This window comes from Pelophylax lessonae, assembly GCF_965119305.1.
Source record: "Pelophylax lessonae genome assembly, chromosome: 5".
In the NCBI taxonomy this organism is placed as follows: domain Eukaryota; kingdom Metazoa; phylum Chordata; class Amphibia; order Anura; family Ranidae; genus Pelophylax; species Pelophylax lessonae.
The window spans coordinates 44,529,493-44,759,823 of NC_138772.1; the positions used below are offsets into that span (position 1 = coordinate 44,529,493).

The window sequence follows — 230,331 nt, forward strand, 5'->3', positions numbered from 1 at the left end:
TGTAATAATAACACTGGCAGGGAAGGGGTTAACTTTATTGGTGATCAAGGGGTTAAATGTATGCCTGGTGCTTACTGACGTGTGTGGGGGGAGGGGACTGTGTGACACAAGGACAGCTATGCTGAATCCTGTAATCTGTCCCTGTCTGTCACTTAGGAGATCCGCCCGCTTTGTTTACACAAGCGGACGGATTTCCTCACTCGATCCCCGACGATCGGGGAAGAGCGGCCGTGATCACCGCCTCTCCTCCCCTGGCCTGACTCCCGCTGTGTCTGAATACAGCGGGAACGAGCCTCCAGGGGCGCGCGCGCCGCCCACACGGGACTGTGTGCCTGTGTCACACAGTCCCCTCCCCCCACACACGTCAGTAAGCACCATTCCTCCTTGGGCATGACATCCCTATCATGCAGAGCCCTGAAACACATCAGGAAGTTGCTTCGAGAGTTGCATCTTTGTTGATAGTTGGAGAATGTTGAACGCGAGGGTCAAGAAATTCAACTATTACTCCAAAACACATGGCATCTACTCCCAATTAGACCATATTTTTGTTTTCCAGTTCTATTTGAGTAATATTATTTCTTTGTCCATTGGGTCAATTACCATATCTGATCATTACCCAGTGACGCTTTCCTTCTCCCCTCCCAATGCACATCAGAGAGAAAGAACTTGGTGACTTAATGAGACCCTCTTGAATGCTATGATCAGAGGGTAACTGATTGCTCGAGCTAGGGTTAAAAAATAAAAACAACAGGAGATTTTAGATTTGCTTACTAAAATCCATACTTTGGAAATAAAACATAAACGTAATTTTGACCCCGCAGATGCTGTGGCCTTGGACACCCTTAGGCAGACTTTGGCCCAATGCTTGGAACACAGGGCAAAGGATAAGTTGTGTTTCTGGGCCCATCTTTTCTATGAGCATGGCAATAAATGTGGAAAGATATTAGCTCAAATGATGAAGAAACAACAGGCCATTTCCATTCTCTAACAGTGCAGGGTAAACGACTCATTACTCCATCCCTAGAGCTAGGGAATTTCAACGCTTTTACGAGTCCATCTATAACATTCAGTCAGTTCCCCATCTAGAAAGTTCCACAGCTCTTACTAATCGGGTCCAGGCCTACTTGCCGAAATCCATCATTCCTCGGTTGCCAGAGGACGTGCTGTCAGATTTAGAACGACCTATAACTTTTGATGAAGTAGGTAAAGGTATTGCAAAAGACCTGGCCCGGATGGCTACACAAACCAGTATTATAAAAAGTTGTTTTCCACCCTTGCAGACCCTATGTACACCTATTTTAAACATATTACACTGGATAACCCCTTGCTTCATGAATCTCCATTGGCCCACATCACAGTTTTGCCAAAACCGAGAAAAGACCCCCAATTCTGTGCAAATTACCAGCCTATATCTCTCTAAAATTCAGATACCAAGATCCTAGCCAGGCTCCTTGCGGTTTACCTTCAGGACCATATCACAGCTTTGGTTCATCGTGACCAGGCTGGCTTCATGGTAGGCTGTGAGGCCCATGACAATATTCACGTGCCATGCACTGAATATCATATTGTGTCATGCACTGGGCTCAGCAAGGCCCTGTGCCTAAGTCTTGTGTTGTACTATCGATGGATGCTGAAAAAGCCTTCGATAGGGTTAACTGAACTTATATGATAGAAGTGCTATGTGTCCTTGGGCTTGGCAGCAGGATGCTTGGGTTGATTTTGGCATTATATAGGGCGAGGGTGAGAGTCAATGGGATATTTTCAGAGCCTTTTCATATCCATAAGGGACCAGACAGGGGTGCCGACTATCCCAGCTACTCTTTGCCCTAGTGCTGGAGCCCTTTCTTAGGCAAGTTCGTAATAACCAGGATATAACCGGGCTCAAAGTTGGGTCGGTAGAACACAAACTATCTGCTTATGCAGACAATCTCCTTTTCTATCTCAGCAGGCCCCAAACTTTCCTACCTGTGTTCATGGAGGAATTACGTGGGTTTGATAGCATATCCAACTTTAAACTTAATTATAATAAGTTGAAATTACTCCCCATACATATTCCTACGGAGACGACTAATGCCCTTAGGCACTTTTTTCAGTTCCAATGGCAAACAGTTTCCCTATCTTATTTGGGCACCCATATCTCCCCTGACCCGAGGGTTCTGTATGACATTAACTAAGGTAAACTGCTAGAGCGGATTTTGGGAGATTTGAATGCGTGGCATGACTACCCCCTGACATGGTTTGGAGGTACAAATGTGATCAAAATGAATATTCTTCCCCGGATCATTTACTTCCTGCATACTATACCAATCCAACTGCCACAAGCCTTTTTTAAATGCTTAAAAAGATCCTTCTTGAAGTTTGTCTGGCATGGTAAACAACCTAGACTTGCATATGATGTGTTGCGGAGGCACAAAAGGGATTGTGGGACAGGATTGCCGGATGTATCTTTGTACTACAAAGCTATGACCTTAGTGCGTATCCTAAATTGGACTCATGACACCCCTACGAAAATCTGGTTTCCCCTAGAAAAGACTTTAACAGGCAGGAATTTGGCTGGGGCATCATGGATACCGGTGGGTAACAGAGGACTCTTGGACCTCTCCCTTGACTCGGGCAACTCTCACGGTGTGGGACAGAATAAATACTCATGGTGGGTATGCCGCTAGGACTTCCCCTCTAACACCTATCAGAGGCTTTCCATGGTTATCTCCAGGAGAGGATTTTCGCTTTTTTCATCCCTGGGGGTAGACGGAAAAACGTCATGCGCTAAATTCACCCCTGATGGGCGATTGTTGCCCCGGACACCCTGCGATCCCTCTACAGCAACTTACCGATGTCATCGTGGAGGTACAGACAACTGACAGACTTCCTCTCTAAATTACAGCCATCACTGTGCTCACTGGGTACATTATCCCCCTTTGAATCCTGGTGTGTATGGCCCTTGGACTCTAAGCATTTGCTATCTCAAAAGAACAAGTTAGTGCTTGGGGTGCATTCATAGACGACATACTATATTAAAGAAAGGGAGAGGGAATTGGGGACTGAACTTTCTCCTCCACAGATTTAGAAAATTGTGCATCTGACCCATGTTTCCTCCATCAGTTTCTGACTAGGTGGTATAGAACACCTTCTCGCCTCGGGCAAATGTTTCCAGGGTCTGACCCCAATTGCTGGCGCAGCTGTACCCAATGTGGCACATTTCTTCATATCTGGTGGGATTGTCCAAGGATTAGGACTTTTTGGGACTCATTAATTCCTTGGATTCAGAAAACATCCATACGGCCAGTTAAGGATGCGCCACTTCAGTTCCTCTTCCATGATGTTAGGACCTCGGTCAGACTGTACAAAAAAAGTGTGACTGTCTATTTATTGAATGCTGCCAAAAGCCTGATCCCAAGATATTGGACACAGGTCACTTGCCCCACCCTAGCTGAATGGAAGAGAGAAGTGAACCACATCATGGTGGGTGAACGTTGGGTGCTTACTGTTAAGGACCAGTTAAGGATCAGCTTCCGTGATATTTGGTCGGGGTAGATGTACTACTCCAAAGAGATCTCTGATGCCTAAATATATCTGCCCCAGATTGGTAGATACTCCCTTAGTCCCCCACTCTATTCCCAGTTGACACTAGAGGCCCGTAGGCAGTGTTAGATATAATGGTAGCATCCCTGACTCTACTTGACTATAACTGACTTTACTTTCAAATTTTTTTCACTTTGAGGTATTTGTCCCGACTTTCTTTCTTTTCTCTTTTTCTTTCCTATTGTTAATTTTTTTTTATTATTCAGAGGTACTGGTCCAATATTTTACACCTTTGTATAAGCTGAGGACTTCCTGGATAAGCACGATGTCCTATTTCTGGGCATACTGATCCAGTTCACAGGTCAGACTTTGATGAGTGATATACTTTGTTTGGCCCAGGGGCAAAATCTGTTGATATGTAATCTACCCTGTTGACTAGCTTAGTTGGATATTGATTGGGGATCTACCAAGTATATTTTTCTTATAATGCCATTGTTTTGTATAAACTTTGAATAAATTAAGATAAAAAAAATGTATATATATATATATATTACAAAAGTTGTACAAGCTGTACACTCACTATTTTACATTGAAGAAAAGTGTCATTTCTTCAGTGTTGTTACAGGAAAAGATATAATAAAATATTTACAACAATGTGAGGGGTGTACTCACTTTTGTGAGATACTGTATATGAGCTTGTTAGACATCCCATTCCAAAGCCATGGCCATTAAAATGGATTTGCCTCCCCCTCTTTCCCTTTGTAGCAATAAAAGCCTTCACTGACCCAGAAGGCCTTTCCACAAGATTTTGGAGTGTGTCTGTGAAAATTTGTGATCATTTGGCCAAAAGAGAATTTGTGAGGTCAGGTACTGATGTTGGATGAAAAGACCCGGTTCCCATTAGGCATTCCCATTCGCCCAAAGGTGTTCAGTAAGGTTGAGGTCAGAGCTCTGGGCAGCCCACTTGAGTTCCTGCAACAATTTTCTGAGAACAAAAAGCCCTGCTAATGTTGTACAAAGATACTTGGCTCAAAATCTGCTTTCCAATTCATCCCAAAGGTGTTCAGTAGAGTTGAGGTCAAGGCTCGATGAAGGCCACTTGAGGTCTTCCACATCAAACTCACCATGATGTCTTTTTTTTTTTGAAAATCTTTTTATTTGGTTTTAGCAGAAGTAAAGAAAACATATAGTAACAAAAACAATTGTGAGTATTAGGCTACATTCACACCTGAGCGTAGCGTTTTCCCGCGTTTTTACCACGATTTTACCGCGATTTTACAGCGATTTTTACCGCGATTTACAGGCGTTTTTACAGGCGTTTTTTGTGCAGGCATTTTTAGATTGAATAGAAACCAATGGAAAACGTCTGTAATCTGCCCAAAAAGAAGCTCATGTACTTTTTTGAGCGTTGGGCGTTTTGCTCACAGCGTCAAAACGCTCAGATGTGAACAGGGGCCATTGAAATGAATAGGATTTGTCTTGTTGGGCGTTTTGAGAGCTGATCCTAGAGCAGAAAAACTCCCCAAAAATGCCCCAAAATGCCTACATGTGAACGGAGCCTTACATAGGGAAAATATCAAAGAATATGAACGAGCATATACGGTATACAGCCAATAATGTAATTGACAGGGAGAAATGATCATTCAAATACCAAAATTTCTGTAGCAATCACTCTTTTACTACATTTATGTAAAGTGCTCAGCTGCATGGGGGAGGGGTGATGGATCTCGCTTATGCCCCCAGTGGGACCAGAAGCTAAGACACCACTGGGTGGAGGGCGCTCCGGAAGGGAACATACTGCGCCCCCCAAATAGACCCGGCCTCAACCCCACCACAACCGGACTCAGATAAGCATGCTACTAATGACAACAAAACATAGTAAAAATCATGCTTCATAACATATTCGTTCCAAATTGACCATCTGGCCTGATATTGTTGCATTTTAAAGTCGGTGAAAGCTAGATGTTTTTCATAAACATATGATTCCCCCACCAGTTGAATGACTTCCCCTTTGGAGGGGGTGTCGCCACTCTTCCACTTTCGGGCTATGGATAATCTTGCTGCAAAAATAATATTTTGGACCACCGTTCTAAATTGGGGAGGGTATTTATCAATGTCTATGCCCAATATGGCCTGTTCCACTGTCACCTTGTTAAAGAGGAAGTAAACCCCCCTCTGAAACTTGTACCCATAGATAAGCCTATGATAAGGCTTACCTATAGGTACTGTAAATATCTCCTAAACATGTACAGTTTAGGAGATATTTACCTTACATGCATCCAGTGACGTCACTGGCGCATGCGCTCTGAAGGAACGGCCGCTGGTGCCGTTCCTTCAGAGGCCCGTGCCGTGACCGTCGGCTCCCGCGCGTGTGCGCGGGAGTGACGTCACCGCGGCTCCGGCCAATCAGACGGCCGGATGACGCGATCCCGGAAGACAGGAGACTGATCATGTCGCCCATCATACAGGTAAGCGGGCGGCACGGAGGGGGCTAGTTCTAAGGTAAGTATTTCATAATGAGCTAGTATGCGATGCATACTAGCTCATTATGTGGAATATGAGGGGAATATCATAACAAAGCAATAAATAAATATAATACATCAGGCAGTGGGCTTGTACGGAGATAATAATAACATTGAAGCATAGTAATATAGCAGTAATTATTGTACATCAGTACATTGGAGCCCACTGCCTACAAAAAGGTACAAAAATGGGGGAACGGTAAAAGAAGGGGGGAAAATGGGACTTTAAATGAAGTGTGAGGACATGCAGTTGGTAATAATTGTTTAGAGAACATTGATAAAAAATAAAACAGGTTTATTATTACATATAAACTTGTGTAACATTGCATCAATTGCATAGTACATGCATATTGTATTGGCAGATCATGGTACAGTACAGAGCATAATATCGAAAACACATGATGTAATAGACTTGTACATAGGTTCCTTGGTAGCTATGGGTACATATTGTAGAATCCAAATCGTAGTAGAGTAGATGCATCGATAAAAAGCTCGACGCGTTTCGTGGACATGACCACTTTATCAAGAGCAGGTGCATCATAGAATATATATAAATATACAGCAGTAGAATCAGTATGCAAGACTAAGAGAACATCATGTAGCTTGGGTCAAGAGGGCAACATGTCCACACCGGGAGCTGAGGGAGTCCAACCAGCAGCCACATGGGGCACATCAAGAGGACATTCATAGAGAGGAAGTGTATCCAAGATATTAACAAGGGGGCGGTTTCAAATTAGCAGTCACCAAAGTAATCTGTAGGGGTGAGTACAAAAATATGAATAAATATTCAAAAAATGGTGACATTTATAGTAGTGTGACTTAAAGAATGATAGGTAAAGAAGGTTTCTTACAAAAAGGTAGGATACCAAAACAGTGATGTAAGTGGCCTATGCCAAAGAGGTATGGTGATAAGTATGGGGAAAAAGTGAACATAGAGAAGATAGGTATGGAGTACCATAGGAACCAATAGGCATTGACATAGAAAGAGTACCACTGCCAAGAGACCCAATAATGAGAGTGAGACCAGAAAAGCTAGTGAACAAAAAGGGGGGGAGTGTCCAAATCAAGTACCCATATGGCCAAAAGTATGTGGAGACTCCCTCCAAATAACGGGTTCCAGTGTTTCCAGTAAGGGGTACTGGTACTGCAACAGCATAGAAAGACATCGTAGGTGTGATGGTCAGGTGTCCACATATAGTGTATATTGTTGGCCTGGATAGAATTTATTTCTTTCAAAATCTAAATTTTCACTTTGAAGATGGCTGTGAAGATGTTCTCTGAACAGATGTTATTAATACTTCCTCAGAATCGACACACAATCAACTGCTACAAGGACAATTTCCTTTACTGTACTCTGAACACTTCTCACATCTGCAGGAATATAGATTCCTGTGACCCAATAACTGGTCTTTTTTATAGTGCTCTATGGAAACCACAAATACAGAAAATAGCAGAAGATGAAACCATTCCCTGGCTGAGCTGCACAGAGCTGGGGCACAGGTGTATGACAAGTCAATGAAGTGTATAACGGTAAATATCTCTATAGGGTTTTTATAGGCCATGTGGTAGGAGGACAGATGTTGCATAGTAAAGCGTAACGCTCAATGGGAAAAGCTATGCAAAATATATATCTAAATCAAAAACAATATACAGTATGTACTTGCTTTTTTTAAAAAGCCCAACTGCAGCCCAACTTTTTATCTAGTTTTGGATAGCACGGGGGAGAGTTAAAGTGGTTGTAAAGGTGAAAAACCTTCTGTGTGCTGCACCCCCCCCCCCCAGCCCCTGCTAATACTTACCTGAGCAGCTTTGCGATCCAGCGATGTGCACGAGAGCTTCGGCTCTCCGGGAACTCTCCCTCCTCATTGGTTGAGACAGCAGCGGGAGCCATCAGTTTGATGGTGCCTGGCCTGCATAGTTCCAAGGACAGTATCACTTGGCATGGCCAGCTGCATGACACCACTGATCTTTTTAGCAGCATTAAAGGTGGCTTTCTGACCACCACTGGAAGAGGACATTCTTCCCACTTTCTACCAGTATACAAGATGCATTTTTCCCACTAACCCATAGGCCCCTTTCACACGAACATTTTAATTAGGTCCACCTGTCTGTTTTTCAGGCGGACCCAATCGGAACCTCCATTCCCCTCTATGGAGCGGCGGATACAAACAGACATGTGTCTGTTCATACCTGATGGAAAAGGGAAAAATCCTGGAAGTCGTAAATCTCTGCAAAACCCTGTAAAAAGGTGTGACAGCCTCAGCCCGAGCTCTCCCCAGGCCACGCCCCAATTTGTTTCACCCCGTCTATGATCCCCATAAATAAGCTCTGTGGGCTGAGTAAACAAGTTGAGGGCGTGGCCTGGTTGGTGTCCGGGCTGAGCCTGTCATACACCTTCTTACTTGGTTTTGCAGAGATGTGTGACTTCCAGGACTTTTCCCTTTTCATTTGATGTCTAGAGCTGTGTAGAGCTCTGTCCTTGCTTGCACTCCAAGCAGTTGCTACATAAGAGGACCCGGTAGAGTCTTGAGCGGCACCTGTCAATTTGGTTTGGGTCTGTTTACATCTGCCTACATCTTTTTCTCTGTTCATTTATTATATGGGCATCACAGGGACAGGAAACCTGGCAGAAAAATTAAAGAGGAGCTTTAGTCAGTTCTGCAAAAATTAAAAGCCATTATCTACAAAAACTGTAGCTGCTGACTCTTAATAAACAGACCCTCACCTGTCCAGTGATCCAGCTCCATCCTCTCCCAGACCGGTTCTTTGCCGAGGCTCGGGTCCCTGGTGTTAGCATGTTAACCACTTAAGCCCCAGAAGATTTTACCTCCTTCCTGACCAGGGCCTTTTTTGCGATTCGGTACTGCGATTTTTTACTGCGTGACTTTAACGGACAATTGCGTGGTCGTGCGACGCTGTACCTAAACGAATTTCATGTCCTTTTTTCCCCACAAACAGAGCTTTCTTTTGGTAGTATTTGATCACCTGTGCGATTTTTTGATCATGCGCTATAAACAAAAAAAGCGTCAATTTTGAAAATTTTGCAAAAATAACAATATTTTTCACATTTTTTATATGAAATTCCCCCAAAAAAATGTAAAAATCAAAATTTTTTAACATTTTTGGCCAATTTGTTTTCTGCTACATATGTTTGGTAAAAGAAAAATCGCAAAAAGCATATTTTGATTGGTTTGCGCAAAAGTCATTGCGTTTACCAACTAAGGGAAAGATTTCTGTCATTTTTGTTGTTTTTTTAACGCGTAATGGCTGCGATCTGCGATTTTTTTTGTGGTACTGCGACATTGGGGCGGACAGATCGGACCCTTGACTGACATTTTTGACACTTTTGGGGTTACCAGTGACATTCCTGCACTAATCAGTGCTATACATATGCACTGTTACTGCAAAATGACACTGGCAGGGAAGGGGTTAACTTTATTGGGGAAGGAGGGGTTAAGTGTGTCCCTAGGGGCGTGCTTCTTACTGTGATTGGACATGGCTACTAGTGTAGGAACAGTGATCAACGGTCCTACATAGAACCGTATGATTACCATTCTTACACAGGGGAGAATGACCGGCGGCTTGTTTACATCAGCCGCCTGCCTTTCTCCCTTCACAGCCGACGATCGCGAGTGACCGGCGGACATTGGGTCCGCCGGTCACACGCACGGACTTCCCGGGGAACGAGCCGGGGCGGGTGCACGCCTTCGCAGGCGTGCGCTAGCCCGCTATTGGCTCACAAGCAAGTGACAGGCTAGTGACGTATATATACGTGACTTTGCCTGGCCGGGGCTGACCGCCGCAGTATATGTACTTGCGGCGGTCGTCAACCGGTTAACTGTGTGAACTGGCTGTTTCTCCTTGCGGCTTCACATTGCATATGTGCGATGAGCTCTGCGCCTTGTGAATGGTCCTGCACCTTCCTGTGCCCTGTGAATGGTCCTGCACCCTCCTGTGAATGGTCCCGCAGCCTCCTGCGCCATGTGACGTATCCCAATAGGTTTGCGAGGGAGTGGGGTCGAACTTCTGCTCCAAGTGGGAGTGGGTACCTGCCAAAACTAGGTACCCATTCCCCCCCCCCCCCCAAAAATAAATTCCAAAATGGAAGAGGAGGGGGCAGAAGGAGGAATTTCTGCTTTAACTCTTTCTTACACTATTAAAAAAAAAAAAAAAAAATGGCTGGAGTTATGCTTAAGGTGAACCTATCAGGGTAGAAACATGGTAGCACCAACTGTTGGGTAGCTATTAAAAGTTGTAAGCTGTGTCATCTCTATTTTCTAGAGAGTAATCAACCTGAGCAAAGTATATAGGAGACAAATTCATACTTAGCTGGCTGCATGCTTGTTCCAGAGCAGGGTTTCTCAACCAGGGTTCCTCCAGAGTTTGCTAGGGGTTCCTTGAGCAATTTCTATTTCTCAGACATCCCACTGACACCATTGATCTTTTTAGCTATCTGTAAGGGGGTATTTCTTCCCAATGCCCACATGTGTAAGGAGCATTCTTTCTACTGACCATCGCACTAATGTTTCATGAGTTGTAGATATAGTAATGTTAAGCGGGGGTTCCCTGCGATCGGAAAGTTATTTCAAGAGTTCCTCTGTGTTGAAAAGGTTGAGAAAGGCTGTTCTAGAGCCTGCTTGTAGATAATATTATCAATAATATGCGCTACTGTCCTAAATGCCTGGTCACTTTAACCACTTTACGACCGCTCACTGCGCCTCTACTGCGGCACAGTGGCTCTCGTTATCGTCCGCCACCGGAGGCTCGCTCCCGCTGTATTCATTCACGGCGGGAGTCGGGCCAGGGGAGGAGCGGCGGTGATCACCGCCACTCTTCCCCGATCGTCGGGGAATCGAGTTTGGAGATCCGCCCGCTTGTGTAAACAGAGCGGGCGGATCTCCTCACTGACAAACAGTGACAGATTGCAGGGTTCAGCATAGCTGAACATGCGATCTGTCCCTGTGTCACTCAGTCACCTCCCCCCACACATGTCAGTAAGCACCAGGCATACATTAACCCCTCCCTCTCCAATAAAATTAACCCCTTCCCTGCCAGTGTCATTTTTACAGTAACAGTGCATATTTATAGCACGGATTACTATAGAAATGTCACTGGTACCCCCAAAAGTGTCAAAAATGTCAGTCAAGGGTCCGATCTGTCCGCCGCAATGTCGCAGTCCCGCAAAAAAAAAAAATTGCAGATCGCTGCCATTACTCGTTAAAAAAAACACCAAAAATGACAGAAATCTTTCCCTTAGTTAGTAAACGCAATAACTTTTGCGCAAACCAATCAAAATACGCTTATTGTGATTTTTTTTACCAAACATATGTAGCAGAAAACAAAGTGGCCAAAAATTTTAAAAAATTTAGATTTTTACAATTTTTTGGGGGGGAATTTCATATAAAAAAATGTGAAAAATATTGTTATTTTTTCAAAAATTACACTTTTTTTGTTTATAGCGCAAAAAGTAAAAATCGCACAGGTGATCAAATACCACCAAAAGGAAGCTCTATTTGTGGGAAAAAAAGGACGTAAATTTTGTTTGGGTACGGCGTCGCACGACCGCGCAATTGTCAGCAAAATTCGCACAGAGCCGAATCGCAAAAAGTGGCCCAGACGTAAGACAGCAAAATCCTCCGGTGGTAAAGTGGTTAAAGGGTTTGTAATTGTACTCTATATGGCCAATAGCATGTGGACACCTGATCATCACACCTAAATTAGCTTGTTGGATTTCTCATTCTGAAACCATAGACATATCATAAAGTTGTGCCCCATTTGTGACCAGAACAGCCTCCACTTTTCTGGGAAGACTTTTTCATAAGATTTTGTATTGGTGTCTGTGGAATTTGTGTGCATACGGCCAAAACAGGATTTGTGAGGTCAGGAAGCAATGTTGAATGAGAAAACCTGGCTCCCATTAGGCGTTTCAATTCCTCCCGAAGGTGTTCAGTAGGGTTGAGGCCAGGGCTCTTTGCAGCCCTTGCAAGTTCCTCGACACCAAACTCATCCAACCATGTCTTTATGGAGCTGGCTTTGTACACAGTCATGTTGGAGCAGACAAGGGCCTTCCCCAAACTGTTACCACAAGGTTGGAAGGGCCTGAAAATGTCTTTCTTTGCTAATGTGTATCAGTGTAAATTGCATGACTATGTGCTTAAAGTGGAGTTCCACCCATTTTTAATAAATTGGATTACATAGATGTATGTAATCCCCTTTAAAACGACTTTTACCAATGGAAAGTTTTTTTTTTTTTTGCTAGTAAATACCTTATTTTCTGCTTTATTTATCCTCTTCTCACTTCCGGGTCCGGTCAGCGATTACGTCATTCGGCGATTCGCAGTCTGTGCTGGGATGGCAAATCTTGCTTTATTACACAGGAGATGAGCTGCACTGCGTGCTCTGCCCCGCCTCCTCTCAGTGAGCTGTATGTATGTAGTGTATTGAGGCTGTGCTCCGCCCCGCCTCCTCTCAGTGAGCTGTATGTATGTAGTGTATTCAGGCCGTGCTCCGCCCCGCCTCCTCTCAGTGAGCTCAGTGAGGAAATAATGCTTTCAGTCCTCGCTCACTGAGAGGAGGCGGGGCGGAGCACGGCCTGAATACACTACATACATACAGCTCACTGAGAGGAGGCGGGGTGGAGGCGGGGCGGAGCACGGCCTGAATACACTACATACATACAGCTCACTGAGAGGAGGCGGGGCGGAGGAGGGGCAGAACACACAGTACAGCTCATCTCCTGTGTAATAATGCGAGATTTCATGCCCTAAGATAAGTCCCAGCACACACTGCGAATCGCCGAATGACGTAATCGCAGACCGGACCCGGAAGTGAGAAGAGGATAAATAAAGCAGAAAATCAGGTATTTACTAGCAACAAAAAAAAAAAAAAACTTTCCATTGGTAAAAGTCGTTTTAAAGGGGATTACATACATCTAAAGTGACTAAAATGGGTGGAACTCCACTTTAAAGACGAGCTCCAGTCTCCCCCCGAAAAGTTAAGTCAGCAGCTACAAATTCTGTAGCTGCTGACTTTTAATATAAGGAAACTTACCTGTCCAAGGATCCAGCTCTGTCCTCACCCAAGCCGATTCTTCAGTAAAGGAAACCGGCAGTAAAGCCTTGCAGCTTCACAGCTGGTTCCCGCTGCACATGCGCGAGTCACGCTGCACTTTATTGAATGGTCATGCAGTCTTCTGGGACCTGTGATGTGTCCCAGAAAGTTGCAGGGGAAGGAGGGGGGCTGAACCGCGGTGATCTGAGTGCAAGTGGCAGTGGGTACCTGTCAAAACCAGGTACCCACTCCCCCAAAAAACTTCCAAAAATGAAAGAATAGGGGGAGAGGATGCAAAGAAGCGGAACTTCACATTTTGGGTGAAGTTCCGCTTTAATTTCAGGGTTTATGAATGTAATGTCCAGCAAGCTCCTGTAGGTGTAATGATCAGGTGTCTACAAACATTTGTCCATAAAAGACACTAATAAAAAAATGTCAGTAAGGATTTATATCTACTTTGTTTCTTTAAACCCAAAAACAAAAGACATGATACGTTGTACTTAACTAGTCCGTAGATCTGGTGATTGCAGTAGTTTTTCTTTTTATTTTCACCTGGTAACACTGCAAATCATACATTTTATGTTCTCGAGTGGCTATATTAATTTCTCCATTGTATTTATGGAGGCAGGCATGGCTGTCACACACAATGGACTTTAAACATGAATACTTTGTTTATCTCTATTACATGATCGAGTAATGGGATTAGTAGTTTACACAAGAATTAGAAGCACACTCGTGCTTCTGGTTAGCTCACAGGAAGTGGCAAGGACACTACATTTATTAGGACACTTCCTAATAATGTTCTTAAAGAATATGTTAACCCAACACTTCATATTCCTGATCTGTGCCATGTACTTGTATGAAAAAGTCTCCTGTTCTCTTTGATTTGCTTCCTTTATGTGAAATCCCTGGTGTTCCTGACAGTCCCTCTACTTTCCTATTAGAAACTGACCCCACTAGGCATGAGAGCACCCCATAGTCAGTTCTCTAGCTGTGCTGGGAACTCAGCCTGCTCTCCTTCAACGATCACACTTGACTTGTGCTGACACAACCCCCCTGTACAGCCATTACCTGGGAAGAGGAGTATGCAATGCAGTTTTTCCTCCCTGAGCTCCTTATGCAGCGGAGAGCGGAGGGAATGTGATCACTTATATAATAAGGGGGAAAAAAAAAGAAGAGGTATTTATAATGTTTTTTTATATCTTTACACAAATGTTTTGCCATTCATTTATATCTTAAACTGCTGGTATTTGATGACCTTTGCATTTTTTTGTTGCGCTTTAAACAAAAAAAAAAGACAAAACACATCCAATAAAAAAAAATAAAATGGAATTTCCTCAGTCAATATGTATTCTGCTACATATTTTTGGTTAAAAAATCCCAATAAGTGAATATTGATTGGTTTGCGCAACAATTATAGCCTCTACAAACTATGGGATATGTTAAGGCTCCGTTCACATGTAGGCGTTTTGGGGCGTTTTTGGGGCGTTTTTCTGCTCTAGGATCAGCTCTTAAAACGCCCAACAAGACAAATCCTATTCATTTCAATGGCCCCTGTTCACATCTGAGCGTTTTGAAGCTGTATACAAAACGCCCAACGCTCAAAAAAGTACATGAGCTTCTTTTTGGGCAGATTACAGGCGTTTTCCATTGATCTCTATTGAATCTAAAAACGCCTGCACAAAAATCGCGGTAAAAATCGCGGTAAAGTCGCGGTAAAAATCGCCGCAAAAATCGCGGTAAAAAAACGCGCGAAAAACGCTACGCTCAGGTGTGAATGTAGCCTAATAGAATTTTTATTTATTTATTTTAACTAGTAATAGCAGTGATCAGGGACTTATGGGAACATTTGTCATGCATCAGTTAAAAAATATCACCAACTGATACAATCCACCTGTTGATCCCATACATTGGCAATAATCTCTCTCACCCACAGGTGGTTAAGTCTCTTATGTATAAAATGGCTGCTGCATATTCAATGAGCTACAGTTAGGTCCATAATTGGGACATTGACACAATTCTAATTTTTTTGTCTCTATACACCACCACAATGGATTTGAAATTACACAAACAAGATGTGCTTTAACTGAAGACTTTCAGCTTTAATTTGAGGGTATTTACATCCAAATCAGGTGAAAGGTGTAGGAATTACAACATTTTGTATATGTGCCTCCCACTTTTTAAGGGACCAAAAGTAATGGGACAGATTAACAATCATAAATCAAACTTTCACTTTTTAATACTTGGTTGCAAATCCTTTGCAGTCAATTACAGCCTGAAGTCTGGAACACATAGACATCACCAGACGCTGGGTTTCATCCCTGGTGATGCTCTGCCAGGCCTCTACTGCAACTGTCTTCAGTTCCTGCTTGTTCTTGGGGCATTTTCCCTTCAGTTTTGTCTTCAGCAAGTGAAATGCATGCTCAGTATGATTCAGGTCAGGTGATTGACTTGGCCATTGCATAACATTCCACTTCTTTCCCTTAAAAAATTCTTTGGTTGCTTTCGCAGTATGCTTTGGGTCATTGTCCATCTGCACTGTGAAGCGCCGTCCAATGAGTTCTGAAGAATTTCGCTGAATATGAGCAGATAATATTGCCCGAAACACTTCAGAATTCATCCTGCTGCTTTTGTCAGCAGTCACATAATCAATAAATACAAGAGAACCAGTTCCATTGGCAGCCATACATGCCCACGCCATGACACTAGCACCACCATGCTTCACTGATGAGGTGGTATGCTTTGGATCATGAGCAGTTCCTTTCCTTCTCCATACTCTTCTCTTCCCATCACTCTGGTACAAGTTGATCTTGGTCTCATCTGTCCATAGGATGTTGTTCCAGAACTGTGAAGGCTTTTTTAGATGTTGTTTGGCAAACTCTAATCTGGCCTTCCTGTTTTTGAGGCTCACCAATGGTTTACATCTTGTGGTGAACCCTCTGTATTCACTCTGGTGAAGTCTTCTCTTGATTGTTGACTTTGACACACATACACCTACCTCCTGGAGAGTGTTCTTGATCTGGCCAACTGTTGTGAACAGTGTTTTCTTCACCAGGGAAAGAATTCTTCGGTCATCCACCACAGTTGTTTTCCATGGTCTTCTGGATCTTTTGGTGTTGCTGAGCTCACTGGTGTGTGCTTTCTTTTTAAGGATATTCCCAACAGTTGATTTGGCCACACCTAATGTTTTTGCTATCTCTCTGATGGGTTTGTTTTGTTTTTTCAGCCTAATGATGGCTTGCTTCACTGATAGTGACAGCTCTTTGGATCTCATATTGAGAGTTGAAAGCAACAGATTCCAAATGCAAATAGCACACTTGAAATTAACTCTGGACCTTTTATCTGCTCATTGTAAATGGGATAATGAGGGAATAACACACACCTGGCCATGGAACAGCTGAGCAGCCAATTGTCCCATTACATTTGGTCCCTTAAAAAGTGGGAGGCACATATACAAACTGTTGTAATTCCTACACCTTTCACCTGATTTGGATGTAAATACCCTCAAATTAAAGCTGAAAGTCTGCAGTTAAAGCACATCTTGTTTGTTTCATTTCAAATCCATTGTGGTGGTGTATAGAGCCAAAAAGATTAGAATTGTGTCAATGTCCCAATATTTATGGACCTGACTGTATGTGGTTGTGGGGGATGTGCAGCCATGTGTTGATGACCTCACTCACAAAATGAGTGAGGAGTGGTCAAGAGGAAAGACCAAATCCTGTGGGTGGTCTTTTGTATACAGGACCATAAAAAAGAGTAATTAGCATGAGAAAAGCCTCTTCTTGGATTTGAGCTGTGGGACAGCCATGATGCAGCCAGGTTTTCTCAATGCCTTGTTTTCTCCAGAGATCCATTGGAAGCTGTAGAATATCAACTACCAGAGCTAAGTATTTATTTGATATTCTTGGGACAAGGGTTGTATGTTTAAGACGTGGTAGATTTAAGCGTATTTCTGCTGCTTACAGACCATAGGCTGTTCATTTGTTAGGCATTTTTATATCTGCCAGTCTTGTATTATGTTCCTAATATTGTAATAGTTTGTATGTACAGGATGTTTGTATAGTAAAAGCACATTAATACACTGCAGAGGTCTGAGCTTCCTTGTTTGTACCGCAAAGTAACCTTGCTAGATAGACGCAAGCAAAACATTTGGGGGCTCGTCCGGGATAATTGGGGGCTCGTCCATAACAATTGCGTGCAGAAGCAAAACACCCTCTGACTTCTGCTGTCTGCCTGCTCTGTGTCAATGGCTCAGAAAGTATTAAAGCCACAGACTGCCAATTTCATAAGGTGTCGATGACCGCTCTTATTGGAAAGTTTCTCTCTGTATAATGCATGAAGTGAAGATGTTGCTTTATCATGAAAGGAGGAATTGTAATACATAAAAGTCTCCACTGTTTTTCTGATAAAGTCATTTATTATTTGCAGAGAACACTACAGTATATACAAGGTGGAACAATAAATACAGTAAGAATGTAGTTACATTTGAGGTATAGCAGAATGCTACATAATTACATAGACCCTCGACAGGCATGTACAGAGAACGGAGACCTGTCTTTGCATAATAATGAAAACAGTCTTTAAATATTGCTTACATCATGAAATCAAAAATGTTGCGGCATCTCCTGCACATGTATTAATATAAAACTAGAAATCTATTAGTACAAGAAATTAGACTAAGCCCCCATTCACACCAGTGCGACTTGTCACGCGATTTGACAGTTCCAAATGCCATGACAAGTCGCAGCCTATTTTCGGCAATGGAACCACTCATGTCACAGCAAACACAAACAAGCAAAAAATAAAAACACTCAGTTATGTATTATTTCTGAGAGGACCTTTCAGTAACGGTTTACATAAATAATTTCCTGACATGTCACAATATACAGCAAAGGTGTGATGTTCTTAAAAAAAAAAAAACACATTTTATCATAGAAAAAACCTCAAGCCTAGTGACCTTGTGTAGGCTGTGATGACATAATCAGTCTGCTGCAGGCAGGAGGAATTATTTCCTGCCCCCTCTCCCCCAGTGATCAAAATGTAAGATTGCAACTCTATAGCTGCAGCAGGGACTGATCTGTGTCAGATCACCCTGGACTTGGAATCAACCACATTTGAATTTGTTGAGAGGCTAGAAAGATTCTGAACTTGTCCTTTAACCACTTGCCGACTGCCTAACGACTATTTACGTCGGCAATCAGCCCCTCACAGGCAAATCGACGTAGATCTACGTCGCTAGCCTGCGAGACTCTGGGGAGCGAGCGCGCGCCGCCGGATGCGCGCTCCCGCTCGCTCACGGACCCCGCCGGGCACTCGCGATTGTCCGTTAGAGCGGGAGAAAGGCAGGCGGCTAATGTAAACAAAGCCGCCTGTCATTCTCCCCTGTGTAAGAATAGTGATCATACGGTTCTGCTATGTAGGACCATTGATCACTGTTCTTACACCTCAAGCCACAACCAATCACAGTTAGAATCACGCCCGTGTCCGCTGCAATGTCGCAGTCCCGCAAAAATATAAAAAAAAAAAAAAATCGCAGATCGCCGCCATTACTCGTAAAAAAAAAAAAAAAACAATAAAAATGACAAAAATCTTTCCCTTTGTTAGTAAACGCAATAACTTTTGTGCAAACCAATCAAAATACGCTTTTTGCAATTTTTTTTTTTACCAAACATATGGTAAAAAAAAAAAAATTGACCTAAAATGTTAAAAAATTTAGATTTTTAAATTTTTTTGGGGGGGAATTTCATAAAATATTATTTTTGCAAAATTGACGCTCTTTTTTGTTGATAGCGCATGATCAAAAAAAAAAAAAATCGCACAGGTGATCAGATACCAACAAAAGAAAGCTCTGCTTGTGGGAAAAAAAAAGACGTCAAATTTGTTTAGTTACAGCGTCGCACGACCGCGCAATTGTCCGTTAAAGTCACGCAGTGCCGAATCGCAAAATAGGCCCTGGTCAGGAAGGGGGTAAAATCTTCCGGGGCTTAAGTGGTTAAAGCAGAATTAAACCCCAAAACAAACTTTTTTTGTGCAGCTTACCAGTTAATAGATGTGGTGACTGCATTAGTTTTGCTGCTGCCCAGCAAAACCTGGTTGATACTGCCTGTTCTTGTGCCCCCCCTGGATGTGCTGACCACAGTAATCATGGCTGCTGATCCATGTTTACCGTGGTCTGGTTACGTGCCTCCATCATCCCGCTGTTCTCCTCTCTCCCGCTCCCTCCCTGCCTATCAGCTCTTGTGTGTGTGTGTGTGTGTGCCGTCTCTACCCCCCCCCTCCTGTTGCTATTAGTAACTGGCAGTAAAGGAAAAAAAAATATTACCGCCAGGCGCCAACCCCTCCGTTCTACCAATCCATCCTACACTATGTACGTTTGTATAATACAATGCCTTTAAATACCTTATCTCAGATTTTTTCTGGCCGGTCACGTGACCTCTGGCCGCTCTCCTCCCCTGATCTAAGGGCTACAGCAGCAGGGGCAGAGATCCTCCTCTGATGTCAGCCGGGGACATCCTGTGGTAATCCTGTTTTTCTCCATTTCTTTATTAATCCACCTTCTGCCCTTGGACTTTGCTATGACCCTGTCTGTCCCTGCTCTAGGACTATGCTAGGTGGTTAAACATTCTGACTCCAGCTTGGTTCTGTCCCCATTTTCTAACTTGGTGCTTTGCTATCCTGCCATCTACCCAGAGCCGATCACATTCTTTCTCATTAGCAAAATTTTTGTTTCAAAAATTGAAAACAGCTCACTTCCCCCATCAACGCAGTCAGTCATAGAACCCTCCCGCTGTCAGAATAAAATAGCGCAGTGGGAGGTTTCCCAGCCATCAGAAAACAATGCTCACTACTATAGCCACTGGCAGCAATTGCACACAAAAAAAAAAAACTTACAGGCTGGTTGTACTGAAGCAGATCAATGGGTTGACTTCAGTACAACCAGCCTGCCCATAGATGGATCGAATTTCCATCTGTCTATGCCCAGCCTTAGGCTGGCCATACATGTTCAATTTTCGTGTACAATTTTCCTTTAGATTTACCTTAAACTATGTAGTGCAAGAGCCTGCCTAATTGGATACAACTGAAAGTTGTTTAGTTTTTGACATCATGTTATTATATGGTTTTTGGTAAATCTAAAAGAAAATTGAACATGTATGACCAGCCTTACCCTGGCTTATGGGAATGCCTACATCTATCTGTCCTTGCTTCACAAAACATCTCCTAAAATCAGATAGTCTTGATCAAGTGTTTCCTTTACTGTGACCCTTTAGTGTGCCAGCTATGGATAGTTTCTTGCAATTTATATATATTTTTTTCATATGCAGCCCAAGCTGACCGGCGACAAAATGTCAGGGAGACAATGGTCAACTTTTATTCATACAATGAATGATGACTAGTGATGTCACTGGACACTAGTGAACGGATAGGTTGCATCTCAGTAATGTCATTCAAGTTCAGTAAATTGATATGCTGCATTTTTAGTGTCCTCATTAGTCTTTAATGAAAATATAGGCTGTATTCTCAGTAATGTGACTGGTCTCTAGTGAATGGATGGGCTGTATTCTCAGTAAGGTGACTGGTCTCTAGTGAATGGATGGGCTGTATTCTCAGTAAGGTCACTGGTCTCTAGTGAATGGATGGGCTGTATTCTCAGTAAGGTCACTGGTCTCTAGTGAATGGATAGGCTGTATTCCCAGTAAGGTCACTGGTCTCTAGTGAATGGATAGGCTGTATTCCCAGTAAGGTCACTGGTCTCTAGTGAATGGATAGGCTGTATTCCCAGTAAGGTCACTGGTCTCTAGTGAATGGATGGGCTGTATTCTCAGTAAGGTGACTGGTCTCTAGTGAATGGATGGGCTGTATTCTCAGTAAGGTGACTGGTCTCTAGTGAATGGATGGGCTGTATTCTCAGTAAGGTGACTGGTCTCTAGTGAATGGATGGGCTGTATTCTCAGTAAGATCACTGGTCTCTAGTGAATTGATGGGCTGTATTCTCAGTAAGGTGGCTGGTCTCTAGTGAATGGATGGGCTGTATTCCCAGAAAGGTGAATGGTCTCTAGTAAATGGATGGGCTGTATTCTCAGTAAGGTGGCTGGTCTCTAGTGAATGGATGGGCTGTATTCTCAGTAAGGTCACTGGTCTCTAGTGAATGGATAGGCTGTATTCCCAGTAAGGTCACTGGTCTCTAGTGAATGGATGGGCTGTATTCTCAGTAAGGTCACCGGTCTCTAGTGAATGGATAGGCTGTATTCCCAGTAAGGTCACCGGTCTCTAGTGAATGTAGAAGCTGCATTTCTATAGATGTCACCGGTTTCTAGTAAATAATATAAATATTGCTTTGGTGGCAGAAAATGTTTTTTTTATGTACATTGATGGGAAGTTTAAAGGCTGTATCTGTACATATTCACGAATAAAGTGTCTAGTGAGAAATGCAAGACAGGAAACTAAAATGCACTCATAGTCCGCACAGCACTGAGTTCTCCAAGGTGAAATCATAGTGGAATCGGGAAAAGCTTTCATCCAAGTTGTAGATGGGCACAGGCTTTGGAAGTTCCTGGCAGATATTATGCATTTCTAGAACATGAGGGGCGAGGATGAAAGGGATGTCGTTGAGCAGGTCTGCCATCGCTGTGTTCCCCTCTGAGAGCTGATTGGTCATCTTGGTGGCTGCAGAATCACCTCTGTTCAGCTGTGGGGGGATAGCCGGCGGCATCTGAAAATTCATACAAATATCAAATTACCACATAAGCCCCCTTGAGATAGCTTTGGGTAGTGACAGGCCCACTTAATAGAGAAAACTGGGGTCTATTAGAACCCTGATGTCTCCCCCTGCCCTTCAAAGCAGCTAATCAATCACAGATTGTGTTTGGTTAGCTACTTCCCAAGCTTTAACAGCCAGGGAATGACAGCTCTGAAATCGGAAGTGATAAAATCATTGTCATTTTTCAGTTCATTTTTCAAACAGGAGATCAGGGAATGGATGTTCCTCCATCCCCTCTGTGTGAAGCTGTTCTGGCCACTTACCGCAGCCCCGGACTCCCCAGAGGAACAGGATAGCCTGGCAATCACTGCTGGAGGCGGCAGGACATCCGATCACAGCACTAAAAAAAGTGATCGGGGGGTTGTAAAGCCACCAGGATCACTATTACACAACAGATATCAGCAAAAATGTGTTGCGCTGTCTGTTTCAATGATAAATTCAACAGATATAGATAAAATCACAGATATTGTGCAACATTCTATCAACCCATAAAAAGTCGCCCTGACGCCGCTGAGGGAGCCGTCATGCTCCCTCAGCGTCTCTTCTGGGTTCGGCGGCTCTGGCGCTGTGAGTGGCCGGAGCCGCGTTGACGTCACTCTCGCGCACGCGCGTGGGAGTTCACTTTTCAGCAAAGAGCCGGCAAGGAGCTCTGAAGGTCAGCCGGACCTTTAGAGCGCATGCGCCACTGGTGTCAGCGACTGCATGCAGGGTGAATATCTCCTAAACCATGCAGGTTTAGGAGATAATAATTGTACCTACAGGTAAGCCTTATTATAGGCTTACCTGTAGGTAAAAGTTAAAAAGCAAAGTATACTACCGCTTTAAATAAAATAAATAATAAAAACATTTTTTAATGGGCCTCGGACAAATGTGAACGCATACTTAATTCCCGCACGCACATGTAACCTGTGGTCGCACCACACATGTAGGTATCATCGTGACCATCAGAGTGCGACGGGAGCAAACATTCTAGCACCAGATGTCCTCTAAACTGGTAACCTGCCAAAGGATTTTCAAGCATGGCCTATGGAGATTTTTAGGTACCAAATTTTGGCGCTGTTTCATCGGCGTACGCAATTTTAAAGCTTGACATGTTTGGTATCTATTTAACGGGCGTAACACCATAAAATTGGGTATTGTTCCCAGGAATAGCCTAACGTATACGAGCTTTCCCGAGCGGCGGCGGTGCATGCACAATGACGTGTTGGCGCCGGGCGGTGCCATTTTTAGATCTAAGGGGCCTCAGGAACAGGTAAGTGAGACTCCTTCACAGCCGCACTACCTGCCGTTATGCAGGGCTGTGGGCATACTACAAGAGATGCAGTGCTGCGGGCATGGTACACCTGTACTATCTCCTGTAGTATGCCTGCAGCCCTGCATTCTCTTGTACTATGCCTGCAGCTCTGTATTCTCCTGTACAATGCCCACAGCCCTGCATTCTCCTGTACAATGCCCACAGCCCTGCATTCTCCTGTAAAATGCCCACAGCTCTGCATTCTCCTGTACCATGCCCACAGCCCTGCATTGTCCTGTACCATGCCCGCAGCCCTGCATTCTCCTGTACCATGCCTGCAGCACTGCATTCTCCTGTACCATGCCCACAGCCCTGCATTCTCCTGTACCATGTCCGCAGCCCTGCATTTTCCTGTACCATGCCTGCAGCTCTGTATTCTCCTGTACCATGCCTGCAGCACTGCATTCTCCTGTACCATGCCTGCAGCACTGCATTCTCCTGTACCATGCCCACAGCCCTGCATTCTCCTGTACAATGCCCGCAGCCCTGCATTCACCTGTACCATGCCCGCAGCCCTGCATTCTCCTGTACCTTGTCCGCAGCACTGCATTCTCCTGTACCATGCCCGCAGCACTGCATTCTCCTGTACCATGCCCACAGCCCTGCATTCTCCTGTACCATGTCCGCAGCCCTGCATTCTCCTGTACAATGCCCGCAGCCCTGCATTCTCCTGTACCATGCCCGCAGCCCTGCATTTTCCTGTACCATGTCCGCAGCACTGCATTATCCTGTACCATGCCCACAGCCCTGCATTCTCCTGTAACGTGCCCACAGCCCCTGTTTTGGGCCTCGTGGTGGTCCAGTTGGGTCCAGTAGCTGCTGCATTTCCCACCCTAGGCTTATACTCGAGTCAATCATTTTTCCCATTTTTTTGTGGTAAAATTAGGGGCCTCTGCTTATATTCGGGTCGGCTTATACTCGAGTATATACGGTACATTATAATGATAATGGATAGATGGAGGGGAGGTAAGCCTGGAGGGAGCCCACTCCTCAAAGGCACAGGGGCGCACTGCACACCCAGCATATAGCATAATGGCAGGAAAGGTGTCCAGTACGCCCCCTCACCAGTATTCGAAATGTACAAACAAATGTCCACTGCCCCCAACTATAACTGGCCTTTGCAGCAAGGAGCACTGGAAGGGTGACGCATGTCAAACAAAAACCAAAGAAAATGCCCAATTCTACTTACTGACCAGTCTGCAACCAACCAAATTATAACATTATAAACAGTATATGTTAAAAACAGGGGTTTAGTTTGCACACATTAGCAAATACATGCGTATGCTGCAGAGCCTCTTTATGGTTTTTACTGTAAACTGTTAAGAGAATTCAGTTTGTTGAAGGCTGGTTGGTAAGTCGAGCTGGGAACTTTCTTTGGTTTTTGTTTGACATATTTACTATTTTCCCTGTCAAAGGATCTGTAAATTTTGTTCCTCTGGTCTTGTTATTTATGCACCTCTACTGCAGTGTACAGCCAGAAAAAAACAGTTCTTGGTACAGCTTTCCTGCATCCTGGGATATCTTTATTTACCGATTTATCGTCCAATCAGAAGGCTAGCAGTGGAATGATGACAAAGGAATCTCTGAAGCGTAATCAGGAAATAAATGCATGGCCTGTCTGTCCAAGCAGGTGTGTAAATTGCAAGACTGGCTGTACACAATTTGACATTGTTTGGCAAATATTACATATGTGAATGCAGAAATACCCGTTTGCCTTTCTATCTTATGCCCTGTCTACCTCTCCATAGTGCAGGAGCAAAAGCAGACGTAAGAATTTCTTGAATCTGACATGCTTGGGAAGGCCTGGCGGCGACGAGGCACCTCTTGAAACACACACTTCCATTATTCATTGACCTTTCTTGGATTCCAAAGCTTTTAATTCTAAAAGGCTACAGGAAGTTGGCAGGAGACCAAAGGCAAAAAAAAAAAGCACTGGTTGAGCTCCCCGGCAGGCGGGTTCTACATTACCTGGTAGGGCAGACTGTAGGGGAGATCTGATGTGGGATATGGCGCTAGGCTGTTCTGCCTCTCCGCCGGAGTCTGTCCTGTAGGGAGTGCAGAGAATTAGTGTAAGGTTACTCTCATATCACTGAGATAGCTGTGCGACTATCAAAGCAGCTTTACCATCCTGCAACAGGAATGAATACAGCACTTATTTCCATATACATACAGACTCTCCCTATGTTATATAAGCTCTGATTTACATCTACTTTAGAACATTAAACATTGCCTACCCCTTCTAATATTAAACTGCAAAAATTGGAAACAAACATAGTTTGCCTCATGGGCCCCTCAAGGACTGATTGACAAAGACCGATGTAAAATAGTATAACTTTTATTGGGTAAATATATATATTTACCCAATAAAAGTTACTGTATATACTGGAGTATAAGCCGACCCGAATACAAGCCGTGGCACCTAATTTTACCACAAAAAAAGTGAGAAAATGTATTGACTCGAGTATAAGCCTAGGGTGGGAAATGCAGCAGCTGCTGGACCCAACTGGACCACCACAAGACACAAAACAGGGTTTTCGGGCATGGTGCAGGAGATGCAGGGCTGTGGGCATGGCACAGGAGATGGTACAGGCATGGCACAGGAGATGGTACAGGCATGGCACAGGAGATGGTACAGGAGATGGTACAGGCATGGCACAGGAGATGGTACAAGCATGGCACAGGAGATGGTACAGGCATGGCACAGGAGATGGTACAGGCATGGCGCAAGAGATGGTACAGGAGATGGTACAAGCATGGCACAGGAGATGGTACAGGCATGGCACAGAAGATGGTACAGACATAGCACACGAGATGGTACAGACATGGCACACGAGATGGTACAGGCGATGGTACAGGAGATGGAACAGGCATGGCACAGGTGATGGTACAGGAGATGGAACAGGCATGGCACAGGTGATGGTACAGCCATGGCACAGGTGATGGTACAGGCATGGCACAGGTGATGGTACAGGCATGGCACAGGAGATGCAGTGCTCCGGGCATGGTACAGGAGAATGTCCTGTACCATGCCCACAGCACTGCATGAGGAAATGCAGGGGCTGCGGAGGAGTCTCACTTACCTGTCAGTGAGGCGCCTTACATTTAAAAATGGCGCCGCCCGGCACCAACATGTCACCGCGCATGCGCCGCCGATGCTCAGGAAAGCCCGTACACGTTCGGCTATTCCCGGGCAGATGGCGTATGCGCGGTGACGTGTTGGCGCTGGGCGGCGCCATTTTTAAAAGGTAAGTGAGACCGTGACTTGAGTATAAACCGAGGGGGGCTTTTTCAGAATAAAAAAAACATGCTGAAACAGTCGGCATATACTCGAGTATATACAGTATACTATTTCACATTGGTATTTGTCAATCAGTCCTTGAGGGGCCCATGAGGCAAACAATGTTTTTTTCTAATTTTTGCAGCATACAATATGGACATGACAAATCCTTTTTTACAGCCTAGACTTCTGGGTCTGGTTTTCTTTTTATCTTCTAATATTAAACAAACTTACCTTTATAGTCCCAACGCTCTTTAGGCTCCCTGTAAAATCCCAGCTATAGCAAGAAAGGAAATTTAGGCCCATAGTCAAATTTTATTATTCTATAGAATGCTAATAGAATTCAGGGATAAAGTTCATGCACAATTCAGGAGCCACAGGCTACAACTTAATGGCATTGGGCATTAATAAAGTGGATCTAAAGCCTCAAGGTTTTTTACTTTAACCACTTCAGCTCCGGAAGGTTCTACCCCCCTTAATGACCTGGCCATGATTCAGCACTGCGTTACTTTAACAATTGCGTGGTGGTGCGACGCTGTACCCAAATGCAATTGATGTCCTTTTTTTCCTACAAATAGAGCTTTCTATTGGTGGTATTTGATCACCTCTGCGATTTTTTGGATTTTGATCTATAAACAAAAAAAGAGCATCAATTTTGAAAAAACACCAATATTTTTTACTTTCTGCTCTAAAATATTGCCAATAAAATTTTTTTTTAAAAATCTATTTTTTTTTATCAGTTTAAGCCAATTTGTATTCTGCTACATATTTTTGGTAAAAAAAAATCCCAAAAAGCATATAATAATTGGTTTGCGCAAAAGTTATAGTGTTTACAAACTACGGGATAGATTTATGGACTTTTTATTTTTTTTATTAACCACTTTACCACCGGAGGATTTTGCTGTCTTACGTCTGGGCCACTTTTTGTGATTCGGATTTAACTGACAACTGCGCGGTCGTGTGACGCTGTACCCAAACGAAATTTACGTCCTTTTTTTCCCACAAACAGAGCTTTCTTTTGGTGGTATTTGATCACCTGTGCGATTTTTACTTTTTGCGCTATAATCAAAAAAAGAGCGTTTATTTTGAAAAAATAATATTTTTCACATTTTTTTATATGAAATTCCCCCCCAAAAAAATGTAAAAATCAAATTTTTTTTAAATTTTTGGCCAATTTGTTTTATGCTACCTATGTTTGGTAAAAAAAATCACAATAAGCGTATTTTGATTGGTTTGCGCAAAAGTTTTTGCGTTTACTAACAAAGGGAAGGATTTCTGTCATTTTTGGTGGTTTTTTTAACGCGTAATGGCGGCGATCTGCGATTTTTTTTTGCGGGACTGCGACATTGCGGCGGACAGATCGGACCCTTGACTGACATTTTTGACACTTGGGGGTACCAGTGACATTACTGCAGTAATCAGTGCTATATATATGCACTGTTACTGTAAAAATGACACTGGCAGGGAAGGGGTTAATTTTATTGGAGAGGGAGGGGTTAATGTATGCCTGGTGCTTACTGACATGTGGGGGGGGGGAGGTGACTGTGTGAGACAGGGACAGATCGAGGGTTCAACTATGCCGAACCCTGCAATCTGACCCTGCCTGTCACTTCAGAGATCCACCCGCTTGTGTTTACACAGGCGGGCGGATCTCCACACTCGATTCCCCGACGATCGGGGAAGAGCAGCGGCGATTGCCGCTGCTCCTCCCCTGGCCCGACTCCCGCTGTGACTGAATACAGCGGGAGCGAGCCTCCGGCGGTGCGCGCGCGCCGCCGAGAAAGGGGAGTGTCTGACGACGTAGCACTACGTCGTCAGACGATAACGAACCACTTTGCCGCAGTAGGCTCAACGTGAGCAGACGGCAAGTGGTTAATAATGGCGGAGAGCAGCAATTTTTATCGGGACTGCGACATTGCGGCAGACAGATCCAACCCCTGACATTTTTGGGGACCAGTGACATCAATACAGTAATCATTGCTAAATAATATGCACCGTTACTGTAACGACACTGGCAGGGAAGGAGTGAATACTGGGGGGGGGGGGGTGGGGTGATCAAAGGGTTAAATGTATGCCTAATTGTGCTTACTGTGGGGGGGGGGCAAATCTGTGACAGGCACACAGAGATTGGTGTTTCAGCTTAGCTGAATAATGATGACCAGTCCTTTGTCCTCTGCTTGCTCTTTATGGGCACAGTCTCCCAAGTACAGGTCCTCTTTAAGAATGATAAAAAAAGATCCAATACTAGGTCATTTTAAAAAAAGGCGGAGGGAATGTGCTTCCACTAGCTGTAGTGCAAAATGTTAGCTGCAAGTTGTTAGGTGTACTGGGAACTGGCAGTGCATACCAGGTACCTGGTAGATATACTGGGTACTACCTAGGAGGTACCCAGTATACCTAGAAATTAGCTAATATGCCTAGCAGACACCCAGTACACCTAGAACTTATTCAGCACACCTTAGAAGTTAACCAGTACTCCTAGACCAGCCATTCTTAACCAGAGTTTCTCTAGAGCAGGGGTCTCCAAACTATGGCTCCGAGGCCAGATATGGCCCTTTGCCTACCTTTATCTGGCCTTTGGGGCACACTTCATCCCACTGATGTGAGACACTATTCTGCTCTCTCACACCAAAAATAGGGTGCCATTTCTCCCACTGACACTAACATTTGGGCACAATTCCTTCCCCTAATACCAAAAGATGAGGCACTGTTTACTCCCACTGATGCCAGCAAAATGTTCTATTTCCGCTGGCCTCAGTGTGGCCCCCCTGAAGGACAGTAATCCGGCCCTTGGTTCAGAAGGTTTGGAGACCCTTGTTCTAGAGGTTGCTAGGGGTTCCTAGAGCTGTGGCAAATTGACCCCTTCATCCAATCGGGCCTACATAGTTCCAAGTCCAACACCACTTGGCATAGCCAGGGGCATGACACCATTGATCTTTTTAGCTGGCTGTAAGGGTGGCGTTCTGGCCACCATTTTAAGGGGGGCATTCTTCCCACTGACTACTAATGTAGAGGGCGTTTTCCCAATGCCCGTTTTGCCAATCTTAGCAAGGGTTCCCTAAGACCTGAATATTATTTTAAGGGTTCATTGTGGTAATAAGGAGAAAGCCTGTGCTACACCATTCAATGATATCCATTCATATCCTAGTATATGATGGCGGCTCACTGAATACAGTAAGTGGTGGACATCGGTTCCTGTATCAGGGCTGCCAGCTCTAGTAGTCATTTCAGTTCACTTCCTTGATGAAATACACTATGAAATGCTACTTTAATATCTCTAATTATTTAAAGTATTTCACATGTTTCAGCTTAGTAAATCACGCCACTGTACATTTTACAATGTCTCCAAAAAACATTCATTATAACACATGGTATTCCAAGAATTTTGGAAGAAGAATACAATCTGAAGGGAAAGAAAAGCTGTTTTTCATCAGCCTTTTATTTATCACTATCAAAAGTAATTTTTTTATTATACATATTAATAGTCAGTTTGGAAATATTTTTAAGGTATGCTCCAGTCAGTGATGAAAATTTTGGGTTTAATCTGATTCAGAGGATATGAACTACCCGCAGGTTCGCTCTAAGTTCTACCCTCACATTCACCTTATAGACACGGCTACCCACTGACCAAAATCAGATATTTAGTATGTTTTTTTTTTTGCATTCTTATCTTTTCAATGGCAGGTGTTCCCAGGTTCTGAATGGAAGAGGTACCCAGGTTCCAGCACCACCCACAATTAATCCACTAAAGCCTATAGACTCAAGTTTGCAAGCACCAGGGTTAACCAACAACTGCACAAGTCACCCATACAAGGGTCCTGTTTACCCCCATGGGGATGCTCAGATGTTCCGTGCATCCCTGTGCAGGTGGTCCAACTGATGTCAATTAGGAGGCAGTATCTCCACAGACACTCCCGCTGCTCCCAATATGACATCCGGGTGGGTTGCATAGCCCTGAATGCAGACTGTGTGAGTTTGAAGACATGTAGTGACCACAGAAGGCTTGGGGTGCCCCTCCAGAGAACCATCTAGAGTTCCAGTGAATCCTACAAATAGGTGCAGGCAAATGAAGAGCCCATCCATGCTCTACAGCACAGGTGTCAAACACAAGGCCCGTGGGCCAAATGCGGCCCCCCAGGCCATTCCATGTGGCCCTCGCACCTCTCCTGCAGCTGCGGCACCCCCCTTGTCTCTGCCTCCACCTTGTCTCTGTAGTCGGCAGCAGATAGGACAGAACTCCTTTGCCAGATCCTGTATTCCTCTGTGCAGCTGCATAAAAGCTTGTCTTTGCTTACCCTCCCACCCCACCTTCTAAGCAGTCCTCATCAGAGAGGAGGGCAAAACTCCTCCTACAGATCCTGCAACTCTTTGTGCAGCCGCAACACTACCTTACCTCTGCCTCCCCTGCGTTCAGCATTCAGCAGACTCTGGAAGCTGACTCCAGCCATTCTCTGGTTCTCCTCCAGACCCTGCACTTCTTCCCAGATCCACCCGCATCTTTTTCCTGGCAGCAGCACAAGGTAAGGGGGTGCATTGCAATGTAAGGAAGGGTGGGAGACTCTTGATTTCTGATGGTGGGGCGGCCCTCAACATCTCATGTAATGGTGTAGGGGGGCGTGGGGTGCTCTGGACATCTAATCTTACAGATATAACCCGCCTTTGAGGGCAACCATAATGCCGATGCGGCCCGCGATGAAATTGAGTTTGACACCCCTGCTCTACAGAGACACTATGGGGAAAAGAAACAGAAGCTGCCACACAACAGCCCAGTCTGAAGTGTAAAGTCAACAAACCCGACTTTACTTTGTTATACCATATACCACACCTTTTTCTACTTGTACTTGTAAAACCTTGAGTTGATATCAAGCTATAATTGTACCTGTACCTTTTCAAATAAAGCTATTTTGGGGGGAAATAAAAAAAATTCCACGGCTTTAGCATGGCTCCATACCGGCCACTCCTGAACAACTCTGTGTAGGTAAATACGACACTGGAATGGGAGTACACTCAGTGTGAACGAGGCCTAAGCATGATGAGGTATATTTGCTAAAAACGAACATGCTAAAGTGAACCTGTCACAATAATTTGGCACTACCAACTTGTTTTTAAAAAGGGTATTAAAAATAAATAATTCCAATTTGAAAATAGTGTTTATACGTACCTGTCCTGCTGCCCATTCCTGGAAACTTCATATCTCTCAGAAAGCAAAGATGCTGAAGAATCTTCCCATCCAGATACCTGCATCCCTTGTTTGGTGTTGTGGTTCCATCTGCTGCCCTCTAGGTCACAACATGACATAGTAGTGAAGTGAATCTCTGGGGAGATTCACCCTCTCTATTCTAGAGAATGGGGCCTAATGTAACCAGGACAGAAAATGAACGATCCAAAGATATATGGCTCTCACGGAGGGGAAATGTTCCAATAGGGACACTTGTCTACAGGGGATTTCCCCTCACTTTTGGAAAGATTTCCTCCCACTCCGTTATGTCTTTGGGACAGGAAATGAAGGGAAATTTACCTTAGGCTAGGTTCACACTAGTGCGGTTCAGGAATATGTGCAAAACGTGCACATTTTCCCACCATGGGATACCCTTTTAACAGACATGCACTGGGTGCAATAACGCGCGCACTCCAGCGCACACAGTAGTGTAAACCAAGCCTAAGGGTATAAGGACAGGGTTTCTCAACCTTTTTCACCCCAGAGGAACCCTTGACATACTTTTCAGGTTTGAGGAGACCCCTGCCAAGATAAATCCATTAGAGGGAGTCATTAGGAAGCTGCCCCTTACACTGGTAGTCAGTGGGAAGAATGCCCCTCCCCCTTTACAGTGGTGGTCAGATTGCCACTCTTACGGACAGCTAAGAAGATAAATTTGTTTTATGCCACTGGCTCTGGTATGTTGAAACTATACAGGGACCACTGGATGCTAGTTCAATTTTCTACAGCTCAAAAAACCCCTAGCAACCTCTGGAGGAACCCTGGTTGAGAATGGATGGTATAGGGCATGGGTGTCCAACCTTTTGGGTTCTCTGGGCCACATTGAGTGTAGAGAAATTTTCTCGGGCCGCATATAAAATATATACTATAGTTAAGGTATATAATTAATAAAATGCTGCCGCGCCCTTCCCACGCGGCCGCACCCCCCCCCCCGCACTAATTTAACATAATTAGAGGATGATCAAATTAAATGGAATCAGTATATGGAGGTTTACTTCTTCTGAGAGATATTAAAGGAAAAGGACCCGACTTCCTTCCTCCCCAGCAAAAAAAAAAAAAAATTGTCAGGGGGCAGTGGGCCGCATTGCCCGGGGTTCCGGGCCGCAGGTTGGACATGCCTGGTATAGGGGTTCTCACTGTCCTGTACTCTGCCTACAAAAAAAAAAAAAGTCTTTAGATAAAAATTTCAGTGGATTCCTGCGAATTGGCTGAAAATCGAGCCAAGGCCCCAATAAATCAAATGAGCCAACTGAAAAAAAAAAAAAAGTGTCAACTGAACAGTGGCTAAAGCATTTCAGCCACACTCCTGACAGCTGTGGGTGCGGTCTTTTAGAATACAATAGCAGGCAGCAGTAGATTCCTCCATTCATGCTGTTTAGTGCGGTTGAAGGAATCCATGGATTTCTCTTATTTAGCATTTACGTGCATGGCTAGCGTTATAGTCCCTACCCAAGATCTTATAGCACTGTTGTATTATATACAACCTGCACTTAGAGGCGCCTCTCTTCTCCTTTATATTCAGTTGTGACGTGATGCTTGTATATCAAGGCATCAATATTTATCAATTCAAAATTTATAAAGAAAATGTTGCTCGTCTTGCAAAACGCTCTCAAACCAAGTTACTCTGAATCCAAGGTTTTACAGTATTCAGATGAAAGGCTAGAGAGCACAGTGGTGTCACTCGAATGAAGAAAAGAATTATGCATGAACACTCAATACTACTGGTAAAAGGATACACCTTGGATATATACTAAGGACTTTTTTGTGTATGTCATCATTATTTCTTAGACAATATATGGTTGTGCCTGTGATCATTTTGTATCATCAGCATTTACACTTTTGTGATTATTTTACTGCATGGTGCACTTTGGCGGATTCTATATGGGATTTATATGCACTTACAGTGCATTGCTAAAGTATTCGGCCCCCTTGAACTTTTCAACCTTTTGCCACATTTCAGGCTTTAAACATAAAAGATATAAAACTGTAATTTTTTTGTGAAGAATCAACAAGTGGGACACAATCATGAAGTGGAATGAAATTTATTAGATATTTCAAACTTTGTTAACAAATAAAAAACTTAAAAATTGGGCGTGCAAAATTATTCAGCCCCTTTACTTTCAGTGCAGCAAACTCTCTCCAGAAGTTCAGTGAGGATCTCTGAATGATCCAATGTTGACCTAAATGACTAATGATGATAAATAGAATCCACCTGTGTGTAATCAAGTCTCCGTATAAATGCACCTGCACTGTGATAGTCTCAGAGGTCCGTTTAAAGTGCAGAGAGCATCATGAAGAACAAGGAACACACCAGGCAGGTCCGAGATACTGTTGTGCAGAAGTTTAAAGCTGGATTTGGATACAAAAAGATTTCCCAAGCTTTAAACATCCCAAGGAGCACTGTGCAAGCGATAATATTGAAATGGAAGGAGTATCAGACCACTGCAAATCTACGAAGACCTGGCCGTCCCTCTAAACTTTCAGCTCATACAAGGAGAAGACTGATCAGAGATGCAGCCAAGAGGCCAATGATCACTCTGGATGAACTGCAGTGATCTACAGCTGAGGTGGGAGACTCTGTCCATAGGACAACAATCAGTCGTATACTGCACAAATCTGGCCTTTATGGAAGAGTGGCAAGAAGAAAGCCATTTCTTAAAGATATCCATAAAAAGTGTCGTTTAAAGTTTGCCACAAGCCACCTGGGAGACACAAAACATGTGGAAGAAGGTGCTCTGGTCAGATGAAACCAAAATCAAACTTTTTGGCAACAATGCAAAAGGTTATGTTTGGCGTAAAAGCAACACAGCTCATCACCCTGAACACACCATCCCCACTGTAAAACATGGTGGTGGCAGCATCATGGTTTGGGCCTGCTTTTCTTCAGCAGGGACAGGGAAGATGGTTAAAATTGATGGAAAGATGGATGGAGCCAAATACAGGACCATTCTGGAAGAAAACCTGATGAAGTCTGGAAAAGACCTGAGACTGGGACGGAGATTTGTCTTCCAACAAGACAATGATCCAAAACATAAAGCAAAATCTACAATGGAATGGTTCACAAATAAACATATCCAGGTGTTAGAATGGCCAAGTCAAAGTCCAGACCTGAATCCAATCGAGAATCTGTGGAAAGAACTGAAAACGGCTGTTCACAAACGCTCTCCATCCAACCTCACTGAGCTCGAGCTGTTTTGCAAGGAGGAATGGGCAAAAATCTCAGTCTCTCGATGTGCAAAACTGATAGAGACATACCCCAAGCGACTTACAGCTGTAATCGCAGCAAAAGGTGGCGCTACAAAGTATTAACTTAAGGGGGCTGAATAATTTTGCACGCCCAATTTTTCAGTTTTTTTATTTGTTTAAAAAGTTTGAAATATCCAATAAATTTAGTTCCACTTCATGATTGTGTCCCACTTGTTGTTGATTCTTCAAAAAAATTACAGTTTTATATCTTTATGTTTAAAGCCTGAAATGTGGCAAAAGGTCGCAAAGTTCAAGGGGGGTGAATACTTTCGCAATGCACTGTATATTGTATTGCTGCAAGATGTATTATTTTATATAGGAATGTGAGTGTCTTTTAAATTTTAAATAGTTGTTTTGAGTCACCGCACTTTGAATGATAATATACTACATCACTCAATAGGCAGCGCAGCACTATTCACCAACCATTGTACTCTTTTCTTAAAGAGGTTGTAAACTCGTTTAAAAATATTTTTTTTTTTTTACAACCTGCAAGAGAAAGACATAATGAGCTAGTATGCATCGCATACTAGCTCATTATGAAATACTTACCTTAGAACGAGCCCCCGCCGTGCCGCTCTCTTACCTGTATGACGGGCGACATGACATGTCGCCCGTCTTCCGGGATCGCGGCATCCGGTCATCTGATTGGCCGGAGCCGCGGTGACGTCACTCCCGCGCACGCGCGCGGGAGCCGACGGTCACGGCACGGGGCTCTGAAGGAACGGCACGATCAGCCGTTCCTTCAGAGCGCATGCGCCAGTGACGTCACTGGCTGCATTAAAGGTAAATATCTCCTAAACGGTGCAAGTTTAGGAGATATTTACAGTACCTATAGGTAAGTCTTATCATAGGCTTACCTATAGGTACAACTTCCTGAGGAGGGTTTACTTCCTCTTTAATAGCTGTGGATAAGCTTTAGAGTTCTAGCAGCAGCAAGACCACTTGTTTATTGGAATATACGTATATTGATAGCGCAAGAGTAACACACCATGCACACAATTTACAGAGTGTTGTTAAAGAGGGGATTCTTCTATATTGTGCTAAACATGGCCCAGCCCCAACTTTTTTGAGACGTGTTGCTGCCATCAGATTCATAATTACCTGATTTTTTTTTTAAATCTAAAAATGGCACATTTTCTCAGTTTGAACATTTGAAATGTTTTTTATTTTCTATTGTTAAAAAAATATGAGTTTATGAGATTTACAAATAGAACTGGGGTTGTGCAAACCTATATACATTTGTTATATAGTACCATATATCTTGGTTCTGTTTCTGATAGAAAAGAAAACACATTGCAACAATGAAGCTGCTTTTACTTCCTATAAACATCAGGACAGACAGGACTCCGCTCAGTTCTATGACATCTGTACAGATAAGCAGAAGACACCAGACTTCTCTATAAAATTGGCAGCCAAGTTCTGAGAAACTAATCAGCTCTATTATATTTACTGTGGAAGAAAAAAAAATCCTTATTTTTATTTAAATAATTAAAATTAGTTTTCAATAATATAAAGCATATGTACTGTATGTGAGAAGGGAACCAACAAATGAAAGCACCCTTAAGCTGACTCATTTATGTGTCATGAAATCTTTTTTTCAGTTTTGCTAATGACTAGAAATAGGATTTCGTACAGAGCTTCCATGTGCCACCTGAAGGCTGAAATCAGGCTTGCAGAACATACAGGCTGAGATAAAAGGCACAACTCTGTAATCAATAATGAATTACTAAATGCATTTTTTTTTTTAAATGCAAGCAGTGTAAATACTTAGATATGATTCAGTATCAGCCTGTTGTAGCCTACTGTACAGTGTGTACAGCAAAGCTCATAAAGGAGGAGGGAGAATCAGCAAAAGGAGTCATTAAGCACAGTTATGGTGCAAGGAGGTGAGGAGTGTGCTGATAAGAGGAGAGCCCTCATGCCCCTGATGACATAAATTATGACAAAACGTAAGGTGGAGCTATCACTAGTGACGTCACAACGTACCTCGTAACCAGGAAGTGGCTTGCCAAATTCCCAGGACCATCTTTTTCCTTCGTGAGGACGTCATGTGACGAAACTAGTAGGGTGGGGCCAGGACGTTAAAAATCACCGCACATCTCTACCATACACTCGCGGCTGGGAGATGCAGCCAGAGTGAAGGACAAACACTTTGTATCCTTAGTGTCGGGTGGACACTATAAAATGTGTATAAACCTATGTTTTAAATAAATAAGTGAAGATTATGTTACGGAATTACGCTATTTGGATTCTTCCTTTCTTTTAAATCCCACCCTTGCCTATCCCTGTAAGAAAACTTATATGGAAAGTTTGGGAAGATCATCTTTTGGATTTAGGACCAACCTGCTGGAAATTATATAAATAAGGCGCAGTTGCTGGTTTATAATCTGACCAGCTCCCCATCTGGTGAGTCAGTTTGGGGGATACGGTGGAAAGAGCATGTTGGGTGTCTTGCAAGTGTTTTCACAGAAGAAATTTCATCATTTGATAGATATATTTTTTTGCACTTTTTGTGCCATCTATTTTCACTTGGGACTTTATAAAGACTGTGTTTTTTTTAAGAATTACTTTTTAAGCAACTTTTTTGTACATGTTTTATAGGGGTTTATTGATGAATTAAGCTTGGCTTTTTTATATATCTTTTTATATTTTAAGTGGTTAGTACTTTCTTCTCAATAAATCGATATATACAGTTTTACACTATATGGCCTTCTTGGTTCTTTTCTTGGGGTACTGTTGAGCACCTTATGTCCACCAATAAGATGCCTTCGGGGATATAGTGGATCACCCAGGAGGAGGAGGCATTGCATTCCCAGTGGGGACCATATTACCATCTATGCACAGTTGACTCTTCTTACTTAACCACTTGCCTACTGGGCACCTTTATCCCCTTCCTGCCCAGGCTCATTTTCAGCACTGTCTTAATTTGAATGACAATTGCGCAGTCATGCAACGCTGTACACAAACAAAATTTTTTTCATTTATTTCACAGAAATAGAGATTTCTTTTGGTAGTATTTAATCACCACTTGGTTTTGAATTTTTTGCTAAATAAGCTAATAAAGACCGAAAATTTTGAAAAAAAAACGTATTAATAGTTTGTCATAAAATTCTACAAACAGGTAATTTTTCTCTTTTGCTGATGTGCGTTGATGAGGCTGCAATGATGGGCATTGATGAGGCTGCAATGATGGGCATTGATGAGGCTGCAATGATGGGCATTGATGAGGCTGCACTGATGTGCATTGATGAGGTGGCACTTATGAGGCTGCACTGATAGGAGGGACTGATGGGCACTGGTAGGTGGCACTGATCGGTGACACTGATGGGCACAAATTGGCGGTACTTTTGGGACTGCACTAATAATCAGGACACTGATAATCACTGCCCTCTCTTCTCCCTTCCTTACGCTATCAGTGTGAGGAAAGGAGTGCAGATAACCGGCATCTGTTCACCTCAGGGATCAGCTGCTGATTGTCTCTTTACCTCAATCTATGATCTGCAGTGTCCAGAGGACAGTGTGATCACAGAGCCCGCCGCCTGCGCGATCAGCGAAAGCCATCATATGATGGCGTCCCAGAACTGGATGACCGCGTTGTAGCGGTCATAGCTCGGTCGGCAAGTGATAAGAGTCTACAAGCTCTGGTAAGAGTTATATTGTACATACGGTGGCGGAGCACTCATGGTGTTTTGGTATAATCTGTGCAGTATAAAGGGTGTTCCCTTTCTGATTATTTTGGGACTATTTGATGTCACATTGTAGTTTGGGGACTATCACCTTTACGTTTTGGAGTCTTTGGACTATTTTTTATTATTTAATGTACCTACACAATATGTATTTTATCTATTTATTTGCATCTATGTCATTGTAATGTATTCTGCTTTTAAAAGGCATGGCACTTTTTGTATCACGATAAGGCCTCTTACACACGATACTGCTGTTTGAGCGTCTCCTTTTGGCCTCCTGCACACAATACTCCCGTTCGAGCATCTACTTTTTCCAGACGTTTTTATTTTGTATGTATTTGCGCGCATTTGTGCATATTTGCGTGCATTGAGGCTTAAACTACTGACCAAAAATGCAGATTTTTCTATTTTGTTCTTAATGAAGAATGCTCAGCTGTACTGAGCTTTTTCAAGCTGCGAGATGCTCAAACAGGAGTATCGTGTGCAAGAGGCCTAAGAGGAGAGAGCAGAGTGACAGAGATGAGCTCATTACCGAGCTGCTTCTTCTTTCACTGTCCATTCACAGGGAAGATTTGGGGAAGGTGACCTGTGTGTAGAAGTGAAACTGCAGCACAGAAAGATCAGGTCCCTTCTCGCCACTGTGCAGGGCGCGGTGCAATGTGGCTGAGCTGTGTAAATTTCAGAAATGGATACACAGAATTACGAATCCCTTGGCAGGTCAAACCGCTCCCATATACTACATGTATTTCATCTGTGTATTTACAAGGCAATAGATTCATTTTAATGTCACCCCTCCCCCCTTTAGCACATGCTTACCTTTTCTTTGCTCCCTTGCAGCTCTATTCAGCAGATAGAAGTGAGCAATAGAAGCACTTTGCAGACTCAGGGTCGCTTTAGTCAGAGATTAAAGCAGAACTCCATGATAAATGTTTTTTACCCATGCAGTAGGGCTGTGCCGTCACTGCATGGGTTAACTGCATTTTTAATTTTTTCCTAGGATAGAGGATTGCGGAAATATACTCACATAAGCTGCTGATCCTTCCATCCAGTGCTAGACCGGTCCCCGATGCTCTTGCCCAACTCCCCCCCCCCCCCCCCATCAGTGTACTGATCCTGACGTCACCACCCCCATAAACTGGATCTGGACGTCAGGCAGCTGGAAGTGGGCGAGGGCCGTTTTTCAGAGAATTGAAGTAGTGGTGAGTATAAGCTCTGTGTCCATCCTTAGACAAAACGAGAAGTTACCCTCTGCAGTGCGGGCACAGCTACACTGCATGGAGAAAAAAAAACATTTTCCTTGAGTTCTGCTTTAAACAAGTTTGAAGAGTCTATCCCTGTCCCAATAGGACAACAGCGGTCCAATCACCAAGCATCAGAGCGGTCACAGGAGAAAGAAGAGGAGTGAATCACTTACTCCCCCCATACCTGGAAGTAATGTATACTGTAGCCACACAGGTGTCAAACTGGAGGTCCTCCAGCTGATGCGGAACTACAAGTCACATGAGGCATTGCAAGGCTGACAGTTACACAGTGTTGGGGGTAACGAGTTACAATGTAACGCGTTACGTTAACTACATTAGTTTTTTTGGTAACTTAGTAACGTAACGCGTTACATTTGTAACTATGTTACTTTACTCGGCTTGAGTAACGCGCTTTCCTGCGTTACCCAAGCCGGGAGGCGGGAGGACCGAGGAGAGCGGGGGATCGTGTGGCGGCGGCCGAGGACTCGGAGGAGGCGGGAGGACTGAGGAGAGCGGGGGATCGTGTGGCCGAGGACTTGGAGGTGGCGGGAGGATTGAGGAGAGCGGGGGATCGTGTGGCCGAGGACTCGGAGGAGGCGGGAGGACTGAGGAGAGCGGGGGATCGTGTGGCCGAGGACTTGGAGGTGGCGGGAGGATTGAGGAGAGCAGGGGATCGTGTGGCCGAGGACTCGGAGGAGGCGGGAGGACTGAGGAGAAGACGCCCGCCACTGCAGGAAAGTGCACTGGTCACTCTGGCATTGAAAGGGGGCACGCTGTGGTCACTCTGGCATTGAAAGGGGGCACGCTGTGGTCACTCTGGCACTGAAAGGGGGCACGCTGTGGTCACTCTGGCACTGAAAGGGGGCACGCTGTGGTCACTTTGGCACTGAAAGGGGGCACGCTGTGGTCACTCTGGCATTGAAAGGGGGCACGCTGTGGCCAGTCTGGCATTGAAAGGGGGCACGCTGTGGCCAGTCTGGCATTGAAAGGGAGGCAAGCTGTGGTCACTCTGGCATTGAAAGGGAGGCAAGCTGTGGTCACTCTGGCATTGAAAGGGAGGCACGCTGTGGTCACTCTGGCATTGAAAGGGGGCACGCTGTGGCCAGTCTGGCATTGAAAGGGGGCACGCTGTGGTCACTCTGGCATTGAAAGGGAGGCAAGCTGTGGTCACTCTGGCATTGAAAGGGAGGCAAGCTGTGGTCACTCTGGCATTGAAAGGGAGGCACGCTGTGGTCACTCTGGCATTGAAAGGGAGGCACGCTGTGGTCACTCTGGCATTGAAAGGGAGGCACGCTGTGGTCACTCTGGCATTGAAAGGGAGGCACGCTGTGGTCACTCTGGCATTGAAAGGGAGGCACGCTGTGGTCACTCTGGCATTGAAAGGGAGGCACGCTGTGGTCACTCTGGCATTGAAAGGGAGGCACGCTGTGGTCACTCTGGCATTGAAAGGGAGGCACGCTGTGGTCACTCTGGCATTGAAAGGGAGGCACGCTGTGGTCACTCTGGCATTGAAAGGGAGGCACGCTGTGGTCACTCTGGCATTGAAAGGGAGGCACGCTGTGGTCACTCTGGCATTGAAAGGGAGGCACGCTGTGGTCACTCTGGCATTGAAAGGGAGGCACGCTGTGGTCACTCTGGCATTGAAAGGGAGGCACGCTGTGGTCACTCTGGCATTGAAAGGGAGGCACGCTGTGGTCACTCTGGCATTGAAAGGGAGGCACGCTGTGGTCACTCTGGTATTGAAAGGGGGCACGCTGTGGTCACTCTGGTATTGAAAGGGGGCACGCTGTGGTCACTCTGGCCTTGAAAGGGGGCACGCTGTGGTCACTCTGGCATTGAAAGGGGGCACGCTGTGGTCAGTCTGGCATTGAAAGGGGGCACGCTGTGGTCACTCTGGCATTGAAAGGGGGCACGCTGTGGTTATATATATATATATATATATATATATATATATATATATATATATATATATATATATATATATATATATATATATATATATATATATAAATAAAATAATAAATATTGTATTGTTTTTTTGTGCACTACAAATAAATATGCGCACTGGAATTTGTTCATATTTTTTTTCAAAAGTAAAGTAAAGTAATAAGTAGTGAAGTTACTTTTCAAATGCAGTAACTAGTAAAGTAATCTCATTACAATTTACAGACGTAACTAGTTACATTTTTTGAGTAACTACCCCAACACTGCAGTTACAAGCATGACTCCCAAAGGCAGAGGAATGATGGGACTTGCTGGACACAACAGCTGGAGGGCCGCCAGTTTGACACCCCTGCATAGTAACGTGTTCACTCCCAGCTGAATGGAATAATGGTAGAGGAGTTAATGGAGTACAGTATATGCTGCTGAACCTGTTTTTCCCTGCTTCTGTAAATCACAGGTTTGCTTTAGGGCGATCACATACACTGAGCAGCCAAAACATTATGATGACCCTCCTAACCATGTGTAGGTCAACCCTTTTGCCACCTCTTGATGCCAAAACAGCCCCGACCTGTCCAGGCAAGGATGCCACTAAACCTCGGAAATTATTTAGTATTATCTGGCACTAAAGCAGTAGCAAATCCTTCCAGCACATCCCACAGATGCTTGATGGATTGAGAGCTGAAGAATTTTGAGGCCAAGTCAACACCTCAAAACTCGTTGTTGTGTTTCTTCTTCATTCATTCTTGAACCATTTATGCAGTGTGGCAGGGAGCATTATCCTGATGAAAAAGGCCATTGCCATCAGGGAATATTGTTTCTATAAAGGGGGTACTTCATCAACAACAATGCTTAGGTGGGTGGTAAGTGTTAAGTAATATCCACATGAATAGCAGGACCCAAGGATTCCCAGCAGAACATTGCTCAAAATACCATGCAATGCTATGAGGAAGGCGTAAAGCCGAAACGCATCTGGTCATGTTGTCACCGCTATCCATGTTGGAATAAAGAATTTTACTTGGAAGAAGCCTTTCGTGTGCCGGCTTTATTCATATAGCAATATATATATAGCCCTGGCCGTACTGATGCCCCTTGGGAAGGCAATGTCACCATTGCCTTTAGGGAAATCCTGTACCTAAACTTCGAGATCTCACAGTGATGTCATACTGCACAAGTATGGGATGAAGTATATGAAGTCATGCGCTTCACCTTGCTCATGTGTCGACATTATTTGCTGGGGAGAATAAAAAACCTACCCCTAAGAGGAGGTTATATGCAGCTTTATGGACCAAAAACTACAACTACCCAGATATATGAATGGTCTTGCTGTGAAATACTTACCCTCCAGGAGAAAATGCTAATCTGGCCTTCCTCCTGTGCTTATCACATCAGCAAAAGTAATTTCATCACATGATTTTACATCTTTTCTGCACTCAGAATGTGTACACTACAGGTATAGTATCTGTCACCGGTCAAAGAAAGTAACTGCACTAAAGTACTGCTTTACTTGAGCCTATGGGGAATATTTATCCACTTGCCGTCTGTCCCCACGCAGATTTACTGCAGCAGGGCGGCTCGGCTGTGCATAATCACATAGATCTACGCGATTATGTGCATACGGCTTTGGCAGCGTGCGTGCCGCCGGAGATACACTCCCGCTGTGATTGGACACAGTGGGAGTCAGACCGTGGGAGGAGCGGGCTCAATCGCCACCGGCCTCCCGGGATCTTTGGCAAAACTGACAGGAGATCCGTCTGGAATGTAAACAATGTAAGACGGCTCTCCTGTCAGAGAGGCAGGGAAAGATTGTGTGATTCAACTAAGCAGAATCACAGATCTCTCTCTGCCTCTGTTCAATCCATCCCCCCTCACAGTTAGTAAGCACATCTAGGGAACACATTTAACCCCTTGATCACCCCCAGTGTTAAACCCTTCCCTGCCAGTGTCATTTATACAGTAACAGCGCATATTATTTAGCACTGATCACTGTATTAATGTCACTGGTCCCCAAAAAGTGTCACTTATTGCCTCATTACCACTGAGTGGTACGGTTCGGTTCGGTTCAGTACGGTACGGTTCAGTACAGTACACCTTGCGTTTCCACTGCCAATAGTACCCTTTCATGATAGGCGTGGTGTAGCAGGAAAACTGTGATAGACGATTCTCTGTCAACCAATCAAAGTTCTGCAGAGTGTAGCTCCACCCTGTTGGTACGGTTTGGTACGGTACTAATGTGCTTGGTACCCCAACGAAAGGGTACCAAAAAGTGGTACGGTACGGTTCGGAATTAGGGTACCATTCATAATGAAAACGGCATAAATAGCGTACCGTACCGAACCATACCAGAAAGCTCAGTGGAAACGAGCCATTAGTGTCAGATTTGTTCGCTGCAATGTCGCAGTCCCGATAAAACTTGCTGATCACCGCCATTACTAATAAAATAAAAAGTCCATAAATCTATCCCATAGTTTGTAAACGCTATAACTTTTGCGCAAACCAATTATTAAACGCTTTTTGGGGGGTTTTTTTTTTACCAAAAATATGTAGCAGAATAAAATTGGCCTAAACTGATAAAAAATTGATTTTTTAAATTTTTTTTATTGGGAATTTTTTATAGCAGAAAATAGAAAATATTGGTTTGTTTTTTCAGACTTGTCGCTCTTTTTTTGTTTCTAGCGCAAAAACGAAAAACCGCAGAGGTGATCAAATACTGTACCACCAAAAGAAAACTCTATTTGTGGGAAAACAAGGACATCAATTGTATTTGGGTACAGCGTCGCACGGCTGCGCAATTGTCAGTTAAAATAACGCAGTGCCGAATCGCAAAAATGGCCTGGTCATTAAGGGGGGGTAAAACCTTCCGGGGCTGAAGTGGTTAATGAAGTACCCTCCTTGGTTTGCACTTTGCAAATAGAAAATGCACAGCATACAGATCCAGGTTATTGTATATGTCAGTCATGCAAAGGAGTCTCCAGAGAAGCAACCAAACTCCACTCCGATTTCAGCTCCACTACAGATATAGTTACCCACTTCCAGCTTTGGACTGCTTCCTGAGCTCCAACCCAGCTCCAGGCCACAAAGCCATTTCCAAAGCTCCGGAATGTCTCTAACATGAAACCTATAACTTGTTGTGTTTGCATTTATTCTTTACTAGGAAAAGTGGCAAGGCTGCCCTCTACTGGCCAAAAACAATATGCAAAAAATCCAATCTATTCTTAATGCTCAAGGTAACAAATCTTTAATACCTACGGTTACGACTAAGCGGACGTTTATCCGTGAAACGCGTTAACTACTATGCGTTCATCTCTTGCCTCTGACTATATTATGGATACACTTTGAATTGATTTTATCTTTTGGATACAAATAAAACAGATTTTATATTTTTCACCTTTAAGTTGGAGTGCGGCTATTTCTCTCTATACATAACAAATCTTTAATACCTAACATGATACAAAATCTATCGAAATTTGGCTGGATCATCAGGAACCAGCTGAATTTCGATCCATCTATGGATCTGTATGCCTTGGTTCACACTACTGCGAAGCGTGAACCAGCAAGATTCTAGTGCTTGTTCCCCTCCGGCTGCAGGCAGTTCACGCTGAGGGTGTCAATACAAAGTTATTGACACCCCCAGATCTGTTTGCAGATCGCAAAGCGAACTGTGAATTTCGGACAGGAATCAGGTTGCATGGGTGTGAACACTCATGCAATCAGATTCCAGTGCAGGAAAAAAACAAAAAGGTTCCTGCAGCATTTTTGTGTGAACGCAACAAAATGTATGGCTGAATTCGCATCACACAGACATCGCACTGCACAGAAACGCGGTGCGAATCACATGCGATGTCTGTGTTCGCAATAGTGTGAACCCAGGCTAAATGAGGTCAGATGAACCACTTAAAGGGTGGCCATATTCATTTTTCTTGCACAATTTTCTTTTAGATTTCCAAAAACCATATAAAATGAGGTCAAGCCTAAACATTTTTAATATGTAGGCATTTAGGCAGGGCCTTGCACTACATAGTTCAAAGGTAAATCTAAAGGAAATTGTATAAGAAAATTGTATAATGTATAACCAGCCTAAGCCTTTTTCTGACACTTGTTACTTACAAGTTGAAGTCTGTAGTTTCTGCTAGAAAATTACTTAGAACCCCCAAATATATATATATTTTTTTTTAGCAGAGACCCTAGAGCAGTGGTGGCAAACCTTGGCACCCCAGATGTTTTGCAACTACAGTTCCCATAATCCTCATGCACGCTGCAGTGCAGCTGAGCATCATGGGAAATGTAGTTCCAAAATATATGGGGTGCCAAGGTTTGCCACCACTGCCCTAGAGAATAAAATGGCGGTTGTTGCAATATTTTATGTCACACTGTATTTGCGCAGCGGTCTTTCAAACGCAGTTTTTTGGGGAAAAAATGCCCTTTAATGAATTTAAAAAAAACAACGCAACAGTAAAGTTAGCCCAATTTTTTTGTATTATGTGAAAGATGATGTTATGCCGAAAATCGTGATCTTTATTCTAAGCAAAAAAAATGTGATTCTCATTTTATCCAGAATCCTGCAGAGCTCTATGCTGCACTCTTGTATTCTGACAGCTGGAGGTTTCCCTGCCGTCAGAATACGATTACTGCCACTGGCTAAGACCGCATTCACATTGATCCGACTTGTCTGGCGACTTGTCAGCCTGACAAGTTGCGGTCCTCACGCTCCCATTGTGTAGTACAGGAGCCGTTCTAATAGGAGCGACACAAGTCGCTCCGACTTAGAAAAAGGGTCCTCTACTACTTCAGGGGGACCTGGAGAGACTTGCATAGACATTCATTTTATGAAGTCCGTGCAAGTCGCGCCGAAGTCGCGCTGCACGCCACTTAACAGGTCGCCCCCTAAGTCGCAGCAACCTAATGTGAACCGAGACTTATCGTACGGAAAAAAAAAACAACAGGCTGGTTGTACTGAAGTCGATTGGTTGTACTGAAGTTGATCAAACAGCCTGCCATAGATGAATCCTGCTGAACCAGCCAAATTTCGATCCGTCTATGGCTGGCTATTCTGTCATGTTAGGAATCAAACAATTTTCTTTCCTTTAACCCAAGCTAAAAGAAAATACCTGATGTATGGCCAGCCAAAGTGTAATGAAATGTGCAGCACCCACAACAACCAGGGATCAGCTGACTTAACAGACCATCTGAGAGCGGACTACCTAATACATGAAGTGATCACCCGGCTCTTTGAAGAGAATTGGGAGGATTTTGAGGAAACCTACATGACATCTATAATTTCCTCTAAGGATAGACTAATACAACTTAAAGAATATGTAAACTCAAAAGTTCATATTCCTGATATGTGTACCTTGTATAAAAAAAGAAGTCTTCTGTTCGCTTTGTATTGCTTCCTTTATGTGAAATAGCTGGCATTCCTGCCAGTCCCTCTGCTTTCCTATTAAAAACTGACCACACTAAACAGGAGAGCACAGCCTCTCCTCCAATGATCAGAATTGTCCTGACACACCCCTTCTGCACAGCCTGTCACTGGGAAGATCAGTGTACTGTTGCTTCTCCTTCCCCAGCTCTTATGCAGCTGAGAACAGAGGGAATGTGATCGCTTATAAAAAAAAAAAGGGAAAAAAGGTATTTATAATTCTTTTTTTTTTTTTTTAAATCGATACACAAATGTTTTGCATTTCATTTATATTTTAAACTAAATAGGTTGTTGTACAAGGTGATCATTAACATTCACTTTAGGCTGTTTCATCAAATATACTTCATGCCCCAACACATGTATAGCCTAGGGACTAGACATACTGCTCTTTGTTTTCGTTTATCGCAGTCAAGTAGTGAACTTCTATCATGCCTTATAGTGAGCCCCCAAATGCAAGGATTCTGGTCATAAGTGTGCGAATTTCTCAAGTTGGCTTTGGGTCTCCCAAATATTCAGTGCCCTCTGGTCTGTCTGATGGGGCTGGTGGAGGACCTGCTGCTTAGCTCTCATACCAAAAAAACTACTGTGTATACTTTATTTTTACACCAAAAGGAGTATTTTAATCACCTGGAAGAGATCTTTCCCACCAACCTCAGAGTGGAAACAGCTAATCAATTCCTCTCTCGCACTGAAATTGCATACATTACTAGGAGGTCTCAAAAATGTTGAAAATGTGGGGGCCTTGGACCAACTCTCTTCCTACTATTTAACCCAGCTGGGTTCCTGTTAGACCATGTCTTGTTATTTATACTTCTTTCAGATACACTTTATTACCAATAGTATTGGGACGCCTGCCTTTACACGCACATAAACTTCAATGAAATCCCAGTCTTAGTCTGTAGGGTTCAATATTGAGTTGGCCCACCCTTTGCAGCTATAACAGCTTCAACTCTTCTGGGAAGGCTGTCCACAAGGTTTAGGAGTGTCTATGGGAGTGTTTGACTTCCCATAAGCGCACATGTAAGGTCAGACTGATATTGGATGAGAAGGCCTGGCTCGCAGTCTCCAATCTAATTCATCCAAAAGGTGTTCTATTGGATTGAAGTTAGGACTCTGTGCAAGCAAAGTCAAGTTCCTCCACCCCAAACTTGCTCATCCATGTCTTTATGGTCCTTGCTTTGTGCACTGGTGTGCAGTCATGTTGGAACAGGAAGGGGTCATCCCCAAACTTTTCCCACAAAGTTGGGAGCATGAAATTCTCAAAAATGTCTTGGTATGCTGATGCCTTAAGAGTTCCCTTCACTGGAACTAAGGGGCCAAGCCCAACCCCTGAAAAACAACCCCACACCATAATTACCCCTCCGCGATTTAGACCAGTGCACAAAGCAAGGTCCATAAAGACATGGATGAGTTTGGGGAGGAGGAACTTGACTTGTCTGCACAGAGTCCTGACCTCAACCCGATAGAACACCTTTGGGTTGAATTAGAGTGGAGACTGCAAGCCAGGTCTTCTTATCCAACATCCGTGCCTGACCTCACAAATGCGCTTCTGGAAGAATGGTCAAACATTCCCATAGACACACTCCTAAACCTTGTGGACAGCCTTCCCAGAAGAGTTGAAACGGTTATAGCTGCACATGGTGTGAATATTGAACCCTATGGACTAAGACTGGGATGCCTTTAAAGTTCATGTGTGTGTAAAGGCAGGCGTCCCAATACTTTTAGTGATATAGTGTATCTTTGACTTGATATTGTATAAACAGTTTGCACTTCGTAATGATATACTGTTTACATATCATTGGGTTGATCCTCTGCCGACACTGGCTACATGCTTTTTTCATCTTCATTCTAGTAAGGAGATTGAGAGATCACATGTTGGTGGTGTGTGCTATCAGACGCACTGGAGGTGGTGGATTTTCCCTTCTATCAAGCGCTGCTTATGAACTTTTATACTTTATTTATGCTCTTGTCTATGCATTTAGCTGGCTGCTTGAAACTTCTTTTTCTGTGAACCTTTATGGTTTTTTCAATTGTATAGCGCGGATATTTTTATATATTTTATGTTTTTTTATTGGATTGTACCTCTGCATGGAATCGTGTACACTGATGTGCAAAACGCCGCCCCTGTCCAATATGGCCATACAGGATCCACTTACCCAGGAAGACAAACTCATCGGACTCCTTGTCCTGTGTTGGGCTCTTCTTAGGTTCTTGACTTTTCCTGAAGAAGTTGAACATCTCTGGGATGTTATAATGGCCTCTTATCTACATTGGAAAGGAAAGGGAGGCTGTTATTTCTCAAAGCTCTGACAGACAGATGGAACACAAAGTCACAGCCACTAAGGTACCAGCAGCAGTGTTACTAAGGGCTGTTGCACATGTGTGTGGTGCGTTTTTGGTGTGTCGTGTTTTTAGGCACTACCATTTAACTATATTAGAATGGACATTTTAAAGAAATCTCATCACAGTTCCTTCGCTGCACTTTCATCAAAACAGCCATTCTAATTTGGTTCAACAGTAGAGCGCCTTGAAACGTGTAAAAAAACGCACTGCACACATGTGAACCGTCCCAAAGACACGCCTCTGTGCCTCCTCCAATATGGAAGTGATTGAAAGCAGCTCGTATGGGGCAAGGATGGTGCTATGAATTATGGGTCATGAGGCCCGGAGGAGGGAGATCAGGTTACTTATGGCACTTTTCCACTGCAAGTACCGGCTCGGCTCCACTCGGCACTGCTTGGCCCAATTTGTTTTTCCACTGCGTGGTACGAGTCACCACCTTTCACCACTGTATAGGCTTTACTCGGCTCGGTTTGCTTTTCCACTAAAGTAGTGAGTGGGTGGGATTTCAACGATTCTCTGACCAATCAGTGGCTAGTAGTGACACACAATCAAGGCTGCATGCAAAAAAAACCCCCCAAAAAAACAGAGCCTTTAGAACTACAATAAAGTTATCCCCATAATAGAAATAAAGGAGCAATCTTCTGATGTGCTAAATGTCAATGTGTCCGCGCCTAGGTCAATTAGAAGATAACTTTTTAGTGATAGTCTGCTGCCGATATAAAGGGGATGTATACCTTTAAATGATAAATATGTGAGTATTAATATATGAATATATATGAGTATTAACCACTTGCCGACCGCTCACTGGAGCTCTACTGCGTCAAAGTGGTTAGTTCCCGTCCAGCGACGTAGACCTACCTCACTGGACTCCTCCCCTTGTGGGCGGCGCACGCGCGCTGCCGGAGGCTCGCTCCCGCTGTATTCAGTCACAGCGGGAGTCGGGCCAGGGGAGGAGCGGCGGTGATCGCCGCCGCTCTTCCCCGATCGTCTGGGAATCGAGTCTGGAAATCCGCCTGCTTGTGTAAACAAAGCGGGCGGATCTCCTAAGTGACAGGCAGGGTCAGATTGCAGGGTTCAGCATAGCTGAACATCCGATCTGTCCCTGTGTCACTCAGTCACCTCCCCCCACACACATTAGTAAGCCCCAGGCATACATTAACCCCTCCCTCTCAAATAAAATTAACCCCTTCCCTGCCAGTGTAATTTTTACAGTAACAGTGCATATTTATAGCACTGATTACTGCAGTAATGTCACTGGTACCCCCAAAAGTGTCAAAAATGTCAGTCAAGGGTCCGATCTGTCCGCCGCAATGTCGCAGTCCCGTAAAAAAAAAAAAAAAAAAAAAAATCGCAGATTGCCGCCATTACTCGTTAAAAAAAAAAAAAACACCAAAAATGACAGAAATCTTTCCCTTAGTTAGTAAACGCAATAACTTTTGCGCAAACCAATCAAAATACGCTTATTGTGATTTTTTTTACCAAACATGGGTAGCAGAAAACAAATTGGCCAAAAATTTAAAAAAAATTGAGATTTTTACATTTTTTTGGGGGGAATTTCATATAAAAAATGTGAAAAATATTGTTATTTTTTCAAAATTGTTACTCTTTTTTTGTTTATAGCGCAAAAAGTAAAAAAAAAAAAAAAAAAAAAAAAAAAAAAAAAAAAAAAAAAAAAAAAAAAAATCGCACAGGTGATCATATACCACCAAAAGAAAGCTCTGTTTGTGGGGGAAAAAAAGGACGTAAATTTTGTTTGGGTACAGTATCGCACGACCGCGCAATTGTCAGTTAAATTCGCACATCGCCGAATTGCAAAAAGTGGCCTGGACGTAAGACAGCAAAATCCTCCGGTGGTAAAGTGGTTAATATATGAAAATATGTGAGTATTAATTTTCTGATGTGGACACCTGTTGCACTGACAACTGTCTGAGAAGGAATTTCCCTCAGTTTGGAGAAATATCTCACTTCCTGTTGTCCCTATAGGATGGGGGGGGGGGGGGGGGGGGGGAGTAAATGAAAATCTTCCAAACGGGACAGAGATGGCAAACAAATGTAGGGGCTTTAACAATTTGTTACAGATTTCTAATAAAAAATAAAAAAAAAAAAAAACTTTGGATGCAATTTATTGATCACATAACAAATTTGCTAACTAGAAGATGCCACTGAGTAATGAGAACATCTCATCACCAAACCGAAAACAGAGACTTTTAACCCTTGTGGCTGCGGCATACAGTTAGGTCCATTTATAGACACAGTCGCAATTTTAGATTTTTTCAGGTATTTACCGAAACATATTCAAGCTATAGTTATATAATGGATACGGGCTGAAAGTGCACACTGTCCGGTTTAATTTGAGGGTATGTAAATTCAAATTGGAGGAAGGGTTTAGGAATTACAGCTCTTAAGAATAGCCACCCCCCTTTTTCAATGGACCAAAAGTAATTGGACAATTGAATCAAAAGCTGTTTCGTAGCCAGGTGTGGGGTACTCCATTATATCTTCATCAATTAAGCAGGTAAAAGGCCTGGAGTCTACTCTAAATGTGGTATTTGCATTTGAAATCTGTTGCTGTAAACCAACATCATGCATTCAAAAGAGCTGTCCATCAAAAACTAAACAAATCCATCAGAGAGATAGCAGCAACATTAGGAGTGGTCAAATCAACAGTTTGGTACATTCTGAGGAAAGAAGAACGCACTGGTGAGCTCAGTAACATAAAAAGGCCAGGACTAGGGATGCACCGATTCGATATTCGGATCGGATATCGGAGCCGATATGGCCATTTTAGATGGATCGGGGGATCGGTAACATTGACCGATCCACTGGCCGATCCGGTTTTTGCTTGCCAACGGCTCAGCCATCCCTTACTAGGTGCAGTAGTAGTATGGGATGGAAGCCGCTACTTCCTGTATAGGTCCGGCTCACAGGCGGAGTGATATCAGATGCACTCCGCCTGTGAATGGAGGAGTCGTACACATGAAGCAGCGGCTTTGCTCTGTACTGCAGTCGCTTGCTTTGTGTGTAGCTCCGGATCGGTTTTCGGTATCGGTGATTTCACAACGCCAGATATCGGTATCGGGTCCAAAAAATTTGGATCGGTGCATCCCTAGCCTGGACATCCACGGAAGACAACAGTTGTGGATGATCGCAGGATCCTCTCTATGGTAAAGAAAAGCTCATTCACGACATCCAGACAGGTGAAGGACACTCTCCAGGAGATGGGCGTATCATTGTCAAGGTCTACATTCAAGAGAAGACTTCACGAGAGCAAATACAGAGAGTTCACCACAAGGTGCAAACCATTCATAAGCCTGAAGAATAGAAAAGCCAGATTAGACTTTGCCAAAAAACATCTAAAAAAGCCAGACCAGTTCTGAAAAAGCGCTCTTTGGACGGATGAAACAACGAGATTAATCTGTACCAGAATGACGGGAAGAAAAAAGTGTGGAGAAGGCTTGGAACAGCTCATGGTCCAAAGCACACAACGTCATCTGCAAAACATGGTGGAGGCAGTGGATGGCATGGGCATGCATGGCTTCCAGTGGCACTGGGTCATTGGTGTTTATTGAGAAGACAGAAGCTGCTGGATGAATTCTGCAGAGTTTAGAGGTATACTGTCAGCCCAGATTCAGCAAAGTTGATTGACCGGCGCTTCACAGTACAGATGGACAATGATCCAAAACACACTGCAAAAGCAACCCAGGGGCTTTTGAAGGAAATGAAGTGGAATATTCTGCAATGGTCGAGTCACTCACCTGATCTCAACCCAATTTTGAGCATGCATTTCACTTGCTGAAGGCAAAACTAAGGCCCCTTTTACACGGGCGATCCGATCCGCCTGTCAGTTTTTCAGGCGAGCCTGATTGGATGCTCCATGCATCCCTGTGGGTCAGCGGAGACATGTCCGCTGACACCCGCTGCTATCCAATCCTGTCCTTGAAATCCGGACAGGATGTGATATGGGGGGCTGTGATATAAGAAGGGGGCTGTGATATGAAGGGTTTGTGAGGTGAAGGGCTGTGATGTCAGGCGGGTGGATGAGCTGTGATGCGGGGGGTTGTGATTGCAAGGGGGTCTGTGATGTAAGTGGGTCACTAATGTTGGGGGCTCTAATGTGAAAGGGGTCTGTGATGTAAGTGGGTCACTAATGTTGGGGGCTCTAATGTGAAAGGGGGTCTGTGATGTATGTGGGTCACTAATGTTGGGGGCTCTAATGTGAAAGGGGGTCTGTGATGTAAGTGGGTCACTAATGTTGTGGGGCTCTAATGTGAAAGGGGGTCTGTGATGTAAGTGGGTCACTAATGTTGGGGGCTCTAATGTGAAAGGGGGTCTGTGATGTAAGTGGGTCACTAATGTTGGGGGCTCTAATGTGAAAGGGGGTCTGTGATGTAAGCGGGTCACTAATGTTGGGGGCTCTAATGTGAAAGGGGGTCTTTGATGTAAGTGGGTCACTAATGTTGTTTGGGCTCTAATGTGAAAGGGGGTCTGTGATGTAAGTGGGTCACTAATGTTGGGGGCTCTAATGTGAAAGGGGGGCTGTGATGTAAGCGGGTCACTAATGATGGGGGCTCTAATGTGAAAGGGGGTCTGTGATGTAAGTGGGTCACTAATGTTGGGGGCTCTAATGTGAAAGGGGGTCTGTGATGTAAGTGGGCCACTAATGTTGGGGGCTCTAATGTGAAAGGGGGTCTGTGATGTAAGTGGGCCACTAATGTTGGGGGCTCTAATGTGAAAGGGAGTCTGTGATGTAAGTGGGTCACTAATGTTGGGGGCTCTAATGTGAAAGGGGGGTCTGTGATGTAAGTGGGTCACTAATGTTGGGGGCTCTAATGTGAAAGGGGGGTCTGTGATGTAAGTGGGTCACTAATGTTGGGGGCTCTAATGTGAAAGGGGGGTCTGTGATGTAAGTGGGTCACTAATGTTGGGGGCTCTAATGTGAAAGGGGGGCTGTGATGTAAGTGGGTCACTTATGTTGGGGGCTCTAATGTGAAAGGGGGTCTGTGATGTAAGCGGGTCACTAATGTTGGGGGCTCTAATGTGAAAGGGGGTCTGTGATGTAAGTGGGTCACTAATGTTGGGGGCTCTAATGTGAAAGGGGGTCTGTGATGTAAGTGGGTCACTAATGTTGGGGGCTCTAATGTGAAAGGGGGGTCTGTGATGTAAGTGGGTCACTAATGTTGGGGGCTCTAATGTGAAAGGGGGGTCTGTGATGTATGTGGGTCACTAATGTTGGGGGCTCTAATGTGAAAGGGGGTCTGTGATGTAAGCGGGTCACTAATGTTGGGGGCTCTAATGTGAAAGGGGGTCTGTGATGTAAGCGGGTCACTAATGTTGGGGGCTCTAATGTGAAAGGGGGTCTGTGATGTATGTGGGTCACTAATGTTGGGGGCTCTAATGTGAAAGGGGGTCTGTGATGTAAGCGGGTCACTAATGTTGGGGGCTCTAATGTGAAAGGGGGTCTGTGATGTAAGTGGGTCACTAATGTTGGGGGCTCTAATGTGAAAGGGGGGTCTGTGATGTAAGTGGGTCACTAATGTTGGGGGCTCTAATGTGAAAGGGGGTCTGTGATGTAAGTGGGTCACTAATGTTGGGGGCTCTAATGTGAAAGGGGGGCTGTGATGTAAGTGGGTCACTAATGTTGGGGGCTCTAATGTGAAAGGGGGTTGTGATGTAAAGGGGGCTGTGATAGGAAAAGGGGGACTGAGGACAATAATTTAAAGGGGGCTGTGACGTGAAAGACCTGAGTCATAGCAGAAAAATTTGATTCGGACCTCCTGCAGAAAGAAAATGTTACCGGACCTCCATGAATTTTGAGTAGCCCTGGTTTAGGAGATATTCTCCCTGCATGCAGCCGCTGACACCAGCGGCACATGCGCTCTGAGGGTCCGGTGGACCTTGCCGGAAAGTGAACTCCGGCACGCATACGGGGGAGTGACGTCATCGCGGCTCTGGCCAATCACAGCCCTGGAGCCGGAAGAGACGCCGAAGATGTCGGCTGCCTCAGCGGTGTCCGGGCGACCGTGTCGGGGCTTCGTTCTAAGGTAAGTATTACATAATGAGCTGGTATGCGATGCATACTAGCACATTATGCCTTTGTCCTGCAGGGTTTGTTTGTTTTGTGGAGGATACAACCGCTTTAATGACCAGGCTCTTTACAATATTCAATTACAAGCAAATGGGTCCCGAAAAATAACAAATTCAGGAGTGGTCTCGGCCCATAAAAGTTTGGGAAGCCCCGATCTAGGGTGTCGGCTTTCAGATAATATATCTTGTTGGAGGGGAGGTTTAATGTAATCTTCAGGACCAGAATAATCTTTTTATAGATGTAAACAAACCCCCCCCAAAAAAAATGGTCCTGGCAGCGACAGGGTTACAGGGTACCCCCCATTTACAGACCTGTGTGTGGGGGAGGTGCTGTGTTGTCATGGCTGTAAACACTGAGTGAGCACAACACATGCAGGTAACTCCTCCCCTCATTAGCTCAGAGGGGTGGAGTTTATACCAACAATTCTGATCCCTAACAGAAAATTAAAAACTCCGAACTTTCTACTTACCTCGCAGCCAGGTAAGTCAGCTCCTCTCCACTATATATTGCCAGGACTACAACTCCGCCCCCTGCACTGTCACATGACCCTAACACCACAACGTCACCCTTTCCATTTGCCGCGACCCGCCCAGAATGTCCGCTATCGAAATGCTTCCCTTAACACCGTATCGCTCGTTCCGGATCCCCGTGGTTCCTATGTGAAACTTTATGTTTTTTTAATTTCCCAACTAGCCCTCTGTGTTTATACGCGTGCCCTATTAATAACGCTATTACTTTTGTGTTATTTTTTTTTCTTTTTATGAAAGGCCAAATTCTGTTTGCCATGTACAAAGATGTCATCTATGGCTTCCTGCCCGTACCTGCGTGCGCGCGCTGATTGGCGATTGGCCCGCGGCGACGTATGAAAGTCGGCTGTGAATACTTGGTCCCCGCTCTTACAGCACGTGTACGCCGATTGGCAGGTTGGCACGCGTCGATTTCGTAGTCGTCTGTGATTGGTCTAAGAATGTGAGGTAAAGCGTTAAGAGGGTTGCTGATTGGTTACACCGGAGGTCAAGGCGGGGTCAAGGTAGAGGCTTCGGGTTCCCGCCAGAGAGTGTCAGGCGGTGTGAGGAGAGATTCTGGAAAGCGATGGGGGACATCCATGAGGTGGGCAGAGCCCGGATCAACACCAGCATGCTGGCCCGGTATATGGGACAGCCCGTGTGCTTCGTGGGCCGTGTGGAGAAGGTGAGTTCTCCTCTCCTCCGTACACTGCCTGTATATTGTATGTTATAGAGAGGGCCTGTGACGTCTGTTCTATAAAGGCGGTGTGCTATCTTGTTAGTAGCCGGGGGTCCAAGCCCCCTCAGTCCTTTCACCGGAGGTCCAAGCCCCCCCCCAGTCCTTTCACTGGGGGTCCCATTCCCCCCCCCAGTCCCTTCACTGGGGGTCCCAGTCCCTTCACTGGGGGTCCCATTCCCCCCCAGTCCCTTCACTGGGGGTCCCATTCCCCCCCCAGTCCCTTCACTGGGGGTCCCATTCCCTCCCCCCCAGTCCTTTCACCGGGGGTCCCAGTCCTTTCACCGGGGGTCCCAGTCCTTTCACCGGGGGTCCCATTCCCCCCCCCAGTCCTTTCACCGGGGGTCCCATTCCCCCCCCAGTCCCTTCACTGGGGGTCCCATTCCCCCCCCCCAGTCCTTTCACCGGGGGTCCCATTCCCCCCCCCCAGTCCTTTCACCGGGGGTCCCATTCCCCCCCCAGTCCTTTCACCGGGGGTCCCATTCCCCCCCCAGTCCTTTCACCGGGGGTCCCATTCCCCCCCCCCCAGTCCTTTCACCGGGGGTCCCATTCCCCCCCCCCCAGTCCTTTCACCGGGGGTCCCATTCCCCCCCCCCCAGTCCTTTCACCGGGGGTCCCATTCCCCCCCCCCCCCCCCAGTCCTTTCACCGGGGGTCCCATTCCCCCCCCCCCCAGTCCTTTCACCGGGGGTCCCATTCCCCCCCCCCCAGTCCTTTCACCGGGGGTCCCATTCCCCCCCCAGTCCCTTCACTGGGGGTCCCATTCCCCCCCCCCCAGTCCTTTCACCGGGGGTCCCATTCCCCCCCCCCAGTCCTTTCACCGGGGGTCCCATTCCCCCCCCCCAGTCCTTTCACCGGGGGTCCCATTCCCCCCCCAGTCCTTTCACCGGGGGTCCCATTCCCCCCCCCCAGTCCTTTCACCGGGGGTCCCATTCCCCCCCCCCCAGTCCTTTCACCGGGGGTCCCATTCCCCCCCCCCCAGTCCTTTCACCGGGGGTCCCATTCCCCCCCCCCCCAGTCCTTTCACCGGGGGTCCCATTCCCCCCCCCCCCAGTCCTTTCACCGGGGGTCCCATTCCCCCCCCCCCCAGTCCTTTCACCGGGGGTCCCATTCCCCCCCCCCCAGTCCTTTCACCGGGGGTCCCATTCCCCCCCCCCCCCAGTCCTTTCACCGGGGGTCCCATTCCCCCCCCCCCCAGTCCTTTCACCGGGGGTCCCATTCCCCCCCCCCCCAGTCCTTTCACCGGGGGTCCCATTCCCCCCCCCCCCAGTCCTTTCACCGGGGGTCCCATTCCCCCCCCCCCCAGTCCTTTCACCGGGGGTCCCATTCCCCCCCCCCCCAGTCCTTTCACCGGGGGTCCCATTCCCCCCCCCCCCAGTCCTTTCACCGGGGGTCCCATTCCCCCCCCCCCCAGTCCTTTCACCGGGGGTCCCATTCCCCCCCCCCCCAGTCCTTTCACCGGGGGTCCCATTCCCCCCCCCAGTCCTTTCACCGGGGGTCCCATTCCCCCCCCCAGTCCTTTCACCGGGGGTCCCATTCCCCCCCCCAGTCCTTTCACCGGGGGTCCCATTCCCCCCCCCAGTCCTTTCACTGGGGGTCCCATTCCCCCCCCCCCCAGTCCTTTCACCGGGGGTCCCATTCCCCCCCCCCCAGTCCTTTCACCGGGGGTCCCATTCCCCCCCCCCCCAGTCCTTTCACCGGGGGTCCCATTCCCCCCCCCAGTCCTTTCACCGGGGGTCCCATTCCCCCCCCCAGTCCTTTCACTGGGGGTCCCATTCCCCCCCCCAGTCCTTTCACTGGGGGTCCCATTCCCCCCCCCCCCTAGTCCCTTCACCGGGGGGGGGGTCCCATTCCCCCCCCCCTAGTCCCTTCACCGGGGGGGGGGTCCCATTCCCCCCCCCCTAGTCCCTTCACCGGGGGGGGGGTCCCATTCCCCCCCCCCTAGTCCCTTCACCGGGGGGGGGGTCCCATTCCCCCCCCCCCCCTAGTCCCTTCACCGGGGGGGGGTCCCATTCCCCCCCCCCTAGTCCCTTCACCGGGGGGGGTCCCATTCCCCCCCCCCCTAGTCCCTTCACCGGGGGGGGTCCCATTCCCCCCCCCCCTAGTCCCTTCACCGGGGGGGTCCCATTCCCCCCCCCCCCTAGTCCCTTCACCGGGGGGGGTCCCATTCCCCCCCCCCAGTCCCTTCACCGGGGGGTCCCAGTCCCTTCACCGGGGGGTCCCTTTCCCCCCCAGTCCCTTCACTGGGGTCACTGCTTTACAGTAACATGAATGCAGTGTTTGTGCACTTCAAATAAAGTTGAGACAAAAAAAAGGAGCTGACTCCACCCCCTACCACCAAGCTCACTGCAGCTGGAACTTGCAGCAAGCTGGCTGCATGCTACACAGCTACGTTTTGTGTAACGCCAGTTTGAATGGACACTTGCTGTACTTTGTGCAGTCCCCTTACACCCAACTCTGGACCCACCTGACTGCTCACGGGGCCCTTTGTACATTGGCTGGGTGGAAGGCAGTTTCTGTGGCTGCTTGTCATGAAGCTTAGTCCCTACCCTGTGTTCCCAGACCCAACCTGACAAAGGCTGCAGGTAATTGATGCAGTTCATATATGTGTTTAATTTCTAAGGAGAGGTCCAGGTTCCTCTTATGGCTCCCTGACAACTGCTCCTACTAATGTAACATGTGTGACAGCAGAAAACAATTGGCAGATGATCCACTGCGGGAAAGTAAATAATTTTTTTGTTTCAACACAGGTTCACCCTACAGGGACGTCCTTTGTCCTCTGTGATGGGGCAGGCAAGAGCACAACCGTGGAGTTATCAGAACCAGTAAGTACCTTCAGTCCTCCCAATCAGAGTATGATCAGTTAGTGGTTGTAAATCTCAGACTTGGGGGGGGGGGGGGGGGGGGTGATTGGCATATCCCTCTGTAACTATACGTGTCCCTGTATACGTGTCTCAGTCCGGAGCACTGTCCTTTCTGTCATTTTTTTTCCCTATGTTTACGTGAATCACTTCTGACAGGTTTTCATTGGTTTTAATGGGAATAGGTTTTTGTGAGCTTTTTAGCGCCAAAGTGCTTGAACTGCCTCAGTGGGAAAGGGGGTCTTACTGAGCTCTGCAGAATGTAAGTTTAGCTTTCCGCCCCCTTTTTTTATAGCTTGGATAAGCTTTTTAACCACTTACCGCAAAGTGACGTAGGACTACGTCGGCAAACTTTGCGGGGTTATACTGGGATGATGCCTCTAGCTAGAGGCTAGCTCTAGCTAGCCTGTCCTTACCGTTGAGTGGACAGGGAGTGGGGCAGCTGGTTGGAACGGCCTTAGTTCCATTTACAACCTCACAAAGATGGAAGCAGTTTTCTTTAAGATTTATTTTTCATTCTCTCCGTTATGCCAGGTAGCAGAAGGCCCCTTTCACATGGGCTGTCTGATCAGGTCTGCTTGTCAGTTTTTCAGGCGCATCTGATTGGACCCTTCAGTCTCCTCTATGGGAGCGTCCACTGACAACCGCCGCTATCCCATCCTGTCCGTCAAAAACAGACGGATAGTGGTCCTGTTTTCCGTCCGGCAGATCGAATCGGATGGAAATGGGACAGGCAGTCCATTTCCATCCGATTGCCCCATAGAGGAGAGCGAACTGTCAGTGTTCTTTACATATAGTGGATCAGACAGGACCTGTCACCCAGCTGCTCACCTGGGATTAGCGGAGAAATCCCTGCTGAGCAAGTGGGATTCCGCTTAGAGGTGCCTAAGGTGGCATGTGTTTCTGGATCTCCTATCGCTGCCAACTTGCTGCACTGTCCCTCCTTAGCCACTGCTTATCATGCCAAGTACACATGGGCCGAATGCCGGGCAACATCAGCCGGTTCAATAAAAACTGGCCGCCATTCGGGCTGTGTATGGAAGCCGGTCCGACAGAACCCGGCCATTCGGCAAACTGGCTCCTAGATTCCAAGCAAATTTGTCAAGCCCTGGATTGCTGTATTGCTGTCACTTAGTGTCAGATTTGTTCCCCGCAATGTTGCAGTCCCGCTAACCATTGCTGATCGCCGCCATTACTAGTAAAAACAATAAAAAGTCTGTAAATCTATCCTGTAGTTTGTAGACGCTGTAACCTTTGCAGAAACCAATTAACCACTTAAGCCCCGGAAGATTTTACCCCCTTCCTGACCAGGGCCTATTTTGCAATTCGATTTTAACGGACAATTGCGCGGTCGTGCAACGCTGTACCTAAACGAATTTGACGTCTTTTTTTTTTTTTTTTTTTTCCTCACAAACAGAACTTTCTTTTGGTGGTATTTAATCACCTGTGCGATTTTTACTTTTTGCGCTATAAACACAGAGCGTCAATTTTGCAAAAATAACAATATTTTTCACATTTTTATATGAAATTCCCCCAAAAAAAATGTAAAAATCAAAGTTTTTTTTTTTTTAACATTTTAGGCCAGTTTGTTTTATGCTACCTATGTTTGGTAAAAAAAAAAATCGCAAAAAACTTATTTTGATTGGTTTGCGCAAAAGTTATTCCATTTACTAACAAAGGGAAAGATTTTTCTCAAAGTCGTCTTCCAGGACAGCCCATGAGACCTTAGGCTCCTCCCCCAGGGACAGGAAACACATTCCAAAATTCAAATAAAAGGCGGTGCCTTAGTCCTCACCTTCAGTATTTAGTGTTTCCTCCGGACAGGGGGTAACATGTTCCTGGAACTGAAGCTCCCGGTCTCCTGGACTGTCCTTGGAAAGACTTGGAAAGATGCATCTCCTCAGCCCATAGCGGTACCCCCTTAGTGCCGCAATAGGGGCTGACCGCTGTCTCCTGTTCTTCTAGCCTCTCGGCAGGACTACGGATGCTGTCTGGTGGAACGTTGGGGAGTCCACTCCGTTGGTCGGCCGGTTCCTTGGAGCAGAGTCCTGTGTACCCGGAACCGCTAACTTCGGAAGAAATTTTGAAGTTGGCGCCAAAAACGGAGGGGGCGGAACTCAGCGTATCCACTCTGGCCTCACGGGAAGCGACAGTGTCACTTCCGGCGCAGTGACGGCATCCGCGGGCGCCGGAAACCCTCGTTCCAGTTTCCGAAGGCGCGAACAGTGAGTACATATGGGCGACCGATGTTAGGTGGAAACAGCAGTGCTGGGATCACCATACAGAGCGATGGACACGACAGTAACCGCACAGGCGGTGGAAGTCGGCTCTGGCATCGGCACCTCTCAGGTAAGCAAGGGGAAATGTACACCCTATTTGCAGATACCTGTTAGGAACTCCGTTCCCCTTCCCCCCTCTCTTTTCTATCGTTAGGGGCAGGGGTTAAGCAGCACCGCTCCCTCTTTTCTAAATCACAAGTCAAGTTCCTTAGAACAGAAAGTAAAGGTTCCCACCAAGTTGAAAAGGACCCTTTGGGGGTGGATATCCTCTCTTCACCTATCAATAAGGCGAAGCTGGACCATCCAGGTATCACAGACATATCTGCACCACCACCAGATGAACCAGGACAATTGGTTCCTCAACCAAGAGGTGTTTTTCAAAGTCACAACCCCTTGGGGCCTACCGGTAGTGGATCTGTTTGCCTCCTAGGCAAACAGGAAAATAGAAAAATTATTTTCCATAATCCTAGTAGATATAGAGATGATCCTGATAACCCCATACTGGCCCAAGAGGCCATGGTTGGCACGCCTTCAGGCATTGGCTGCACTACCTCCAATGACCTTCCCTTGGAGACTAGATCTCTTAACTCAAGGTCCGGTGGTCCATCCATTTCTCAGGACCCTAAACCTGTCGGCCTGGTATCTGAGGAACAAATTCTAGGTTCTCAGGGGTTCTCAGACAGAGTCATCCAAACATTGACCAGCTGTCGAAAACCGGTCACTAGGAAAATATATGCAAAAAGTTGGAAGAAATTTCATTTTTGGATGGTGGAGAATCAGAGATTTTCCCCAGATATTCCAACTATCTTAGATTTTTTTCAAGAAGGCATAGACAAAGGTCTCTCCCTAGGGACCTTAAAGGTACAGGCTGCCGCCCTTAGTGTCTTCCTTCGGTTCTCCCTTAGAGAAGACCCTAATGTGAATGCCTTTTTCAGAGCAATTGCCAGGACAAAGCCAACCAGGATTAAAACGTGTCCAGCTTGGGATCTATCCCTGGTACTCCAGGCTTTGGTTACCAGTCCGTTTGAACCCTTGGTAGACCTGTCAGTAAAAATGCTCACCCTAAAAACTTTATTTTTAGTAGCTATTACTTCGGCTAGAAGAGTTAGCGAATTACAGGCTCTCTCAATCAGAGAACCTTTTCTTATGATTTTTGACGACAGGATTGTGCTAAAAACAGATCCAGGATTTTTGCCCAAGAGGGTCTCTTCTTTTCATAGGACTCAGGACATAGTCCTTCCTTCCTTTTGCAATTTCCCAAACAACAATAAAGAAAAAGAATTTAGTTGTTTGGATGTCAGAAGAGCCCTTCTGAGATACCTGGAGGTGACTAAAACCTTCAGGAAGAATACTTTGTTTTTACAATTTTCCGGCCCCCATAAAGGGGAAAAAGCTTCTAAGGCAACCTTAGCTAGATGGATCAAACAGGCTATCACAGAAGCCTATATGGTGAAAAAGGTGACTCCACCTTTCATTACTGCACACTCTACTAGAGCACTGTCCACGTCTTGGGCTGAAAGGGCCGGTGCCTCTCCAGAACAAATCTGTAAGGCAGCTACCTGGTCTAACTTTTCGACCTTTGTTAGACATTATCGCCTGGACCTCCTATCTTCTCAGGAACAGGCGTTCGGTCGAAAGGTGCTCCAGGCAGTGGTCCCTCCCTAGACTGGTAAGTTTCTTGCTTATCGTCTCATGGGCTGTCCTGGAAGACGACTTTGAGAAAAGATGGGTTATACTTACTGATAACTCCTTTTCTAATAGTCTTCCAGGACAGCCGGATTCCCACCCGATTTATCTGGTATTATGTATAAATGATATGTGTATATATATATCTATGTATATGTTTTACAGGGTGTCCTACGGTTCTCATGAAATACTGAAGGTGAGGACTAAGGCACCGCCTTTTATTTGAATTTTGGAATGTGTTTCCTGTCCCTGGGGGAGGAGCCTAAGGTCTCATGGGCTGTCCTGGAAGACTATTAGAAAAGGAGTTATCAGTAAGTATAACCCATCTTTTTTAACGCGTAATGGCGGCGATCTGCGAGTTTTTTTTTTTTTTCCCCCTCCCCGACATTGCGATGGACAGATCGGACCCTTGACTGACATTTTTGACACTTTTGGGGTTACCAGTGACATTACTGCAGTAATCAGTGCTATACATATGCACTGTTACTGTAAAATGACACTGGCAATGAAGGGGTTAACGTTGAGAAGGAGGGGTTATGTGTGTCCCTACGGGCGTGCTGCTTACTGTGATTGGCTGTGGCTTGAGGTGTAGGAACAGTGATCAACGGTCCTACATAGTAGAACCGTATGATCCCTATTCTTACACAGGGGAGAATGACAGGCGCCTTGTTTACATTAGCCGCCTGCCTTTCTCCTGCTCTAACGGATGATCGCGAGTGACCGGCGGACATCGGGTCCGCCAGGCACACGCGTGGGGGGGTCCGGGAGCGCGCCTCCGGGAGCGCGCACTCGCTCCCTAGACCCTCACAGGCTAGCGACGTAGCCCTACGTCGCTCTGCCTGTGAGGGGCTGCGGCGGTCGGCAAGCGGTTAATGTACACCTATTGGTTTTTTTGTTTTTAACACAGGAGCTCATTTTTAAGTCAATTTAGATGCCTTCAGATTGGCCCCTTTTTCAGATAAAGCTATGTTAAACATTAAAAATGAATGCCTATACGGTTTAAAATCAGTAGTACACTTTCACCTTTCTCTGCACATGTTAAGTTGCCCTCTATTTTTAGGCATGATTTGAAGGCGCTGACCTGACAGCCTAATGATTTACTGCTGTTCAGGGGCTCTGGCCTTCAGCAAAATGAGAGCCCCCAGCAAGAAGTAACAGGAGCAATGCTGGAGGCAATTTACAGCGCACACCAATTTTGGTAGCATAATTAATGTTAATGTGGCATGTATGTTCTTTTGCTAAAGAACCTTATTTTATCAAGTTATGCCTGAAGTTCTTTTTATTTTTTTTTTTAAATCAAAGTTGGATGAAGAATTATCTGGAATTGTAGAAGTTGTTGGAAAAGTTACCCAGAAGGCAACAATATTGGGCATTTCCTATGTCCCATTCCGGGAAGATGTTGGCGCTTTTGGTAAGTGGATGACTGAAATCATCTGCCAAAAGGTTTCCCTGTTTTAGAAGTGTGTGTGTGTGTTCTCAAAGCACTGTGTAAATTGACTGCTCTATAAAAGTACCTGGAACAAATAACTTCATACAGGTGTAATGGGTGATGTGTCCACAAACTGCATAGTTTGGTGTATGTATTTTTTTTTTTTTTTTTTTTTTTTTTGACAGTCTGGATCTGCTTGGCTGCTCTTTACAATTTAACCTTTGACAATCTTGTCTGCATTTCTCTTCCAGATCTGGGGCTTTATGATGAAGCATTGAAGATAATTCATGAATTTCCACAGTATTATCCATTTGGACTCAAAGGAGCAGAATAATTTTTCAATATTTTGAACAAGGCAATATATTTCCTGTCTCAGATGCTTAAACTCTGAAACCTCCTAACTGGCTGCACATTGGCCAAATCGGGTTGTCTGCTTTCCAGAACAATATTACAATAGTGCATTGATTGCTGGATTTGGTAAAGGATTATTACAATCTACTGAATAACATCTCCACCCTTGTTACTAGTCCAGCCTGCAATGTAGATGGATTGATGGCACCTCAAATATGAGATTTGTAATATTTACAAATTGTCCACAATCACTATGGGAAGCTTGCTGAGAATATCCACAAATGTTATCTCTTGGCAGGTACTTTTCTGCATGAAAAAGAAATGCGGATAATGTTACTGAATTAAGTTGGTGTGTACTTTTTTAATAAAAAAAAAAAAATTTTTTCCTTGTGCTGCTGTTGTATTTTGTTTATCTGAAATACCAGAGAATTGTCCTTTATGCATTAGTTAACCAGTTCAGCACTTTGCATGTACTACAGCAGCAGCCACCATCAGCTTGTAGTGTTTTTTTTTTTTTTTTTTTTGGTTCAGCTGGCTCCTCATTTGAAAATATGCAGCAGCTCCATAGCCAGTGATGACTTTAACAGAGTAATCTGTTAGTGTTAATACAGGAGATCTTGTGGTAGAATTATTGTTCTCACTCCAGTACGTGGGGTGATTTGTAACTTGCATCGCAATAGAAATTTTCACGCGGGGGTTGCTCGGACTGGGAAAGGCAGAGATCTGTGTTCTTGGCAGGAACACAAGATCTCTAGCTTCCCTGTCAGAAAGGCGATTTGCCTTATTTACATAGACAGATTGCTGTTCTGATAAAACTATAAACACTCGCGCCAATAGTTTGTGAAAACTAAATGTATGGGAGTCGCTGCTGCTTCACACCTGCAGGGAATTATTGAATTTTAGAAGAGCAGATATAACTGCGGTTCAAGGAGCGCAAGATTCCTTTAAACCATAAAGTGCATATGTGCTATTGACATAAATAAATTATTCCATATTCAATATAAATCAAAATAAAGTGCATTTAAATATATGTATATTGTGCAAATTGTGCTTTCAGTGCTGTGTGTAACCTGCAAAACAGTCCAAATACTAGTTCATAAACGTATGCCTAATGGAGTGAAACCACCATGTGGAAGCATCCACTTCATGCAGGTAGTAAGGGGATTAGTGGTGGTGGGAACCTCCCAGACACCTTAGGGGTATAGGAGAAATCAAAACTCGCCAGAGGTCGTGGCTGTATTTTACGATAACAAGGGATCATATAGCGTTTGAAATGTATCCAGGCTCTGGGTCCACTGTGTCAGATGTACTTATCATAGGGAACCTCCTAGGAATCTCAGACCGGCTAGGGCCTCCATAGTGCAGTATATCAGTATAAATCCAAGTTTATTAAAATAAATCCAGCTTTAAAAACAGCCCCAAGGGCATCATCTAGCTGAATAAATGCTGTACATACAAGTCTGTATAAACCAATCTGCCCACCCGTGTGCACTGTTTGCAGCCAACGGTCTCCTGTAGCATACACTGCAAGCTAACCTGCTTCAGGAAGTAAGTCGGCCGGTGTGCGTTCCACAGCGGGTCAGGATTGAGGCAGCGTGCCTGTCAGCTTGATGCGTTTCGTCGTCGTTGATGTCTTCGGAAGCTGTTCTGCCTCTTGAACGATCGCGGGTAGCTGGTGGGCTCCTGTTCAATCTGGTGCGATCGTGCCTCTTACCCCTAGTGGTTATTGCACGAAATGATGTACACGTGATTTAGCACAATACAGCTGACCTTCCACAGTAAATTTATGTTAATCAGGCAGCAAGTGCCTAATATTTTTTTTTAGAGACTCTTTAATGATGGGACTAGTACCATTGGATTGGTGTAGGGCCATGGTGATGCCTGTATTTAAAACCAGATCAAACTCTTTACCAAGTAACATTAGACCTGTTAGTTTAATTTCTGTAGTTGGGAAGATACTGGAGGGGTTTTCAAAGACCACATAGATATATTCTTGCTGTGAAAAAAATATTTTCTTTTGTTCATCGACGGACACAGCTCCAGAATCTTCTTGACCATTGAGTTTTGCTGCCCCTACAGGAGTAGGACACTAGGCAGCAAAAAACTTTACCATGCCTCTGGGGCAGGGTATATACTCCCACTACCTGTTACAGGCACTCTTCTCTCCCCCCCCCCCCCACCGTACTCTCAGGAACAGAAAATAAAAACCACTGACTGGATATTCTTGATTCTTATGGTCTCCCCTGTCCAGCCAGCAACCTAACCTTAGCTCTGTGCTTGATTGGCTATGACCTAGTCCTACTGGATGACCTGGTCACGGCCTGAGTCGTACCACGGCCTGCAGCACCCCTATTCTGATGGTGCGATGGTCTGCCTGGAGTGGTGCCTGTAATGGTATCGTGGGTTGGGACCCCAGTTTGTCAGGCAGCTATTTCGTTTAACGCTGTTGCAGGCAACCATTTTGTGTTTCAGAGCTCAGCTGACAGTTTTAAAAACCAAAAAGGTCATTCCTTTATCAGCCCCTCAGCCTAGCTCCTTTTTTGCAGTGTTAAGTAACCCCTGGTATGCAGGAAGTTTGAGCCTCAGAGCTTCAAACCGAGCTGTTAATCTCAAAACACATCCTGCGCAGGCCAGGTTGTAAACCTTATCTGAGAGCAGATGTCCACTACGGGCTGTGTGGAATTCTACAAGCCCAGTTGTTAATTAAAAGGTAACACCTACATCTCACAAATCCATACCCAAGTCATAACTTTTTACCCGAACATGACACATTGACAAAAAGTAGATATTTGGATGCCAAATAAAATACTGACCGAATTAAGGTCAAACATGATCACTTTCGTTCCTAGGGAAGACAAGCTAGCGATCAGATGCCTTACAGGTCAGAGGTTATTCCGAGAACCCGTGTTTAGTGTCTGTGGATCATACATTAACTACCGTACCATAAAATATCAGTTTCAAGAATGTAACCATTATATATTTCGAGATATGTCTTCTGTTAGAAATCTGTCTAACAAGGAGGTCCCTTAGCATAAACGCCCGGGGCTGCCCATGGCCCCAGTGTCTATTGGTCAAGTACGTCTGGTGACACCCCCTGTGGGTCAGAGAAAAAGACAGGAGCTGATGGAGCTCGCAGTCTCATGTAACATCAAGGAAAGGAACATCTATCCATTGGAGACAGCTCACACATGTTCAGCTTCTGGAACTCAGAAATGAAATACTTGCATTCAAAAGTCCTTGTATTAACAAATTCTTATCTATTCTTCTTGGAAGAGCGCTACTGTATAGAATAACCATCTGAACATTCCTGTCTGAGGTGACAGTGTGTGTTACAGATGATTATTCTAAAGTCATAATTGGTATTTCTGAAATGACGAGCGTCCTCTGGGCTCATTATAATGTAGAGGTGGTGGCAGAGAACGGGTTAATTGTTTAATTAGCCCGGTGACAATTGCTTTGTCTGCTGGCATCTAGATTGTGGTCCCGCAAGCTGGACAATCTATGTGCTGGGCGCAGCTGAGAGTGGCATTGTTACGCAAGTGATGGCAGGGTGTGAGATTGCCTGGTCTTTGGTCACGAGTTGGATGAGAAGGCCAGGGGTCTGATACCCGCCACCGTCACAGTGCTCACCCTGTTCCATGGTGTGGTTAGGGTCGTTTCCCCCCTCCCCTGGTGGTATTTTGGGGTGGATGTGGGCCCCTCCCTGGAATGGTCGGACCCCTGGGTTCTCCCCCAGCCCTCTAAACAGTCACTGTGGGTCTTTTTTTTTTTTTTTTACCCCCTACTTGGGTGCGGTAGGAGCTGGCTTTGCCACATGCTCTAGAAGGGGGGGGGGGGGGGTGGATGTGGTTGCTGCTGACTAGGTTGCACAACAGGGGGGGGGGTTTGAGTGGGTTTCCTGCCACCTGGGGGTTAGTGACTGGGGCAGGGATGTACTTTGGGCTTTCTTCAGTCGGTTGTTGGGCTGGGGAAGTGGATGTTTTACCGTATGCGGCCAGACCCGGCCGAAAATTTAGGCCACGGCTTTGCAGCCTACCCGCCTGTGCGAGCTGCTGACTGGAAATCCATGCAATTGCGGCTGGGCCTCCACAAAACACTGCTTGCAGAAGATCATCATCCAGATACTCCAGTACCGCAATCCCCTGGTGGCGCAACAACCCCAACATTTTGTGACAACCTGAGGAGCTGAGCTGAGACAAAAGGGTAATGCCATGAACGGATAATGCTCTTTACCCATGGTAAAGCGGAGGAAGCTCAGATGACCGGCCTATATCGGAATAGGAAGGTAAACATCCTTGATATTGATAGAGGTAGAAGATCCCCTTGATGTAGGGAATAGGGATGCCACTACCATACGAATGGACTCCATTTGGAACATCTGTACCCGCACAAAGTGGTTCAGAGCTTTGAGGTCCAAGATTGGACATATACTGTGCCTTCCTTCCTGGGAACTGTAAACAGGTTTGAAGAAAACCCATGAAGAAAAAAAAAAGTTCAGATTCTGAAACCGGAACAATCACCCCTTATAGTAGCAAGTCTTGCACCACCCCGAAAAGGCCTCGCAGGCAGTCTGGGAATAAAATGCAGGTTGGAAGTAAACAACCTCGCTGGAGGAGAAGACCAAAACTCGATCTTGTAGCCGGACCGAATTAACTCGTGGACCCACTTGCTTGAATTAGGAAGGTCCACGGGTCCGGAAAGAAGCGAAGATATCCCCCCCCACCCCAGATACGGGTGATTTAGTCCCTTTGGCGGCGCGCCTTTCTAGTGTGGCGGTCTTGAACCGTCGCCTGATATGGTTGAAATGTTGGTCGGTTGACCAATCTTCTCGCAAGACTCTGGCAAATTTGCCCTACGCGGGATCCCGCCTTTTTGGCGAATCTTTGGATACTCTGATAAAGGGTATTTCTGGGGGTAAGAGCACTCTCTTGCCCCAATCTCACAAGAATAAGTTTGTTCCTGGTAAGAAGAATGCTTCGTTTAGGCCCTCTCAGGGGTCCTTTCGTGCCTTTCGGTCGCACTATAAGGGCAAGCCCTTCAAAGGCCAAGGCTCCCAGAAGAAGCCGTGGGCGGGTAAGCAGAAGTCCGGCCAGTCCGGATCCGCTGCCCATAACAATGCGGCCTGAAGGGGCGCCATCACCCATTTCTGGGGTGGGGGGACGTTTGCTCGGTTTTCTTCAACCCTGGCTGGACCGCATTCGGGACAGGTGGGTTCAGGAAATCGTTCGATCTGGATACAAGATCGAGTTTTCTCTCTCGGCCGGCGGGCAGATTTTTCCCCTCAAACCTTCAGCTGACTCCGGAGCGCTTGCAGGATCTGCACCTGGCGGTGCGGGACCTGCGGGCCCAGGGAGTGGTGGTTCCGGTGCCTCATCAGGACAGATTTCGGGGGTTCTATTCCAATCTGTTCACTGTACCCAGAAAGGAGGGCGAAGTACGTCCGATTCTGGACTTGAAAGCTCTGAACCGCTTTGTGCGGGTTCGCAAGTTTCGCATGGAATCCCTGCGCTCGGTGGTGGCTGCCCTGGTTTCGGGGGAATTCATGGCCTCTATCGACTTGAAGGATGCGTACCTACACATCCCCATTTTCGAGGGTCACCAGAGGTACCTTCGATTTGCCATTGCGGAGGATCATTATCAATTCGTGGCGTTACCCTTCGGTCTCGCTTCAGCTCCTCGGGTTTTCACCAAGGTGCTTGCGCCGGTTCTGGCTTTATTGAGGGCCCAGGGCATTTCTGTCCTGGGGTATCTGGACGATATCCTGATTCGGTCCGCGACCAATCAGGGTCTGGTGAACGACCTGTCCATCACGATGCAGACTCTGCAGGAATTCGGCTGGACGATAAATTTTCCAAAATCGACGTTGTGTCCGTCGGTTCGTCTTCCCTACCTGGGGATGATTCTGGACTCTGTTCAGGCGAAGGTCTTCCTGCCGGAAGACAAGCTTCGGACACTTCAGTGCGAAGTCAGGTCCCTCAGGGACAATCAGTGCTCGTCCCTCCGGACGTGTATGAGGTGTCTGGGATTGATGGTTTCGGCCTTCGAGGCGATTCCCTTCGCCCAGTTTCACACACGGGAGCTTCAGGCGGAGGTTCTGGCCGTGTGGGACGGGCGTCCGCAATCTCTGGATCTGCGGATTTCGTTGAGCCGCCACACCCGAAGGGGTCTTTTGTGGTGGCTCCAGTCCCCGGCGGTGTCGGGGGGCAAGTCCTTTCGTCCCTTGTCATGGACAGTGATCACCACGGATGCCAGCCTGTCGGGCTGGGGTGGTGTTCTGGGCGTTTTGTCCGCCCAGGGAACTTGGTCGGAGGAGGAATCCTCCCTTCCGATCAACATTCTGGAATTGCGAGCGATAAATCTCTGTCTTCTGCGTTGGACGGACAGGCTTCAGGGCCGTCCAGTTCGGGTGCAGACAGACAATGCCACAGCGGTGGCCTACATCAACCACCAAGGGGGCACCAGGAGTGCCCGGGCGGCTCGGGAAGTAGCCGACATTCTGTCTTGGGCCGAGACGCACGTCCCGGCGATCTCTGCAGTTCACATTCCGGGGGTGGAAAACTGGCAGGCGGATTATCTGAGCCGCCAGACCCTGGACCAGGGGGAATGGTCCCTTCACCCGGATGTCTTCCAGATGTTGTGCGCGAAGTGGGGCTCCCCAGATGTGGACCTGTTCGCGTCTCGTCTAAACAACAAGGTGGAAAGGTTCGTGGCAAGGACGCCCGATCCTCGGGCAGACGCCTCGGACGCGTTAGTGACGCCCTGGCATCAGTATTGTCTGATGTATGCCTTTCCACCGATTCAGCTGCTGTCCAGGTTCCTTCGCAGGTTGGCCTCGGAACCGAAAACGGTGATTCTGGTGGCACCGGACTGGCCTCTTGGCACTTGGTACTCAGTCTTGGTACGCAGACCTCGTGAATCTGGCGGTCGACGCTCCGTGGCGTCTGCCTCTTCGAGCAGACCTTTTGTCTCAAGGACCGATATTCCATCCTGCTTTACAGTCGCTGGCTTTAATGGCCTGGCTGTTGAAAGCCAGGTCTTGAAGGATAGGGGTCTCTCCCCTGCGGTCATTCCCACTTTGATCAAGGCCAGGAAGGCCTCTTCAGGGAAGATTTACTACCGTACTTGTAAGGCATATTTTGCCTGGTGTGAGTCCAGGGGGTATTCCCCTCGCTCATACTCGGTGTCGAGAGTGTTGGCTTTCCTTCAAACAGGCGTGGACCAGCGTTTGGCGTTGGCCACGATTAAGGGTCAGATTTCTGCGCTGGCCGTTCTTTTTCAACGTCCTGTGGCGTCTAACTCTTTGGTTAGCACCTTTGTTCAAGGGGTGCGACATTTGGTCCCTCCTAGGAGGGAGCCTTTGCCTCCATGGGATTTGAACCTTGTTCTGTCCGTGTTGCAACATTCTCCCTTTGAAAATATCAGGGAGATCTCGTTGTCTTTGTTGTCCAAGAAGGTTGCCTTCTTAGTGGCGGCTCGCAGGGTGTCGGAGCTGGCGGCCCTGTCCTGCAAGTCTCCGTATTTGGTGATTCACTTGGATAAGGTGGTCTTGCAACCTAACCCATCTTTTCTTCCGAAGAGAATTTCTGAATTTCACCTCAATGAGGACATTGTCTTGCCTTCGCTTTGCGCGAAGCCTAAGCATCCGAAGGAGGTGGCTTTACATTCCCTGGATTTTGCTAGGGCGATCAGGGTTTACCTGTCATCGACTAAATCCTTTCGCAAGTCGGATTCTCTCTTTGTCCTTCCTGAGGGACCTCGGAAGGGCATGGCGGCGTCGGCTTCTACCATCGCCAAATGGATCAGACAGACCATTGAACAGGCCTATGCTTTGAGGGGGAAGGTTCCTCCCGTGCCTGTGAAGGCGCACTCTACCAGATCTCTGAGTACGTCTTGGGCCTGTCATCATCGGGCTTCTGTGGCCCAGGTGTGTAAGGCGGCGACTTGGTCGTCCGTTCACACCTTCTCCAAATTTTACAAGGTGGATGTTCAGGCATCGGCAGATGCTTCTTTTGGCCGCAAAGTTCTTAGTGCGGCAGTGCCTTAGGGTCCCTTGTTTGGGTCCTTGGCTGTTGGGGTGTTTTTTACCCCTAGGTTACTTGTTTTTTCCTGGGTTGTTGCTCCTGTTGAGCACGTTTTCCTGTTGCCCAGTTGGTTCTCTTACTTTGGTAAGGTTCCTTTCTCTGATGTGGGTACTGCGTTGCTTTAGGCGCGGCTGCTTTTTTTCCCACCCCTCATGTCTACACTGCTTTGGGACGTCCCCATTAGTGACGAATATGAAGAGGCGGCGACTGTCGGAGGACGTAAGAGAAAACTGAATTTTTGTAAAATCTTACCTGTAAAATTCCTTTCTCTGAGTCCTCCGACAGTCGCCGCCCCCGCCCCTCTTTTGGGGTTTGTTTGTATACTCTACTGCTATTCTACTGAAACTGAGTTGGTGTGCAGGAAGCAAGGAGGTATTGACTGAGGGGACCACCCCCTGGGGGTGGGATATGCTAAAAGCTTTGATATTAAAATATTCTGTTGCCTAGCACTCCTACGGAGCAAAGGTCAATAACCCCATTAGTGACGAATATGAAGAGGCGGCGACTGTCGGAGGAGAGAAAGGAATTTTACAGATAAGATTTTACAAAAATTCCGTTTTTTGAGCCAGTGGCGAAGTGTATGATATTGACCACTCTTCTGGTGGCACCTGAAGTCAGTCTGCCCCTAGTGAACCCTGATTCAATTTGGATGGATCAAAGTAGGTAAAACATCAACTAGATGTAAAGCTATTAATTTAGCATACAATTTTAAATCCATGTTCAATAATGAAATGGGCCTAAAAATCTGAAAGGCATCAGGGGCCTTACCTGGCTTTGGCAGTGTAATAATCAAAGCCTTATGCATTTCATGTGGAAAAGAGGAGGTCACAGCAGAGTGAAAAAAAACACTAAGGTGAGGGGCAAGAATATTCTTAAATGTTTTGTAATATTCCCAACTGCACCCATCAGGACCAGGGGATTTACCATTGGACAGGGTGGCTATGACCTTAAGAATTTCTGGCTCAGTAAAAAGTAGGTTAAGATTCTTTAATTGGAGTGTGGATAGTTTAGGCAAATTGAACTTCAGGAGAAAATCATTCATATTAGATAGCGAAGGTTGAGGAGCTGAAGTGTCATTCTTCAGGTTATTTAGTGTACTGTAGTATTTGCTGAATGGATTAGCAATGTCCTGGGGATTGGTCACTCTTTGCCCAGAAGCAGGGTGGTGCAGATGGGAAATTCTGGTTTTGCCTCTATGGCCCTGTATTTTTCTAGCTAAAAGCTTACCAGCCTTATTTCCACACACATAGTAGGTCATTCTCATAACGCCTAATGACCCGTTCATGCGCTTCTAGCAACTCAAGGTGGAGATCAGTTCTAAGGGCAGATCGTTTGTCACTAAAGGAGGGGGCAGGATTACTTTTGTTTTGTGATTCAAGGCTTCTTATTTCTGATAAAAGGGATTCTATATGCTTCTGCCTTCTCCTATCTCAGACCCAAGCTTAAAAAAAATTTCCCGCATGAATGCTTTATGAGTATTCCACAACATCAACGGATCAGATACTGAGCCTGAATTTAGGTGATAGAAGTCCATTTAATTTTCTCTAGACTGGCTTTGGTTTCTGGCGTTTGCAATAAGGTTTGATAAGTTCTCCACAGGTTGGTGGGTTGTGGAGGGCTTGATCTGACCAGGATATTTCCCTGTTTGAAGAGTCCTGTACCTGTTGAAAGAGCCATTTATCCGTTAGAAACAGGTCCAATCATGAGTGTGAGTTATGAGCCACAGAAAAATATGAGGTCTTTCTCTGTAGTGTGTAAGCATCTCCATACATGAAACAGGTTATTTAAATGGCTGAAGAGATGGAGCGCCCCATTTCCAGGGGGGTACTGGAGTGGAGTTGTGGATCCGGAGGAATGTTGAAATCTTCACAAAGTAATAAGGAACCTTGTTTGAATTTTTCTACTATTTTCATCAACTTGAGCAAGAAATGGAGTTGGTGACTATTCGGAGCACATAAATTAACAACAGTATATCTAGTAGAGTAAACATCACACATCAATATAATTAATCTACCCTTTGGATCTACAGTCTCTAAGATTAGGTGAAAAGCGAGAGTGTCCCATATGGCTATCATTACACCCCTTTTCTTTGCGGGCATTGAGGCGAGCGTGATATGTGGAAAATTTGGGTGTTGACACTTTGGAGAAGAAAGTTCATGAAAGTGAGTCTCCTACACAATCAGTACTTCCGCTTTGTGTTGCATAGCTTCTTTCCACAGTGACCTGCATTTAGCAGGATGATTAAGACCTCTTGCATTTATGGAAAGGATGTTAAACAACATGGCAAGAAGGTTGGTGTAAGCTAGGGTCTGAAAGATGGAAGCTTTTATGTAGTTCGTAAGTCTGCAAAGGTACTAGTGAGAGTACGAGGCTGGGTAGAAAAAAGGACATTTCATTAGCAGCTAGGATTAGATAGGGATTCCACTCATGACAGACCCTCTGACTACCACAAAACAGAAGAAAATTAACAAATCAGAAACAGCGTACTAAACATAGTAATAAAAGTGGGGATCAAGGATCCGATTGCAGTATAAGAAAACAAAACTGTTCCAGTTCTTGGAGGTAGTAGTCCACAAACTAGGGCACCCACGAAATGCCAGAGAAAATCGTGGCACATATTAGATCCGGTTTAAGGTGTACAAAAGGCAATAGAGGTCAGCAATTATGTCAAGTGTCAATTGACAGAGGACCTCGAAGGCAGATTACCTTTTTTAATTGGTGAGGAATTGTCAGGGATAATTCCCCAGGTTTTCAAAAACTGTAGGCCAGATTGCAGCGAGGAAATTGTGTGGTTCTCACTGTCCTTGTACACCAATAGTTTGGTTGGGTTGCCCCACTTGTACATGATGGAGTGGCTCTGTAGTGCTTTGGTGATAGAGGTCAGCTTCTTCCTCAGGTGCATCGTATATTGTGAAAAATCTGCAAAGAACTGCAGATTGGTATATGGTTGCAGAAAGGATCCTGTAGAGGGAACAATGGACATTAGCTGGTCTTTTATATAAAAAAAAAATGGACCAGCGGAGTGCGCATGCGCGGCTGCTCCGAGATGGCGCCTTAGCCCGGAGCTCCGCGCCTCCCCGGTCCCTCGAGAGCCCCAGCGCCGGCCTCCTAGCGCACTATGCCACCCGACCGGCACGACCGGCTGCCCCTGCCTCTTGCGGACCTCCGGTGGATGTCGGCGGGTCCCCGTCGTGACGTATCCCGCCGTCTTCTCTTCCTCTCCCCGGAGCGGGACACAGGCAAGATGGCGGCCGCACCTTACCTCTCCTCAGGAGATCGAGGTCCACTGGAGGTAGGCGATACAGCTGCATGCCCTATGGACTCCCTGTCACCCCCTCCAGACCCCTGGCCATCTCCCTCAACTCCCGCACATCTACTTCAGCCCCCACTGGCCTCTCCAGAATCCACGGACTCCCTGCTTAGGAGAACCGTAGAGCAGACCCCAGGGATCCCGGGGCTGCTATCACCTGAGGCCCCGGCTTCACCACATCCGCTAGGCCTCAAATCGCCCGGCTGCTTCCCGGACATGACAATGCTGATGGCTAGATTTTCGGAAATGCTAGCCTCTGGCCTGGCCCACAATGCCTCACAAATTACGGGCTCCATTAAGGCAGAACTTCAGAACCTTGGCAACCGCATAGAAGCAATTGAGAGCACTATGGACCAAACGGTCGCACGGGCCAATCAGAATACTGCTTGCATTCAGACTCTGCAAGATCAGTTGGACACTGCACTCAGTAAACTAGACGATTTGGAAAACAGGAGCAGACGTCTGAATTTCAGGGTCAGGGGGATCCCCGAAACTATCACTGATATCCCCGTCACGATTAAAGCTTTTATTAAGGACCTTATACCGGACATTTCTGACCACCATCTGGAACTTGACCGAGCGCACAGGGCCCTGCAATTGCCCCGCAAGGATGGCCTGCCCAGGGACGTCATCGTCAAGACACACTTTTATGGGGTCAAGGAGGAGCTCATGAAAAGGAGCAGGGGTAGAGAGGACTTGAACATCCAAGGCCACAAGATCCAACTGTTTGCTGATCTCTCCCCCTTCACCATTCAGCACCGCAGAGCATTGAAGCCGCTTACATTGGCATTATCTGCTAGGGCGCTGAAATATTGGTGGTCCTTCCCCTTGCGCCTGAATTTCCAACTGCAAAACAAGACATATAGCTTTACCAACTTCCAGGATGGCGAACATCTGCTTCTACAATTGGGAATTCTCACCAGGGACCCTGTCCCCGCCTCACCTACCACCAGGAGAGAATCTTCCAAGCGGCCTCCACCGATCAGCCCTGTTCCCTCGGTGTGGCACAAACAGCAAACGAAGCGCCACCGTGACGTCCAGCCACCCTGATGCCTGCGTGACTCCTCCAACTGCATGTCCTCTTGGCGGTTAGAGTTTACTCTACTTCGCCTGATTTGGGGTCCTCGTTGATCCCGGCCTTCGCTTTTTGACCCCCCCTTTTTGGGTCCATGTTTAGACTATGTTTTGAGTTTTTTTTTTTTTCCAGCGAACTGACTCTCTTATATTTTAGGTCACTGCTGATAACGACTTTCTGCTACTAAGCTGGTTGCAAATTTTTTCTTTTTTTTGTGTATGTATATATGCATGTATGTGTATATATGTATATATATGTATGTGTATAATTTTTTTTTTTTGGGGCTATTTTGCTTATAGTCCCCTTTTCCCCCCTCATACTCCCTCCTATCCCTGGCCCTCTCCATCTTCCCTCCCTTCCCACCTTTTCCCTGTCCTTTCCCCCCCTCCTGCTTTTCTTTTCCTCCTTCCCTCCCTGTCCTCGGGCTTTATCCCCAATCATTTCTCTTCTCCCATACTCCTCACGGTTTAAGCTGGGTAATTGATCCCGCTCTATATCTAGAGGGATCGTAGTGCTTTGACTTTGTTTTGTATTTGCATTTTATGGGAGTGCTGGGTTGGTGCTCTTTGACCGGGGAGGTCTCATTGCGCCTCCTCCTGTTGGATGTTAGATGGTTACCTCTTACCTCCCACAGGAATGTGCCCTGACTGGCTCAGGGCACATCCGTACGTCTGATGGGGACTGTGGGCTTTGCCTGCTGTCACCTCATCCCGGCGCAAGAGCTTCCTCTTGCGTCTCTCTTCTCCTTTCACTGTCTTCCTCACTTTCTTTTTCTCCTTTCACTGGTATCTTTTTCTTTGCACAAGGTTTCAGCGGTCCGTTTGGTTTGCTCATGTCTCTTCTACACCTGCTGCTGCTGTGCCTGACTTCTCCCAGGGGATCCATTGGGAATCCACTACTACATTCACCCCAGCGCTCTCCATGACAGATCACCATGTCGTCTAACGTGAGTACGGTATCTTCTTTGCAGGTGGCATCACACAACACCCAGGGCTTAAACTCACCGGTTAAACGTAGGAAGGCATTCCAACATTATCACTCCCAGGGATTGGGGGTTCTCCTGCTTCAGGAGACTCATTTCCGGAGTCTTATCAACCTACATATGTCCACCACAAATACCCCTTGTTTTATCTTGCCAATGCCCCCACCAAGCAGAGAGGGGTTGCCATATTCTTTGCTAAATCCCTCTCCTTCTCCCATCTGCACACAGTTCGGGACCCCCACGGTCGTTTCATTTTAGTCAAGGGTCACATTCAAGGGGAGTTGTACACATTTGTCTCCTATTATGCACCTAACAGGGGTCAGGCGAAATTCTTCTCCGACATGTTCCTCATACTCTCTCCTCACCTTGAGGGTCGTGTCCTCATTGGGAGGGATTCCAATTTAGCCCTTGATTGCACCCTTGATAAATCTAACTCCTCTGGTGGTAGGCTCCGCCGTCCCTCCAAGCAGAGCCTTCGAGTAGCTCGAACTCTTCACTCGCTAGGTTTGATTGACATCTGGCGGGAACTTAACCCTTCTTGCCGTGATTATACGCATTTCTCGGCACCCCATCATACGTTTGCGCGTATAGATCACATTTTCATTCCCACTACTGACGTACCTGCTGCACAGAAGTCTAAAATTAAGGATGTCCCTTGGTCGGACCACTCCATGGTTTCGCTTCGTCTTTCCTGCTCCGTGCCTCCCCGAGGCCCGTCGCCTTGGAGAATTAATGAGTCCATCCTGAGTGACCCCGCTAGATGTTCCCAGGTAGAGGCTGCACTTCGCGACTACTTCGCGCTCAATAATCTCCCTGATACGTCCCCCTCTACCCTCTGGGGGGCTCATAAGGCGGTTATCAGGGGCTTTCTCATTCAACTGGGGGCGAAAATTAAAAAAAGAAAGAATGGTTGACATTGCCCGTTTGGAGAATGAATATGATCGTCTCCGTAGAGCCCACAAAAGATCCCCTAACCCTTCCTCGTTAGCAGAACTTGATGCGGTCAAACTATCATTGAACTTAGCCCCGACTTCTAGGGCAGAGAAGGCCCTGAGGTGGCAAAATGCTCGCGCTTATGCTTCCCGGGACAAATTGGGCACGAAATTAGCGCTGAAACTTTCCCCCAAATATCGAGCGATCTCCATGCCTAAGATCAAGTCCCCCTCCGGCGTTCTCTCGAGTAACCCCGACTCCATCATGGACTCCTTCCACTCCTTCTATTCACATCTCTATGCGGCTCCTGACCCCCACAAGGGGGATGATCCTGAATCGTTCTCGAAAGGAGTACCTCTTCCCCGCCTATCAGCAACACATAGATCCCTTATGGAAGCCCCTATTGATGAACAGGAGGTGTTGGATGTTATCAAGAATCTTCGGCCCAATTCTTCCCCAGGCCCTGACGGTTTTTCAAATTTTTATTATAAGACTTTTGTGTCGGTCCTATCTCCTTTTCTGGTCAGGTTCTTTAATGCCCTTAGGGGCGGGGCTAGCCTTGAAGAAGTTTCTAATAAAGCTTACATTTCGGTTATCCCCAAGCCTGGGAAGGACCCCTCGGAGGTGGGCAATTACAGACCAATTTCGCTTATTAATAATGATCTCAAGATCCTGACAAAAATTTTAGCTAATCGTTTATCCAGCTTTATTGCCAAATACATTCATAGGGATCAGGTGGGGTTCATTCCAGGTAGGCAGGGACCTGACCAGGTAAGGAGGGTGATTGATGTCATCTCTCTGTTGAACTCTGGGTGGGATGGTGGCCCTCCCCAACATGGTTTTCTCCTGTCCCTGGATCTACAAAAGGCCTTTGATTCCCTTTCTTGGCCGTTTCTCTTCCGCACTCTTGAAGGTTGGGGCTTTGGCCCCTCTTTCCTCACCACTCTTCGAGCCCTTTACTCTCACCCAGTGGCTCAGGTCCGGATGCAGGATTACTACTCGGCGAACATACCCATCCGGAGAGGCACGAGACAGGGATGCCCCCTTTCTCCGCTCCTTTTTGCGGTGGCTCTTGAATCCTTAGCAACAGCCATCCGCCTCCATCCTGATATTCATGGTATACAATGTGGACCAGCGACCCACAAATGTGCGCTGTTTGCAGACGACATTATGCTTTTTGTCACCTCCCCGTTGATCTCTCTCCCCAATATCGTTTCCCTCCTGGACGCCTTTGGGGCAGCCTCAGGTTTACGAGTGAATATGTCCAAATCTCTGGCCCTTAACGTAAACCTCTCCTCTTCCCTTGTGGATCGGCTGAAGGACCACTTCCCTTTCTCCTGGCACTCGGATTCCATCCCCTACCTAGGGGTGTCGTTAACTCCCACTATAGATAAACTCTACCCGTCAAATTACCCGCCCATGTTCCGACGACTGAAGCGGGATCTCTCTGAATGGTCTCGCTATCGCATCTCCTGGATGGGGAAAGTCAATGCTGTTAAAAGGACTCTCTTACCGCGTATTCTTTATTTATTCCGGTCTCTCCCGATCCCGGTGCGTAAATCTCATGTTCAGAGTTTACAAGGCCACATCTTTAAATTTATTTGGGGACAGAAGGGACATAGAATTAATAAACATACAATTCTACGATCCAGGAAACAGGGGGGACTTGGAGTCCCGGAACTCTGGAATTACTATCTAGCAGCTCAGCAGTTCTCCGTTATCTACGCCAGGGGTGGGAAGCCCGACTGGTACCATATAGAACGTCAGGCGGTCCCCCAACACACTATCGATTATTTACTGTGGTGTCCAGCCTCTTCCCGCCCCCCAGTATTATCTCCTACCCTTTCACATTCTTTCTCCATTTGTGATCGCATACATAAATCGCATAAAGTGACTTCACATTGGGCTCCGCTCACTCACTTATTCCATAATCTGGCCTTCCCTCCAGGAGAAAACATAGGGGCATTTAAATGGTGGACTGACAAAGGCATGTATAGAATCGGACATTTTGTAGATAGCTCTGGTCCTCTAACCTTATCACATTGTACTTCTAAGTTGAAGATGCCACCTGTGGAGAGGTTCGTCTGACTCAAATTTCACACTTTATTAATTCCCTCAAGTCCAAATCTCCTGCTCCCCTTCGGGCATCGCTTTATGAACAATGGTGTTCCCAAATTACTGATGTTAAGGGGGGTATCTCCCTCATTTATGCTCTTCTAAACGACGCTCAAAATAAACCAGCCTACATGCTCAAATGGGAGCAGGACCTTGATATAGACTGGAACCTACCTGACTGGCATGCATGTGTTGGGCATTCTTTTCGGGGTATTCACAATGTTGGTCTCATGGAAGCTAACTTAAAAGTGCTTATGAGGTGGTACATGGTGCCCGCTAGGCTGGCCACCATCTATCCCTCCACGCAACCCACCTGCTTTCGTGACTGCAACCTGATGGGTACTATTCTACACATTTTCTGGGAATGCCCCAAACTGAGGACATTCTGGGGGCGCATTTATAGTATGGTAAGGCGAATTACTGGTCTTGTGGTACATCCGTCCCCTACGCATGCTCTCTTAGGTCAGCGCATTCCTAAAGTTCCCAAACACTCCCAGGCCCTTGTTTTCTCCATCTTCCTCGGTGCCAAAATGGCGATAGCCAGGCAATGGAAAAAGCCTTCTGTTCCGCTCTATTTGGCTAAGCGCAAGATCTCATGGATAATGGAGCAGGAAAAGATGTATAGTATTCTTGATGACTCCAGAACGAAATTTGAACGGATCTGGGAACCCTGGGCGACCTACGTTCATGTTACCATTTAGCCGAGGTGGGACCGCTGGAGCCCTCAACCCCCTCTTGCTCTTCCTTCTGTTATCTTATCTCTGTCCTTGCTGCTTGTCAGCCTCCTTTTCTGTCCCCTCTACCTTCTTCTCTCTCTTTCTTTTCCCTCTTCTTGCTCTCCTACGGATACTGCTGTACTTATAGTGTTTTGTTAATGTCTATACCTGGTGGGGTCTCTAGGTTTGGGCCCGGAGCCCCTGTCAATTACTTGGGTTGGGTTTTTGAATTGTTAGAATTTTCTCTTTTAATATTCTTATTTACAATTTGGAATACGGGTCCCTTGCTAGGTTAGCTTGGGACTGGGAAATACGTACCTCTATTCAGTTCTCCTTGGAGTTCTCGTGTTTGGGATACCACATGGCTCACTAACAGAGGTTGGGTGCGCTTCCTCCGGGACACAGTTTGCTCCCTTTTGGGGTGTCTCAAGGGTGGCGCCCTACCGTTATGGGGGTTGCTCCCATCGCCTATTGGTTGGTACCCTACTTTTTTTTCCTTTCTAAATTCTTCTGGATCGAGGTATGGTTCCATTCGCTCTGAATCCCTACGGCATACTATATATATGAGCGTGGTTTGCTACACACCCACCACACTATACTGTTCTACCTGTATCAATTGACTTTTTTTATTGATTCAGTTTTCATTTCTGTACCATTTTTGCATTTGTCTGTACTTGTTATTCTTGAATAAAAATTTATTGAAACTAAAATATAATGGACCCGCATCAGCATGTTCCTTTGGCACAAGTTCCAAGTTCGGGTATGATGGATGGCTTTGGTATACAGTGGATGTGGTCAAAAACCAATTCAGAATCTGGTACCTAAGGCAGTAAGGTTTTAAATAAATCTAGGGTATATTAGCTCTGCTCTGACGATTGGATGGTCTCAGGGATTCCTCTTATTTTCAGGTTGTTACGCCTGGATCTGTCCTCTAAGGGCCCTTTCACACGGACGATACGATCAGATCCACCTGTCAGTTTTTTAGGAGGATCTGATAGGATCCTCCATGCAGCTCTATGGGGCAGCGGATGTCAGCGGAGACATGTCCGCTGACACCCGCTGCCATCCGTATCCGATCCTGTCCGTGAAATCCGGACGGATGGAAACCCTGTTTTTCCATCCGTTCAGGGATCGGATCGGATGAGAGCGGACAGGCGGTCTGCTCTCATCCGATTCCCCATAGAGAGCAGCGGGGCTCTGACACCTCCCTCTCCGCACTGCAAGCGGAGACGGAGCTGCGGGGATCGGCAGATCGATCCCTGCTGAGCAGCACGAATCCGCCTACGGAGGCGGACCGTGTGAAAGAGCCCTAAATCTGGTACTTTACCCCTAATCCAGAGTTGTTCATCTGAGAACTCATCGTGGGCATCAATGAGATCATTAATTGTGTGAGCAAACTTGTCCATTTTGTTCTCAAGGAAGTGTATTTCCTCTGTGAAGTGCTTAGTCAATAGCATTATATTAGTATGTATAGAACTCGTAAGAGACACCAGCATGTCCTTTAAAGTTGTGTCAGAGATTGGCTAATTAGTACTAGGAAAATATATGAAAGAGTCAGGCAACTCTGTAGCTGGTAGAGCCTGCTTGGTCTTCTAGCTGTGGCTTGGTATTGGTAGGGCTCCTGCTCACAGGTGTGGATGCTGAATGGGATAGTGGCATTTAAAGGGAACCCAGGAAGGGAGAGCCATCCAGCCTGCTCGCCGACGGGGACTGGGTACGTGATGAAGTAGGAGAGCTGGCGCCATCTTGCTTTTTCCCTCTGCCGGCCTGATGAAAGAAGGCTGTGAGTTTCTGCGGCCGGGACTGGCCTTTTCGCTTATGAGTTATGCAGCTACTGGTGTGGGGAGTCAGATCGCTCTGGAATTGAGCGATTATGAAGCCTTTTCTCGTTGTTTGGAGCTGTTTTTACAGTCTTCTAGCTGGCGCCCTGAGGTTAAGCGTCCATCTGCCTCGCGCACAAGCCATGTCTCTGGGATTCTTCCTTTTTAATTTATTTATAAATGATATAGGGTCTGGGAATAAAATTACCATTTCAGTCTTTGCAGATGACACCAAGCTATGCAGTGTAATAACTTCCTTACAGGATGTCTCCAATTTACAACCAGACTTCAATGCGTTATTTAATTGGGCAACTATGTGGCAATCAAGGTTTAATGTTGATAAATGTAAAGTTATGCACCTGGGGACTAAGAATATGCATGCATCATACATACTAGGGGGGAGTACAACTGGGGAAATCAATAGCAGAGAAGGATCTGGGTGTTCTGGTAGATCATAATACTAGCATGCAATGCCAAGCTGTGGTTTCCAAAGCGAGAAAAGTCCTTTCTTGTATTAGGAGAGGTATGGAATCCAGAGAGAGAGACATAATTTTGCCACTTTACAAATCATTAGTAAGGCCTTATCTGGAATATGCAGTTCAGTTTTGGACACCAGTTCTCAAAAAGGATATCGGGGAACTGGACAAAGTGCAGAGAATGGCAACCAAACTGATAAGAGGCATGGAGGAGCTCAGCGATGAGGAAAGATTAGAGCAGGGGTCAGCAACCAGTAGTTCGCGGTCAGGTGACTGGTAGCTTGGGGTCTGAGCTTGCTGACCCACCCTCCCAGAGCATCAAACAGAGTGCAATGCAGAGGGACTACTTGAAAAATTGGAGCAGTAGTAGGGAACAAGAGCCGATGCCTCCTCTGTAGTCCAGTCCCGGTTCCTGTCCCACGCAGAGTGATACTAACTACACTCCACCCCTTTCCCAGCTAGCGGTCTCCAGAGTGGTGCCAGCAACAGGAAAGAGATCTTCAGGTCAGTGTGAAGCAATACACTGGGCAAAATAGTATAGAGCGGCTTTCACACTAATGTGCTGCGGTTTACCCACACTGCAGGTACAGTGCAGTATACCTGCAGCCTTCCTGCGCTTAGCCATAGACTTCTATTATATCCTACGGGTTGGGTGTACTTTCAGAAAGTGCACTACACCTGCAGGATATAATAGAAGTCTATGGCAAAGCGCAGCTAACCCAGGAAAGTTGCAGATGCATTGCGTTGCACCCATGGTACAGGTAAATCGCAACACATCAGTGAAAAAGCAGCCTTATAGAGGGCTCAGAACGGTAAGGGTTCATTTACATTTGAAGTTTGGGCGTTGGTAAAACCCCATAGTTAAGACTTGTTTTTACCATCCTGACTCCTACCGCACCTCCTTTAGCTGCAATGGCCAGGGGTGTACACATGCCACAGCAAGAGTTATACGCCCTATTCCAACCTGTTTTAACCCCTTGGACCTCGCAGAAGCATGTTGCTGGGCGCTTGCAAAGTGGTTCCATTTACTTGAATGGGTTGCATTTTGCAGGCAGTAACACCCAACCAAAAGCAACAGGGGTTTTCATCATTCCTGCTGCGGCATATGTACACCTTTGGCTGCTGCCTCAGCAGCTAAAGGGGGTAGGGATTGGGGGACGATAAACTCAACCGCAGGGTTTTACCACCCCCCAACTTTATGTGTGAATGTGCCCTAGGGGAGTGCTGCGGAATGCAACTATGGGCTTATTCACAAGTGCAGCAGGCACTGCTGCTCCTCTGAAAAGTGATCTGAGTGTGTTTGACAGATGAGGAGGCGATATGTTGCCTCCTCACCACCTGATTTCCATGATTGCCACTGCAATGCATGTGATTGCGACACAGTAGTACAGCAATTAGAGATTTAAATCAGTTGTAAGGAGGCAACGTTGTTTGACACTGTGCCCGGTGATCTTTGACTTCTCCCTTATTATTCACCTGTATATACAGTATGTCCCAAAAGTGAGTCATATTTTTGTAAATATTATTTTATATTCATGTAACAACACTGATCATGGTCACATGATCAAGAGTCCTAAAAGCTCCCCATCATTACTAGACTGGGTTAGATACAGGGGGGTATATTGCGCAATGAGTGTCATGTGTATACCGATATGAGTTTAGCAAAAAATAAAAAGTCCATAGGTTCAATTGGAACATCCAGGGTGACTTCTTGCTGGCTTTAGACACATGATGCAGCACCTCCTTAGAGACCAAAGTGGCTCTGGGTGAACAGACAGAGAGAAGAGGGGACACCATTAAAAGAACTCGTTCAATAAGGTAGGGCCTCTGGTGATAATCCTTAGAACAGCAGAACACATTGGTACAAGCGAACACACTAGGTGGGCAACATGGTACATAAGAAATGTCCCTTATATCACAACGGTCAGCAGCTGGCTCTGGCATATGGAGCTTCTTCTGTAAAAAACTTGCTGCCTCGTTGTCCACAAGTAGGGACAAAAATAAGCTGTGATGGAGGAAGCAGAAACCAAAAAGATGGTCGTCAAACTCCTTTGGGATGCAGAGCAAACGGTAAGTGATGTCAGGGGGTGTGGCTATGTGTCAAGGCCACCCAAGGCTCGCTTTCTCAAGCCAAAAGTTGCAAAGAAATTTGCTTAGTGTATGGCCTGCCTTAGATCGCTCCCCCACCTCTCTCTGTCCATTACTAGACTGGGAGTTGTTTTTGACAGCTTGGTGTTTGTGCTGGGAGCGCGCTTTCAGCGCGGAAACCTCACATTCCATGGATGCATATGTGCGCCGTGTGTGTTATAGCCCACCCTCTCTGCTACCACACATATGCGTTACGTGAATGACAAGAGGTAATGAGTTTAGCCTCACTGCACCCAGAAAAAGTGTGTAGGAAGAGCATTCGAGATCAGCAAATTTATAGTTTTGTGTGTGACCGGTCCTCTTCAGAAGTTCAGAGTGATATTTTTGTACAATGTTGAAACGCAGGAGTCCACAAACCTGGGGTGTGGATAAAATGGATCCAAACTGACCCAACATACCTTAAGAGAAAAGTCTCACCACATTGTTCATTATTAAATCTATGCACAGGTCTTTATTACTTTTTGTAACAATTTCAATCCAGATAAATCTAATACTCATTTATTTTACACAGTAAAGTACAAAAACTTAGACAAAACCAACTGTGGTCAAATTTTGCTGCTGTCCTTGCAACAACATTGGCACTATAGCAAGACTTCTGTTACAGTGGTCTTGGTGGATGTGCTCTGGCTGTCATTGCGGTCCATATCTGCAGTTGGAAAAGGGAGGAGGGGGATGTCCTACACACAAGTCCTGGCTGCGACTATGGCTGCACAGTCTCTGCAGGTACCAGATTCCCCGTCGTATCCAGCTGCATACACTTACAGGAACATGCTGACACCGGGCACTCTGTGTGATCCCTGCCAATCACAAGAAAACACAGTTACATTAATAGATCACTTGCTCAACTTTACAGTGCTATTTTAAAGAGAAGCTTGGGAATCCGTTTTTTTTTGTTGAATCATACTTACCTAGCTGGATGCAGCATCGATTCCCCGTCAGCTCAAAGACTGAGAACAGAGTGATCAAACTTCGCCGATTGCTTGGTTCTCACTGTCAGTCACCAGCTCTCTGCTTGCCCCCCCCCCCAGAGTGCTGGGCTAGGAAGGGGGCAGGTGCAGCTCCCTGAGAGGCTGAGCCAGGTGCCAATCCAGGCATGTGGGCAGATCCTGACCATATGATAGCAATCTTTCCTGAGCCTGGACCGGCTCTGTGACAGCAGACAGCGGACTTCAATCGGCTGTCTGCTGAAAACTGGTCCATTTTGCACTCCTGTGATCCCCAGGAGCAGTATAGCCAAACAGATTTTGGCTGTACTTCTCCTTTAAGTCTGACAACCTGTATGTCTGTAGCAGTTCACTCCACAAACCATATACCTTTCCATGTTTCATAGTTAGGTTAGAACAGACAGACAAGTCCATCAGTTTAAACCAATATAAACAATAAAAGAAAATAAAAAATCAACCAGAAATCGCCATATACACAGAACCCTATATCCACAGTTAATCCAGAGGAAAGCAAAAAAAAAAAAAAAAAAAAAAAAAAAAAAAAAACTTTATAAAAACATGCTACTTTGACAGGAGGAAAAAAAAAATCCTTCTGATCCCCAAAAGCAATTGCATATTCCCTACACCAATAATATTGATAACCAATTATATTCTATAATTTTGAAACACAAAACACAATACATTTAGGGGCTTACTAGAACCTGACGGAGTCTATTCCCTATTTTCACAGCTCTGAACTGAGAAGCCTTTTTGTAAGCAGTTAAACCTCTTTCTCCAAAGTGTACCCTAGGGCTTCAAAATTAGGGATATATTGGCCTACGAAAATTATTGGCCGAAAATACAGTTATCTGCGTTTTGCCAATAGAAAAAAAAAAAAGGTTCCGATAATGGCCGAAAATAAATTCATATCCATATAACCACTTAAGCCCCAGAGGATTTTCCTGCTCAAAGACCAGGGCCTATTTTGCGATTCGGCACTGCGTGGCTTTAACGGACAATTGCGTGGTCGTGCGACGCCGTACCCAAATGAATTTGACGTCCTTTTTTCCCCACAAACAGAGCTTTCTTTTGGTGTATTTGATCACCTGTGCAATTTTAATTTTTTGCACTATAAACAAAAAAAGAGCGACAATTTTGAAAATATAACAATATTGTTCACATTTTTTTTTATATGAAATTCCCCCCCCCCAAAAAAAAAGTAAAAATCTAAATTTTTGAACATTTTTGTTATTGCGATTATGCGATTTTTAGCGGGACTGCAACATTGCGGCAGACAGATCGGACCCAACTGACATTTTTGACACTTTTGGGGGTACCAGTGACATTACTACAATAATCAGTGCTACAAATATGCACTGTTATTATTATTATTATAATATAGGATTTATATAGCGCCCACAGTTTACGCAGCGCTTTACAATTTGAGGGTAGACAGTACAAATACAATACACTTTAATACAGTAGGAATCAGAGGGTTACTGTAATAATGACACTGGCAGGGAAGGCGTTAACCCAGGGGCGATCAAGGGGTTAACCACTTTAAGACCGGAAGTGGATTTGCCCCCATAACGATCAGGCCATATTTTGCGATTCGGCATTGCATTACTTTAACGGACAATTGCGCAGTCATGTGACGCTGTACCCAAATAAAATTGATAACCTTTTTTTCCCACAAACAGAGCTTTCTTTTGATGATATTTGATCACCTGTGCGATTGTTATTTTTTGTGCTATAAACAAAAAAGAGCAACAATTTTGAAAAAGAAAAAACAATATTTTTCACATTCTGCTATATGGACATTCTCAAAAAAAAAAACCAAAAAAAAAAAAAAAAACCTAAAAATCAAAAATTTTACATTTTAGGCCAATTTGTTTTCTGCTACATTTTTTTTTTTTTAAACCAAAAATATCGCAATAAGCGTATTTTGGTTTGCGCAAAAGTTATTGCGTCTACAAACTACGGGAAAGATTTGTCATTTTTATTGTTTTTTTTTTTCTCAATAGTAATGGCGGCGATCTGTGATTTTTTTGCAGGACTGTGACATTGCGGCGGACAGATCGGACCCATAACGGATATTTTTTACACTTTTGAGGGGGACCAGTGACATTACTACAGTAATCGGTGCTAAAAATATGTTACTGTTACTGTAATAATGACACTGGCAGGGAAGGGGTTAACAGCAGAGCCGATCAAAGGGTTAAGGTTTAAATTAATCATAAAGAAATAATTAAGAAAATATCAATCACTAATAGGAATACAAGCAAGGATTATCAAAAAACTGTAGAATAAAGGGCTAATAATATGATAATAAAAGTATCAATACAATAAACAGTTGGTGATCAAGGGGTTAAATGTGACCTTAGGGGTGTGATTCTAACTGTGGGGGGGGGCGTGACTTCTGAGATGACCATAGAGACCTGTGATCCTATATAGAAGGATCACATGAGCTCTGTGATCATTTCAGGGAGAAGGACGGTTTACAACAGCCGATCGTCCTCTCTCTGCGGGGAACGATCGCGGGTGTCAGGCGGCAATCAGAGCCGCCTGACACGCGCATCGGCTTCCCCGCTGCCCCCTAGCATCCCGCAAATGACTGACATACATATACGTTGGTTTGCGCAGGAGAGCCACCCTGCCGCAGTAAAAAGGCGGTGGGTGGTCGGGAAGTGGTTAAATGTGAGCCTAGGGGGTGTTTTCCAACCGTGAGGGGGATGGGATCGCTTTCGTGAACCGCCATACAGGTACAGTGATTTGCAGGAACCATGCTGACCTGCCGTCGTATATAGACGGTGGCTGGATGGCAAGCGGTTAAACGAAAAAAACAAACCGAGTTTATATCCAGTTCAACCGTTCTCCATACCAGCCAAACCTTTTCTTTTTCATCTTCTTATAGAAGTGAAGTTTGGAGATTAGCCCAAATCACATGAGATGTAGAATAGTCCCAGGTCTATGGGCAGACGCAGCACACAGGCAACATTTAAACTATTCTGAGAGCGCCAGAAGAGCTAAGTACAGCACAGTCTCTGGATACACCGGGCTATGAACACCTATTATTGTTCTGCAGAACTTTTTTTTTTTTTTGTGCTGCGAAAGAAAACTTTGTTATGCCCAACATATATCCAACATATTACAGTCACCTGGAACAGCTCCAGTTTTTCAGAAGATGAACTAAAAGACATAAATAAATAGGACAAGCTCTGCATCGGAGCTAGACCATGGAACCTGCCCAGCCCAGATCCCACATTCTCACCTGAACCAGCTCATCATGTGGCCAGCGTGGCCGCCATGCCGACAGTTGTGACACCACGTGAACCAGTTATTGAACTGTGCGACTTTCTTCTCTTTGCTGAGGTCTACCTTCTCATCAGACTTTGACAGTCCTAGACAGAAAACACACCCATGAAGTAGAGCTGAACTCCGGGTAAACCGCTAAATATAAACATAAAAAAAAAAAAAAGAATACACACAACTGTCACGTTATAGGAGGAGGAGTTACACAGCACAGCCCCGTCTAGGAGGAGGAGGAGGAGTTACACAGCACAGCCCCGTCTAGGAGGAGGAGGAGTTACACAGCACAGCCCCGTCTAGGAGGAGGAGGAGTTACACAGCACAGCCCTGTCTAGGAGGAGGAGGAGTTACACAGCACAGCCCTGTCTAGGAGGAGGAGGAGTTACACAGCACAGCCCTGTCTAGGAGGAGGAGTTACACAGCACAGCCCTGTCTAGGAGGAGGAGTTACACAGCACAGCCCCGTCTAGGAGGAGGAGAAGTTACACAGCACAGCCCCGTCTAGGAGGAGGAGGAGTTACACAGCACAGCCCTGTCTAGGAGGAGGAGGAGTTACACAGCACAGCCCTGTCTAGGAGGAGTTACACAGCACAGCCCCGTCTAGGAGGAGGAGGAGTTACACAGCACAGCCCTGTCTAGGAGGAGGAGTTACACAGCACAGCCCTGTCTAGGAGGAGGAGTTACACAGCACAGCCCTGTCTAGGAGGAGGAGGAGTTACACAGCACAGCCCTGTCTAGGAGGAGGAGTTACACAGCACAGCCCTGTCTAGGAGGAGGAGTTACACAGCACAGCCCCGTCTAGGAGGAGGAGGAGTTACACAGCACAGCCCTGTCTAGGAGGAGTTACACAGCACAGCCCCGTCTAGGAGGAGGAGGAGTTACACAGCACAGCCCTGTCTAGGAGGAGGAGTTACACAGCACAGCCCTGTCTAGGAGGAGGAGTTACACAGCACAGCCCTGTCTAGGAGGAGGAGTTACACAGCACAGCCCCGTCTAGGAGGAGGAGGAGTTACACAGCACAGCCCTGTCTAGGAGGAGTTACACAGCACAGCCCCGTCTAGGAGGAGGAGGAGTTACACAGCACAGCCCTGTCTAGGAGGAGGAGTTACACAGCACAGCCCTGTCTAGGAGGAGGAGTTACACAGCACAGCCCTGTCTAGGAGGAGGAGTTACACAGCACAGCCCCGTCTAGGAGGAGGAGGAGTTACACAGCACAGCCCTGTCTAGGAGGAGGAGTTACACAGCACAGCCCCGTCTAGGAGGAGGAGTTACACAGCACAGCCCCGTCTAGGAGGAGTTACACAGCACAGCCCTGTCTAGGAGGAGGAGTTACACAGCACAGCCCTGTCTAGGAGGAGGAGTTACACAGCACAGCCCTGTCTAGGAGGAGGAGTTACACAGCACAGCCCTGTCTAGGAGGAGTTACACAGCACAGCCCCGTCTAGGAGGAGTTACACAGCACAGCCCTGTCTAGGAGGAGTTACACAGCACAGCCCTGTCTAGGAGGAGGAGTTACACAGCACAGCCCTGTCTAGGAGGAGGAGTTACACAGCACAGCCCTGTCTAGGAGGAGGAGTTACACAGCACAGCCCTGTCTAGGAGGAGGAGTTACACAGCACAGCCCTGTCTAGGAGGAGGAGTTACACAGCACAGCCCTGTCTAGGAGGAGGAGTTACACAGCACAGCCCTGTCTAGGAGGAGGAGTTACACAGCACAGCCCTGTCTACCAGGAAAGGAGGCCTTCCTCTCTCTGCAGGCCGTTAACTAACCAGTGTATTGTCAGATCCCCAGTCTGTCACTGGACAGGAGGAAATGAAAGGAGACATAGCAGACTGATGAGCTGCTCTCTCCTCCTATCAGGATGCACCCTGTTAGCGCATGAGATCTGCAGCACAACCCATTGGCTCATTGTGCGGCTTCTCCCCCCAAATGTAATCTCTGCTGCATAGGGACAACAAGCTTCTGATACCAAGTCAAATATAGGACCTCACACTGCTTACATTAAAAAAATATGTAAACCCAACATTTCATATTCCTGATATGTGCCTGCTGTACCATGTGCTTGTAAAGGAAAGTCTCCTGTTCTTTGTATTGTTTCCTTTGTGTGAAATCCCTGGTGTTCCTGACAGTCCCTTTGCTTTCCTATTAAAGAAGACCACACTAGGCATGAGTGCAAAGCATGGTGAGTTCTCTAGCAGTGCTGAAAACTCAGCCTTCTCTCCTCCAATGTTTAGACTTATGCGAACACCCCTACATAGCCATTCACTGGGGTGACCAGTGTACTGCTGTTTCTCCACCCCAGCTCCTATGCAGCTGAGAACCGAGAGAATGTGATCACTTCTATGTATACACAAATGTTTTGGCTTTCATTTTTTTATTCTAAACTGCATGGGTTGTTTTACAAAGATGAGGGTTTAGGTATACTTTAATACAGGGCATGACAGAGCCCAGATGCCAGGTCTCCATGGCAACCAGAAATCAGGTCCTGGTGCCATGCCTACCTTGCGCGGGGGAGCAATGGTTGGGCAACCTGTCAGCCTCTCCATTGGCTGGAGCTTCCAGCCTCCTTTTGACCCTCCTCCAATCAGGAGACAAGTTGGGGATGGCGGTTTCTCTGATTGGCTGGCCAGAAAGATGGCGAGGGCATCGCATGGAGGAGCCAACAATAAGCCACGGTCTGCCCGATGGCCAAGAGTGACCTGGCCAAACCCTGCAGGGAAGGCAGCCTGGAGTGGGGTCTGGGAGCTGGCCGAACTCTACTTTCCAGGTGAGAGGAGACACCCCAGGGGCCCCACCAAGAGGAACAGAGGAGTGTATGGTGGGGGTACACTGTGTGAGAGGTATGTATGGGGGGGGCGCACTATGTGACAGGAATGTATGACTGACTACACTGACCCAGCAATAGTGTTCCCTGCCTGATGCGTCCTCCAAATGTATTTGACAGGTAACAGAGACCCCCTCAGAGTCACTTTATGTTGGCACCCCCCTAGGGACCCCCCACATTACATCAGAGTCCCTTTATGTTAACACACCCCAAACCCTCAATGTTAGATCAGAGTCCATTTATATTAGCAACCCCTTAGAGATACCCCTCATTAGATCAGAGTCTCTTCATATTAGCACCCCCTTAGAGATACCCCTCATTATATCCCCCATTATATCAGAGTCCCTTTTTATCAGTGACCCCCTTTAGAGATCAACGGTTTAGAGATCTGTCCCCTTTAGGAGATCTGCGCCCTTTATGAAATCTGTCCCCTTTAGGAGATCTGTCCCCTTTAGGAGATCTGTCCCCTTTAGGAGATCTGTCCCCTTTAGGAGATCTGTCCCCTTTAGGAGATCTGTCCCCTTTAGGAGATCTGTCCCCTTTAGGAGATCTGTCCCCTTTAGGAGATCTGTCCCCTTTAGGAGATCTGTCCCAAAAAAAGGGGGGGAACGGAGAAACGGGGAGGGGGGAGAGAGATGAATGTCCCTGAAAATATATTCATAAACCACCCACACGCCCATTGTTGACCCCTGATCAAGGTGCCAGATGCTGATGGTATTGCAATAGTAATCCATGCCCCAATGTATCAAAAAACATGTAAAACAGAATTAGGTAACAATTGTGGTAAAATACCATAAAATATATCAACTATATACAATTCGCTCTGATGTGAAACATATCAAATGGTGAGGAGGGAAAAAAAAAAAAAAAAAAAAAAAAAGGGGGGGGGGGGGGGAGAGAGGAAAAGGGAAAAGGGGGCCCCAAAAGGGGGGGGGGGGAAGAAAAGCTGGAGGAGATTCAATCGGTCTTTCCTGAGCTAAACCCCTGTAGAAAGGGTCTGTAACTTTCGATCTCATTAAGACCCGGACGTCTGGTGGCGTTCAGAGTTTGTATCCAGCGTGCTTCCCTCTGAAGCAACTGCTTATTCCAATCGCCACCTCTTGGTGGAATGTGGATGCGGTCCAAGATGGTAAAGTTGACAGAGGGCATGCGATATTGGTGATCCCATGCCACATGTCTGCCTAGGGGCAGATATAGGTCACCAATACGCATGCCTGCTAGATGTTTGGTGCAGCGAGCCTGAAACTCCTGCTTGGTCTTGCCAACATAAAATGAACCGCATCCACACTCCACCAAGTAGACGACCCCCTTGGTCTTACAATTCGCAAAATGGCGCAATTGGAATCTGTCACCATTGGGGAGGGTAAAGGAACGTCTCCTCTGCACGAAGGGGCAGAAGGAGCAAGAGCCACAGGGGAAGGTGCCCCATGTACGACAGTGGTCGCGTCTGGTTAACCACTTTTTTTCCACCTGTTTGTGCAAGGCAAGCGAGTAACCTGAGAAAGAAACCCAATATATGGGTGCTGTATTGCAAGTTGTGTGAGCAGAGTAAGACTACCTGGCTGTACATTTATTTATATTACCAGTATACGTCTCTACAATGTGTTAAACATAGCCATCAGACACAATAAAGCTGATAAGTTCAGCAGCCACCAGGAATAAGAGTGAGCGCTTAAAAGCCCAACCTTGGGCTTTTTAATTGGACCCCCAGGCAGTGTACAAAAATAAATAAAAGCTATCTTCAATCCACAGATCTCCCCAGCAGTACTCTCTTTTTGCCACAAGATGTCCTCAGTCTTCCTGGTTGAATGGTGCCAACCAAGTGCTACTGAACCCAGGAGACTAAGGCTCCATGTACACGGGACGCTGGAAATGGCCGTTTAGGAGCAGTTGGGCGTTTTTTTTTTAGAAGCCCCTGAACCCATCTACATTTTATCTTATCTGCCCATGTACGCAGGGTCGTTTACAGTCATTTGCAGGCAGTTGAGTTCAGGGACGTTTTTTGGAACGCAATTATTTGCGTTCGAACGTGTGTTTCCTGGCGTTTGAAACGCAGAAACGCGGCCAAACATGACCAAACGTGACCGAACGTGATGAACATACGTTCAGCCACGTTATACGTTTTTTTTCTGCCATTCAAAATCAATGGTTCCCTATGGGAGCCTATTGATTTGAATGGAAGTCGCACCGCAAGTCGGATCAGGATGATGCGACTTGCGGTGTGAGAATCTTAAGGGGGAACTCCATGCCAAAAATGGGAAAAAAACGGCGTGGGGGTTCCCCCCCCAGGTTCCAAACCAGGCCCTTCGGGTCCGGTATGGAATTTGAGGGAAGGGGGGCCCTCCAGATTCCGATGAGCCCCCTGCCCGCAGACCCCCACAACCACCGGCCAGGGTTGTGGGGATGAGGCCCTTGTCCTCATCAACATGGGGGCAAGGTGCAGAGCTCCCCCTCCCCCAAAGCACCAACACCCCCCCATGTTGAGGGCATGTGGCCTGGTATGGTACGGGGGTGGGGGGGGTGGGGCCGCTCGCTCGTACCCTCCCCCTTCCTGCCCTACCGGGCTGCATGCTCGGATAAGGGTCTGGTATGGATTTTGAGGGGGACCCCACGCCGTTTTTTCGGTGTGGGGCTACCCTCAAATTCCATACCGGACCCGAAGGGCCTGGTTTGGAACCTGGGGGGGAACCCCACGCCGTTTTTTTCCCCATTTTTGGCGTGGAGTTCCCCGTTAAGATTCTCACAGCGCAAGTCGCGCCGCAAGTTGGATCATTCTGATCCGACTTGCGGTGCGACTTCCATTCAAATCAATAGGCTCCCTTAGGGAACCATTGATTTTGAACGGAGGCAGAAAAAAGGCTGCTAAAAGCAACGTGGCCAAACGTCCAATAACGGTAATGGAAAAGGCTACTAAAAGCACGTTTTTACAGCTGCTGTTTCCCGGCGTCAGAACTAGCTTTGCAGCACGTTTTTTCTAACGTCCCGTGTACATGGAGCCTAAGGCCATTCAAAGCTGGAGGGGAGTCTGGAGTTGTGCTTTAACAAAACTGGAAATAGACAAAAACACACTAAAAAGGTTTCCTTGTCACCACTTCCCCCAACATGTTCAGTGTATTATATAGCAGAAGTCCTATTCTCAGTAGAATGCCATAATTATTCATACAAATCTCCACATCATTACAGCTCCTCTGTGCGGTGTAAAGTCTTAGTGGGTCTCACAGACAGCTGGGTGCTCATTTATAGTACACAAGTCCTCTCCCAGGAGTAACTGGCATCATTTTAAAGCTTAATTCCAACGCTATAACCAGTAACAGGAATGTCCTGGTATAGAATCTCCTAGTGACAAGTGTCAGCACAGGAAGACAAACGACAGATCCTCACCTGGGCTGCTGGACACTGGATTCCCCATGTTTATAAGGCACAAAGCACATCGGGGGAGAGGCTTGCGACACCCGGGGCAGCTGGTGAATTTGGATTTGGTGGGTGACCCGCTGACTCCATACTGGCTGAGCCCTCGGCCCTGGTGGGGGACTGAGGAGCAGCTGTAAGAGATGGACTTCCCACAGAAGTTACAGCTCACAAATACCTGAAAGATTAGATCAAATACAGACACAGACATGATTAGCGAGAAGCTATAAACATTCTGGGTTCATTGTAATTCAATGGTTATATGTTTTTTTATCTGGAGTTTTATATTCAAACCAGTCATGTCTTCTCAGTGCAAAACTGATCCAAAAGAGTGCAACGCCACTTATGGTTTTTATATTTGGTATGCAGTGATAGCAGCTGCTCCACTGATTGCACTTATATTCAACAGTATATTTAATATCACATTTTTATTGTGTAGAGTATTTATTTATTTTGAGGTCAATTATTCCCAGTTTGCGCTGATTTTTACTATTTCTATTAAATGTCTTCTCAGTGCACCACTTTTCTGAAAAGTCTCATGCCAGTGGCAAGTCTGTTTCTGACTGGTGTTAGAATTCAGTCTATAAGAAGCTGGGGGCATGAAAGACACAGGTGTAATGAGGGTTAGGGGTCCTTTACACTTGCTTAAAAATGTGGCATTGCACAAACTTTTTAAAAGCACTGTGAATGCCAGTCAAAGCTCATCACAAAAAAAAAAAAATGGTTAGCTTACAGCCCTGTGCACACTTTGCTTTTGCTTTGCTTAAAAAATTATACCCAATGTCGCTTTCTTGGTGCTTCAAAGCCTCCATAGAAGTCTGACAAAGCTCGCGAGCAGCACCTGCAGTTTTCGAGAGGCTTTTATTCAGAGTTAGCTTTGCTTTAGAGATATTGCAGGTATGAGAAATCCCAGGATGCACTAGGAAACCAACAAGCGAACCAGAAAGAACTCAGCAGTCATTTCTGGTTCATGTGTATATATTCTGGGAGGGTCTGGTGCAGATGTCACATCTGGTGTCCAGCATGGAACAGCAAGAAGGTGAGTGGGGTCCGGACTGGATTGGAGCAACTAGCAAACAGCATACATGCAGAAGGTGAACGGGACTGGAGAGTGAGGACTGAGCGGCTGAGGATAAGCAGTGCTAGGGGACCGGATCAGGAGAAACCAGCAGAGGTCACACTTGGTGCACAGCATGGAAGTAATATAGCAGGAGGTGAGCGGGGACCAGAGAGCGGGGAAGATCAGACAATTAGGGGATCAGCAGAGCTGGGGATCACTACTAAGCGGCAGATCAGTAGAGCAGGGGGTTACTACTGAGCTGGGGATCTGCTGAGCGAGGGTACTAATAAGCTGTGGATCTGCTGAATGTGAACACTAATAAACTGGGCATATGCTGAGCAAGGGCAATCAAACTGGGGATCTGCTGAATGAGGATACTACTTAGCCAGGAGGTGATCAAATACTTCCAAAAGAAAGCTCTATTTGTGGAAAAAAGGGTACAGCGTCGCACGACCGCACAACTGTCAGTTAAAGTAAGGCAATGCCGTATCGCAAAAAATGTCCTGGTCATTAAGGGGGTAAATCCTTCCGGTCCAGAAGTGGTAAAGTCAAAGCAAGTGTACAGGAGCCCTTAGAGACCCTCTTACTTCACCTTGTGGTTGTTTTTTTTTTCCTTTTTTAGACTTACGTACTTTCTGTTGCCTAACATCATGACTGTCTATAGCACAGGTGTCAAACACAAGGCCCGCGGGCCGAATGCGGCCCCCCAGGCCATTTCATGTGGCCCTCGCACCTCTCATGCAGCTGTGGCAACCTCCTTGTCTCTACCCCCACCTTTTCTCTGTAGTCGGCAACAAAGAGGACAGAACTCCTTTGCCAGATCCTGCAGTACTCTGTGCAGCTGCAGAAAGGCTCGTCTTTGCCCCCCCTCCTCCTCAGCAGTCCGCTTTAGAGAGGAGGGCAGACCTCCTCCTACAGATCCTGCACCTTTCTGTGCAGCGGCAACACTACCTTGTCTCTGCCTCCCCTGGTCTCAGCATTCAGCAGACTCTGGAAGCTGACTCCAGCCCTTCTCTGGTTCTCTTCCAGACCCTTCACTTCTTCCCAGATCCACCCTCTGGTAAGGGGGTGCATTGTGATGTAAGGGTGTAAGGGGCGTGGGGTGCTCTGGACATCTAATCTTACAGATATAACCGGACCTTTGAGGGAAACCATAATGCTGATGCGGCCCGCGATGGAAGTGGAGTTTGACACCCCTGGTCTATAGTATGAAAAAACTAGAGTTTTACTTGACGTAGCCTTTTAGCATCCCATTTGAGAACAAGAAGTGACAGATGAGCCAAACCCACAAGTAAGTCTTCAGAATTGCCATTGTAAGATAGAGCAGTCGAAAGTTCCCCTTCATAGGAAGAATAGAAATTTCCCATCACTCATAGCACTTAAATCAGTCAAGATTTTCCTGATGGAGGACTTTTGCAGCTCGTAACTTTTGTAACGTATTAGGACCTGTATGAGTGGGGAGCTGACCGATAAACCCATGAACGAATACAAGGATATGTCCCCACCAAACCCATTACCTAGGGGCACACCATGCTTCCTTTGTCCTATTCAACATCACAGGACACTGGTATTTTCTTTGGGCATTTATGTAGAAGCCACACTGGGCCTCTGATTGGGTATTAACATGATGTCAGATCAGCTGTAGTGTCCAACTAGAACAGTGATGGGGAACCTTGGTACCCCACGTGTTTTAAAACGACACTTCCCATGATGCTCAACTACACTGCAGAGTACATCAGCATCATGGGAAATGTAGTTCAAAAACATCTGGAGTGCCAAGGTTCGCCATCACTGCACTAGAACATCTTTCCCTTTATAGACAGCCTCACCTGAGCTAAAGGCTTGGAGCTGGGATCCAGTTTGCTGCGATGGATGTCAAACTCTGCTCTCTTATGCCAAAACCTCCAGGCATCTAGAAGGTTCCTGTAGCTTTCGATCCAGTATTGGACTCTCTCGTCTTTCAGCACCTCAGGAGAACCCTGAACAAGGTAAAGACAAATGTGCATTTGTAAACTCAGTCTTGGACCAGACAGCCCTGATCATGCAGATGCTGAAAATATGACACATTATGTTCTATGCAGATTTGTCTAACATCTGTCCAGGAGAGAGGACTTTAACAAGTATATAGCTGTGAATGTCATTATTTGGCATTACGGACAGTCCTCTGTAGTGTCAAGTAGGAAACAATAGTACAATAAAACTCCAGCTAGAAGCCCCATGAGGATGCAAAAGATGTGATGGAAAGTCTTGCTCCTCCTAAGTAATTAATAAACAGTCTTTTTAAAAAGTGGCCTGTGCATTACAATGTGCCATGTACTACTCCCCCCCCCCCCCCACATCAATTAGAAGAAGAAAAAAAAAACAAGAAACCTCAGGCCCCAGTCACTTCTTGTAGGTGCCAAAGCCATTATCAGTGCCTACAGGATGCGGTATGAAGCAGGGGGCCAAGGTAAAAAAAAAAAAAAGCTTGCAGTCCTAAAATCATCTCATGATACATTTTGCAGTTCTGTTGTTTAAAGGAAGGCATCCCTAGAAACATTTAGATACAGTTGTGTTCAAAAGTATTCAACCCCCAATGCTGTAAAGGGTTTTAGGGAATTTAGTGTACATTTGTAATTGTATTCAGAATGAAATCCTACAAGGACTTCTTAAAGAACCATATGCAACTAAAATGACATCAATTGGTTTTGTAATACAGTAGTAAATGTTTCTTTTGTGAATTCTTCATTGACACAATTATTCAACCCCTTAAAGACTACCACTCTGAAGAACAGAGGTTCATTGAAGTGTTTTCAATCAGGTATTGAAAACACCTGTGGATGTCAGGGAGCAGCAATAAAGCCTAATAAGCACCAATTAGGCAGCTTTAAAATGACTGCGATACTCAGCTCCTTCTAGACATTTACTGGTGTGGTTACAAACATGGTGAAGTCAAGAGAATGGTCCAGGAAGACAAGAGAAGAGGTGATTACTCTTCACAGGAAGGGCAATGGCTATAAGAAGATTGCAAAGATGTTAAACATACCAAGAGACACCATAGGAAGCATCATTCGCAAATTCAAGGCAAAGGGCACTGTTGAAACGCTACCTGGTCGTGGCAGAAAGAAGATGCTGACTTCAACTGCTGTGCGCTACCTGAAGCGTAGAGTGGAGAAAAGTCTCCGTGTGACTGCTGAGGAACTGAGAAAAGATTTGTCAGATGTGGGTACTGAAGTTTCTGCTCAGACAATACGGCGCACACTGCGTAATGAAGGCCTCCATGCCAGAACTCCCAGGCGCACCCCCTTGCTGTCTCCATAGAATAAGAAGAGTCGACTGCAGTATGCCAAAAGTCATGTGGACAAACCACAGAAGTTTTGGGATAGTGTTCTGTGGACTGATGAAACAAAATTAGAACTGTTTGGGCCCATGGATCAACGCTATGTTTGGAGGAGGAAGAACAAGGCCTATGAAGAAAAGAACACCTTGCCTACTGTGAAGCATGGTGGGGGGTCAATCATTTTGGAGTGGCCATCACAGTCACCAGACTTAAATCCGATTGAGAACCTCTGGAGGGACTTAAAGAAAGCAGTTGCAGTGCACAAGCCTAAGAATGTGACTGAACTGGAGGCTTTTGCCCATGACGAATGGGCTAAGATACCCGTAGATCGCTGCAAGACACTTGTGTCAAGCTATGCTTCACGTTTAAAAGCTGTTATAACTGTAAAAGGATGTTGTACTAAGATTGAATGTCACTTGGGGGTTGAATAAAACTGATAATGATGTGAGCACAGAAAAGACATTTGTGGTTATTTCATTATAAATGTTATGTTATATTTGTCTGACCTACACGTGCCTCTTTGATTTAATTGTAAGCAGGATGACTGAATGATCAAAATCAATGTCAAACTGGCCAAAACAATCAATTTCAGTGGGGGGTTGAATAATTTTGAACACAACTGTATGTCTCCTCTCAGTTTATTGCTGCAGTAGGCTGAGGGCTTTGAGCACCAGCTATCGGCTCATAACTGTTGCTAAAAAAAAAAACATAAATTACTGCAAACCAACTCCGCCCGCCCATAGTCCTGAATATGCATCAGGCTGAAGAGCTAGAGTAGGGGGGCTCCAAACTTTCTAAACAAAGAGCCAGTTTACTGTCCCTCAGACTTAAGGGGGCCAGACTGTGGGCATTCGGAGTAGAAAAGGTCCCAACGTTAGTGGGAGGAATAGCACCCCATCTTTGGTGTCCATGGGAGGAATTGCGACCCATCTTTGGTGTCCATGGGAGGAATTGCGCCCCATCTTTGGTGTCCATGGGAGGAATTGCAACCCATCTTTGGTGTCCATGGGAGGAATTGCAACCCATCTTTGGTGTCCATGGGAGGAATTGCGCCCCATCTTTGGTGTCCATGGGAGGAATTATGCACTATTGTTGGTATTAGTGGATGAAAAGAACGCCCAAAACGCCAGATAAAAGTGAGGAAAGGGCTGCAGTTCTGAGACCACAAAGCTAGAGTGACGAGTGTACTCACAGCAGCCAAATCTTGCAGGGACTCACCTGTAACATACAGTAACTGGCAGTCTGTACATCACCCGTTCTATCAACATAACTTTCCATTAAGTCCACTCCGTCCTTTGTTAATCCCGTCAATACAATTCCTTCCAGGTTTCCCTCATCCTTCATATCCTGAGTCAGCTTGTCAATGTATTTCATTAACTGCAATAACCAAAAAAGAAAAAAAAAAAAAAGAAAAAAATGATACTAAGGAGTATGTGTGCGTTTGAATTTTAACATTTTTTAAATGTGCAAACCCTGGTATAACCGAAGAGATTTTTTACGGTTATAAAATTGTTCCCCAGGACGAGTTTTGCACTAAAGTACCTTTTTTTGGCCACAATATGTACTCAGTATGTCAAGTTGAATGACACCACATTATAAATGCAGGGTGTCATGGCTCTGCCCTCTGAGGGCATATCATCTTGGCATCCTTCATTTACAGAGTACAGGCGGTCCCCGGGTTACAAACAATCTCTCCCTAGGAAAGGAAATTCACTCCTGTAAGAGCTCTCATGGGAAAAAGGTGTCTCCACTGAAGTTTATCACCAATCCTTGTTTCCACAACAACCCAAAATTTTCAAAATCCAATTGTCACCGGGACAGAAAGTGAGGAGAAATCTTCTGAACAGGGGCACACACAGCAAAACAAATGTTACGGGGGTGTTAACCCTTCCCTATGCTAGCCAAAACACCTAAAAATTATTTTTTGGCTGGAGCTACCTGCTCCGACTTACAAACAAATTCAACTTAAGAACAAACCTACAGTCCCTATCTTGTTTGTAACCCGGGGACCTCCTGTACTGGGGCAGAGAATGGTGATCACTCAGTAAAGTCCACCCAGCTCAGAGAAGAGACAAGAAAGAGGACGCTGAGTAGTTACGTGGCCGAGTAAAAGGCAAAAAAATAAAGATCAAACACGCTAGGGTGACCATTCAGGGGTGGGTTGGCGTTGTGGAGCCCAGAGTTGTAATTAAATCTGCAGTGTGATGAATGCTTCTTTATTAGAATAATGAGTGGAAGATCTTCACAGGGAATCCCTGATTTTCATATTTATTAACAATTTCTATTTCTTTTAAAGTAAATACAGCTCAATTGAAAAACAAGAAAAAAAAAAAAAAACCCCCAAGGACTCACCTGAGTATCATTTAGGAACAAACAAGCAAATGCCACTCGGTCCCTGACTGCCATAGTGCACTCGAACTAAAATGAGAGAGACGGGTAAACATGAGGCCAAGTTTTACCAGGAAGATTTTGGGATACTAAAAAAAAAAAAAAAAAAAAGGATTTATGGCCATGTCACACAGGCAATCTTGGTAAAGGGGACAAACCATCAGTGTCTAAATCACAAAGAATTCCTGCCAGAATCTATTGATTGTCTCCCTTGCTGTCAGCGATCAAGATCTGTCAAAGTTCAGTGCCAGAGAGGAAGGAATTTCACAGAGGTAAGCAGGAGGCTCTCCTACATAACTCTGTGCAATACAATTACCCAACTGACATTTTCCTTAGAGTACTTTACACATTCCATTTAAAAGCATTTAAAGTGTCTCTATATCCAAAACCTTTTTATGTAGTTTTGGATAGAGGTGGGCTGGATACAACCTCAGTCTAAGGCCCCTTTCACACATGCAGACCGTTCAGATCCGCTTGCGAGTTTTTCAGGCAGATCTGAACGGATGTCCCATGCATCTCTATGGGGCATCGGATGTCAGCAGAGACATGTCCGATGACATCCGATCCGGACTGTCAAATCCGGATGGAGAGAAACCCAATTTTCCATCCGTCTGGTGGATGGGATCGGATGAGAACGGACAGGTGGACCGTTCTCATCCGATTCCCCCATAGAGAAGAGTGAGGACACATGACACGGAGACAGAGCTGCCATCCAGCTGCTCAGCGGGGGATCGGCGGATCGATCCCCCGCTGAGAAAACCGACGGAGCGGCAGGTGTGAAAGGGGCCTTAGGCTGACTCCAACTTTTAGACCATGTTACACTCATATTTAGGGTGCAACATGTTGCCAAGCGAACCTCCACCTCCAAAACGGTACGGTCTGCAAATATTTTGCCTTGATTTCTCCTTTTACCCCTCATAACATGCCAATGACATTTTTCAATATTTTATTATTAACTACATTATTTTACATCCAGTGACCTCATTATCGGCACTGCAGGCAGATCGCTGCTGCTGGGAGGGGCTGGCAGGGTGCTGTACATAGGTTCCTGAAAAACATCACAGTAGAAGGGGTTTTTTGATCTCTATGACCCTATGTGTAGTCGGGTTTGCCGTCGTCCCTGGTTGAGTATTGTATCGGTTTGTTGGTACCTCAGGCCAATAAGAAGTGGGACTTTTAAGGCAGGTATGGGATATAAGATAAAGTACAAGCAAAAATTGCTAATAGTAACTAAATGATAATAATGATAATAATAATAATAATAAATGTTTAATTCTTAAAACATATGTACAGTGAAGTACAGTTGCGTGAAAGGGTTATAGACCCTTGTGAAGTTGTGTAATAGAAGGAGGGTTAGTGACATGTGAGAAATAGTGACTTTTGAGGGTATATCTCTGTCTGTTCCTGCTGTTAAGCTTGGGTGGTTCAGAACAGAGGTGTCTCCTATATCCTACGCGTTTCGGCCTTTAATTGGGCCTTTTTCAAGGTTGATTGTCACTATTTCTGTTGACAAAATGCAGGTTTTTATTAAATATTTTTAAGTATCACCACTTTTTTAAAAATTAAATAATTAAATATTAAATAATTAAATATTAAATATTTAATTTTTTAAAAAAGTTTCTCACATGTCACTAACCCTCCTATTACACAACTTCACAAGGGTCTATAACCCTTTCACGCAACTTTACTTCACTGTACATATGTTTTAAGAATTAAACATTTATTATTATTATTATTATCATTATTATCATTTAGTTACTATTAGCAATTTTTGCTTGTACTTTATCTTATATCCCATACCTGCCTTAAAAGTCCCACTTCTTATTGGCCTGAGGTACCAACAAACCGATACGAAAAACATCACAGCACCCTGCCTCAGTAATCCTCTCTAGAACCCTCAGCCCTGAGGCAAGAAGTGGTATGGAATTTGGGAGGAGTTATGAAAATATAGAAATGCCTGGATGGGTGGATATCAGTCTGGAGGAGGTGTTCCTTCTCGTGCTTCATTTGCATACAGACCACCCTAAATAATGAGTGTAAAAAATTCTCAACAGCGCACCGTAGATCTCCAGAATGGGTCCAAAGTTTTATTCAGTGAACATATCATTACACAAAATAGCAACATTTTGGAGCCTCACAGGACCCCTTCATCAGGCATGTGGCCGGACTGATAAAGGGGTCCTGCGAGGCTCCAAAACATTGCTTTTTGCTTTTATGATGTGATCGCTGAATAAAGCTTTGGACCCATTCTGGAGATCTATGGTGTGCTGGTGACATTTTCTCGCTCTATCTGTAGTTCCAATTGTTGGTCGCTTTAGCGCCCACTTAGGTACACAGCCATTTCTACTGGAACCTGTGTGCTGGGACCCTACGTAATGAACACATGTAATGCTTTGAAAGAATTCAGATCCAATGAATGAAAAGGGATGGGCCGGGGACAGATAGGGAGGAAAGGACTAGGTGATGCTGGATTTCTTCCAGCCAGGAAATGAGGCAAGCTCTAACTTGCTGCAGCTTCTAATACAAACTGGGAGAAGCTGACAGTGTGCAGTGAGATCAGAGCAAGACAATTTCAGTCCAGGAGAGGAGTCTGTACAACTGTGCAAGACTGAAGGGAATGCTTCAGCTTAAAGTTTTTATTTCTGTATGTCCTGGCTGGAAACATTCGCCTCAATTTGTCCTGGTGACCATTGTTTCCAGAGACAGAAAGAGACTGGAAATAAAAGATTTTACGGCTAAGCGGAGATTCTCCTCCACTTCTGGTCAAGTCTTCAGGAAAGGAAGTGTACAAAATCTCCCAGTGAGGACATAGAGAGCCATAAATGGCCGACACAGCGTCTAACCCTTCCCGAAATTATATAAAAAAACTCTGCTGTTCTCCTCCCATAACAGTGATAGACAGTTCACAATGTTCCATCATACCAGGACGGTGTCATAGCAGCCGGGATCACTGGTGAGAAATGCAAACATGACTGCCAGGTATGGGTTCCTGAGCTGCACCCGAAGAGAGCTACACATCTCCCGCCACAGCGAATTCTTCTCATCTGTGTAGCCGGACAACGCCATCGCCACCACGTTCAGGTTCAGGTCACCTGGAAAGAAAAAAGTAAAACATTTTATTGCATTAAGGTAAAACACCTTCTGTGTCCAATCATTGGCTCCTGTTGCTCAAAGCCTATAACAAGGGAGTGTGGGGGGGGGGTAAAGCCCCGCTGTCTGCGTTAATAAACACAGGCAGCTGGGCTTGGGAGCGAGTGTACACAAATACCTCCCCCGCAAGTGGCTAAAAATTAAAAAAAATTAAAAAGGTTTTGAAAAATAGAATGGTTCAGGGAGATTGATAAAACTAGACTTATGGAAGAACAAATACGTTTCCAAAAAGATACTGAATTGAGATTTTGAGAATCTGGATAGAATTTAAGCAGTCCTTTACATATTTGAGATATATGGGTAATGGAAAAGTCCATTAGCTCCTAATGGGGGGCTGGGGCCAGGGGGGTCTTTCCTTCCCTCCCACCCCCTTTTCCCCTCTTTTTTCTCTCACAATTTATTGGGTGGATAATTAAGTGTTTTTAATTTGATATACACCCTTACATTTTTTATCACTAACCCGGGGATATTATTTGGTATTATATATATATATATATATATATATATATATATATATATATACACATACATATACATATACATACACACACACACACACACACATATACACACACACACACACTTAAATAAAATGGATTTTGTAGGTAGAACACTAAGAACACTAAAAACTTTAAGAAGGGGAGAGGGGGGGGGGGGGGAGGGAAGAAAGTTTTTTGGGTATAACTGTGTTTACACACTACAAAATTTTCAATTTTCCCCTTTTTACACAGAGGAATTATTTAGCGGCACAATTAGTTGGTATATGTGTATAACACCCTAAAATAGTAGATAGAACACTTTCAATTCTTTTTTTTTTTTTTTGGGGGGGGGGGAGGAAAAGGGGACATTAAAAGAGGGATAAGATATAAGCTGGTGACACCAAACATTTTTATAGTCTTGTGCAAATTAATACATTTTCCATATTGTCAAAATGTAATGTCATATTTATTTTTATATTTGTTATGTATGTAAAGAAATTTAATAAAAAAATAAAAAAAAAAAGTTTTGAATCACTTTAGGGTTAAGCTGTCCTGCTATGGTAACAGACCAATACTAAACAAACATACGCATGATAAAGTCCACACCAGAACTCTCCAATCAATGCTCACACTACCTACAGATTGGATGGCTCTAGCTCTGGCTCAGCAGGGGGTGTCGGACCTCTGCAGAGAGTCCACTGCTTACACAGAGCAGGGATCCTTTTCCGCAGCATGCAGACAGGCTTTTCAACCCCAAAACTGAATAAGCAAAACTGAATAAGCAAAAACAGAAGTGGATTCAATCGATCAGTAATGTGATATTAAAACAGCACAGACTTCAACATTAATAGAGCAACAAGAAAACCAATAATCTGCGATTCTTGTGAAATGTGACTCATGTCAGAAATTGGAAAATTCCTATTGGCAACATGAATATCACAATTTGTGTACCATATAAATTTAAAAGATTGCATTAGTAGGTGGCGAGTGTGCAAAATGTTCCCTCTTCAGTGCTCGGTGTAAAGTTTGGGTTTCCTATGATGGGAAAGAGTGGTGAGTAGGGGGGAGGAAAAGTTAGGGTTTTGGCAGATAGTGGAGCAAATTCAGAGAGTGGGGCCTATGGTGGGGTGAGATCTGAGTGTAGATTGGAGGGACGTAAAGCACCATGGTGCCCTGCATAGTGATACACTACTAAAACTCTGTTCGATGGACGTCTATAAATTTAAGACTGCTGTGTCTGCCCCAATCCACCAGTCTCCCCATATGTGTTGCTTGGTAATATTTGTGAGTACCTGGCATGGCTATCCCACCGTGGTCTTTCGAGAGGGTCAGAAGGCGTCTGTTTAGTCTGGGGCGTTTACCAGCCCAGATGCACTTGGTGAAGAGAGCATTGGTTTGCTTAAAGAAAATCAAGGGGATGGACACAGGTAGAGTATGTATATATATATATACACACACACATACACATACATATACATACACATACATACATACTAATATATATATATATTATTTGTGAAAATATACAAGATGATGCTGTGCCGAGTAAAAACCCAACAGGTCACGCTTTAAAAATTGTGCACACTCGTGGAATGGCGCCAAACTATGGTACTTAAAAATCTCCATAGGCGACCCTTTAAACATTCTTAGGGTCCTTTTTACACAGGCTTTCTGTTCGGCGGACTCAGTTTTTCTCAGCGGGGATCGATCAATGACAGGTCCGTTTCCACTCATTGTGGGGAGACAGACCTGTCAGATCCCGCTTTCCTCTATTGGAGATAGTATGAAAACGGACCGCCTGTCCGTTTTCTTCTGATCCAAACTGATCCTCCAGATGGATGGAAAATAGGGTTACCATCCGTCTGGATCTCACGGACAGGATCGGATAGCAGCGGACATGTCACCGATGACATCTGCTGCTCCATAGAGGTGCATAAAGCATCTGATCAGGTCTGCCTGCAGAAAACTGACAGGCGGACCTGAACGGAAAGCCTGTGTGAAAGGGCCATGTGAGTTTAGGTTTACAGAGGAGGGCTAGTGCTAGAATTGATGCTCTCACTATAATGTTTGTGGCGATACCCCACATGGTGGTGCGAACATCGTTTACACATGCAGGCGCAACCTATGTATGCGTTTGCTTCTGTGCATGAGGGGACAGGGCACTTTAAAACTTATTATTTCTTTTATACCATATTTTACACTGTCCTTTTTTTTTTTTAGCATTTTTATTCCTATCACAAGAAATGCAAACATCCCTTGCAACAGAAATGGGGCATGACAGGTCCTCTTTATGGAGAGATCTGGGGTCCATATGACCCCAAGTCTTTCCTCTACCCTGGAAAGCATGAGATAAAAAAAAAAATGTAAATTAACATTAAAAACACATCTCTGCTTTCCAGTAAAAAAAATAAATAAACACACAATGGCAGAGTTTACATCTGCTAAAACCAGCAGTGACGCCATGACATTGCTTCTGGCCTCCCAGGAGCATAGAGATGGCCAGAGATCATGTGGTCCACAGCCAGCTCTGAGATAACCCAGCAGAAGCAACGGATCCTGGGCTCTCCAATCATATTGGAGAGCCGAAAAGGCGCCAGCAGGGGGGGGGCAGGGAGGTTCCCTCTGGCTGCCTGTAACAGCAATCCAGCAACTAATCAGTTGCTAGGATGGCTTTTACAAAAAAGGGAAACACCTGCTTGAAAAAAAAAAAAAATATACCGGGATGAGGCCCGTAGCTGAAGGACTTCCTTCATTCCATGGACATCATACAGTCGGGAAGTAGTTAAAAGTTTTTTTTTTTTTTTACAACTTTTTATACAACGATTAATTAAATACATGACTAAGGACTCCCAGAGCACTATAGGCTAACCAACGAGACAGAACAGTGCAAGAGTTGAAGGAAGCTTTACACAAGGACAGCAGTCACTCTGATTCAGTCACTGGTCCCAGCAGGTACTTACAGGACATGAAAGCAGGAGGGAAGTAGCTTCACCTACCCTTCCCTGAGGTTGCCCCTTTATTCAATATCTGTATGGCACGTCGGATATCCAGGTTGAACAAGGCAATAGCAGCTGCTCTCTCCCATTCTTCTTCCTGTTCCAAGGAGGTCAGGAAAGGGCCAATGTTGGAGTCCGCACCCTTCTTCCTCCAGCCACACAGCTGCAGAGCTAGGCCGCGTTCCTCGCTGACGTAATGTACGATGTCCGCCTGGCGATCAGAGCCACTCCAACTGCTCATGACGCTCTCCGCTGTTCCTTTACAGGAAGGACAAACAACAATGCTTTGACTTTATAAAAACACATTAAGGTTTTTGAAAAACCCAGTTACCAAATATAGAGGCCTACTTATAGAATAGTGAATGAGAGTTTCACCAAACATTCTTTGTTGGAGAATTTTCCAGGCCCAAGTATTTTAAAAAGAGAATGATTGAATCTCCAGCAGAGAATATTTCGGTGAAAGTCACATCTATTGCTGCAACAGACCTAAAAATCTGAATTTATAATTATATATATATATATATATATATATATATATATATACATACATACATATATTATATATATATATATATATATATATATATATATATATATATATATATATATATATATATATATATATATATATATATATATATATATATATATATACACACACACACACATGGAGGCAGCCATATTTACTTAATACATACTCCCTGCTTCACTGTGTAACGCAAGGGTTGTGCTCTAAGGCTCCTTCTCACAAGGCAAGTCTATGAATTAGCCAACATACTGGAAGCAATGTACTCCCAGTGGTGGAGATCTGATCTTAACAGCTCTGAAGGAAAACAATGATAGCACTGAGCCAGTGAGAGCACCTCCTAGAGCAGGGGTGGGCAAACTGCGGCCCTCCAGCTGTGGCAGAACTACATGTCCCACAAGGCATTGCAAGGCTGACAGCACCACACATGACCTCCAAAAGCAGAGGCTTGCTGTTCTGCAACAACTAGAGGGCCACGGTTTGCCCACCCTTGTTCTAGTGGCTTACCAACCATGGGAGCCCGAAGCAACATTTACACAAGATGTAAGGTGCAGTATTTCTGGGCTACTTCTTACAATTATGAAAAAAAGGAGGTTAGAGCGAAGGTATCTCTCACCATGGGTCCCCTACAGGTACATAATTCGTTTTCTCAAAAAGACAAAATGTCCATCATATTCAAATAATTGAAAATACTGTACATTAAAGCAGAATTTCACTCTAAGGGAACTTGCGCTTTAACACCCCCCCCCCCCCCCCCTCCTCTGCCACTTTTGGAACTTTTTTTTCTTCTTCCCCTGCCCACAACCTTTTGGGACATGTCACAGGTCCCAGAAGGCTGTGGGACTATTTACAAGCGCAGTGTGACGATATAGGGAATCACAACCGGCTTCCCTTAGTAAACATTCCAGCACTGGGAACCTGAAGACCTGCCAAGAACCATCCCAAATAAGGACAATGATGGATCCCTGGGCAGGTTAAGTGTCTTTTTTCTTTAAAAGCATTTTTTTGGGTGAAATCAAAACTCTGGGCATTTTTCTTTTTTTTACACTATGCTGTGGGGCTGAGGCTGCACTGCATGCCTTAACTGCTGGTTTAATAAGCCCAAATAAACTCACCTAATCCTCCCAATGCAAGACTGGTGCCTTTGACTTTTTGGGATGTCCAGTAAAGTTTTGTTTTAGGCTTTTTATCAAAACTGCTCTTGGTGTGTCTGTTCATTTTAAATATTCACTAAATATTTAAAGCGGAGTTCCACCCAAAAGTGGAACTTCCGCTCATTTGCTTCCTCCCCCCCTCCAGTGCCACATTTGGCACCTTTCAAGGGGGGAGACGGTTTCTTGTTTTTGACAGGTACCCTTCCCCACTTCAGGGATACAGCGCCCTTCCTCAGAAGTTTGGCCCCTTCCCCCGCCGCTGAGCCAATAGTAATGTGCAGCGCGATTTATGCATACGCAGTAGGGACCCGCCCGTGAAGCCGCAAGGCTTCACCGCCGGGTTCCCTTACCAGCAATGGCGGCGGCAGCACCCGACAGCCGAGGGAAACATCGGCTGCGGTGCTGACATCGCTGGACTCCAGGACAGGTAAGTGTCCTAATATTAAAAGTCAGCAGCTACAGTATGTGTAGCTGCTGACTTTTCATTTTTGGAGGGGGGAGCGGAACTCCGCTTTAAGTGGCTGTCCAGCATAACTTTATTATAAAATTTTGTTGTTCCCACCTTTCTTACATTAACCTAACCCCCCAAAAAAATAAAAATATTCTCATGGTGTGTACGAGGCTTTACAGCGAACAACTTTGCATCAAGTTCACTACAGGGACCATTAATATATTTATACAAGGTGATCATCTCTCACCTCAAAGGAGAAGTTCAACTTTCAAAAACAAAAGCACAACTTTTAGCAGGTGCATTTATTTATTTTTACAGTGTAGTCTGTAAGGCATGGCACCCACTGATCAGCAGATCGGGGGCACAATGCCAAGAGGATATAAAATCAGTCAGCTGTCTGCCCTTACCTCCTGTACAGGCAGAGAGTTACTAAAGAGCAGGAAGAATCAATGAACTACAAGAGCACTCCGCAACGTTCTCGCAGTTCATTGAGAACTACAAGCTGTCTGCCGCGGTGGATGACAGTACTTGTAGATTATTTATTCCCAGGAAACTGGGAATAAATCCCGTGGCTGTGTGGGCTTAGCCCTGCACAGCCACGCGGTTTTCAAAAAGTGATATCAGGTGCGAGGAAAAGATCCCCCATCCGCTTTCAGAGCGGGAAGTGCTGATGGCGGGAGGTGGGTGAGCAGAAGCATTTTACAGGTTACACCCTAAATATTAGTGTAAGGTAATATGCTTCTAGGAGGTGAGCTCGTCCTTTAAACGCCTCTTATCAATGAAAATTCATAGATAAATATATTTAAGTGGATTGTAAAGTCTGAACTTTTTTTCATCTTAATGCATTCTATGCATTGCTGCAGCCCCCTTGCCCTCTTACCTGAGCACATTCCTTCCAGTGCTGTGCATGAGCCCAGCAGCTCCAGCTGATGGCTCTCATCTGATTGGACAGATTGATAGCAGCGGGAGCCAATGTCTCCCGCTGCTGTCAATCAAATCCAGTGACAGAAGTGGGGGGCGGGACAGAGTCCTGCAGTCTGTGTAATTGACACAGCAGCTGGACTCGGGAGCGGGCCAGCATGGGTGCCCCCAGGGAAAGCGCCTTTTCGTGGAGGCACCTGATGAAGGAGGAGGAGCCAGGAGCACCACCGGGGCACCCCAGAAGAGAAGGAAGGATCAGGGCTGCTCTGTGCAAAACCCTTACACAGAGCAGGCAATTATAACATTTGTTATTTTTAATTAAAAAAAAAATCCGAACCTTTATAACCCCTTTAAGACCACTCACAAAGCTGTCTAAACCCCACCCATAATGTTGAAACCACCACCCCCCTTGAAAACTCAAAATAGATACAATATAATCATAGTTGAATTTTGTTTTATCATCTTACCAACTGATGACTTCACAATGGCTTTAATACCAGCGAAGACCAAGGATCCTTTGTTGCTTGAAGATTTCTGATCTATGTCTTCTGCATACTGCTTCATAAGTAATCATAAATATAGGAAAATCACAGGTGCATAAATCATGGGTGCACGTCTGAGCAAAATAAATTCAACACATTCAGTACATCTTGGCAATACTTGCACATTTCTCCATGTTATGTCCTTTTCAAAATGATGCAAGCATAGAAAACACCCGATCTGCCAGAAATCCAGAGAGCTGACATCACACTGCCACTGGGGCACTGAAATCCCAAACATTGCGGTCAGATCTGTCCAGCGATCTTATGTGGTGTACAGAAAACCTACCGCTACTGAGCATAATGGGTTTTCTGTTAATTTTACATATGTGAGGTGATTATGTATATACACCAGCCCTCAAAAATTCCACTCGCCTGCTCGCATTTTGCGAGTGGAATGAGGAGGATGGCGAATAAGAGCTGTGCTGTATGGGGAATGTATTAGTGCCTGCCGCCACCGCCGTTCACAGCACAGCCTGCATTCTTTCGTACAGCTCCTCTCCACCTCCTGCACCTGGGACCGCCCTCTCCGCCTCCTGAATGTCCCCGCCCCTCACAGGCTCGCGCTGCGAGCATCAGTGGCGGCCCGTGCGTTGGCTTCAGAAAAGGGTGGACCCGGGGCGTAGAGCAGTGCGCCCTGAACCCACCCATTGTGTGAAAAATAGCGAATGAATATTCGCTATTGTCACACGGATCCTCCTCCTGGCCAATCAGGAAGCGGGTCCGAGACCGGTTCCTGATTGGCCGAAAGGGCGAACAATTGCCATTGGCCAAGGAGAAGGAGGACTCGGGAGACTCGGAGGATTGAGAAGCCGTCGCTGCATCAGGTAAGTGCACTGGTCTCTCTGCACGCTGTGGTCACTACTCTGCATTGAAAGGGGGCCACGCTGTGGTCACTACTCTGCATTGAAAGGGGGCAAGGTTGTGGTCACTCCACTGCATTGAAAGGGGGCCACGCTGTGGTCACTACTCTGCATTGAAAGGGGGCCACGCTGTGGTCACTACTCTGCATTGAAAGGGGGCCACGCTGTGGTCACTACTCTGCATTGAAAGGGGGCCACGCTGTGGTCACTCCTCTGCATTGAAAGGGGGCCACGCTGTGGTCACTCCTCTGCATTGAAAGGGGGCCACGCTGTGGTCACTCCTCTGCATTGAAAGCGGGCCACGCTGTGGTCACTCCACTGCATTGAAAGGGGGCACGCTGTGGTCACTCCACTGCATTGAAAGGGGGCACGCTGTGGTCACTCCACTGCATTGAAAGGGGGCACGCTGTGGTCACTCCACTGCATTGAAAGGGGGCACGCTGTGGTCACTCCACTGCTTTGAAAGGGGGCACGCTGTGGTCACTCCACTGCTTTGAAAGGGGGCACGCTGTGGTCACTCCACTGCTTTGAAAGGGGGCACGCTGTGGTCACTCCACTGCTTTGAAAGGGGGCACGCTGTGGTCACTCCACTGCTTTGAAAGGGGGCACGCTGTGGTCACTCCACTGCTTTGAAAGGGGGCACGCTGTGGTCACTCCACTGCTTTGAAAGGGGGCACGCTGTGGTCACTCCACTGCTTTGAAAGGGGGCACACTGTGGTCACTCCACTGCTTTGAAAGGGGGCACACTGTGGTCACTCCACTGCTTTGAAAGGGGGCACACTGTGGTCACTCTGCATTTACTCAGGAAAAACACTTTTATGCTTTTACGTTTACATTGATACTGTTAAAGTTGTTGTTTAGTGTTAATATTTTTTTGTAACTTAATTCTGAATAAAACATTTAAACGGTGTAATTTTATGAGATATTTTACGAGGGCGAGTTTAGGAGCGGAGCAGGGTAGGGTTTGGGTGGGGCAACAAGTGGCGAGTAACTCTTAAGGCCTGGCTAGTAGCTCATGACTTGAAATTTTGAGCCCTTATATACACACATTATATTTATATCCATTTGTTATCTTTTTTCTTTTTTTCAAGTCTTCATTAATAACTTGGCTAACATGTAGGGTCTCTGAGGAAGCGAAGTGTGAACGACATGTTCTGCGAAACGCGTTACACCTCCTGACCCTGTTTTAGAACTGCATAATGAAGTAGATCAGTGGTTCTAAACTCCAGTCCTCAGGACCCACTAACAGGCCGGGTTTGCAAGATAACGGAAAAACATCACAGGTGATATATTTTGCTGCTCAGTGATTGCACTATTTTAGCCTGCATCTCCCCAAGGTAATACTGAAAATCTGGACTGTTAGTGTGTCCTGAGGACCGGAGTTGAGAACCACTGAAGTAGATGGTATAACAAACCCTTTGAGTTGTTCTGAGGTTATACTTTTCAATTATTGTGTATTTTATGGTCTCTTATTTATCTATTTTGTATGTGCATAAAATGTACCCTTTTATAAAAAAATATTATAATTTGATGTGCTCATTCATGTGTGACAACTCTACATCTTTTAAAATCCACCTACCACTATTTTACAGAGATGTGTGGGGGGGGGGGGGGGGGTACCTTCTATAATGCAAATCAGAAGTGAGTAGGCTAGGGTGACAACACTGCTCCTTCATTAGATACAGAAAGGAGAGTGTTACCGGTAGGATCACCAGGTGAAAATAAATGGAGAAAAAAGCCTGAAAAAAAAAAAAATTGCACTGTTAGAGTGGTCACACGATCGGAAAGCCAGCTTCGCTGGCTGCCCATCTATACTCCATACTGAGAGCTGCAGCACAAACATCAATCGCCCAGCAATGCATATGTGCATTAAAGTCCACCCTTTTGCATCTGCACATATGTGTTGGGCAACCGTAAAGGGGTTAAACATGTTGCTAGAATACATTAAGCAGTGCTAAAGCTTATTGAAGCCAACTAGCAGCTTTATTAGGCATACAGGCAGCACTTCCCAAACTGGAGCTGGATACAGAGCATCCAGAAAGTATTCACAGCGCTTCACTTTTTCCACGTTTTGCTATGTTACAGCCTTATTCCAAAATGGATCAAGTTAATTTTTTCCTCAAATTTCCACAAACAATCCGCCATAATGACAACGTGAAAGAAGTTTGTTTGAAATCTTTGCAAATTTAAAAAAAAAAAAAAAAGGAAAAGAAAAATCATGAACATAAGTATTCACAGCCTTTGCCATGACACTAAAAATTGAATTCAGGTGCACCGTTTCTACAACTTGATTGGAGTCCACCTGCGGTAAATTCAGTTGACTAGACAGGTTTTGGAAAGGCACACACCTGTCAATATAAGGGTCCCACAATTAACAGTGGGTGTCAGAGCACAAACCAAGGTCCTTAGGGAGGTGACCAAGTACATGATGGTCACTGATAGAGCTCCAGCGTTTCTCTGTGGAGAGAGGAGAACCTTCCAGAAGAACAACCATCTCTGCAGCACTCCAATCAGGCCTGTATGGTAGAGTGCCCAGACGGAAGTCACTCCTAAGTAAAATGCACATGACAGCCCACCTGAAATCTGCCAAAAGACACCTGAAAGAATTCTGATCACGATCACAAAAAAAAAAATTCTCTGGTCTGATGAAACAAAGATTCAACTCTTTGGCCTGAATGGCAAGTGTAATGTCTGGAGGAAACCAGGCACCGCTCATCACCTGGCCAATACCATCCCTACAGTGAAGCATGGAGGTGTCAGTATCATGCTGTGGGGATGTTTTTCAGCGGCAGGGACTGGAAAACTAGTCAGGATTGTTGGAAGATGAATACTGCAATGTGCAGAGACATTTTTGATGAAAACCTGCTCCAGAGCGCTCTGGACCTCAGACTGGGTCGAAGGTTCATCTTCCCACAGGACAATGACACTAAGCACACAGCCAACATAGGAGTGACTACAGGACAACTCTGTGAATGTCCTTGAGTGGCCCAGTCTGAGCCCAGACTTCAACCTGATTGAACATCTCTGTGAAAGATCTGATGGAGCTTGAGAGGTCCTGCAAAGAATGGGAGAAACTGCCCAAAAATAAATGTGCCAAGCTTGTAGCATTATACTCAACAAGACTTGAGGCCGCCATAACTGGTGTAAAAGATGCTTTAAACAAAGTACTGTATTGAGCAAAGGCTGTGAATACTTATGTACATGGGATTTGTTTTTAGTTTTTTTGCAAATATTTAAACAAAAATCTTTCATGTTGTCATTTTGGGGTATTGTTTGTAGAATTTTGAAGAAAATAATGAAATTAATCTATTTTGGAATAAAGCTGTAACATAAAATGTGCAAAAAGTTCAGCGCTTTGAATACTTTCTGGATGCTCTGTAAGAGCCGGCGTACATGAGGCATTGATTGCCTCACAACTGCATCTCTCCACATACAGGTCAATGGGAATACAAAAGCACCTTGAGGTAGGTTGATGCAGCTTGCAAGAAAGTCAAATTCACTTATCATGGAGCGCTGAATGATCTCAAACAACCCAAACTCATATCAATTCTAATATGAATACACCCAAAACCAAGCTACATTTTGCTCTTTGACCCTAGCCTAGTTTGGCCCATGTCATGCTGGCAATCCTATTGATGGCAGATACTCACAGTGACAGGATTGAGAATAAAAAAAGGTTAATCTGCTCTGTTGCCTGCCAGGCTAGCACACACTAGTAATACTAACAAGTTACCAGACAGAACATCCAACTGCTCCTAAATCCTCGCTCCCTTGCTTGCCAGGCTAGCAAGGTGTCACCCCACTGCTGCTCCCTTGCTTGCAGGAGTCTCTATCATTTTAGCTAGCGAGAAAGCAACACCATGAGCAGGTGAGCGCTCTCCTAAAAGTGATTGCAAAGCTAGAATTATTTTTCATTAAAATAATATTATAGTTACCTGCCCAGTGTAATGGTTTCGCACAGAGAACCCGATTCTCCTTTTTTAGGGTCTCCTGCCGGTGTTCGTGGGTCCCCTCCTCCCTGCAGACTATCCACCATAGGAATTTGCTTGCTATGGGGGCACTCCTGCGTGCTAAATTCCAACCTGAGCTGTCTGTGTCTATTCAGACACACAGACTGGCTTGGTTCTGCCCCACGCGAGAGGAGAGAAGAGCTGCGGCAGACATGCACAGCGATGGATAGAGATTGGCTCAGGTGTGTATTTAGAGGGGGTAGGGGGAAAGCTACTATTAAATTATTTTTTACCTTAATGCTACAGCTGCATGATTCTGGATAAAATGTGAATCACAATTTTTTTTTTAGAATACAAGTCACGATTCTTGCCGTAACATTATCTTTCACATTATACAAAAAAAAAAAAAAAAAAACGGAGCTAACTATTTATTTAATTCAAGTATTTTTCCCCACAAATTGCGTTTAAAAAGACCGTTGCGCAAATACACTGTGACATAAAATATTGCAACGACCGCCAATTTATTCTCTGGGGTCTCCGCAAAAAGGTCTCAAACAGATGTTCCAGCTGGTTGCTGGGGTCTCCCGGAGAGGGACGGGAGACCCAGGCAGTGCCGCAGAATTCGGCGGGGCAGGGGGGGGGGGGGGGGAACGTTCATCAGTTGTCAGGGCGGCTGCTGAGGCACATCAGTTATTTCCTCAAAGCCAACCGCCGGCTCTAAAGAAAAAAAAAAAAAAAAACGGTACCGGGTTTATGCCTGCAGCTGCACCCATCATCCCAGTACAACCCACTTCTTCAAGCCGACGTACGGGTACGTTGGTTTGCGGGGAAACCTTTCACCTTTACAACCACTTTAAGCATTTCTGTTATTGATGAGTTGCCAACAACAATAGGATTGCTAGTGCAACATGGCTCATTATCTCAAATAATTGATACTAATCCCTTCAAATAAAAATCGTAGTCACTTAAAGGATATAGTGCAAAGTGTACCAAAGAGATTTTAGCTGAGGGTCTTCATTTCCCGCCAGTAAGTGATTTCTCCAGACTTGCTCCGTGTCCAGTCCGTACCTTGACAAAGCTCTTAGGCGCATTTTTGTGGCTATGTCTCTATCTACAGAGCTGTCCTTCCCTTCCTCTGTACATTCATATAGCTGCCTACTGCATGCCCACATCAAAGAGGTAGTAGGACTCCATGCCAGTGAGATCCGCTCAAAAACAGTAAAATCAGTCATGGTCCTGTTGGGAGTGACCACCACCATGCGGTTCTGGCTGGTTGGGTGCCAGGCAAATGAAGCGATGTAGTTATCACAAGGCTGTACGCTTCTTTCTATAATGGTGGGTTCAGTTTCATCGCCTATCGGCGTGGGCGTGTGCTGCATGTCGTACAATCTGATCACATTACTGTCCCGGGTTAAAGTGGCGAGTAAGCCCGTCCTTGTTGGACACCAGGCCACCTTGCTTAGCGGCTTTGGTTGTTCAGTAAGGGTCAACACTGGCTTTTCAAATTTTCTAAGATCCCAGATTGCCACTTGCCCCTCAAAGAAGGATGCCACCCTGTCATGGAAATGTGGGTCCACCGTCACCCCCTGGACGGCTTTGGTGTTGACAAATATTTTCTGGTTTGTGTTCCGAAGGTCAAAAATAGCCAAGTTGCGATGCATTCCGGCCAGGAGGAGCTTCTGTTCTCTTGGAAGCCAACAAAGGGACAAGCATGCGTCGTTCTGTCCAAGTTCGTACAGCGGCTTTGTCACTACTAAACACGATTCAGCATCACTGGTGGAAAGACGGACTTTCTCCATAGGGACGGCTATGTCAGGTGTGTATTTGCTGCTTATATCCCAAATCAAGACTGAGAAGTCAGCTCGGTGTTTGTCCAAACCGGCAGCCAGCCAGTTACTGTCCACGGGATTCCAAGCCAAAGTATTACATTGCCGGGCGTGCTTAGGGACAAACTCTTTCCCGATCAACTCCTTACACTTAGAATTGTGGTCTTGGCCTAGACTGGTAAGGACAACTCGGCCATTAGCCTGACCAACTGCCAGAAGGCATTCTGGGTCATATTTTGGGTACCAGGCCACACATTTCATGTATGGGGTGTCAGAGTTAATGGCCAGCAGGGTTGCCGTGGTTTCTTCAGACAGTCTCAGGGATCCGGCTTTGATTTCAGAGCTGGTGCTGGCTGCCGACTCGATGTGGTAGAGGCTGAGCTCTGAATCACACACCACAAACCTGTCCACGTGGTGGGGAGCCCATAGGATGTCTGGTTTGGACCCGCTCATTTTTGCAGCTCATGGGACACTAGAAAGATAAAATATACAGACATGCAATTAATCCTGGAGGTAAAAGAAGAAAGGAGGTTTTACAGAAGTAGAATCAAAATGGGGAGAATATGAATCTGTATCCAGGTCTGATCACTATTCTATTCGTACTCAATAGCCGGTGCAGGTTCCCAACTTGTAGCACTTCATGAAGCATATTGTGTTATCCAGTCAGACAAAATACAATAACCCACCTAATGTGATTTTTATTTTCTATTTTCTTAATAAATGTTTTAAGTACTTTCAGCAGTAAAACAGAAGTATGGCTTTGTTTTTTTTTTTTTCCAGGTACATACTTACCTAGGTGGATGCAGCATTGGTCCCCCGGTGCCTCTGCACTGAGAACTGAGTGATCGAACACCGCCGATCGCTCCCTTCCGACAACTCCCCGAGCAGAGAGCTGCTGTCAGTCAGTTAGCAGCTCTCCGGTGTGCCCTCTCCTACCTAACTGGAGCGCTGGGCTGTGGAGGGGACGGGGATTGGCCAGCTCAGGCTCTCAGCAGCTCACTGAGAAGTTGAGCCGGGTGTCGGTCCAGGCACCTGGCGGATCCCGACTTCCATTGTCGTGGTAACGCGGTGCCTGGACTGACTTCTGTGACGTGCTGAAGTCCGCTCTCTGCTGAAAACAGCTCACAGGAGTGCAAAACGATTTGCACTCCTGTGATCCATAAGAGAAATACAGCGAAACGAGCTTTGGCTGTACATCTCCTTTAATCTCTTAGGGCTCTTTCACACGGTCCGCCTCCGCAGGCGGATCCGTGTTGCTCAGCGGGGATCGATCCGCGATCCCCGCTGAGCCGGCGGATGACAGCTCCGTCTCCGCTTGCAGTGCGGAGAGGGAGGTGTCTCAGCCCCCGCTGCCCTCTATGGGGGATCGGATGAGAGCGGACCGCCTGTCCGCTCTCATCCGATCCGATTACTGAACGGATGGAAAAATAGGGTTTCCATCCGTCCAGATTTCACAGACAGGATCGAATGCGGATGGCAGCGGGTGTCAGCGGAGGTGTCTCCGCTGACACCCACTGCCCCATAGAGCTGCATGGAGGATCCGATCAGATCCACCTAAAAAACTGACAGGCGGATCTGATCGGATCGCCCGTGTGAAAGAGCCCTAACTCAGTATGCAGCTTCTTTAACTTTTAATACTTGCCTATGTTCCAGTTTAAAATGATGCTGAAGGCACGCATTCTATACATTAAGGTTAAAAAACCTTTAGTATGCAGCTCCTCCTGCAGCCTCCCCTATTATCTACCTGAACCTGATCACGATCCAGCAATGTGCATGAGAGCGGCTGCTCTCTCTCTTCTCATTGGCTCAGACACAGCATCGGCTCCTGCTGCTGTCAATCACAGACAGTGAGGGGGGGGGGTATGCTGAGCCCTATTCTGTGCATCACTGGACATACAAAGCAGGGCTTGGGAAAGATGATGCACCAGTTCCCATTATAGCAAGCAGCTATGCTATGGGGGCACTCACCAGGGGGGGGGGGGGAGGGGGAGCCCAGAGCACAGGCAGGGGACCAGAGAATAGGAGGATAGGTGCTGCTCTGTGCAAAACCATCACAAAAAGCAGGTAAGTAGAACATTTCTTTTTTAAATTTTCCTTTAGTATCCTTTAAGTTGGTGCCGCGACCACTGCCCTGTCTCAGGGAGGTTCATTTCTCCTGCAGTGTTCTGTGGATCCCCCCTTGCATGCAGGGACTAGAGTTAGGTCTCTCTACACTATGTGCATCAATAGAAGCACACAGGGGGAATTTACTAAAACTTTAGCATGCAAAATCTGGTGCAGCTCTTCATAGAAACCAATCAGCTTCCAGGTTGAAGGAAGGGGGACAGGTCAGAAGGGGATTTGAAGGGAGGGGGGGGCAGGAATTTGAAGGGGGGGCAGGTCAGAGGGAAGGATTTGAAGGGAGGGGGGACAGGTCAGACATGGCGGGGGGGATTTGAAGGAAGGGGGACAGGAATTTGAAGGGAGGGGGGACAGGTCAGAGGGAAGGATTTAAAGGGAGGGGACATGTCAGAGAAGGGGAGGGGGGATTTGAAGGAAGGAGGACAGGTCAGAAGGGGATTTGAAGGGGGGGGCAGGTCAGAGGAGGGGGGACGGGAATTTGAAGGGAGGAGGGGACAGGAAATTTGAAGGGAGGAGGGGACAGGTCAGAGGAGGGGGGATGGGAATTTGAAGGGAGGAGGGGACAGGTCAGAGGAGGGGGGATGGGAATTTGAAGGGAGGAGGGGACAGGTCAGAGGAGGGGGGGCGGGAATTTGAAGGGAGGAGGGAACAGGTCAGAGGTAGGGATTTGAAGGGAGGAGGGGACAGGAATTTGAAGGGAGGAGGGGACAGGTCAGAGGGAAGGATTTGAAGGGAGGAGGGGACAGGTCAGAGGTAGGGATTTGAAGTGAGGGGACAGGTCAGATAGGGGGAGGGGATTTGAAGAAAGGGGGACAGGTCGGAGGGGAGGGGCGCGACTCCCAGGCCCTGCCAGTATTTGTTATCTTTAACCGGTTGCCGACCGCCGCACGACTACATACTGCGGCGGTCAGCCCCGGCCAGGCAGAGTGACGTATCGGTACGTCACTCGCCTGTCACTGACTTGCGAGCCTATCGCGGGCGGGCGCGCGCCCGCCGAGGCGCGCGCCCGCCGAGGCGCGCGCCCGCCGCGGCTCGTTCACAGGCAAGTCAGTGCGTGTGACCGGCGGACTCGATGTCCGCCGGCCACACTACGATCGCTCCTGTGAAGGGAGAAAGACAGAGCAGCTTGTGTAAACAAGCTGCCTGTCAGTTCTCCCTGTGTAAAAGTGAAGATCTGACCGTTCTACTATGTAGAACGGTTGATCTTTGCTTTTACACCAATAGCCATGTCCCTACACAGTAGAAAGCACGCCCCTAGGACACACTTAACCCCTCCCTGTCCAATAAAGTTAACCCCTTCCCTGCCAGTGTCATTTTTGCAGTAACAGTGCATATGTATAGCACTGATTACTGCAGTAATGTCACTGGTAACCCCAAAAGTGTCAAAAATGTCAGTCAAGGGTCCGATCTGTCCGCCGCAATGTCGCAGTACCGAAAAAAAAAATCGCAGATCGCCGCCATTATGCGTTAAAAAAAAAAACACCAAAAATGACAAAAATCTTTCTCTTTGTTAGTAAACGCGATAACTTTTGCGCAAACCAATCAAAATACGCTTTTTGCGATTTTTTTTACCAAACATATGTAGCATAAAACAAATTGGCCGAAAAATGTTAAAAAATTTTGATTTTTACTTTTTTTTTTTTGGGGAATTTCATATAAAAAAATGTGAAAAATATTGTTATTTTTGCAAAATTTACGCTCTTTTTTTGTTTATAGCGCGTGATCAAAAAATCGCACAGGTGATCAAATACCACCAAAAGAAAGCTCTGTTTGTGGGAAAAAAAGGACGTCAAATTCGTTTAGGTACAGCGTCGCACGACCGCGCAATTGTCCGTTAAAGTCACGCAGTAAAAAATCGCAAAAAAACCCCTGGTCCTTTAGCAGCCAAATCCTCCGGGGCTTAAGTGGTTAAGTGTGTGAATTCCTCACTCACTCCCCCCTTTCACATACAATGTCCTCTCCCTGGATCACACTTCTCTATAGGACAGACAGACGTGTGGGAGGAACCACTGTGTTTGGCAGGGGGGTGCAATATCTGAAGTAGTGGGGGACCAGTAAAGTGGATAAAGGGAAGGCAGACCATTTCTACGACAGGGCTGTCCTTCTGTTTAGAATGGAATGAGAGAGTTCCAGGAAGGACAATCCCCGCACACACAGTCCGGTATATGTGTCTCTCTGGTACACATGAGCCGCACTGCACTACATACACCCAGAGGAATACAGGAGAACACTTCTCCCCCAGCATGCCCCGCGCTCCCATTACCTGACAGTGAATCGGCAGATGACAGAGCGGGGACCCCGCCAGATGTCAGCGCTGTGTACCCACACACCTCTCATACACATCACCTGACCTGTGATCCGGAATTACGTCACCACGCCGACAGCGTAAGGTCACCACAGCTGGGCGGGAGCGACATGTGTGCGTTGGGGTGTGAATTGTGTTGCAGGGGGAGTGGTCGCCTTTGAGCTCCGCCCAGCTCCCTTATCAGGCCCTGCCATGCGCAGTGATGACAGTGTGTGGTGTTCTTAGCAGTGCCCCCTCTTCCTCTATAGAGACAGAATAAGTGCACAGATAATCAAATGGTAATGGTAATACTTACACAGGGCTTATTCACATTTCCATCAGCCCTCTGAAAAGCTACCCACAGTGGATTGCTTTTCAGATTGCAACTAGAAGGTGTTATGTTGTCACCTTAATGCCCATTTTACCCTGAAATGTGAACAGCACAATTTTTATTTCTGACAAACAATTTATAATAGAGCTAATTTGCTGCAACCACAAGCCAAGTGATTGGCTCACAGTTGTAATGCGGCCCCAGCTGACTGCAATGGCTGAGTTTGCAGCTGATGCCGCCTATCACCATGACATGTTGTGGGAAAATTTGCAACACAAGACATCACAGCTGCGGAATGTGATCCACAGCTACCAGGAGATCAGTGGAACTCCGCTTTAAAGTGTCTTATTCTAAATATTTATTTGTTCTATGGATGTCTTCATGTGTATTTTATGTCACCATAGTCTATCATTCCCATGTTCTTCTACCATCTGAAGTACCTGGCTGATCCTGCCCTTCCATGTTCTTAACTGACCACACAAAGCATAGAAGCTGATCTGTTCTTGTGTGGTCAGTTTTCATCCTTTGGCTGGCCATTCAGAGGTACAGGACTCACAGACTGCTTCTAGAACACACTCCGTCCCAATCACAGCCTGCCTCTGGCACACACCCCGTCCCAATCACAGCCTGCCTCTGGCACACACCCCCTCTCCCAATCACAGCCTGCCTCTGGCACACACCCCCCTCCCAATCACAGCCCTCCCCCTCCTTATCACAGCCTGCCCCCTCCCAATCACAGCCTGCCACTGGCACACACCCCCTCCCAACACACACTCCCTTCCAATCACAGCCTGCCCCCTCCCAACACACACCCCCTTCCAATCACAGCCTGCCCCCTCCCAATCACAGCCTGCCTCTGGCACACACCCACTTCCAATCACAGCCTGCCTCTGGCACACACCCCCTTCCAATCACAGCCTGCCTCTGGCACACACCCCCTTCCAATCACAGCCTGCCTCTGGCACACACCCACTTCCAATCACAGCCTGCCTCTGGCACACACCCCCTCCCAATCACAGCCTGCCTCTGGCACACACCCACTTCCAATCACAGCCTGCCTCTGGCACACACCCCCTTCAAATCACAGCCTGCCTCTGGCACACACCCCCTTCCAATCACAGCCTGCCTCTGGCACACACCCACTTCCAATCACAGCCTGCCTCTGGCACACACCCCCTTCCAATCACAGCCTGCCCCATCCTTACACACACACCCTTCCAATCACAGCCTTTCTCCTCTCAGTCACAACCTGCCTGTAAAAAATGCCCCCTCCCAATCAGAGCCTGCCTCTGGCACACACCCACTTCCAATCACAGCCTGTCCCCTCCCAACACACACCCCATTACAATCACAACCTGCCCCCTTCCAATCACAGCCTGCTCCCTCCCAACACACACCCCCTCCCAATCACAACCTGCCTCTAAAAAACGGCCCCTCCCAATCAGAGCCGGCCTCTGGCACACACCCTCTTCCAATTACAGCCTGTCCCCTCCCAATCACAGCCTGGCTCTGGAACATGCCCCCCTTCCAATCACAGCCTGCCCCCTTCCAATCACAGCCTGCCTCTGGCATCCCCCCACTTCCAATCAGCCTGCCTCTGGCACACACCCCCTTCCAATCACAGCCTGCCTTCTCCCAATCAAAATTTTATTTTTCATTTTGGATAGAGTAAGGGAGGGTTATAACCCCTGTCAGATTGTTTTTCCCCATCTGTGTCCCATTGGGGAGATTTTCCTTCACTTCCTGTCCCATAGCGAAACAGGAAGTGAGAGGAAATTCCTGCAAATTAAGGGAATTCCTTGGGGACCCCCCAGATTTACCAGAACTAGTGTCCCCATTGGAAGATTTACCTTCTATTACTTTTCTGGGGACAATTCAAAATTTAGATTTTTCTTTTACTTTCACTTTCAATGATAACGGTAAACAGGACAAACAGAGAGGGGGAATCTCCCTAACAGGGGCACAAACAGAAATAAAAACTGACAGCTGCTCTAATCCCTCTTTACTTTATCCAAAACTAAAAAAAAAAAAAAAAAAAAAAATGTTTTGCATTTAGTTATACCTTAAAGGCATTTTTTGTTTGCTTTAAAATAAAAATATATTATACTTACCTGATACTGGTCCCTTACCTCTTCCCCTACTACCAGTGCTCTCTGCTGCTTCATCCTCCCCCTACATACCCTGTTTCCCCGAAAATAAGACAGTGTCTTATATTAATTTTTGCTCCCAAAGATGAGCTTTGCGGTCTTATTTTCAGGGGATGACTTATTTTTCCATGAAGAAGAATTCATTACCTGTATACGGTACGGTAGTAGCATAGTTGCCAACATTTGAAAAAAATTTCCAGGGACACTTTGCAGCACAGCTATCAATTACTTTCCACACCCACTTCCCTGAAGCTCCGCCCACTCTGCATAATTAATCTCCGCCTACTTATCAGATTACAGGGTCTACTTCATAAAGAGAGAATTACAGGAATTTGAAAAGGGGATTGAAAACTTGAGGCCAAAGTATCAGAGTTGAAATAATTCTCCCATTCAGCTGCACTACTTCTGCCTAAAGTTTAAAATTCTCATCACAATCAGTGCGATATCATAGATAAAAAATATATAATAAATGAAAGGTGGGATCAAAGATTTATTCAAATCAAACAATAAATACAAGAAATATAGTGAACTTATATCGTGACAGAATACCCACAACCACAAGTATGTGAATAGTTTTCAAATAAACTATAAATGTGCCACATACATGTGTGTAAACATTGGTGAAAAAAGAAAAAAAGAAAATAGAAAAAAGTGGATGGGTGAAATTCCACAAGTGGCCACTAAGTGGCGTTTGAAAGTTCGTACAACCTGTATGCTGTTATATGGGGGAATCCTCTTCGCAATGGGCGAGCAGTCAAAGGGTCAGCGGCGGATGCCCTGAATGCTCACACGAAAAAAAGAAGCATACCCCATGATGAATAATAGAATCGTACAGTCATACAATAGCGGCGTAGTAAACTCACTTGTTCAGTAGATCAGGATCAGAAGAATCGTGCACGCCGGGAAACTTCCGCGTTCCACGGCCGACAACCGGAAGTGACGTTTGACGTCGGAGACTCCGCCCTACGCGTTTCGTCACAATGACGTCAACTGGAGCGGCGTCAACATAGCGTACTCCCGGAATACTTATAGCCGCCAGTATCCAGGCAACGGAGGGGACGGAACAACACCGCCATCTTGCTACTCCCTCTCCGGAAGCCATACTGCTCCACCACTAGCTTCATTCTGGATGTGCAGGGGAACGGCCATACTTCATCATATCTGATCTATTTGATTAGACCGAGTGTGCTACGAGCCTTTAACATTATAAAACTTTACTTTATTGGTACCATTTAAAAAATGCTAAAAGACCCTAATTATGGAAAAAAATATAAAAAATATAAAAAGTTAAAAACGAAAGGCCGTACAAATAAATGGATGGTGTACAAAAGGCCATATCCGAAGTATATATTTCCAAGAAAAATTTATTATATATATACCATAAAGATCTATACCATAAAAAACTAAAAAATGTAATAATACCCTCCTTGCCACTGTCCCAGCATCTTCCTCGTCTCTGCTAACAATGACGGGAAATTCAGTTCAAAGACCTTAGATAAATTTGTAGGTACATACGTCCCCAGATATCTCACCGCCGAATCCTTCCATTTAAATTTAAAACTAGCTTTTAATATAGGTAATTTCAACTTTGGGATACCCACCCCCATTGCCTCCGATTTCCCATAATTTATTTTGAAATTGGAAAATATTCCATACTGCTCAATTTCCTTCAGTAAATTCGGCAGCGAGATCTCTGGGTTTGTTATCGTAAACAAAAGGTCGTCGGCGTATGCGGCGATTTTATATTGTGTTTGTTTCAGCTTTATCCCCCCTATGTCCGGGTTTGCTCTAATTCTGCACAGTAGGAGTTCCAGCGATAAAGCGAACAGGAGGGGAGACAACGGGCAGCCCTGCCTTGTGCCGTTTTTTATTACAAAGGGGTCTGAAAGAATTCTGTTTGCTTTTACTCTTGCTGTAGGGTTTGAGTAGACTTTCGCTATTTTCTGTAACATTAAATCTCCTACTCCTATGTGTTTTAGGACTGAGAACATAAAAGACCATTTCACCCGGTCAAATGCTTTCTCCGCATCTGTGCTCAATATGACGCAGGGGGTCCCAGACGAGCTGGCCACCTGCATCAGATTGAGCACCCTAGTCGTGTTGTCCCTTGCCTCCCTGTCTGCCATAAACCCCACCTGGTCTAAATGTACTATGTTTGGCATATATTTTGTTAATCTTGTAGCAAGTATCTTAGTATATATTTTTAGATCCACATTTAGGAGAGATATCGGTCTATAGCTCCCACACTGCGATGGGTCTTTCCCTTCTTTTAAGATCAATGAGATATGGGCTGTCAGGGTATCTCTAGCCCAGATCTCATTTGCATCGACCCCATTGTATAGTCTTCCCAGATATGGACCCAATATGTGAAATAACGTGTGGTAATATTGGTTTGATAACCCGTCCGGGCCCGGCGCTTTCCCCTGTCTCATTGATCTCAAAGCTTGCTGGATTTCTTCCTGCGTAATGTTTGTCTCCATAGCTGAACATGCCTCCTGAGATAATACTGGTAGACCAGATTGTGACAGGTAATTTTCTATCTCTTGCTCGATATTCTCATCTTCCGTCAGATTATATAGGGCCGAGAAGAAAGATTCAAATTCCCCTGCTATCTGTCCCGGGAGTGCTTTCCTTTCCCCCCCTGGCGCCACTATATAAGGTATATATGACCTCCCCTTCTGATCCCGCACTGTCTTTGCTAACATTTTCCCGCATTTATTTATCCTGGTTTGGGAGATGTAACTTATTGAAAATGAATATCCTCCCTAAATATTTATACCTTATGCGAGCATTACCGTTAAAAATACCAAATAATTTCTTTAAGAGTGTACACACATTATTTATTAAATATATATGGGCAGGGAAAAAGCCTCGTTTAGCCCGTAGTACCTTGGTGGTGTCAAAACAGTACGGGGGTCTAGCATTACCAGACGTACGCAAGTATTACCACGGTATACACCTAAGTAGAGTACTGGATTGGTGGCACCAGTCCAGTACAAAACTTTGGACGCAAATTGAACAAGCGCAAACTACGGTGGATTTAAAGAGGGCACTATGGTGTTACCCAAGTCTACCTGGAAATCTGAAATCCCACCCAATAATAGGTAATACGCTTCGTATAAGCCATTATCAGGGTATTCAACAAAAATTAACAACTTTGGATTCACCCTTAGTCCCAATAATGGGAAATCCCAAATTCATTCCGGGTATGGAGGGGAAAGAGTATATAAAATTGAAAGAAAAAGGGCAGGAACAAGTATCAGCTTTTTTGATAGAGAAAAAGTGGCCCTCGATTGCAAAATTAAAAGAGGAAGGGGGACCATTTGGCCTACCCTTTTGGCAGGCTAATCAGTTACACCATTTTCTATCATCGATACCGAATCCAGAGCGATTTGATAGACCACTGACGGAGTTTGAGAGATTATGTGAAGGACGAAGGAGTGTTTCGCGCACTCTAGCAACCTCATATAAATTATTAACCACACCAAAAGAGTTGATGAATTGGCCATGGGTAGAGAAATGGAGAAGTGAGCTAAACCGTGAGCTCACCCAGGAACAAATAGAAAGGATTCTTAGATTTACTTTTAGACCTGCAAGATGCGTTAAATCCCAAGAAACAAATTTTAAGATACTTACCAGGTGGTATAACACACCGGACAAAGTACACAAATGGTATCCACAAGAGACAGATAAATGCTGGAGGTGTAGGAAGGAGAAGGGCACAATTTTACATATCTTTTGGTCATGCGAAGTAATAAGGCCCTTTTGGTCGGAGGTAAGGAACTTGACCCAAACTTTTACAGATTATAAGATAGAGGAGGACCCAGCCTTTTTCCTATTCCATCTTTCTGAAATTCCAATTGGAAAATATGAGAGATCAATAATACCTTTTCTATTAGATGCTGCAAAGGCATGTATCCCCTTACTGTGGAAAAAAACACGAGCACCGTCAATTTCAGACTGGGTACGGAAGGTAGAAAATATTAGTAGAATGGAAGACTTGATCTTGTCCTCACAACATAAGCAGGAAAAATATAATAGTATCTGGGATAAATGGAACCTGTTTATGTTATCAGAGGTAGGCAGACGACTTTTTGTTAGCTAAGAGGGTTCGATAGAGGACTGGAGATAGGGGGGGGGCGCGTCGGTCATCTACGGAAGGGGGGGATTGGGAGGAGGAAATGCTTGTTTGGTAATTCTGCTTTTTAAACAAGGGTTTTTTTTTTTTTTTTCTCTCTTCTCTGTGGGGGGTGGGGGGGTATAATAAACTGGGCAACAGCATCGGGATCAGGTGTCAGACGGGCTAATATATGAAGGTCTGAAATACCATCTTGAGATATAGTTGAGAGTTACCTATGAGGATGTACTGTTGCCATTGTGTTTATGTTTTGGGAACTTGTTGAATTTTTATGTTTTGTTGGTTTTTGTATGAAATGATTTAATAAAACTATATTTGAAAAAAAAAAATGTAATAATAAAAGACAAAGAGAAAAGGAAAAAAGGAAAAAAAGGAAAAAATTCCTTGAACCATCCAGGACAGGTTCTAATGCATAAGGTGCATGTGTACACTGATAAAGTCTATATAAACGAACAGGGAACATGACCAAAAATAGATGCCATATTGGTATAGCATCAAAAGAAGGGATGGTGCAATGCGGATAAAAATCATATCATTTAATATTTAAATAGATGTATTAATTAGGGAAACCCCCAATAATAGCTATAACCGGGCAAGATAAAAAAGAACATGAAATTATATATGCATATGCCTGTGCTAATGTTCATGATGCTGGATGAGAAGGCACGCCGCTCCAGTTGACGTCATTGTGACGAAACGCGTAGGGCGGAGTCTCCGACGTCAAACGTCACTTCCGTTTGTCGGCCGTGGAACGCGGAAGCTTCCCGGCGTGCACGATTCTTCTGATCCTGATCTACTGAACGAGTGAGTTTACTACGCCGCTATTGTATGACTGTACGATTCTATTATTCATCATGGGGTATGCTTCTTTTTTTCGTGTGAGCATTTAGGGCATCCGCCGCTGACCCTTTGACTGCTCGCCCATTGCGAAGAGGATTCTCCCCATATAACAGCATACAGGTTGTACGAACTTTCAAACGCCACTTAGTGGCCACTTGTGGAATTTCACCCATCCACTTTTTTCTATTTTCTTTTTTTCTTTTTTCACCAATGTTTACACACATGTATGTGGCACATTTATAGTTTATTTGAAAACTATTCACATACTTGTGGTTGTGGGTATTCTGTCACGATATAAGTTCACTATATTTCTTGTATTTATTGTTTGATTTGAATAAATCTTTGATCCCACCTTTCATTTATTATATATTTTTTATCTATGATATCGCACTATTTGTGGGTCACTTTACCAGTATACCCCCCTTTCACGTCACTAAGGGCACTATACATGGTTGTTTTTATTTTATAGGTAGCGCCATCACCAATCTTCACATTCTTTTATACACTTGCACCTTACACTTAAGGTTTGATTGGGGCAGCTTACACCTCTAATTTTGTTACCACTCTCCCAACATATAGTCCGTAGCGCTGGTCACATTTTTTTATTATTATTCTCATCACAATTCCCTGCAATTCTAAAGTGTCAGCTTGTGGGAAGGTGCTCTGCCTCCCCCTGCTGGCGGATTTCGGAAAGTGCACCATGCTGACACCCTGCCTCCGGTGACACGTTAAATTTGCGACAGGCGGGAAGAGTGAGCTGGCACTGAGAGAGAGACAACCTGCTGCCAGAACTACAACACATATCTGGGGTGAGAGCGACACTGTGTGGAACAAAATTAAATTTTTATTTTTTTCTTTAAATGATTTACATTGTCCCTGATTAACAGGGACAATGTAAATTACCCGGGACAGGCTCCTATTTCCCGGGATTGTCCCGGGAAAAACGGGACAGTTGGCAGGTATGTAGTAGTTGTCATCACAAACCAGCAAATGACATCCTCCTGTGTCATTGTGATTCCCCCCCCCTTCTGATCCTCCTGTGTCATTTTAAGTGATACCACTCCCCCCCCCCCCATGTGCCAGTGGACACCTTCACCAGACATCCACCCCACCCCTTTATCAGACATTTCCCCCTTACCTCAGTCACCCCTGTGTGTCCACACAATGTGCCCGACTCCTGCCCTGTGCGACTCACTGTCTAATTGTTAGTCAGCCAGACTATGTCAGGGCAGAGCGAGCAGCAGGCGGCAGCTTGTCCTGGCGGCGGCGTGGGCTCTCTGATTAAACGAGATCTCGCACTTCCTGTCTGCTCCGGCTACGCTGCGGCCAACAGTGAGCTGCGTGGTGGCGCCCGCCGCTACGGTCCAGAGTTACGGTACCTTCGGGGGGCCTTATTATTGGGGAGACCTTATGTTTGGGGGAGGCTTTATTATTGGGGAGGTCTTATTTTCGGGAGGATGCCTTATATTTCAGCGAGAGGCAAAACTGTAAGTAGGTCTTATTTTCGGGGGATGTCTTACTTTCGGGGAAACAGGGTAGCAAGCCATGTGCTAAGGGGGCAATCATACAGGACCACGCTTGAGCTGGACTGTGTGCATCTATAGACACACACACCCTCCTCACAGGAGTTTGACTGACAGCAGCAGGGGCCCATTTTGACTCCCACTACAGCCTGTATGACCAGTGAAAGAGTGGAGCTGCAGCCTAGACAGAGCTGGATTGGTGACAGTAGAGCCAGGTAAGTGTGAAGGGGGAGGCGGGGGGGGGAGGGGGCTGGGATATGTAGTGGAACATTTTTACTTTAGAACCCCTATAAGGGGACATGCACACAGCTGTAAAAAAAAATCTGGCAACTACTATGCATGATCTTGCTGGCAGCATCATCCTGCAAAAAAAGTGCACTGTATGCATGTAACATATGAACAACATTTACACGTGTGCAAGTGTACAGCAGTAACTTCTTGACCTCCCCTTCATGACCAGCGCACTTTTTTGTTTTGCTATTTGGCACTGCGCTACTTTAACTGGTAATTGTGCAGTCATGCAATGCTGTAGCCAAATGAAATTTATGTCATTTTTTCACACAAATAGAGCTTTCTCTTGGTGGTATTTGATCACTACTAGATTTCTTTTTTTAATTGTTTATTAAATAAAGGGAAAAAAAATAACATTTTGAAAAAAACAAAACAATATTTTCTACAAGCCCGATTCCAAAAAAGAAGGCCTAGCGTAAGTGGGCGTTCAGGGAAGGCGTAGGGGTGCTCGCTACTTGGCATAGCCAACCAGCGCAGAGCACATAAGCCAGAAGAGGGAATTCAAAGCATGACAGGGACTGGAAAAAGAGAGGCGAAAGGAGAGAGGGGGGGGCATCATGCAAGACAGGCAAGGGGAAACGGACAGAAAGGCCAACAACAGTGAAGACAGGAGACAAAAAAAAAAGGGGGAGGGGGGAAGGAAAGGGGGGGGGGAGGGGCAGTGAGAGGAAGGTGAGAGGAGGGGGGGGAGGGATCAGAATCCGTGGGTACTGGTAGACCTGCTACGTCGCCCGATAAGGAAAGGGAGAACAGGGGGGAGAAGTCGGATATGGGTCGGGAGAGGAGAGATCCACTACCGTTGGGGAGTGTGGAAGGAGAGGAAACCAAGAGTGGAGGTCAGCACCAAGCACCTGTAGGGCCATTGAAAACTTAATAGTGGGAGCCTGATTACAGCTAGAGAGTAAACGACAGGGAAATGAGAGACCAGATTACAGGGTTGGAAGGGTGTAGGCAAATGACATGGATACTAAGAGCAAGGAAAGGCCAGCAAGTACCAGGGGAGTGGGGCCATGCAGGGAGCGTCGGGTGCAAAAGTCAAGTGCAACGGGGGGGACGGGGATAAGGTGTCAAGGAATATAGGTGCAGGTGGGGTAAGCCCTATGGGGCGTAGGGAACAAGGGCATGGAGCAAGTGAAGGCTGTGGAACCTCCCGGAGGAGCCCACAGCAACCGTTGGAAGGGGGGGAATCAATCGGCATCTGCAGTGCAAATTCCCAGGGGGAGCGAGCAATTAAGGTAGGTAAACCATAGTCTAACTAGGCACTAAGGTAAAAACCTGAGTAGCCACAACAGAGGCAAAAACGATCAGCAAAACAAACCATTATAGGTAAAGTAAAACTGTAAATAGCAGTAAATATAAAAAAAAATAAATAAAAAAATATCGGAACCGGTGAGAACTGTCTAGTGGAAGAGGGCGGTAAGAACAAAAACAAAAATGCGAACACGGACTGTGTGACATCCCCATTGTCCCTTCCAGCTATTAGTAGCAGGAAGGGAAAGTATCTAGGTCAGAAGACCAGGCGGTGCAAGGTATAGGTAGCAGTGTGCACATTGTAATACTGAGCATGGAGGGTCGGGACCAGTCTGTGCCCCACCGTCTCGCCAGACAGCCAGGAAAACTGCGGCCCTCGGGCAAGCAGGCAGAGCACAGAGGCTCGCGACCATCATGGAAGCGCACAGTCCGCGCCACTACATATTCCGCAATCCAAACCCACAATCCCCGATCCAACCCCCCACCCCACCCCCCCCCCCCCCCCCACACAATTCTCCCAAGCCCTGCACACGGGAATGGGTACCAGGAGGACCCACATAGCGTAAATGGAGGATAGCTTTACTCGTATACACCAGTGAGACAGCCGCTTAAAGTAAGAGGCCCGCGGTCCCCCCCCCCCCCATGTGCACGGCAAGCATCCAGCAGCAAGCAATGTCAGTGGAGCTTAGAATACATTTTTTGCAGCCCCGCAAGTAATAAGCAAGGTGATAAAACATTCTTGAGTTCCAAGGTAAACAGGGCATGCAGATTGAGAGACAACTAGGCAGCCAAGGACAATAAGCAGGATACCAGCGGGCGTGGAGGAAGGAAACCAGGGAGCGTCGAAATGTGGAATCCACTTGAAACAAAGGGGGATTGTGTGGGACTTTGAATGAGGCGTGTGGTTGAGATGACCATAAAGATTATATATATAGAAAAATATATGTGCATACATGTCCAAACAAAAAAACATGAAGAGTACACATGTAATCTGATTTATTTTGCATGCACAGTGGTAACATAATAAATGCAATAATGACATTCATTAATCCCAATAACATAGCATATCACAACCAATTACATAGCATAAAAGTATAAATGGGATTCTAAAACATTCCGTAACAAAGTAGTAGATACTCCATAGTAATTGCATCATGTATGCTCGACGCGTTTCGTGTATTTGTAACACTTCCTCAGGAGCTGGTGCAATGAATTAACTATAAAGGGGAGAATAAGTGGAAATCACAATGTATCTGGTAGTATGGACACCCAATTAAAAATATGTTGTTTTAAATGGAATTGCTTACAATGGAGTAAAGGCTGTAGCCTCAAGGAATTTGCCATAGAAGGACCTCCATATCGTCTGGCCCGGGAGCTGAGGGAACAGTACCAGGCACGCACGGGGGTGAACACAGAATTTGCAGTAAGAGAATCTGGGTAGTAAGAGGAATAACAAGCATCTCAATAAGTCATTTCATAAAGTATCAATAATGAAATTAAGTATATATATTGCACTGAATGTGCATTGCATTACACAAAGTAATGGAGTATTGAAAATGAAGAATATTGAGAAGATGGGTTCAGTGAAAGAGGGGGGGAGCCGGGCAGAGGGTACTTTCAGAAAGCCCCATGACAGCAGGAAAACAGAGGAGACCGGAAGGGCATCCAGGTAAGGCACCAGCACAGCAAGCCATCGGACGGGACCGGTAATGTTCAGAAACCAGATGAGATAAACATACGGGGCAGTCCAGATAGGGGAATGTCACAAGGGAAGCAGAGGTAATGGTAGCCAAAAAGTCTGCACACAGTCTATGTCCGCAAGAGCACAGGGAGAAGGTAGCAGAGGCAGAACCAGAAACGGTGGGGACACGACAGCACTCACCAGTAGGGATCTCCACGATTAAGGCATACGGCGCCCCCTCCTTTGATAGGGAGACGCGGTAGGACTGCCATTGCAAGGAGCTCCCTCCCCCCTGGCTGGTGGAGGAGAGGATGGGTAGGCTCTGTGTCTACCAATGCTGTAGTTCCCCGCCGGTTGAAAGCCTTCGATTGAGGCCGCCCTGTGAAGGGGGGATATGCGGAATTCCCTGTACCAGTCCGGCAAATTGATGTAGGGTATAGCCAAGGTTGAGCAAAAATGCTCCAGATCCTCCGGAACCCGAAGAAGGGCCGTGCGGCCTTGGGATGTAGCAGAAAGTCCAAACGGGAATTTCCAACGGTAAACTATGGCCCTGGAGCGAAGCTCATCCAATAAGGGGCGCAGCTCTGCAGAGTGATGTTGGACAGATCCTGGAACATCTTGATCTCCGCACCTTGAAAGGCAACATGGCGTAGAATCCTAGAATTACGCAGGACATCCTCTTTCAATTGGAAGTCGGCTAAACAGCATACCACATCCCTAGGAGGAAAGTTATCCCTACCCCTAGGTCGCAGAGCCCTATGTATGCGCTCCAGGGCAACCGGAGTGTCCGGGGGTCTGCCCAAGAGATTGTTGCAGATGGAAGTGACAGTCTGGGGGAGGTTCTGATGTTCCACACTTTCGGGGATCCCACAAACCCAGAGGTTCTTTCGCCGTCCCCTGTTGTCCAAGTCCTCCACATGTCGGTTTAGGTCCCGTAGCAGGGAGGCATGAGACTCAGTCACCTGCTGGACATGGCAAAGGGAAATATCATGACGGGCTGTGGTGATTTCCACCTCCTCCACCCGCAGAGACATGGCCTGTACATCGTTTCGGAGATCCGCTACTACCGCTGTGAGGGCAGCCTTAATGTCCGCCTTGATGTCCGCCGCTACTAGTTGAAGATCCTGGATGGAGATAGAGGCCGGCGGAGTAGAAGCATCCGAGGTAGGGGATCGGGCTCTGGCGCCGGATGGGGTTCTGCTCGGCGAGCGGGAGCGTGAGCGAGACCGCTGAGTAGGGGAGGGAGTAGGCCTCTGCGTGTCCCTGGTTTGAGTCCGAAAGAGTTCGGGGATATTGCGGCTCAGCTGAGTCTCCGGTTCCCGCGGAGTTCGGGAGCGGGTGGCTGAAATGCTCCTGGAGGTACTCCCCATGTCGGAAAGAGTAGATTAGGGTGTAATCAGGCTACGCTGGGAAAAGAATCGGGCCTCGAGGTGCAGGAGCTCGGAACTAAGCGGCCATCTTGGATCGGGACCAAGCCACACCCCCAAAATGTATAATTTTAAGGGAAAAATAAGTTAATTTTAAATTTCATGGCATCAACACATCTCAAAAAAGTTGGGACTTGGCCATGTTTACCACTGTGTGGCACCCCCTCTTCTTTTTATAACAAATATATAACGTATATAACTTATAATATATAATTTTATAAAATGTATAACGTCTGCAAACGTCTGGGGACTGAGGAGACAATTTGCCCAAGTTTAGGAATAGGAATGTTGTCCCATTCTTGTCTAATACAGGCTTCTAGTTGCTCAACTGTCTTAGGTCTTCTTTGTTGCATCTTCCTCTTTATGATGCGCCAAATGTTTTCTATGGGTGAAAGATCTGGACTGCAGGCTGGCCATTTCAGTACTCGGATCCTTCTTCTACGCAGCCATGATGTTGTAATTGATGCAGTATGTGGTCTGGCATTGTCATGTTGGAAAATGCAAGGTCTTCCCTGAAAGAGACGACGCATATGTTGTTCTAGAACTTGGATATACCTTTCAGCATTGATGGTGCCTTTCCAGATGTGTAAGCTGCCCATGCCACACGCACTCATGCAACCCCATACCATCAGAGATGCAGGCTTCTGAACTGAGCGTTGATAACAACTTGGGTTGTCCTTGTCCTCTTTAGTCCGGATGACATGGCGTCCCAGTTTTTCAAAAAAAACATCAAATTTTGATTCGTCTGACCACAGAACAGTTTTCCACTTTGCCAAAGTCCATTTTAAATGAGCCTTGGCCCAGAGAAAACGCCTGCGCTTCTGGATCATGTTTAGATATGGCTTATTTTTTGGCCTATAGAGTTTTAGCCGGCAACGGCGAATGGCATGGTGGATTGTGTTCACTGACAATGTTTTCTGGAAGTATTCCTGAGCCCATGTTGTGATTTCCATTACAGTAGGATTCCTGTATGTGATGCAGTGCCGTCTAAGGGCCCGAAGATCTTGGGCATCCAGTATGGTTTTCCGGCCTTGACCCTTTCACACAGAGATTGTTCCAGATTCTCTGAATCTTTGGATGATATCATGCACTGTAGATGGTGATAACTTCAAACTCTTTGCAACTTTTCTCTGAGAAACTCCTTTCTAAAATTGCTCCACTATTTTCCACCGCAGCATTGGGGGAATTGGTAATCCTCTTCCCATCTTGACTTCTGAGAGACACTGCCACTCTGAGAGGCTCTTTTTATACCCAATCATGTTGCCAATTGAAAATAAGTAGCAAATTGGTCCTCCAGCTGTTCCTTATATGTACATTTAACTTTTCCGGCCTCTTATTGCTACCTGTCCCAACTTTATTGGAATGTGTAGCTCTCATGAAATCCAAAATGATCCAGTATTTGGCATGATATTTCAAAATGTCTCACTTTCAACATTTGATATGTTATCTATATTATATTGTGAATAAAATATAAGTTTAGGAGATTTGTAAATAAGTCCATTCCTTTTTTACTCACAATTTGTACAGTGTCCCAACTTTTTTGGAATTGGGTTGTACTTTCTACATATCATATAAAATCAAATTTCTTCACAAATGTGGTGTTCATAGTGAAGCAGTGCTGAATCAAATGGTGATACATAAATAAGCAATTCAATGCAAAAAACACAAACTCAGGGCTTTTTCTCAGCTGGAACTTGGCGGAACTCAGTTCCACCAGCTCTAGCTCAGGCCCTCGGCTCCCTGCTCACCACTATCGTTTGTAAACACAGAAGTCCGGCTTCAGTGTTCACAAGTGACAGCTTGTCTCCCAATGGCTCCCCCAGATCTTATATTTTGAGTGGTTCCCACTGAATGCAGGATGGGGACAGGGGAGATGCAGGTGCCCAGGGTGCATTGTAAATGCGCACACCCTCACTGGATAATCTCTCTGAGTGTGAGAGAGGCCAAATACAGTGTGTGGGGAGGTATTAGAGCCGACTGGGTGCTTCAGCATAATACAGCAACAAAAGTAAGACATGTGGAAGATAATTGAGCTTTTAAAGAGGTGGGGAGAAGATGGGGCAGTGGAGAGGGGGTTGCATGCAGAGGTCAGAGCTGAAGAGGGGTGAAAATGAGATGTGGATGGAAATGCAGAGGTAAGCAGCTGTGGAAGAAGGCTGAACACTGTATTGTGTGTGTAGTGCACCCCTAAAATCTGCACTCTATATGGAGTGCACCTCTGAACCCTGCACTATGTACGTAGCGCACTGTCGAACTCTGCACTCTGTGTGCAACCACCTCCAAACTCTGCACTCTGTACATAATGCACTCCTTGTATTCAATGCCCTTTTAAGACCCTCCCACAGTTAGTGAAATTTGACCACACCCACTCTATGTTTCGGTTTGGAAGGTGTGTGTGGGGGGAGGGGGTTTTTGGGGGTTCGTGGTTGAGCTCCTGTACCTATTTTCTTAGAAAAAAAGCCCTGCACAAACTCATAAGCAAAAATATGAACAGTGCAGTAAGGCCCCTTTCAGACCAGCGGACTGATTAGGTCAGTTTTTCAGGCAGACCTGATCGGACCACCAATTGTTCTCAATAGAGCGGCGGATGTCAGTGGACATGTGTACGCTGACAACCCCCCCGGCATCTGATTGGGTCTGATGAAAACAGAGGATAGGGATCTGTTCCCTATCCGTCCGGCTGATGGGATGGCAGTCAGAAGAAAACGGACAAGAAGTCAGTTTCCATTCAACCGCCCCAAAGAGAACAAAGAGAGCAGGCGGATCTACTTGACGGATTCTGCTCCATATGAAAGGGGTCTAATAAGTAAAAAAAATAAATTGAAATAAACAATGACTGTTTATCAAAAAATCACATGAATGTAAACCAAATAAAATGAAGTTATTATCTTGGTGATTAGTGAGCTATGACAACCAATGGATTAGTGAAGGTGTCCCCACATTCATGCTTCCTGTTCAAAACAAGTGTGCTTCCACCACCAAGTGAAACCACATGAAATGGCCTCTTACCAGATGGTGTAGGAAGGTGTCAAACTGGCAGCCCTCTGGCTGTTGCAGGACTACAGGTCCCATCATGCCCCTGCCTGTGGGAGTCATGCTTGCTTGTAACTGGCAGCCTTGCAATGCCTCATGGGACATGTAGTTCCGCAAAAGCTGGAGGGCCGCCAGTTTGTTCAAGTAGACTCCACAAGGGACGATCCACAAAGAATGTATTTGCCATTCAGATTCCTCCACCAGCATATAAATAAAATGTATATATGCCTATAGTGAAGTATGTAAAAAAAACAAATAATAAAAAATGAACAAATATTAATAAAATGGACACAATCTCCTCAAGTTGTTGAAATGATCAATAAAGTAAAACAAACCGATGGACAATGTGGCAGCCTCGCATAACATTAAATTAAGCCACTCATACCTCCAATGTAGCAGGCTGATTTTGCCACACTGGGCGACCTAGTTGGCCAACGGGTGTGATGATGTCACTTCGTAGCCACACCCTACGTTTTTCGTCAAAAAATGACGTCGTCTTGGGATTGGCTATAAAAAAATCTGGCATCTAGTTTGCATGATCTTGCTAGCAGCGTTATCCTGCATAATAAGTGCTCTATCCTCACGGAACATGCAAACAACGTTTACACGTGTATACACAAAATTGCCGTGCAATATAGGCCCTTACCCCTGTTGAAGACTAGTAAAAAACATTGGGATAGAAAAGACGGGGCTTTGCGGGCCAGTGGGAGTAGAAGGATCAGAGACAACACTAATTATAAAACCAAAAATACATTTTATTGATACAAAGAGTAAAAAACAAGCATGGGCTACCATGCATGTATGATAGCAACAGACTAACATACAGAAGTAAAATCTAAACATATAACGTCACTGTTGATATAGAAACATATCCCATGAAGGGATTAAAGCCAAAAACAAAGCCTGTATAAGGTGGAAGATGGGTCTCAAGCTGGATTCGGTCACGGTAGGTCCACAGCAAGCCGACGCGTTTCGCTCAAGGCTTCCTCAGGGCCTGAGAGACCATAACAGACCGATGTTTCCTTCTTGGCAGTGACTTGTGTTAAGCGACAGGGCTGTAGCGATACATATGCCGTTCAGAAGATACTGCTTCCATATTCACTATACAGAATCTAAAAGGACATCAAAGATATATTTTTCTTGCACTGAGTCCGATATATTGGGTCCCGACTGGGTCATCAGAGTTAAGGCTTCTGGGGATAGTTCCACTGTGGCCTCTTGGGGTAGAGTCACCCCTCAGCAGGTGGATGTCCTCTTCCTGATTTATTCGTCCTTATATGCACATTCACTCCCAGATACAATAAATCTAGTATTTATATTGCAATAATTTTATCCGGGCGCAGAGCACCTTTCTCTGTGCAATTTGTAAGAGGTATGTTCCCAGGGTACGGATCAAAAGATGACGGCCGCGTTGACCTGTCCTCAGGCTGAAGGGTACTCCAGGCAGGGAAACTGGACTTATACAAACATATATTCCAATTATATGGACCACATGGTCCTGGGCTATCCAAGCCCTCTATATTTCGTGCGCTACACCACCTGCCTGCTTACACGTGTACAAGCGTAAAGCATAAATGCAGCCTATTGGTTGCTAAAATGCAGGTGGCCATCATGGTCTAATGTCCTCCATTGCTAGGGTGCAGGCAGACCTTGTACTCCAGTAGCATAATTGTTTACATGCATACAGTGCAAAATACAATCCATACACATGACTTCAGATGTATTTTGATCTGAACACAAGTGCAAGTTTACTGATCTTTACACAGCTGTGTGCATTGGCCCATAAGAAAATACACCTGATACTGATAACGCTGCGATTTTTGCAGCTATGTACATGAGACTTTTGTGTGGAGTAGCACCCTCCTAGAGTAGTGTAGGCCAGCCTTTTTCAACCAGGGTGCCGAGGCAACCTGGGGCGCCTTCAGGTTTCTTCAGGGGTGCCTTGAGAAAAATTCCTAATATTGCCCAAAAAGTGTATACAAGCCAGCAGGTGGATGAAGCTTGCCTTTTAGGTACACAAAGCCACAGCTTTTCACTGTGAACCATTACAACCTTCTAGCCGACAGTGTCCTAACAGCCAATAATGTCATCAGTTTATAAGGAAGATGTTGGGCACCTGTACAGCATTATTGTTTGCCCCTCTCCGTCAGCACTGGGGTCAGGGCTGGCGCTACCTATAGGCAAGGTAGGCGCCGGCCTAGAGCGCACATCAGTTGGGAACGCCCGTCCTGCCACTGTGAGGGGGCCTATCCACCCGTCTGTCCGCTCGTTCCACCGCTGAGAGGGGGCCCACTCGCCCGTCTGTTCCGGCGCTGAGAGGGGGCCCACCTGCCTGTCAGTTCCATCGCTGAGGGGGCCCACCTGCCCGTCTGTTCCGCCGCTGAGAGGGGGCCCACCTGCCCGTCTGTTCCGCCGCTGAGAGGAAGCTCACCTGCCTGTCTGTTCCGCCCCTGAGAGGAAGCTCACCTGCCTGTCTGTTCCGCCGCTGAGAGGGGACCCACCTTCTCGTCTGTTCAGCCGCTGAGAAGGGGCCCACATGCCCGTCTGTTCTGCCGCTGAGAGGGGACCCACCTGCCTGTCTGTTCCACCGCTGAGAGGGGAGGCTGAGCAGTGTCACCCCACCTATCCTCTTCACCCATAGCTGCAGAGAGAGAAGCTGGAGGCTTTAGGGAGGTGGAAACTAAAGCAGAAAGTTAGCTTACTAACTGACGACCAATACAGTGAAGCGATTGATCCCACCACTCTCACCACCACCACTGCCACTGATCCCACCCCTCTCACCACCACCGCTGCCACTGATCCCACCCCTCTCACCACCACCACTGATCTAATCCACCAATCACCACTGCCACTGATCCTCCCTCACCCCTACATCTGCCACTGATCCCATCCCTCTCACCACCACCGCTGCCACTGATCCTATCCCTCTCACCACCACTGCTGCCACTGATCCCACCCCTCTTACCACCTCCCCTGCCACTGATACCACCCACACTGCCACTGATCTTACCCCCCAACCACCACTGCCACTGATCTTATCCCCCAACCACCACTACAGCCACCACTGATTCCACCCCTCTCACCACCACCATGGCCACTGATCCCACCCCTCTCACCACCACCACTGCCACTGATCCCACCCCTCTCACCACCACCGCTGATCCCATCCCCCTCACCACCACCGCTGCCACTAATCTTATCCCCCCTCATCACTATAGCTGCTACTGATCCCACCCCTCCCACCACCACTGCTGCCACTGATCCCACCCCTCTCACCACCACCGCTGCCACTGATCCCACCCTTCTCACCACCACTGCTGCCATTGATCCCACCCCTCTCACCACCACTGCTGCCACTGATCCCACCCCTTTCACCACCACCACTGCCACTGATCCCACCACCACCACTGATCTCACCCTCCCTCACCACCACTGCTGACACTGATCCTCCCCCCCCCCATCACCACTGCCATTGATCCCTCCTCACCACTACAGCTGACACTGATCTCACCCCTCTAACCACCACCATCACTGATCCTTCCCTACATCACCACAGCTTTCACTGATCCCACCCACCACACGACTACCGCTGCCACTGACCCCACCCCCCATTACCACCGCTGCCATTGATTCCACCCACCTCACCACCACCACTGCCACTGATTTCACCCCCTCACCACCACCACTGCCACTGATTCTACCCCCTCACCACCACCGCTGCCACTGATCCCATCCCCCTCACCACCACCACCATTACCACTGACACCTGCACCACTGCCACTGATCCCACCCCCCTCACCACATCCACTGCTACTGATCCCATCCCTCTCACCACCACCGCTGCCACTGATTCCACCCCCTCACCACCATCACTGCCACTGATACCATCCCCCTCACCACCACCGCTGCCATTGATTCCGGCCCCCCCCCTCAACACCACTGCTGCCACTGACACCTGCACCGCTGCAACTGATCCCACCACCCTCACCACATCCACTGCTACTGATCCCACCTTCCTCACCACCACAACCAGGGCTGCTGTTAGAAATCATGGGGCCCAGTACAGCCATCCTGAAGCTGTCCCCCTGTACCCTGCAGCAGCCAGCAGGAGGAAAAGGAGAAGAAGCTGTCAGCATGGCTGAAGGGAAACAAAGGGCAGCAGGGGGAAGGAGATCATCAACAGTGGTGAGGGAGGGAGCATTTACTAGAATGGATCCCCTGAAGTCCCCCCCCCCCCGCCCCTGCAGCAACTGAAAACTGGTGGGAGGGAGAGAAGATGAAGCCGGCATCGCTGCAAGGAAGGGGGGGGGGGCTAGGCAACAGGACAAATGGGGAATCTGATCATGAACAGGAGGGGGGATCAGTACGGAGGGGGGCAATTGCAGGAACCAAGGAACCAATGCCCTGTATGCCTCTCCCTGCAACAGCTGAAAGCCAGCAGGAGAGGGAGGAGGAGAAGCCAGCTTTCAGCTGCTACAGGGAGACCCATGCACCAGCCGTGACTGGGGTCATGTTAGCTGAGCAAGGGAGAGAAACTGAGGGAGAAGAAAATGGTAGAATACTAGTCAGTACAAGGATGTAAAGGTGTATCTGCTTTGGAAGACCAATGCAGTCCATAGGTGAGTCCGTTTTTTCATTCAACCAGCGGGTTGAACAAAAACACTGGCTCAATTCCCCCTTCCACACATTCAAGGTGGATTAGGAAATCCTCCCCACTGTGTACCCCATCATTAGAATACTCTGATCAGCAACGCTTGCAGCGCCGATCCAGTGGAGTAAATCCAAAAGGGCGGTTGTACAGAAGTCGATTAGTAGATCACCTTCTGTACAACCACAGTGCCCATACATGAATCAAACTATGGCCAGTCCCTGCTGAACCAGCCGAATTTCAATCCATGCATGGCTGGGTTTAATCACCTCTAAGGCTAAGCGTCCTACATGTGTGGATGTTCCTGCATTATGTAAACCTATCCAATTCATTTTTACATTTTAGAATGGGGATCCTCAAAATTGTGAATCATTTTAAAAGGTGCCTTGACATAAAAAAGGTTGAGAAACACTGGTGTAGGCTTATAGGTAGATTTAGCTGGCTCTACTGTAATCTGTGGAGCAGGGGTTGAATATTCAGGCCTGCTCAGTGTATCACAGGCTGCTGCTCTGATTACTTCCCCCAGTGTTCTAGAATCTAGCTGATTCTAGAATTATAGTAGGAGGAAGAACAGAGTGAGCAGCCTGAATATTTATGGATGCAAGAGGGAGAATCTGAACTTTTGGTATCCTGTTGCAGTGTGTGTCTGTCTTCTCCTAGTCTCTTGAATATTTATGCAACTCCAGCCAATTCCTGGGGAAGTGTGCACAGAAGGTGGCTGGTGAGCCCATAAATAGTCTGAGGCTTGATACAGGGAAAGGGTTCCTGGGTCCAGTCCTGCTAGAGGAGACTCCTGTGCAGGGGCCCTGCCCTTGGGGCAGGAGTGCTAGAGGTGCCACTAAGAAGACATTGAGTTCCCAGCTAAGCCTTTTTGCAAACTTGGTCCTGGAATCAGTTTGGATCTAGAGATGTTTACTGGAGAGCAACAGGAGGAAGTTGGGGGAAGGTGTCCAGCTGTCCTATGGTGGTGTGAGTGTGCATCTCCTTCACTGAGAAGAGCCCAGTGGATATCAAAAGGAGGCAACCGATGATCCTGTGGCTGTGTGCCTAAATGACCCCGGTGCTAGGATGTAGATTTTGGTCTCTGGGAGAAGTCATAGTCACCATTAGCCTAGAGATTCTGTTGGACATTTTTGTACAGTTCAGCAAGATAGTTTCTCAAAGTGTTCAGTTTACCAGTTTTGGGATATACCATGCAAGTTCAACCTTCCAATAAAACCCCAAAAAAGACAACTCTAGACTGTTCCTTCGAGCCATTGGAAGAATGAAGAAAATGCTATGTGCCTGAGTGTGTGTGCTTTACTGGGGGAATGGAACTAATATGCTGCTCCTTAGGGGGTTTGCTACACTTGAACCAGTGGAGCCAAAAAAAAAGTCTTCCGCCCTCCTAGGGCACAAGTAGGGATGATGTTCAGGTTGGATCAAACTTTATGTATTTACTGTTTGGTCAAACTTTCAGGTTACGTTCACAGTAAACTGCACGGTAAAATGGTGTGTTTTACCTTGCGGGCTAGTGCAGTGTCGACTTTGGCAGGGAGCAGTTCCATGCACATTTTTTTTTTTCAACTTTATTTCAAGTGTCACATAGGGGTTGATTTACTAAAATTTGAGAGTGCAGAATCTGGTGCAGCTGTGCGTGGTAGTCAATAAGCTTCTAACTTCAGTTTGTTCAATTAAGCTTTGACAAGTGTAGCACCCTCCTAGGTAGGTGCTAGTGAGGGAGTATAGTTTTTGGCTCTGTCTGCCTATCAGAGGAGCAGCAGGCAAATCTATTTTGCTTTCTGCCGACCAGAGAGCAGGATCTGCGAGTTAGGTCTGCTCTGTGTGCTCAGTGTGTGATTCATTGGGTCTAGATTGTGTTTCACAATGGTCCAATAGGGAGCCATGTTGGACAGTGGGAGGAAACCTAACCAATGGGTACACAGGCTTTGATACAGTCCCAGTGGTTGGTAGAGACAGGCTGTCTCGGTGCATTCTGGGATACTGCTTAAAAGCCAGGGGCACATGTGCTGTGAGGTCTTTGGCTGGTGAGCAGAATCCCAGAGGGAGGGTGGTGGCTGCCTCCTCCTCTGTAGCAGTGGCACGTGGTCACAGGCAGTCGGCCTTGGGACCAGAGGAAAGGAAATTAACCCAGAGGTCCAGGAGAACTGATTGGAGGGGTAGAGACACTGGAGACCCGCGAACAACAGTATCGTGAGTACAGGGGATCATGTCTAGGGGCCTGACCTGAGGGGGCCCACCCCGGTGTAGGATAGTCAGAGGAAGGGTGTCAGTCTGTGGAATGAAAGGGGATACTAGGCAGGTATTCTGAAGATAATCAGACTAAGTCGTCTGAACAGAGACTTGACCTAAATTCATCTAGTGGCAAGATGAACCTGCAGCCTGGCTGCATCTCAAGACAGGAGTCCTCATCCATTGTGAATAGTTCAATTTGGAGTATCCCACTTTTCCCTTCTCCCATCCCTATTTAAAATAAAACACCAAAAACAGCGTGGCTGAACCGTTTATGTAGCAGGACGTGCCTCACATCGGCTCCAGCATCCTGAACGTTATTATCCTGACTGGAGACTCGTATTCTCGCAGACATTGCTTGGTCACTTCGCCCACGTCTTATCATCGCCCCTGTGACGGTTCCCGGTCGTCGGAGCAGCTCCACAGCGATGACCAGAAAGAAAGAGGACGCTGTCCACGCTGAGATGCAGGTCCACTGCTCTTGCAAAACTGGAGAAATATGCCCACGACCCCTCCAGACACTAACCGCTGCAAAAACCCTCGCCCTCCTCGAGAGGACACTGGGACCGAGGCCTGAGACGCACGATGGAGAGCAGCGTCGCCCCTACTCCTCAGGCCCTACTCCTCAGGACGTCCTTCTGGGCACTACAGTTTATATGCTTCTTCTTGTACACCTCCATGTGAGTCTTGCTATTATTTGGAATAAATTTTAACTTACAGTCTACACTCAGAGGTGCCTCTTTTCTTTGTTTTCTCTTCACATGTTTGGGGAAGCAGCTTCTACTCTGACCTTCTGTAGGCCAGCTCTGTGTAGTGGACTTATCTCTCTTTACAAGGACATTTATATGGACTATTCCCATGTATACAATTTGTAGCCTTACCTATAGATTTCCATGTATTAGCGCCTTACTATTTATGTTTATTTTTAATACTTTACATGGCCCTGCTCGTCTACGCAGAAATGCGCACATGCGCACAAATGTGTGCTTGAAAGCGAAGGTTCGCACTGGCTCATGTTTACGCACATCTGCTGTCAGAACTGGTGCCAAATGCCCTATATAATGTCAGTGGCTGCACTTAGACTTTGCTCGATGATTTTTAGCTACCAGTACTCAAGGACTTTGCTTCTCTTGCTCATCTGTGTATGACTCTGGCTTGCTCTTGACTACCCTTCTGCCTGCTCCACTGGATCACTGTTAATGACCTCGGCTCTGTTCTCGACCACGCATCTGTCTACTCCCTGGCTTGCCTTCCTGTGTATGATTTTTGCTACCATCCTGACTACGCTTCCTCAGTCCAGTCCTGCTTCTTCCTCGGGTGCCACCTTGCCTGTGGTTGCTGCCTTGGTTCGACTACGTCTCCAGGTGCTACGGAGGTCCTGCCATTTGTCCTGACAGACCAGCTGACAACTATTCACTGTAGTTTCACTGTGCTGCAAGTACCTTCCAGCAGATCTACCTAAACAGCACCTGTGCTCCTTTGAGTCTAGCACTCCCTGCTCTCACCTTCAGTAGTGCTCGGTCCTTAGCCATAAGGGAAGCTCTCTCGTCAAATCCGCCTAAGACCAGGTACGTGACAGTATCATCCAGCCATCATCTCAGAGGCCGAAAGAGGTGCTTCCCAACATGAGGTGGGCAGAACTGGCAGGGTGGTTATTTCCAGTTAGAAGGCCTACTTCAAACTCTCTCTGCTACCTTCTCGCCTTCTGACCAAAGTTCACCAAGTGCTTCTGCAGTGACACCTTCAACCTCTACAGATCATCCACCACCAACTTCTACAGTCGTGTTGCCGCCACCAGAACCCAGGGTCCCTACTCTTGAGAACTTTTCAGGGAACAGACAAAAATTCGGGGCCTTTAAGAACGCCTGTCAGTTATACTTTACCCTGCAGCCATGGACATTCTCACTCTAGTCCATAAAAGTGGACTCGGGCAATTAATCTGAAACTGTAGTCCTGTATCCTGACCCGGCTCGTCTTGACTACTCCCTGAACTCTGCCTGTACTGTCCCCGGCTTGCCTTCTGACCACCGCTTCCACCTGCTCCATTTGCTACTATTCCAATGATTGGCTCATGACTGGGCTTGTACCTTGGCAACATTTTTGCCTGTGCCCCTGTACCTGATCTGTCTTGCCATTGTATGACCCGGCCTGCCTGACTCTGCTATTCCTCCTGCTGCCAACCAGGGGTGCCTGCTTACCCACTCTCTGCTATCAGTATCTGCCTAGCCTGCCTGCTTCACTGAAGACCTCTGGCAATTACCCCTGCCTGGCATGGACACCTGCTCTGCTAGCAAGATTTACAGTCACTCGTGCCACTCTGCCTTCCTGCACCTTCTGTTCACACTATCAGGGGCCCTGTACAGAAGAGAGGCCTTTCTCATCATATCAGGCTCTGCTACCAGGTACGTAATAATGATATTATGTGCAGCACATTTTTACAATTTGTATAGTCCGTCTCAGAAAAATATACCTTCAAATTTATTTTTTCTGCCTGAAATCTGCCTTCTCTTTCTCTCTAAAACTGTGTCCTAAAGGGGTTGTAAAGTCAGAAGGTTTTTTTTTTTTTTTTTAATCTTAATGCATTGTATGCATTAAGACAAAAAGCCTTCTGTGTGCAGCAGCCCCCCTAATGCTTACCTGAGCCCCCTCTCTATCCAGCGATGTCCACGAGTGCCTCAGCCATCCGGGACACTCGCTCCTGATTGGCTGAGAAACAGAAGCGGCGCCACTGTCTTCTGCTGCTGTCAGTCAAACTCCTGTTAGCCAATCAGGAGAGATAGGGGGCGGGGCCAAACGGCAGCTCCGTGTCTGAATGGATACACAAAGCTACAGCTCGGCTCGGATGCCCCCATAGCAAGCTGCTTGCTGTGGGGGCACTCAACAGAAGGGAGGGGCCAGGAGCACCAACGAGGGACTCAAAAAGAGGAGGATCCAGGCTGCTCTGTGCAAAACCAACTGCACAGAGGAGGTAAGTGTAACATGTTTGTTATTTTAATAGAAAAAAAAAAAAAACAAGACTTTACAATCACTTTAATAAATGGGATAAAATTAGGTGCAGCAAATCCGACAATTGTTATAATCTGTATTTAAAAAAAAAAATTCTCATTTAATATTTACGGAGGAAATCTGCCTGCTCAATTTTTATATTCTGTCTCAGAAAAATATACTTATTTATTATTTCTGGCTAAAATCTGCCTGCTCCTTCCCTCTGAAATTGCATCTTATTAACTAGGGTCACATCTATAAAATTGTTGTAATCTATCGTTTAAAAAAAAAAAAAGTCTTATTTAATATTTATGGAGGAATTCTGCCTGCTCTCTCCCTTTTGAAAGAGCTGCCTATCCAAAAAAGGCCTAAAAGCTGCGGTGCAAGTCTGTACAATTTTATCCAGTATCCTAACAACCAATGACTTTCTTGACCCAGCATTCACAAGAGAACAGAACTTCCTCTGTCCAGACTTGCTCCACCTCTTGTTTTTCACCTTGATGCTAAGCCTTACAGTGGTAGGAGGACCCTGATGCAGACACTGATATAAGAGGGGGACTCTGATGGAAGTGCAGACTTCGATTAGGACTCTGATGTATAGATAGATCAGTAGGGGGGCTCTGATGTAAGGCCGACTTTGATGGGAACACTGATGTAAAAAGGGACTCTGATCCAAAGGGGGGCTTTGATAGGGACCCTGGATGTAAGGGATACTGTGATGGGACCCTAACGTAGAGGGACTTACCCATGTAACAAACTATTTTTTTTTTTTTTTCAACCTCCAAATATTTGTAAATTGTACAATGTAAGCTTCGTATGGTACTGTAGGGCTTGGAGACACCTTGTCTATTGTTATAATCCAATTCAGCCTTTCTCAACCTTTTCAACACAGAGGAACCCTTGGAATAAAATTTCTGGTCTCAGGGAGCCCCCTGCTAAAAATTAAAAATCTACAACTCATGACACATTAGTGTGACAGCCAGTGGGAAAAATGCGGCTAATGGTGGCCATACACTAGCAGAAAAATCGGTAGAAAATCTATAATGGCGATCGTTCGCCCAATATTCTTTTAGTTAATAGCTGTCGAATGGTAACGGCTTTCAACTTTCCGGCCTTAACCGCTTGCCGACCGCCGCAAGTACATATACTGCGGTGGTCAGCCCCGGACAGGCAAAGTGACGTATCGGTACAATAGGGGGCGAGCGCGCGCGCGCCGCCGGAGGTGCGCTCCCACCCCCTCTCGTTCACGGACACCTCCGCGCGAGTGACCGGCGGATCCAATGTCCGCCGGTCACTCGCGATCGTCCGCTGTGAAGGGAGAAAGGCAGGCGGCTGATGTAAACAAAGCGGCCTGTCATTCTTCCCTGTGTAACAGCAGAGATCTAACGGTCCTGCTATGTAGGACTGTAGATCTCTGCTGTTACATGTAAAGCCACATCCCTGCACAGTTAGAAGCACGCCCCTAGGGACACACTTAACCCTTCCCTCCCCAATAAAGTTAACCCCTTCCCTGCCAGTGTCATTTTTACAGTAACCGTGCATATGTATAGCACTGATTACTGTAGTAATGTCACTGGTACCCCCAAAAGTGTAAAAAATGTCAGTCAAGGGTCCGATCTGTCCGCCGCAATGTCGCAGTCCTGCAAAAAAAATCCCAGATCACCGCCATTACTCGTTAAAAAAAAAAAACAATAAAAATGACAAAAATCTTTCCCTTAGTTAGTAAACGCAATAACTTTTGCGCAAACCAATCAAAATACGCTTATTGTGTTTTTTTTTTACCAAACATATGTAGCAAGAAACAAATGTAAAAAAAATTTAGATTTTTACATTTTTTTGGGGAATTTCATATAAAAAAATGTGAAAAATATTGTTATTTTTGCAAAGTTGTCGCTCTTTTTTAGTTTATAGTGCATGATCAAAAAATCGCACAGGTGATCAAATACCACCAAAAGAAAGCTCTGTTTGTGAGAAAAAAAGGACGTCAAATTCATTTAGGTACAGCATCGCACGACCGCGCAATTGTCCGTTAAAGTCACGCAGTGCCGAATCGCAAAATAGGGCAAAATAGGGCCTGGTCAGGAAGGGGGTAAAATCTTCCGGGGCTTAAGTGGTTAAAAAATCGTTTGAGAAATTGGAAATATTTTTGCTGATCTACCGACATTCGTGTGTTTTGTGGCTGCCTCGCCCGAGAACAATCGTGCGACTATTCTTGCGCATGTGCCAAAACCTTTAACCCGGAAGGTAGACATATTAGAGGATGATCATAGTAAAAGAAATGTCTGAAAGAAATGTCTGGTCCATGAATAAACGTTTTATGTAAAGTGCATTTAAAGTCCACGAACGTTCATGTCTGAACTCATCAAACAAGGGCACACTACTCATTTTTACAAATATAGAGTATACAATAACCAACCAAAATTGTGCAATAATCAACAAACTTTATTGCAAATAAAACACAGCATGTCACAAACAATATAAACATTATAAAACATGTTATGGTCCCAAAAATACAATGATCGTTATGTATGTTGTAATGTTCTACATTTATTTATTTTTAAATAAAGTCTTTGTAGTGCTGTAAAAAAATGTTTATTCAAAACAATTATTTGCAGTCATTGTTGTTTCAATCTTTTCACAACCAAAAATAGTCAGGTATTACCTACCAGTTTGCATTGACACGTGAAATGAGGAGCAATGGTGCATGTGTCGCATACATAAGTACAGGCGGCACATGTACCACCGCTGTACAGAGAACACGTGAGGAGCAGTGGTGCATGTGCCGCATACATATGTACAGGCGGCACATGTACCACTGTTTATCGAGGCACATATTTCACACAAAAATGAAATGTTTTAAAGTGACACATTAAAGTGCATTGAGAAAAATGTCTTTGGAGGAGGCAGTCACCACCAGTCATGTTAGCATCAGTGGGACATGTGCCGCATAAACATGTCATGGCGGCACATGTTCCACCACTGTTCCACCAGCTATCAATGATAAACGTAAAAAAAGTTTAATCTTTCATACTTTAGCAAGGGTATCCATAACATTCAGTAAATTGGTGAGAACAGAACCCACAAGTTCCTTGATCTTCTCCAATTCTGAAGTGCATTTCACAATGTCTGAGAACCGTCTTTGTGCGGTCAGGCGATTCATTGATTGCTCTTCAGAGGGTGTGTTAACTGAAAGAGATAGAGAAAATGACAATGAGAGAAAAATAAATGTTAACTGATTGCATCTACTGTATAAAAAGTTTATGTGCTTACCTGTGCTGCTACTAATCTCCTGAGACAATTCCATGGGATCCGTTGCTTCCACATTCGTTGTGTTGTTGTTGTTGTTGGTATCCTCTGTGATTTTTTTTGGCAAACATCACCATCATGGATGGCTGTCACCGATGACTTCTTGTTTTTCTCTGTTTAAAATAGATATAAGGAAATTGCATTAACCACTTTACCACCGGAGGATTTTGCTGTCTTACGTCTGGGCCACTTTTTGTGATTCGGCACTGTGCGACTTTAACTGACAATTGCGCAGTCGTGCGACGCCGTACAAAAACGAAATTTACGTGCTTTTTTTCCCACAAACAGAGCTTTCTTTTGGTGGTATTTGATCACCTGTGCGATTTTTACTTTTTGCGCTATAAACAAAAAAAAAGAGCGACAATTTTAAAAAAATAACAAACTTTTTCACATTTTTTTATATGAAATTCCCCCCCAAAAAAATGTAAAAATCAAAATGTTTTTATCATTTTAGGCCAATTTGTTTTCTGCTACATATTTTTGGTAAAAAAAAATCGCAACAAGCGTATTTTGATTGGTTTGCGCAAAAGTTATTGCGTTTACTAAGGGAAAGATTTCTGTCATTTTTGGTGTTTTTTTTTTTAACAAGTAATAGTGGCGATCTGTGATTTTTTTTGCGGGACTGCGACATTGCGGCGGACAGATCGGACCCTTGACTGACATTTTTGACACTTTTGGGGATACCAGTGACATTACTACAGTAATCAGTGCTATAAATATGCACTGTTACTGTAAAAATGACACTGGCAAGGAAGGGGTTAATTTTATTGGAGAGGGAGGGGTTAATGTATGCCTGGTGCTTACTAACGTGTGTGGGGGGAGGTGACTGAGTAACACAAGGACAGATTGCATGTTCAGCTATGCTGAACCCTGCAATCTGACCCTGCCTGTCACTTAGGAGATCCGCCCGCTTTGTTTACACAAGTGGGCGGATCTCCAGACTCGATTCCCCGACAATCGGGGAAGAGCAGCGGCGATCGCCGCTGCTCCTCCCCTGGCCCGACTCCCGCTGTGACTGAATACAGCAGGAGCGAGCCTCCGGCGGCGCGCGCGCGCCGCCGAGGAAGGGGAGTGTCTGGCAACGTAGGTCTACATCGTCAGACCTACAAGAGCCACTTTGCTGCAGTACAGCTCTAGTGAGCAGTCGGCAAGTGGTTAAGGTCTGACCATCTCCTGCGAAGTTGATCTTTTGAACGTCGCACTCCATGCTTGTAGTGTAGGACCTCCGCCAGTCTCTCTATAATGTGATCTTTTCTGGTATTTGGCTTGGGATAATTAGCTAATCTTCCATCGTAGTCTTTCCTCTCCAGGAGCTTGACCATGGTGACCATCTCCTCCAACGACATTGCACTTGCTTTTTCTTTTTTGACGCAATGCTTTGCGGCAGGTGCAGAACGTTCCTCCACTCCCGCCATGGTTCTGCATGTGGCGCAGTGAAATTAAACAGGGCGAAGCAAAAGAGTTTTTTTACTGGGTGAAGCGTTTCCTGTTCCGGTATAAAGATCGTTGTTGAGAACGTTCTCTATCACCACACAAGCGTACTAACAACCAATGACATAATCGGTTGATAAGGAGGACATTGGGCACCTGCACAACAACCTTGTTTGCCTCTCTCCATCAGCACTGGGGTCACATTGGCTGAGTGAGGGAGAGAAACAGAGAGAAGAGAAACAATGGAATACTAGTCAGTACCAGTGTGAAAGGTGTTTGCTTTGGAAGAATAAATTACCACTAATGTTGGGTGTCTACGCATATGGTTGTTGCTGCATTATGCAAAATTGTTATACATTTCAGAATGGGGTGTCTCGAAATTGTGCGGAATTGTTAAAGGTGCCTTGACTGAAAAAAGGTTGGGAAACACTGGGGTAGACTCAGAGATGTATAGTAACGAAGTAGAACTACTTAAGTACTGTACTTAAGTACCGAAATGCGGTATCTGTACTTTCCTAGAGTAGAATTTTTTTCTCCTACTTCTACTTTTACTTCACTACATTTTTTCGATGATTTCGATACTTCTACTCAAGTATTTTTTTTTGTGCTGCATAGTTACTCGTTACTTTTAAAAAAATTACCACTGCCAGAACAGTAGATGGCAGGTTGCATAAAGCTCAAAAAAATGTGTATAATGTCATTTGTAAATCAGCGCATACGAAAATAAAGGCTGTGTATAATAAAAGCTGCTATACCAAATCTTTCCAATAAAAAGAAAATATGAAACAAACAAATAAATTGTGCTACAGCGCTTAAAGTGCATCAAGAAACTACTAACAAACACCACTTGGCTGTGCGAATAAAGTGCCTGTGCAATCGATATAATATCATCGTTGCCCCCAGTGCCCTGCCCACACTCCACATAGTATCAAAAATAAAGTGACATGAATGTGCTAAAGCCTAAATGCAGTGAAAATAATTATTCCCACAATGTAACAGTAAATAAATTCAATTCATATAAAATATGACAATAAATCACAATAAAATAAGTTATGAAATAAGTTAGGTCAGGAGCGTGCAACAAGTTGAAGTGTGTAAACCTATCTATAAGGAAAAGTCCATAAATTAATTCCAGTGTGCAAATCTAAAGTGTCACTTCACTTGTCAGATGCTTCCACCTCCTTCAGTGCTCGAGTGACCGACCAACACACTTAATGGTGGTGGCACTGGTGGATAGTGTCTGGGTGGCACTGTGGCACTGGCACTGACTGCACTGGTTCAAAAAGCCATATATATTTAATTATTTCAATTCTCAATCTCATAGGTCCTCTCCTCATAAGATATTAATAACTTAAGATTAGGTGATGAACTTCTTGGCGGCCCTGGCAGGATGACGGGGACACCCGCCACTTCTGGAACTGAGCCGATGTGATTCCCCAACATGTGACAAAGTGACAGCACTAGTGGCTAGTAGTGCTCAACAATACCGCTTTTATATATAAAAATGAAATAAAATATACTGACTCACAATTTAGTAGTAGTAGTAGTAGGTAGCGTGTAGCAGTAGGCAGCACAACTCAATTCAATCAATCCCACAGCCTCGCTCGCGCCGCGGCCTGCGGAATCACTGTAATGATCATCAAGTTAAGACCGCACAGGAGGAGCCGTGCTGCCGTCTTCCCTCTCGAGGTCTCTGCCTCTAAACGTGTTGTGTGTCACTCAGACTCCACCCCTTAGGGCCCTTACTGAGAGGAGTTGTGACGCGGGCGGCGGGACGCAGGAGCAGGACTCTGAGCATTTTCTTCTTTATCTCATCTTCTTCTCTCTGTGAGTGAGGTGGACCATGGAGAGGGCCTAATCCTTGCCATGGCAATTGTGCCATTTGAGAATCAAATAATCAATATAAAATATTAATATATTATATACACACGGGTCATGGGTGGCTTTTTTGAACCAAGAAGAGTGAGACTGACGGCTATGATGATTATCCGACCATCCATGGTCCATGGACCATAAGTGTTGTGTTGTGGTGGTGCCTGTGCTTCCTGCGGCCTGCCTCTGCCTGTGCGGCTGTGCCTGCACTGTAGTGGCCATTGGCAGTGGCACTTGACTTGAGCAAAGCAAATGAGCACTACTAGTGTGAAGGACCGGTGGTGGAAGCATGTTCTGACAAGTTCTTATAATGAAAATAATATAGACAGCTTTTTGAACCAGTGCAGTGCCAGTGCTACTAAGGTGAGAGGCAGAGAGAGAGGCTATCCAGTCCACCACTTTACTTGAGCAGATCACAGAAGAAAGGTGGAAGCATCTGACAGCAAGTGACAAGCACTTCTTAGATTGCACACTGGAATTCAGTTATGGACTTTTCATTATAAAGTTTAGTTTACACACACGCACCTAACTTATTCACAATCACAACTTATTTTATTGTGGTATTGTCATATATATTTTATATGAATTAAATTTACATTGTGGGAATAATTTGCACTGCATTTAGCACAGACATGTCACTTTATTTTTGATACTGTGGGCGATGATTTTGAATACAAGAAGAATATATATATATAATTGCAGGCACTTTATTAGCATTTTTAGCACAGCCACTTTGTTTGTAGTTTTTGATGCATTTTTCACTTTAAGCGTTGTAGGTTTGATGAAGCTGGCCTGGCACATCATCATCAATTGAGCAAATCAAATCAAACCACGATTAAGAAGACTGCGCATGCTCCTGTTCTGCCTTTTGATCAGCTGAAAAGATGGACGAACCAAAAACACCACCTTCCACCCCTGGCCCTTCAACTTCAAGTGATCTGCCTGGCTGTGAGACTGAGGAAGCTCAGGAAGGAGACCACCCTTGGCTTTAAAAGGGGAAGGGAGTGACATACTTTATCTGTTTTTGTTTACAAAAAGTTACAGCCTAAGGAATTGTGATTGTCCTTTAGGTTAATCATTTGAATAAATCATTTGAAATAATAAAAAACAATATGATGTTCAAACTTTTGACTTCTTTCTTTAATAACTACATAACACAGTACTTCTACTTCTACTTTCAGTACTTGAGTAGAATTTTTTTTTCAAAACTACTGGTACTTTTTACTTTTAGTACTTAAGTAGCAATTTTTTTGAAAAAAATACTTGCAATACTTAAGTAAAAAAAATGTTGAATACTTTAGTACTTCCACTTAAGTAACTTTTTCTGCGAGCACTTCCACTTCTACTTAAGTCACTTTTTGATCGAGCACTTGTACTTTTACTCAAGTAGAAATTTTGAGTACTTTATACAAGTCTGGGTAGACTACAAACGCTAAAATGAACGTAGACCAGGACAAGGGTTATAGGGAGAAACAGGTGCAGGTCCTCTCTCCTGCCAGCAGATGACAGTATAATGCTATAATATAAACTTTAATACTTTAAACTTTGAACTTTAATATTGCTCTTTCTTATTCACAACAATTCAGCCGCACACCATCTGGCCTTGTGCATTATTTTTCAGTTGCTCTAAAATATGATAAAATAGCAGCTGGAGATTGGGAATTTGTAATTACTGTGGGACCCATCATTTATTTCAGGCTTATTGCTTTAGTGCAAATTTTCTACATACTGTTCTTATGGAAGCCACCTGACCTATACTTCCTTATTGGTGCGTTTGGATTAACCCGTTAATAAAAGGGAGCAGAGATATGCATGACATAGGTAGTTACATAGAATTGTTAAAGCGGTAGTATCCCGCTTTTTGACACTTTTACCTACAGGTAAGCCTATAATAGGAGTCGGCGCATGCGCTCTGAAGGTCCGGGGGACCTTCAATTAAGTTGCAGGGAGCTTGCCGGAAAAATCACTCCCGCGTGCATGCTCGGGAGTGACGTCATCGCGGCTCCGGCCAATCATCGCGCCGGAGCCGTCTCTTCCGGCCAATCAGCGCGCCGGAGCCGCCGAACCCGGAAGAGACGACGAGGGACCATGGCAGCGCCCGCAGCGATGTCCGGGGGTCCGTGTCGGGGCTTCGTTTTAAGGTAAGTTACACATAATGGGCTAGTATGCGATGCATACTAGCTCATTATGCCTTTGTCTTGCAGGTTTTTTTTTTTTTTATTTTTTTTTTTTTAGAGTTTACAACCGCTTTAATAAAAAAAAAAACGTCCATCCAGTTCAACCAATAACAAATGACTGAAAACTTTGTTTCGTTTTAGATTTGTTTGTTAAAAAGAAGTTCCAGTTTTTAAAAAAAAAAAAAAAAAAATCCTGTAGCTGCTGACTTTTAACCACTTTACCACCGGAGGATTTTGCTGTCTTACGTTCAGGCCACTTTTTGCGATTCGGCACTGTGCGACTTTAACTGACAATTGCACGGTCATGCAACGCTGTACCCTAACTAAATTTACGTCCTTTTATTCCCACAAACAGAGCTTTCTTTTGGTGGTATTTGATCACCTGTGCGATTTTTACTTTTTGCGCTATAAACAAAAAAATAGCGAAAATGTTGAAAAAATAACAATATTTTTCACATTTTTTTATAAGAAATTCCCCCCCAAAAAAATGTAAAAATCTAATTTTTTTATCATTTTAGGCCAATTTGTTTTCTGCTACATATTTTTGGTAAAAAAAATCGCAATAAGCGTATTTTGATTGGTTTACGCAAAAGTTTTTGCGTTTACTAACTAAGGGAAAGATTTCTGTTGTTTTTGGTGTTTTTTTTTAACGAGTAATGGCGGCGATCTGCGTTTTTTTTTTGCGGGACTGCGACATTGCGGCGGACAGATCGGACCCTTGACTGACATTTTTGACACTTTTGGGGGTACCAGTGACATTACTACAGTAATCAGTGCTATATATATGCACTGTTACTGTAAAAATGACACTGGCAGGGAAGGGGTTAACTTTATTGGTGATCAAGGGGTTAATGTATGCCTGGTGCTTACGGACGTGTGTGGGGGGAGGTGACTGAGTGACACAGGGACAGATCGCAGGTTCAGCTATGCTGAGCCCTGCAATCTGACCCTGCCTGTCACTTAGGAGAGCCGCCCGCTTTGTTTACACAAGCGGGCGGATCTCCACACTCGATTCCCCGACGATCGAGGGGAAGAGCAGAGGTGATCACCGCTGCTCCTCCCCTGGCCCGACTCCCACTGTGACTGAATACAGTGGGAGCGAGTCTCCGGCGGCGCGCGTGTGCCGCCGAGAGAGGGGAATGTCTGGCGACGTAGGTGTACGTCGCCAGACGTTATCGAGCCGCTTTGCCGCAGTAGAGCTCTAGTGAGCAGCGGTAAAGTGGTTAATATAAGTCCACTTAACTGTCCAGGGATCCTGCAATGTCCGCACCCCGAGCCGATTCTTCAATCAGCTTTGGGTGCAGGCACTATCATTTGTAGTAAGGGAAACAGGAAGTCAAGCCTGGCGGCTTCACAGCCTGTTTCCTACTGCGCATGTGTGAATCCGGCTGTGCTTTCTGAATGGTCCCACCGTATTCTGGAACCTGTGTGTGTCCCAGAGGGCAGTGGAGGGAAGGAGGAGGGGCCGTAAATGTTGTAGATTGCCATGCGGCGATCTTACCCAGAAGTGGGAGCGGGTACCTGTCAAAACCAGGTACCCTCTCCTCTCCAAAAAGTGTCAAATGTGGCAGTGGACGGGGGGGGGGGGGGGGGGGATCAGTAAAAGTGGAGCTTTCCCTTCTGCAGCAGCCCCTCCTGCGCGAACCAACGTAGTACCACGTTGGTCGCTCACCTGGTGCTAGGAGGGCGAGCGCGCGCCACCTGTGGCACACTCCCGCCCCCACTGCGGGAATGTGGATGCACGGGGATGGCGGCCGCTATTGCCGCCGGCCACCCGCGATCGCTCCCCGCTGAGAGAGAAGAACGGTCAGCTGTTGTAAACACAGCTGACCGTTCTTCTCTCTGAAATGATCACAGAGCGCCTGTGATCCTTCTATAAAGGAACACAGGTCTCTATGATCATTTCAAAAGCCCCCCCCCCCACAGTTAGAAACACTCCTCTAGGCTTACATATAATCCCTTGATCACTTACTAGGTTAACCCCTTCCCTGCCAATGTAATTATTACAGTAACAGTGCATATTTTTAGCACTGATTATTATAGTTATGTCACTGGTCCCCCCAAAAGTGTAAAAAATGTCAGTTAGAGGTCTGATCTGTCCGCCGCAATGTCGCAGTCCAGATAAAAATCGCAGATTGCTGCCATTGCTAGTAAAAATAAAAATGACATAAATCTTTCCCCAAGTTTGTAGACGTGATAACTTTTGCGCAAACCAATCAAAATACGCTTATTGCGATTTTTTTTACCAAAAATATGTAGCAGAAAACAAATTGGCCTAAAATGATGAAAAAATTTGATTTTTAATTTTTTTTGGGGGGGAATGTTATATAGCAGAATGTGAAAAAAATATATATATTTTTTCAGAATTGTTGCTCAGTTTTTGAATGTGAAAATAAAAATCTCACAGGTGATCAAATACCACCAAAAGAAAGCTCTATTTGTGGGGAAAAAAAAGGACAACAATTTTATTTGAGTGCTCCGAAGGTGAGTAACCAGCCTATTCTGCTTAATGACAGTGAGGGGTGAGTGTATAGAAGTGGCACATCCCCCACCTCTGCTGCACCTCCAGTCTGTGTGTACTGGGTGCCTATTACATTGGGGCTGCACTCCTTTTTTCTGTCTAGTTTCTTCCTCAGATTTCCCTATAATCTTTCCCCCCTGGAAACATCCACCTATCTGCAAATAGTATACTTCTCTCTGATTGGAGTGCCTTCCTTTTTTTTGCAGTGATGTTGACCTGTTTTTTATCCAAGTTGCTGCCAAAAGACTTACCAATGATTCGTTAAAGTGATACTAAAAGGTATTATTTTTTCTTTAAAATAAAAAAAGATATCATACTTACCTGCTGACCATCTCCTGTATCATGTCTGCAGTCTCTGACCATCTCCTGTACCATGTCTGCAGTCTCTGACCCTCTCCTGTACCATGTCTGCAGTCTCTGACCCTCTCCTGTACCATGTCTGCAGTCTCTGACCCTCTCCTGTACCATGTCTGCAGTCTCTGACCGTCTCCTGTACCATGTCTGCAGTCTCTGACCATCTCCTGTACCATGTCTGCAGTCTCTGATCATCCCCTGTTCCATGTCTGCAGTCTCTGACCATCTCCTGTACCATGTCTGCAGTCTCTGACCATCTCCTGTACCATGTCTGCAGTCTCTGACCATCTCCTGTATCATGTCTGCAGTCTCTGACCATCTCCTGTACCATGTCTGCAGTCTCTGACCATCTCCTGTACCATGTCTGCAGTCTCTGACCATCTCCTGTACCATGTCTGCAGTCTCTGACCGTCTCCTGTACCATGTCTGCAGTCTCTAACCGTCTCCTGTACCATGTCTGCAGTCTCTGACCATCTCCTGTACCATGTCTGCAGTCTCTGACCGTCTCCTGTACCATGTCTGCAGTCTCTGACCATCTCCTGTACCATGTCTGCAGTCTCTGACCATCTCCTGTACCATGTCTGCAGTCTCTGACCCTCTCCTGTACCATGTCTGCAGTCTCTGACCGTCTCCTGTACCATGTCTGCAGTTTCTGATCATTCCCTGTACCATGTCTGCAGTCTCTGACCGTCTCCTGTACCATGTCTGCAGTCTCTGACCGTCTCCTGTACCATGTCTGCAGTCTCTGACCGTCTCCTGTATCATGTCTGCAGTCTCTGACCGTCTCCTGTATCATGTCTGCAGTCGCTGACCGTCTCCTGTACCATATCTACAGTCTCTGACCAACTTCTGTAGTATGTCTGCAGTCCCTAACCATCTCCTGTACCATGTCTGCAGTCTCTGACCGTCTCCTGTACCATGTCTGCAGTTTCTGATCATTCCCTGTACCATGTCTGCAGTCTCTGACCGTCTCCTGTACCATGTCTGCAGTCTCTGACCGTCTCCTGTACCATGTCTGCAGTCTCTGACCGTCTCCTGTATCATGTCTGCAGTCTCTGACCGTCTCCTGTATCATGTCTGCAGTCGCTGACCGTCTCCTGTACCATATCTACAGTCTCTGACCAACTTCTGTAGTATGTCTGCAGTCCCTAACCATCTCCTGTACCATGTCTACTGTTTCTGATCATCTCCTGTACCATATCTGCAGTTTCTGATCATCTTTTGTACCATGTCTGCAGTCTCTGACCATCTCCTGTACCATGTCTACTGTTTCTGACTGTCTCCTAGATCATATGTTTTCAGTCTCTGACCATCTCCTGTATCATGTCTGCAGTCTCTGACCATCTCTTTTACCATGTCTGCAGTCTCTGACCAGCTCCAGTATCAACTATGAGGTATTTGACCATCTCCTGTAGTATGTCTGCAGTCTCTGACCATCTTCTGTATCATGTCTGCAGTCTCTGACCTTCTCCTGTTGTATGTCTGCAGTCTCTGACCTTCTCCTGTGTTATGTCTGTGGTCTCTGACCTTCTCCTGTAGTATGTCTGCAGTCTCTGACGTCTCCTGTAGTATGTCAGCAGTATCTGACTGTCTTCTGTATCATGTCTGCGTTCTCTGACCCTCTCTTGCAGTATGTCTGCATTCTCCGACTCTCTCCTGTAGTATGTCTGCAGTCTCTGACCATCTCCTGTAGTATGTCTGCAATCTCTGACCATCTCCTGTAGTATGTCTGCAATCTCTGACCATCTCCTGTAGTATGTCTGCATTCTTTGACCCGCTCTTGTCTTGTAGTATGTCTGTAGTCTCTGACCATGTCCTGTAGTATGTCTGCAGTCTCTGATCATCTCGTGTAGTATGTCTACATTCTTTGACCTTCTCTTGTCTTGTAGTATGTGTGCAGTCTCTGACCATCTCTTGTAGTATGTCTGCATTCTCCAACTCTCTCCTGTAGTACATCTGCAGTCCCTGACCATCTCCTGTAGTACGTCTGCATTCTCTGGCCATCTGCTGTAGTACGTCTGCAGTCTCTGACCATCTCTTGTACCACGTCTGCAGTCTCTGACCATCTCTTGTATCACGTCTGCAGTCTCTGACCATCTCTTGTACCACGTCTGCAGTCTCTGACCATCTCTTGCATCACGTCTGCAGTCTCTGACCATCTCTTGTATCACGTCTGCAGTCTCTGATCATCTCCTCTAGTATTTTTGGGGGAGCTTGGAGCTCCTCTAAGTTGTTGTCCGCAGTGTTTAGACTTTGCTACATGCAGTGAGTGTTTTTTTTTTTTTTTTTTTTTTTAAGAACAGATAAAATAAAAAAAATTGAGTTATTCTGACTGCTATCATTTTTTTGATGAAAACCATGGGCAGTAATCATGATGCATCGCAGAATCGATTCAAATCGAAGATATGAGAATCGTAATAGAATCTTAAGGCCAGTGAAGATGCGCATCTCTACTCTACATTGCCTTGAAAAAGTATTCATACCCCTTGACATTTTCCACATTTTGTCGTGTTACAACCAAAAACGTAAATGTATTTTATTGGGATTTTATGTGATAGACAAACACAAAGTGGCACTTAATTGTGAAGTGGAAGGTAAAGTATAAATGGTTTTCAAATTTTTTTACAAATAAATACATGGAAAGTGTGGGGTGCATTTGTATTCACCCCCCTTGAGTCAATACTTTGTAGAACCGCCTTTCCCTGCAATTACAGCTGCAAGTCTTTTTGGGAAAGTCTCTACCAGCTTTGCACGTCTAGAGAGTGACATTTTTGCCCATTCTTCTTTGCAAAATAGCTCAAGCTCTGTCAGATTGGATGGAAAGAGTCTGTGAACAGCAATTTTCAAGTTTTTCCACAGATTCTTAATTGGATTTAGGTCTGGACTTTGACTGGGTCATTCTAACACATGAATATACTTCGATCTCAAGCCCGTACACACGTACCGATTGTCGGCCGTAAATATTCGGCCGACGACCGATCGGCTGATTGTAGGCTTGTTAGTATGATGCTTCCGACAGCCGACAGCGCATTTTCGGCCGAACAGAATCTGTCGTGCAGGCATTAAAATTTTTGTTGGCCAACACCAGAACGGCCGATTGTTCGCCAGTCAGTACAGAATTCGGCCGATAATCAGCAGATTTGCAAGCCTGGGCATGCTCAGAAAAGAAAAAACACACGGAAAGTTAACCATCACATGGCCGACAAAATTCGTGTGCAGTCTTTTGCAGTTTTCAACAGACACGACAGCCCTGGACAAAAGACGGCCGATCGTTCGGCCGACGATCGGTATGTGTGTACGGGGCTTAAACCATTCCATTGTAGCTCTGGCTGTATGTGTAGGGTCGTTGTCCTGCTGGAAGGTGAACCTCTGCTCCAGTCTTAAGTCTTTTGCAAACTAACAAATTTATCTTCTAAGATTGCCCTGTATTTGGCTCCATCCATCTTCCCATCAACTCTGACCAGCTTCCCTGTCCCTACTGAAGAAAAGCATCCCTACAACATAATGCTGCCACCACCATGTTTCACAGTGCGGATGATGTGTTCAGGGTGATGTGCAGTGTTAGTTTTCCGCAAAACACAGAGCATTTTGCTTTTAGGTCAAAAAGTTCAGATTTGGTCTTATCTGACCAGAGCACCTTCTTCTACGTTTCCTGTGTCCCCCACATGGCTTCACACAAACTGAAAACGGGACTTCTTATGGCTTTCTTCTTGTCACTCTTCCATAAAGGGCAGATTTGTGGAGCGCACAACTAATAGTTGTCCTGTGGACAGATTCTCCCACCTGAGCTGTGGTTCTCTGCAGCTCCTCCAGAGTTACAATGGGCCACTTGGCTGCTTCTCTGATGAATGCTCTCCTTGCCCGGCCTGTCAGTTTAGGTGGATGGCCATGTCTTGGTAGTTTTGCAGTTGTACCATACTCTTTCCATTTTCGGATGATGGATTGAACAGTGCTATGTGAGATGTTCAAAGCTTGGGATTTTTTTTTTTTTATAACCTAACCCTGCTTTAAACATCTCCACAACTTTATCCCTGACCTGTCTGGTGTATTCCTTGTTCTTCATAATATTGTTTGTTTACGAAGGTTCTCTAACAAACCTCTGAGGGCTTCACAGAACAGCTGTATTTATACAGAGTTTAAATTACTCACAGGTGGACCCTATTTACTAATTAGGTGACTTCTGAAGGCAATTGGTTCCACTAGATTTTAGTTAGGGGAATCAGAGTAAAGGGGGCTGAGCACAAATGCACGTCACACTTTTCACATATTTACTTGTAAAAAATGTTGAAAACCATTTATCATTTGCCTTCCACTTCACAATTATGTGCCACTTTGTGTTGGACTATCACATAAAATCCCAATTAAATACATTTACATTTTTGGTTGTAACATGACAAAATGTGGAAAATTTCAAGGGGTATGAATAGTTTTTCAAGGCACTCTACGTCACAATCAGAGCAACGATGAGTAGCTAACAGTGGAGAGAGTGCCTGCACACAGGAAGTAGGTGAAAGAGGCCAGAGAAGATCGGAGGAGCATTAAGAAGGCCATTTTGTTCTAGTTTTTGGATCTCGGTGTAAGTAGTTTATGATCCTGGCACAGGACTTGATTTTACCTGTACATGCAGGGCAGCCATCAGAAACGTTTGGGCCCCCAACACAGCTTTAGGCCTGGGCCCCCAGGGCCTGACCACCAGGTTACATCTTCCTCCTCTGCGGGGGGCCTGAAAATGGATATGATTGGCTTTTAGGACACCAGGTGGTCTTAGCAACCAAATATTTTGACAGTGGTGGCCAGCGGCAGGATGGGAGTCAGGAACCAGTGCAGCGGTCAGCACCAGCGGGAGTCAGGACTAGTTGTCAGTGTAGGGAACAAAAGGGGAGGTGCCAACTTGGAGCCCTGGGCCCCTCAGGACGCCCGGGCCCCCTACATCTGTATGGGCTGTACCCCCCTGATGGCGGCCCTGTGTACATGTGATAGTGATGTACATAGAAGGGGGCATAAGACATGCCCACTTTATTCCACCTCTAGAGTGGATGAATGTTTATGGACAATTATGGAAGATGATGTGAGTTTGGAACCTTAGATTGTAAGCTCCTTGAGGGCAGGGACGGATGTATATGTACAATATACAGTAAATTTAAATAAACTGACGGTGCTATGTAAGGGCCTGTAAGTATTTAAAGCTAAACTCCAAAAAAAAAAAAAAAGCTAGAATTCCTAAAATGTACATAGGTCTTTTACACAGCAGAGTTGTCTTTTAGGGAAGGAGACCTGATTTTTGCTGCAGTTGAGTAACACTTACAGGTCTTGTCCCTCCCCCAGCCTGTGATTGGGTAGTGAAAGGAGAAGCAGTAGACTGATGAGCTCATCTCCCTGTCAATCTGCTCTCACCTCCTATCAGCATGTTCCTTGTTAGCACATAAACTGACTCCTTGTGCTGCTTCTGCTTCTCTCTCTACTATCTTGAGTGCTGCTGTATAGGGGATTGCTGGAGGCTGAGTAAAATTCAAGAACTTAGGGCCCATTCACACCAGCTGTGGTGGGACTGCGATGGACAGCCATTCTATCACAGTCTCACTGGGATCAGCGCACCGGCACTGCAGTGTAAAGCGTATGTGAATGCAAACAATTTACAAACCACACAGTGGCACTCAAATTGTTTGCATTTATGGTAATTAACATGCTCAGTGGCTCCTCCCAGCTTAATGCATTGTAATACTAAGCTGCTATGCTGTTGTCTAATAAGCTGTAAAGGTTGGACAGCATGGAGTTGGCTGCATCTGCACGCCGTCTCCTGAAATCAGGGGAAGATATGCAAACTGACCATGCTAGAACAGATCTACTTCCATGCCTAGTGTGCTCAGTGTGAAATGGAAACCAAGAGGAACAGGATCACCAGGCATTTAGTATAAAATCCAAACAAACTAAGTATTGTATTTTAGGAACTATATACAGTATCTCACAAAAGTGAGTACATCCGTCACATTTTTGTAAATATTTTATTTTTTTTTATCTTTTCATGTGACAACACTGAAGAAATGACACTTTGCTACAATGTAAAGTAGTGCGTGTACAGCTTGTATAACAGTGTAAATTTGCTGTCCCCTCAAAATGACTCAACACACAGCCATTAATGTCTAAACCGCTGGCAACAAAAGCGAGGACACCCCTAAGTGAAAATGTCCAAATTGGGCCCAATTAGCCATTTTCTCTCCCTGATGTCATGCGACTCGTTAGTGTTACAAGGTCTCAGGTGTGAATGGAGAGCAGGTGTGTTAAATTTGGTGTTAGCGCTCTCACTTTCTCATACTGGTCACTGGAAGTTCAACATGGCACCTCATGGCAAAGAACTCTCTGAGGATCTGAAAAAAAGAATTGTTACTGTACATAAAGATGGCCTAGGCTATTAGAAGATTGCCAAGACCCTGAAACTGAGCTGCAGCACGGTGGCCAAGACCATACAGCGGTTTAACAGGACAGGTTCCACTCAGAACAGGCCTCGCCATGGTTGACCAAAGAAGTTGAGTGCACATGCTCAGCGTCATATCCAGAGGTTATCTTTGGGAAATAGACGTATGAGTGCTGCCAGCATTGTTGCAGAGGTTGAAGGGGTGGGGGGTCAGCCTGTCAGTGCTCAGACCATACGCAGCACACTGCATCAAATTGGTCTGCATGGCTGTCGTCCCAGAAGGAAGCCTCTTAAAGGATGATGCACAAGAAAGGCCACAAACAGTTTGCTGAAGACAAGCAGACTAAGGATATGGATTATTGGAACCATGTCCTGGGGTCTGATGAGACCAAGATAAACTTATTTGGTTCAGATGGTGTCAAGCCTGTGTGGCGGCAACCAGGTGAGCAGGAAAAAAACAAGTATGTCTTGCCTACAGTCAAGCATGGTGGTGGGGGTGTCATGGTCTGAGGCTGCATGAGTGCTGCCAGCACTGGGGAGCTACAGTTCATTGAGGGAACCATGAATGCCAACATGTACTGTGACATACTGAAGCAGAGCATGATCCCCTCCCTTCAGAGACTGGGTGCAGGGCAGTATTCCAAGATGATAACGACCCCAAATACACCTCCAAGATGACCATTGCCTTGCTAAAGAAGCTGAGGGTAAAGGTGATGAACTGGCCAAGCATCTCTGCAGACCTAAACCCTATTGAGCATCTGTGGGGCATTCTCAAATGGAAGGTGAAGGAGCGCAAGGTCTCTAACATCCACCAGCTCTGTGATGTCATCATGGAGGAGTGGAAGAGGACTCCAGTGACAACCTGTGAAGTTCTGGTGAACTCCATGCCCAAGAGGGTTCAGGCAGTGCTGCAAAATAATGGTGGCCACACAGTATTGACACTTGGGGCCCAATTTGGACAATCTCAGTTAGGGGTGTACTAACTTTTGTTGACAGCGTTCTAGACATTAATGGCTGTGTGTGGAGTTATTTTGAGGGAACAGTAAATTTACACTGTTATACAAGCTGTACACTGACTACGTTACATTGTAGCAAAGTGTCATTTCTTCAGTGTTGTCACATGAAAAGATATAAAATATTTACAAAAATGTGAGGGGTGTACTCACTTTTGTGAGATACTGTATATCAAAACACAAAACATATATGGAACCCCCCTGCACACTGATTTGCCCCGTATTGACACTGTATATCCACATTTGCATTTTGCAGAGCAGAGTAGGGACTGGCCAGAGAGGGATTACTTTGATGCAGTTAGCCAGTTTACACATGTATTGCAAAGTATGTGAACTAAAAATCCCTGTTTTTGTACAAAGATTGTTAGAAATGGTATATAGCAGTGTGCAGAAGTGTTCTGCCTCTCCAGTCTAAGCACTGAAAGTGTGATCTCTAACTTACAGTTGTGATGAGATAGCGATAACCCACAATCTTAGCTGATCTAACAGACAGTGACTTGATCCAGTCGATACCTTAAAGATCTTGTGAAGTTTAATCCATAAACTGTGGGGATCTTACAACAATGAACATCGGATAGGTCAAAAGATCATAATGTGATCCACTCCATGAGACATGAGGCTGAAGGTTCATCCAAAATGTAGTGTTAAAGGATAGGTTCACCTTTTAAGAAAAACTATTGAATGCACATATTTTTTGCAGGGGAAAAAAAATGTGCTATTATTTTTTCCCTAAGGAGCCTGGAAAGCATTGCACCCGTGATAAGTGGATCAGGGGTGCAATGCCAGACTCCTGCAGACAAGCCCTGTAGCTTTCAACCCATACCTCCATACAGGCTGACTGTTTATTAGCTGCAGGCCTTGTAAATGACCTACAAGGCTGCTCATCAGTGTACTCGCAGTCCGTTCTGAACTATGTCGTCAGCCACAATGGCTGGCAGTAGCTGTAGGTCTTGCATTCACAGGAAATTGTGAATGTATGAATGCGGCTGTGTGGGTGGAGCCCCGCATGGCCACGTAATTTTCAAAAAATGACAACGGGCGCAGAAAGAAGATCCCCCGCTCGCTGTCACAGGAAGAGGGAGAGGCTGCAGCTGCTGGAACATATTAAGTGTTCCACCCTAAATATGGGTGGAACATGTAACATGTTCCAAAAGGTGAACTTATCTTTTAACCACTTGACCTCTGGAAGATTTACCCCCCTTCATTACCAGGCCATTTTTTGCGATACAGCACTGTGTTACTTTAACTGACAATTGCGCGGTCGTGCAGTGCTGTACCTAAACAAAATTTATGTCCTTTTTTCTCACCAATAGAGCTTTCTTTTGGTGGAATTTAAAAAAAATCTAATTTCTTCATCAATTTAGGCCAATATGTATTCTGCTACATATTTTTGGTAAAAGATTTCTCAATGGGCATATATTGATTGGTTTGCTCAAAAGTTATAGCATCTACAAACTATGGGGTATACATTTTCCTTTTTTAAAGTTATTGACATATGAAATATATTTAAATTATTTTGTAAAACACACATTTAATGTAGCAAAGATAAAAAAAAAAGTCAGCTAATATATGAAAAGGCAAGCTGTCTGGCTTTACCTTCGGGTCACCCAAACTGCCTATGTAAAATATTTCCAGAGTAAAGGCAAGCTTCCAATGCTACAGCCTTGCGTGTTTAAGGATTCCTCTAGGGGCCTATTACAGATCCTGCAACACTGACATCTGTTAAACAGCTTCTGTGGGTTTCCTCCTGGAAGAGGAGCTTTGTGGGTTAATGTGTGTGTGTGATCTGCATGTCATGTAGTTCACATGTCATATCTACATACCCTATGATGGTTCCCCGAAAAATTCTGGATAACCCTCTGCACACTGCTATACATCTTTTATAGTAAAACTGCACAAAAATAGGATTTTTAGATCAGATACATTGCAATACATATGTAAGCTGACCAAATGCATCACATTAATCCCGCTCTGGCCAGTCCCTACTCTACTCTACAAAATACAAATGCTACAGTGAGTATTACACATAGTGATAATATGGGGCAGATAGGCACAAGCTATAGGAGAGCTACAAGGTTCACATCTGGCCACTGACATGCAATAGGATTTACTGTACCTGTGCTCAGATTCAAATAGCTTACGCACACATATACATATAGCCTATCAGGTGCTAAAGAGGGTGTGACCACACGTTAACCGATTGCCGACCGTATACTGTATATACACGGCAGCAAGGGGGCTATGCTGCACTTCCGGGTCTGAGGTGCACGCATCGCCACCGGCCCGCTCCCGCTGTGATTAGACACAGCGGGAGCTGATCAGGGGGTACAGCAGAGTCAATATCCGCCAGGCACCTGCCAATGCTTCGGTATACAGGAATAATGGCAGTCTTCCTATGTCACCAAGGCAGATCACCATTCTGTCACCACAGAAGATATGGATCCTGTGTTTCTGCGAAGCAAGAGCACCAATCCATGGCTTTACATAGTATAAGCACCTACCTCACAGTAGTAAAGCACTGGTCAGGCACATAGTTAACGCTTTGATTGCCCCTGTTAACCCCTTCCCAGCCAATGTCATTAGTACAGCGACAGTGCATATTTTTTTTTAGCACTGATCACTGCATTAGTGTCACTGGTTACCAAAAAGTGTCAGTTAGTGTCCTGACTGTCCTCCGCAATATCGCAGCCCCACTATAAGTCGCTGATTGCCGCCATTACTAGTAAAAATAAATAAATAAAAAAATTGTAATCACTTGCCTACTGGCCACTTTCACCCCTCCTTCCTGCCCAGGCCAATTTTCAGCTTTTAGTGCTATGACACTTTGAATGATAATTGCTGATGGCAGCAGAGGAGGGAGCAGGAGCCGCATAAGCTGATGCTTCCTCGGTACAGGTGGAGTGATACCAAGTGCACTTCACATGGGACTTTTCTAGCAGCCTGGAGAGCGATGCAAGCAGAAGCTGGAAGAAGAAAAGGTCAGTGTATTAATCACCACATACACTGCACTTTTGCAATTGGCATATTAGCACCTTAACCACTTGCCGCCCGCCCTATAGCAGATTGACGGCGGCAAAGTGGTTGCACTATCCTGACTGGCCATCATATGAGCCGCGATCGGTGGTGCGCAGAGCGGCGATCAGTGGTGCGGTGTCACTCTAACTCACCGCATCTCCGATCCCGGTAAAGAGCCTAATGACGTAGGCTATTTACCATGTGACCAGCTGTGTCCAATCACAGCTGGTCACATAGTAAAGAAAGAAGAGACAGAGGGGATATGATAGAAACTTTTAAATACATAAAGGGAATCAACTCGGTAAAGGAGGAGAGCATATTTAAAAGAAGAAAAACTACCACAAGAGGACACAGTTTTAAATTAGAGGGGCAAAGGTTTAAAAGTAATATGAGGAAGTATTACTTTACTGAGAGAGTAGTGGATGCATGGAATAACCTTCCTGCAGAAGTGGTAGCTGCAAATACAGTGAAGGAGTTTAAGCATGCATGGGATAGGCATAAGGCTATCCTTCATATAAGATAGGGCCAGGGACTATTCATAGGATTCAGATATATTGGGCAGACAAGATGGGCCAAATGATTCTTATCTGCCGACACATTCTATGTTTCTTTGTAAATAGGAAGTGCCGTTGATCGGCTTTTCTCAGCTCGTGCCTGACAGGCACGAGTAGAGGAGATCCGATCGGCGGCTCTCCTGACAGGGGGGCTTCTGTGCTGGTAATCAGAGCATTGATTACCAGTGCAGACCCTTGGGGGGGGGTGCCACTAGAGCCACCAGGGATTGTCCACCCATGGCCACCAGGGATGCCCACCAGGGATGGCAATCAGGGCTCAGGGACCCTTTCAGTGACCTCCCCATCAGAGCTGCTCATGATTGCCATCTATCAGTGCCGCCCACCAGTGCCCATCAATGCAATCCATCAGTGCCACCTATCAGTGCCCTCCAAAGCTGCATATCAGTGCCCATCAGTGCTGCATATCAGTGCCGCCTATCAGTGCCCATCAGTGCTGCATATTAGTGCCACCCCATCAGTGCCTGTCAGTGTGGCCTAACACAAAATGTTATAAAAAAAAAAATTGTTTAAACTTTTTGGTCTTTTTTTTTTTGCTACAAAATAAATAAACAAAAACCTCTATTTGACAAATGACATAAATTTGGTTTAGGTACAGTGTTGCATGACCGCACAATTGTCATTCAAAATGCAACAGCGCTAAAAGCTGAAAATTGGCCTGGGCAGAAAGGGGGTGATAGTGCCCTGAAGTGATTTAAAAAAAAAAAAAAAAAAAAAAGGGTTACTAGGCTGCTTGCACACTGACCTGCAGGTGCAGCGCACTTGCAGCTTTCCTGCAGGTTAGTTGCACTGAGCCATAGACTTCTATTATATCCTCTGGGTTTGGCGGGCTTTCAGAAAGTCCACCACACTCACAAGTTGTAATAGAAGTCTACTGCTCAGTGTAGCTAACCTGCAGGAAAGCTGCACCTGCAGATCATGGTAAAAGCAGCCTTATAGAGGGCTCCTAAGGGCTCATTTAAATCTGCTGTTTGGGGAGCGGTAAAACTCCATGGTTCACTGTGGCGCACGACCAGTTACCAAATCACTTAAGTGGCCTTTGCTCTTCAAAAGGTTTAGCACCCCTGCTTTAAAGTATTTCGGAAACCAAATATAAATGACAAAAGGTTCTGCATACCGGAAATCTATTGAACGCACATTTTGAGACCTCTACTCTCTGGTTGTGTACAGCTATATTACCAACATATGGTAGACAGATGCTTGTACACGCAAACCTAACATATTTCATAGAGTGCACCTTTCAGTAATTTTACAGCTCTGCATGAATACCTTTATCTTATTATGGATAAAAAGCAGTTCTTGAGCCCCAGTTAAGTAACTGTGCCTAGGCCGAGATGATGCCATCAGTCATTGGGTGATCAATGAGACTATGGAAATAGTAGGGACATTAAAGTGGTTGTAAAGGCTAAAGGTTTCTTTACCTTAATGCATTTTATGCATTTAACTAAAACTAAAAGGCAAAACTTTTTTTTAGGTTTCGATAGAATGCAGATAGAACCCCTGTCAGTTTTTATTGCCGTTTGTGCCCCGGAGATTCCCCCTCCCGATTTGTCCTCATTACCATTATCAATGTAAGTAGAAGAAAACCCCAAATTGTGTTGTCCCCAGAAAAGTAATAGAGGGGAAATCTTCCAATGGGAACACTAGTTCTGATGACCTGGGGGTCCCCAAGGAATTCCCATAATATACAGAGATTTTCTCACACTTCCTGTTTCGCTGTGGGATGTGAAGGAAAATCTCTGCAATGGGACACAGATGGCGAAAAAAAAATCTGATGGGTTATATCCCTTCCTTGTTTTATTTACAGTAACAAATAAAGTGTTGCCTATAGTTCTACATTAGAGTAAAATACTTTCTGTGCCAGAGGATCCCCCCCCGCCGCCGCCTGATCTCGATCAAGCTATGTGCACGAGAGCAGTGGCTCTCTCCGCTTTCTCCCTTCTTACTACGCAGATTGATAGCAGCAGGAGCCATTGGTTCCTGCAGCAGTCAATCAAATTCTGTGACAAGGGAGTGAGCAACTTTCTATGGGGGCATTTGCTGATAGAGCCAGGAGCACCGGCAGGGGTCCCAAGAAGAGGTGGTTGGGGACTTCTCTGTTCAATACAGTTGCCCAGATCAGGGAAGTATAACATGTTTATCATTTTAATATGACTTATACTGGCGAGTTCCTTCAGCATAACATGAATGGTTCGATATCCATTGAATATAGTCCAAGAGAAAGTTTCAGAATTAGAAGTAAACTGTATAACTAATAAATAATAAAAAAAAAATAATAGCACTATAGTGGCTAAGTGGTTGTAGCAGTTCTACAAATGAAAAGTCATTTTGTTACACTGGAAAGGCGAAATGTACGGTATCTTCCGGCATATAAGACGACTGGGCATATAAGACGACCCCCAACTTTTCCAAAATATAAAGCTTGGGATATACTCGCCGTATAAGACTACCCCCTTCCAATGTACACCAAATAAAAATGAAAAAAATCATCAGATTTGATTTCAATATGGTAAGTGATACAGCTCACCTTTCTTTCCTCTCTGCCCTGCTGTAGCCATGAAGCTGTGTATCCCCATGAAAGCTGCTATCCCTGCATGCTGATCCAGTGTCCATCTCCCCGTACTCCACACCGCTCACCTTCCTCTCCTCTCCGCCCGCTGTAGCCATTATCTCCCCGTACTCCACACCGCTCACCTTCCTCTCCGCCCGCTGTAGCCATTATCTCCCCGTACTCCACACCGCTCACCTTCCTCTCCTCTCCGCCCGCTGTAGCCATTATCTCCACGTACTCCACACCGCTCACCTTCCTCTCCTCTCCGCCCGCTGTAGCCATTATCTCCCCGTACTCCACACCGATCACCTTCCTCTCCTCTACGCCCGCTGTAGCCATTATCTCCCCGTACTCCACACCGCTCACCTTCCTCTCCTCTCCCCCCGCTGTAGCCATCCATCCATGCAGCTCCACCATCTAAGGGTTAATATGCGGCTGTATCGGCTTGTTCTGCCGAAATCCGGCGCATGCGCATTTGCGGTAGGGATACCAATCTCACTGGGAGACCTAGCAGGCCTCAGGAGCGAGACACAGGGACGCAGAGAAGGTAGAGTAATAGGATACAAGGGCAGGCAGGTCACGGGTCAGACGGGTGAAAGAGGCATCTGGTCACACCGCCGCGCTCTCTCTCTTTTTCCCATACCGCGGATGTTTTTGAGCCCCCCCCCCCCCCACTCCACCGCATATTCTCCAGTTTCGGCCTATAAGACGATACCCGTCGTATAAGATGACCCCCGACTTTTGAGAAGATTTCCAGGGGTTAAAAAGTCGTCTTATACGCCGGAAAATACGGTATATAAAAGTATTATGCTTGAAATAAAACTACAGTGTATTCAGTAAATAAACTAAACTTGCTTTTTAAAATATTATTTGTAACACTTCCTTACCTGAAGATCCTGCTGGTGAAGAAACACTTTGTGATGATCCAGAAGCAGCAGAAAGAGGGTTTCTGGAATGAGAACTCTGAAGGTAAAGCCCCTCCAACTTTCATTCTGGCCCTCATAATTTCATTCCATAAAGTTTTTTTTTTTTTTTTTAAGTCTTTAGGGGACCTCTGGATTGCCAGAATGTATTTTGTCATCCTTGTAGCATTTGGAAAAGAATATTTATTCGCACAATATTTGCAGATTGCAGCTTTGCTAAACTCAGCAGAAATTGTACTGAAATCTTTCCAAACTCTAGATGTTGGTCTCTCTATTTTACTGAGAGGAGGAAAAGAAGAACCAATTTACTGAGCAGACTATAGGGAAACATTATGCTGTGATGGTGGAGAACATTAACAAGATGAATTTAAGGGTTATGAAAATAAACTAATTTGTTAGACAAATATACCCTCTTACCTGTCAATTAAGGCCTGAGAGAACCGGAACCATCATCTATTGCAGTGTTTTTCAACCTTTTATGTGCAAAGGCACACTTTTTTCATGAAAAAAATCACGAGGCACACCACCATTACAAAATGTTAAAAAAATTTACGCACAGTGGAGTTGGTTTGTTTGCATCTCCGGTGAAAGTAAATCCAAATGAAATATAGCTTTCGCTATATTGCCTTGTGCCAGAGAATTTGCTTGAGCTAACCATCTTTGCTTTCTTTTGATCCCCACTCATACTTGGGCTCTCATCTAGCTCCGAATTTTGAGTCCAGTTCTTTCCTTTTCAAAAACTTGTCCATCACTGCAGTATCTCACTGTCACTCAGTACTTCCTGCGCTCGTCTCCTCCAGATAGCCGCTGTCCATCACACTCAGCACTCTTCTGAGCATGTCTCCATCCAGATCCATCAGTCAGCGCTCTTCTGCTCATGTCTCCTCCAGATCCAGATCCATAGGCGCTCTTCTGCTCATCGGCGATCTACTGCGATGTCTTCTCCTGTCCTCCTTCTGTCAGTGTAACAGTGACACCGGAGCTATTTACAGTCCTTAACATGCGCTTCGGATGAAATTGGAATTTTTCCCACAGCACACCAGGCAATATCTCACGGCACACTAGTGTGCCGCGGCACAGTGGTTGAAAAACACTGATCTATTGTATTCAAACAAACAATCACCTAACTGATGAAGTACACAAGCAAACTAAACTGGAGCCTTTCCCCTGCAGTGCCCATAGCAGCAGAATAGCCTATTTCTCTTGTTTGAGAACTGCATTGAGAAGAACAGTGTTACGTGAACTGTATTCCAGGATTTGCTTGCCTTCAGCTGAGAGAATAATTTGAGAATTTCCATAAAGACTCAAATCTTGAATTAAGGTCTTCATGGTATATAGTTTGAATACCATATAATAGATATATTATTTATCATTATAAAAGAACATATTCCACACTTTTATTTTTTTCCAGAAAAACAAAAAACGCCATTAAAAAAAAAAAAAATTTTAAAAAAAGAAGGAAGATAGGCAGTTTTTTCACCACATTTTCAATTTTTTTTCTCTAGTCCTACTCATCTCTAGGGGCAGCACTAGGGTCGTCAGTTCAAATACCCTTGTGGCACTACCTGCCTGGAGTTTGCATGCTTGCCCTATTCTGACATGGTTTTCCTCCCATACTCCAAAGACATGCTGATAGGTTAATTGGCCCTAGTATTTGTAGGTATAAATGTGATTTAGGGACCTTAGATTGTAAGCTCCATGAGGGCAGGGACCGATGTGAAAGTATAAAAAAAAAATATATAAAGTGCTGCGTAAATTGATGGGGCTATAAGGCTTGGTTCACACTGGCGGGACCTGAACACGTCATACGGCTTTGCCAGGCGATATTCTGGCAACTTGCATACAACTTGATGCGACTTTTGGGAATGCCCGGGTAATCTTTCTGTAATGTTGGATCCACAGGACATTAAAATAGATGAGGATCCAACTTGGAGGCGACTTCCATTAAAGTAATTGAGCACATGTTGGATAGAAGTTGCCTTGAAGTAGTACAGGAACATTTTCTAAAGTCGGAGGGACTTTAGTGGAGTTAATTGAGACAGCTCTCATTGACTAACATGGGATTTCACATTATGCGACTTAGGGTCTCACAAGCCGGATCCCAAGTCGCGGCAGTGTGATTCGAGCCTAAAAGCACCTAAAATAAACATATTGTTGCTCCTGTGTACTTGTTAAGTTCCTGGAGGTTTTACAAGTCATTTGCAGCTGACCAAAGTCTGCTTACACAGTAATAACAGAGTTGTGCACAGGGCAGATCCAATCTCCCTTACTGACAGCTCACTCTGCAGATTATGGAATAACTCAAAGGAACTGGGGCATTGCTAAAATGCACCAGGCGATCCCACTGCTAAAATCTCCTTGTTGTCAATATCCTGCTGTTCTAGGGATGCCATCTCTAGAGTCCTGTCAGTGTAAAGGCCAGATAGCTCTGATTCCCTCATTCTCTAAACCACAGAGGCTGTATAAAGCAGCTGGTACCCTAAAATTCTGTGTAAAATTTTTAACGCAGAGGTTGGCAACTTGTCAGTTGGGAGCATGTGATGAGAAGATCACCACCGACCTCGCCATGCTGCCAGTTCCCCTACAACTCACATCAGAGCGGCATTGTAGAGAAAAAGAAAGCTAACCTGTTCTGCTGCGCTGGTCCTCAGGATCCGCCCAACGTCCATCCCAGGCGCTTGTATGCAACATCACATATAGATGAGCATCTGGGATAGATGTGAGAAGCCAAGTGGCAAGGATAAAGACATCAGTTAAAGTGGAAGTTCTCCCTAATACTAAAATCTGTAAATCTACAGGCATCCACAATCTAAGACTAACCTAACTAGCTCTGTAAAGAAGAAAAATTACTATACATTCCTTTTCTGAAGCCACTCTGGTCCTGTCCCCAGCTGCAGATGTTGTGTGCAGGAGACAGCCAACGTCGCCTGTGAAATGCCAGGGAAGTGATGTCACCCATAGAGTTACTAGGGGGCTTCTGTTGTCTGCTGACACTCCTGCACCCGCCTCCAGAGAAGCCCCAGCTGACAACTCAGCATGAGACCGGTGTAACGTTAGAAAACCATACCCCGTGAGAAATCCATACCCACGTCACTTCCTGTCAGGAACAGCTGAGCAGCGTAGCAGTGCGCATGCTCACAGCTGTGGATACATCATTGAACAGCCGAGGAGCCGACTAGTGCGCATGCTCGGAGGGTATGGATTTTTCACGGCAGTGTGTGTAACGTTACACCGCATCAGCTGTTGCGGCGGTTACATTAAAACAGCTTGGCTGCAATATGAATCATCTCCGCTCCTACCCCTGTCACTTCCCTGATCTCGGCTAGTAAATATAAAAGCGGCGGCGGGTGTATGAAATCTAAATGAACGGAGATCTCGGCCCAGTGATTTATCTTTTCATTCACCCGCCCCTGCTTTTATATTTACTAGCACAGATCAGGGAAGTGACAGGGGTAGGAGCGGAGATGACTCATATTGCAGCCGAGCTGTTTTAATGTAACCGCCGCAACAGCTGATGCGGTGTAACGTTACACACACTGCCGTGAAAAGTCTATACCCTCCGAGCATGCGCACTAGTCAGCTCCTCAGCTGTTCAATGATGTAGGTGCTGATGTAGGTGCACCGGAAGTGACGAGGGTATGGATTTTTTACGGAACACCGGACCGGATCGGCTTCATAAAAGTTAAGTATAGCAATTTCTTCTTTACAGGGCTAGATAGGTTAGTCTTAGATTGTGGATGCCTGTAGATTTACAGGTTTTAGTATCAGGGTGAAATTCTACTTTAACAATGTCTCTGCAGCTTTTCTGCGCAGATATGCATATGGGGGGGGGGGGGGTGGGGGGGTGCTAGGAAAGCACTTCTGGGGGGCACTGCAGGGGCGTAATGGTGGCACTGGCAGTTCTTACTATGAGCAGCATCGTAATGGAAGTAGTATAATGGGGGCTCACTGACCACCAATGTAAATAGGGAATGTTACTGGGGCTCCCCATGGACCACTAATGTAAGGAAAACTTTAATTGGGATTAAGGGAGGGGAGGGGTAGGGTTGTCACTAATAATTGATGCTACTCATGCACCCAATGCTGCATTGTGGGAGGTTTGACAGATATCACATGCCCCCTCCAAAAGTACTCAGTATTTCACATCTCTTTGGAGGGCAAATGGAGCTGCCAGTATAGGAAAGAAAGGCAAGTATTACCTGTAATGGGGTGGGGAATTATGTAAAGATGATGCTGTCCTTTAAACAGGTTCACCAAAAAGACCCACCATCACTTTGCCATCACTTTGCCCATTTAGTCTTTGTGAAAAGGCCCCCCTACCCAAACTCGCAGATGCTCACACTGGAAAGGTCCCAGTGATCCCCCACCACTCCTTCCACTACCTCCCTGGTGCTTGATTTAGTGGCATATGGCTTATTTTGAGCACTGTGGACTAAGCACGGGGGTAATATGGACTTTGCAAAACTGGAAGAGGACACATCAGGGTAAGAGTATGCTGGCACATTACGTCAAAAGCTCTAGGGACCTGCAATGGATTTAGTTTAACTTAAATAAAGCTGCTCTGATCACATACAGGGAATTCTGGTGAGGATAGGCGCCGTGAAAGTGTACATACTGCAGAACACTGCATCCTAACACCTTCCAAATTTGGTTATACATTCATATCAATATCAGGCAAAAAAAAAAAAACACACACACACAACAGGATGGACAAAAAAAGCTTTACTCTAGAAGTATTTAAATAAGACAATTCAGAGAACACACTTTTGGATAATAGAAATCACATGGAGCCAATCTGAGGCCACGCTGGGCTGAGCTCTTCTAAAGCTTCACCAGCTCTCATACACTTCTTTCACATCATTTGCCATTTCATTCCATTAGTGAGTTGTAAAATGTACGAAAATTGCAAGCTACCTTAAAGTGAACATGTGCTCATTTAGAGCAGTGGTCCTCAACTCTGGTCCTCAGGGCCCACTAACAGGCCAGGTTTGCAAGATAACTGAAATACATCCCAGGTGAAATAATTTGCTGCTCAGTGATTGCAGTACTCTAGTCTGCATCTCCCCAAGGTAATACCTAAAATCTGGCCTGTTAGTGGGCCCTGAGGACCGGAGTTGAGGACCACTGATTTAGAGCAAAGCAACAGGTTTGCTTTAATCACCTCCTTCTCTGCAGCATACACCTTTCCCTTCGCTCCTCACTGCTCCATCCAATGCCTAAAGCCAAAGGAAACACAAGGTACATCCAAGAATGGAGGAGCATGTGACAGCACTGGGCCAATCAGTACTGACACAGAGAGTCCACAGCCGTGTGTAAACTTTGGCTCTGGGGACTTTTAACTCACACAACCCCTTCCTTTCACTCCTGGAAACTAAGCAAAAGGAAGGTTAAAGTGGAGTTCCGGCCTATTTTGCAACTTTAGTGATTCCTGGAGTGCTCGCTATGCTGATCAACAATTGGGCATTTTCAATTTTTTTTTTTGGGGGTCCCTTACCTTATTTTCAGGACATTTTTGATTGTACTTCCTCCTTCTCCCCCCTCTGTGGCCCCGGCCACCGACATCACTTCCACCTTTACATTTCATCCTGGGAGCTGTTTGTCATCACTCCCAGGAGGCTGGAATCAGGAAGAACTCCCAGAACAATCCCTGGAATCAGGAAGGACACAGCAGATTACACTGCGGCTTCAGATGCCCACGTCTAAGATGGCCGCACCCAGACAGCGTTTTTAAAAGTACAATTTTAACTAAAATCCAATACTGTAAGTATGAGAATAGCGGTTCTGTAAAGTGCAATGGATTAGTATTATAGGGGTATTTTTAGTTAAAAAAGGTATTTGAGGCCGGAACTCCGCTTTAAGATGGACAAACATGGAGGAACGGGACAAAATTTGTTCTGTGGGTGGCCTTGTTGCCCCCCTCCCACCTGACATTCCTCGATGAAGGAATCGGGAGGAAAACGGTTGGCCGAACAGTTTCTGCATCCACTCAGATGCAGGCACCATTCATGTATCTGACAGCCAGCAGCGTCGCTTGTCAGAATGCAATAACCACACCGGGAGTTTTGTCCATGCGTGCTGTTTAGCGTAGGTGGAGGAATTAACTTTTATTTTATTTTTTTGCTTATGGGCATATGGTCAGTCTATAGCAGGGATTTGCAAACTGTGGCCCTCCAGGTGTTGCAGAACTACAAATCCCATGAGGCATAGCAAGAGGCATGATGGGACTTGTGGTTTTACAACAGCTGGAGGGCCACAGTTTGCATATTCCTGGTCTATAGTAACAATAAACCCAAAAAATTTAATAAATTGCAGCTTACCAATCATTAGATGCAGTGTCTGCATTTGTTTTCTTCTTACCCCCTCTGTTTTCACCTGGTGATCTGACCAGTAACACACTTCCTGTATTAGAGCGCCCCCACTCTGGATGAAGGAGCACAGGGGGCAGATTTGGAAAGCAGCATTGTCATTCTGGGGGGAGGGGAGTATTAGATGTAAATATACTAATAAATTGAAGCCAAACTCCAGCTCACAATGTAGTTACACAAGCAGTTACAGTAAACCTTTTTTTTTCTGTTTAGGATTTACTTGAATATATAAAAGCTGATCATTGTAAGTACCCCTGTCAGTGGTTAATGGTTTGTCTCATCCATGTAACTGCAAGGCAGCTTGTTCTATTGAAAAACCGACTTACAGGCTGGATCACCAGATGAACAGAGGAAAGCAAGCCTAAAAAAGGAAACGAATGCAGCCACACATCTAAGAATTGGTAACCTGCAATATAATTAATGTTTGCTTTTGGGTTTAATACTGCTTTAAATATACGAGTATGAGTGTGTATATTAAAGGATATGTTCACCTTTTGTAGCATGTTACACCCATATACAGAGTGTAACATGTTACGAATTGACTGGCCCCCACACCCTCCCCCGGCTCCCATTCTGACAGCTAGCAGGGAGCTTCTCTCCCCCGCTAGCTGTCACAATTTTTAAAAAAACGTGGCCGTGTCATCTATTCACAGTATTCTGTCAATGGAAAGCTACAAGGTCCGGTAGCCTTTGTGTCTGTTGGCTTGTAGTTTTTGTAGTTCTGTGATAGGTCATTCTCTTTTGCTGTCAGATTGTATGTGCTTGCCGGTACGGGGTGTACAGGCACACAGATACACCGACAGTCTGCAAGAGATCTGCATGGCATCAGCAATCTGCACCAGCGATCTGCCATTGCTGATATTTCTTGTATTAAATAGCTCCCCAATTGTCATGCTAATTCAATGGCTTCAGTACATTTTAATTCACTTCTCTGGAGCATGCATGCACATCAGGGGCTCAGAGGTTCCTGATCTGCATGCCTTTCCTGGGTGAGTGACTCAGAATGTGGAAGTCAGAGGCAGCTAATCAAATTTTATTAGGAGCAATTAATCATCCACCTTCATGGTTCTCCTTTCAAAATGTAACGTCGGAGGGACCCATTCTCTCCTAAAGGCACAATAAATATAGAACAGCAGCTGATTGTTGGAGCTCTTCAGTGCAGGACATGGTTTTCTAGTGTCGTATTTATGTTGTATATATACATTACAGACTGTTTTAAAAACCCAGGCAAAAAACATAAAACTGTTCTAGGCAGCCTCTGGTGCCTTTATTACCTTTACTGCCTTTCTCCTACCATTGTGGCGCTTTTCCACTGCATGGAACCGAACGGTTCGGCTCGCTTTTGTGCTTTTCCACTGCTGGTACCGCATGGTACGGTGTAGGAACGGTTTGGTACGGTACAGCGGCACTTTTCCACTGCGTGGAACCGAACGGTTCGGCTCGCTTTTGTGCTTTTCCACTGCTGGTACCGCATTGTATGGTGTTGGAACGGTTCGGTACGGTACGGCGGCGCTTTTCCACTGCATGGAACCGAACGGTTCGGCTCGCTTTTGTGCTTTTCCACTGCTGGTACCGCATGGTATGGTGTAGGAACAGTTCGGTACGGTGGCGCTTTTCCACTGCATGGAACCGAACGGTACACCTCTCAAAAACAGTACCACCTCTATTGTGGTTCCAAGAAGTACCATACCCGGTACCACATCCCACAATCCTTTGCATGCAGTCACTACTAGCCACTGATTGGTCAGAGAATCCCACCCACCCCGTTGTTATCCCACCCACTTAACTTTAGTACTACTTTAGTGGAAAAGAAAACCATACCGTACCGAACCGTTCCAACACCGTACCATGCGGTACCAGCAGTGGAAAAGCAAACTGGGCCAAGTAGAGCCAAGCCGGTACTTGCAATGGAAAAGTGCCATTATCGCTGCGGCCTCCCCTTCAAATCCCCAGCAACACCTTGGGGAAAGCTCTGCACAGAAACTTCCAGGTTTTATTGTCAAAGCTTAAATTAACAAGTTGAATTTGGAAGCCGATTGGCTACCATGCACAATTGCACCAGATTCAGAGTGCTCCAGTCTTAGTAAATTTCCCCACCAGTGTTGCCACTGAAAGCATCGGGACTTTACGATTGGCTGCTTAGGTCCTAAGCATTGCATTTTGGGAAGGCAGGCTTTCCCATACCCAGAGGCATCATGATTTTTATATAGCTGTGTTCTGCGTGGCAGCAAATGTAGGTTTAGGTAACAGAGGGTGCCCTGGACAAGGCTGGGGTTAAAGTGGAACAATAAGCAAAATCAGGAATGACAAATATAATGCAGTCTATCACTAGCAATAACACAGCACCATTATTGCTCTCACAGCGGCATATGCCGGGATACGTGTGCAGCACAATCCTTGTTTTGATATGTAGACACACATTACACAAGAATTTCAGTTTGCATGTACGTGTAAAATATATATTTTTTTTATTAACTTTTTACATTTTTTTCAAATTTTTTTTTTCTACTTTTTTAATCGGGGAATGCCTTTTGTGTGCTTCCACATTTCTGGCCTCAGCTAGAATGACATACCCCCTGCCCAAAGCCTCTTGGGATACCTACGTCATGGATCCCAGGAGGCTTCAGGGCTTTGTAGAACCCACTGAGCATGCATAGTGAGGGTCATCAGATGGCCGGCTGCGAAAACCCGGGTAAGACCGTCAGCTCCTAACGTCACAAAGATGTCGGCGTGGAAGCCGGTGCTTTCGGCAGGTCACAGTGGGACTCCACTGGATTACCCAGACAGGGGAGTTTGCTAATACATCTCAACCCACTATACCAGGAAGAAATTGGTTAAAATTACAATAAACCCCGGTGGTTAAAGGATGCGTCCTTTTACAAATAAAAAAAAAAAAAATACATAAATGCACACCTTTTTACAGGTAAAAAAAATGTACATTTATTATTTTTCTGCAGTCTTTAAGGCATAGCACCCGCAATCAGCAGATTGTAGGTGCAATACCTGGATCCTGCAGACTCTTAAAAAGCTGACTGTCCTTACCTCGTATAGGCAGGCAGTTACTGAGAGAGTGCTCACCAGCACCCTCGAATCTCATTGAAAACTACAACTGACAGCCGCAATGGAAGATGGTACTTGTAGGCATGCGACTGTGTGGGTGGAGCCTTGCATGGCAGCTCTGTTTTTTAAATTGTGACAGCAGGTGTGGGGAGAAGATCCCCTGCCCCGCTGTCACAAGGGGGTTGGGGAGAGGAGGCAGGAGCTGGAACATGGTACATGTTCCACCCTAAATATTGGTGTAACACGTTCTAAAAGGTGAACTTAGCCTTTAAGTTCACCTCTAACTTCAAAAAATACAATTTTCAAGGTAAAAATGTAACAGGGGTTCCAATCCTTCCCCACTCCATCTAAAAGTATTAAAAAAAAAAGTCTTTAAACTTTAAAGTCCAACTCCGGGAAAGGAGAAGCGCTTTAACCTGATCCTCCACTCTGCTGGCAGATGACGCGCCCCCAGGTGCCGGCAACAGACTGTCCCTTGATGTCGTTACACTCCAATACAGGGACTGGTCTTGGTCACGCCAGGATCTTAGAATGCTGGAATGTAGGGGAGAAGATACTGCAGCAACCGGTTGGGTAAGTAAACCTACTTTAATAAATCCTCTAGACCACAGGTGTCAAACACAAGGCCCGCGGGCCGAATGCGGCCCCACAGGCCATTCCATGTGGCCCTCGCACTTCTCCTGCAGCTGCAGCACCCCCCTTGTCTCTGCCCCCACCTTGACTCAGTAGTCAGCAGCAGAGGAGGACAGAACTCCTTTGCCAGATCCTGCACTCCTCTGTGTAGCTGCAGAAAGGCTTGTTTTGCCCCTCCCCTTTGCAGCAGTCTGCAGCAGAGGGGAGGGCAGAACTCCTCCTACAGATCCTGCACCTCTCTGTGCAGCCACAACACCTTGCCTCTGCCTCCCCCAGTCTCAACATTCAGCAGACTCCAGCCCTCCACTGGTTCTCCTCTAGACCCTGTACTTCTTCCCAGATCCACCCGTATCCTCTTCCTGGCAGCAGCATAAGGTAAGGGGGTGCATTGTGATGTAAGGAAGGGAGGGTGACTCTTGACTTCTGATGGTGGGGGGGGGGTTGACATCTCATGTAAGGGTGAAAGGGGGCGTGGGGTGCTCTGGACATCTAATCTTACAGATATAACCGGCCCTTTGAGGGCAACCATAATGCTGATGCGGCCCGCAATGAAATCGAGTTTGACACCCCTGCTCTAGACCTAAACGAGCAACTAACCCTTGCAGTGTAGGTGCAGTCCCACTGGAAGGGATAAGCTTCACACTTCCAAGACTTGGGCTGTAATGTTTGTGACAGACGGCTTCATTTATGTCATTTTTGATTTCCCTCGTAGTTCTACTTTCATTTAGTAATCTGTATTATAACTTCACCAAAAATACAGACACAACAGGCAATTTCATATATTACCCGTTTATGTCCGATGCCTCTCTGAAGCACGATATGCCTTCATAACAATTCATTTGAAAACAAATTAAATGTTTGAATATTTTGTACAAGATATGTACAAGAGTATGATTGTCAACCAAAAAGTTTCTTGTGTTTAACCACTTCACATGATCACCAAAATGGATCTTAGAAATGTCACCAATGAGATAAAAAGGATCTGGAAGATTGCACAGACTGGAAGGAACGTCTCCTATGTGGTCAGTCAAATTAGTAAACGATCTGCGACAGTAGAGTGTCCAGTGCAGGAAGTGACTGGCGTACTTTTGTGTGGATCTGGACCAGATGCTACTCTTCCAGGTTAAACCTCAGTGCACTTTATCTTCCCTGGAAAGAAGTTTTGTCCTTCATTCGGTCTTCACTTCCTTGGCAGCTGACTCTTTTACGATTGGCTCAGGTGGGCTCTTCACCTCAGGATCGTATCTGTGTTTGTAGCCATAGGGACGGAGATGATGCACCAGATACTCCAGCTGGTACATTGTTGTAGCATCTACGTAATGAAAGGAGACCGCCAAGTCGGAGCAACAGCCGGGACCCTGGAATGGGAAAGAAATGATAGAAACTAATTATACTTCTATTGACTTGCTGAACAAAAAGAAACCCCTGTGCGGCGTATCCTGTAACTTATTTCAACTCAACATCTGTTCAGCAAAAGTGCAGACTGCATAACCTGTAGAGTGTCTCAAACTGCTACTATGTAAAAATATGAACATTCTCACATTTAAAATAAAAGCTGAAATTTTCATAAGTTCCTCTCTCCTTCCCCCCTTCCCTCCTAAATATTAACCACCTCAGCACTGGATTTTTTGCTAGTTAGCACTGTGTGACCATACCTGGTAAATGTGCAGCCATGCAACACTGTATACCAATAAAATTAAATTTATAGCATTTTTTTTTTTTTTTTTTTTTTTTTTTTAGAGCTTTTGTCTGGTGGCATTCGATCACCACTGGGCTTTTTTTATTATATAGACAAAAAAAGAACATTTGAAAAAAATGAATAAAAAAAATAATATTATTATATATATATATATATATATATATATATATATATATATATATATATATTTATTTATTACAAGTGTAAAAGGAAAAATAAAAATAAATAAAAAATAAATAATGAATATATATATATATATATATATATATATATATATATATATATATATATATATATATATATATATATATATATATAAATGGATTTTTGTAAGATCTTACCGTAAAATCCTTTTCTCTTAAGCTCATTGACAGACGTAGTCCTCCTTGATTAATATCAACTCAGGTTATACTGCCCTCTACAGGAGTAGGACTAGACCGGAAAGAAAACGCTCTGGCCACAACTTAGGGGCAGTCCCAGAGGGTATATCCTCTCACTTCCTGCTACAGGATATCAGTTATGTCACAAAGCAGTGTCAGAGAATTTAACCCAACCCAAAAACAGAGGGGCGGGTACTACGTCTGTCAATAAGAGAAAAGGATTTTACGGTAAGATTTTACAAAAATCCATTTTTCTCTGTCGCTCATTGACAGACGTAGTCCTCCTTGATTAATATCAACTCGGGACGTCCCAAAGCAGTGCCACAAATGAGGGGTGGGAAAATGGAAATCAAAATCCAATCTAAAAGGCCCAACCGGTGCCAACTAGAAGTTTTAAAGGCTCATCAATCAAAAGATGAGACTCAACTGAAATTCCAACGGAAAAAACCCTCGAGGTAGACCACCGGTCTCCTCAAATTGCGGCCTGCAAAACCTTGCGGCCAAAAGAGGCATCTGACGATGCCATCACATCAACTTTATAAAATTTTGTAAAGGTATGAACCGACGACCAGGTAGCCGCCTTGCAAACCTGGACCACTGACGCCTGATGGCGGTAGGCCCAGGAAGTACTGAGCGCTCGAGTGGAGTGCGCCTTAACAGGGAACGGAGGATTCCGACCCTTAATAGAATAAGCCTGTACCACCGTCTGTCTAATCCATTCGGAGATAGTCGCGGCAGATGCAGGCAACCCCTTTCTGGGGCCATCCGTGATCACAAAAAGTGAATCCGTTTTACGGAACGATTCCGTAGTCTTCAGGTATACTTTGATTGCCCGAACTACATCCAAGGAATGCAACGCACATTCCCGAGGATGATTGGGCTTAGGACACAAGGAAGGTAGCACAATATCTTCATTCAGATGAAAATCTGAAACCACCTTAGGAAGAAAGGATGGCTTCGGATGAAGAACTACCTTATCCCTATGAATCACTAGATATGGGGAATGGCATGATAATGCAGCCAGTTCTGACACCCTGCGTGCAGAAGTGATAGCCACCAAGAAGGCCACCTTCTGGGATAATGTAAGCAAGGGAATCTCCCTGATATTTTCAAAGGGAGGTTTCTGCAGAACCGACAAAACCAAATTAAGATCCCAGGGCGGTAAGGGCGCGCGCACTGGCGGAGCCAAGTGCCGCACCCCCTGGATGAAATTCCGCACCAAGGAATGAGTAGCCAGCGGCTTCTGAAAGAAGATTGCTAACGCTGAAACCTGACCCTTGATGGTGCTCAAGGATAGTTTCTGCTCAACCCCCTTTTGCAGAAAAGCCAAAATTCGGGTCACCAAATAGGTACGTGGGGGAAATCCCAAAGATTCACACCACGCAATATAAGTCTTCCAAGTGCGATAATAGACTTTGCTGGAAGTCGCTTTCCTTGCTTTAATTAGAGTAGGAATAACTGAAGCTGACAATCCTCTGTCCTTCAGTACCTGGGTCTCAAAGGCCAGGCCGTTAAAACCAGTGACTGTAAAGCACGATGGAAGATCGGTCCTTGAGACCGCAGATCCTCCCTGAGAGGAAGTCTCCAAGGAGCGCCCGCGACTAGCCTTCCCAAGTCGGCGTACCCGGCTTGACGAGGCCAGCCCGGAATTTCCAGGATAACTGGAGTTCCCTCCACCTATATCCTGCGGAGAAATCTCAGCAGCAACTTGAGAGGGGGGAAGACATATAATAGCTGATACTGCCCCTACGGGGCGCTCAGCGCTTCTGCTGCGTCCGCTAGAGGATCGCGGGCGCGAGCCCTGTTGAGCCGACATGCCAACAGATCCATATCCGAGGTGCCCCAATGAAGGGACAGCTGGTGAAATACCTCTGGATGAAGAGACTATTCCTCTTGATCCAGAATCTGACGGCTGAGATAATCTGCCTGTCCACCCCCGGGATGAATATCGCGGAGAGAGCTGGAACAACTGTTCCGCCCAATAAAGAATGTTGGCCACTTCTATGGCCGCCAGGGCACTCTTGGTGCCCCTTGGTGATTGACATAAGTCATGGACGTGGCATAGTCCGATTGGATCCGAACCGGGCTGCCCTGGAGCTGCTCGGTCCAGTAAATCGGACAAAGTCTGATCGCTCTCAGTTCCAACACATTTATCGGTAACCTGGAATTTATCAGAAGAAATGACTTCCCCTGGCTGAGCATCGGAGACCGAAGCCACCAGACCAGAGCCTCCCTGGTCTGCTCGCTCAATCGGATCCGATTGTCCAGGGAATCAGGATTCCGATTCCATTTGAGAAGAATCTCCTCTTGGAGAATTCGGGTATGAGACTGGGCAAACGGTACTGCCTCTAAGGAGGCGACCATCAGTCCCAGCCAGTTGACGGACAGCAACATCCGAATCATTGACTGAATCTTCTGGAGTTTCTCCGCATGGAGAAACACTCTTGCCAAGGATGTATCCAAAATTAGGCCCAGATAGTTCAGTGTCCTGGTGGGAACCAGCCTGTGAAGATGGGGGATATGAAGATAGGCATCCTAAATGTCTATGGACGCCAGGAGATCCCCCTGATGCAGGAAGGCCACCACTGTTCGGATGGACTCCATCTCTCCCAAGACCAGAATTGGACGCACCTAGCCCTTTTTCCTGGGCATTGTGAACAGGTTCGACTAGAACCCCTGAAACTGTCCAAGCAATGGGAACTACCACTCCCTGTTGCATCAAGCTGTCCCCCGCAAAGCTTTTTAAGCGACCCGGGGATGTCAAATATTGGAAGGGAAGAATCGCACCGGTGGAAGTGATCGAAACTCGATCTTGTATCCCGACCGTATGACCTCGCAAACCCCCTTTATCCGGGATTCTGGAAAGCCATGGATCCGGAAACCGGTGAAGACGTCCCCCCACGCTAGAGATGGGTGGGGGCCCATTCTGTCAATCCAACGGGATAACAGTGGCTTTATTTAGTCTGGAAATCGGTGAGTCCACTATTGGTGGTACCGTCCATCTTTATAATGAGGGATTCCTCAAACTGATAGCGCCTAGCAATGCGTTTGGAAATAGCAGGGGTTCATTTTCGGACGACCCCATTTGGGCAAGGGAAACCCTTCGCCATTTTGGTAGGCTTGCTAGTACCAAAAAAGGAATATCAGTCTCAGCTACCTCTGCCGGTGTAATCTCAAGATTTAAGTTTTCCCGGACAGACACAACTAGTGCCTCCACCAACGCTTCTTGTGCTATGGCAGAGGCAGAAGCGTCCTCCTCACTGTCTGAGGAGACCGTACCTGAGACAACAACCCCAGAAAAGGGGCTGCAATGACCAGCTCAGAATCCATATCTGAAGTATCAGATGAAATAGGGGTAGGCGGGGGTCGCTTTTCTTGACCCCCGTCCCTGACAGGCTACCTCCACCCGGGATACCAAAGACTCCAAACTGCTGATAATGCATCATCACAAGTGGGGTACTGGAGGGTCCTGCGGCCACCTCGAGGGGATCAGGTGGGGATACATGTGTGGCAGGGTTCATGATTAACAAGACACTTGCCAGCAAACACAAAAAATTAATTGCAAGAAAAAACATTTTCTTTTTTTTTTTACTTAGTCCCCCAGCGCAATAGCGCCCCTCAGTGTACCTGCTTGGACCCCTCAGAGAGAGAGAGAGAGAGAGAGAGAGAGAGAGAGAGAGACCCCAAGGCTCACCTGATGCACAGAAGTTTCTTATCAACCTGCTTCCAGCACTGTCTGTTACAGACAGGAAGTCTTTGGCTTGCTTTCCCGGGCCAAGGAGGCGTCTCCGCCCCTTTACACGCCTTCCGGCACCTCCCAATTACTCCTCGAGGTGTTTGGTCACCTCAAACATGGGCGCCCCCATGCTGGAGACACGAGGCTACGCCAATATGGCGGCCTCGTGCGATCTGCAGGAAAATGGCGGCGGCCTGTGGAGGATAGCGGCGGCTTGAGCAAAGTAGCAGCGGCCTGCAGGAGTATGCGCTCAGCCTGTGCGGCCTGCGGGAGTGTGCGCTCGGCCTGTGCGGCCTGCGGGAGCGTGCGCTCGGCCTGTGCGGCCTGCGGGAGCGTGCGCTCGGCCTGTGCGGCCTGCGGGAGTGTGCGCTCGGCCTGTGCGGCCTGCGGGAGTGTGCGCTCGGCCTGTGCGGCCTGCGGGAGGCTGTGCGGCCTGCGGAGGTGACCGGCTTTATGGAAGGATGGCGACCTGCGGATGCGGTAATCCAGGCATAGGCATCGGCCTGTATACACATTATGTCAGGTAGGATACCTCTATACCTTAATAGTAATGCCTTTTAGCAGTCTGCCACTGACTTCAGTCATCTCCCTTATAGTGTCATATAGTGACTATAGATAGTCAGCTCCCAAACCAAGCTCTTAAGACACCTGCTAGGATCACGTCCATCCATCCCAGAGAGGGGCCCGCGTCCACCAACAAACCCGACAGGGGGAGAGGGGGAACATTTTACTTACCATAGCGGAACCAGGCGGGCACCAACTCCTGACAGAACCCCTCTCCACCGGGGTGGGGGGGGCTGTCGATCAATACGGACGCCGGGACTCAGTTTGCAACTGGTCATTGGCGTCCAGGCAAGACGTTTAACTCGCAGGGTCAGTTCCCGTCCAGTGGGACTATGTCGCGGCCGACCCAGCGCGGAGCTATGGCCTGCACGCGCTCGTAGGCTGAACTGGGGTGACCACTGGATCTCAACATCCAGCCCGTCACCCAGTTTCAGCGTACTTGCTTGAAGATCTCACAGGAACACTGGAGAAGAAAAGCTGCCTAAAAAAGTATTTCTAAAAAATCTTGCCAGGACCAAAGATCCCAGCAAGGAACTTAGGTCCTTACTCCTAACTAGACAGAAAAAAACTGATATCCTGTAGCTGGAAGTGAGAGGATATACCCTCTGGGACTGCTCCTAAGGTGTGGCCAGAACGTTTTCTTTCTGCCTAGTCCTACTCCTGTAGAGGGCAGTATAACCCGAGTTGATATTAATCAAGAAGGACTACGTCTGTCAATGAGCGACAGAGAAATATATATATATATATATATATATATATATATATATATATATATATATATATATATATATATATATATACATACACATATACACACAACAAGTGTAAAAGGAGTGTAAAAGGAGAATAAAAAAAAAAAATATATATATATATTTTTTTTTTTTTTAGTCTCCTTTTACACTTGTGAGACAACAAAGTTGAGTGACTTGCTTTGTGACGTTACAGTCAGACTTTGATCTGACTTTACATTCTCTGGATCAAAGTCACATCAAAAGTCAGATCAAAGTGGTGCAGGAACCTTTTCTGAAGTTGCAGTCACTTCTGTAGTGTCAGTAGGAACGGCTGTCATAGAAATACATTGAATTTCACATGTCCTGCGACTTGGGGGTCTTACAATTCGGATCCCAAGTTGCACAAGTGTGAAAGGGGCCTTACTTTCTGCTATAAAACATATTCAATAAAAAAAAAAAAAATTGTATTCTGCTACATATCTTTGGTAAAAATAAATCCCAGTAAGTTTATATTAATTGGTTCGTGTGAAAGTTATAGCGTCTACAAACTATGGGATATAAATTTTGATTTTTTTTTTTTTCGTATACTACTTATGGCGGTGATCAGTGACTTATAGTGGGACTGCGATAGTGAGGCAAGCAATCTGACACTACCTGATGCTGGGGGGGAACTGACTGACACTGACATTAGGCCTGCACGATATTGGAAAAGAAAATATATTGCGATATTTTTTTTCCCAACGATATATATTGCGATATTGAGAGACCCGTCAATCCAGGCTAAAGTCAACGTGCAGCCTTTCTGACCATACAGGGTTAATATATGTTACTGTAGGGATTCAGTGCACACTGCAGCCTTGTTGTACCATAGGGTTATTGTTACTGTAGGGTAGGATAGGGAAGTAGTGCAGCAGCCTTCTGATTGTACAAGGGACACCTGGGACAGCCAGGGTTAATGTTACTGTATCAATGGGATGAGTTTTGCAGAATTGTATATATTACACAGTGCACTGGGAGTCTGGGACAGCCAGGGTTAATGTTACTGACACTGTAGGGATTGGGAAGGATGCTGGATGGAAATCATGAAGCATGCAGGCAGCAGCACAGCCTTATAAATTTTAATTGCAGATACAGGGCAGGCCAGGGTTAATAATGGTACTGTCTCAATAATATAATACTCTCAGTGACAATGTGGAATCAGATTACAGTATTCAGTCTCGTCTCATTCCTCACAGTGGTGGTAGGAGCGGAGGACTAGGCGCTGGTAAAAGATCACAGGCAGCCATACACTGACTCACTCACATTCCGTTCACTGCAGCCCACATGTTCAGTCTCCACCCTCAGCTAGTTTTCTCAATGGCACAATCAATCACGCCGTGAGTAGCGGCACAGCGAACCAATCGGGTGTGCAGGCACGCGTGATTGGTTAGCTGTGCAGCTGCTCACGGTGCGCTGCTCATCGCTGAAGTGTGGGACGGATGTCTGTGAGTCCTCCTCCCCCCGCCGAGTCCCGACTTCTCCCTGCAAAAAGGAATTCTGTGAGTCCTCCTCCGAGTCCCTTCCCCCTGCCTATGCAAAGTATCGTGACCTTGGCGATATGAATATCGCCCACGTCCCCAGAACGATAGTCAATATCATATCGACTATCGTTCAGCCCTAACTGACATCACCAGTGACTTGCACAGTGATCAATGCTAATACTATACACTGTCACTGTACAATCGACACTGGCTGGGAGGGGGTTAACATCAAGGGTGAGCAAGGGGTTAAATGTATGCCTAACTATGTGTAATGTGTGCTGCTTTTTACTAAAGATCTCTTTGTTTCTTATCCCTGCTTTGTTCCCTGTGTACACAGCCCTGTGTTAATTATCAACACAGGGCTCTGGGCTTTGATTGGACACAGTTGATCAGTAAGTCCCGGTCATGAATCATTGGCCAGGACCTGCTGACAATCACAGCAGGCGATGGTGGGGAGGGGGTGTGCATGAGCGTGTGCCCTAAACCCAGAAACAGGGTCCTCAGTACATTACAGGCAGGCCCTTAACCGGTTGCCGACTGCTCACAGTATATTTACTGCGGCAGTCAGCCCCGGCCAGGCAGAGTGACGTAGGTCTACGTCGCTCGCCTGTCACTCCTTTTAGAGCCAACAGCGGGCGAGCACGCGCCCGCCCGCCTCGGCTCGTTCACAGAGGAGTGCGGGCGTGTGACCGGCGGACCCGATGTCTGCCGGTCACACTACGATCGCCGGTACAGCGGGAGAAAGAGAGCGGCTTATGTAAACAGGCCGCCTGTCATTCTCCCCTGTGTAAAAATGAAGATCAGACGGTTCTGTTGATCTTTGTTTTTACACTAGGAGACCTGTCCCCCCTACAGTTAGAATCACGCCCCTAGGACACACTTAACCCCTCCCTGTCCAATACAGTTAACCCCTTCACTACCAGTGTCATTTTTACAGTAACAGTGCATATATATATATAGCACTGATTACTGCAGTAATGTCACTGGTACCCCCAAAAGTGTCAAAAATGTCAGTCAAGGGTCCGATCTGTCCACCGCAATGTCGCAGTACCGCAAAAAAAAAAAAATCGCAGATCGCCGCCATTACTAGTTAAAAAAAAAACTACCAAAAATGACAAAAATCTTTCCCTTTGTTAGTAAACGCGATAACTTTTGCGCAAACCAATCAAAATACGCTTTTTGCGATTTTTTTACCAAACATATGTAGCATAAAACAATTTGGCCGAAAATGTTAAAAAATTTTGATTTTTACATTTTTTTGGGGGGGAATTTCATATAAAAAAAAGTGAAAAAAAATCGGATTTTTGTAAGATCTTACCGTAAAATCCTTTTCTCTTAGCTCATTGACAGACGTAGTCTTCTTGATTCACAAGAACTGGGTTATGTTGTCTCCGCAGGAGCAGGACTAGGCAGAAAGAAAAAACGTTCTGGCTCCACCTTAGGGGCAGTCCCTGAGGGTATATCCTCCCTCTCTCTGCTACAAGGCATCAGTTCTGTCACAAAGCAGCAACAGAGAATTTAACCCAACCCAACTCAATGATAGAGGGGCGGGTACTACGTCTGTCAATGAGCTAAGAGAAAAGGATTTTACGGTAAGATCTTACAAAAATCCGATTTTCTCTGTCGCTCATTGACAGACGTAGTCTTCTTGATTCACAAGAACTGGGACATCCAGAAGCAGTGCCACAAATGAGGGGTGGGATTGACCGAAATCAAAATCCAATCTAGAAGGCCCAACCGGTGCCAACTAGAAGTTTTAAAGGCTCATTATAAACAAAGAATGAGACTCAAATAAAAATTTCCAACGGAAAAAAACCCTCGAGGTAGACCACTGGTCTCCTCAAATTGCGGCCTGCAAAACCTTGCGGCCAAACGAGGCATCCGACGATGCCATTACATCAACTTTATAATGTTTTGTAAAGGTATGCACCTACGACCAGGTAGCTGCCTTGCACACCTGGACCACTGACGCCTGATGGCGAAAGGCCCATGACGCACTAAGTGCCCGAGTGGAGTGCGCCTTAATAGGGAACGGGGGCACCCGACCCTTAATAGAATAAGCCTGTACCACCGTCTGTCTGATCCATTTGGAAATAGTCGCGGCAGATGCAGGCAACCCCTTTTTGGGTCCATCCGGGACCACAAAAAGTGAATCCGTCTTGCGAAACGAGTCTGTCGCTTTCAAGTATACCCTGATTGCCCGGACCACATCCAAGGAGTGTAAAGCAAACTCCCGAGGATGACTGGGCTTAGGACACAGGAAAGGTAATACAATTTCTTCATTCAGATGAAATTCTGAAACCACTTTTGGTAGGAAGGATGGATTCGGACGCAGAACCACCTTATCTCTATGAACCACCAGATATGGGGAACGACAAGATAATGCAGCCAGTTCTGACACCCTGCGTGCAGAAGTGATAGCCACCAAGAAGGCCACCTTCTGGGACAACGTAGGTAGAGGAATCTCCCTAATATCTTCAAAGGGAGGTTTCTGAAGAACCGACAATACTAAATTAAGATCCCAGGGTGGTAACGGCGCGCGCACTGGCGGAGCCAGATGTCGCACCCCCTGGATGAAATTCCGCACCAAGGAATGAGTAGCCAAAGGCTTCTGAAAGAAGATAGCTAATGCTGAGACCTGACCCTTGATAGTGCTCAAGGCCAGTTTCTGCTCAACCCCTTGTTGCAGAAAAGCTAATATTCGACTAACCGAATAAGATCGTGGGTGGAACCCCAGGGGTTCACACCATGCAATGTAGGACTTCCATGTGCGATGATAAATCTTTCTGGAAGTTCCTTTCCTTGCTTTAACTAGAGTAGGAATAACTGAAGCTGACAAACCCTTGTCCTTCAGCACCTGGGTCTCAATAGCCAGGCCGTTAAAGCCAGCGATCGTAAAGCAGGATGGAAGATCGGTCCCTGAGACAGTAGGTCCTCCCTGAGAGGAAGTCTCCACGAGACGTCCGCCACCAGCCTGACCAAGTCGGCGTACCAAGCTCGGCGAGGCCAGTCCGGAGCTACCAGGATTACTGGAATTCCTTTCTCCTCTATCCTGCGAAGAAGTCTTGGCAGTAACCCGAGAGGAGGGAAGGCATACATTAGCTGGTATTGCCCCCACGGAGCGACCAGCGCGTCTGCGGTCTCTGTTAGAGGATCGCGGGAGCGAGCCACAAATCTCTGTACTTTTCTGTTGAATCGTGATGCCAACAGATCCACATCCGGGGTGCCCCAACGTAGGCACAACTGGTGGAAAACTTCTGGATGGAGGGACCATTCCCCCTGATCCAGAGTCTGACGGCTGAGATAATCTGCCTGCCAATTCTCCACCCCCGGAATGAACACCGCAGAGATAGCTGGAACAAACCGTTCCGCCCAGCGAAGAATGCAAGCCACTTCCTTGGCCGCCCGGACACTCTTGGTGCCCCCCTGGTGATTGACATAAGCCACAGCCGTGGCGTTGTCCGACTGGATCCGAACCGGGCTGCCCTGGAGCTGCTCGGTCCAGTGAATCAGACAAAGTCTGATCGCTCTCAGTTCCAATACATTTATCGGTAACCTGGATTCTTCCGGGGACCAAAGTCCCTGAACGGATAACTGACCAAGAATTCCTCCCCATCCGGATAGGCTGGCATCCGTGGTCACTATCGTCCAATATATTGGCAGAAATGACTTTCCCTGGCTGAGCATCGGAGACCGAAGCCACCAGACCAGAGACTCTCTGGTCTGTTTGCTCAATCGGATCCGATAGTCCAGGGATTCCGGATTCCATCTGAGAAGAATCTCTTGCTGAAGAATTCGGGTATGGGACTGGGCAAATGGGACTGCTTCGAAGGAAGCCACCATCAACCCCAGAACCCTCATGCAAGTCCAAAGGGAAGACCAGCTGTTGGATAGTAACAACTGGACTGCTGATTGAATCTTCCGGAGTTTCCCTACCGGAAGGAAAACTCTTGTCCTGAATGTGTCTAGAATTAGACCCAGATATTCGAGCCTCTGGGTGGGAACCAGAAATGACTTTTGCTGGTTCACCAGCCACCCGAATTCCTGTAAAGAAATTATAGTAATTTCTATGTTTTGTAGCAGGGTCTGTGGAGACTCTGCATGAAGCAGGAGATCGTCTAGGTAACCTAGAATCGATATGCCTCTTTGGCGCAGTAGTGCCAACATTGGGGCCAACACCTTCGTGAAGACCCGAGGAGCCGTGGCAAGACCGAAAGGTAACGCCACAAACTGATAGTGGTTCTCTTCTACGGAAAAACGTAGAAACCGCTGATGTCCTGCGTAAATGGGAATGTGAAGATAGGCGTCCTTGATGTCTATGGACGCTAGGACATCCCCTGAATGCAGGAAGGCTGCTACTGTGCGAATGGATTCCATTTTGAATTTTCTTATGTTGACAAAGGAATTGAGTGCCCTTAAGTCCAGAATTGGACGCACTTTGCCCTCTTTCCTGGGTATTGTAAATAGGTTTGAATAAAACCCTTGAAAACGTTCTGTCCAAGGAACGTGGACTACCACTCCTTGTTGTAGTAAATCCGTGACTGCTCTCCGCAGATCTTCTAAACGATCCGGGGATAGTCGGATATTGGAAGGGAAGAATCGCGCCGGTGGGAGAGATCGAAACTCGATCTTGTACCCTGACCTTATGACTTCGCAAACCCACTTGTCCGGGATTCTGGAGAGCCATGGATCCGGGAACCGGCGAAGACGTCCCCCCACCCCAGTTATGGGTGGGGGCGCACCTTCAGGGTTTAGTAGACTTATCTTCAGGTCTGGAAGGGGCGGGCTTTTGCTTGCCCGACCAACGTCCCCTGAAGCCTCCTGAAGGAGCTTTGGAGGACTTAATTTTTTCACCCGCGGGACGAAAAAATTTTTTGTGAGCAGAAAAAGAAGGCCCTCGTCTTTGACGAGGTCCTTTACCCTTAGCATTTTGCGGTAAAAAGGTGCTCTTTCCTCCCGTGAGATCCTTAATGATCTCATCTAAGTTGGCTCCAAATAAACGCTCCCCTGAAAAGGGGATATTAGCCAATGCTTTTTTGGAACCTTGGTCGGCTAACCAACCTTTTAGCCACAGTGTACGTCTGAGAACCACTGCTGAAACTGATGCTGGCGCCAATAATGGAGTGGCGTCTAACGCCGCATCACACACAAACTGTAACCCCTGTATCATCTGTTCCAACAAATCTGATACCGCCTGAGGGACCTCTAAGTCCCGGCGTAACCATTTGGTCCATTCAGTTACAGTCTGCGAAACCAGCCCAATAGCAATTATTGGTCTGAAAGCTGATCCAATCAAGGAAAACATGGTGCGAGACATAGCTTCTATCTTGCGATCCACCGGATCCTTAAAAGACGGAGCGTCTTCTAATGGAATAACCGTGGCTTTATTCAATCTAGCAATTGGTGAATCCACCACAGGTGGTTCTGTCCATTTCTTAATGAGGGTTTCCTCAAACGGATAACGCCTGTTAATGCGTTTAGAAATAGCAGAAGTGCGTTTTGGCAGACTCCATTCTTCTTTGATCGGATTGCCAAAACATTTGGGCAATGGAAAAACCTTCGCCACTTTGAAAAAAACTGATTTCCTGTAGCAGAGAGAGGGAGGATATACCCTCTGGGACTGCCCCTAGGGTGGAGCCAGAACGTTTTTTCTTTCTGCCTAGTCCTACTCCTGCGGAGACAACATAACCCAATTGATGTGAATCAAAGAGGACTACGTCTGTCAATGAGCGACAGAGAAACTTTTTCGTGGCCGGAACTCCGCTTTAAACTGACTTCATTTACAGATCAAAGAAATTAACTTCATATGAAAATGAACAGAAAGGTACAAGGTTTCTTTCTATCTCTCTTTCAGCACTAAGGCCCCATTCACACTAGTGGGACTTGTCCCGCGATTTTGGACCGCAAAAATCGCATGACCAGTCGTTTTCCATTATTTTCAATGAGCCCCATTCATATCAGTGCGTTTTGAAGTCGCACCGACTTCAAAGTAGTTCCTGCACTACTTTGCCACGATTTTAATGCGTTTTGAGGCATATAGCCTTGCCATTGCTTTCAAAATCGCGGCAAAATCGGGCCGCGAAATCGCGGCAAAATCGCAGTAAAATTGCGTCGCAATAGTGTTAAATGGGCCTGAGAAATGTTGTTGATCAACATAGCTGCTTTTTGTTTGTCTTGACAGCTGTGATCAGGGAACTTCTCTGCACTTGTTACATGAATCCTGGAAACACTGGATTTACCTCTTGCCGACAGCAGCTGTAGTTTTACTGCGGCAGGTCGGCTACATTACGCCAAACGACGTACCTGTACAATGTTTCGTGTAATAGGCAGTGGGAGCGCGTGCACACTGGTTGGACAGAGTTGGAGCCAATCAGCGTGTCTGGCGAACGGGACGTCTGCAGGCCACCCCATAGAGACAGAACGATGGTCTTCCTATGTATACAAGGCAGATCGCCGTTCTGTCACAGATGAACACAGGGATCCTGTGTTCCTACTATTTAAGAACACAAGTCACTGTGTTCATCTAGTGAGTCCATATCCTACACAGTTAGAAAGCACTACCTAGGGGCACACTTAACCCTTTGGTCGCCCCTGGTTTTAACCCCTTCCCTGCCAGTGTCATTAGTACAGTAATATTTTTAGCACTGATTACTGTAGTACTGTCACTGGTCTCCTCAAAAGTGTCAGTTAGGGGTCCGATCTGTCCGCCGCAATGTCGCAGTCCCGCTAAAGATGGCTGATCGCGGCCATTACTAGTAAAAAAAATAAAAATAAAAAATGACATAAATCTATCCCCTAGTTTGTAGACGCAATAACTTTTGCACAAACCAATCAATATATACTTATTGGGATTTTTTTTTTTTACCAAAAATATGTGGCAGAATACGCATTGGTCTAAATTGATGAAAATATTTGATTTTTAAAATTTCTTTATTTGATACGTTTTATAGCAGAAAAGTAAAATAACTGGATTTTTAACTTACCATAAAATCCTTTTCTCTTAAGTTCATTGACGGACGCAGTTCTCTCTGATTCATATCAGTAGTTGTTTTTCAAGACCGTCCTTTTCGCTCAATCCCTCTGGGGATCCCTCAGGAGGCACTCCTTCTCGAAGGCGACTGGAATCCAAACTCTCTGGACTTGCGGATCCGGCTGGGCAGGGTGCCCAGGGAGTCTTGCTCTGGAATCCTTCCTCCCCGTCTACTGGACAATTGTCACCATGGCTGCAAGCTTGTCCGGGTGGGGAGGAGTCCTCGGCAGGTTTTTTGCTTCGGGAGTATGGTCCCTGGAGGATCCAGGTTACCGCTTATTGTCCTGGGGCTGACAGCTATCCAGCTTTGTCTAGTTCACTGGATCGGGCACCTGCAGCTGTCCGGTGCACTTTGAATGACTGCTCCGCGACCGTGGCTTGTGTCATTCACCATGGGGGCATTTAAGTGTCCTTGCTGCCTTGGAAGTGATGTTTCTTCATTGGGAAGAGCGCCTTGTTCCGGCTCTATCTGCTGTTCCCTTTCCAGGGGAGAAACCACATGATTGGTAGGCGGTTTGCCTCAGTCGACAGGCCCTGGATGCAGGGCAATGGTCCCTTCATCCGGAGTCATTCCAGCTGTTGTGCCTTCGTTTGGGGGCACTCCAGACATGGGCCTGTTGGCGTCGCATCTACAGGATAGTGCAGAGGTCGTGGCCCGCTCCCGGGACCCTCTGGCGGGTTCAATGGTGGCTTCATGGGTTCTGTCATGGGCAAGAACATTCGCTAGGTTCAACATGTTCGATGCTGAGATGTTTGGCGTGCTCACCTGTGCAAGGCTGACGCCAGCATGGTCGTGCGAGGGTGCTCGCGGATGGGCCAAGGTCAGTTTCGGCTGCTGTCTGCCTTTCCTCCTCTCCTGTCGCTGCCAAGAATCCTTCACAGAATCGAGGTGGCGGGGATTTCGGTCATTCTCGTGGCTCCAGACATGCCTTGCCGAGCTTGGTACGTCAACCTGGTCATGCTTGCCGCTGACGCATCTTTGGGTTTCTTCTCTTTGGGGACGATCTCCCGTCCGGCTTTACGTTCGCCGGCTTGGCTGTTGTAAGCCAGGTGTCAAAGGACAGGGGGTTGTCTGCTTTGGTGATTCCCACCCTGCGTAAAGCGTGGGAAGCATCTTCTATGATGATTTTTTACATCATATGAAGAAGACGCGTATTGCGTGATGCGAGTCTTCTTAGACTCCCCCTCGCTCTTGCTCAGTGGCCAGATCTTTGCTTCCTTCAACGGGGGGATTGATCAAACGTTGGCCTTGAGTACTGTCAAGGGTGGGGTTCAGCTTTGATAACTTTTATTCCACAGGCCGTTGGCCGCCTGTTCCCTGGTGCGTAACTTTTTCCAGGGGGTGCGACACTTGGTTCCTCCGGTGCGACCTCCGTCGCCAACTGGGGGCCTTGGTTGGTGCAGTCGGTTCTTCCAGACCCTCCTTTGCGAATATCGTGGGTATCCCCTGCTTACCTTATTGCAGAAGGTGGCCTTGGTTGCTGTCACTCAGCACACGGGGTGTCGGCACTGGTGACATTGTCCTGTCATTCTCCCTATCTGTTGGTTCATGGAGCCAGGTGGTACTTCGTCCGGATCCGTCCTTCCCTCCAAAAGGTGGTTTCTAGTGTTCACTTGCACGGGGCCATTGTGTTGCCATCCGGTGTCCGGAGCCCCCTCATCCTACGGAATGTGCGCTGCATACTCTGGATGGAATTCGGGCACTTGAGGGGTACTTGGCGACTACTTAGTCTTCTTGTAGTCGGGTTCGCTCTCTGTGCTCATGGATGGCCCAAGGACAGGGCTGCCTGTGTCTGCTGCGACTGTTTCCAGGTGAATCGGACAGTCGGTGGTGCAGGCTTCTTCATTTATGGGTCAGGTCCTACCTTTCCCTGTTTTGCCGCTTTCTACTTGGGCGCCTAGTGCTTCCTGGGCTTTTTGCCATACAGGCATCTGTGCTTCAGGTTATAAGACGACTACCTGGTCGTTTGTTCACACCTTTGCTATGTTTTATGAGGTGGATGTGCTGGCATCTGCAGATGCCTCTTTTCGGCCGCAAGATTTTTTGCTGGCTGCTGTTTGGAGGGCTTTTGGCCTTCCTTGAGGGTATTTACTGTTTGGTTTCAGGTGGGCCTCATCTTTTGTTCTGATGAGTCGTATGTTGCCTGGTTGGCTGTGTTTGGCCTTGGGGAGTTGTTCTTTTCTGCTGTTCCCACCCCTCATTTTATGGCACTGCTTGGGACGTCCCTACTGATATGAATCAGAGAGAACTGCGTCCGTCAATGAACGATAGAGAAAACTGGATTTTTGACTTACCGTAAAATCCTTTTCTCTTAAGTTCATTGATGGATGCAGTACCCGCCCCTCTATTTTGAGTTGGGTTGGTGTTACTTTCTGACACTGCTTTGATACAAAACTGACATCCTATGCAGGAAGAGAGAGGGTGTACCCTCTGGGACTGCCCATAGGCGTAGCCAGAACTTTTTCCTGCCTAGTGTCCTACGCGGCGCAGTCATTGAAAGTGCACCGGACAGCTGCAGGTGCCCAATCCAGTGAACTAGACAAAGCTGGATCGCTCTCAGCCCCAGCACAATAAGCGGTAACCTGGATCCCTCCAGGGACCATACTCCCGAAGCAGAAAACCTGCCGAGGACTCCTCCCCACCCGGACAAGCTTGCAGCCGTGGTGACAATTGTCCAGTAGATGGGGAGGAAGGATTCCAGAGCAAGACTCCCTGGGCACCGGGCACAGATGGATCCGCAAGTCCAGAGAGTTTGGATTCCAGTCGCCTTCAAGAAGGAGTGCCTCCTGAGGGATCCCCAGAGGGATTGAGCGAAAAGGACCGTCTTGAAAAACAACTACTGATATGAATCAGAGAGAACTGCGTCCGTCAAACGATAAATATTTTTTTCAGAATTTGTTTATAGAGCAAAAAATAAAAAAAATCGCACAGGTGATCAAATACCACCAAAAGAAAGCTGTATTTGTGGGGAAAAATGGACATCAATTTTATTTGGGTACAGCGTCGCACGACTGTGCTATATTCAGTTAAATTAACAGTGCTGTATCGCAAAAAATGGCCTGCTCATTAGGGGGTAAATCCTTCGGGTTCTTAAGTGGTTAAGCTTGTGTGTGAATCGAGAATGCGATCTTTTAACAGTTATTCGTGCCGCCTCTACTACATTGCCATGCAAGCAGGAAATATGTCAGTATGCCTACATTTTTAGCATAACAGAGCTGAGATAAGTTATAAAGGACACAAATTAGCATGACAGTGACTTTTTTTTACAAGTCTAAGGCCCCTTTCACACGAACGATCCGATCAGATCCACCTGTCAGTTTTTTTAGGCGGACCTGATCGGATCCTCCATGCATCCCTATGGGGCAGAGGATGTCAGCGGAGACATGTCCTCTGACACCCGCTGCCATCCGCATCCGATCCTGTCTGTGAAATCCAGACGGATTGAAACCCTAGTTTCCATTCGTCCAGGGGATCGGATCGGATGAGAGCAGAAAGGCGGTTCGCTCTCATCCGATTCCCCCATAGAGAGCAGCGGGGCTCTGACACCTTCCTCTCCACTCACAGCGCGGAGAGGGAGCTGTCACCTGCCTGCTCAGCGGGGGAATCGGCGGATCGATCCCCCGCTGAACAGCAAGGAGTCCGCCGACGGACCGTGTGAAAGAGCCCTATAAGTGCTGAAATTCCATCTGACATTTAAGTCTTAAACACACTAAATGATTTCAGGCCAGGTTAAGTTCACTTTAACCACTTGCCTACCGGGCACGTTCACCCCCTTCCTGCTTAGGCCAAATTTCAGCTTTCAGCGCTGTCGCACTTTAAATGACAATTACACGATCATGCAACACTGTACTCAAATCTTTTTTTTTTTTTCAGATTTCTTTTGATGGTATCCAATCACCACTGGGTTTTTTTTTTTTTTTTTTTTTTTATCTTATGCTTAACGTAAACGTTTTTCTTAGTTTCTGTTATAACATTTTGCAAATAAGTAATTTTTCTTCTTCACTGATGTGCGCTGATGGGCACAGATACGGCTGCCCTGATTATCAGTGTAAACAATGCACTGACAGCCTTGCTGGTGATAGGCTGCCCTGATTATCAGTGTAAACAATGTACTGACAGCCTTGCTGGTGATAGGCTGCCCTGATTATCAGTGTAAACAATGTACTGACAGCCTTGCTGGTGATAGGCTGCCCTGATTATCAGTGTAAACAATGTACTGACAGCTTGCTGGTGATAGGCTGCCCTGATTATCAGTGTAAACAATGCACTGACACAGCCTTGCTGGTGATAGGCTGCCCTGATTATCAGTGTAAACAATGTACTGACAGCCTTGCTGGTTATCAGCTCTCTCTCTCTCATACAGACACAGCAGTGCGTGAGAGGATTTCCGATGACTGACAAGTCTGTTTACATGTGATCTGCTGTGACTGGACACTGCTGATCACATGGTAAAGGGCCCTTTACCCCAATCTGTGATCAGTTGTGTGCAAAGGGGACAATGGCCACAGAGTGCGCCTGATGTACGCCCAAGGGGGCGGGGTTCTGGGAGAATGTCCATAGACCCCCCCCCCCAGAACTGGAGGACCATGCTGTAGCTGTCTTTCAGCAAAGTCACATTGCTTTTATATTGTGCCTGATGGCTGTTTATGTACATCGCAGAAACCTTCCCCTTCTCCCCAAAATACTAGAACCTCAAGGTATGGTGCAAGAATACATCCAGTCTCCCCCAACCCACAATGCAGTGCTCTGTGATCTATCATTGAGGCTCATCACATAGGAACAAGCTTATAAATATGTAAATATCGACTTTCAAAAAGGTCAGTATTTGCACTGAATCTACAGACAGCTGGACTGCAGTCATTCACAGGCCGTGCCGACATCCACCCAGGGGGTCACTCTACCAAGTGCAACAGCATGAGAGCTTTATTTTTTAGGCCTCATTGTTTCCATTTGACTGCTTCAGGTCAGCAGCAGGAATACACAATGAGCGAAGATTAATCACATCTCCAGTATTTATATCCCTTATCTATAGCAACTCTCACCCCCACCCAGTATACAGTAGGTAACTCTCACCCCCACCCAGTATACAGTAGGTAACTCTCACCACCACCCAGTATACAGTAGGTAACTCCCACCACCACCCAGTATACAGTAGGTAACTCCCACCACCACCCAGTATACAGTGGGTAACTCCCACCACCACCCAGTATACAGTGGGTAACTCCCACCACCACCCAGTATACAGTAGGTAACTCCCACCACCACCCAGTATACAGTGGGTAACTCCCACCACCACCCAGTATACAGTGGGTAACTTTCACCACCACCCAGTATACAGTAGGTAACTCCCACCACCACCCAGTATACAGTGGGTAACTCCCACCACCACCCAGTATACAGTGGGTAACTCCCACCACCACCCAGTATACAGTGGGTAACTCCCACCACCACCACCACCCAGTATACAGTGGGTAACTTTCACCACCACCCAGTATACAGTAGGTAACTCTCACCACCACCCAGTATACAGTAGGTAACTCCCACCACCACCCAGTATACAGTAGGTAACTCCCACCACCACCCAGTATACAGTAGGTAACTCCCACCACCACCCAGTATACAGTAGGTAACTCTCACCACCACCCAGTATACAGTGGGTAACTCCCACCACCACCCAGTATACAGTAGGTAACTCTCACCACCACCCAGTATACAGTAGGTAACTCCCACCACCACCCAGTATACAGTGGGTAACTCCCACCACCACCCAGTATACAGTAGGTAACTCTCACCACCACCACCCAGTATAGTTAGTTCAGTGTGAAGTAGTAGTCCATTGACTGTAATAGTTCTACAATGCAGTGATGGATTAGAGAACAAGGTGTGTCAGGGTCATTGTCGGGTGGATCTACTCCTTCCAAGATATAGCAGGAAATAAGTGGAAAATGGCAGAAAAGAACTGGACAGACAGGTCTGCTGCATGAGCCACCCGGGATGAAGACATTTAACCACTTGAAGACCAGGCCTTTCCCTTACACTTATCACATACACCTAAATATCAGTGTTTTTGCTAGAAAATTACTTAGAACCCCCAAACATTATAATATATACATATATATATATATATATTTTTTTTTTTCTGGGAAATGTACACTTTAATGAATTTTAATGCACAAAAACACACACACAAAAAAAAAAAACACATAAAAGATGATGTTATCCCGAGTAAATAGATACCAAACATGTCACGCTTTAAAATTGTGCATACCCGTGGAATGGCAACAAATTACGGTACTTACATTTAAATTATCCATAGGCGATGCTTTAAAAGGAGTTGTAAAGTCAAAAGGTTTTTTTATCTTCATGCATTCTATGCATGAAGATAAAAAGCCGCCTGTGTGTAGCAGCCTCCCTAATACTTACCTGTGCCCCCTCTCTATCCAGCGATGTCCACAAGTCCCTTGGCCAATCCTGGGACTCTCCCTCCTAAATGGCACAGCCGTGGCACCATTGGCTCCTGCGGCTGTCAAAGTCAGTGAGCCAACCAGGAGAAGAGAAGGATCCGAGCTGCTCTGTGCAAAACCAACTGCACAGAGGAGGTAAGTATAACAGGTTTGGGTTTTTTTTTTGGTTTTTTTAAAATGAGACTTTACAATCACTTTAAAAGCCTTTACAGGTTATCAACTTAGATTTACACAGAAGATCTGGTGCTAGAATTATTGCTCCCAATTTGATGTTGGCAGTAATACATCACATTTGTGGTCGCTGTTTACATACTATGCGGGACAGATCGCTTTTGCACAGAAGGACAGGGGCACCGCAGAGCACAGAAGAAGGACAGGGGCACCGCAGAGCACAGAAGAAGGACAGGGGCACAGCAGAGCACAGAAGAAGGACAGGGGCACCGCAGAGCACAGAAGAAGGACAGGGGCACCGCAGAGCACAGAAGAAGGACAGGGGCACAGCAGAGCACAGAAGAAGGACAGGGGCACCGCAGAGCACAGAAGGACAGGGGCACCGCAGAGCACAGAAGAAGGACAGGGGCACAGCAGAGCACAGAAGAAGGACAGGGGCACCGCAGAGCACAGAAGAAGGACAGGGGCACCGCAGAGCACAGAAGAAGGACAGGGGCACCGCAGAGCACAGAAGAAGGACAGGGGCACAGCAGAGCACAGAAGAAGGACAGGGGCACCGCAGAGCACAGAAGAAGGACAGGGGCACCGCAGAGCACAGAAGAAGGACAGGGGCACCGCAGAGCACAGAAGAAGGACAGGGGCACCGCAGAGCACAGAAGGACAGGGGCACCGCAGAGCACAGAAGGACAGGGGCACCGCAGAGCACAGAAGGACAGGGGCACCGCAGAGCACAGAAGGACAGGGGCACCGCAGAGCACAGAAGGACAGGGGCACCGCAGAGCACAGAAGGACTGGGGCACCGCAGAGCACAGAAGGACAGGGGCACCGCAGAGCACAGAAGGACAGGGGCACCGCAGAGCACCGAAGGACAGGGGCACCGCAGAGCACCGAAGGACAGGGGCACTTTTAAAAACAATATATATATATTTAAAGTATTTATTTTCACACTGCACATTTGTTTTATCACTTTTATTATCAGGAATGTAAACATCTCTTGTGATAGTAATAGGCAGTGAAGGGTCCTCTTTACTGAGACATCTGGGGTCTATTTGACCCCAGATGTCTCCTCTGCCCTTAAAAGCTTCGGCTCATAGCAAGATCGGTATAATCCAATGCTTTTTTCAAACCAGTAATGGTTTGTTTACAACCAGCGAAGCCAATGTGACAAAATATTCACCACTTCTGGTTACTTGTACCATAGAGATTATCGGGGTGGTTCTGGTCCTCTCTATGATCAGCTCTATGGTCAGCCGGTAGAAGCACTGGCTTCGGTCTCAGGCCCCCCAGTAGGTTTAAGACTGCGATCTTGGGTTACTCAGTGGGATGGGAGAGCCCAGAAAGGTGGTGGGAGGGGGGACCCTCTCCCACCGCTTGTAAATACAATCCAGTGGCTATTTAGCCGCTAGGATTGCTTTAGAAAAAAGAGATAACTGTTTGCTTATCAACCGAATTAACCTAACAGTATGCGTTAAAAACAGGGGTTTAGTTATCACACATTTGCAAACGCATGCGAAAGCTGCAAGGCCCCTTCACGGCACCCTGTATTACCTGCAGTCCTAACGCCTTTAAATTTATGAGTCTCCCCACAGTGGAAAAGAATGCATTCAAATGGACAGATAGGGGGGCAGGTTGGCCTGGAGGAAGCCCAATCCTCCTGAAAGTTACAGGGGCACACTGGACACCCAGCACAGAGCACAATGGTAGCAAAGGAGCCCAGTGTGTCCCCTCACCAATATTACATCAGTAACAAACAAAATGGCCCCTACCCCCACCTATAACTGGCCTTGACAGCAAGGAGCACATGAAAGGGCAGCGCATGCAAGACAAAGCCAGAGAAATTCCCAGCTCAACGCACCAACCAGTCTGCTTACCAACTGAATTAACCTGTCTAACAGTATGTGTTAAAAACAGGGGTTTAGTTATCACACATTTGCAAACGCATGCGTAAGCTGCAAGGCCCCTTCACGGCACCCTGTATTACCTGCCGTCCTAATTTCTGTAAATTGAGACTCCACAGTGGAAGCACATGCATTCTGATGGAAAGATCGATCATTCAGGTATAACCATTCAAAGTCAGGCGACGTACGGGTATGTTGCCCAGCGGCAAGTGGTTAGAGCTGAAGTTTAATATAGTTTGCCTTTCTTGGTATCCCCCCCCCCAATCCACAAACTACAGGCGCGTTACAAGCGACTCCTACTCACAAACGGAGAGAGACAACAGGAAGTGAGAGGAAATCTCCCCCTAGGAAGGGAAATTCACTCTTGTAAGAGTTCCCATGGGAAAAAGGTGTCTCCACTGAAGCTTTATCACCAATCCTTGTTTCCACAACAACCCAACATTTTCAAAATCCAGTAGTCACCGGGACAGAAAGTGAGGGGAAATCTTCAAAACAGGGGTGCAGACAGTAAAACAAATGGTACAGGGGTATTAACCCTTCCCTATGCTATCCAAAAAACAAAAAAATTATTTATTTGGCTGGAGCTACACTTAAAAAAATATACCTGTTACGACTTACAAACAAATTCGACTTAAAGTGGTTGTAAACCCACTTTGTTGACATTTACCTATAGGTAATCCTATATTAAGGCTTACCTATAGGTGCTATATATATGTCCTAAACATGTACCGATTAGGAGATATTTACAGTGCATGCAGCCGATGACGTCATCGGTGCATGTGCTCTGAAGGAACGGCCACCCCTGCCATTCCTTCAGAGCCCTGTGCTGTGAACGGCCGCTCCTGCGCGCCAATCAGATGGCCGGAGGACGCGATCCAGGAAGCAGGACGGCCGAACTTGTCGGCCGTCCTGTTGGCACTGCAGGGGCTTCGTTTTTAGGTAAGTACTTCATAATGAGCTAGTATTCGATGAATACTAGCTCATTATGCCTTTGTCTTTACAGGTTTTTTTTTTTACATTTTTTTTTTCAGCGGGTTTACTTCCTCTTTAAGAAGAAACCTACAGTCCCCATCTTGTTTGTAACCCAGGGACCGCCTGTAATGTAAAAGGTTTACATAAAGCAGTTTTCATTGCATACCATATTTTTCACCCTGTGACATTACAGAATCTCTGTGCTTCTCTATGCAATGAGGGCAGGTCATGGGTGGAAGGGGACAGAAGAGTGCTGTGCATAGCTTCCTACCTCAGTCCTCTCAAGAATCCGCAGTCTAATGCAAGAAGTGGGTTGGCTCTTGGGAGGAGTTATGCAAATATCTAATGCCTTGATGGGGAAAGGGGGGGGGGTGTCAGGCTGGAGGAGACTATTTGCATTCATACCCCCCCAAGTAATGCCCACATGTCAGGATGAACCTCAAAAAATTGAAAGAACTTAATTCCAATGAATGAAAGGGAAGGTCCAGGGACAGTCAGGCTGGGGAGGGAAGACTGGAGGAGGCTGGGGAGGGAAGACTGGAGGAGGCTGGGGAGGGAAGACTGGATGAGGCTGGGGAGGGAAGACTGGATGAGGCTGGGGAGGGAAGACTGGATGAGGCTGGGGAGGGAAGACTGGAGGAGGCTGGGGAGGGAAGACTGGAGGAGGCTGGGGAGGGAAGACTGGAGGAGGCTGGGGAGGGAAGACTGGAGGAGGCTGGGGAGGGAAGACTGGATGAGGCTGGGGAGGGAAGACTGGATGAGGCTGGGGAGGGAAGACTGGATGAGGCTGGGGAGGGAAGACTGGATGAGGCTGGGGAGGGAAGACTGGATGAGGCTGGGGAGGGAAGACTGGAGGAGGCTGGGGAGGGAAGACTGGAGGAGGCTGGGGAGGGAAGACTGGAGGAGGCTGGGGAGGGAAGACTGGATGAGGCTGGGGAGGGAAGACTGGATGAGGCTGGGGAGGGAAGACTGGATGAGGCTGGGGAGGGAAGACTGGATGAGGCTGGGGAGGGAAGACTGGAGGAGGCTGGGGAGGGAAGACTGGAGGAGGCTGGGGAGGGAAGACTGGAGGAGGCTGGGGAGGGAAGACTGGAGGAGGCTGGGGAGGGAAGACTGGAGGAGGCTGGGGAGGGAAGACTGGAGGAGGCTGGAGAGGGAAGACTGGAGGAGGCTGGGGAGGGAAGACTGGATGAGGCTGGGGAGGGAAGACTGGATGAGGCTGGGGAGGGAAGACTGGATGAGGCTGGGGAGGGAAGACTGGAGGAGGCTGGATGTTCTCTAGCCAGAAAAAGAGGCAAACTCTGACTTGCTGCAGCTTCTAATGCACATAGTGAGAAGCTCGCAGTGTGCAGTGAAATCAGAGTAAGTAATTCCAGTACATGTACAACGATGCAAGACTGAAGGGAAAGCTGGAGTTCACCTTTTACATATCCAGTGATGGTGAAACTTGGCACCCCAGATGTTTTGGAACTACATTTCCCATGATGCTCATCTACACTGCAGAGTACAGAAGCATCATGGGAAATGTAGTTCCAAAACATCCGGGGTGCCAAGGTTTGCCACCATTGAGTCATATACAGTACATTGCATGTAATGAGGATTCATTAGGAAAGGAGAGTTTTGGAGTAAGGCCCCCTTTCACACTTGTGTGACTTAAAAGTCGTGCAATTTTACCGCGACTTGAAGCAATGTGTATGTCTTTGGACCCGAGTCAAAACGCATTAAAATCAGCCAAAAGTTGTGCAGGAACTACTTTGAAGTCGTTGCGACTTGAAGTCGCACAGATATGAACGGTACTCATTGGAAATCATGGAGAACGACTTGTCATGTGACTTTGCAGACCCAAATCGCAGGACAAGTCGCACAAATGTGAAAGGGGCCTAAATGAGATTTAATACAAGGCTCAGGCGGAAACACTAAAGACAAATCCTTTAATGTGAACCGGTCCTGCTTACACAGATAAGGCTGACAAATGACTTCTGTCAACCAAGTCTGACCTCCTAGAAATCCAAAGACGCTGGTCCCGGAGCCCCCACAGTAAGCAGCTTTCTATGTGTGTGTCCATTCAGACACACAGCCATGGCTTGGCTCCGCCCCCTCCTCATTGGCTTACTGACTTTGATTGACAGCCGCGGGAGCCAATGGCTGGCTCTCATCCAATCAGGAGGGGGAGTCCCTGGCAGCCAAGTCTCTCGCACAACATCGCTGGATCGAGATGGGGCTCAGGTAAGTATTAGGGGGCTGCTGCACACTGAAGGTTTTCTATCTTAATGCATAGAGTGCATTCAAATAAAAAAATACCTTCTGCCTTTAGAACCACTTTAAATGTTTTCTTCAGTAGTTCCCTACACAGCTTGATTCAGGCCAGGAGATGAAGGGGGAGCAATGTAAACTAATAATGCTTTACTACACTGTACAAAACAGGGAGCTGGCTGATAGGAGGAGAGGGCACAGGGCTGACCCCATCAGCTGCTCTTTCACTATCCAATCACAGGCTGGATTGGTCCATGACCAAGTTCGCATTGCTTTAAAGACATTAATGGCTTGTTCTAACTGGAGGCAGAGGTGTGGTAAAATGAGAAGACTGAGCCACATTTTTACAGCCCCCTCTTTACCTGAAGAGGCAGCAGCCAGGGGTAAACATATGCCACGGCTGTGATAATTGATTTTGAGGCCACAGCAGGAATTATACCCTGGTGTGGCGCACTGCCAAATGCGACCCATTCAAGTGAATGGGGCCGCTCTGCAACCACATGCAATGCACATGACTGCAGTGTGCTAGTGCGGGCTTCAAGGAATTAAAGCAGACGGTGGGGAGGTAAAACAATGCCTCCTCACCACCTGTCATGCTCTTTGAAGAGTGGTCTGAATGTGGATCGCCTCAAAAACACCAAAGCAAGTGTTAACGGGCCCAACAAAAAAAGTGAGATCAGATCCTTGCTCTGCTGTCTAACAGGAATGAGTGGAGCAAAAAACAGCTGAATAACTTTATACTGGCAGGTAAGACATCTCCCCATGTGCAAGTTTAAGTCTTTACTACGTCCTTTACAGTGTAGCGAAGTTCCGGCCTCAGAAAGTATTTTTCAATAAAAATACCCCCGGGACAGTCAGGAATAGTACATTCCACAATGGATAGCCTCTGATCTGTCCCGCTCGCACTTACCTGCAAGAAGAAATACTTACCTTGAAAATTTCTTCTCCAGCGCTGCCATCTCAGGTGTGGGCAGCTGAAGCCGCAGCGTCCTCTTCCGTGTCCTCTTCTCCCAGAATGCCCTGCACCGGCCCCGCTCGTCATGTCCGGTGCAGACGTGTCATTTCTGCACAGCTTCTGGGCATTCCCAGAAGCTGTTTAGCGGTGAATGACGTGCCTGCACCAGAAGTGATAAGCGGGGACGGTGCAGGCACATTGACTCCTGGGAGCGATGACATTCAGCTCCCAGGAGTCAATGCAAGAAGGAAGTGACGGCGCGGGCCGCGGCAGCAGAGGGAGGAAGAGGGAGAAAGGTGAGTATATTTTCTTCAATATCAAGGTAAGTAAAAAAAAAAATAAAAAATTGTGACTATCCATTTCTTTTACAGGTGACACTGAGCAAGCGGATGGGCCAAAAGTGCATTTTGAGGCCGGAACTCCGCTTTAACCACTTAAGCCCCGGAGGATTTGGCTGCTAAACGACCAGGGGGTATTTTGCGATTCGGCACTGCGTGAATTTAACGGACAATTGCACGGTCGTGCGACGCTGTACCTAAGCGAATTTGGCGTCCTTTTTTTCCCCACAAACAGAGCTTTCTTTTGGTAGTATTTGATCACCTGTGCGATTTTTTGATCACGCGCTATAAACAAAAAAAGAGCGTCAATTTTGCAAAAATAACAATATTTTTCACATTTTTTTATATGAAATTCCCCCCAAAAAAAATGTAAAAATCAAAATTTTTTAACATTTTCGGCCAATTTGTTTTATGCTACATATGTTTGGTAAAAAAAAAAAAAAAAAAAAAAAAAAAAAAAAAAAAAAAAAAAAAAAAAATCGCAAAAAGCGTATTTTTATTGGTTTGCGCAAAAGTTATCGCGTTTACTAACAAAGGGAAAGATTTCTGTCATTTTTTTTTTTTAACGCGTAATGGCGGCGATCTGCGATTTTTTTTTGCGGTACTGCGACATTGGGGCGGACAGATCGGACCCTTGACTGACATTTTTGACACTTTTGGGGTTACCAGTGACATTTCTACAGTAATCAGTGCTATACATATGCACTGTTACTGTAAAAATTCACTGGTAGTGAAGGGGTTAACTTTATTTGGGAGGGAGGGGCTGTGTGTGTCCCTAGGGGCGTGCTTTCTACTGTGATTGGCTGTGGCTTGAGCTGTAAGGACACTGATCAACGGATCTACATACTAGATCCGTGTGATCAGTGTCTTTACAGAGAGGAGAATGACAGGTGGCTTGTTTACACAAGCTGCCTGACTTTCTCCCTCTCCCCCGCCGATCGCAGAGTGGCCGGCGGACATCGGGTCCGCTGGTCACACGTGCGGGGGGGTCCGTGACCGCGCTTGCTCCCCAGACCCTCCCAGGCTAGTGACGTACCGATACGTCACTCTGCTTGTGAGGGGCTGACTGCCGCAGTATATAGTCGTGCGGCGGTCGGCAAGCGGTTAAAGTGATACTAAACACACATAGTTTCATTTGCACTTTATGTAAATGAATGACGGACCTGTATTTATTGTAATTAAAAAATTAAGTATGTGATCCCGCTCCACCCCAGCCTGTCTGCAGGGAAACATCAGCAGAAGGAATTTCTAGTACTCTGCTGCTGGTCACATGTTCAAAAAAAAAAAAAAAAAGCCTTCAGAATATGGAAAAAAATAAATAAATAAATAATATTTTTCACTTTCTGCTATATAACATTTCCAAAAAAAAAAAAAAATTTTAAAATCAAAATGTTTAACATTTTATGCCAATTTGTTGTCTGCTACAAATTTTTAGCAAAAAAAACGATGGCGGTTTCCATGCAGCATCCAGGTCTCCTCACAACAGACAGAAAAACAGCTGCATGGAAGCCGCCATACTCTGATTTTCACCTGCTGGTCCGGTCCTGTCTGTGAGAAGTTCAGTGTTAGGCCCCTTTCACACAGACGGACCGTTCAGATCCGCCTGTCAGTTTTTTTGGCGGAACTGAACGGTCACCCCATGCATCTCTATGGGGGATCGGATGTCAGCGGAGACATGTCCCCTGACATCCGATCCGTCAAATCTGGACAGATGGAAACCCTATTTTCCATCCATCCAGTGGATCGGAAGAGAACGGACCGACGGTCCGTTCCCATCCGATTCCCCCATAGAGATGTATGGGGATCTGACAGCTGTGACTCTGCACACAGCCGTCATTCTCCTGCTCAGCGAGGAATCAGCGAATCGATCCCCCACTGAGATAAACGGAGTCCGTCCGACGGAGCGGATAGTGTAAAAGAGCCCTTATTGATTGGGGCTGCTGAAGGCGTTTAATGCATCGATCGAGGCTCAGCTCATCCCACCATATAAGATATACATCTGCACTGATTTCATTTGATTCTGGTTAGCAGCCATCCATCCGTGTGATCACTGTGGAGTTGCATGCAACACTTGAGTTCGTTTGCTGTGTTCACTCACTGCTCACCTTTCAACTGTATCCGGATTCATTATGAACTTTTTCACATTGTTTTCATTTAGGCCCCTTTCACACTTGTGCGACTTGTCATGCGATTTCGCAGTCCCAAATCGCATGACAAGTCGTTCTCAATGATTCCCATTCATATCTGTGCGACTTGAAGTAGTCCCTGCACTACTTTGCCACGATTTTGATGCATTTTGAGGAAAAGACAATCCAAGCCCAGTCAAAATCATGGCAAAATCGTGCGACTTTGAAGTCGCACAAGTGTGAAAGGGGCCTTATTCACATTTGGACTTTGAGCGCTATGTTTTTGTCACAAACATCTCTGTTGACATTGCACTGATTTTTTAGGTACTTACTCTTTAGAGCATATATATGCCAAGATTTGTTCGTTTCATGCAATGTTCATCCTATTAGCGCACTAGTACACATTTTTTCATTTATTTTTTTCCCACGGTTCAGGGAATTCTAGGTGCTGCTTGTATACCATTGGACTATAGCGCATCTTATCTTTACCACATGCAAGTTTATTGTTAGTTGGAATATTCCAGAGTTTCTCCAGTCCTGTTTTGCCCCATTATATCTGTTTTTTATGTTAAGTGCCCCTGTTCTAAAATTTAGTCGGACCTGTGAAAATTCCGGACCCTCGTCACTTCCGGGGACGCTGCGTCACCACCAGCTGCTGCGAGCCCCGGTGCGCATGCGCACAAGGCATTTTCAAGGTCCGATGAAATTCTAAGACTTACGAACAGCTGACTGAGAGGAGGAGGGGCTGAGGTGGGACGCACACACCACCGCAGGAAAATTTTACAACACCGCCGCGCAGAGCTGACTTAGAGGAAGCGGGAAGGAAGTGACTACTCGTACTAAATAGTAATGATAAAAAAATGTTTAGTATTTGTTATTTTTTTTTATCATTACTGTTTAGTATGAGTAGTCACTTCCTTCCCTCCTCCTGTAAGTCAGCTCTGCAACATGTTCCTTGCTCGATGACGCGGCGGTGTTGTAACATTATCCCGCAGCGGTGTGTGCGTCCCACCCCCTCCTCCTCTCGGTCAGCTGTTCGTAAGGGCCCTTTCACACGGGCGATCCGATCAGATCCGCCTGTCAGTGTTTTAGGCGGATCTGATCGGATCCTCCATGCAGCTCTATGAGGCAGCGGATGTCAGTGGAGACATGTCCTCTGACACCCGCTGCCATCCGTATCCGATCCTGTCCGTGAAATCTGGACGGATGGAAACCCTATTTTTCCATCCGTTCAGTGATCGGATCGGATGAGAGCGGACAGGCGGTCCAGTCTCATCCGATCCCCCATAGAGGGCAGCGGGGGCTGAGACACCTCCCTCTCCGCTCTGCAAGCACAGACGGAGCTGTCATCCGCCGGCTCAGCGGGGATCGCGGATCGATCCCCGCTGAGCAACACGGATCCGCCTACGGAGGCGGACCGTGTGAAAGAGGCCTTAGTCTTAGAATTTTATCGGACCTTGAAAATGCATGCGCACTGGGGCTCGCATCAGCTTGGTTATGACATAGTGTAACCGGAAGTGACGAGGGTCCGGAATTTTCATGGGTCAGACGAAATTTTAGAACACTGGTTCACATTTGTGCGATGTGGGAACGCTGCGAATATGCAGCGTGTTCCTGCATCGCATCCGCACCTCTGGCAGTTCACACTGCCATATGCGATACTCAGGGGGTGTCAATTAAAAGTTAACGACACCCCCATATCAGATCGCATATCGCAGTGCGATCTGAAAGTTCGCACAGAATCGCAATCGCACTAGTGTGAACCACCATGCGATCCGATTCTGCTGCGGACCAAAAATAGGGTCCTGTGCGTGTTAGGTGCGAATTCAGCCATACAAACTGTATGGCTGAAATTTGCACCGCACAGACATCGCATGTAATTTTAGGAGCAGTGCGCTCCAAATTACATGCGATCTCTGTGATCGCACAAATGTAAACCGGCACTTAATGTCTCACGCACACCTGTGCCTTTTAGCCTTCATGCATTACAATAAAATCCTGCTTGCCGCATATTTGATGTACTTTCCTGAAGAGTTCAATGGTAACGCACCGCACAGATGTACACCAGCCCTTGAGTATTGCTACTCTCAGCACCCAGCAATTATTACAGTTACAGCGCGATGGGGTGATTTAACCTGTGTAGGAAAGATGTATATACTTACCTATTTTAGGCTGCTCCAGTCACATGATCTGGCTCCCTTGTGTCAGCCAGCAGTGGCTGCAGGGGAGAGGAGGGAGTGCTGGGACATGGAAACCTATGGGTGACATCACCGCTCCCAGGCATTCCAGCTGTTGTCAAGCACTCTCCCCTCTTCCCTGCAGCCACCACTGGCTGACCTACAGGGGATCACATGACCAGAAAACTTTTTTACACAGGTTTGTCAGCATGTGTTAGGAGGGGGGAGGGAGCATTTTTAAAACTAGTTAGCTGTTGTCTGGAATTCTACTATAAAGTGTTACTAAACCCACAACAGTAAAATCAGTCTGTATATGCAGTAAAGCATGCTTGTTATACTCCCTGTGAACCTAAGGGGTTAATCCTGCGCATTGTGTAAAATGGCTGTTTGATCCTGTCTTTGATCCTCCCCCCTTCTTCCACAGTCCCCAATCCATCTCCTGATAGTACAGAGCCTTGGGGGCTTTCTGCACATGCTCAGTTTGGTGTGTATTGCTAGAGTGTTTTTTTTTTTGGGTGCATTTGATCTGCACAGGGCCAATCAGCATTGTCCAGACAGAGGATCAGAGGGTCCTGTAGCCTCATAGGACAGTCAGAGAAGAATATAAACTCCTACAAGCTTCAACCAGACACAAATAGAAGTCACATGACTGCTATATACTGCTGATGAGAAAAGGTATTTAGCAGTTTATATTTACTATTAATTGCATTTCCATGTTCCCATATTGTGGGAGAGCAGATATAGTGACAGCCGTCCCATTAAAGTGAATGGGACTGTCGGTGAGTCAATTGAGGGACAGAGGAGGAGCCGCTGCGGGACAGAGATGACAGTTGCTCTCTAAAGATTATGATTTTAATTAAGTTGAATTAAATCAAGCCTTTCAATTAGTATTTGAAACCATGATTTAAATCAAATCCACCCTGACTCTTCCCGCACGTTGAAGGCAAAATCTGTCTCAATTTACATACATTCAGCTTAGGACACTTCAGAAGAAAGAAAACATTTTTTTGTGTAGGGTGTCCAGATGTGTAGAATACCTGATTTCTCGCCACCAGCTGTGGTTTCTCCTGGCGGATTCTGTCTCCTATCCGACAGGTCGATTATTTGAAGCGATTGGGAGGTGGAGAAGCCTCAGATTTTCAATACATGGGCCATGAGAACGATAAATATATCCACACTTCTTTTACAGGCAAACTATTAGGTATGCTCACACCAGTGGCAGCCAGTGCGTTGGGGGCGCAGCCCCCCCATCCATGCGTCCGGCCCCCTAATCTGCATGCGGGGCGCCAGACGCATGGAGTTCAATGGGGCTTTTTTTTAACCACCTGATTAGAGCCAGAGGCTCTAATAGGCTTCAGCAAAGGGTGGACCAGGGGCGCAGAGCAGTGCGCCCCGAGCCCACCCATGGTGTGACAACAGCGAATGAAAATTCGCTATTGTCACACGGATCCTCCTCCTGGCTAATCAGGAAGCAGGTCTAAGACCCGCTTCCTGATTGGCCGAAAGGCAAACCCCATGCCATTGGCCGAGGAGGGAGGACTGAGGACTCGAGGAGATGTGGGGACTGAAGAGAAGCCGCCGCTACAGGTAAGTGGTCTCGGGGGGGGGGGGGGCTTGGCACGCTGTCCATTTTGCATTGAAAGGGGGCACGCTGGTCATTCTGCATTGAAAGGGGGCACGCTGTGGTCACTCTGCATTGAAAGGGGGCACGCTGGTCATTCTGCATTGAAAGGGGGCACACTGTGGTCACTCTGCATTGAAGGGGGCACACTATACCTTGATTACTGAAGGTCCCTTTCACACTTTTGTGACCTCAAAGTCACACAATTTTTACAGCGTTTTTTTGCCGCAAAGCAATGCCTATTACATTTTTCTGTTTGTGCCTCCCCCCAAAAAAATTTTGAGCACCAGCCGCCACTGCTCACAGCCTACAAAGCTCAAGCTACGGTGGAACGACAAGCCCCACGATAGATTGTTGTAAGGAAACAGGTGAGCCATTGAATAGAAGATCCTTGTACAGCGCATGACATAGGGTTTGTCCCTGCATAATACACCCTGACTGCCCAGTCTTAGTATGGCTGACTAATCACCTTTCATCAGTATTATCCTAAAGCAGTCTTAACGATTAACCTCCTAATGAGATAAGTGATGCGTGAGCAATCAGCAGTAAATGCAGATTATTTTCCTTTTAAACAACCAAACTTTTGGCACACCCGAAATGGGGACAAAGAACAGAAAATCTCTCTACATGTTGAACTGTATAATTTCTTGCAGAGTTTGCTTACTCTTCACGGAGTTGAACTCTGGGGCTGCAGCCAAGACGGCACTCCAAAAGGACAAAGCCTTCCTAGGTAAGCTTGGATGCACATTCCAGTGGGAATAGTTCTGGCTACTTAAGGTGAATTTTAGCTCTGAATAACCTTTGTGCAGCAGACAGGCCATAAAGAAGGACTGTAGATGTTACTTCAATACGCCCACTTTTATACTACAAGCTGTGTGGCATGTACTGTCACTCATTAATAAAAACACCCAACTGTGGACCTCTCCTTCTAATGAGTGCACCTGAAAGCACGCGCATCTACAACAGCACTAAGCTGAGCGGAGTTAATGAATGACTGTTAACCACGTCCCGCGAATCGACATAGCCCTACGTCTGCTCAGAGAAGTGGTTGCACCGGGATGCGGGATGATCCCTTCAGCTAGAAGCATCAACCCTGTACCATTTTTTAGAGCCGGCTTTCAGGTGATAACAACTGATGTGGCTCGGGGAGCCGCTCGGCTGTTATCCCAGCGAGCGGGAGGGGACGCTCCCTCCCCCCCTCCCGCGGCTCTGCCCGGGTCTCCTGCCCCACCAAGAGACCCGAGCGACCATCCGGTACGTCCCCCGGCTGGTTGGAGTCCCAAACAAAGCCGAATACAGCTTTGATCGGGTCTCCGATGTAGTAACCCAGAAGCGACGTGATAACATCATGGCCGGGTTACTGGGCGGCTAAAGGCGCCAAATTTAAAAAAACTGTCAGTTTTAAAAAATGCAGATTTCCACATTTTGAATTCATTAAAGTGCAGAGGAGGGGTCTGGAGTCTTTTAGACCCCCGATCCCTCCATAAAGAGTGCCTGTCACTGCCTATTACTGTCACAAGGGATGTTTACATTGCTTGTGACCGCAACAAAAGTGATCAGATTTTATTTTTTATTTTTTTAAACTGTGCTAAACTTAAAATCGATAAGAAAAAAAAAAATTTAAAAGCGCCCCGTCGCCAAGAGCTTGCACACGAAAGAAAACACATATGTAAGTTGTGCCCGCAAATGAAAGCGCTGTTCAAACCACACGTGGGCTATCGCCGCCATCAACAATGCAAGAGCAATAATTCTAAAAAAAAAAAAAAAAAAAAGAAGAGCTACTCCAACTCTAAACTGGTAACTAGGGATGCACCGAAATGAAATTCTTGGCCGAAGCCTAAGCCGAATAATAATGAAATGCTTGGCCGAAGGCCGAATACCGAACGCGGTGTTTCACATTTTTTCCATTTATTTTGCCAATTTTTAGGGGGCACGCTGATGGGCACATTTTATGTTAGGGGGCACGCTGATGGGCAAAACAAAACATTTAAATCAGCATTGCTCTTAACATAAAATGTGCCCATTAGCGTGCCCCTTAAAATAAAATATGCCCATCAGAGTGCCCCTTAACATAAAATATGCCCATCAGAGTGCCCCTTAACATAAAATATGCCCATCAGAGTGCCCCTTAACATAAAATATGCTCATCAGCATGTACCTTAGCATAAAATAAGGGGCACGCTGATGGCCACATTTTATGTCAAGGGAGCACTCTGTTGGGCACATTTTTTTTTTTTTAAGGGGCACTTTATAGGGCACTCTAATGTAATGAGCATGGCAAGTGGCAACAACATATGGCAGTCTGCACACTAATGCTTGTGCAGCTGCCAGCTACCGTATTCTCCCCCAAATGTGCTCAGCTCCGCATCACACACCTGAACTGCAGCCAGAGCCAAAAGCCGCGAACAGGGGGGCGGGGCGTGGACCTAGTGTGAAGGAGCCGCAGTCAGGAGCAGGGGGCGGGACGCGTGCGTGACGTCACACCCCCTACTCGCGGCCGGACAGGACACCGGCGGCGTGTGAGAAGGGAGCCGTGAGCCGCAATGAGGAAGGTGAGCGGTCAGGGCGGAAGCTGACATTGTTCGGCTCAAAATTATTCGGCCTTTTGACTTATTCGGCCGAATGCCGAAAGTGCTATTTTCTCTATTTTTGGCCGAATAATGTTCGGCCGCCGAATATTCGGTGCATCCCTACTGGTAACTGTTAAAAAAATTTGAAAGCGTCGCCTATGGAGATTTTTATGTACCCTAGTTTGTCGCCATTCCACATGTGTGCACAATTTTAAACCATAACATGTTAGGTATCTATTTACTCGGCGTGACATCTTTCACAATATACAAAATGGCGTTTGAAAGAACGCTGTGCAAATACCGCGTGACAAAAAAATACTGCAACGACCGACATTTTTTTTCCAGGGTCTTTGCTAAAAAAAAAATATCTATCTATCTATGTATGTGTGTGTGTATATATATATATATATATATATATATATATATATATATATATATATATATATATATATAATGTTTGGGGGTTCTAAGTAATTTTCTAGCTAAAAATACTGATCTTTAACTTGTAAACAACACGTGTCAGAAATGGGCTCGGTCCAGACGTGGTTAAAGTGGTTGCAAACCTCAGTCATGGAATCTGAGCAAGGCACATATATTGGCCCATACACACTATAAGAAAATCAGCCGAACATTTTTGTCCGAGGAACAATCGTACGATTTTCCGATAGTGGTCAACAACCACTTTTATAATAATGCAAAAAAAAAAAAAAATTGTGCCTGAATTGCCCTGTAATGTGTATGTTAGGTTTGCACAGATACCGCTATCAGTGCCGATACTAAGGCTGCATTCACACTTGAGCGTATCGTTTTCACGCTTATTTTAACCGTGATTTTCAGGTGTTTTTGGAGGCAGGCATTGACATCTATCAAAAACGCTGGTAATCAGCCCAAAAAGAAGCTCATGTACTTTTTTCAGCTACAGGCGTTTTGCTTCATGCGTTAAAACGCTCAGATGTGAACAGGGGCCATTTAAATGAATGGGGTTTTACTTGTTGGGCGTTTTGGAACGTTTTTTTTTAGCGTTTTTGGAGCTGAAAAACGCTCAAAAACGTCCAGGTGTGAATGGAGCCTAAGCGTTTGCACGATTACTTGTACTTGTTCAAATGCTCTGATACCTGAAACCAATACCTTTGCGGTGTGATTTTAGCCCATACAAAATGAAGGGCCTCAAATTGATGTTATTTGAACAGGAATGCGGTGCGATTCCTGACCGAATCACGTGGTTTCCTGTACTGTTCCTGCGTAAACCCAGGTTGAGGTCGCTATGACATGCGGTGTGGGAAACGGCATGCGATTTGGATAGGAATCCCACCACATTCCTGTTCAAATCACATGCAATTCTTTGTAGAGCGATTTCAGCCCATTCATTTTGTATGGGCTCATGTGATCGGTATCTGCGAGTACTTGACCAAATTTGTACTCACCAGTAAAAACCAGTATCCATCTAACCCTAGTGTATGACATTAGATTGTAAGCTCCTTTGGAGACAGTGAGGAATGTAAATGTTTCTACACACTAGTAAAGCGCCCCCAGAATTTTATGGTACAATACAGATACAACAGTAAATATCTTCAGAGACTGACCTCAATGGCAGGGTAATAATTGTAATTCCAGTACCAGAAAGTCCTTGGCAAGTAGCCCTGGATAAGATGGTGTTCTGGAACAAACGGGTGGAAGGTCTCCTTCCCACTGGTGTCTCTGGAATCTCCCGCTTTGACATGAATGTTCTCCATACATTTCCCAAGTGCCAAATCCTCCACCGAGGAGCTGTGGGTACATTTTTCTTCCTTGAAGGCATTCACAAACCTTTTCAGGGCTTCTTTGCTGAGCACGTACCCGGCCCCACCGCTCATATACCCCTGCTTCACGTAGGGCTTAAACCTTCTTCCAAAGTAAATGGGGTCATCTGGATTATACTTTGACAAAAGCCAACGTAAGTTGTCCACCACCACATACGTGTCATCGTCGGCTTTCATGAACCAGTCGGCCTCGTCCAGGTGGTGGTCGTAAACGTACTGGAAGGCCTTAATTGTCTTCCAATAAAGCTGGTCTCTGCCCTCCTTTGTGTCCAGCCCCACGGTGGGGAAGTCTTTGTTTTCTTCGGAGCTCATATACAAGACTTTATTACACCTCTGAGCCCAGGTTGCCTTAACGTGTTTTGTCTTCTTGTCCAGGTTTTGAGGACCGGTCATAACCCAGCAGAGGATTCTCACCTTCTTGTGCAAATCTTCAGATACATGGACATCTTCATCTGAAGAGGAATGAGATGGCAATATATTAAAAAAAAAAAGAGCATTTTTAATATAAAGATATAAAATGTACAGTGCCTTGCGAAAGTATTCGGCCCCCTTGAACTTTTCGACCTTTTACAACAGTGTCTTGGACCTGCCTGGTGTGTTCCTTGCTCTTCATGATGCTCTCTGTGCTTTAAATGGACCTCTGAGACTATCACAGTGCAGGTGCATTCATACAGAGACTTGATTACACACAGGTGGATTCTATTTATCATCATTAGTCATTTAGGTCAACATTGGATCATTCAGAGATCCTCACTGAACTTCTGGAGAGAGTTTGCTGCACTGAAAGTAAAGGGGCTGAATAATTTTGCACGCCCAATTTTTCAGTTTATTTGTTAAAGTTTGAAATATCCAATACATTTCGTTCCACTTCATGATTGTGTCCCACTTGTTGTTGATTCTTCACAAAAAATTACAGTTTTATATCTTTGTGAAGAATCAACAACAAGTTGGACACAATCATGAAGTGGAACGAAATTTATTGGATATTTCAAACTTTGTTAACAAATAAAAAACTGAAAAATTGGGCGTGCAAAATTATTCAGCCCCTTTACTTTCAGTGCAGCAAACTCTCTCCAGAAGTTCAGTGAGGATCTCTGAATGATCCAATGTTGACCTAAATGACTAATGATGATAAACAGAATCCACCTGTGTGTAATCAAGTCTCCGTATAAATGCACCTGCACTGTGATAGTCTCAGAGGTCCGTTTAAAGCGCAGAGAGCATCATGAAGAACAAGGAACACACCAGGCAGGTCCGAGATACTGTTGTAAAAGGTCGAAAAGTTCAAGGGGGCCGAATACTTTCGCAAGGCACTGTATGTTTGGGAAATGTATAAAACCCACACCACCAGATTGGCGTACCTTAATAAAACTCTATACCTAACCTGTCAACCACACAATGCATATGTGCAGAGATAGGGAGGGTGGTCCCCGACACCCACAGATTCCTCAACCAGTTCTGGACTGGAAGCATTTGCCCCCTTAATGACCAGGCCATTTTTTGGGATTCGGCACTGCGTTACTTTAACGGACAATTGCGCGGTCGTGCAACGCTGTACCCAAATAAAATTGATGCCCTTTTTCTCCCCACAGCGTATTTTGATTGGTTTTCACAAAAAGTTATCGCGTCTACAAACTAGGGGAAAAATTTATGTAATTTTTATTGTTTTCTTTTTTTTTTTTTACTAGTAATGGCGGCGATCTGCAATTTTTAGCAGGACTGCGACATTGCGGCGGACAGATCGGACCCCTAACTGACATTTTTGACACTTTTGGGGGGGACCAGTGACATTACTACAGCAATCAGTGCTAAAAATATGCACTGTTACTGTAATAATGACACTGGCAGGGAAGGGGTTAACATAGGGGTGATCAAAGGGTTAAAGTGGTTGTAAACCCACTCTGATGACATTAGCTGTAAATATCTCCTAAACTTGAACCGTTTAGGAGATATTTACTTTGCATGCAGAAGATGACGTCATTGAGGTATGCGCTCTGAAGAAACGGCCGCTCGTGCCATTTCTCCTGAGCCCTGTGCCGTGACTGGTGGCTCCCACGCGCATGCGTGGGAGTGACGTCACGCGTTTCCGGCCAGTAATACAGCACGGAAGGAAGATGGCTGAAGATGGATGCGGCCGGCAGCAGGGAAAACGTGGGCTTCGTTGCAGGTAAGTTAGGGAGATTCTCCCCCTCGGTTTGCCATTATCATCGAAAGTGAAAGTAAACAAGATCCCAAACTTTAGGTTGTCAAGAGAACAGCAATAGAGAGGACATTTTCCAATGGGGACACATTTTCTGGTGACATCTTGAGATTTCCAATGGGACACAGATGGCAAAAAAAAAAAAAAAAAAACTTTTAACCACTTGTCTACAGTGCACTTTCACCCCCTTCCTGCCCAGACCAATTTCCAGCTTTCAGCGCTCTGACACTTTGAATGACAATTGCGCGGTCATGCTACACTGTACCCATATGAAATTTTTATAATTTTTTTTCACACAAATAGAGCTTTCTTTTGGTGGTATGTAATCACCTTTGGGTTTTTTATTTCTTACAAAAAAAAAAAAAAAATGAAAAAAGTCCAAAAATTTTGAAGTTTTGCTTATTTTCTGAGAGTAAAAAATAAAATTTTATTTAAAATAAATACATTTTTCTCCTTCACTGATGTGCGCTGATGAGGCAGCACTGATGGGCACTGATAGGCTGCACTGATGAGGTGGCACTTATGGGCACTGATGAGGTGGCACTGATGAGGAGGTACTAATATGCCGCACTGATGAGGACTGATAGGTGGCACTGATAGGCGGCACTGATGAGCAGTGATAGGCGGCACTGATGGGTGGCCCTGATGGACACTGACCGGTGGCACTGAGGAGCACTGATGTGCGGCACTGATGAACAGCACCATCAGTGCCCACACTCAGTGCCCATAGTGCTGCCAGTCAGTGCCTAGATGAGCAGGCACTGATGGGCACTGACTGGCAGCACTATGGGCACTGATG

The 230,331-nt window shown here is 46.0% G+C and overlaps 4 protein-coding genes and 1 long non-coding RNA gene across 6 annotated transcripts in view; 2 read left to right on the forward strand and 3 right to left on the reverse strand.

Annotated features, from left to right (window-relative positions):
- The first annotated feature begins 20,360 nt into the window (after nucleotides 1-20,360).
- On the forward strand, nucleotides 20,361-21,371 carry LOC309555347. Of its 2 annotated transcripts, none has more exons than XR_014225262.1 (2): nucleotides 20,361-21,107; nucleotides 21,152-21,371. It is a non-coding gene; the product is annotated as an uncharacterized lncRNA (long non-coding RNA). The 2 variants fall into 2 exon arrangements; XR_014225263.1 differs by having other exon boundaries at nucleotides 20,361-21,064.
- Nucleotides 21,372-21,467: 96 nt separating this feature from the next.
- On the reverse strand, nucleotides 21,468-56,125 carry UMAD1 (UBAP1-MVB12-associated (UMA) domain containing 1). The gene is made up of 4 exons (XM_082259361.1): nucleotides 56,072-56,125; nucleotides 49,331-49,439; nucleotides 25,115-25,191; nucleotides 21,468-21,804 (listed from the first exon to the last, which is right to left on the reverse strand). Exons 2-4 carry the CDS (start codon nucleotides 49,410-49,412, stop codon nucleotides 21,547-21,549), a joined length of 417 nt encoding a protein of 138 aa, XP_082115487.1. The 5' UTR covers nucleotides 49,413-49,439; nucleotides 56,072-56,125; the 3' UTR covers nucleotides 21,468-21,546.
- Nucleotides 56,126-56,632: 507 nt separating this feature from the next.
- RPA3 (replication protein A3) lies at nucleotides 56,633-65,470 on the forward strand. The gene is made up of 4 exons (XM_082259573.1): nucleotides 56,633-56,793; nucleotides 59,594-59,668; nucleotides 64,972-65,080; nucleotides 65,350-65,470. The coding sequence occupies exons 1-4, from the start codon at nucleotides 56,695-56,697 to the stop codon at nucleotides 65,430-65,432; spliced, it is 366 nt and encodes a 121-aa protein (XP_082115699.1). The 5' UTR covers nucleotides 56,633-56,694; the 3' UTR covers nucleotides 65,433-65,470.
- A 22,064-nt stretch (nucleotides 65,471-87,534) lies between these two features.
- On the reverse strand, nucleotides 87,535-125,644 carry MIOS (meiosis regulator for oocyte development). The gene is made up of 11 exons (XM_082258034.1): nucleotides 125,575-125,644; nucleotides 120,341-121,662; nucleotides 114,480-114,578; nucleotides 110,961-111,218; nucleotides 107,258-107,427; nucleotides 104,300-104,365; nucleotides 103,166-103,324; nucleotides 100,458-100,607; nucleotides 97,542-97,746; nucleotides 91,300-91,429; nucleotides 87,535-87,902 (listed from the first exon to the last, which is right to left on the reverse strand). Exons 2-11 carry the CDS (start codon nucleotides 121,641-121,643, stop codon nucleotides 87,806-87,808), a joined length of 2,637 nt encoding a protein of 878 aa, XP_082114160.1. The 5' UTR covers nucleotides 121,644-121,662; nucleotides 125,575-125,644; the 3' UTR covers nucleotides 87,535-87,805.
- Nucleotides 125,645-189,100: 63,456 nt separating this feature from the next.
- C1GALT1 (core 1 synthase, glycoprotein-N-acetylgalactosamine 3-beta-galactosyltransferase 1) overlaps nucleotides 189,101-230,331 on the reverse strand; it is a 57,454-nt gene continuing 16,223 nt past the window's right edge. Inside the window, exons 2-3 of the mRNA XM_082258037.1 lie at nucleotides 227,117-227,784; nucleotides 189,101-189,685 (exon numbers count right to left, since the gene is read on the reverse strand). Coding sequence (XP_082114163.1) covers nucleotides 189,497-189,685; nucleotides 227,117-227,784 — 857 coding nt within the window. The 3' untranslated portion in view covers nucleotides 189,101-189,496. The remainder of the gene's footprint in view (nucleotides 189,686-227,116; nucleotides 227,785-230,331) is intronic.

Coding starts and splice junctions, on each gene's coding strand:
- UMAD1 (XM_082259361.1), bottom strand. CDS start 49,412: ATGTTCAACTTCTTCAGGAAAAGTCAAGAACCTAAGAAGAGCCCAACA. Junction 25,192..49,330: donor CGATGAGTTTGTCTTCCTGG/GTAAGTGGATCC, acceptor CACTCCCTACAG/GACAGACTCCGGCGGAGAGG. Junction 21,805..25,114: donor CCTACAGTCTGCCCTACCAG/GTAATGTAGAAC, acceptor ATGAATTTTCAG/ATGCCGCCGGCTATCCCCCC.
- RPA3 (XM_082259573.1), top strand. CDS start 56,695: ATGGGGGACATCCATGAGGTGGGCAGAGCCCGGATCAACACCAGCATG. Junction 56,794..59,593: donor TCGTGGGCCGTGTGGAGAAG/GTGAGTTCTCCT, acceptor GTTTCAACACAG/GTTCACCCTACAGGGACGTC. Junction 65,081..65,349: donor GGAAGATGTTGGCGCTTTTG/GTAAGTGGATGA, acceptor TTTCTCTTCCAG/ATCTGGGGCTTTATGATGAA.
- MIOS (XM_082258034.1), bottom strand. CDS start 121,643: ATGAGCGGGTCCAAACCAGACATCCTATGGGCTCCCCACCACGTGGAC. Junction 114,579..120,340: donor TCTTTGGTACACTTTGCACT/ATATCCTTTAAG, acceptor ATTTATGATTAC/TTATGAAGCAGTATGCAGAA. Junction 103,325..104,299: donor TGTTCCTAAATGATACTCAG/GTGAGTCCTTGG, acceptor TGGTTATTGCAG/TTAATGAAATACATTGACAA.